The sequence below is a fragment of the Aplidium turbinatum genome, chromosome 3, assembly GCF_918807975.1.
Source record: "Aplidium turbinatum chromosome 3, kaAplTurb1.1, whole genome shotgun sequence".
NCBI classification, from domain to species: Eukaryota; Metazoa; Chordata; class Ascidiacea; order Aplousobranchia; family Polyclinidae; genus Aplidium; species Aplidium turbinatum.
The window spans coordinates 32,311,746-32,600,103 of record NC_137474.1 but is presented as its reverse complement, the minus strand read 5'-3'; the positions used below and the strand labels follow the sequence as shown (position 1 = coordinate 32,600,103).

At 37.5% G+C, this 288,358-nt stretch overlaps 8 protein-coding genes and 1 long non-coding RNA gene across 12 annotated transcripts; 3 read left to right on the top strand and 6 right to left on the bottom strand.

Moving 5' to 3' along the window:
* Window positions 1-6,298: 6,298 nt before the first annotated feature.
* Window positions 6,299-14,330, bottom strand: LOC145767639 (uncharacterized). 2 transcript variants are annotated; one of them, XM_082579495.1, is made up of 5 exons: window positions 14,192-14,330; window positions 11,932-11,956; window positions 8,670-8,816; window positions 6,903-6,972; window positions 6,299-6,593 (listed from the first exon to the last, which is right to left on the bottom strand). In XM_082579495.1, the coding sequence occupies exons 1-5, from the start codon at window positions 14,264-14,266 to the stop codon at window positions 6,506-6,508; spliced, it is 405 nt and encodes a 134-aa protein (XP_082435621.1). In that variant the 5' UTR covers window positions 14,267-14,330; the 3' UTR covers window positions 6,299-6,505. The 2 variants fall into 2 exon arrangements, with proteins under 2 accessions (XP_082435621.1, XP_082435620.1); XM_082579494.1 differs by having other exon boundaries at window positions 6,299-6,589.
* Window positions 14,331-38,527: 24,197 nt separating this feature from the next.
* Window positions 38,528-40,267, bottom strand: LOC145766719 (protein FAM200C-like). The gene has a single exon (XM_082578426.1). The coding sequence runs from the start codon at window positions 40,265-40,267 to the stop codon at window positions 38,528-38,530; it is 1,740 nt and encodes a 579-aa protein (XP_082434552.1).
* Window positions 40,268-43,662: 3,395 nt separating this feature from the next.
* On the top strand, window positions 43,663-50,331 carry LOC145766939 (uncharacterized). The gene is made up of 2 exons (XM_082578650.1): window positions 43,663-45,965; window positions 48,029-50,331. Exons 1-2 carry the CDS (start codon window positions 45,878-45,880, stop codon window positions 48,667-48,669), a joined length of 729 nt encoding a protein of 242 aa, XP_082434776.1. The 5' UTR covers window positions 43,663-45,877; the 3' UTR covers window positions 48,670-50,331.
* A 10,901-nt stretch (window positions 50,332-61,232) lies between these two features.
* Window positions 61,233-85,260, bottom strand: LOC145767048 (uncharacterized). Its single transcript, XM_082578785.1, has 20 exons — window positions 85,138-85,260; window positions 84,843-84,901; window positions 76,545-76,693; window positions 71,956-72,033; window positions 71,366-71,473; window positions 70,495-71,251; window positions 70,277-70,328; window positions 69,898-70,096; window positions 69,220-69,306; window positions 68,551-68,629; window positions 68,141-68,204; window positions 67,425-67,684; window positions 66,182-66,400; window positions 65,203-65,385; window positions 64,942-65,026; window positions 64,349-64,522; window positions 63,841-63,918; window positions 63,296-63,427; window positions 62,503-62,608; window positions 61,233-62,118 (listed from the first exon to the last, which is right to left on the bottom strand). Exons 1-20 carry the CDS (start codon window positions 85,175-85,177, stop codon window positions 61,935-61,937), a joined length of 3,093 nt encoding a protein of 1,030 aa, XP_082434911.1. The 5' UTR covers window positions 85,178-85,260; the 3' UTR covers window positions 61,233-61,934.
* Window positions 85,261-107,587: 22,327 nt separating this feature from the next.
* On the top strand, window positions 107,588-155,085 carry LOC145766718 (transient receptor potential cation channel subfamily A member 1-like). Its single transcript, XM_082578425.1, has 26 exons — window positions 107,588-107,707; window positions 110,613-110,802; window positions 111,425-111,513; window positions 128,670-128,835; window positions 129,088-129,281; window positions 131,360-131,529; window positions 131,716-131,859; window positions 132,304-132,471; window positions 133,365-133,533; window positions 134,521-134,634; window positions 135,445-135,663; window positions 136,836-136,936; window positions 137,255-137,387; window positions 138,264-138,422; window positions 138,702-138,803; window positions 140,940-141,017; window positions 144,782-144,940; window positions 145,722-145,792; window positions 146,431-146,562; window positions 146,835-146,961; window positions 147,322-147,491; window positions 148,798-148,927; window positions 149,430-149,696; window positions 150,084-150,206; window positions 151,139-151,245; window positions 151,813-155,085. Exons 1-26 carry the CDS (start codon window positions 107,588-107,590, stop codon window positions 152,027-152,029), a joined length of 3,819 nt encoding a protein of 1,272 aa, XP_082434551.1. The 3' UTR covers window positions 152,030-155,085.
* Window positions 155,086-156,464: 1,379 nt separating this feature from the next.
* LOC145766385 (uncharacterized) lies at window positions 156,465-178,479 on the bottom strand. 2 transcript variants are annotated; one of them, XM_082578085.1, is made up of 13 exons: window positions 178,380-178,479; window positions 174,927-175,012; window positions 174,205-174,306; window positions 173,912-174,047; window positions 173,211-173,351; window positions 172,365-172,491; window positions 171,965-172,080; window positions 162,952-163,134; window positions 162,546-162,657; window positions 161,855-161,930; window positions 160,536-160,611; window positions 159,266-159,423; window positions 156,465-157,054 (listed from the first exon to the last, which is right to left on the bottom strand). In XM_082578085.1, exons 1-13 carry the CDS (start codon window positions 178,432-178,434, stop codon window positions 156,800-156,802), a joined length of 1,623 nt encoding a protein of 540 aa, XP_082434211.1. In that variant the 5' UTR covers window positions 178,435-178,479; the 3' UTR covers window positions 156,465-156,799. The 2 variants fall into 2 exon arrangements, with proteins under 2 accessions (XP_082434211.1, XP_082434212.1); XM_082578086.1 differs by lacking the exon at window positions 178,380-178,479 and adding an exon at window positions 177,029-177,046 and having other exon boundaries at window positions 156,466-157,054.
* LOC145765974 (transient receptor potential cation channel subfamily A member 1-like) lies at window positions 163,214-171,676 on the top strand. The gene is made up of 7 exons (XM_082577627.1): window positions 163,214-163,294; window positions 167,826-167,995; window positions 169,318-169,447; window positions 169,950-170,216; window positions 170,604-170,726; window positions 171,342-171,459; window positions 171,660-171,676. Exons 1-7 carry the CDS (start codon window positions 163,214-163,216, stop codon window positions 171,674-171,676), a joined length of 906 nt encoding a protein of 301 aa, XP_082433753.1.
* Window positions 178,480-194,557: 16,078 nt separating the features above from the next.
* On the bottom strand, window positions 194,558-230,690 carry LOC145767551 (uncharacterized). Its single transcript, XM_082579394.1, has 10 exons — window positions 230,601-230,690; window positions 226,599-226,739; window positions 225,746-225,872; window positions 225,331-225,446; window positions 220,418-220,600; window positions 214,554-214,665; window positions 213,281-213,356; window positions 211,993-212,068; window positions 210,136-210,293; window positions 194,558-195,021 (listed from the first exon to the last, which is right to left on the bottom strand). Exons 1-10 carry the CDS (start codon window positions 230,653-230,655, stop codon window positions 194,767-194,769), a joined length of 1,299 nt encoding a protein of 432 aa, XP_082435520.1. The 5' UTR covers window positions 230,656-230,690; the 3' UTR covers window positions 194,558-194,766.
* A 17,350-nt stretch (window positions 230,691-248,040) lies between these two features.
* LOC145766034 (uncharacterized) lies at window positions 248,041-263,043 on the bottom strand. Of its 2 annotated transcripts, none has more exons than XR_014288686.1 (2): window positions 262,936-263,043; window positions 248,041-248,618 (listed from the first exon to the last, which is right to left on the bottom strand). It is a non-coding gene; the product is annotated as an uncharacterized LOC145766034 (long non-coding RNA). The 2 variants fall into 2 exon arrangements; XR_014288685.1 differs by having other exon boundaries at window positions 262,917-262,954.
* Window positions 263,044-288,358: the final 25,315 nt, after the last annotated feature.

The window sequence follows — 288,358 nt, the reverse complement described above, 5'->3', positions numbered from 1 at the left end:
TCGAGGTGTTAAACATTTTCGTTTTTACTAAGTAGTACGGCGGATGAAAGTACAGCCGACCAACATAGCAATCGACTTTCTTGTTTATTACACTGGTCAACACATCTTTTCTTGCTTGGAGTTTTTTAATGGATTTAGGGTAACTTTGGGGTGCCGAATCTGACCTCAGTTTTTCCTGTCACGTCAGGTTTGTGAGATATGATAACAGCAAATTGTTACTTAAAATTGTTAAAAGTGGAAGATTTGACGTTGCGTTTATTGCACATACACATTGTGCTATATCCAGAAATCCAGGTCATGTAGTACATAAGTAGCTGAAATACACCCACCAACTATAATTTTGATACCAATTTGTTTTCTAAGCAACATTATTAACCATCCAGTAGTAACAAGCCAAAAGGGAGGCTAAAAGTATAACTGACCCCACCCCCGTCAATGTTTTGCATGAAATCACAAAGATTTAAACAGGCTTATGGAAATGCTTGTTCAGTAACCTTATTTAAGCTGTTTTGGCCTGTCTAACACTAACCTTTCGTTATAGCACTGCATATGTTGGTGGTAAACGCAACGCCAAATCTTCCACTTTTGACAAAAGTAGCAATTTGCTGTTATCATATCTCACAAACCTGACGTGATGGGATAAATCTGAGGTCAGATTCGGATTCAGCACCCCAAAGTTACCTTAAATCAGTTCTCAAAGCCCATGCAAAAAAAAATATTTTTTTTGTTGACCAGTGTTATCGAGTTGCTTTGCTATTGTTTTTTATTTTAACTTTTACCTGTTTGTTTTTAATTCGCTTGTACATTTCTCAAGGTGTTGCAACTGAACTGAAGTATGTGACTTTAGAAATGCAACTTAATGTTTGATATTAAGTCTCATTCAATAGGCGCTGTCAAATACATATCTATTTTGTATTCTTCTCCATTCCGACAACATTATTTTTGTCAATTCTGTTCATGTTCAGAATTTGTGCTGAAAATGCTCTCAGAACGCACCAAATTCAATGTTAAATTTAAAAATTTTCTGAGGGAGGCCCCCCAGACCCCCCGCTGTTGCTTTGCCGTCACTGAACACCCTGTCAAAGTGGTCACGGTACGCCACTGGTGGTGACTGACTTGATGACGCTAATGGTTTTTGGCAACCATCCTGATTGCGCCACAATCTAACCGACAGCCTTGACTTAGGCTACATCAAGCCCGCAACCAGGGGGGGCATTGGGGGCATTTGCCCCCCCCGAAATTTTTTGAAAAAATTTTAAGCGTTCTATGCAGTATGAAATGTACACGTACAGCCATACTGTAGAGTGTAGACTATCGAAACCGAAAGTAGGCTACGCTGGTTGGAAGCCATGCTAACGATTTTGTTTGATAAATTAGGCTGGCATCCTCATTATCTGTTTTGATAGCGTTAGTTTTATCCAAACATTTACAAACTCTTGATAATTTTAGCTACACTTCCAGTCACAACTGCTTCTGCAGAAAGAACATTTAGCTGTCTACGACGCTTGAAAAGTTACTTTAGAAGCACTGTGGGGCAGGACAGGCTTTCTGGACTAGCTCTCATGCAAATCCATCGTACTCAAATTTCAAGCGCGGAATTGGTGTTAAACGAACTTGCCAAATCAAGTAGAAAGTTAGACATTATGCTCTAAATTAAAATGTTATTTTGCATTTGCAAAGTCAACTTCTTTGGGCCTACAAACATAAAAACTTGTTGAGCCAACAAAATGTTTCAGGATTGTAATTTGTAATTACCGTGTTAAGTTTATTTATATGCATCTGTTCAGTGGCGTACGCAGGATTTTCTCAAGGGGGGGAGGGCATTGAGAGTAGCGCAGCTAGGAATTTTGAAGGGGGGGGTTTTGACGACCGGTGGGCAAAGCCCGTCGGCGTTTTCACTTAAGAGGACACCCAGCGGTGGGGGGTCTGGGGGGCCTCCCCCAGAAAAATTTGAAAAATTACTTTGAATTTGGTGCATTCTGAGAGCATTTTCAACAAAAATGTGGGTATGAATATTCCTGTAAAATGGTGCTGTCAGGTGACATAGCAAAAGGATAAGATCATGTTTTCTTCAGCATTTTTCGGAAATAAAGCTAAGTCTCTATGTTTTCTTGTTGTTAATTCCTGGCTGAGATGTTTGAATGTTCGGTATTGGCAAAAATCGCTCGTTTAATGCAGTTTTGTTTAAAATTAGGCAAGTTTTTTTAGACTGAAAGCATCATTCCCAAGCATAAAGAGACTGAAAGCATCATTCTCAATATCGTGACGTCACACGCGTGCCAAAGTGGGGTTGTAACCCCCCCCCCCCCCCCCCTTGGCTACGCCACTGGCCATTGATATCCGAGACGTCTTCATAATATCCCAGTATGGTTTTAGTTTAGACTTTATCCATTTCTCTCTCCCTAATCACTATAATAGGCTTACAGAACACTATGCTACATTGGCATACCTGGGGGTGATTGGGCCATGTATTTCGTATTGGCTTAGTCTATAAAACAACATTGTTACAGTGATTGCTTTGACAGAGCAATGCAAAACATATTAAATGCCTTAATCTACGTCGTTAACTACTAAACCATTTTGAAGGGGGGGGGGCATGGCCCAATGGCCCCCCCTCCTGCGTACGCCACTGTATCTGTTTGTTTATGTTGATGAAAAAAAATGTTATTGATTAATTTATGACTCCAGTCGTGCCAATGCAGTTCGTAGCCTACAGATGTTGTATTTTATTTGTAATCGACTGAACACATTACTGTATTATCGTAATTTTCTTCCTTGGGTAGTCATAGCTAAATGAGAAAAAGTTACAAAGGCTAGTTTCCTTTAATGCTGTACTAAACAAAAACGTGATTGACATAAGTTATGGCCACTGAACCGTAACATGGTAGTGCCACACACTCTATCAATGGGCGTGGACATTAACATAAAAATGTCACAATGCATCATTTTAATGTTTGTTCATTGATAAAAATTGAATGCCCCCCCCGAAAATATTTGCTGGTTGCGGGCCTGGGCTACATGCATTGTTTTTACTTTTGATTTCCTTTGCTTATTTGATTATATGTGGTGGCTGTGCTATTGAAACAAAGTAGGCTACATTGAATCGACTTGACTCACTGCTTTATCTTGCGATGTACGTTTTTGGTGTCTTCATACTATAGCCTACCTTTTTATTGCGTTTTTACTGTGTTTTTTTTTTGTTTGGTTGTTTATTAACTTACTTATTGCGGCCCTCGAGTTAATTTACAAGTGTTTATTTGGCCCTTAGAACAATTTGAGTTTGAGACCCTTGCTTTAAAGCCCATTATCGGCTATGCCAAAAAATCGAATTTTTCTTTCAGTTGCAAAAAATTGGATGACGTTATTGTTTCAGCATGGAAATCAAGTAACCTATGCATTTTTTTAGTGGCCTAGGTGTAAGAGGTGAAGATATTCAATAAAAAGTTAGACTTGTAAGTTAGTTGTTGTAATATTTAGCCTATAATTTACAGACATAACAAGCAACACTGTAGCCTAGTAGCATGTTACATAATAAGTGTTGTTGCTGAGTTAGCCTATATCTTTTTATTGTTTAAACATGTAACCTCTCTACCCGAATTATATTTAAGTTATAAGTTTGTCATAAAACTCAATACGGGGTAAAGTGTGCAATTTAGTTAAAGTAGGCTATGTTCGTGCAATTGCTCATCTTTGCCTACCCCAAAAGAAAAAGTTATAGGCTTGTAGCCTAGCTTAAAGTGCCTCTGACAGGTAAATAAATTCGCTAAATTTATCAAAGATACCAAAAAGATGACACTAACAATCTTCCCTGACCAGCAAATCGTAAAAAATATCAACAGGCTACTAAGTTACACGCTTGCAAACTTTCGTTGACATCGGCGAATCTGGCACTCATTCAATTGCGAAAATAAAAACGGCAACACCGCTGTGACGTCACAGTAAGCGGGAAGGATACATTCTTTCTCTGTGATGACTTGGTAAAGTATGGTACGGCTACTGCAAAACGTGAATGTGTGGGGCTCTGTTGGTCTAAAGCATGTGCAAATTAAGAATTACCGAAATGAAAAAGTGAACTTATTATTACTATCAGGTTTCGATCAAATAGGTTGAGTTTACTTTTATCAAGCAGCATCTCAATTCAATTGAAATTGCAGTTTCATAGGGCTACAATTTTCATACTTTTTTATTTGCCCTAATCTGGCTATAGCCATTTGCAGTGTAACAACAGTATCTCACAAACAGTACCTTTAATTTATGGTTGAGGCAATGCCTACAAATTGCTGTTTATGTGACATTGTCAGTGACAAAGACCGTGTGCTTTCTTTTCCCACTTTTCCACAAAACAAGGTACTGAGAAGAAAATGGTCAAAGTTTTCTTCAAGTGTTCGAAAGTGGGATGGGCCATACAAAACTAGTCGTATATGTTCACTTCACTGAAGATGATTTTGTTAATACCACTCAAGTAAAAATGCCTACAGGCATGTGTTGGAGTGTATACTACAAGGTGATGCTCTCGGAAGCAACAATCGGATTGTGATGCCGTCATGCATTGTTTGGCGAATCCGAAACAATTTTCCAGATCTAGATGGCCGTTACACAGGATTTCAATGGCCAACTGAAGGCACATTATGAGAGAGAGAGAGAGAACTTTTATTTATTTTTGAATAGTGATGATAAATTAAATATGAATGATGATTCGTACGATTTCTTCATTTTTCACTTCAAGTATATTTTAGGTTTTGTAGGAACGTATCCAGTACAGTTTTATTAAACTGCAAAAAACAATAAATCTTCGAAAAAAGCAACCGCTTGTACCAACTCCGACCAAACTGTGATCCACCAATTACATCTAGGAAGCGTTTGTTTCATCCGTTGCTAACGACGCCCACTTAGGATGACGTAATACCACCAAAGTCGTCCCAGAGCAGTGAAATATGGAGTTTTGCCTGTGGTGGCGCTGCGGAGCAGTCGTTTGATTAAATTACGCCCTAACCAGTCGAGCTACGAGGTTAAGATTAAAAAGTTCGCTAAGTGTAATTCTGCACTAGGAAATGCTTTAAAAAGTTACTATACTTGGATCCAACCTGTCAGGGGCACTTTAAACCAGTGCTTCCCAACTGCCGGTGCGCAAAAGATCTTACTTTTTCCTCGGGTAAATTTAATATGGAATCATAGGCATTGAAAAGTTGTTATCTCACTGTAAAACTCATTTTACGCTTGGCCGATTCACAGCTGTAGAGCTGACATTTCTCGCATTCCCTGATATCAAACAATAATTGTTTGATAATAGCCTAAAGGTTAACTTTTCAATGACCTGAATTTGTGCCGTTTTTAAATGTTTTGTCATTAACTGAGTGTTGCTTTTAAAAAGTTTTCGCATGCGATGCTGGTAAATGGGGAATTTTATCCTAAATACAAGAATTCAAAGTCCTTGCACAAAATTTGGAACGGGAAAATTGTTTGAGATTCCGGAAAAAAGGATATGCCAATAGCAGAACCGGAGTTTGAGAAGGCAAAAATCCTATTTTTAGGGGTTAGCCTATAATGAAAGTGGTGGGAAAACTGTGTTTCGAAATAGAGGAAAACCATTTTTGAGAGGAAAGCTTGGAGTTGGAAAAAATGCTGGTAAAATGAAGTTGCAATTGCGGAAAAGTTTAAAGAGTTTCTGAGTAACCTACTGTAGGTCAACACTTAGAAGAGTTAGATTGTAATTTTTGTTAATGATTTTGCGAGACAAAGAATCCTCGGAATGGAGCATTCGGTAATGATAAAACTACTTCCTGGTCAAAAGGCACCGGGGACGTCGACGTTAGAATTTTTTTTAAATCTGTCAACATGGACAAACCAGGGTTTTGTAAATTTAGAAAGAACAATGAACGATCGACCGTTGCGGAAAGTCACGGTACTTAAAGGACGCCTTAGGCCTATAACTTATTCAAGTAGGGCCGATAGGCTAATGATGATAATGAAAGATCCTCGACTTTTAGGTCAGCAATCCTGTTATCGATGTTAACACATATAGGCTACGACCCTAATCTCTATGAAAACAGTCGGATTTAATTATATTTTGATTCTACTGTAGGTCTACTATGCAGTCCAGCAAAAAAATAAAAAAACACTGTCACAATTTAGTTAATGGCCTCACAGACATGAACACTTTTAACAATCGCAAACTCCACTCTGTCAAACTCGGTAACCTAGTCTGCGCCAGTGGTTTAAAGCCTCTACAAGTTATAAAATCCTAGGATTAAGCTCAGAGAAGCTTTCTCAGTTCGAGGATAAAAATTATTACAATCAATCAATTTATTGAAAGACCTTTTTTCTAAACAAGCATTGAAAGTTTTTCAACATAAAATTTAAACCAGATTGAAAGCATAGGCCATATAAATTATCTGGAAAGTTATTGCTTTGAGAATTAAAACTAGACAGACTACAACGTTTTTCAAAACCATTTTTGAAAAACATTTCCTAAGAAGCGACAACATATTTCGAACATCCGTTGAGACTACAATTCATCTTTGTGTTCATAATCTCCAACTTCGCCTTCGTCCGTAGGTCCGCGCTCTCCTGTGCGACCGCCATTTGGATACTTTCTGTTTATTACAAAAAAACACATTACAACAAACTGCACAAGTAAGATTTTAATATTTTCACCAAGTTTCTATTTATTACAGTTCATTTGAGTCTAGGCTACACCGTAGCCTACTGTAGAAACATCATCATAAAACATAAGGGTCATATGTCAACACTCCAAAAATAAGGGTCCACCAGCAGATTTCACTGGGAGACAAAATAATGTTTACACAACATTAATTAGAGTGGAGCGATTTTATTGATGGGCCAATATGCCTACTACTTACAATAAATTGTAGCCTGCGTTCATGCTACAGTTGCATACTCACTGAAAATGTTTGATCACTAGGTTAGCAAAGTCGACCGCTTTTCCAACTGAAAGCTTCATAGTTTTCAACTCTGTAAATGTGGTTTGAAGATTAAAGGGAAGCATAGCCTACACTACTGCTGTAAGCAATGTGCAAAGCGTTCGACACGCAGATAAAAGACTAAGAATAAAATGCATCAACAGATGGTCTTCTAAGCGACCGATTAAGCCAATCATGTAATTAGTGAATCGAAAGTTAAATGCACTGAGTCCATCGGTGGATCAGTAATCGGCGATTGTATTCAGCAAATTGGCATTAGGTTGGGTTAGCCTATAAGAACAACGTAGTTTGCAAAGTCAGTTAGTTAATAAGCAGATTTAGCTTAATCGGTGAATAATTCTCTCTGTTGGTGCATCCAACCTTAAAGTTACCAAAGTAAGCGTAGCAAAAGTTTTTCTTAGAGGACCATACCACTGCGAGAACGAACAATTTCTGTCCGGATGAGCTCATGTATTTCTTCAATAGGCTATACCAAACTTACTTTCGCTTCGCGGTTGTGCTGTAAAGTCGAACAACAACAACCAAATTTGTTTATTTCAATAGACTGATTAACTTTTAAAAACGGCAGTAAAAACAGTAGCTTATAAATAACAAAGCGACATTTTCATCACATAGAGTCTAACTTATGCTACCTTATGTCGATTTATGCATATAAATTGTAATAAACTTTAGGAAGTTTTTTAGATGCATGCAGTGCTGTATTCGTTAACAAAGCACAGGGTATAGGCTACTGTCAGATTTGCCAAAGTGATAAATAATACACAATTTGCAAAATACTAATCTTTATTCTTCCATAACATTATCAACATCAATATTGGACGAGAGGTGCAAAATTGTTTATTTTTTTATGAATACATTCCAAACAGCCTCCCGAGAGGAATCTACATTTTTATCCTCTTTACAAATTTGGGATCTAGTAGCCTATCCTTTACTGATCGGTGGTTTAGCAGCCAGAATCTTACATATTTTTTAGCAGTAAACTAAGCCACAGGTTATCCGTTGCAATTAATACACATCAAACAGCTCACATTATCAATGAGCAAAGATGCTCTTAAACCTGTGATAATATTATTCATTAAACTGAAACCACGTTCACATTCTGCTGTCGAACAAGGTAAAGTTGAAATAGCTGTCAAGAGAGGCTTTAAATTATCGGGTACAATTTCAACTTTTTCACTAAAGTATATTAATCCTTGGATTGACTGTATTTAATCAATGTCAAAACGTCTACAAATTCTTCTCATTTCTGCTTCTCCATGACGCAAGTTTCCTTCTTTCATTTTTTAAGGTTGCAAGTTAGCAATATCAACCAGTAGCTGACCATTGTCAGTTGTCTTCAAGGATTAAGTAGTAAGTTAGTAGCCTAATTATCAAGAATCAGTAAGGATAGAATAGGCACTCTCTTTGGAAAACCAGAGGGTATAGGCTACTGTAGCTGCTCGAAAAAGCAGAGAGTAGCCTATACTGCGTATACCGGCGTATAGCCTTACCCTCGAATACAGCACAGGATGCATGAAACCTGTAGTAGACTGTAGACAACAGGTAAAGGTAGGCCCTATTATTATGTCAGGGAGTTACAAACAATTATGCCGTAGCTTATTATCTTTTCAGCCGTAGTAGCCAATACAAGCTAACTATTATTGTTGTAATCATCCTACAGTGGTATAATTTTGCCTAATCAATCATGCTCCTGAGCCTGGGATGGCTTGTAGCAATAAGTTAGGTTACCTTCCAATGTTTCGACCTTGGCTGCCTCGAGAAAAACGTTATTCATATAAGTTCTTCTGATGTTTGTTTTTTCGTGAAACATGTTCAACAAATCATCGACGGTTCCTTCATTGTCAGAGAAATATGTTTCAAACGCTTTGCTTGTTCCTGAAGCCGACAAAAATCGAACGCACTGCGTAATTTCAAATGTAAGAACTAATACAGTAGTAGCCTATAAGTGTAGACACAAAAATACAACTTCAAACAAAAATTGTCCAAAATGGCTGAACAGATTACTGAAAAATATCTTGAGCTTGACCAAAAACTACATGACAACTCTACTTTCTGATAATGGTTGAAATGTTTTATTTGTGTCATCAAACTGAGTGAATTATACTGTAGAAATTAAGCAAGTGGTCCAGACATGACGTACTACACAAAGGCCAAAACAACGTATATGTTTGATGACACAAATATGGATTAAGGGGAAGCTCTTAGAAAAGTATCATTTGCTTCAAATCAAAAGGAGATAATGAAAACACGCGATAAAAAGCAACAAAAAAATTATTCGTTTTCTACCCTACAGGAACTGATAGGCCCATTTGAGATTCTCAATCTAGTAACCTAGCCTAGTAGTTTTTTTATGGCAGTTCCACACGCTCAGCTAGTGATCTCATTCATATAGCCTAAGCGTCAGACGAGTTAGGACTAGGTCAATTTTATTCTGGAAGCTCAGTAGGCTAAGTTCTAAGATTCTCCAATTTTTCCCTTACGTTTCGAACGCACAAGTAAATGAAATTGCTTGGATTTTGAAAATGATTAAAAAACCATAGTTTGAAATGTCAAAACAAATCAAAGTACCGTAGTAGGCTATTTCTGTTTCAAATATCAATCTATCTCACCTTTATGCTGACATTGGACACCGATAAATCATTTTGCTACGAAGTTTAGAGTTCAAACTTAAGTAGGCTACTGGTATTCGTTGAAGCAAGTAAACAATTCCTGACTATCCTGAACTAATCGCACTGTAAAATGGAAGTATCTGCAGAGCCATGCAGGGTTGCATTCCTGGGGGGGCTCAGAGGGGCTCAGCCCCCCGAAATAACAAAAGGCTTGATGTAAGGGGGCTCAGGGGGGGACTCTTTTCAGCTTTTCTGGCTGAACAACAACTTCTCGACTGCACAAGTAACACTTTTAACAGCTTTCTCACAACAGAACTGCAAAAAAACACGAACATAAGTTGATAGCAATCGCCAATTATCACTTTTGTCAGAAACTCTCCAGACTGGGAATATCAACTTCGTAGTAGCTAATCGTCATGTCAAATGGACTGTTAATTCTCTACTTCAAAAAAAAAAAGCTATTCAAGAAGGAAAGTATTCGTTTGATGAAGTTGTTAACTTAAGTCCCGGAAGTACAAAAAACTACTCCTTTAAAGGCACAACATTGGACCAGTTCAAAGCTCGACGTAGAGACTACCCTTCTTTTGATCGTAATCGGTTTATTCAAGCTTTGGTTGACAACATTGGAAGCAGGATGGTGGACACCAACAATGAAAATTCTGTGAAGAGCTTGGAAATTATTGTACCAGAGTTATGGCCTGCTGCAGTCGAAGTTCCATGGCAAAAAAGGGAGCAGAGATTACAAAAAATAGAGGAGAGATTTCATGTCATCACTCCTATTTCCGATTGTATGTTGACAATCCTTGTCATATACCAGATACGATAAAGTTGCTCAAGAACGTAGTATCAAACATGATTGCTATAAGTTCTGCTGAAGCCGAACATGGATTTTCACAAATGAACTTGGTCATCACACCGCTACGATCACGGCTGACCATATCACTTATTTCAGCATTGTTGTTCATCAGCATCAATGGACCACCTCCTCATTTATGGAATGGCACTGCGGCAACTCAGAAGTGGTTGCAAACTCATCGGTCGGCTGTGGATATTCAAGTTAAGCATTCTAAACTGCCCACATTGAATGAGCTCAGATCTCTGCAAAGACTGTTTGCTGGCTAAAATCAAGGACTGTCGTGGTGCTTTTAATTTAACTTAGCCCATAAAATCAAAGACCTGGCAGACAGGCTATTTGTTTTGTGTACTCTCGTTTGCACCAACTTGGAATATGCTTTCGACTCCAGCCACCCGCACTTGCTGTTGTTTCTCTGGGCGAGAAACTTAACGATAATTGCCTCTACCTAGTGATCGATTTCGAGTTATGGGTAGTACCAAATTTAAGTCACAAGTAAAGTAGACAACCGGAAAACAGACATTGACGTCGGCTGCAGCGTGGGTCAGGTGTATGTCGGAAGGCGTACACCGATGCATAGCGCTCAAGTCCGCTTTCCCGCAATGCAGGATAAAGATAAACAACCAAACAAACAAACTTTTGCTGTAATTGGAGTTTTTAAACTGTTCGTTAATAACTAAATGAGATTTTAATGTAGCCTAACTGTCACATTGGCAGCTTATATAGCAAATCTGCAACCACAAGCGCTCATTTCAAGAATTGCATTTCCTTACTTTCCTATTGCAGTCAATGTTTTTGCAAGTGTGCTTAGGGTTGGCTCATACAAATAAGTTTACAATTGAGTTAAGAGATTAGAATTAGCTTAGGCTATGCAAATCGAGTTTCAAGTGTAGGCATCCGCAGTAAAAAAAAGCAAAGGAGATTGCAGTGTAGCAACCAAGACAAATTTCAAACTTATAATGTTATATCGGATTTAACCACGTTTTCACGTTTTGTTGCTTCTACCTTTTTTTGTACTTCAAACTATGTTTTAGCATGGGTTGTTTTTCGACATGATGTTCAGAAGTAAAAACATACTCAACGCAGTGTTTCCTTTTAAAAAAGGTAAACGTTGTTGGCTAACCTACACCGACTACTTATACATAGGCTACTTTGTCTATAACAACACAGCTAAGTGTTAGAGCCTTCCCAAAATTTTTTTTAGGAATGCACCCCTGGAGCCATGCCATTCAAGACAATGATACTGTGACGTCACTATCTGCCCCCAGTTTTAACAATTCTATTGTGGTTGAACCAGCCTTTATGTAGTACGTCATGGGTCCAGGGTTTTAGACAAAAACATATAGGTCTATCTACGTAACTTAAAAATTTTGTGTTGGATTTACGATCACTTTGATCTCGCAACTGCGCTTAGCTTTAAAATAAGCCAACATTGCGCTTCAGTTGTTTAACTTTAATTTGCAGATATCAATCTTATCTCAGCCATATGAAATCAATGGTAGGTTTGAGAAAAATAAGTTTGACTCACCAACTTCTATTGCTTCCTCCAATGACTGCAAAGTATAAAACTACGAGTAAATTAACGAAATATAAAAAATCATTACAGAATATCTTTGTTACGCACAATAACTTACGCCTAGCTGATAAGCCACAAAGTTGATAGTAAACTGATGTAGAAACAAAGGTAGATGACAAGCAAGAACTGTTTGCAACTATTGAAGCTCATCCGCTTGATATGGAACAGTGGTACCAGAGTATAAAAGCTGTTATTTATTTTATGCCACTTTGTTATTGTCAGCCAAATAAGCGCACTGCCAATAATCAATAATATGAGCGCTGAACCTTGCACCGTTAGGAGTTAGATAGAATGCAATGTAATCGACTTACTGTTGTATAGTAGGGCAAAGTGGGGCGTGTTGTCACAATTTTTACAAATCAGCATATATCTCGTTCTGTACCAATGGTATCGAAATGCTAGATAGTGCAATTGAAAGAGGTATCATTCGGCTTTTTTTAGCTACAGTTAAAGTTTTTCTAGATTATTTCGTTTTTACATAAATACATGTTTAATGCAAGTGAATGGACTGTGACAACACGCCCCACCCCGGGGCGTGTTGTCACAGAGCATGGGGCGTGTTGTCACAAAATTTCTGCACATGCTTTATGACTAAAATATGACAGAAACCAACAAAAAATTGTTTTAATAGAGGCTGAACGAATACAAAATATGCGAAATGCAAAAAAATTTAATTTACAACATATTGGTAAAATTTTTATGCCCATTATCAAAAACAATAAAAATGTCATCTTGACAATTATGTATCACTATCGAATTTATGTGTGTATCATTATCTAATATTAATTTTTATTTCCTAAAAAAGCGTTATATTTTAACAAATACGCATATTACCTCGTTGTATAAGCATAAATAATTTTTTATGTTTCTTAATATTAAAAATGCACACCTCGGGGCGTGTAGTCACAGCTGTGACAACACGCCCCGTGGTATGAAATCAGGTGGTTTCAACAACCATGTGTACATCTCTACTTACATGTCTTATCTGTTTGGTATGATGAAAAGAGCAGGCTTAAAGCTAACGAATGGTATCTTTCCTGATCAGTTATGATCATACCTTAGTTTGCCAGACCATTTTTTAGTTTAGTTATAAACCTGATTTTGCCCAAAATTCAATGGCACTCCTCATAATTTCTGCTGTGGTGACAAATTTATTAATCTTCACTGCTTGTAAGAAAGAGAACTGAAAACTATGCCTTCCATTGAAAACTCGTGGTTATACGCTTGGGTTATCACATGGAAATCGTGCTGTGACAACACGCCCCTGTGACAACACGCCCCACTTTGCCCTAATAAAAGAATATGCCTCTTTTGGTCAATATCGACTGTTGGAAAACTGTTTTGGATTGTGGGCTACTATAAATGGGGTTGATTAATTAGTATAAGCTGAGCTGTTACAAAGGCTGAACAAGATTGTTATGTCAAGAGAAACATGCATTGTTATATTACCAGAAAGAAGATACAAGCAATATAAATTGAAAGCAGAATTTTAAATGTTATTAAACCGTTTAGTGCGGAATTTATTTTTGGCAACTTTAAATCGCTGTGCGTATTTAATTTAGCGACTTGCAGTTTTTTTTGTGCATTAGGCTATCTAGCCTATAACTCTCTATAGTGTTGGCGAGTCCCCAGTCAATAAAGCAATATGCTTTAGTTTTAATGGTCTCGTTTTACTAATCCTGCTAGGCCCGACTTAATCGTGTTAGGCCGGTGATAGCAACCTGCTCGAACAGCCATAGCCTATTCGTGACACCCACTGGTAAAGCCATACTTAAATTTAAGCTTCGGAGAATGAGAAGATAAGATAATCATTGTAGGCTACTAAGCTTGCAGCACTAACGAAAGTAGGTTGGCCAGTTCCTTTCTCTCGGCCGCCTTTCCTTTAGCAACAACGCCCAACCCTGATGGGTAGAGGTAAACGGTGTTTTTTAACAATCAGCTTAAGCCTGGATTCGAACCAAGATTGCATTATTGGAAAGAGATGCCTTAAATTTGCAGCGTTATCCCACTGATACACGCTGAACAGTTTAAAATTGTTTGTAGCCTAGGCTATTCAGTTTGCAAACAATTCAGGGGGACTTAAGGACTTTCCTTCTGGTAACTTACTTGCCATCACATTAGACTACCTAATAGGCTAATTACAAATTAATTACGCTGTCTATGTAATCCTGATTGTTAATTACGATAAAGTTAGCCTAATTGGAGTTCTCACCTTTAGCTCTGCAAAAGCTGGACTGGCGAAGACGGCCAACACAACGTAAAAGCCGATACTTTTATCAAAAGTCATACTTTCTGAGGTGCCAGATTAACTTCCAAAAGCAAGCTAAGTTCTTAATAAAATATCAATCACCTTAATATTTACGGGAGAAATAACTTTACTTTTCAATCAGATTCTATAATAGTACAATAGGCTACACAATAGCCTACTCAAGATCACGCGGCCCTGGTTCGACTCTCGGGGTGTGCGCTTGAGCAACACATTTCAGGACTGCTCTCCATTCAGCGGCACATTGTGAATGGAATAAATTCTCCGGCAACAACACTTGAACAATCGAAAAACTTCACTCTGTCAATCTCGGTAACCGGCCCTGCCTGAAAGCCTCTACAAGTATGCGAAACTACCAGGAAAAAACAATCAAGGCTTTGTCAGTCCGAGGATGAAGATTTAAAACCAACCAACTCAAGCAACCAACAATGACATGCAATTCACAAACACAGGCTAGTGTTTAGTAGAAAAATTACGCTGGGTGTTCACTATGATTACTTTATTTTTATTCTGTTCTTGCTGCACTATATTTATTTTCTGCCCAACGCTCAGAGCGCAAGATCGATACTCCGGAGGTTATAACTTGCAGGTTTGTATTTTTTTGAGTCATTGGTTCATTGGTTCTGTCAATTGCTGTTCAGCTAATTCAATAATAACCTCACCCTACTGCACGATCCCAAGGGTGCAGCGAGCTTCTTCTCCGGACGCTGGAACACTGGTACAAACCCTGATCTGGCTTTCGCAAGTGATGACCCCGATAATTGCCAACCGGACAGACGTGTGCTAGAGAAGTTCCCCAGGTCCCAACATCGACCCTCGATTATCACGGCTCCAACGCTCATAATGCCTGTCTCGAGCAAGCCTGTTAAGCGATGGAACTTCAGAATGGCTAACTAGGAGTACTAACCCTCCTCACCAATGAAGCCACACAGTATCTCCCATCCCCTGACACCAACAACGTGGAAGAAGCCTACCAGGACTTTTGTGATGCAATAACATCAGTGGCAAAACAATCCATCCCCCTCGGCCGACGAAAGACCTACATACCGTGCTGGGATAAGGAGTGCGAAAGCCTCTATTTCGACTTCCTAACGCCCCTCAGGGCAATGACACCAACAGCTCAGCCACAGCTCTGCTGGCAAGGCTGGACTTAAAGAGGAAGGAGCGCTGGACAGAAGCCGTTGAAGCAATCGACTTCACGCACTCCAGCCGCATAGCATGGAGTACACTGAACAACCTAACTGGCAGATCACGTGCCTCTCGTCAACAATATCCCGTTTCAGCAAATTCCATCGCCTCACAACTTGTGGAGAACGGGAAATACAAATCGAGAGACCGTGAATCAGATAGATCCGTCTTGCAAGAAATGACGAACCTCTGGAGGGTAACAACCCCAGACGGGGACAACATCTCGGGTGAGTTCACCCCGGAAGAATGTTCCGCCGCCCTCCAGCACATAAAGCCAGGTAAAGCCCCGGGCCCTGACCACCTATGCCCGGAGTTGATACTCCATGCTGCTGCCTCCTTAAAGTCCTGGTTGAAAGACTTCCTTTCCTGCTGTTTGCGCCACCTGAGAATTCCCAGAATCTGGAGATATGCCCTTGTGGTTGCAGTCCCTAAGCCGAAGAAGCCCCCAGGGGACCCAAAGAGTTACCGTCCAATCTCACTGCTCTGCATCCCCTTCAAGACCCTCGAGAGACTCATCTACGCCCGTGTCGAACCAATAATAGATCCGCAGCTCCCCCGTGAACAAGCTGGTTTCCGACACGGACGATCAACCGTAGATTAGGTTACACTTATGACCCAAGACATTGAGGACAGCTTCTCGGCTAAGAAGAAGGCTGGCGCCGTGTTTGTTGATCTCACGGCTGCCTATGATACTATATGGCATAGCGGCCTTACCTGCAAGTTACTCCGTCTGCTCCCTGACAGACACGTGGTCCATATGATGATGGAACTTGTGCAAAACCGCAGTTTTACCCTCACAACCGGTAGCGGTCGTCCAAGCAGACTACGCCGACTTAAAAACGGCGTCCCACAGGGCTCAGTCTTGGCTCCTCTCCTGTTCAACATATACACCTACGACTTGCCCCCTACCATCTCCAGGAAATATGCTTACGCAGACGACCTGGCACTCCTGCACTCAGCAGGAAACTGGCAGTCAGTGGAGAGAAACCTCAGCCAAGACATGCAAACACTATCAGCATACCTCCAGAAATGGAAGCTACAGCTCAGCAAGTCAAAGGCAGTGTCGGCGGCCTTCCACCTTAACAACCGGGAGGCACAGCGTGAGATAAACATCAAGATTGATGGGGAACGCCTGCCCTACTGTGCCGAACCTACATACCTCGGCATAACCCTGGACAGGTCACTGACGTACCGCCGGCACTTGAAGTCACTACGCAAAAAACTATCTACACGCGTCGCACTTTTGAGGCGATTGGCGGGTTCCGGCTGGGGAGCTGGTGCTAAAACTCTTCGTACAGCTACCCTAGCCCTTGTTCATTCCACCGCTGAGTACTGCGCGCCGGTCTAGTGTCTTAGTTCTCACACCTACCAGATTGATACGCCATCAACGACGCACTGCGTACTGTGACTGGATGCCTGCGTCCCACTCCAACGGACTGCATACCCATCATAGCAGGCATCCAACCCGCTGAGATACACCGTAAAGGAGCCACGATTTCTCTCGCTCGCCGCGCTTTGGACCCGGACCATCTCCTCCATGCAACATTCAAGAGACCACCACCTATAAAGCAGCGGCTGAAATCAAGACGCCCCTTTGTGCCTGCCGCACAACAACTCCTTAAGAACGCAGAAGAACTTGGTTTAAGTGCGGCACACTGGACGAACCACATGTGGAACACGGAGTGGCAAAATCACACCTCCACTCTCCGTGACTTCATACCCGACGCCGATCCCCGTCCACCAGGGATGTCCCTCTCAAGGCTTGCGTGGGTCAGGCTTAACCGCCTGCGAACTGGCGTCGGCCACTTTCGTTCGGACATGCACAAGTGGGGCCTGGCTCGTTCATCAGAATGCGAGTGTGGTGCCACGGAACAGACCGCAGACCATGTCATCCACCACTGCCTAACCCACCGGCCTCCACACGGTGCGAATGGTCTGAGGGTTCTGGACGACGAGACTGCTGAGTGGATGAAGATTTCCTGCCCTCCAATCTAGCCTGGAAAGAACGCTCATACGCCATCATCATTGCTAGCTGTCGTTAAGTGACTAGCCAACTTTCGTGCGACGCGTGGTGTCGTTTAAGAATAATTACTTGACTGTTAACCCATTGCATTGTCCATTTGTGTTATTTAGAAAGACTTCTCGACCAAAGACTTGCTTGTCATCTTTTCAGCAGGGCCGTGTCTGCACCATCTCGGGTTTCCCTGAAATCCACTCCTGGACCCCTGTGCTTACTGATCACTGTCAAAAATTTGACCAAAAAGGGTTGAGGGCCGCAAACTCTTTCAATATAGGGGAAAATTACATTCATCATTTCAGCAAAGAGTAAACGACTTTTAAAATTTTCTAAAATAAAATATTGTAACTTAGTTAATAGGCTATGCCGACAATGCAGTGGAGGATCTAAAAAAAAGTTGGGGAGGTACCAGAGTTTTAACAAAGCAAAATTTATAACATAATAAACAATGCAAAGCTTATTGTTTGAAAAAGTAAATTAAAAATGGAGGTGTGAGGGGCTTGCCTCTAAGAAAAAATAATCTTGTTTTGGTCATTTATTAGGCATTTTTAGGAGCATAATGATGTTTTTTTTTATCAAGATTCACACTTTGTATATCCAAATTCATTAAAAATAAAATTGAATTGGAACAGAAGTTTTGGTTTAAAATTTAAGCCAGCCTACCATTTCAAAAACATATCTTTCACGACCACAGAAGAGTTTCAATACTTTATTTCTTGAAAGTTTCTATATAGCATTAGTGTAGCCTTTCATCAGGCTAGAACTTCGAAAATATATCTGAGGTGTCCCCACCTTAACTGATAGCATTTTCACTTTATAACCTATCTCGATTCACATTGAAATTTATCAAATTAATGATTAATTAGCTAGGCTATTTGTGTTTACTTCGAAATATTGCATCATTTTGTTAGTTTTTTTGGGGAACACAAAAAACGTTTCACTCCTTCAACCCCCAACTATGCTTGCCCAATATCGCCGAGATGAACAAAATGTGGTTGATCGAGCGAAAAGAAATTACAAAAATGGAAAAACACATTTTTTTAAATTACAAACCAAAAAACGCTGCACAAACTAAATATGAGTAGGCTCCTTGTTAGAAGTAGGCCCCCAGTTGGGGGTTTGGAAATCAGTAAATACGGCCTTGCACGATTTAATTAGGCTACATATGGATATGATTTAATTATCAAACTTTTGTAATACTTTTTTTTCTTTTTTAAACACTCAAAAAAAAAACTTTAACTTAGACAGGCTAAAATGAGTGGGCCCCTATACTCGGCCGGGGGTGCGGGGGCGTTTACACCGTCTAAATATGAGTGGAATCTAGGCAAAAGTCGGACCCAGTCTGGGGTTTGGAAAGCAGTAAGTACGGCTTTGCATGATTCAAATTATTGATTAATTATCGAGCTTCTGTAGTAAATTGATTTTTTTAAGTTAAAACATAAAACACACTAAAATGAGTGGGTTCTTAATCTGTCTTACCCCAGCCGGGGTAACCGGGGGCGGTTCACACGGCCCTGCATATTTCATTTAATTTTGTATCAACTGCATTAAAACCGGTTTGAAGGAAACGTCAATCAAAGCAAGAAATCTTTCAAAACCTTAAACGTGGCAGTAGCCTTTAGTTAGGGATATATAGCCCTGTTTGAACACACATTCGCTTTCGGCTTTCGTGCAGCATTTCATTTATATTTTTCTTTCACTTATGAACAAAATTAAATGTGGGTATCTCAAGTCTACCGCTCCCATGAAAACTTCGCTTTCCACTGTAGGTTCATTAGTTCATCAGCATTGTTCTATGACACACAAACAGAATAATCTGTTTTTACACTAACCTACTGTACTTAAACTTGCTGGATATAGCTTTTTAACTCTATCTTAAGCCAATGAATTTTCAATCCTAAAGTATACTGTAGTTTAACCTTGGTTGCACAGACAGTAAAAGTGTACACTAACCTACTGTAGACCCACAGACCAAGTTTGTATCAGTAGATACAGGCAATCGATATCATTCATCTCAAACGTCACTTGTTTCTGGTAGGTCTGCTGTAAAACCAGCAAAGTTCGTACATTGTGCTGAAGCGAGTTTGCCTTCGGGCTGCATGAAGCAAACGTTGTCAGCAAACGTGATCTGTTTTGTGCAAACCAGATTCCGCGGTTCCAATTCAGTCTCTGACAGCAGCAAATGAATGACAAATTAAAACACGTATGACAACAAGCGTTGCTATAAGCTTATCAGCATAGCCTACATCAGGGATGGCGAACCACTGACCCGCGGGTCACGAAGTGACCCATCACAGATTTTCAGTGACCCACTTGTCTTTTTTAAAATAATGAAATTTAAACAAATATTTCAGCAAAGAATAAATGTTTCACTAAATATTTGTAATAAGGCCCCACCTTATTTTAATCTAGCTTTGTTGAATTTCACTGCACAATACATCAGCAGGAAGCCCTTTGCGCCAAATCAATCAAATCTCTTCAAAAAGTTGTAAGTGTGGTAACAAAAATAGTCAACTATATTGCATCTCATGCTCTTAATAAATGCCAGTTTGTAAATTTATTGAACGCGTGTGACAGTAAATTTAATGGCTTACTCTACAACAGCGTAATGTGGTTAAGTTATGGTAATGTTTTACAGCGATTTGTTGAATTGTTGGAAGAAGTACAACTTTTTTTAGCTGAAAAAAAATCAAAAATATCCAAAGTTAAGCGAAAGTACGTGGTTGAATGATTTACATTTTTTCGCTGATTTCACAATGCATTACAATAAGTTAAATACTAAATTGCAAGGCTGTGGAAATATTGTATTATCCATGTTTGGGCACATTAAAGCATTTGAGAAGAAACTCGCTATTTTTTCTGTAGACCTTGAACAAGGTCAGCTGAAATATTTTCCTCAGTTGTTGAAGCACTTTACCTTTAACTTATGAACAAAAGCAAACTGCACTCAACATTGGTTAGTCTTAGACTGGGATTTACCTACTAGATTGTTGATTGTTTGCCAAGTAGCTTTCATATTAAACTTTTGCTTTTCAAATTTAGATTTATAAAATTCCTTCTTTTTTTGTTGAACTGTATGGAAGTATAAGTTTCTTGCAGAAGTGTAGTTCTTTTTGGAGTGAATAGTTTTATTTGCTATATACTTTTTAAACAAACGCTCTTTTCTTCGTAATAGATGTAGTAGTTCTCTATCAAACCAAGAATTATTCTTTTTTAAAGGTGTTTTTTGTAAAGGAAAATGCTTATTAAATTGACTAGTATATTCTCCTATGAATGACTCATAAGCTTCATCAGCATCAGTTTGATTTAGGCAACACGTGATGTCCATATTTTCCAGAGCATTTGAGAAATTTTGTATGTTTGAGAGATTAAATGATCTGGTATATTGATGACATGTAACTGAGGGTTTTCCAATATTTGTACAATGCATAACTGGGAAGTGGTCTGAGATTGCATTAATTAGAATTCCACACCGACTTTCATTACCTGTTTGCACATTGGACCATATTTGATCTAAGACTGTTGCACTGGTGTCAGTTATTCTAGTAGGTTTATTAATTAGTGGGTAAAAAGAATTTGAGAACATCAAGTCTGTAAAATTGCCTACATTGATGTTTTCATAATCCAATAAATTATAATTAAAATCTCCCATTATGTAGCATTGTTTTGATGTACCTATGTTATTAATGCACTCACTAAGCAGATCAAGAAATTCCAAGTTTGACTTAGCATCCAATGCAGGTGCTCGATAAATGCTACCACAGGTCACTTGTTTACCACCAACAAAAATATCAATAAAAATAGACTCAAATACTTGTTCTTTCATAATGGTTAGGTCATCACGCTTGGTACGGTATACATAATATCACTTTTTAAGTATAATCCTACTCCTCCACCGCGACTGTTTATTCAAGCATTTGATATGAATGTATAGCCCGGTAGGTTTAAGTAAGGACCTTTTGAATTAGGCTGAATCCATGTTTCGACTACAGAAATTAAATCAGGACTGATATTTATAGACATCAGCAGGGCCTCAAGTTTGGTGAACTTTTTTACATTAACAATAGACCGAGCATTGATACATAATGAAGAGAAGACTGGCCCTAGTGAGCAGTCCATTTTTAGTTTATTGACAGTTGTTGAATCTACATATGTTTCAGATATATTAGGCATAAAAAGGTCATCTATGTCATTGTTGTTTGTGTAAGATGTGCTTGCAAACTAGGGACGGTACATTACGGGACGCGCAACTCCGTTGTTCCTTCAACATTAGAAGGGTCAATTGCCAATTTGACATTTTTTACGCTTTACTGCAGGCTTGCTTTCAACTAAAAACCTTACATTACTTTAAAACAAACTTCACTCTTTTTATATAACCCATAAAAAGCAAAATATTTTGTAAATTACAAAAAAACGTAACCCTTCTAGTGTTGCGGATAAGTCAAAAGCGGATGCAGTTTTGCATCCCTATAATCTACAATCCCTATTGCAAACATATCATTCAGATAGTCAGGCTTGAAGGTAAGATTTGATACACTGTGGCTTCCAACCAGTGTAATTAATTCAGTGTTGGATAGATGGACAAAAGGAGGAATCCAATCACTGCACATGGTAGGCTACATGTCCAATTTTGTATGTCATGATAGTTTGCACTTTTTTTACAACATTTGACATGAACTTCAATGGGACAAGTTACACATTTAATAAATTTTTGATTTTTTCTGATTGTTTTCATGCAATAGTTACATTTTGGTTTTAATGACATGTATTATATAAACGTAGAATTGAAAAACAAAAAGGTATGTATAAAATAGGATTGGTTAAAAGCTAAGCTAAGGTTTAAGAGAATGGATAAAGTAAAAGGGTTCCTGAGTTTGGTTTTACTGTCATTGGTAATAATATATCATGTGATATGGTTTGTTTAGCTTCAAAATGATAATTGAAAACTGCATAGGCTAATGTTACAGCCTAACAAAATAGGTTAAGATGCCTTATGGTTGAAAATTTTTGGAATATCTGAAAAATCATCTATCACTTGCTTTTTGTTATTCCAGAAGCACCACACTGTTCCTTTGGATGTCCAGACGTCCTTGAAACCAAAAGCATCTCTCGCTTGACGAAGTAATGACAGACGTCGTTTGGTCAAGGACTCTGTGATCGATAGTTTAGGACCATCATCAGTTTTTAACTTGCTTTTTGAATAAAAAATTTCATCCCTTGTCATCCTTCTAACAAATTTAATAATTATTGGTTTGTTTAGTTTTTTAGATGGCAAGGGATGGCATGCATCTATGTCACTCATAGTAAGGCAGTTAGTTGGTTTAACTACTTGATTAATTTTTTTTACCACATATTTCGAGTAATCAACATTACTTCCCCTGTTTGGGCTGTCAGTATATCCATGAAGTATGAGGCAATTGCTTCGCCCATACTGCTCCAAGTCATCCAGCTTGCGCTTTGTCCTGTATACAGAGTGCTGGAGTTCCCAAACTTGTTCTTGCAGAGCATAAACTTGTTTAGATAGCTCCGTCAGCTCCGAGTGTTGGGCCTGGTGAAGTAGGCTACATCTGTAAAAGATGACCTTCAACCAACCAAATTAGGCCTATGCAAGATCGATTTTGCGATTGCAGGATAACATGCTAAAAATGGAAGAAACTCACCCTGGAATAAGTGATCTGTTTGAACAAGGCATCTTGTCCGTAAAAAAAACTGAAAAAAACTTCTGTGGATGGGCTGTTGATCAAACTTTGGAGCAAACAATCAATGCAGAATCTGCCAATCGACTCACTGGGATTACGTCTTTCACCAATTCAATTGGTGCCAGACAGAGATGGGCACTTACCCACTTTATGCCCCGATCGATCCTTCACCACTTCTATGAAGATTTGGGGATGACATGAGCAGAGGAAGCATCATTTGACCTTCGTCCTTCAAGCATCGATAGAGATCGCAGACATTTGGTTAAGCTAATGCAAAAAATAAGCAGTAGGCCACAGTTAATCCATTTAGTGCAAGCTTCGATGTAGCCTATCCTTTCTATTCAACACTAGCACAGGAACAGCAGTCGCTCCTGCCAGTGGCGTAGCCAGAAAATTTTTTTTGGGGGGGCCAAATATTTGATGAATTGAAGAGAACGACAAAATGTTTGATTTAAGACATCGCCACCTGATGTGCAGTGGCGCATCCTGGTGGGTTAAGCAAGGGAAGAAATAAAGCTGGTGGGGGTTAGAGCGTGCCGAAGGCACGCGTATTCTAGGGAGGTCCGGGGGCATGCTCCCCCGGAAAATTTTTGCAAAATTACATTTAAATAATGGATTATAACGCTTTCTGGAAACACTTTCAGGGTAATATTTGTATGAAACTTATTAGCAGATAAACAGCTATTAACTTATTAAAGGTAGCTTTTATCTACACACAAACGGGCAAAAACTGCGGCTAAAATTAGAGAACACAAAAAACTCAGCTACACAAAACCCTACAGAGTAAGCGATTCTGAAATTGCTTCCACAGATTAGTTAAAAGAAGCGTAAATCACGTAAACTTTGCGCGATTTACGATTTGCAAAATTTATTGGTGTCTTTCTGTGTGTCTAAAACAAGTCCTGGGGGGTGTCAATAGCCAGATGTCTTGGAAAACAATATAAATTTCTACAAATTATATTATATTTTCAACAAAGGGTTCAACTTCGGAATCCAAACTTTGAAAATTTGGGGGGAGCCATGGCCCCGTTCGCCCCCCCCTGGCTACGCTTATGGCTCCTGCCACTTTAAATTTTCTTTTGAATGTTTTTCAAAAAGGAACTGAGGATAGAAACAAATTTATAAGTCAATGCCACCAGGACGCTAGCACCTTCAACAAGCCAATACGTAGAAACAAAATCTGCAACTTTGCTTCTGAAGCTGCCGTTGTCAAAAGCATAACCCGCAAAGGCAATTTTTTTCGGTTGAGAATGGAACGCAATTTGATGGGAAGGCTTCTATGTGTAGCAGTAGATCACAAGGTAGACACGCAATTGATGCTGTCTTACCCCCTCACACCAGTACCACTGTCCTTGTGCCATATGGATGCAACGATGAAATCAACTCAAAAGTCAATGCTTTTGAAGGCTCTTGACAAGAAAATTGAAAGTACAGATACCCCTTTTGTTGACTGTACGTTGATCGATGGTATGTTTCTTTTTCACACAGTGCTTCCACTTTGAAGGATTTTATCCCGAAATCGGGATTTTTCAACGCTTCGAAGGATAAAAAAGGGAAATGAAGATAGGAAGGATTTTTTAAGGATTTTTAACAATTTTACAAGGAAATTTTGTCTTATAAAGCAAATTGTTGTTTTTAGCAATTTTAAAGAAAAACTTTTTAATATTCCCTTTCAAAAATTCTAACAACGACTGGAATGACGATGATCAGCTGGTTTCCGTCGTCCCTCGACATCCAGAACCCTCTTACACTCTTTCCCATCCTCAAATCATTTTTTATTTTCAATCATTTTATTTTGTCGCTTGATTTCTTTCTCACCTTTCTGTCGCTTGATTTCTTTTCTCGCCATTTTGGGAATTGGACGTGAGTGCAGTGAGTGAGTTAGTTCTGTCAATTCTTTTAGTTAAAATTAGGTAATCCGTTGATTTACAGTTGAACTTGAGTAGCAATGACGAAGTTCACTGAGGTTCGACCTTCGACGTACAGTTAGGTATGATAAGCTTAGGCTAGTGATATCTTTCCGGTTTATAAAAGTTAGTTTATGCCTATGCTATAACTGATTATGATGTCATAATAATAGAGGCTAGGCTATGTAGTGTGTATACAACATGTAATGTAGTGTACACAGTCAGACTGAGTTAGTATCATGAATAGGCCTAGTATCCTTGAGTTTTTCGTCAGCCTCAGATGATTGTGAAGACGTTACTGACAAGGAAAAAAAGAGATAGCCTAGCCAATAGTGTTAAGTTAGCGGCTTAGCGCATCAAGAAAACCAAACACAAAAATAAATTTGTTAATGGATGGATAATTCGTTGAAACTGGACATTTACCACCTGTACATTTTCGCTGTTAGGGATAGGTTAGTAGTCCGGGTAGGAATGATGACTGAGAGTAGTACAGTACAGGAATTGGTAAATGATGTCCAGGACCAGGTGGTAAATGTCCCAAAACCGACTAACTGACAAGCAGTTTTTTGGCTGGACAGTGAACAAAGGAAGTAAACCATGTTATTGTAAAGTATGTGCTGCTTTTGTGCAGCCTACTGTTCTAATAAAACAACGTTGCTTCAACATACCGGTGCAACTGAATAAAATCGTGATTACAATGGCTTTAACTGAGATCATAGGCGTCGAAATAGGGTGGGCCGGGTGGGCGGCGCCCACCCTGCCGTGAAACGAGGGCGGGCAAAATATGTTTCGCCCACCCTGTTTTCATAACACTTGTGAAGTGTTCGTTATAATTATTTTCGTTTTTGTTAAACGCTGAATTATCCAACCAACTGCAGCGCAACTTTTTGTTTTACGCTATGTCTCTCGCTAGGTATCCGACAGAACAAAGCAATTCCGCAACAACGCTGCCTTGAAAAAAAAGCGGTACTCACTGCATTGTTGTTGCTACGGCAACTGCCACAGTCCACACGCTGGCAATTCCTGGGGAGAGAAAGCCACGTTTGATCTTTTTTCCGAATGGTCTCACTTTCGTTACGTCACAATCAAACTTCAGTTCCGGGTTAGCGTAAAGGAATATGAATATGACATCATAATGAGCATGACAATAAAATAACCGATACATACAAGCTAAAGACGTACTGAAACAATCGCTTTTTACAAATCTTTCCTCACAAACTTGTTGCTGGGTATAAATTGGGGCACCGCGCGATGTTGTCATTTCATTATTGAAAAGTTAAACATGAAGCAAAGTCAAACATCCATTCGCACATGCTTAAAACCAGCTTCCAAAAGGCGTCGAGATAAAACGCTGAAGAAGCCACGTCCAGCACGAATGAACGTAGAGATGACATAGATGAAGAAAGCAGTACATCAAGGATGGACAGTGGTGAAGCCAATATCTCAGGCAATGCACCTGTAGTTGTAGAAGACAGCATGAGCCATGGATCTCTACCTGCGCTATTTGACGTTAGCATGCTGCCGGATCAGCTTCCGGCTCGGGAAGGTTCCGTCAGCACAGTCAGCAGTCACCTGTCCGAACATTTTGAGGCAAATCCGAAGGTGCCACTTAAAAGATAACAGGTCACGAGTCACCCGCTTTTTAGGTCGCAAAGGAAAACATAAAAGAAGTTTGTTTAGTTTAATAGCGCTCATAAGATCGCAAGGCGCAAGAAAGCAAACATCAAACCTATTAAAGCTTAATTGCTGCACCAACGCTAAACGCAGTCTTTGTGAGAAAAACTAACCATTGCGAATTTGCGAACATAGGCTACGCATTCAATGAAATCTGTTTGAAAACTCTCGCCCACCTAGAATTCCTCTCTTCTAAGAAAAAATCGACGCCTATGACTGAGATAATAATAACTTTAAAGATGTATTAGCACCTTTTTTAACTTAAGTAATGTCAAAAATAACCTCACCTATGAAGGAAATTTTGAAAGATTTCCGACTGAGAAAAAAGGGATTTTTCAGGACAAAAAAGGAAATTGAAGAGGATTTATCAATTTGTCAGAAGTGGAAGCACTGTTTATTATATCCAAAATGCAGAAGGGTGTTTTTTTCAGAAGTAAAATTACAAGCCATTGAATTCACCGAACTACTGCAATGCAAAAACAACAATTTTACCAAGGTTGCAAGTTAGGTCAAGTTTATTGACACTTTAAATAGACTCTCAGTAAGATTAGTCAATACGGTACATAATTTATTTTTTGTTATATATGGAAGTGGATGTTGCTGAAATCAAGCCTACAGTATCAGACAATTAATTTCTATATGATGTGTTTTCAATAAGTATAGTTGCCTGCGTAAGTGCATATACCTACTGTAGGACGTAGGTTAAGAGCATGCAAACTATCTTGTTAACTTATAGGCCTAAGCAAGTTCATTGCAAAACTATTTCATCTATCATCTCCAATCTCCATATAAATATGCTTCATCCAGTTGATGCAGTTGCTAAAATTAGTGCAGGAACACTAGCTATTTCATTAGTGTAACTTGTAGAAATGAAATGAGAATCTCTTGATCTATTTATCTTAAGATCACTTTTTTATAGAATGTGTTGAAAAATGAATTAACAATGTCTAGGCCTATAATAGTATTTACAGTTTTGTACAAACAACACCATAATATATTATTTGTTTAGACAGATATTTTAGATTGTAATAATTTCGTGAGAAAAATGAGTAAAAAACAGGATTTCGCTACAACCCTTTTCAATTAGATAAGCACAGCTCAAAGAAAACCAAGAACATGAAGAAAATTACTGATGGGCTAGCTGATGCTTTGTTAAAAGACAATATCACAGTGATTCCTGGAAATTTGTTATGTGGGACCTGCTACATTAAAACCATGAAAATAAAATCAGCTTCATTTGAGAGTAGTGACCATTCAGAAGCATCGTGTTCATCAGATGAAATTTCTGCTTTATCAAGCAGTTTTGCAAGAAATGAAGCTTTTAAGAAAGCCATTGATCACATTTCACATGAATTTCCTGATATTTCTCCCATAAAATTGCGTAGTGTTTCTCAAACCAGGTCATCGTCTGGTATTCAAGCAGCCAAAAGAAAATTAAGTCATAGAATCTACAAAAAAATCTTAATATTTTAAGGGACACCTCTAATGAAAAAAAAATTTTTTGAAGAAAATTATATTTTGGACTGAAAAGATAAAGAATTTCATCAGGATTCTGAATATATGGCAGTTTCTCCACAATTCCAATTCATTCCCTGTTAAATTTTAGAACTAGTGGAGCTACCACGCAACCCAAAAGTCTAAAATATGCCAGAACGATGATATGATATGTTGAAAATATACTAATAGTAGCAACAGAAAAGCCCTTTCTGGTTTTATATATTTGTGGTATTTGTAGCTGTTGTTTTGGTCATGCTTCAGCAGTTACAAATTTCCTGTATCCTAGCATTTCAAAGCCAGTAGTGACAGTAACAATAGCCTAGCTGAAAATGCACGATTTGCTTTGTATTTGCAAACCATAACTTTAAACGCGTTTTACTCAAAATGACATTTTTTTGCAGTAAATGTTTATTTAAACAAACTCATTTGTTTATTTCTTGTCCGAATTGGCTAAAAATTGGAATGCATGCTGGTACAATGGTATTGCATCAACCTATGAGAGCTTTTTTAAAAATTTTATTTCTTGACCATTTTATGGGAAAAAATGTGTATAAATATTTTCGCACACAAGTAACTTTCAAAAAATTTGTTTTTTGTTTAGGAAAGTGACATTTTAGAGAAAAAAGCTCTCATAGGTATTTGCATATAAGGTACGGTAGATCTAGCATTTCATAACATTTCTTGTTGCTATATGGTGCTGGTAGTGAGAAACAGTGTTTTCTATTAGCATGTCAAAAAATAATTATTGAAATATTGTCTGTGTTTGAAGGAAGCTCATTGCATCAAATTAAACTTTTATTTCATGAGACTTGCATATTCAGATGTGTCTTTTCATGCCCTTTTCAGAAATATATATATATATGGTATGTGGGGGTTCCCACAATAGTTAGCTTATCTGAGGCAAGCTTCTCAGCCATCAGCAAATATTGGGATTTCATTAGAGGTGTCCCCTTAATTAAATAGAACATGCTATTGCACCAAACGATACTACAGTAGAATTCGCCTATAACGGCTTCGTTTATAATATAACGTCAATTTGCCTATTACGTCACATTTCGCTCGGTCCCGGCAGAATTCCTATCTTTTACGTACGTTGTAGTTCGGCTACAACAGCATCGCCTATAACGTCAATTCGCATGTAACAGCACCCTTTATTGGTCTTTTGTTCATTTATAACGTCACTTTAAGCCATCACCTTCACCACGAACGGTCAGTTTTTAATCCAGTTAGCGCTGCTGCTTGCAAAATGTCTTCCCTTTATTTTGCTACGTCGTTCGCAGCAGGGACTTTAATTAACTGAATTAACTTTTTTCCCGCGTGAAAAACTATCACGTGTAAAAAGCAGCTTTTACAGCTGACCTTTAAACAACTCAAAGCAACAGTTGTACGTGCAGCAGTACTGTATAAACTTCCGAAAACCGATACTTCCGAAGTCACGACGATAGCGAGCAAATCCCACATTATTTAGCAAAAGCTGAACCGCTATGTGGTAGAGAAATCCGTGTCAAAACCGAAACAGCTGAAGATGCCTTTTTTGCTAATAAACAATGTACTATATACTGTATGTAACGAGCTGTATTGTGCAAATTTCCTGTACCTTTCGCTGTAGGTTATTTTTTTTTAAACAATTTCTTTGTTTACTGTATTTTCTGCGTGACTTTTGTCAGTTTGGTGGTACACAGTAAACCTGACTGGATTATACACCTCTTTCTTTAATCAAAAGACAGTTTTGGAATAGTGTGCGGTAGTTCGTCTATAACGTCAATTCGGCTATAACGTCAGTTTTTTGCGATCCCCCAGAGGTGCCGTTATAGGCGAAGTCTACTGTACCTCCAGGGTGCAGTTGAAAAGTCTTACATATTAGGGTACATTATTACTGTGTAAACTGTGTTCACTGTTTAAGCTACTAATCTCCGGTAAAACGAGCCAAACATATGTCTACATGCAAATATTGCTTATTTTACTTACTTCTGAAAGTGGGAAGATGACAGGTTTGTCATAGCTATGATTGTAACTATTTCGACTCTTAGAAATTTCCTCAAATAGCAACATATTTGGTCGCGTTCTAGTAGGTCATGCCATTACTGATTATTTGGTTGGTTTGGTTTTGAATCTTCATCCTCGGACTGACAAAGCCTTGGTAGGTCAATCAGTGGTAGTTTCACGTGCTTGTAGAGACTTTTGACACATAGCTGGTTACAGCGATTGTTGGCTGAGTGAAGTTTTCCAAGTATTGTTGAAGAGAAGTGTTCTTGCCAGAAATTGTTCCACCACTAGGTGTCGCTGAGTAGAGAGTAGTCCTTGTTCTTAGAATGTATTGCTGACAGTTGCTCAAGACTCAAGTACACACCTTGACAGTCTAACTAGCATCGCTTGATCTTGAGGCTTCTTCTTTCACTAAGTCACACGCTAACCAACTGAGTAATTTGTGCCTTACCTTTATTAAAAAATGTATTTTGCTTACAGAACTAAAAGTTAATTTTAGTACCTCTGTTATAAAGGCCTGTTCGTTTTATAAATCATTCCATGTTGCCCCAGTTTGAATGCAGATTAGTTACGTCAGAAAGTGAGGACTTTGTCTGGAAATTCATTGAGCAACATTATTCAGAAGATGCTGCTGCACAATATGGTCTTAAGAAAGAAGACCTGAATAATTTAAATGAATTTCGAGTAAAACATGTCCTGAAACAAAATCTGTCATTGGGAATTTTTGAAAAGTCTAATGATAAGCTTGTTGCTGTTGGTCTCCATGTGATATTTGACAAATCTCGAGATATATCTGTAGAATTTTATGAAGCAAATGGACTGAAACTTTCCCAAGGTGCAAAAGATTATTTACGATTGTTTGAATGTTTGGAAGCTGATTTATTAGAAAAGATTAAAGCTCACAAAGGCTTTTACGGATGTTTTGCTACTGTTCATCGGCAATATCGAACATTAGGTTTAATGAAACTTGTGTTTGAGAAAGCTAAAGACATTGTTTTGTCACAGAAGTTTGACCACAGCATTGGCACTGCAACTCATGAATATGTGATAAATGAACACAGAAAATCAGGTGCTTCTGTCATCAATGAAATTAGATTTTCAGATTATATTGATCCAAAGACTAGAGTAAACCCATTCAAAGATCGCAAACCAAAAGCTTCACGAATACAACTTCTTTACAGTTCATCCTATTCACACAAGTTGTAGGTTAAGCTAACCACACTTTAGATGTATTGTACAGGGTGATCAAGCTAAGTGTAGACAAATATTGAAATAACAGTACATCCAAGCAAAAAAAAAGCACATATAAAGAAAAATACAAAGAAAAGTATACATATGTAAATAAACAAAATGTACCGTACATACACTTATTTTTCAATATATATCCTCCCTTTGCTGTCACCAAACGCTTTAGTCTGTTGTTCACTTGACTGCATGAGGGACGTATGGTGTCTGATGATATTTTTTCCCAACAAGTGCACAATTTTTCCTTCAGAGCTGAAACGCTTGAATGATTTGAAGAACAGGCTTCACTCTCCAAGATACTCCATATTGCGAAGTCCGTTGGGTTTAAATCAGGAGAGGATGGAGGCCATAATTCCTTTGGCCAAAACCCTGCCATATTCTCCTTACACCAGTTCTAGACAAGATTTGCTGTGTTGGACGTAGCCCCATCTCGGTGAGTTATTCCGTCTTCTCCAAATGTTGCATTGATCCAGGGAATCAATTTCTCCTTTACAACTTTTTCAAACAAACATGTTGATTAATGATTAACTTTTACTCCGTCTTCAATGAAGAAGAGAGGAGTTTTTTCACCAGTTGAAGTTACCCCACCCCAAACCATCACAGAGGCTGGTTTCTGTCTCCGGAACATCAGCCTTTGATTCAGTGGGATATCTTCTTTATTCTTTGCATAAATATGTACGGTCATTTTGATGATTTTGCACAACCTGGACAGTGAATAACTTTTTGTCTGTCGAAGGAACTGGTGGCTGCGTGCCATCACCAAGCTTGTCCAAAAGAAGCTTTCCTCTCTCCAATCTTTTGGTTTTTACAGCTTGTGAGAGCAACTGAACTTTGGTTTTCTTGAATGGTGATTGCAGGCCTCGAAATTCGTTTTTGTTGACGGCGGACAAACGTGTCCAGTCTGAGCAGCTATCTCTGCGGACAAATTAAGTCTCATGACGGACACACCAGTTTTAGCTTCGATCGTTGTGCTTAATCACTTTATCTTGATAATTCTTTGCCATTTGAGAACTATAGCTAGGTTTTGAAGGCTTTTTAAAGTTTCAGCAAAGTCACTCTAAAACAGTGGTTCCCAACTTGTTTTTAAGGCAACCCATTTTAAAAAAAAATTCAGTTCGGTAAAATCTTGCTACCAAGCAAATTGTCGTAATATTTTAAAAGCCATATAAGATTGTGTTGCAAACAAACAGCACTACAAAAGCAGTAACTTTTTCTGAAAATAATTATGTTTATCAAATCACTAATGAGATAGCTGTGCTGGCTTGCTGTCGGTGAGTTTTTGAAATCGAGGCGTTATTTTGCTTAGGCATAGCCGCATGTCGGCTTTAACTTCCAGCCGGTTTCGCTGTTCAGTTTTCAATACACACATGGCGGTAAATCCAATCTTACAAAGCCAAGTTGTTGCAAATGGAATCTGTTTTTGAATCCCTAATTGTGAAACTGTGGGATATATACACTTTGTACAATGTACAATTGTACATGGAAGCCCAAAAGTGGATGTTTGCAGAATCTTTGGGGTATTTGTCTTTGAAGGACGCAAAAGAAATACGGTTTGCTACTTCTGTCGTTATGTCCATAAACTGTTCTGCAACATGGATGGACAGTTGAGGCAGATCTTTTCCAACAAATGCATCAATTATCCAATCATTTTGGTTATTAAGTGTTAGAGATTTTCCATAGTAGGCTAGTGCACAAACTTTTTGGCAAACTGTTCCAGGTGTCTAATTATATCGTTTGCTTAATATCAACTTCATTGCCACAGATATATTGCGTTAGCTGAGGAAATATATCGTACTCGTCTCTGGTGACATAACGTTTCCAGAATATGAGTTTTTGTGTTAAGCAGAAACTTTTGCGGCGCGATCAATCACCGTAAAACCGTTGCCTTGCACATATAAATTTAGAGAATTCAGAGAGTCAAATATATCGGCAAGGTAAGCAACTTTTGCCTTGAAATCTTCTTGCAAAAACTTCTCAGCTAATCTCACACAGTTCTGTTGCCTCAGGAAGATGGCAATCTCTTCCCGCAAGTTACAAACTCGCTTCAGGACACAACCTCGTGACAACCATCACACTTCTGTGTGCAACAGCAATGCTTGATAATAATCAGAATCCACAAAGACGAAAACAAATGCCAATTTAGTGGACTTGTTTTGATGAAGTTTAAACACTTCACATCATTCAACACTTCGTGCAGCTCTTGAGACAGCTTTTTTGCAGCAAAGGCCTCTCTGTGGAGAAAGCAATAAGTCCATACAGCACTTGGGGCTTTGTCTTTGATGCGTTTTACCACACCAGACTATGCGTGGTCCAACGTGTGGAAAACTTTGTCATAGTTTGTCCGACATAGCGTTCGTGATATATAATGCACGTTACAATATATATCCCGTAACTTTGTCAAGTAAATTTATGTTTGAGACTGAAATTTTTGTTGGGTTTAGATTTAATAATAACAATAATAAAAGCGAAAATTGTTAAAACTTCTTGCACTACGATCATGCTACAAAGCTTTCCGATGTCTCGACATGAAACGCCTCATGACTTGTGTTTATATTTTTCAGTTTTGTGATGGATCTCTTCACGTTTTAAATTTTTTTTATTGTTATTTTTTTCGCCCAAGATACAATATGCCTGAAAAACAAGCAACCTAAAAAAATTATCAGGCGACCCAACTTTGGGTCGCGAACCATGAGTTGGGAACCACTGCTCTAAAAGGCTTTCATCAGACCAACGATGTGCGCTTAAAGAGTCAAAGCACTGTGTAGCTGCCCGATACGCTGCATAACTGATTAACTTTCACCTACAAGGTCGTGTGGCTTCTCGCATCACAATGCTCTGGGCACGAGTCGGAAAACTTCTGCACCAACGCTACTATTTTCTGCTAAGTTTATTATTGTGTGTCATGTGAGCGAAAGTGAATTTTCTCTGGGCCATAGCCTACCAATAACTTAACAAATTTGCTGCATCTTGCTGTAATAGATTACTCGTATAACCTAATTTTGTAACCAACTTTGTCTTACAATATTACTCGGAGATCGAAGCCAGACATTGTGACGTAAAACTTGAACTAAGTTGCACTGATTATAGTGTAGAAGTACCCGCTGTTTTTTTTTTTCCTGGGACTTCTCGGTCTTTTGTCCATAAATGACTTGAAAAAATTTGGTCATTTTTTATTTATTTCGGTCATTTTTTCTGATGAAACTATTTCCTTTTTGACCAAATTGACTATATGATATAATATATTTTTTCGGACATTTTGACCGAATTGACTATATTTTTTCGGACATTTTGCTAAAAAATCAGTCAATAACCGAAAAAAAAACCCAGAATACCCATACTCCCATCGATTCTTAGCGAAGAATTCACCTTTGTTACGCTGATTTAATGTCATCAATCATAGAAGCAAAGTAAAAATCGAAAGTTATCCTGCTTGAATGGAAGCCAAGGGATACAGTCTTCACATTTTCTAGATGCGCGTGAAATTATATTCTTGCAACAATTGTTCAATGTTCGTGCTATGCAATGACGATTTGTATCGCTAGTCCCTGTGCTATTTCTGGGCGGACAAATATGACCGATCTAGATGATACTTCCCGCGGACATCACATGCTGTGACGGCGGACATGTCTGCCATGAATTTCGAGGCCTGCTAATGGTGATAGTTGCAGATCATGTTTTAGGACATTTTGCATGGTTCCATAACTCACTCCAGCCTCTGATGCCAGTTTTTGAATGCTTCTCTGGGGATTTCTTTTTTTTTTTTGGAGTTCTTATACTGCGATTTGGGGTGCTTCGTACCTTTGGAAGAGTCGAGCCTGCCTCTTTCAGGCGTTTTAGAGCCTTATATATATCTAGGGTGCTTATTTTTTTGCCAAAAAATGTATTTTTTCTTCTGTCTGTGCTTAAAGTGTTCCTTTTAGGAAAAAAACACTGTCTGCAAAAATTTTTGAAAAAAAATGATCCTTAGGGGGTCCTCCGGAGCAATTGCATGAACCAGTGTAAAAATAAGCATTTTTGCTTATAATTTCCTTATTTTTGATGATAGCATAAAGATTTTGGTGTCTATCCCCACTAATTCGACTACAAGAATGTCGTTTATGCTCAAAAAGATTCTTAAACCAACCTGAGTAGACAATTTGCACACATTTTGTAATTTAAAAAAAAAATCAATTTTGAAAAAAAAATTGAGTTTAAACATAAGAACGAATAAACTTCACAAAACTACCATGAAAATGATACAAGAATAGCAATGAATGCACTAGCAGTTACTCAAATAGTAGGAGCAAAAATTCTGTGGAGCTTTTTCGAATATCTGGAATCTGTTTACTGTCGTTCTCCACCACTTGCAGAACATTTTGAAAATGATTCTCAGAATGCGCACTGTAAGGTAAAAAGTCTGCACACTGTTTCACCCTTCGTTCAGCACAATCATTCACAACATTTAAAGCATCAACATTTTGAAGACCTGTCTGGTGTGAATTTGCACTTGGCCAATTAGCAGCATTTTCAAGTAAAATCGTAGTATCAATTTTCATGATCTCAAAGAAGAACCATGAATCCTCTGTAATAAGTTCACTCAAGGAGGTGGAAGATGTAAGCCAAGTTGGAAAACCTGGCTTTCCGAATCCAGTACCCTAGCGACTTGATGGGCACATCAGCGGTTTAAGAGGTTTATGCAATAAGAGTTGTTGTGCAGTTTCTTCCTTTTCAGTATTGGAAAGCTCTGAACTGAAAAAGGAAAGAGGAATCATCTCTGGCGTGAGGTAGCCTACCACAGATGTCTCTGCAATGCGCTCATTGCACTACTAGACAGTAGCCACCAACTCATCGACATCAGCATAAAGCAAGATTGATTTGAACAATTTCAAATCATTGCATGGAGCATCCACAGCAGAACTGCTTAAACACCACCAAGGACAATATACTAAAGCTGAAAAATTTAGAAACTGTCTCAACTTTCTTAGCTGTGTTGTTGTTGCAATTGCACTAGGTGGTAATCGATTTACGGCTGATTCAAGGAGGCAGATCTTGAAAGAATACAACAACTTTGCCATCCAGCGTGCTTTGTGCAAAGCTCCAGGTCTTCTAACATTCAAAGTGATATTTCCTTCTAGAAATTTAGTGCACAGCTGTATCAGTTCATGGTAGTCATATCTTGCTGGTATAAAATCGCTTTGTAGCCCTGACAAAGAATATTCTTTCAGTTGTTCAATTGCATGTGCTGTTTTGCTACCCAAATCTGAGCTTGAAATATCCATTAGCTGTATGGATGTATCCAATGAGCTAAAGTGCTTCCTAAATCTTAGAAACACAAATACAGCAGGCGATTTTGATGCCTCAATCTCAAGATCTTTAAAAATTTGACTGAGAATTACCTTTCCGATGTGGTGTCGACACCCAGACCATAAAAGTGCATGACCAAGCTGCTGCTGCATACAAACACATGCTGCTGTAAGGTGACCAGTGTTGCTTGCTGTTGTATCAAACACCATGTTGACAATGCTTGAGGCACAATTCCATGATTGAAGCAACTGCATGATCAAATCAGCTACCTTACTCCCAACTTACCTGTTACCGACTGACTGTGGTGGGTATGCAGGTGTACCAAGAAGCTTTGTTTCATGCTGGGTTCCAACTAAAACTGTAAGTCGTTCTTCTGAAACATTTGTGTTGTTCAACATTGGCAGATGTTTGGAATCCCAGTGCAAGGATAATATTCTTGGAGGCTTCCAAACTTCTTTGGTTGAAGCAGCAATATTTTGGGTCACTTTGCGACGAGACTTGTCCACATAACTATATGACATTTTTAGCGTTGTCGGATCACCTCCACTTTCTTCGATTAGTGATCTGGTGTAAATTCGTTGTTGTGCCGGGGTCATTTTGATTCTTGCTGCTACAGATATGAGCTTTTGCGACTGAAGTAGATCTGGTGTAAAAATTCCCGAAGTGCCAGTTTTTTTCGTTGTGTCTTGAATGGTGATTGGTGGTTGATCAAAAACTTCATCGGCAATCTCTGATTCACTGAAAGTATCGTCATCATCAACTAAACTTTCCTCGCTAAGTACTGCTAGCAAATGCGAGCGTTTCTTCTGTTTCTTTTTGTTGTTGCATTGATCTTTCTTTTCACCGTTGCTTCGCTTCTTCTTTTTCATTTTTTTTTGTATTTTCTGTTTGTAAATTCTATCAAAGCCTCCAAAGGTTGCAATTCTGTTTGCTTTCATGGATTGCATAAATTTCAAATCTTCTTGATTTTTTATAAGAGTTTTTGCATTATGAGGCCACAGTGGAAATGTTTTCTGAAGAAGCTTGGTTTTTGTTCAAGCTTTTCAAGGGTAAATTTTTTAGTTCTTCTTTTGTTTGGAATTGACCTCAATTTTGCATTATTTTGAACTGCTTTGATTATCTTTTTGCACGCTTTTTCTTCTCGAATCATGGGAATATTGCCCTTCTTATGGAACGGAATTAAGTTGTTTAAAACTTCTTTTGCCATTATGTATATGATATACTTGGTTTGTTCTGGCTTATACTGCTGCAAATACATGTAACAACGGATGACTTGGCTATAGGTTGGCAATCTTGCCCCAGTAATTTCAGCATCAGCAATTGAAATGCTTTCACCTAGACCAAATTTTTTTTTTGCATTACGAGTAAAGTTGGTTTTGACATTGATGCCTCAACAGCAGAAGAATTTTTGAGGAACTCGATCCAGATGCTGAACCACACTCATCAAACAGAACACTCATTTTATCATGATATCAAAAAAAAATATTATTAGGTTTACCAGTACTCAGCGAGCTATAAGCTTCAGTTAACCTACAGCAGGGCTTCCCGATTCGTTTATCACCCCGCACCCCATGGGATTGACAAAGCCAATCTCGCACCCCCTGTTTTGAAACAGAGTAGTTCTGAGAAAAAAATTCAAAATACGTACGAAAACAACGCAGAAAAGCAGCTCACCGGCCTTTACATGGCTAACGAATAGGAAAAGGGGCAGCCTTCAACAACGTAATCCCACAAAATGCAAAAGCGAATAAAGAAATAACACAAACTGAAAACATAATGGCATTAATCAAGATCTTTGAGCTTTCTCTTGCCTCTTCTTTGAAATTATCTGTTCGAAACGTGGAACCTTGTGGGACAATGCAATGCGCAGATCATTTTCGGGGTCCAGGGCGTTGCGGTATTTATTCTTTATGTAAAGTAGAGATGAAAATCCCGATTCACACAGCCAAGTGGTAGCAAACGGAACCAAAACTTGCAGTGCTTTCTTAGCCAGAGTTGGATACCCAGATTGAACACTGCACCAGAAAGCTTCGAGTGAGCTGGACTCATAAAGCAGCTTTGTCGATTGGCATGCTTGCATGTCTATCAGATGTTCCTTATCTTCATCCTCATCTCCCATCTTCTCTAATTGGAAGGCAAAGGGGTTGATGATCCAAGTTTCCGGTTCTTCCAGATCTCCTGGGGAGAAATATCCGTCAAATGACTCTCTCAGGCTTTCCAAGTGCTGACTGATTTCTGCCTTGACAGCACTTTCTTCCAAGTCCAAGTTGCTGTGTTCCAGTATGACTTTCTCTAGCAAGGAAAAATTAGCGAAATTCTGCTGCAGGATACGCCGACTCCACAACGGCAGTTTCTGTCTGAAAGCACGCAACAAGCCACAAGCGGTCACAATATTCACATTCTTTCCCTGTATCGAACGATTTAGGTCATTTAGATGTTGGAAAACGTCCGCCAGGTATGCCAACATAGGAGCAAAGTTAGGAGATTCAAAAGTATGCACAAGAGCACTTTTTCGTTCTCGCAGAAATTGTTCAATTTCCAGTCTGCGCTCAAAAAACCTTTGCAAAACCTTACCTCTGGAGAGCCACCTGACGTCTGTATGAAATAGCAGCACAGAAGCACTGTCATCAAGATCACTGCAAAATGCTTTAAACAACCTGTGATTCAAAGCTCTTCCTCGAATATAATTAACAATTTTAACACACGAATCCATCACATTTTTCAGAGTAACGGGCAAAGTCTTTGACACAAGAGCTTGACGATGAAGAATACAATGAGTATTCATGACCTCTGGAATGTCATTTCGCATGAGAGTAACAAATCCGGACCGGTTTCCTAGCATAGCTGGAGCACCGTCTGTACAAATAGATCCGATAGCTTGCAGCGGAATGTCGTTAGTGTTAAAAAAGCTTTTAAGCAGATCGAAAACATCCCTTGCTGTTGTAGTTGTTTCGAGTGGTTTACAAAAAAGGAAATGTTCCTCGACGGCATCCCCCTTTACATAACGAACAAAAACCAAAAGTTGGCTGCAATTACTGACATCTGTCGATTCATCCAACTGAACTGAGATCTTGGCGGAAGAAGCTTTGATGTCTGACACAACTTGATCAAGAATATCAGCGCCAATATCATCAATTCTACTCCGGATAACATTGTTTGACAGAGGAATCTGTTGTAGTTTTTTAGCGGCCTCCTCACCCAGGACAGCCTTCACCATTTCCAAAGCACAGGGCTTGACAAGAGTCTCCGCAATAATGTGTGGCTTTTTCGTTTTTGCCACTTCGTATGCAACTTTGTACGATGCAAAAAGTAGAGGCTTGTCCACGAGAGCAAACCCTAACCTTGGAAATGTTTCTTTGTTGTCATAGCGTGCCCTTTTAGCCTTCAAGGAATTAAGATCGTTCCCTGCTCTTTTGTTTCCACCGTGTTTAACTTGGAAATGTTGGCCAAGTTTTGATGGCTTCAGATTGCCATTGGAAAATACAGCATCGCAGAACATGCACTGTGGTCTGTCCGTGCCATCCATGATTGTTTTAGTAAAACCATACTCGGTGTAATCTTCTTTCCATTTTCGAACTTTTTTTAGTAATCATGATGAAATTAGTTAGGCTGCTAGTGGAACACAGTTACTTAGGGATAGGCTGCCATAAGGCTATCCTAAAGGTTACAGCCATTAGTAATTAGTTAGTAAGAGTTGCACTAATGACCAATCCTTGGTTTGCTTGCACTACTTGCCCGCTGCCCTGCCAAAAGCTGGCCACAAAACACCATTTAGGCCTACTTACTACATGCCAATTGTAAAATCTATAGAAACAATGCCCATTATCAACAACAAACAGTTGCTAGTCAGGCCAATATCAGTTCTGTTTTTAGCCTTATAGTAGCTAACACTTTCCTTTTCGTAAGTCAGTCCACAGTCTACAACGTGAAAAACTTCGTTCTTGTTTAAAACGCATTCTTTCCCAATGTGTAAGATAAGAAATTGCCAATAATGAGCGAACAATTGCCAACAATGAGCAAATTGCTGACACAATATTATCGCATCATCGCGCCACCAATCACGTGACGATCAAACCACAGCCTTTTTGTTATCAATAACTTGTCAGGTGGTATTTTCTTGTTGTTGTGCAGTGTGCTGTATGGGCCAACATAGAATGCTCTGAGAGATAATCACCACCTCCGTCGTCAAACAAAATCCATCTCTATATATGGAATAGCTCTTCTTCCTCGGTGGATTCTCGCACCCCCAGCAACAACTTTTCGCACCCCCAGGGGGTGCGAGCACCCCCAATCGGGAAGCCCTGACCTACAGCAATCTGAAAAATATTAATAAATATAGTAAAAAAATGCTCATGTTGTCATCCCAATGCAGTGCAACAACTTATTTATTAGCTAAAATGACATCCTTGTAGTTGAATTAGTGGGGATAGACGTCAAAATCTTTGTGCTATCATCAAAAATAAGGAAATTATTGCAACATTTAAAGTTGATTTCGACAAACAATCGTCTAACGCAAACTTGTAAAACATTGAAAATGAAGTGCTTGGACTTGAAAATAATATTTTTATAAGTTCAATTCTTGTAATGTTGTAATTGTTCTTCACTTTTTCAGCCTTCATGAGAATAATCTTGAAGTTACTATATAGGCCTTTATTATGTTGAATTGTTGATACATGTTGAACAATATGTATTACGTATTACATTGGAAACAGTTTAACTTTTTTTATAGATAAATATTTTAACAGTTATTTTTACATGTGTAAGCGGATGATTGTATTATTATTGCAATCAATAAAAAAAATGTGATTCTCATGCAAATCTTAAGTGTCAACATGTAGCATCAACTTCATGGAATAAATTTTGTGCTAACTTTTTCTGTGCACTTCGGTTGTTGTTGATTGTTTGTTTCAATAGTTTTTCTAAATACTGAATTATGTTGATAATTGTTGGGTTAGTGTCGCGTCAATCACAAAAACCTGTTCTGAACAGTCTACTCTTTGCGGCACCCAATAGCAGGTATGGTAAATTGACAAAAACACAATGTACCTAAAATATCAGCATCAGCGCAAAGAAACAAGTTTATACCTTGGGTATCATATAAATTCTGTTTTTGCCAATATATCATCAAATGTGGTGCGTTTAGAAGCAAATGTGTTGTAACAGATATATATAAACTTTAACCTTCTGAGCATTTTGAGCGAAAAACCAGGTTTTTAACTCAACTATTTCAATAGTCACATGTTCTTTCGAGCCATTCAGCCATCTTGGTGCATATGGCAGATGATGACCAAAATCAATCTTAAAGTTGTTTTTTGCATAAACGCCACTTTTAAGACATCTGGTTTTTTGATATGAAAATAAAATGTTTGCTTCAATCTAATGACCACTTCATCATTACAAACATAGCCGTAGAGTAGGGGTGCGGCGCAGCCGGCGCACCCCCTGCTCTTATCAGTATTTTAATTATTATTTTTTTGATTTATTATGTTCATTTTTTCATTTTAATTTTATTATTCAAAATGATCTGTTTCAAATTCACACTAATGTAGTTCGTTTCCTACGCAGCATGCCACTACAACGCCTGAGGTTTAGGGTCCATTAATAACCATACAGTGTTGCCATTAGATAAACGCAACAATGTCGTGAAAATGACACCTACCAATCATGCTTCCGAATGTGGCAATCCTCATACGATTGTACTTGACTTTACCATGCACGTCTTGCGAGGGCGAACGTTCGTTCAGCACACTCGGACGGATCAAGACGTATTTGAGGTCAACAGTGACCCAAACCAGACTAAACCATGTGTGTGTACTTAACGTACACAAAGAAAAAGTCGATAGTCTTGACAGAGAAAAGCTGATCGCAGAGTTTATTGCGAAAATGTCAGTTCGAAAAAATACGTTTCGTGGTTGAAATGTTGTATATTACGGTAGTTTGTTTCGCTGTTTTCAATTCTTTCTTTGGTTGTTATTTGATGTTTATGTGTGTGATATTCTGATATACCTGCATCCCCGATAATTTCTAAAACTTTGTAATTTGCAAAGATAGATTTGTTTTACAATCACACAAGATAATTTTTTTTAAATAAATGGAAGATGAGCTGTATTGGTCTTTTTGAGGTGGCCATGATTGATCATTTTGTGTCTTTGCTTGAGCCATGCATGTATTGTGTTGCTTGCAGAACTAAAAGTCAGTTTTATGACTCTGTTATAAAGGTCTGTACATTGAACAAATCATTTGATGTCGCCACAGTTTGAATGCAGATTAGTTACGTCAGAAAGTGAGGACATTGTCTGGAAATTCATTGAGCAACATTATTCAGAAGATGCTGCTGCACAATATGGTCTTAAAAAAGAAGACCTGAATGATTTGAATGAATTTCGAGTAAAACATGTCTTGAAACAAAATTTGTCATTGGGTATTTTTGAAAAGTCTAATGATAAGCTTGTTGCTGTTGGTCTCCATGTGATATTTGACAAATCTCGACATATATCTGTAGAATTTTATGAAGCAAATGGACTGAAGCTTTCCCAAGGTGCAAAAGATTATTTACGGTTGTTTGAATGTTTGGAAGCTGATTTATTAGAAAAGATTAAAGCTGACAAAGGTATTTATGGATGTTTTGCTACTGTTCATCAGCAATATCGAACATTAGGTTTATTAAAACTTCTATTTGAGAAATCAGATGAACTTGTTTTGTCACAGAAGTTTGACCACACCATTGGCACTGCAACTCATGAATATGTGATAAATGAACACAGAAAATCAGGTGCTTCTGTCATCAATGAAATTAGATTTTCAGATTATATTGATCCAAAGACTGGAGTCAACCCATTCAAGCATCGGCAACCAAAAGCTTTACGAATACAGCTTGTTAGCCGAAAACTGTTTTCACACAAGTTGTAGGTTAAGTTTGCGACACTTGGTTGGAGCTGCATCTGCTGTGTGTTTTTATTTCAAGGTTGTGATATTGACATGTGCTAAAATTTTGTTAAAAAACCTAAATTGGATGCAGCCGTTAGTTGATGATTATAATAATATGCAATTGTGTGGTGCTTCTGGCTTTTATAATTTTCTACAGTGTCTGGAAAAGAGCAAGATACTGGCGCCCATTGGCCTCTGTCTTTACTGCTTCTATGCACATATTGGTTGTCAGCATCACTCTTCATTTCAGTCGTTGTCATTGTTTGAGTAAAATGACGATAAATTTCTCGATTAGTTTTTAACTCGGTACTAAAGCTCTAAGGTTTTAAACTTAACATGATTGAAGATTATTTCTACTTGAAATGGTCTGCTGTTTTCTATGTTGTTCTAACTTTTGATTTTTAGAACCAAACATTGTGACTGGTTAAAGCAGGGGTTCCCAACCTTTTTTTACAATCTCGTACCACTTGAACGCTCTGTATTGTTAAGCGTACCACTTTTTGCAGAATAACTACGGTAATTTGATCGAATCATATTCAGAAGAATAATATTGGCCTACTAAAATAACACGAAAGCACCACAATGAGATTTTGTGTACTGTCCACCAATTGGTCGATGCGCGGTGTAAGTTTGCCAACAGCGCATCGGAAGTCATTTCCCTGCTCACCTAGTCGGTTTCGATTTTTTGACTTGATGTTCATCATGACTTAAAATCGCTGCTCGCATTCCCACGTGGAAGGGAAATCAGTGGATGCGAAACAGCATGGGAAGCTAGCGTTGAATATGAAGAGGGCATACTGAGCCAGAAGATTTATTGGAGAACATTCCTTGTACCTGTTATTGAACATTTTATTCCGATCTATTTTTAGCTTACAACTAGCATTATTTAACGCTATTTGTAGCGCTATAAAACAGTAGATGATATCTATCAAGAGCAATCATTTGACATAATTAGGCCTAACGCCCACTGTCCCACAGCGTTGTACGGCTTTTCAAAGCAACCGTGCTCCTTGGTGACAATTGACATGACCTGTATTTTGAAGATCGTAATAACACGAAACAACAAGAATAGTTAAGTAACAATAAGAATAGGCTTTGGGAAAAAAATTGTAAACAAAATCAGGTAAACGAAATTTAAAGTTGTGAGTCCAGGTTTTTGTGATAAAAAAAAAATGGAAGCTACCCGCGTACCACTTGAAAAACCTTCGCGTACCACAGGTTGGGAACGCCTGGGTTAAAGAGAAAGTTAAACTCATGAAATATTAGGCTTGACTTCAGTTTAAACTTGTGAAACATTTAACATGAAGTACTTGGATTTGAAAACAATATTTTAAACACGGTTGTTTGAATACGTATTTACTTTAGCACTAGCAGCCTTCATTATGTAACCTAATCAATTTTGAAGTGACGCTGATCCCTTAATATATGTTGAGCAATATTATATTGGAAGTATTTTTTTATATAAATAATTAGTTTAATGTTTGCTTGGTTTTGTCATATTGATCTTGAGTAAGCTTAATTTTTTACAAATATTTATGTATATATTCTTTATCTATAAAAGAGATGAGATTTTCAAGCAAATGTACTGATAACATTTAGAATAAACTTTATGGATTAAATTTTGTGCTAGTTTTACACTGTGCATGTATTGTGTTTCTATGATTTTAACTAAATACTTATTGTGCTGATGGCATGTTCTGATGTGATGCATTGGCTATCTGGATAGTTTCGAATCAGGAATGCTGAGCATGCCAGCATGTGCCAAACAGTTACGTGTGAGGCGGCTGTGAGCTATACATACTATTTGAAAAAAAAAATATTTTCAGATTTTCTCTTTATGAGCTCCAAAATATTGTTACTGGCGCTACCCCTTTGGCATAATTAAATCATCGGTATCTACAGGAATTGAGATTTATATCGTTTGACAAATTGATTGTGAAATATTACTTTGTAAGGTCAACAGATCATTGACCATACTTCATATATAATATCACTATTGTTACACTTTTTTTCTATGACGCATGAAATATTTGTTTTCACGAATGCTGCAAAAAATTTGTGGGTTATGTACAATAGAGAAATTGATAAAACTGTTGTTGCAATAATATTTACTTAAATAAAAAGTGTTTAATTTTGCAAAACCTGCTGTGCTGACATTTGTTTTTCTGTCGTTAAGGATAAGGTTATTTATTTCAAAATAGTGCTAGATATGAACTTAGTGAGGTATTGTTGTGTTTGTTTCAAGCCATTGTTGAGAAAAGTGTCTACTCAGTATTATTCCTTCAAGTCGCTGCATGGTAAGCTTTTGCTGCTTAGTGATCAGCTGGTTTCTGTGTTTTCAACATAACTCTAACCTCCCTCTTGTGATAAGCCAGGCTCCACCTGGTGCAGGACAGTAAGGGTCCTCTAATCTTAGTATAATTTTTAATTGATTCAGATCTTCATTCCATAGCATAAGCCGATGATGAAAGTTTGGTGGTATAATTATGAATAATAATCATAACGTTGTTTTCAAAGGTTTTGATGCCTTAGCCAATAGCCTATGTTTTTTTACATCATGTTATCATCAGTTGTCGTCTTTTTGTAACACTTTCTGTTTATTTTTCGTCGGCAGGTTACAGACTAGTTCAAAATAAAGCCCAACTCTACTGTACATGTCAAAGTGCAATGGTGCGTTGTTTGTTGAAAATGCAATCTAAATTTGCACAGTCTGATCAGTACATAAACTGATCATAGCAAACTAAACTCGTCATAGCACATGACTAGGGAACTGCGTTCCGAAAGCAAGTGCAATTCTCTATTACCACAGCGAACTCGCAGCATCAGGCTAAAACAGGTCGTTAATATCTACATTATGAAGAGAACACATAAAGCTCTGCACACTGCGCATGAGATTATCAATGTACAATCACCTCTTGCCCCAGACCCGATACTTAAAAATGACTAGTTATGGTTTGTAGCTAATAATCGTGTGCCATTAAAAATGTATGCATTTGCATGACACGCAAATAGCTTAGCCAATACTTTTTTCCTCTGTATTTACTCGTTTGTTCTTTCTTTAGCTTTTACTGTTTTATTTTTTTGCAATCCATGTCATGTTTTTTACATGTGTCTATCAGCAATGGTTGATATTAATCATAAAGAATTATGAGAGCACAACTGCCAAAGTATGACTGCCGATCAGGCTAGTTTAGATCCCTTAAGGTTTAGCTCAGTTTCGTACCTGCCGAACTCCCCAGTTGGTTTTCAACAAAAGAGACCGTTTTCAATTAAGATATCATTTGATTTCATGTAGTCTTTTGCGATCAACAGTAGTGATTGCACCACTTCATCATCATCATTAAGTTTCTCTCGTTTAGGGTTGGAGGCAATGAGGCGCCAAGTTTCTTTGTTGTGAGATTTTTCTGCTGCAGTTTTGTAATTATGTCCTGACCATTCTTCAATGTCATTAGTCCAAATTCTTGGTGGTCTGCCTCTATTTCGTTTGCCGTTCATTTTTCCTTCTATTAGTTATCTTTGAATAGACTTATTGCGAATCATGTGGTAAAATATTTTAATTTTCTTGATTTAATTGTTTGTAGAATTTCCATGTTGGTTTGTATTCTAGATAGTAGCCTACATCTTTGATTTTATCATTCCATGAAATTTTAAGCAGTTTTCTATAAATCACACATTTCAAATGCCTCAAGTCGTTCAACCATTTGTGATGATAGTGTCCATGTTTCTACATTGCAAAGTAACGTAGTCCATATATAGCATTGCACCACACCTAAGTGCAAATACTAACTTACATCACACTTTTTGGCAGCCCTATCACTTCAGCAGGCTTTCAGCAGACATATGGTAATTACTAAGCAGCAAAAGCAAGCTGTACATCTTTGCAGGGTAGGCTATTGAAAACATGGTGAATTTCTAGTTTGCACAAACCTCAACATTCCGATTTATTTTTGTACATCTGATAAAAAATTGGATAGTTGAACGCGCACTCAGTCTCTATAGTAGGCCTATCCTATCTACATCAATAGCAGTGGTGGGATGGCGCAGTGGATAAGGCACTCGCTTTCTAATTCAATTCTAGTATGACTCCCGGCTTTAGCTGGTTGTTGAAAAACACCGCTCACATCTCTCCATGGTGTACTGGCCACTCTCCTCTCGATGGTGCCAAGGGCTTTGTATAATAAAAACCTTATTTTCTCATCCCCGATGCTTGTATCAAGCATGGGACTCACACCTATCTACATCAAGAAAAGTTTACTGTTATCGAACAACGAAAGTGTAAACCTTTTTATTAACTTTTATGACACAAAGGGTGTTGGAAATTCTAACATATTCACATCATTTTCTTATGTGTGTTTTTCAGGCTTTGAATCTAGAAGATTAACCGTGAAAGATGAAGCCAAAGTTTTAGCTCTTATTGATGAATCATATTCAGAAGACAGTGCTGCTCAATATGGTTTGCAGAAAGAAGATCTCGATGACTTGAATACTTTTCGAGTCAAACACATTATAAAGCAAAACATCTCTTCTGGAACCTTAGATTTGTCAAGTAATAAACTGATATCTGTCGGGCTCCTTGCAGTTGTGGATCAAACTCGGGATACATCCGTGGAGTTTTATGAAGCAAACGGGTTAAAGCTTTCCCAAGCAGCAAAGGATTATTTAAGGTTGTTTGAATCCTTAGAGGCTGATATGTTTAAACAAACCAAATGCGATAAAGTGCTTTATGGCAGCTTTGCAACTATTCACCAAAAATATAGGTCGTTAGGTTTATTAAAACCTATGTTTGAAAACTCAGTTACAGTAGCTGGCGAACATGGATTGAAATATGTTATAGGTACTGCAACTCACGAATATGTGCTTGAGCAACACAGAAAATCAGGTGTCACTGTTCTCAAAGAGATTAAATTTTCACAGCATGTTGATCCAAAAACTGGAATAAATCCATTTGAGCATCGAAAACCAAAAGCATCCCGGATTCAACTGGTTTGTATAAAAGTTTGATGGATTGGATTCCTTATCCTAAAAGCCGTATAAGGATATAAAGTTTTTTTTTTTTCAGTTGTTGATAAAGATTAGCCTATTTTTATGCGGGGTGGCCTACCCTTTTCGGAACTATCTTATAGCCAATGGTGCAATACAAAGCGAGAGTCTAGGTCAGTGGTTCCCATCTTGGGGTCCACGGAATTCAAGCGGTTTGTGAATGTGTTGATTTTGGAAAAAAACAATTAAAATCCGTATGTTTAAATGTAGTTTGTCAAAACTTTCGGTCAGGTTTGATAATTCTGGAAGACTGTCCGTGATAACAAGAGGTTTGGGAACCACTGGTATAAGCAAAACAGTTCCAAGAACGTCTGCAGACGTTAAATCAATGTAAAAATCGATTGATTTGCTCTCTGTGTATATGCACGCAGTGTTGTACGCTGAGGCTAGCGCCGTTATATTTTTTTAATTGACGAAAGTGATATACCAGTCCCAGGTATACAAGTTTTCTCATTTTCGCAAACCATCATTTTTTCCCGATTAGTTTTCTTTTTTCAATTTCTCTTTCGCCTGAGTCGTGTGATGTTCTAGGTTTTTCCTATATGCACACCACTACCGTAGTGATCAAGTGTGATGGGTCATCTTTAATTTTTAAAGCGTTTTTTTTTTTGATTTAGCGAATTTCAACTTATCTTGTGCTTACTCGGTATTCTGGTTTTATTTCAACTTGTTTTGATGGAAAACTGTTTCATGTTAACTTACTCAACTTTCAAGAACCTTTTGTACAAAAATTGTTTGAAAATTTTAGAACGGGATTAAAAATAAAGGAGCAAATTATTGAACCAACTAATGGCAAAATGATTCCTTGCTTCATTGTGGTAACTCTTTTACTACAGTATAATATAACCGTTATTGATCAATAGAATCGATACCTCCAGTGAGTTGGCTTAACTTTTTTTTTAAATCATTGTAATTTTTTATTCATTTGTGATATCGTACTTTTTCCACATTATCTTATTTTCCATGAATCTTTGTCGTCGATTTGTATACCGAATATGTTTTCTTCAAATTAAGTTTAACGTATTTTTGTTGTGAGAAATCCTCTGTAAGCCAAGTCGCAACAAAAAGTAAATAGCTTACAAGGAAACGAAACACAGCTTTGCAATATTGCATGCTGCTTTACGCATTCACCGTTTAATTACTGGTTGCTTATGATTTTTATGACTAGATTAGATGATTTAACAGTTTGTGCTAAAGAAGTGGAAAATTTCGGTAGCCTGATTCATCAACAAACTTTTTATCGCTCGCTTGTTCGATTTCTAATTGCTGTATTTTTTTTAAAGTTATTCTATCAAGACATGTTTTTTCATGTAAAATTAGGTTAATAGCCTATCCTATGACCATCAGGTGCCATTCCGTAAGAAGTTATCGCAGATATTCTAATCATAAAGTGTTAAGATTTACCTGTCGCTAGATATGCAATTGTTTTCAACGTGCTTCTGCTTCAAGTCAACTTTTGATTCATGCAGAAAATTTGTTTTGTTAATGCGCATGCAGCCTGTGTGTAATTTATAGAATAAAGATATCTCTATTTTAAATGGCGCTTTGCCAAATGCAGTGTTCTGGTTGTATAGACGCTGTTAAAATACCATTTATCGTACGGTGCTGGATTAAAGAAGTTTCGAGACGAGGCAACTTGCCGTTATGTAGTAGGCTCAGTGGAGTTAAAAAACTGTGTAGGTAGTAGCCTACATTGCATCATATCAAGTGTAAACTGTTTGTTCGCTCCGATAGCTTCGTTGGTTAACCGCCTAACTTGACAAACAAAGGAACTAGAAGATCAAGCGGCGCTGGTTCAACTTTCGGTGGTGTGCGCTTGAGCAACGCTTATCAAGGACAGGTCTCAATTCAGTGACACCTTTTGAATGGAATACTCACAGACAACAATCGAAAACTTCAGTCTGTCGATCTCGGTGACTGGGCCTGCGTCAGTGGTTCAAGCCTATACAAGTATGCGAAATTGCCAGGATTAAGGGCTCAAAGAAGCTTCTCAGTCCTAAGATAAAGATTTCATCTATCAAACTGCTCCTTGCAATATCGTTTTTATGTCGCTATGAAAAAAGAGTTTTTAACACTTTACATATGAAAAAGTCATCGACTTGCAACGATTCAAAGGCTGAAGCCTCGGGCCTAAAAATTTAAGATGTGCCCTGTATAACCTACACTCCTACAGTATTTAAAAACGTTTTCTTACATTATATATTTGTAGAAACTTTCACCTGATAATAACGTGAAATTTTGAGGCAACCAGTTTTAATAAAGTAGGCTACTTAGGCTATTCATAAACAGGTCGTAGGCTAATGCAAGTTAAACTTTTGGTGTGTTTATTTTTATGGAAAGGAAATATAACACAACTTTTTTATAACTGTTAATTAGCAAATAGTTTGACTGTTAATAGTCATTAAGAAATTTATCCCCCAATTTTTATTTAACAGTTATTTTTTGCACACCGAGTCTTGCCAGAATTGAACAAATTCGCTAGGCTATAGGAGAGATGTGGGACTTACGGATACAGTGGGACCAATGGAATGTCTGATTATTTAGTCCCCTGTAAAATGTAAAGATTTTTTTCGATTACAGAACACCAATTCTGTAACCATTTCAAATCAAAATCTAACTAATAGAGATTTCTTTCTTTTTTGACAGTGAGTAGCATTTGTGTGATTTCATAGTTAAAAAAAAGTCATATCACTAGGTGGCGTCGACGAGTTTGCCACTTCCAGGTAGCGTGAGAGAGAAGCGCTAGAGAGCGTGGGAAAATGGTCGGTTTCTCGACTGTGGACCTTAATTGTAAGGAAGTGAGTTTTTCAACAGGTACCGGATGTCTTGGCAATGGATTCTAGCCAACGTTAATTCGATCGTGCAGTCGCACTTTAACCACCTGCGAACTAGCGTCGGCCGCTTTCGCTCAGACATGCACAATGAGGCTTGGCTTCTCCATCAGAATGCGAGTGTGGCGCCACAGAACAGACCGCAGACCATATCATTCATCACTGTCTAACCCACCGGCCTCCACACGGTGCACATGGACTGAGGGTACTGGACGATGAGACTTCTGAGTGGCTGATGACTTCCTGCCCTCCAATCTAGCCTGGAAAGACATGCTCATACGCCGACGACCACCAATGGTTTATTTACCTGAAACAGACACAGTAGCCTACATGGTCGAAATATGCAAGTTGTATATAGCCTATAGACTGCAAAAAGTGGCACAAGTTTCCATAGTGACAGGGAGACAACGAAACGTCCATACGGTCTACTAGTCAATAGACCTTTCCTGCAGCCAACCAATGAAGCGTGACGTTGAAAACAAACCACTTCAAGAAGTGAAATCGTAGTAGTGAAGCACAGTGTTTGAACGTTTTGATCGAACCATCGCTCATTTTAGTCGTACATTTTGTACTAAAAAAGTACTTATTTGACTGAGTATTACAATTAAGTTATTTATTTTCAGAAAAAATTTGAATTTAGGCCTACTACAGGGCCTTAGCCCATGGGCCTAACTACAGCCGGCACAGCGCTATAGCCTACTGCACGGGACCACTGAACGAAAGGACCTCGCATTGATAAATTTTATTTCAAAAATATTTGAGTTAACTAAAATAGGTAGCCTAAACGTGTTATCATTTCATTAAAAAATCTACACTTATATTTTTTTCATGCGGCATTTCCGTTTATTAATTGATGTTTTTGTCCTAGCTTACCCTATGCTTTTGGTCACTCCAGGTTTCTAGCCACCTAATGTTTGGTTCGGCTTCTTTTATTCTTATGGAACTAATATATTGACACAGAATGAGACAGCATAGGCTTAGCCTATGTATTTTTGGAAATTATTACTTTCTGTCGAAATAGCAATAATCACATCACAAGTTTGCAACACACGCATTCATTTTAAATTGGACTACAGCGCAAGTGGAATCCGCAATACCATACTTTTTGGTTAGACTAATACAATTTTATTAAACTATTAGCCTACTAACTGTTGTCTAAAATTTTAGCAAACTTTTTTACATTATAAAACTCTAATTAAGTACAAACAATTTATAGTAATGTAGCAACTGCATGATTGAGTGGTGAAAACGTTTGCGCGACGTTCGCAAAGGACGTCGGTTCGACACCGCTCCAGAGTTTGCGGCTGTATCTCGGCAAAGACACTTAATGGCATGCTAAAATAAGGATAGCAGCTGACTCGACAACTACGCTATCTTTTCGTTGCTTCTTATTGTGTTGCATTTGTGATCGCAGTGAAGGCTACGTAGGCTACGTAGGCTACTCATGGCTACCTAAAGATATACGGTCTGATTTGTCACACTTTGCAGAAATTTCCAGATTATGCTAACTTTTGACAAATATTTAAATAAATGTTTCTAAAAATTATATTTTTACGCTTTCTTTACTGTTTTCCCCAAATGACAAAATAGGTTTTAACACCCTCAGATGTTGAAAAACAAAGAAAATTTGATTTCGAAGATTTTAGTCAGACTGTTAATTTTTCAATAACAGTCTGATTCAGCGTTTTTCAACTTACTTTTCCTCATTTGCTACTGCTTTCCCAAGGTAACAAAAAGCTTTTATACCATCAGGAGACAGCAAAAGTAAAAAAATATCAGAAAATGTCAGTCAAACACTAGCAGTAGCTGTAATCAAAATCTGCAAAATGTGACAAATCAGGCCGCATCTCCAGGTGGCCATGGGCTACTCTATATGTTCTGGCAATGGGAGCAAAAAAACGTGATTAGGCTAGCCTATTACTGGACTTCATGTCAACTTTATTGGGTGGCTTACATGAAACTAGGTAAACAAACAAATCATTAAAATCCTTCTCTTGTCGGAAAAAAAGATTAAAACGTAGCTTCGATTTCATATTTAAAGTAGGCTAATCAGTAATCACCAAACTTCTGCGGAAATCCGGTTTTTATTGGATGAGTTTGAGAAAATGCGAAGTGTGTATCCTTACGTCTTCATCAATATAGGTTGATTCGTTGGGCAATTGAGCCAAAAAGCGGCCAAAACAAGGTAGTCCATAAGCTTATAGTAACAATAAATGTTTGACAACAGCTGATTGTAGCAAAAATTTACAGCAATAGACAGTTAGACACCGGTGTTTTGTGGTCTGCAGCTCGTGTGAACTTTAGCCTACATATATCATTTCTACGTTCTATAATTGCCTATAAGCACAGAAACAAATGGAGGCCTCATAATTGTATCGGAGCCCCAACTGACGAAGTTAGGTTACGGCCTTGATTGAATGGCAGTCCAGCTTATTAGCCTACGTCCGTTGATTCATATTCAGTGCAAGTAGGCCCTAAAAGTGACAGGCTGCATTGCTTTCACAAGTAAAGAAGCAAAAAAAGGCTACAAACTGAACCCCACTTAGCCTACTTATTGTAGCAAATAAGACATTAATTCTCACTTATTATTATAAAGACGTAGTAGCTAAAGCAGAAAGAAATTTTAAGTCTATCAGAATTGCAGACCAACAGCGTTTTGCTTAGACATCAACACACTATCAGCAGTTCCTTCAAGCGCCATAGCTTATGCGCAGTTACTATAGCCCATTAAATAAGTGGCTTATCATTGTATCACTTGGCTTGTTTTTCATATTAAAAAAAGTAACTTGAATAAAATTTAACAGTCAGATCCTTGTTTTTTAACGTTGATTCCATGTTTTTACGAAGATTCTACCATAGACAGATTCTACTAACTACTCAACAAGTTATCATGTTTGTTTGTTTGTTTGTTTATCTTTATCCTGCATTGCGGGCATAGCCGTACGAGACCAAACCATTTTGGGGGGGCAGAACGTAACTTTGCCCAAATGTGCACGCTTTTATAGAAATTGCCCAAATATAATGTATGCGGTGCATGATAACAGTGAAAAACTAACATAACAAGATCACCAGCAGTGGCGTAGCCAGTAATTTTGAAAGGGTGGTTTTGACGGCGTGTTTCGGTTATGGCGACATCCAGCAGCGGGGGTCTGGGGGGCCTCCCCCAGAAAATTTTGAAAAATTACTTCGTTTGAATTTGGTGCATTCTGAGAGTATTTTCAACAAAAATGTGGTTATGAATATTCTTGTATAATGGTACTGTGCCGTGGCATAGCAAAAGGATAAGATCATGTTTTCTTCGGCATTTTTCGGAAATAAAGCTACAATTTTCTATGTTTTCTTGTTGTTAATTCCTGGCTGAGATATTTGAGTGTTTGGCAGGCCCGCAACCAGCAAATATTTTCGGGAGGGGCATTTAATTTTTATCAAAGAACAAACATTAAAATGATGCATTGTGACATTTTTATGTTAATGTCCACGCCCATTGATAGAGTGTGTGGCACTACCATGCTACGGTTCAGTGGTCATAACTTATGTCAATCACGTTTTTGTTTAGTACAACATTAAAGGAAACTAGCCTTTGTAACCTTTTCTCATTTAGCTATGACTACCCAAGGAAGAAAATTACGATATCACAGTAATGTGTTCAGTCGGTTACAAATAAAATACAACATCTGTAGGCTACGAACTGCATTGGCACGACTGGAGTCATAAATTAATCAATAACATTTATTATATTTACATCAACATAAACAAACAGATACATATAAATAAACTCAACACGGTAATTACAAATTACAATCCTGAAACATTTTGTTGGCTCAACAAGTTTTTATGTTTGTAGGCCCAAAGAAGTTGACTTTGCAAATGCAAAATGACATTTTAATTTAGAGCATAATGTCTAACTTTCTACTTGATTTGGCAAGTTCGTTTAACACCAATTCCGCGCTTGGAATTTGAGTACGATGGATTTGCATGAGAGCTAGTCCAGAAAGCCTGTCCTGCCCCATAGTGCTTCTAAGGTAACTTTTCAAGCGTCGTAGACAGCTAAATGTTTTTTCTGCAGAAGCAATTGTGACTGGAAGTGTAGCCAAAATTATCAATAGTTTGTAAATGTTTGGATAAAACTCTTTTTGGGATTCTATTGCTGACACCGCATCAATCGCACTTGCTGGCCTTTCACTTTCAAGAATTCATTTAAAATCAGATTTACAAATACCTAAGCCCAACTGAGTAGCTTATTCACCACGCTATCGCAGCTGCTTTTGATCTCGAATTATTTAGTTGTTTTTAAACGCTTTTTATGGTGATGATGGATGCTGACATTATGTATACGCTAACGAAACAGATAATGAGGATGCCAGCCTAATTTATCGAACAAAATTGTTAGCATAATTTCCAACCAGCGTAGCCTACTTTCGGTTTCGATAGTCTACACTCTGCAGTACGTGCACGGACATTTTGCCGAAAGGACATTTTGCCGAAAGACATTTTGCCGAAAGACATTCTGCCGAAAGACATTTTGCCGAAAGGACATTTTGCCGAAACTCATTTTGCGACAGGACTAATTACCGAATTCTATAATTTCGCCAATTTGTCTAATCGGCATTTAGTCCTTTCGGCAATTAGTCTTTCGGCAAAATGAGTTTCGAAAAAATGTCTATTCGGAAAAATGTCTTTCGGCAAAATGTCCTTTCGACAAAATGTCCGGGTACCCTACAGTATGGCTGTACGTGTACGACGTATAGTAGGGCCTACATTTCATACTGCATAAAACGCTTAAAAATTTTTCAAAAAATTTCGGGGGGGGCAAATGCCCCCAATGCCCCCCCCTGGTTGCGGGCTTGGTGTTTGGTAATGGCAAAACTCGCTCTTTGCAATACCCACCCACCCCCCTGGCTACGCCAGTACGCCACTGATCACCAGCTAGCTAGAATTTCTTACCAAAGTAATCAAGATAGAACAACTGAATTCATCTTTGAAGATACCTTGCTTGTGCATTGCTCGATGCTTCTGCACTTTGGCATGGTAAGTAGGAGTAACAAATATTGTTTTACACACCACAAATAATAAACAACGCCACTTAAATATTCAGTTGTGATGTCATAAAAGACTCAAAAATAAACATTGCAGGAAACCGGCTCAGGGGGACCATGCAGATTCAAAAAAAAGTACATAACAATAGAGAAATTATAATTAAATGTAATAAAACACAGACATACTACTTCTGTTCAAATAAACTTTGTTCAATCAATTAAAGTAGTTTTGATGATACGAATTTTAGTACAAAAATAAAAAGGTCTGGCAGCACTACTTCTAAAAATATAGTTAGGCTAGGTAATTTGATGACAAAAATAACTAAGCTTGATATATTCTAAGTTTGCATACAGACGGTGACGTAGGATTCAAAGAACCCAATTAGCCTAGCAGTACGTATTTACATTGATTCAATGTCTGAATATTGAATAATATTCAATCATCGGATTTGCAGAAGGCGTCGTTGGATTTTCAAAAAATCGCCGAATAGGGAACTCGCCGAATAGTAGCAGAACCTTTTATAAAAGTAACCAAACAAAGCTAAGCAACACCTTAACATTACTTTTAACAGGTATAACATGTTTTTGTTAAATGTTGTGGTGTTGCTTAGCTATGTTCGTTTATGGTTGAAAAAGTAGTATTTACCAGATTTATACAAATTCATATTTTGTAGTTGCCCAAATCAAGATGATGCATTTATGGATATTATGAAAAAAATTAAAGACTTTGTAAATGTTGATGCCGAGGCAACTGCATCATGCCAATTTGGGCAGTTTTATAAATAGACTATGATCAGATTCAGATACTGCAATTTCATATTTTTTTGTTGCCCAAATCTAAACGATATAGTTATGTAAATGGGAAAATTAATGAATTTGTTCATTTTGGGGAAACTGCCTCACGCTAATTTGGGCAGTTGCATAAACAGACTAATCAGTTTCATCAAATAATTTCATGTTTTCAGCTGCCCAAATCAACACGATGCATTTGTGAAAATTAATAAAATTAGCTATATAGCAAATTTTGCGTTTTGATTTGGGCAGTTTCACAAAAGTGTTAGAGACATATTTTGGTGGTTGCCCAAATTGGCATGATGCAGTTGGTTAAATGCATTTCGTACTGCAGTTTGATCACCATGCAATACAATATATCAATATGGGTGTGCCAAATGAAAATTTTACGGCACATTTCTTGTGCAAATAAGAGGCTGTACTTAGTTTGATATGTTGCTATGTACTTAGTTTGATATGCTATGTTGACGTGTATTGTTTTGATATGATGGTCAGAAATAAAAACAACTGAACTGAACTGAACTGAAAAGATATTAATTTATAGTTTTTCTTAATTTATGCAATTTTGTAGCGCTTTATATAGCAATTTTTGCCCTAATAATTTCAAGATTTTGCCCGAATTCGCGACGTTTTGAAACAACAGGGGGGGCGGCTGCCCCCCTGGCTCGTACGGCTATGATTGCGGGAAAGCGGACTTAAGCGCTATGCATCGGTGTACGCCTTCCGACGTACACCTGACCCACGCTGCAGCCGACGGCAATGTCTGTTTCCGGTTGTCTACTCTGCTTATGACTTAAATTTGGTACTACCCATTACTCGAAATCGATCACTGGGTAATGGGTATTCACAAACAATTTGGTACTTGCCAATGAAGCAGCCAGCGTGATTGTTTTCAACGTCTCGCTTCATTGCACAGAGCTGTGGGAAAGGTCTATTGCAGTGACGTGCGGTGAGGTTCCTGGATGGTGAGGGACTAAATTTTTCAAGTCACTTTTACAATAAAATTTTTTAACAACAACAAAAACAGTATCTAATTAAAAAGATTAGCAGCATACTTTCACATTTATTAAAAATAAAATCCATGCGCCTATCCTTTTGGACTAAAACATCTGTGACTTTGTTGTAGAGACCCTTCTTTAGTCCAAACATTATCGCTAGATATTGAAAACAAGAGACAGGGAAAGCAGAAAAGGCGATTATTATCATTCATAAGGCATAGCCACACAGCCACTTCTCTTTTGAGTACCAATCTCTTTGAAAGTTGCAAGTTATTTTTTTTGTTCAGTCGTCTGACGCAAACCTTATAAATTTGGAACAGGTCTTCCTTTATTTATGACTTCAACTTTGGATTGAAAGTTTAGTTTTTAAAAATCTTTCAGATGTGATACTAAATCTTCCTCCATTTTAGTTAAATTTTATAAGAAACAACCAGTGGCGTAGCTAGGGAATGTGCCGCCCGGGGCGGATTCAGATTTTGCCGCCCCTTCAAAAAAAACATGTGAAAATGAAATTTTTAAATTGACTTAAAGTGGAATTATTGTATGTTTTGAACCAGTAGCGTAGCCAGTAATTTGGAAAGGGGGGGAGGGGGTTTAAGGGCCGGCGGGCGAAGCCCGACGGCGTCCTCGCCAAAGACGACACCCAGCGGCGGGGGGTCTGGGGGGCCTCCCCCAGAAAATTTTGAAAAATTACTTTGGATTTGGTGCATTCTGAGAGCATTTTCAACAAAAATGTGGGTATAAATCCCCTAGTATAAATATTCCTGTAAAATGGTGCTGTCCGGTGGCATAGCAAAAGGATAAGATCATGTTTTCTTGGGAATTTTTCGGTAACTTAATAAAGCTTAGTCTCTATGTTTTCTTGTTGCTAATTCCTGGCTGAGATATTTGAATGTTTGGTATTGGCAAAACTCGCTCTTTTAATGGAGTTTCGCTTAAAATTAGGCAAATTTTGTTTTAGAGACGTAGAGACTGAAAACATCATTCTCAATATCGTGACGTCACATTCGTGCCAAAGAAGGGGTTGTATCCCCCAAACCCCTCCTCCCCCTTGGCTACGCCACTGTTTTGAACGTTGCCATTCTGTTTGCTTTTATTTTCCGTGTACTTTTGCATTATCAACAAAAAAAACAAAACGTGCTTTCTGAAAGTGCCGCTCCCCAGACGTGCCGCCCGGGGCGGTCCGCCCCCCCCCCCTAACGCCACTGGAAACAATCCTTTACACTGCAAGAAGTCATATACCACGTACTATGCGGGCATTCCAGCTTGACGAAAAAGATTTCATAGCTGTGACGTCACATTTGAGACGTGCCTCAAATCATAGCTAAATCGTTCATGATGATTTCTGGGCGACTTTGCGAAAAAAAAGGCACGCATAATGCAATGTATGGAAGTTTTCTGATCTGAAGTGAGGCACAGCTTGGCTTTGCCTCTCCTCGCGTATTTCAACGATTTTGACCACGTGAACGCTCGATATGAATATCGCCACAGAAACAGAAAAAATTAAAGCACAGTTCGGGTGTAGAAACGTAAAATTTGCTGGAAAGGGGCACGACTACAGCAGTTCACACAAATTAAAGCACCTAAAAACATGCAATATTTACTACTTTTTAACAAATAATATTTATTCTGTGATAACCATTTCTTTGATATAAATTTTGCTTTGCCAGATGTTGGCAGGTGAGACACTGCCTCACCTGACTGCACGTCCCTGGTCAATTGCCACCATCATCCAGTAATTGTTTGTTTCAAATACTCGTCTTTTTTGCTGCTAGGATATAGGCTGAAGGCCTGGGAATAAATGAAGGCCAGAGAAATAGGCATTTCTTTCTCTAAATCCGGCCCTGATTGAAGTGCATCTTTAGGTCATGTCGGAGTATTAAGTGGAGACCATTTTTTTGTGCTGTTCTGAAAACTTGAACTGTGTTTATTTATTTTTGCATTATGTCATTCGAAAGGTTGCAGCCAAGCCACTAACATCGCGGTGCGCCAGCTTTTTCCTGCAAAAGACCAATTGTCTTATCACGTATTTTACGTAAGCTGCATTTTAGAAGGCAAATTTTTCCATCTTATGATGTTGCGAACGTGCTATATCTTTTCTGCTTAATCACCACATTCTTGAGCACCTTTAAAGTTTGCTCTGTGTTGCTTCTTGCCAGGCCGCGTTCCGACAAGTAACGTACCTAGGCTACTATTTTTTGCTTTAGTGGTCAGAAACAGTTGACGAGGGGCATTTTTGCACCCGGGATCTTGTTAGAAGGTCTAAGAACGATAAAAGAACACAGCGGAAAACAAGCGAATTTATTTTCACACGAGTCTGTTCAATCATAAACAGCTAAAAATCGATTTCAATATTCTATTTGAATAAGCTTAACTGAAGATGATCTATCTGATAGAAATCGATTTTAGCTGTTTATCATTGAACTGACTCGTGTGAAAATAAATTCGTTTGTATTACAAGACATGTAACCGAGTCGTTCATATCAAGCATTGTTGTGGGTTTGACACCTGTCAAAAGATATTTCATTTCTTTGAAGAACACAGTGTATGGTTTGGAGTTGTATTTTTTTCTTTAGAGGTCTCTTATTTTGGAAGCCTTTCATCTGTCTCTCATCATAAAGGTTTCTTGTTTTTCAGGTCTGGATGAGAGCTTTTCATCCATATCGAGTACAAGTTGTTCTCTCAACGGCCCTGGTCAGAAGTAAAACTAAACCACTTTACAAAGAAGCCCTAATTTGGCACAAATAAAATTTCTCCAATGCCACAAACGTTATATTCAAATTTGATCGGGTCTATTTCCATTTCATCTGGAACGCTTCTGTCCAATTGATGACACAAAACCACACTTCAGAGTTCTTTACGCAAGTTCAATTTCACAGAGAAATGACAACGAAGTGACAACGGAATTAATTAATCAAAGACATTCAAAACCAACAACACAGTGATGTAGCTTTAAGAAAGTGAGTACAGGAACAAATGGTTGATAAAATATTTCAGAAGTAAACTACTCCCATAGGGGCATACCAATAGTCAACCGTGCGAATTTTTGAAAGGGGGATGTTTTGCCTGTAGTGTTTTGTCTAGAGTTTAATTGTGAACAAAACGCAACAAAGTCTTCTTAGGAAAGTGTTTGTTGACTTTATCGAACAATAAGCTGGATGAAAAAAAACACCAAATTGGAAAGATCGGTGGGATAAACAGCTTGATCATGCTTTTTAGGGCTGTTCAAATATCGATGGCGTCATTTTTCAGGCTTTGTTTAGCGCCAAATCCTTGTCAAACTATGCGTCCCCACCAATGAGGACGTCATATCACATTTGAACCATCTTCTTACTTTTGGTACATTATTAAATATCATTGAACAGACAAAGGTTTGCAAAACTCTATTGAGATTGCAGTCCTGGTAGCGTATTGCTGGTAAAGGTAACCAGAGGTCTTCATCAACTAACTCAAACTCAAGAATCGTTAGAAATACATTAATATAATAAATATAGTAGAAGAACGAAGCTATGTATTATTGGAAAACAAATACAGTACAACGCGGTCAAGAAATCCGGTGACAACTGGTTTCAACAGGAACCAAACAGAAAATGTCGAAAGTCTATCATGGTGGTGACAACGTCTTGCTGGTGTTGAGTGTCGTTGATATATTGGGCGTTTAGTTCTTTCTCCGGGGTGCGCAGAAGGATAGGCCCAAACACAACGCCAAGATCTCGAGCTGACATCTGGTTTTCGAAATATCCTTCGCTTACTCTGAAATGACAAACACTAACTTAACTTATAGACCAAGACAATTTTGCTGCTTTGCAGACTTGTATTGTATATGATGTAGCTAGAAAGAAAATTAAGGGGCAAACATCATTCAGCAATAGGCTAATTACAGTGGTATTAAATTATTTTTTGGGGCAAGATACAATTATGGAGGTGCGATTGCCCCCCTCCCACCAATCCTATCCGTGGCTACGTCGCTACGATGCATAGATAAATTTTACAGAATATAGTTCTTGTATCTAGATGGTGACACGGAGGTGGTGACAATATAAATTTAAACAGCTAGGATTTTAGTAGTACGATATCGGTGGACAAATCTACTTGGTATCTCATGTTGAATCTAGTTAGGCCTATTCCAACACTCACCTTCCCAAGTGCAATATTAAGTGCTTGAGTGTTTGCAAGTGTGCTCCAGGCATCGCACTGAGACCCATTTTAATCGCATCAAGTTTTCCGTCTTTTTGGGATATTTCTATGACCAGAAAATAGACTAATTAGAATTTTTATGGTAAATCAATAGGCAAAAAGAATAATTCCAACATCTACAGGCAGGCGCGAATCTAAGAGTTTTTTTCGGGGGGGGCCAGAAAATTTGAAAATCAATTAAAAAGAAAGAAAAAGCTAAACAGATATGAACAATGATACTACGACATATACGATATGCTATAAAATAGACATTAAAACAACCATTTTCATCAATTGTGATGCCGAAGGACTAATATCAGCTGTTTAGAAGCATATCAAACCATTTGATGCGGAAACATACAATTTCTACAATTTTTCACAAAATTTCGGGGGGGCCCGGGCCCCCTGGGCCCCTCCCATAAATCCGCGCCTGTCTACAGGCATCACAACAAAACCTTTTAGACCTAACACCCAATTTAGTTGTGATGTTTCATACACAACCATTATTATTTATGCAGAAGTTTGTAACAGGAATTCGCAGTATCGAATTTCTTCAACTTTGCAGGTAGGCCTACTTACTATTTCCTGGAGTTTGATTACAAAAACAAATCTAACACAGACACCAGTACCGTAGTGGATTTACTCATCTTGGTCTTAAATTTGTTGAGTTTTGCAAAATAAGGCACCGTATGTTTAGTTAAATGATGGCAGGAGTTAAACATGAATAGGCTATGATAAAAATCCAGTGACTAACTTGAAGCGTTGATAAATCGAGAGTACAGCTGATAGGGAAGCAGAGGAACAGGAATTTCGCGCAGGTACAATTTCAACGCTCCTGCTATTGCACTGATGTCGGGGTACGAAGATAAGTCCATGTCTAGACCGTCTGAAATAAGAGGCATAGTGAATATAAGATACAAAATAAAAGAAAAAATAACTGTTGTTTGCAATGTTTCCACGTCACATGATGTTGCCAGAACGCTTTATTTAACATGTTAGAAGAAAAGATTTAGTTGATAGCCTACTATCTCACATTTGAAAAGAAAAAGTTTTTCAGTCGACGATAGCTTTGTCCAATTTTGGTCTAATGCCAGATGTCATAGGCACAAGAAGATGGCCCGTTAGCTGGTTTTACCAACAAGAAGACAATCCCAGACAAGTCTTGGCAATTGCAATAATTTTGCTTTTATAATACTTATCTTGTTTTTCAATTTATCTAGTAGTAGATAGGCTATTGAGAAATTATTCAGCTAATAAAAAATGCCTTGTACTAAATTAATAGACAGGTTAAATGCTTACTTCGATCAAAAGCTGCTTTTAACTTCAGAACATCATCTTGGATTTCTGAACTTCTGTAAATTCCCTTCCAATTCATTCCTAATAAACATAATGTGAGATTACATTACAGAAAAGACTACAGTTAATAGCCTACGGCCTGAAATTTAGGATGCTATGTCACATCAGTATTTGTTACATGTTATGTATTCATAACAGTCTCTAACAAAATTGCTGCTAAAAATTGCAAATAAAATGCCTACTGAAGATGAAAACAATCTAGTTTTCGAAAAGTTTGCTTCTTGTGAGTTTAGTTACTAAAAAGCAAAGAGCAATGCGTTGAACAAGCTTACAGATGGGAACAGATGTTACAAGAAATCTGAAATCTTTTGTTATAGCAGTTTTGTTGGCCAGACAGTTAAAATAATCTCTACCAACTCAGTGAATAATAATCACCAAAAAGTTGCATGTATCAAATCATATAAGCTGGACAAACTGTTAATAATTTACCAAGAAAACACTCCTAGGTTACCTCGCTTTTCAACTTCTTCGATGCACATGTCCACTACAATGGGGTGCTGGGTGCCGTGCAGCTTGACCAAGGTGGTCAAATCCACTCCAAATACCAGCTTGACGTGCTTAAGAGCAGGCTGACAATCGGAAGGCACCAATTTAGCACATTGCTTGTGTACGTTGAGACCACAATCTGCAAATAAAGTTTAATCTTTCAATAATTGCTGTGTCTGTTATGTTAAAATATTATTTTCACTTTGCAAAAATAAGAAATCGTGTTAATTTTTAAGCCTTGGCGCTTGTTAAAGTAAAGTTACATTTGAAACTAATTTAATCTCTCTATCTAAAAGATTGCATGAAAACCAAACTCTTCTAACCAATGTTATTCTTCCAATAAGGGTCAAAATGCGTCATTTGATAGATCTGTCACCATGAGGTAACTGACGTGGGGAAAACTCGGACAAGCCACAACACACCTCTCTAGGTTTACATTTTGGGTCACAAATAGAACACTTGCATGAAAAAATGTGCCCAGTGGATTCACATTATATTTTCTTAACTTCTCCTTTGCACAAAATTCTAGAATCGCTCATTACTAATGCCGTGTCTTACCGATGCATTGCATTCCTTGCTGTATGATCCCCCACAAGTAATTTCCGCAGTATTCGCACCATTGCGGCATACGGTACGTGTGGGGCTGAAGATACAAAATAAACATATTACAATTACGCAGATGAAAAAGCACGAATTTGGCATTCTGACATTGTAGTGTACAATTTACAGAAGGCTATAAAAATGTTTTATGCTTTTTACGATACCAAACTCGAGAAACATTTGTTGAACCCACAGTTTATTTATTTCTTTTAAACTTACTTTGAAGTTGTGATTCTTTTCGTAACGGCAGGCAAAACTGAAGAAAGGGCGTTCGCACCGTGACGGCGATGACGTCATCGTGCATTGATGACGTGCCGGTGACGAAAGTTTCGCAGGTGGAGATACCATGGGTGATTTTTTTGACTTGGTCGGTGAAAACACTTTCAGCTTTAACTTCTTGCCCTGAAAAAAACAAGGTGTTTGTGAATATACGCGAGTGAGGAAACTTGTTTGGCCTTCCAGTTTGCCCCCTCTAGAAAGAAGTAGACCAAATCAAGTTCCCCTTCTCTTCTTCAAAGTAGCAAAAATTACAAAAGTAAAATATAAATATGCTCGATCAAATTGCGTTGTCAATATTGTGGATATTTAGACTGAGGAAGAATATTATGAACAACCAGCACTAAGACGTTAGCCTAACACGTTGTTTGTTCTTCATATCTTTATCCTGCATTGCGGGAAAGCGGACTTGAGCGCTATGCATCGGTCTACGCCTTCCGACGTACACCTGACCCACGCTGCACCCGACGGCAATGTCTGTTTCCGGTTGTCTACTCTACTTATGACTTAAATTTGGTACAACCCATTACTCGAAATCGATCACTGGGTAATTATCGTAAAGTTTCTTGCCCAGAGAAACAACAGCAAGTGCGGGTGGCTGGAGTCGAACACGCAGGCTCTCGACTGCGAGCCCAACGCGCTAACCACTCGGCCACTGCTGCCGACAATTGGTTACATGGCCGGTTAGGGAAAACGTCTGAGAAACGCTGATATTGGTTGGATACCGCTCCAAAGCATTAGGTTGTGTCTGGGCAAAACAGTTAATGACATTTCAAAATAATCGAAGCAGTAAGTTGACTCGCTATCGCTTTCAGATGCCTATTGTTGTGCATCTGTGATTGTAGTATGTTGTCGCAATGAGCACAAAATAAAACGTAAAATATAGCATGATATTGTTTTGGACAAAATTAATTCACATTACCTGTTTATATTTGCTTTGTTTTTCTTGCACATTCTCGCTATTTTGTCTAAACCGATGCTGCGACGTTCCATCTTTAGACGCCTCGTACCGGACCGTAACTTCTCTTTCCAGCTGGTCTTTCTCGGAACGACTGGCATCACTTGCCGGTTTCTCAAATTTTACTTTATTTTTAGGCGAGATTTGCGGTGTTGAGTCATCTGGATCAGAGCGGTGACGCGTCTGCATGATGGCGAAACAAACCAGCCATTAGCATCGCGTGCGACACGAACTAACATGCGGTGTTGGAATATCTAAACTGGGTTTATTTCACAGAAATGTTTTGCCACTCGAAAGTGAGAAAAGTTATTTGTTTGATTTCGAAACTTTGTCGTTACTTGGTGGTGTTTCAACATTGAATGAACTGGCGAAAATTGAAAAAAATAGCAAGAAAAATGTAGTTAGTAGTTTAATTATATTGACAAGAGAAAAGATTAATAATTAAGTAATGTATAACCACCAACTAACCCACACCAAAACTGCAAAATAATCAACCAACTAATTTTAGTTTTTTAAAATTGCATTTCATTAAAAGTCAAGACAACAATATGCCGAGAATTTTTTTTCAAATTTGAAGTTTCAACAATTCTGTTCGAATAAAATAGGATTTGAATCATTTTGGAAAAATTTCTACGTTTTCATTCTTTCGTGCAAAACAGCGATCAAAATCAGTCTCTTTCTCATTGATTCAACGACTGCAGTTATTGAGTCAAGTTAAAAAGGACAAATTTTGCCAGAGGGTTATTTTCTGAGCAAAGCTTAGACTACGCAGCTATTAGATTTGCTTATTTTGAAGAAGCACGTTAACTCTTTGTGGCAACGTTTATGTTGCATGTGACGTCATCAATAAACATTGCCACAAAAGTAATAGCTCTGACGCAGCACTAAACTACGAAATGATGATGGAGTACAGTTTCACAAAAAAAACTTTTTATTCTCAGTTAGACGTTTTGATCAAATTGAACATCAGATGACATCCAAACGATGAAAAGAGATGGATATAAATAATATGTCATTCGAAAACTATGCTTCCAGGCGTTGAATCAAGTTAACAGAACGCTGTCTTCAAAGCATTGTCGCGTTAATCTGCGGCGAGACAAGGCGTGTTCTTGACCGATGAATGACAAGTATTCAGAACCATTCTTCAACTCGATTGCCACAATCAGCTTAAATTTTGGGTTGGTTACGTCATTGTCTTGTTATTTACCTTGGAAAATCTTTCAGGTGATCCGTGATTTTTTGTCGCTATCCCGATCGCATGTTTGAAGTTATGGTGCACTGGAGATAAGGGCGTCCTCTTGCGGTTAGCCGACGAAGAGCGACTTCTTGAAAACCGGTCGACGGTGTCGCTGCTTTGTCGCAATTGTGACTCATCGAATCTGGTCTGCAGCCTACCGGTTCGCACTTGTTGGTGATGCGAGAGGGAACGTTGAAGTTGAGGAGATCCGCTAACACACCGATGGAAACCTGTTAACATTGTCAATACGTTAAGTATTGATGCTTTGTATTTTAGATCATCTGTTTCTATTTTTGCATGTCTTTTAGAATCTTCTGAAAAGTTTCGTAATGTTGCACATTTTTGTCGTGGTAATGTTATATATGTATCGTACTTTATTCTTTGTTATTGTGATTGTTGCAATCTTTATCTCCTTGATAGCTTAATCCTGGTAGTTTCGCATACTCGTGAAGACTTTGAACCACTAACCCAGGCCCTGCTACCGAGATTGACAGAGTGAAGTTTGCAATCGTATTTTCTTAGTTTTAAACGTAACCTCCAAAACGAAAAAATTAAATATTATTCAATGATTATGTTGCTTTTAAAGAATTGCCAAGCAAAGTGCCTTCCTTTTTCAATTGCATCCAACCAGCAAGCAAACACTGCTTAAGATTTGTACGATTTCACGTTAGACTCAAGCAACTTACCTCGATGAAATCTAGGAGAAGAGGATACGATATCCGCATCTGAAGACACGTGTCCCGAATCATGCTGAAACAAAACATGCAAAGTTGTTCATGCATAATAATGCATAAATGTTCAATATATTTTCTTTTTTATTTGTACTCGTTCTAGGCTGTGAATATAGTGAAACGTGTTTTAGTTGAAAGAAATTTTCGAAACAACAAAATTTGTGAAAACTGAAAACAGAACTTGCAAAATCAACATAAAATACATTTCAATCAAATTTATTCAAATAATATTTGAACAACGTTGCAAATTATGTAGCAAAAACACGACAAACACCGCTGCTCTAATCTAAACCTTAAAAAACAAAACATTAATCAACAACAAAAAACAAATCAGTTGTTTGAGGCATTGTCTAATGTCTACTCACCGAGTAATTACTACTTGAGCTTTCAGCCCTGCTGGACCCATTGCTGTATGTTGATTCGTATGAGCCAACACTCTCTGTCCTGTGTGGAATAAGAATTTGCTTAAATCAGCAAATTGAGTTATTGCTACATTAACTAAACAACTTAAAATGTCAATCAAATAAATTAAAACTGTGTAAATATTTGAAGAGGTTTATATTTAAAAGCAGGAACATCGCAAGATACATATCAGCCGTTCTTACCACAACATTTAATCCGCACTCGATTTGAGAAAACAAAATGTAACCAATCGTATATGTTTTGATATTCGTAACCCAATGAAGAGCATGTTTTTGTTTCGAAATGCCTTATCAAAACAAAATCCAAACTTATGTTAATGCTGTGTAATTTCTTTCAAACATAACAAAATCACAATCGAAATCGCATTCGAAGCAAAAAAAGTAATAGCAGTCTCTAACAATATCGTTGTACTCAGGGGCGGATCACGTAAGTAGCCTCAGTGGGGACGATTTCGACAAAACACAACAATTGTAAGTCTATATTAATTAGATCTTGCAAATAAATCGTGAAAAAAGTTACTTTTTTGTGTTTTACGGCGGCGGGGTGATGAGATCGCCCCAATCCCCCATGGATTTGCCACTGGTTGTAGGCTACTATTAATGATGAATTACCTTTCCGCTTGAGAGAGATGCTTGTTCGTAAGTTGGTTGATGTCAAACGTGTGGTCGTTGCCTCCAATCACAGTATAATCTCTATCGCTAGAGGGGCACAAAAAGAAAGATTTATCGCATTTTGACTATAACCACGAAAAGAGGCATCGTCAACTATATCCAAAGAAAGCTCAGCACAGGAAGTGGTTCTTGCTTGGGCTTTAGGGTTACTCGGGCATGGTTGAAAGACTATTTAAATCAGTGTTTTTCAAAGTTGTTTACCAGGTGGAACTTTTTGATCACTTGAAACAACGGAGAACCAGTTAATTTTTTAAGTTTAAAACAAAACAAAGGCAAAACATTCAGAAGAAAAATTGGCCAACTTGATTTAGTGGTCACTACATGTAAGAAATGTTCCATTGACCCCTTGAAACTTCCTCATGGACTCCCAGGGGGTCCGTGGACCTCAGTTTGAGAACGATTGATTTAGAAAGGTGTGTGTTGGATATATGTCCAATGCAGCTAATAAACTTATACGAAGTTGTTCCCACCGCTCAAATATCTGGCTTGGTAAGAACGTGAAGCATTGCTTTATAAAGATAGTAAACCTATAATTATATTCAGTAACAAAGTTTAGTGCCTCTCAGAAAACCATCCACTGCAAAACAACGCTACGTGCAACTTTCCAAACAAACTAACCAGTTTGTATTCTGCCATGCCTTGGAGGGGTGCTTGTTGTTGCTTTCTAAATCTTTGATGATGTCACGCATTGCGTCACAGTGACGCGTTTCAGAATCTATTTGTCTTTGGACATCCACGAGATGACCAAATCTTGAAGCTTCATTAACAGATGAGAGATGGCAGTGAGGAGAACTTGGATGATCGATTTTCTTCGAGCCTTGAAAACGACAAGAGTAGATGAAGATGCTGAACTGGGTCTCATTTTATGTAAAACAACCAACACAAATGTCACCAATACTGACCCAAACTATTTTCGCTTCAAGCATGAGATTAATATTGAGCCTCAGCATGGCCTATGCAATTTATGCACAGTGGCTATGAATGTTTGCGCACTCACCTTTGTCGGCATTAGAAAGAGTTCTGCGTTGATGGCTTTCATATTTATTAGTCTGCAACATAAAGAAGCACAACGTTTAAGACTTAGCAAATTTGAAAGAAATAAACTCAAAACGTTAATTGACTACTCAGAAACCGTAAACTTCTGTGAATACATAGATGTCGTGTTGTTGTAAAACAAAACATAGAGGCTAATTACTTAAAAAGTTGCCACTCCACCTTGTTATCAATGCCAGCATTCAACTGCCTCACGTGGGCCACATTAGATATCTTCATTTGGGCCACAGTGGGTCGGTGGTAAGTCAACTGCTTCTTGGGTGAGTATGGCACCGCGTCGGCTGACACACGCCGGGGAGACTCATTCGCGTGCTTTTCGTCATTCTCCTGAGCCCCGTAAGCCTCGTGGCTGGTTCTTCGTGGCTTTTCGTTCTTGGGAAACGCAATAGCGGATTTTTCTTGTTCAAAGCTTCGTGAACTTTGACTGTCGATAGGGCTATTTTTCTGACTGAAAACGGAATTTTCCGTCGCAATCCTTTTTTTGTGCCTTTTCCTCTCGTCTGATGATGTTGGAGTAAGATTCTTTTTCGTTCCAGTTTCGATTCTTTGCGCTACTTCGTCAGGAAGAGACAAATTAAACTTAGGGGAGGCATTGCCATGGTATCGACAATGACCTTGTGTGGTTCTCGCTGGCGATTCCCAACCTGATTGGTGATATGATACATCTGGGGTGAGCGGAGAATTGTTGCCGGAATCAAAGCCCTCATTTCCCGGTAAATTGTAGAAGGTTTGTCGATCATAAAATCTGTCGGAAGGGAGATTGGCTCTCTCGTCGTAATAAAGTTGAAGAGGATACTTTTGTGGAATGTCGTTGTGGCAAAGATTACTTTCGGTCGGAGAGGGACTGTTGGGAGTAGAATGTTGATGACTAGTCATCTGTTCAATTCTAGTTTCATGTCTGCTCCCAATGGACGAATACCTGAAAGCACACAAAGTGGAATACAATGATCAATAAAATTACATAAACATCAGAAATATTTCATATGTGGAACTATTGAAAATCAGTCATACATAATAGCACCGCATAACTCACCTGCTTAGGCTATTGTACACAGGTTCCAAAGACATTTTCTCGATGTAATCTTGTGCCTTACTTTCAACATACATCGTGATGAGGCCATCTTCCACCAAGGCATACACGCTGAAAAGTTATAGGAAAACATTTCGCTGAGTCTTGTGCAAGTCAGCAGTTGTAAACTGAGCAAGCGACAACAGAGCTAGTAACATTTCAGAAAGTGACTGAAGTTGGTAAATGATGAAACTGAGCAAGCAACAACTGAGCAAGCCGAAACTTGGAATGTCACAAGTCAGCAAAATGAGTTTGAAAAGCGATGACCAAGTGTTCGACGTGAGCACGTCAATCTGATTTTCTGACTTTGCAGTAGCTGAAATGTACTTGCTGAGTTGTCGCATGCCGAGTGATCCGACGACCTACTTCACTGCATTGCCACATGATACAGAAAGCTCCTTTAAACTTTCAAAACATGTAAAATTTTCTACCAGCAAAATTACAACGATTTTATTTCTTTGAAATTCTCAGCAAATATGGTTTTGTTGAATTATTCCAAAGTACAGTAGTTCAGTTTGTATCAGTGTTTTATTTTTTTGCCATTCATTGGTTACCTTTCGAACTTCTTTTCCCCAACGTAATGTTTTCCCTCTGTCCAGTACAACTTGAAGTTTTTCACCAAGCTGCGCACTCTGAAACATGAAGTTAAATCCACCAATAAATCACCTGGTTCATGTTGATTAGACGCTAATTTTTGTCATTAAATCATTCATTTTGTACCTCAGCCAACTTTTGATCTTTATGTTGTTTAAACGTCTGATAATATAAAAAAATGGAGCCTTCAGTAGATAGAAAATGCTGCATGAAAAGCGGTGTGGTGCATATGAAAAATGATTGAAAACACAACATGTGCAAGCAGAAAATGGTTTGCTTTTTGAATCTTTATCTTCGAACAGGACAAAGCCTTATAAGATTATTCCTGGTAGTTTCGCATACTTGTAGAGGCTTTTCACGCAGGGCCGGTTACCGAGATTGGCAGAGTGAAGTTTTCCGGTTGTTGCAATGTTGTTGCTGGAGAATTATTCCGTCCACTATGTGCCGCTGAATGGAGAGTAATTCTGAAATGGGTTGCTCAAGTGCACACCCCGAGAGTCGAACCAGGGCCGCGTGATCTTAGTCAAGCGCGTAGCCATTAAACTAACGGGGCGGACAAAGTAGTTCATTATGTTTATAACTGAAACATGTTATCAAATTCGATCCCAGTATGTTGGGCAAGGCAAAACAGCATTGCGCAATGATGTTGGAAATATCGTGGATGTATGTGAGCAACTGCTGAATAATTCATGGCATTGTATAGGATAGAGATAATTTTAAAACTTGTGATAGTTTTTTTTAGCTTTACCATTTGAATACAGAAAATCGCACTTAATTTGAATTTTATATTTTGGGATCTTTATGACTTTTAGGCTATTGAATAATATCATGTTTTTGCCATAACAATCAGTTTAAAGAGGAGGATATACTAAAAATTTCTAAATCTTTTGGTCGAGGTATGAGCAAAATTGATCATTATCCAGTGCAAATATCAATAAATTACACACATTGTTGTTAGCGTAATGTTTTTCCAAATAGAACATCGTGTTTTTTGTAATGCAATTATTAGAAAGATTAGAAAATAACTGGAAGTAAAGTCCCTTGCAGAATGAAACCAGCTGGAAAAATTGAGGAAAACTTCATGCTAAACCTGCACCACCTGTCAGTGTGTGACAGGAAATTGCAAGAATCCTGGTAACAACATGGTTAAAGTGGAAAAGTGCACTTAATTCGAGTAAACCGCAAAAACTTGTGCCAGTTTTTAAACTTAATTTAAATTTCCATCAGCTGTCAGGTCCAGCCTGCACCTACCACTTAGACAGCAAATCAACCATTTGTTACATTGATCCAACGTCTGCAGACGTTGAATCAGTGATAAAAAGGTTGATATGCTGGCTGGGAAAGTAAGGTCGCCATGATGTTAAAAATGGTGAATCTATGAAGTCACTGAGTCGCAGAAATTAACGTCTAACAAACGTATGAACCACGTATAAAAAATGACAATCTTTGAGTTTATTTTAACTGAACAAACGCTACAACAGATTAATAGCCGTGCTCAACTGCCCATTTCAACAAAAAAAGCTCACACGTGATCAATATTGATGTGTTTGGGATAATTTTGTGATTTTATCTGTCAATAACTTGTCTAGTATCCATAGACTACGCTTAAAGATCTATTTTGATACAGCTGTAGGACTCAAAACATGACGTTTGCCATTCGCTTCGTAGTGAAAAGAAATTGTGTAAGACATATAACATCATGTGATCAACCTCTGTGTTGGGTGAGCTCTTTTGCCTTGCTGTCATTTCTCATTCAATATGAGCGACATTTCGAATCATGCAAAATTTATTTTAAAAAGTATTGATTTTGTATTAAGTTACGCAATGCTTTGCGTAAAAAATTGATAGGCTATCTTGCTACCTAACTAAAAAGCGACAGCTAAAATATAAAAATCGATATCTAACAATCAAAGCACAATTTAACCGAATAACATTTAATATACAATTTTAGGTCCTAACAAAGTTGGCTTGTAACTAAACTAAAGTTTTTAGCCTAAGTGTTCGTTAAAGTGATCTATTTACATAGCAGTAAGACTGTTAGCAGTGTTAGAACGGTTGTGTAGAATTACTGAGTGTTGTCAAAACAAGCCCAAGTTGCGAAGTTAAAATCACAAATTTTAATTAAAATAAACAGATTTAGATCACGTTACTACCATTGCAATGCCAGACCCAATGTGCAAGCAACCAAAATTTAAGGGGATTAATTCATGTCGTATTGACCGCATACTTTTGCTCAATGATGAAATGTACAAAAAACAAGCTTTTTGTACGTTTATTGTGTTAAATATATGATTCAATCAGCTGGGTGGTTGCCTATAAACTCATATAGTAAGTGATTCGTCATCAGTAAGTTTGTAACGTAAAATTTTTAAGTAGCAGGCTAGTATACTTTAAAGAAGGGGAATTTTTTCGACAGAATGTCTTGACATTCCTGAGGCTTCGTGACATTTTAATATTCGAATCCTTGAGCTTTATATGACGACAAAATAAATTTCAAGGACTTCTTGACGATTAGTTCAAAGTTTTTCTTTTTAGGTGTTTGAAAAGTGTTTTCATGATTTGTTTTAAAACTTTCAATGGTGGAACACAAAAATTGTTGATTTGTTCAAATCATTTTGTAAAAATTCATCAAATTCTTCATAACTTCGAAGAGAGATGGCTTTCGTCGGAGTAAAAAAAAAAAATTTATTGTTTTTAAGTAAGCCACTGGCTAGCTTAATTCCCAGTGTTCGTTGCGGATTGACTGAAGATTCAAATAAGCTATGTGAGCCTGTCTAGCTCAGTAGTTCGCAACCTTTTTTTGAAGCTGAAGTTTCTAAAAATCGAAGTTTAGAAAATTGTGCGACGCAGTCATAACCTGATATCATCCTGCGAAGGCATCCATACAAAAAATATGATGGCAACATTACGTCTTGATGACATTTTAGGTGGGCCAAAAGCAACATAAAGTAAAAATAAAAGGAGGTAACCTACTCGCAAAATATCAACGATCGATAAACGCAGCTTCACTTGTAGGATTTTTCTTTATTACAATATATTATACAAACAGCTACTTTATACAAATCAGTTTTCTTGTTTGAAGAAAAAAACAAGCGACCCAGAATTTTTTCTGGCAACCCAACTTTGGGTCGCGACCCATATGTTGGAAACCACTGGTCGAGCTCTACAGTAGAGTTTTGAAAAGTTGTGATCATGTTGCAGTGGTAGCAAGCGTTTTATCATCATTGTTGTCCAATGTCCATATGGTACAAGAAGCCCGAAGATGAGCCAACTACTCGAGAATCCTTTGTTTCTATTCTTTTCTATATGTTGAATAAGTCTATCTTTGTTGAAACACTTCAATGTGAAGGTGGAGATCTAACGTGGCACCTATGCCATCCTCTTTTTGCATTGGTTCAACGTCTGTAAACGTTGCATCAATGTAAAAAAAACATTTGTTGAAAGAATAAACCGGAAAGCCTTTGATAAGTGGAGTACCAACACCACGCTCTCTTGGCTCTTATCAAAGCTGTCAAGTAGCACGAGCATATGACACTTCCAAGACAAAGAACACAAAAAGGCCACGGATGTAGTAAACGAAAACAAAAACAGCTTCACCATGCGTGCAGGGCATCCCGGGAATGAAAGCAAGGAATTTCAGCATGAAATATAGAAAAGTCAAAACAGTAGATTTTTAGCACAAAAGAGAATAACTTTTTCTGCGAATGGAAAAGATTTACATGGTACAAAAGATGCATAGGTTATAATTCCGAAATATTTACTTCATTTTTAACTACGCATAAACCTTGAAAACCCATTGTAATGTGTATGCAACAAAAAAGTTGAGACTAAACGTTAAGTTTTTGGTTGTACTGTACGCAGGAGTGGAACTTCAGCGTCGTAACATTTTTTCTCACAAAGTATTCCAAACGTGAATGAATGCGAGTTATGTATTTTCTTTCCAATGTGACAAACAAGAAAATAAATGGCTATTCAAAGATTAACCGGTTTAGAGTGAAAAGACAAACTTAGCTTGTGTTCTGAATCAACAACATGAATTATCCACGAAAATAAGTTAAGGAGCTATGCTTTTTTTGGGAAACAAAAACCAGAAAACTGTGATCAATTCAATCTCTTTTTTTTACATTTATCGATATCCGATGTCAAAAATCCATATAAACAAGATGAATGTTGCCAGAGGTCGTTCAAGGTGAAAACGCTTACATGATTCATTTGTGGCAAAACAGCGCAATATTACACATCAAAAGTCAGGCGTTTCACACACTTAGTATAAATAAAGCATCAAAATAACGTTATAATATCTAATTTTGATCGTTGTAATGTTTGTTTAAAATTGTCGTTGCTTACTTAATTTCTCATTAACGGTTCAGTAGACTGAAACGAGGTGTGACTTCTTCAGTCATGTCCTCATCATAAGTCAAACTTAATGTTAAATTGATCTCGATTTAAATTGCAGTTTGGACAATAACTTACACATTTTTTCGGTGAGAATTTAGAGAAAGCTGTTTTGGAAAGTTTCATTAAAAGCAGTATCTAAGTTTTTTTTTACCTTAACACTAATGTGAATCTTCCTCTGTCGGTTTGTGATTCGCGGATGAGAAAATTTCCTTCTTCCGAGCATAAGGTTTCCGCTTCCTCTCTACTAATCAATCCGTGATATTCTTCTCCGTAAAAGTGTGGCCGATTGTAGTCACTCCCCTTAAAATAAAAATAAAATAACTTTGTTTGAATTAGTTACAAAAAGAGAAACAATTCTACTTAAAAATACAAGGTCTAAACAACTCCAAAAACAATATAACAATTTGACTACTTTTACTACGGTACTTAATAAGGAAAAATGTGTGGATTTAAAAAAAATCAACTAGGTGGGATGCAAGTAATCAGACGAGCACTGAGATACATCTTATCTCAAAAACAACTTTCCTATCATTCGTCTCGCATGAAAGTTGCTCTATATTTAGGTATATTCGCATTGCACAATGATAGAAACTGCAACTTTTGCATGGTACGATTACATTGCACCATTTTTTTATTTCATTTTCTAACCTTTCACTCTGTGCTGCATAGTGGTTGAAGCGAAAATGTATAAAGAATGCCTAAATGCAACGTTATATTATATTGTTTTGTTGCTGTATTTCCCTTTTTTATATCTCAGCATACATTTTAACACCATCTGTTGTGCTAGCTACAGTAAATCAAAAACGTTCTATACTCCAATTTCAATCTCATCATCATTAAGTTCCTTCCTCTCGTTGAGGATTGGAGGCAATGAGGCGCCAAGTTTCTCTGTTGTGAGATTTTTCTACTGCAGTTTTGTAATTAAGTCATGACCAGTCTTCAATATCATTAGTCCAAATTCTTGCTGGTCTGCCCCTATTTCGTTTGCCGTTTATTTTTCCTTCTAGTAGTTGTCTTTGAATAGAATTATTGCGATTCATGTGGCCAAAATATTTTAATTTTCTTGATTTAATTGTTTGTAAAATTTCGATGTTGGTTTGTATTCTAGATAGTGCATCTAATTTCTATTTAAAGTTGCCCAATCAAATCTCAAAAGCTTAGCACATTGATCCACTTCTCAGTCCAGTGTGGCTAACCAAGAAAAAGTTTATTTTTACTCATTGATGACTTCTGTTACTTTTTGTGATGCATCTACGATAATCTCGATATGCTGCTGCAAATGTTAAAATTTGTAGGATTTAGCAACCCTGCTCTCAATGTTTTAACAAACAGCAAAAGTCTGGTTAAAGTTGTTTTGCTGTGGGTTCTGTGGTTTCTTGAAACATTTTTCCATGAAGCAAAGATCATAAAATATGAATTATTTACAAAGAAGCGCTCTTTTTAAATGTTCTCTTGGATGCTTTGAAGACTATTTTGTACAAGCATGGCGACCTTCATAGATCGCTATGGTTTGAAGTAACAAACACTAGTGACCTAAAAAAATACTTTGAAAATGCCAATATGCAAATACCTGTCATTACTTGATATACGTAAATTTGTTTTAGTAAAAATGCCAGTTAAATAAAAACCTTATCTGTTCACTTTTTATTGGAACCATTAACCGCAGAAGTGCTCCAGTGCCAGGCAAAAATGCAGCGTCATAATCTAGGGCTGCCGTATTGTTTTAATAAATTCAAACCAATATTTCAATACTTAGTCATGTTTACACTCAAACACGTTAAGTCAATGGGTTTTTTCCCAAATCTCAATATAGAAAACTTACCGGTAAGTGAGCTACAATATATTAATTTTTGCAGCAAAACAACAGAAAAAAAATTAACCGCTTTCGGGCTTATCACGAGGGTGATTAATCAGTCAGGCATGAGTTGCATTGATACAATAACACGTTAGCTCTTCTCATTTTTTTCCAGCGTGCGATGATAGAGCTTTTAGTATTATTTCAACATGTGTAGCCGTTTAATGAAGGTTTTAAAACGCATGCTTTTGTAGGTGGAGTGATGAAGTAGACGCTGATGTCTCTCAACCTCTGTTCTGGTTCTTCGATGTTATTGAGGAAGAAAAGTTGCACAAAGATCCTTCATTTAGGAGGAAACGGCACGATTAAACATAACAATTGAATGAAATCAGCCAAGTTCGGAAATTTTCTGACTTTATTTACAGTATTAGTAGATTGAGTAGGGAAATTAATTATTTCGAAGCGTTCAATCGTCAATCCTTCAGTATCACGGTTAAAAATGTGATAAGTAAACGGAATGCTTCTGCCTGTCACTGACACCCCTGAATGAAACCTTCAGAATCGATTAGGAATTTATCAAAAATAGGGAAGTTATCAAAAGAGCGTAAGCAATAAAACATAAAATTATTAACTTTTGGGCTACTAAAATGCAGCACTTGCACATTACCTGAGCTTTGCAAAAAAACTGAAAAATGTCACAATTTCGGCATGATTTTGCAGAAATACGAGATTAGGCGATAGCAAGCCATTTATGACTTGCGTGGTTTTGCGGTTTTACGAGTTCACTAATTCCAAAGTTTTGGCAACACGTCTCGTTTGTAGGCAATTAGCGCAGTAACGAGGGAAGACTGCTGCATAGGCTACATAGCTAGATTGGAGAAACAGAGGCAGAGAATGGATTCTTTGTAAAAACGCTTCGTACCGTGTTGCCGGTTGAAGGCATTTGCGTCAAGGAATATTTGGATACAAACATCGCATACATGCAAGCCATGTGTTTGTTTAATGTATGTTATGGCTATAGAAGACCTTCAAACGCCGGACATATGGAGCATAATTAAAACAAGGTGTGAAAAGCTATTCTTCAAGTCAATGGTACAGGTTTGATTAATTGGCCAGAGTAACCACAGTTAAGCAGAAAGCACATTCGAAGTTTATTTTGTTTATTTTGTGGAGAAAATGCACCTGTAGAAGAAACGCTTTGTAAGCTAAACGTACCAATTTTTTTAACAAACACGTCGTTAAACTCAAAATTATGTTCCAAAATTCTTCAGAAACCCCTTTTCTCATCTGACCCGAGTTTTTTGTCTTTTTTTTTTCTAAGTCAGACCCTAACCCACAAAACCCGACACGAATCTGATTTGACTTATAAAATCCGCATCAAAATTACGACATGAAATCCCAAAAGAAAATAACAAAGAACATTATACTCACCAATTTGAATGCAACTCAACTATGCAATGTTGATTTTTGGCCTATTATTTTTAAAAAAGAAATAGAAAAATGTCTTGTTGAACAATTTACAATTCCGACCAAGATTTGTAGACTTGCTGGCTACATTCTTTCTCAGGATATTCAACCGCGTTGGGACATGTGCTGATTAGATTGCAAGGCGGTGTATTGCATTTTGCAAGTCGATATTGCATTCTACTGGCGTATTGGAGATTTACATAACAACCTTGTGGGATAAATAATCTTGTGTCCAAATCAAAAGCCTGGATGACCTGTAAGCCTATGCATCGCGAATTAAATAAACCGATTACGTTCGTGATGGAACGTCTTTAATTCCAAAACACAAAATCTTTTGCGTCTTTTGTTAAACCATATTTCTCGGAACAATTTTCAAGTTTTTGGAACGTTTTCATTTCTGTCAATCTTTGCGGCAACGAATTTGTCAGAATACGAGCCAAATAAAAAAGAACAATATTTTTTATGGGAAACCATGGTAAACTTATTATGAGCATTAAATTTGCATTTACCAATACTACAAGATTCCAATCCCGAAACCTTGTTCGGGTACAATTAATTTCTTGCTCTCCTTGAAATGAGAGACTTTTTTACAATTACTTCGTTAACTTATTTAATGAAATAGCTTGGACTGTAGTGGAGGCACGAATACCTCAACACCAGCAAAAGGGAAATCACCATTGTTGAAAGGAAATGTCAACAGTCACTAATGTTGAATTACATTGCAGCTGGACAAAAAGAAAATTTAACTTTGAGTTGGTTCTATATGCTTGCAATGTGCTTTCTTAACAGCAATATTAGAAGCTGCCAAGCGAAACTTAATAGAAGCTTTCAAAATCAACATTTGCTCATGAGTCCATAAAAGTTAACGAACCAGCGAAGAAGAGTTCAATGCTCATTGCTCACATAACTGCACGCACTCTTTCTTTTCAGCAAACCACAAATTGACAGGTTCTAACTTGCCACTGAGACTGAGGATGGTTTTGAAGTTTTGTTTTTAATTTAACATCAAGTCTCATTGCGTATAGTGTGAACTTATCATACTAACTGTATATTTGATCAAGCAATTAAAACGGCCTGTTAACAAATCTCAAATTCCAATATTTAGATAACGGTGAAATTATTTTCTACCCTCGTAAATGATTGTATTAATTAATCCTAAATCCGACAGGCGTACACTTTTGAAGTAGGATTTTCAGAAAATAGGAAACAGTAATTCTTCTACGGAATTGTCTAAACGGATCTAAATTTGATGGAAGTAGAACTGAAACTAGCAAACGTTGGACTCTAACCAACAACACTTCTAATGCTTAAAGCAAAAAAATAAATTCTTAACGATGCACACCATAAAACGTAGACTTCATAAAAATTAAGAAACTGTTTAGTATCTATGTAGTTGTGGGACTCTTGTTTCCTCATATCGAATCAGAGCCGACGTAAAGGTTGTGTCCAATTAGTAAAAAAATGCAGTTCGACTGGAAAGAAAAGGGGTCTCATTGTTTAGTTTTTCCTTGTTTAGTTTCCTAGTTTAGTTGGATGCCATCAGTCAATTTCAACGACTGTTTGTCAGCCAACACATTAGTTATTATCTTGGCCCGTCATTATCTGTGTATAATATTTTGTGCTATTGGTTTAAACACCCAAAATGTGGCTGCGGGTAGATTAAAATTGCACAGAACCTCTTTGAGTTAGTGAGCGAATGCAGTCAAGGTCAGTTGGCTTGGAAATATCATGATTACCTAACTAAATAATTAACAAAATTAAAAACGTACTTACACAAACCTTATCATATCATTGCCATATCATTTTAAAAAAAATACAAATTTAATGTTATTCTTTACCTTGTGTTAACATTCTATGGATTTAGTGTGAAAAACAACGGTCCAAAGTGTACAGACATCTAGGTACACTTGAAACAAAGGTATTGATAAATTTACCGATACCACCCACTTACAGAAAACATCGGCTCAAGGCGAATACAATTCCACCGAAACAAAATCATTTTAAGGTCTTAATTATCTTTCATCATGGGTGGTAATTTGAGAATCTACAACTTAAAGGTTAAGTCATAAAAGCACAGGCATGTTTTAACCTGTTAAGTGCGTATAACGACAATTGTCGTCCGAGACAGTCGCTCTTGCTGTGCGTAAGACGACAATTGTCGTTTTCGTGATCGCAGCTATTCATGGCACTTTTAATTTCGCTTTCCTCTATTCGCTTTGTCTAGAAGGCGCAATTATGACGTGTGAAGAAACATAGATGCATTGTTTACACTACAATAACGATTGCAGCCTGGCAGAAATCATTAATCCCTAAATCGCTCCATTACAATATTAGGTAGCTTCTGCACTCACCTACAATATAACCACAATTGCAAAAATAAAAAGATTTTATTCTAAATGTTTTTTTTTTCTAAAATGGCTTCCTTCCGGTGTATAAAATTCGAACCAGTTCATGCGCGTTCAGTCAGTGTGAAGTTATTTTGATGTAACGTTGCAAGCAGTTTCAGAAATGTTTTGCTGTGTTCGAAAACATATTTTGTAACATAGTCAACAAAACAATAGGGTTTTGTGTTGCTGCTAATGTTAGAACAAGCGTTCGAAAATGATGCAGTTTGATATTTCCAAACTAAACTTACGTGTACTTTGTTCAGTGTCCTATAAATGCTTAGAAATTATTCTGTTCTGTGAACTAATGTATTTTTTTCTTCATAATAAACAACTAGTTGAATAATTTCACAATGGTGAAAGGTATAATCACTTGAGAGTAATACGATTACACCAGAAAACAATAGTCCAGCCGAAGACTTCTCCGCAATAGTTGATGAAATGGTAAAGCAATAGACGCAAAAGGAAATTGAACAAAAGCGTATTGTACTGCGTCATGGGGGTTCCCCAATATCCTAGCAAGCAATAATGCGACGAAAAATACTGCGAGTGATCAAATTAAATACGCACAGTAAGGAGAGTTTCGAAAAATTAATTACGCACTTAACGGGTTAAACCGCGATGTCTACTGTATATACGATCGTATCAAAGAAAAATATGATTTGAGTGTTATAGAGAGCATGGGTGCAGTCAGTGGCGTAGCCAAGGGGGGGGGGGGGTTTTGGGGGTTACAACCCCCCCTTTGGCACGCGTGTGACGTCACGATATTGAGAATGATGCTTTCAGTCTAAAAAAAATTGCTTAATTTTAAACAAAATTGCATTAAAAGAGCAAGTTTTGCCAATACCAAACATCTCAGCCAGGAATTAGCAACAAGAAAACATAGAGACTTAGCTTTGTTTCTGAAAAATACCGAAGAAAACATGATCTTATCCTTTTGCTATGCCACCAGACACCACCATTTTACAGAAATATTCGTAACTACATTTTTGTTGAAAATGCTCTCAGAATGCACCAAATTCAAAGTAATTTTTCAAAATTTTCTGGGGGAGGCCCCCAAGACCCCCCGCCGTTGGGTCGTCAAAACCCCCCCCTTTCAAAATTCCTGGCTACGCTACTGGGTGCAGTATTGCACTGCCACATAACGGCATTGCAATGCGGTGTTTTTTTGTTTTTTTTTTGGTACGACATGATCTATGCTACAGTATTGTATATATATTCAAAGTGAAAGTATTTTTTCAAGTTTGTGGGGCCAAAATGAAGGCTATCTTTGAATAATACAATTGAGTTCCCCGACTTGATTAAAATCTTCCTATTTTGTCAGTTGATGCGTTCGTGGGTAAATGCAATAAATTGGCAAAAATTTTAAAAAGTTCTCAAAGCTGTTTTGTTTCGTCGACAAAAATGTGTCATCAAACCTTGGCAAGCTATCAAATTTATATTTTTTACAAACAGTCGATAGAGACTTCATGACTTTCCAGCTCAGTAAAACTGTGTTTTTCACACTGATTCAACATCTGCAAATACTGCTAGCTAAATTAGCAACAACCGTTTTTCACAAACACCGAAATTGCTGCTGCGGTTGAGTTACCACTAGCGTGAAAGCTATCAAACGTAAAAACAAGCGATAGTGCATTCCAATATCTAAAATGCCCCCACTAAACAGAGGGTCCGCATTTATTACATGTAAGCTCTGAAAATCAGTGATGCAACAGTGGTTAGAAACATTTTATAATTCCAAGCGTTGTAATAAAAGTAATGAAATGGACGCTGATGTCTCTCAAACTTTGCTCTGGTTGTTTGATGTTATTGAGGATGAAAAGTTATACAAGGATCCTTCAATTAGTATGTAACCGAACAATTATACTGTACATTAGTAAACAAAGTCACTTAGGTTCTGAAGCTTCTATTGATTAAGCATTCGCCACCGTAACTGCGGCTTCTTCACAATCTTATTCAACTGTCACGTTCTGTAGCGAACTGGAGTAAAAATACGCTGAAGATTTAAAAAATTGTCTTTAACACAAATCAATCAATTTTCTACTTCAAAGCAGAACTGAATAAATCAACACCTACAACCATGGCATGAAAATTATTGCAGGTTTGTCAACGATTTAAAACTCTCAATTTGCTCAATTCAAACGTAAAACATGCATATCAGAACATTTTTTCCTCGGTCAGACACGGCCTGAATGCTACGGTTAAAATAATCTTATTAGCTTTGTACAGCAAGTGTTGGTGGTGCTTTTGGACTTATTGTGACGAAAAGATCGAATTGAGACGTTAAGCTGTTGCATATCAGTGTAGGTTACCGGTCACAATGTGAAATCGGATCTTTATCTTATTCAAAAACACATGTAAACTGGCATAAGTCTTAAATTAGCATTTAAAATTGTTTTAATTTGGCATAAACAAGTGAATCATAGAGCCAGTTTAAAAAAAACGACTAATAAACGAAGCAAGAGTACAAATTTTCTACTTAAAGTTAATTTCAAGTACGGTAGTCTAGTTGCGAAAAACTCACGTTTGAGATATCTTCCGAGCTCAGAGAGTTTTTCAAGCTTATACACGCAACATCAAATTAACATAATATGCCAAAGGGGTTAAATTTAGGCTACTTGGAGAACAAGCCCGAAAGCCTTTGGTTGATGTGCAATCTTAATCATTCTGCATTATAACCCAACATACTTAGCTGAAACTTGCAAACTTTCTGTAATTTGTTACATCTGAAGATCTGACGAAGCCCGCACTAGTTAACTTACAACCTACAGTAGCCTATTCCTATAGTACACAGCTAAATTACCTGTTTCTGGAAGCACAAGACAGGTCTAGGCTTGGGGGCTTCTTCTTGTAGCCGAAACACTAAATAAAGAAACAATACATTTTAATGAAGTGAAACAGTGTTGCGAATGTAAAAGTCAAAAGATATCTACGAAAATGGTCTCAGACGTGATTGCTTTGTAGAAAGGCTTTTGTTATAACCCACAGATTCAGAAATGTGTTGCTTCGAAAGCTCTATTGAGAAGAAATTCGAAAAATATTTGTCGTCATTAATTGATACAGCCTAAAGTATCTTGTTAGTCTCAAATATTACTTACAATATCCTTTCCATGTGGGATAGGAATCGCGGCACTTCATTGCAAAACGTTCTTGTACCAGTTTAACTCTTCCAGAAAGTTCTTTAAATATGTTAATTGCTTATCTGGAGGTCTTTGCGTTCATTACTCATCTAAAATAAAATAAAAAAATTGTCAGGATTATGCTATCAGACTAAATTTTAAGTATCCAAGCGGCACATTTAGTACCACTAAAAGATAGACCAGACTGCAAGATAAAAGTTCAAGTTTTCAATTTTGAGTTCTGTTAGGGTTAAGCGAGAGATAATCGTATTTGAATGTCGCTTACTGGTCACATTATGATTGTTTGCAACATATCACTAAAGGCTCTAATTTCTTCAAGCGGCAGTTTTTCTACGCTACGTCTAAGCAGTCCTTCAGCATAAAAAAAATTATAATAGAAACAACAGCTGATGAATGTTATTCTACGAAAAATCTAAACATTTTGTTGAATGTTATAACTGATTTTTAGAGGCTTTTGAAGTTCCTGATCTGTGATAGGCTGCATGACGTTGAAACTTCCTCAAACCGAACACACATTGGCTTACCCGGCCCTTAACCTGTTACTTTTTATTGCTTTCCAACAAAATTGAAATTTTCATCACAAACTTTTGAATAATGCTTTGATGATGTATTGCTGCCTCCATTGCTTGTTTTGTTTGCAACTGACTTCACGTTTAATTGCTAAATATCTATTATCACAATGCTTATCGTATGATGGCATTTAAGTTAATGCCTGGTCAAGATGAAGGCATCTTTCTAGAGCAGCATGATTTCTTCTAACCTTAAACTGAGAGCTTAGATTAGTCATCTGTTAATGAACATAGCGTGAATTCTATTTTAAAGGTTTAGAAAAAGTGAGTAAAAGCAGCAATAAGAAAAAAAGGGTTTCAAAATAATCGGCTTGATGAGGTGATGCTGAAGCAGCTTCACTGAAAGAAACTTGCTTAGTTGCTACTTTGAGGTGGTGCAATGTGTAATTTAAATCACTTCTGATAACGCAAGCAATTAAACAAACAAATGGTGAGAGACTGAGAGTATTACTGTAATTGATAAGCTCAATCACACCACAACTGAACTGAGAAGAACCAATCAATCAGATTGTTTACTGATTGGAACAATATGAACCTATTGGTCTAATGCAAATAAAAAAATAATAAAGTTGTTCGTGTGCGTGCACTCAAGATATAACGTCCTTAACTCAAAGTTAATCTGGCATCACGTCTGCAGGAGCAGGCTAAATTCCAGTACCACTTTAAAATGACAGTTTTTATGAAACTATGTCTTCAACATTTTATTCTGATTAGTTTTACCAATAGCCAGTCGTTTATACGAGCAACAGTATTTGATTGATTCGAACAGCCTGAAGGCTTCGTAGCAAGAATACGCTGTGCCACTGCGTAACTGCAAAAAACGCGCAAAGAATCGATTTGGTGACAACAAAGCGGTCGCAGTGCAGACCAATGCTTGCACTGCAGCAGCATTCACACTTACTTGGTAGATGGAACTGTTCTACATCAGGAACAGCTTACACGTCAACCATGAAGCAGGCCGACCCATGCAACCTTACGCTTTTAAATTCACAGGTCAATTATTTATTATTCTTTTGTTACTGCAAAATTTGCGCATGTGCAACTCCAAATTGTATTAAAGAAAAGTCTTCCTTGCTGTCTTTCAATCCTTACTATTGTTTTTACTCTTTTCTGTCTTGTTCTTTTTGAATCATATGATTACATTGTCTGCACAAAAAAGCTTTTAACTGTCTTGTATGAAAAGTGTTTTTAAAAATCAATGAACCTTTTAATATCCACTCATGAATCGATTGTGGATCGATCAGAGAGTCTCGTCAGTGATTACTGTACTTCATTTGCAACAGAAAAACATACCATGTTTATTGATTAGAGGTATGAGCTAATCGGTCTAAATTTCCCTAAAGTCTAAAGACAATTGGAACCATTTTCGGCACATGAGGATCTGGCTTTTATTAATTGTAATTCAAGATGTAATACACTCTCGCAATCATATGATACCAAGTTGTAAAGAAAATGTCTTTAAAACGCTTGTAAACTAAACAAATATTCTAAACGAAAACCCGAACTTGCTCGCAATAAAATAGAATTTAAAAAGCTCACTTTCTTCAACATACAGTAGGCCTACATGACTTGGGGCATATTTTTTCTACCAAGAGCTTCTCATAAGCGGGCAGGTGGTAGGTGGCCAAGTAGCCTAAAACGCAAACAGGAGATATATCCGATGGCAATAACACACCATGATTTATGCTCATAACACACAAAGATGGATTGCCATGGCATGAATTTCTTCGGCAGTCTAAGGATGTAGGTAGGATGTCTGCTTTTAGCAACCTTAGAACAATGATGGCGACAGGCGCGGACTTATGAGGGGCAGGAAATTTTGTGAGGAATTATTGAAATTGTATGTTTCCGCATCAAATAGTTTGATATGCTTCTAAACAGCTGACATTAGAGGGGGAATAATTTTTTTGTCATTATTATGGTTGAAATTATCCATCGATTAAAGTCCGTTATTTTCTTTCATACAACTTCAAATAAACTTTAATAGCAATATTTGTTGGTGCTGACTCAGCTGAAACCAACACTGAACCAAATGACGTCAGTTGAAACAATCTGAAACCTTGAATGACTGTTTTATAGCTTTTAGTCTTCATTATAATTTACAGGGTTTTAAACCAGATTTCAAGTTTACTTTGCGTGCTTAGCAATTTTTATTCAAGCAAAGTTAATTTTTTAAACATTCACAATTGATGAAAATGGCTGTTTTAATGTCAATTTTCTAGCATATCGTATATGTCTTAGTATCATTGTTCATATCTGTTTTATCTTTTTCTTTCTTTTTAATTGATTTTTAATTTTTCTGCCCCTCCAAAAAAAAAACTCCTATATCCCCGCCTGGATGGCGACATTGGACTGTGTGACAATGCAGGTTTCCGAAAACCATGTTGTTCTGTTGGCTAATTTGTTTACACTTGACGTCATATCAATGATGCTGTCCTAACCTTGAAAAACACCTGGTTCGATTTCATTCGTAGTTGCTATAATTATTCGAAATCTTTAGCGGGAAGTTCTGATTCAGATAAAACACGTCCGTTGAACTTGAAGCGATGAGTCAGTTTATATAAGCGCGACAAATAATTCTGACAACTCAAAAGTTAAGAAATGTTTTAACTCGCTAGTTGCGCGCAATGACGTATTTTCTGTACCATTTTCATGTTGATTGTCATAATTTTATAAAAGAAATTTTCATAATTTGAATAGATTTTCAATGGAGAAAATAGCTAGGTCCATCGTTGCAGAGAGAAATTCCAAGCAACGCTGCAATTTAAAAAGTTTCTTTTCGTGATAAAATCTTCCATTTCTTTACAAAACTGTTGCTAAATCCTGCTTGATGATCAGCTGATAAATTTAATCATTTATGTAGGCTATAGAAAGGTAGATAAGATCTAGGCACGTTGGGTCGTTTAGCAACAATTTAGAACACAAATCTAAGCTTTAAAAACTCAGTTAAAACAATTTATCCTACACACACACAACGTTCATAATTCATCTAAATTTTAATGATCATTATCTTGCCTTGGTAACATAATCTTTATTTCCCGTTGTCGTGGCAACAAATAACCTGCTTTCCTTTTTAGTTCAGCACACACATCCACTCACAAGTTCTGCTAACTTGCGTGGCAATGACATTAAACATGAAGCCAGACAAATATTTCTTTGCAGAATTAGAATGCGAGAAAAAAGGCAATTGGATTTGCTGCCTTGAAGTTCGGTCTTTCCCAGCCAGAAAAAGGTCTTTTTTCAATTAATTTTTGATGTCTACAGACGTTGAAGATTGTGGCTGGGATTGGTCTTTTGACGTAAACCAGGAATGTCGCAAGATCTGTTCTTACAGAAAGATTGATTAATTGATTTTTCAGTTTGAACAATTCCATTGCGTTTTGTTTCTGTAACTTGTTTTTGATGGTTTTGCAGAGAAGTGAAATATATTTTGGAGTGACTTTGGTCATTTTCTTCATCAAACAGTTTGAATGTGTTTTGGTGTTAGTTTTTTGTCTTTATGTGAACTTCTCTGTTTCATTTAGGGGCCAAAAATCCATGTTTCACATGGAGCCTATACCCTGTTCACATTGGAAGGCTACAGACAAAGGCTTAACTGGACGGCGTAACTAGGCCTAACTTTCTCCCCAATTCCCACTTACTACGGCCTAAAGTGGTAGCCTACATACAGCCCAGCTTTTCTTTTTCATTTATTTTCTGTCAAATTTACAGTATGTGCTTCAAAAATAAATAAGGTCAGTAGGCTAACCCTCTCTTAAACCTACACCCTCTTTTCCAATGATACAAACATCAATTAAGTTATGTCTCTTGCTACCAGAGAAATGCAAAACCAGCAGATCTTCTTCATTGGTACACCAATAATAGTGCTTGTGGTACAGAAGTTGTCAGCAGCTATCTTCCATACTAATTCAATTTTCAGTTTTGAACATTTTGTAATAATTTTGTAACAACATTTGTAACAATTGGACTAAGTTATGCATCCGTCTTTAACTCTAAATGTATAAGAAAATTGAAGAAATTTTTTAACTAAACTGAATCAGGAAAACAATTCAACGAAAATAATCAGACCTTTAAAAATTTCCACAGAAATACCAAGCACCAGAACATCACAAATGTTTGCATAGTCCTAAACAGAACGCGACACAAACTTTACAAAAAAGCGATCTGCTACCTCTAGTGCATCGTCTAGCGGCCGCATACGCAAGACAGAGAAAATAGATTTCAATGAAAAACGTGTTTGCGTTGAAAGAGCTACGTGCAGTGCCAGATTTGGTTGGTTTGGTTTGCCGGATTTAACATTAGACTGGAAAGACTGAAGCCTAGGGCCTCAAGATTTAGGGGCCTCACAATTTATGCTACACCACGTATATTTTACAACGTAGGCTGTATTTGATTAATTTCTACAAATGTTATGTTTGTCGAAACTTTTATCTCGTAATAACTTGAATTTTTCTGGAAACCCATTCAAGTAAAGTAGAAAATATTCATCAACAGTAGGGTGGATCGAAAAATCCAAAATTTTTATTTTTCTAAGCTAGTATGTCAAAAAGGTGCGAAATACCCATAATAACATACATGCAAATTTTTTTTTGGTTTTGACAATTTTTTGATCGGCCCCCGCAAGGTTTTATTTTCCTAATATCGGGTTGGAGAAAGTCTCCCACAAAATTGGTCAAAAGCATAAACACTGTGTGACTCACTTATGCGCTTTATGATGTCATAATAAGTGACTTGTGTTTAAACAGATAGGCTACAATTGACCGTTTTATCACCATTGCTAAAATACTTGGTTGGGTATCTCAACAATTAGCTGATGTAGCATTTGATTCTTCAAAAGAATTCTAGATATAAAAGAAGCTTTATAGTACAATTATTGGAATTTGCTTGCACTGCAGGTTCCACAAAGTTTAATAAAAGTTATATGCGCTTCTTACAGATTGAAAGGCAGTTCACTTAGACCATGCTTAGACTAGTACGGGTAACCCTTCTGGGCGATGGCCTAGTTTTATTATTACTTGGATCTTCACCATTTAGCGTATACCAGTTTGACTGCACTGGTGAATGTAGCATTGATCTGGCGATGCGAAACCCAGGATGCTTGAATCACTCAGACACTCACGATGGCTGACTATAGCTAATTAATAGAACCCTTATATGTCAGCGATAACAATCCTTATGAGAAACTGCAAGCATTGGTTATGTTCACTATCCGTGTTTATGCTCCAATGTGGTTCACAATAAAATCACACTCATCTTGCAAAGATGGAGCTAGACACATTCACCAAATGACAACAACATCACGATATCTTAGTCCAAAGCACAAGAAAATTATCAACCTAGTTATAGGCTTCACCGCAACTGATACTTTGCTCATCCGGAAAGTATAATTTTGGCTATGATAACTTACCATCGACCACATACTCGAGAACTAGGCCTGCGTGGAGTGATGAAAGCTAGAGCTGCAAAACCCAGCGAAAAAATACAAAAATTTAAAGTTCCCTCAAAGCTTAATTTTGATGCAGTGAAATACTTCAAACTGATTAACTGGACAGATCTTCCTATCACGGAGCCTCCTGTAATTAAAACAATGACGGATGCTGAGCTCCTGCAATTCATCATGATAGATGTGACTCCCACTGTATTTTTTCCCAAATTTCCATGTCACACGCAGGCTGTTGAAAGGCTCGTGAAGCTGGTTACCGATGCATCTAAAGCAGTTTGTGGACCGAAATATCGAGACGGCTTCATTCGTGCCCGAATTGCTTCTCGTCAGTTTATGCCAACATTTAAGCCTAAACGTGATTTTACTCACTTCAATTTGTAACTGTTTATTATATTGCTTGCAGTCTTTGTATGCATGAGCGCATAAATTAATAGGAAATGACTTTGTCAATGGACCACCTGTCAACCCAGTCATATAAAGTTTAAGCTTGTGAGTCAATACTCGGCCATCTGATGGTGATGGTTAATAGGCGTTTACCTGTTGGAACCACGGGTGGTGCATCCGCCAAGTCACTTTAAAATCAATATGCTGAAAGAGGGTGAAGTCAAAACTCTTAAGTACACACATTTTCATTGTACTTGGTGTTATATTAGAACCTTTTGCCATGTCTGCATAGCGAGTTAAAATCGAAAAAAAATTTGCCATGCAGTTCTTGTATGTATAAGTGCCTAAATTTGTATGTCGCGGGGGGAGATCAAAAACTTGTTCAAACTTCTTCAATTTTTTACATTGTGTTATGGTGATATATTGGCAACTTTTGCCATATCTAGCTAATTAAAATTGAGAAAAAAAATTTTTTTTGCCACTTTTGATCCACCCTAATCAACAGGTCATGCTGCAAATTTCTGGTGTGTTTATTTTTTACGGTTAAAAAATATACCTTAGCTTAAGTTCATTTGCAAATGGCTTAAGTGTTAATAATCATTGAAAAAGTTTTCTGTTAGTTTTGAGCAAACTTTAACCCTTTGAAGGTTGGGGGGTGCTGTCAATTCAACTTTTTTGTATCAACAGATGTATCTCTAAAACCACTGAGGCTGCGACTACGAGATTTCTTGACTTTTCTTAACTTTTATTCACCTCTATTGAGCTGAAATTTTGAGCGAATAAAGGTTATAAATTGAGACATATAAGGAATTTCTCAGCACATCCTCTGAAATATTTCATATTCTATTGTTCAACATTTTTCCACCAGCTGTATGAAAGTAATTAATTTGGCCCTTCTAACTGTTTCACAGCGTGAAGGGAATTGGTTGTATGTAAAGTTATGTAAAAAAATTTTAATCACAACATTGCAATGCATGTTCTTCATTACTCTAGACTGCAAAAAATAATGTGTAAACTTACGCTACAATTGCAGTTATAAGTCACCTCAACATTTCAACGTATATGAGCAGTTCTAAAATTCACATAGTTTTAATTTTCGGATATGCTCAGCGTGAATAATTTTACAAAGTTAAGCCCAAAGTTTGAAACCGTACTTAAAAAAATAACAGAGATATCACTCCAAAAGCATAAGAAGAATCGACAGCCCCCCCCCCCCCCCAAACTGAGCAAGACTCGAGAAACCCAACCTTCTAAGGGTTAAACGCCAGTGTGCGGGTGGTTGAGCCACACCCATGTTTTTCTTCGCAAAAGCATGCCGGATTGGGAGGGGAGGCAATACCGTACATGAAGCTTTGAAGTCTTGTGAAGCCCGAAATATCTCAAGACTGGTCGTGTGCACTAGGTTTTTTTTTTTTTTTTTTTTTTTTTTTTGTATTTGAAGTGACAAGCGGAAGCAAATAAATTAGGATAAAATTTGGATGATTTTGCTACAAGGAAAGCTAGAAATAAAAAAAATTTGAGTCAGTGAAAGTATTTTTGATGATAATAATTCATTTCTTATATATTTGGAACCAAACTATTTAGCCAGAACATATGTGGTAGCAGGCGCGGATTTATGGGGGGGCCCCCACGAAATTTTGTGAGAAATTGTTGAATGGTTTGATATGCTTCTAAACAGCTGATATTAGTCTCACAGCGGACTTACAACCCCCCCTTTGGCACGCGTGTGACGTCACGATATTGAGAATGATGCTTTCAGTCTCTATGTCTCTAAAACAAAGTTTGCCTAATTTTAAGCGAAACTGCATTAAAAGAGCAAGTTTTGCCAATACCAAACATCTCAGCCAGGAATTAGCAACAAGAAAACATAGAGACTTAGCTTTATTACCGAAAATATGCCGAAGAAAACATGATCTTATCCTTTTGCTATGCCACCGGACAGCACCATTTTACAGGAATATTTATACCCATATTTTTGTTGAAAATGCTCTCAGAATGCACCAAATTCAAAGTAATTTTTCAAAATTTTCTGGGGGAGGCCCCCCAGACCCCCCGCCGCTGGGTGTCGCCTTTGGCGAACACGCCGTCGGGCTTCGCCCGCCGGCCGTCAAAACCCCCTAAATTCCTGGCTACGCCACTGATTGTTCATATCTGCTTTATCTTTATTACTTTTTAATTCATTTTCAAATTTTCTGGCCCCCCCCCAAAAAAAACTCGTAGATCCGCGCCTGTGTGGTACGATCTATGCATTATAATGATTATATGATCACTATTGTTACTAAGTACGTGGATAGTTATAATTATTCTCTTCAGCATTTCATATTTGCAAAATAAAATTTGAAAGTTTAATAATTCTTTAAGAACATAAGATTAACAATAAACTACAATTGTTTTGTTTGACTAACATTTCCTATTTTAAAGTAATATTTCATAAAATGTTTACAATTAAATTAAAAAACTTTGGTTATCTTTAAATGGCATATTTTTCCATCACTAATAATTCACAATGGTATCTGCGTTTGCTTGAAATACTCGTCTCTGTGATTGTTGGGGACCTCGAAAAGGATATAGCCTAGAGCCTCTTTTTGTTTAAATCCAACCTTTAACCTTGGTTAGGCGGGTAAATTTATTAGACGATTATTTGCAGCAACAAAAAAACTAGCACTACACGATTTGGTTCAGCTGGTCGACATGTAATAATGTGGAAGGAATTTTAAAGCATAAACAAACACTATTGAGGCAAAAGTCTGGATCCAAAGCTTCGATGAATGATGCTGTTCGATTAACGAAGCATTGTTTTTGTCAAAAAATTAAAACAATTCCAAACTAGGTCTACACTTTTGTTTCGCATTCTTAGCTCTCAAGCAGATAATGTTTATTTTCAAAGTCGCCAGTGAGATGTTTAAGATTAAATTTACTTGTGCGATTTGATCACATTCTGATTCTGTCGCACCCAGATCAAATCATCAACGTTCGGTCAATTAAATGCCATCGTTTTATGTCATAGCGACAAATTTAATTTTTTTTTACCACCGCATGGTGTAATGTTGAGCAACACAAATCGGTAGGCACTTTAACATAGGACAGTTTTCCGTGCGAACCAGTTACCACCATTGCGTCGCGGCGCATTAGTTAAGAAAGGTGGGACAATTTTCCTTATAAACTCAATCGATTACAGTCATTAAGATTCTTCTTGCACTCAGTTCAGTTGCAGAAGAAAAAAGAACATTAGCAGATGGTGGGAATCTAACCCACGCAATCGAAATGACTATTCCCTTGCCCTAACCTTAACCCATTAGGCCACGCTGCTTGTGGCGATACATTCACTTAATTTTCTTTGTATCAAAAATCTTTCGAGTAGATCGGTCAGAATATCACGTGCTGAGTCGCATGACTGAAATCAGCTGATTCGCAAGAAAAACTGTCCTATGTCAAAGTGCCTACCAAGCTACCACACAAATCATTTGTTTTTGCATTTCAAAAACAAACCTAGTATGACCACAAGCATTTGTTACGAAGCTGGTTGTTGCATCCCACAGACAGAAAAGCCCGTCATTTTTACATTGATTTAACGTCTGCAGACGTTGAATCAATGTAAAAATGATGGACTTTGTTGTCTTTGTGGTAGTAGTCTATTACTGGAAGCGTCGCTGATTAAAGTACACTTACTACGCTCATTGCAATGTACTGCAGCACAACGAGTAATAGTTTCAATAAGTAGGATATTACTTTCAATGGGAAATTTTAATACATTGTAGAACAATTTTTTTTGTTTTAGAAGTGGATTGAGGGAGTAAAAAGTTTTTTTGTGGGCCATAAAAAAAATAACAAAATAATGTAATATTCCAAAGTAAACACTGCTCACTCAAATACCCTAATTAATCAACAATTAAATTGATAAATTTCAGTAAAATGTGCCGTAAAAATCCTCTTGGTGAAGACACCTCGGGTGGATTTTCGAAGTTTTAGCCGGCTGAAGGCTACACTATACTTTCAGTTACATACATTTTCAAGAAAACAATTGCCGAACTGAAATCTTTCTGTGATCGTAAATGAAGTTGTTTAGAAATGATATGCTAACTTAAATTTTAAACCAAACTTGCTCAATTTCACTTTTAATTTGATGAATTTAGAACTACAATGTATTAAAATAGTTATAGAACAACAATACATAAACCGTTAGTGTTTTTCGAATTCAACGCCTAGCTTTGGTAAGACACATTGTTTAAAAAAAATCATAGAATTGATAGAAATATAAATTAAATGAATTTTCAGGTATACATGTGATTTGTCAAAAAACTATGAGAATAACTGTTAGATTCGTCAAACAATTTTCATGCTTCAACCCTCAGTAAGCGTAACTTTTGCTCTGTCAACCTCGTTGTGCTAACTTACGTATGCAATTTCAATGTTTACGTACGGTAGCCTACAAGTGTTTGAAATGAATTTTAGTAATTTAAAACAGAAGGGAAAATCGTCACTGAGAAACTTAGTTTGAACCTAAATTAACCGAAGAAAAATAATTTAAGATTAAACCAAATGTTTAGAACATATTTTATTGTAGGACTCCACTACATTGCTTTCCTTCAACTGACAATCGCAAGTCTTTTTCGTAGAGTTTTGTTTTACTTTTCAAAATCCAGAAAATGATTTGCAGACTCCAATATATTTCCAACGTAGAGTGAACAAACAAACACGTCGATTGTTGCAAAGATTTCAAAAGTAAATCTTTGTCTTTCATTCATTGCAACAAGCAGAACTGGAGACTGTCCCAAAAATGTTTGCTTTGTGAATGTATTTGTATTTTCAATTGATGTTTAACCATCCGCGCATTAAACCGCGTCCGGCGACGATGACTGGTAGTCTGGTACGACAAATCTCTGGAACTTAATTGCTCAGCAAATGTAATAAGTGAATTTGAAAAGAGTAAGCACGTTTTATTTGTTCACTTCTCGAACACGTAAGGAATCGATTGTTATTAACCCGATTTTGACTAGCAAGGTAGATAAAGGATTGAAGTTCAATTAGGGATAGTCAAAAGTAGGCTATCCGCAAAGCAATCAGTAGATTTAAGTTACATTGTAGTAAGTTAATGCAAAAGAACCGGGGAATTTTAGAAGAAAGTTGAAACTATAACGTTGACAAAATTAAAAGAGATAAAAACCTTGAACGTGGTCACCAAATCAATGTCTTGGTAAGATGCTGTCTCGGGCATTGAGCGTCAAAAAATGTTCTTTTGTAGATCGAAAATCTGTTTTCCTAATCCGCTACGCAACCTTCCTGTGGAACACGAAGTGGGGTTAATAATAATGTTATAGTTTATGTATTGCCGCTCTACAACTGCTGAGGTTTTTTAGAGATAAGGTTTATGTTCAATTTTCTATCAGATTTACAATATCATCACATCATTACTCGTCTTATCCTTACTGCTTTGTGCAAAAAAGAACACTTAAGCAGCACCGTTTTCAGAGCCTGCGATAGTATAATCTGACTTGGAATTAACTTCAGACCTACCAGCACTAGAGTAGCACGAAAGTGAAACCTCTCGGCCTTTGAGCTGGTACGAAAAAGCGATTCTAAAATAAACTTATTCAGAACTCTACAAAACTCAAAACAAATAACGGCCATCTCAAAACAACACCACAGCGAGAACTACGAGTAGAACGCAACAGTAGGGTAGGCACTTACACCAAAAATTGGTAAAACCAATGAAACATCGAACCAATCAGAAGTTACAGGAACAGGATTTCAACCAATCAAAAGTTGCAGAAAAACAAAAAAAAAATGCAAATATTTCTGATATAAAGTAAATTAAGTCACAGCTTGGCGTAGAGGGTTAAGGCGGTAGTAGTCATTACAGTGACGTGTGTTCAAACCTCACCCCATCCATAACTCCTTGCAGGGAATTTTCCTGTTGAAGTGGCTACTCAAAAGTAAGGTAACTGGAGGCAAACTACAAAACGGAGTGGGTTTAAAAGCATGACAGAAACGCACAAGAGCACAATTTTCCCACATACCAGGTCATAGGACGAGTGGTTTTGATTGATTGATTGAATCTTTATTCTCGGACTGGGAAAGCTTCTTGAAGAGCTTAATCCTGGCAGTTTCGCATACTTGTAGAGGCTTTGAATCACTGACACAAGGCCCGGTCACCAAGATTGACAGAGTGAAGTTTCCGATTGTTGAAGTCTTGTTGCCGGGGAATTAGTCCATCCATTAGATGCCGCTGAATGGAGAGCAGTCCTTAACGTGCGTTGCTCAAGCGCACACCTCGAGAGTCGAACCAGCGCCGCTTGATCTTGAAGCTTTTTTGTTCCAGAAGTCATGTGCTAACCAACTGAGCTATTTTGCCTTTGGCTATGGTGCTGGTCAATCTGAGATCGATTCCAGGTCGGGTAACACCAAAGACTTTCAAAATCGTTACCGATTGTGTTCTTTCTTGCATAGTGTAATGAGAATTAGTCGGTAGTCGAGTAATAATGTGATGACACGGTAAACCTCATATAAAACTGAAAATGGGACTTGTCGCTAAAAGACCTTAGCAGTTTTATAGAGCGACAATAAATAAAATTATAACATTATTATTATTAATATTTCTACGTTACTTTATTCAACACGTCTGATTATTTGCTGCTGTTTTCTGTGGTGAAACTTCATTGCTACAGAATTTTCTAAATGTGTTATGTTTCTCTTTCTAGTGTGGTTTAAAGTGTTTTGAATATATTTTATTTTTTCCTGTTTCTATTTTGGTGAACACATTGAAAATTTTCAACGTATTTGAAAGCCGGTAATACCGGCCTTTCGTCCAAATAAATAGCTGTCATAATTATAGCATGGCAAAGCAGCTCATTCATGCTGAAAGTTGAAATTGGCAACTACGGTCACCTGCTACAAAAGTAATGACCATTACTCTCGTAACTACGTCATAATATCAATAGTGAAGCATTGTAAAATAGAGGTAGTAAATGATGCGATAAAACTTAATTCAATTTCCCTGATATGAATACGACAATACAATGCCAACATAATTTGCTACTGCACTAAAGCAGAAAAATGCTTAGGAGAATTATTGCACCATGGGTAGTAATCACACGTTCTTTTGCTATTACTACATTAATATTTTACTTTCTTATCGTTGCTAACCAATCGGTTTAAAGTGATCGAGTATAATGACAGAGATTGCAGAGTTCGTAATGTGAAGTTATGTACATATTTATTGCTCAAAGAAGAGATTCAGAGAGAAAATATTGTGTACATTTAAAGAGTATCAACAATGTAAAGAGATCTGATAAATAGCATCAATGCTGATTGATTGACGAAATAAGGAAACGCATTTTGAAATCACACAAAAAAGACTACACTGTTACGTGTTACCCGTATTTCAATGTGAAAGAAGCGTATGCAGCAGAGTATTGACCCAACTATTCTTTGAGTTACCTAGGCCTATCTTTTGTTATCTCAAAGCTTTCTCAAGTATATGGTTAAAATTTGGCGAACCACCGCACTTTGGTAGCCTTATCTGTTTACTCCATTTGTTTACGCAAACCAGTAAATACTTTACACGGTTTTGCGCCTCTTTACATGTACGAGATTTCGCTAAACGTAATGGCTAACTAGAAAGTTTTTGGAAGAAACTTGCATTGGCAATAATTATTTGGTTTATCTAATACAGATGTTAGAAGGGCAGTTGAGAGGATGATTTCAGCCTGGTAGGCTACTAATAAGATTATCAGGACCCAAATTAAGATACATCTTCAAAATGAAATACCTATGGGGAGTGAAGAGGTGGTTTTAGTAGCTTTTTCTCGAAAAATAGAAGTTGCTTTCCAAAAAAATATGAATAGAATGCAAACGCACGACATTCAACAACGGTTTCTGTAAGTTTTCAGGCGGCTAGGAAGTTTCTGGGCTTCCAAAACTATCTCAGGCTGAGGTTCAAATATTCCTTTTGAATATCCCGTTGATGTTACTGGACGTTGGCGATCGTGGTCTTCGAAACCTTTCTGTCATTTGACATTTGCTTAAAATGAATAGTTTCGACTTTTGACCAGTGTTTCCCAAGCTGTTTTTTTAATAGTGCCCCCCTGGAGAAAGAACAGAGCAGCAAAAGCTTCTTCGACAAAAAAAAACACATTATTTTCCACATCACAACTAAAAATCCACCTCTAATGAGGCTGGTGCAATGCTATCAGCCTCACCATCTTGGTATCGGGTTTTAGTTGGAATAGGAACGATCTTAAGTCTCCCCGTCCAACTATGTGAAGACGGTTTCTTTTGTTATCCAAAAGCGTGGTCACGGCACTGAAAGCACGCTCTACTAAGTATAAACTGGAAAAGGCAATGATAAAAAAATTGACCCGATTCCACATATGAAGCGAAGGTATTTCTGTTTGATTTGTTTCTGTAGCCAGAACGATTAATACGAGATATTTAACTTCGGTTTGAGTAATCGTTTTGGAATGTTATCAGTTCCTCCTCAAGAATTCCATGTTTGGAAATATCACAGATTATCCAGTCAGGGGTTTCTAACTTGCATACATCCTAGCATCAAACTCCCATGTCTTTGTGTAGTTCTTGAAGATGTTTACTATAGGATATGCCTCTGTCACTGGTATCAAGTTGTTGCAAGCTTAAAAATTGGAAAAATTTTCGTCTAGCTAAATTTCGCTGATACCATATGAAGTTGCTTGCAAGTTTTCAAATTCATTTACTTTACAAAAACAGGCAGTCTTTGGGTCAGTAACAGTGACTGATTACACAAAGACATGAACAAGACACAAGAGAACTACGTTTTTCAACTGACATTGATGAGAAACCTAAATCAGCAAAAACAGAAAAGATAGCTTGCCACAAAAACATGTTTTCAGTTTTGAATTAGAATACTCAAAAAAGAAATTGGGCAACTTGTATTAATTGCACAATTTTTGATGGAGATACTTCCTCTGAACTTTCAAAGTTTGTTTACAATTTTCTAGTGCTGGTATTGATGGCAAATTCTAACAAGCATTTTACTTCGATGTCACACGAAGAACGTAAAGCAAAATAACTCTCTTACATTTGGTGACTCAGCAAAATTTTGTGAAAGTCTAATCGACTTATGTCTGGTTAACTACTAGTCAAGGGAGAAAACCCAGGTAGGCCACGCTCGATTTACAAAACGTGATTCCAGCATGATGCAAACAAAGTTCTCTACGACAAACACTTCTACGGTTGCTGGTGACAATATAGAATAGAGTATTCTTATGTTGACAATATAGTTACGACAATATAGAATAGCCTACTAAGCTGCTATTGCACTTAAGCACAAAAACGTTTAAGAATTATAGCACCTTTGGCGGTAATCACAGTTTCTTTTGCTTTTACTATACAGTATTAATATTTTACTTTCTTATCTTTGCCAAACAATCGGTTTGAATCGATTGAATATTATGACAGAGATTGCAGGGTTCGAAATGTGAAGTTATGTAAATAAATTGCTCGTAGAAGAGATTCAGAGAGTAAAAATTGTGTACATTTGAAGAGTTCCAACAATGCAAAGAGATCTGATAAAAGGCATCAATGCTGATTAATTGACGAAACAAAGAAACGCAAAGAACCTACAAGAAAAGACTACACTGTTTTCCTGTATTTCATTCAGGGATATCTAAAGAAGGGGATACGAAGGCTTGCAGCGATTGCCTTATTCTCACTACACTGCCTGCGGGCGGTAGTTTGTAGCATTTTAAACATGCATTTTTTTAATTGCAGACAGTTTTATAATGCAGCTGGTACAAACACAGTCAGCTGCGGAAGACAGGTAGCAAATGGTAAACCATATTTAAAAAAATAGTTGTTTGGAAAGGCAGTTAAAAGATCAGTAAGCTATTTTTCCAAAGTCGCCTAAATTTAAAGCTAGTAGGTACACGAGTAGTTCAGTTCAGTTTTTTTTTTGTTGGCGAAAAAGAAAGACACAAAAAGCAAAAACACAATAAACACAAATAATTCGCACAACAAAGATGGCAGCGAAAGACCAAAAGGTCACCAAAGTCAGCTGCCACCTAAACATTTAAACAAAAGACCCAAAATTAAGAACATTAACACATATAGCACCATACCAGCACTTTACATAATACATTAACAATGGAATAACACAGGGCAACATAAAAAAACTGTGTAAAGAAATAAGCGGATGATACGTTTCAGGAGTGATCATTGTACAAATATTTTAATAAACATTTATATTTAAATTTAAAAACATTATACGACTTTTCTTTTATTTCTTTTGGTACTTGATTCCATAGTTTCACTCCATTAAAACAAAGCATCTTCTTACCAGAGTTTGACGTTGTAGAAGGCAAATATAAATCATTCTTTTGATTCTGACGGGTTTTATGATGGTGAATTTCGTTTACAAAAATAAAGCAGCCAGCAAAGGCCCGGGGCAGCATTTTGTGCACATATTTGTACATAAATTTTGCAGTTTCTAATTTAATAATATCGTCAATTCTGAGCACATTAAATTGGTGATAAAGAACAGTTGTATTTGTTGACCTCGGCAAAAATAAGCAGGATCGAATGAACTTGTTTTGTAACACTTGTAGTGGAGCAAGCAATGTAGAGTTTGCTCTTCCCCAATTTATAATCGAGTATTGGATCTTGGATTGAAACAAAGCATAATATAAAGTTTGTAATATTGTTAAAGGGGCAATGTATCTCAGCTTAAATGCTATGCCGCAGACCTTTGCAAGCTGCTTTCTAAGATTAATAATCGCTCATCCAAAGTTACACCTAGATAGTTTATACATTTCTTCCTTTCGATGGATCGGCCACTGATGGACAGACTAAAATTTTCTGCTGCACTTTTTTTGTTGCAGAGGATCATATAAGTAGTTTTACTATAATACACCTAGATAGTTTATACATTTCTTCCTTTCGATGGATCGGCCACTGATAGACAGACTAAAATTTTCTGCTGCACTTTTTTTGTTGCAGAGGATCATATAAGTAGTTTTACTATAATACACCTAGATAGTTTATACATTTCTTCCTTTCGATGGATCGGCCACTGATGGACAGACTAAACTTTTCTGCTGCACTTTTTTTGTTGCAGAGGATCATATAAGTAGTTTTACTATAATTTAATGAAAGTTTATTGGATTTCATCCACACATCAATTTTTCCTATTTCACTATTGACATTTTTTTGGAGAGATGACAGACATTTATCTGACATATGAAAGTTTGAGTCATCAGCAAAGTTGAATAGACAAGTAACCATCCGCATGCAGTGAATATCCAGGCCTGATGCGAGTAGCGCTATGCAGATTATCATACCAAGATTTATTAAATTTCTGTCGGTGCCAATTGTCATTTTACAGTAAACAGAGATTATTGAAGATAAACAGAAGCTCTTCTATTGTCAAACGTAATAAAAACCGTTGTTTTGTATCCTCTTCTTCAGATAGGCTATCCCTGATTTCAGTGTGAAGAAACGTATGTAAAGTATTAGCTAAATTATTCTTTGTGTTACGCAAGCCTATCTTTTGCTATCTCAAAGCTTTCTAAAACATATGGTTAAGAAACATGCCTTTCGTGAACCATCGTAGGCTACTTTGGTAGGCCTTTAACTCATCCGTTTGTTCACACAAATCAGCAAATACTTTGCATGGTTTTGCGCCGCACCAAATGTACAAGATATTGCTAAACGTAACGGACAACTAGAAAGCTTCTTGAAAAAACTTGCATTGATGATTATTCGCTTAATCTAATACAGATTTTAGAAAGGCAGTTGAGAAGATAACTTTGGCCTGGTCCAGAAAAGATTCCTAAGGCCCAAATTAAGACACATCTTCAAAAAGAAATTCCGTAGGCTACCAAAGAGAATAAAGTGATAGTTTTAGTACCGGTAGTTTTTCCTCAAAAGGCAAAAGTTATCTTCCAAAAAACATAAAGTGAATGCAAACGCACGACATCAGTCTAATAGCGGTTTCTTCAAGTGTTTGGGCGGCTACAAAGTTTCTGGGCCTCTAAACCAGGGCTACTCAACTGGCGGACCGCGGTCCGAATCCGGACCTTCTGGGTGTTGAAGGTGGATCTTGGGCTTCTGGAAGAATAACCTCATTGCCACGTTTTAGGGCCTCTTTAAACAGATTTCCATTAGAGAAAAGCAATTTTTTGTGATTATCCAAGGAGCTGGGGGCTTCGCCCCCACACCCCCCAACGCTTTGCCATCTTCTCTGATGTGCGATCCACACAGCTACACTACAAAGAAACACAATACATTTTTCCTTTTTCATTTCTTTGATTGTGTCAGACAAAAATCCAAGTCGTGTTACAAACTATAGGCCTACCTGAAAAGTGTTCGGTGCTCGTAGGCTACCGGTTGTTTAATTTTCATGGTTGCATATATTCACCGGACCGCAAAAATATTCAACTTGTCAAAATGGACCTTTGCTAACATTAGTTGAGTAGCCCTGCTCTAAACCATCTCAGGCCAGGGTTTAACTTTAAACGTTGGATCCTTTTGTCAATGTTACTGGACGTTGGCGATCATGGTCTTCCAAACCTTTCTGTCATTTGACACTTTCTTAAAATTAATGGTTTTTACCGTTGCAGTTGTGGCCCATCTATTAAGATTGAATAAATATTTCAGACGTTTTTAATTTCTTTTTCTTTTTGCCGTAAACTTCACTTTCTACATTTTTTGCCACAAGTGCTTCGCACTGTAAAATGCAAAAAGGACTCAACCGCTTTTCAAAAGACACTTCCTTATTTTTTACGATGTCATTGATTGATCAAGCGGTTTGGAATAGCATCAAGAGTGATTGATGAGGCAAGTTGAAAAGTAGAATACATTGCAAGGCAACAAACTTTCTCGAATACAAAATGTCTGTAAATACCACTTTCAGCGCAGTTCCATGGCTAAATCGAGAAAAATTAACTTGTAGTGCGGTTTCTGACAACAAAGTGATGGCATGTCTATGGGGTTGTCATGCCTGCAGCGTGAAATAGGCTAAACGTGCTATGACATTGTTGAGTATGTTTTCTACAGCAACGGACAGTGACATAATTTACGTTTATCTATCAGTTGGTAACTTGGTAGCATAATATTTGTCTGCAGCAGCTTAAAGATGCTTATTTCTTTAACTAAGTTGTAATACCAGACATAGTCTTAGGAAGATATAAAATTTTGTATCTGTTACCACTACCAGTATTTCACCTTAAACTAGCAGCTGAGCTAATCACAAAAAGAACAGTGTAGCATACAATTTCTATTATTAGTACTACCATAGCTTACAACTGACAAAAGAATTTATCCTTGCATTTTGAAAGTGAACACCAAAACCAGGTGATCGTCGGAATTAACTTCAAGGCAATTTCTTTCTTTACATTGTATTTCGTCAGTTAATCAATCAAGCGTATTCGTTGACTAGTTGGTTAGGCTCCTAGATAAATATCATAGAAGTCGACTGACATTATTTTCAACTTCGCAAGTTTTCAAACTGATTTATTGTAAAAAAGCAGACAGTCTTTTGGTCAGTAACAATAATTGCACAAAGGCATGTAGGCAGCAAAAGCATGCGAAAAGATAGCCTACCACAAAAACATGTTTTCAGCTTTTATTTAGAATAGGCTACTCAGAAAAGAAACTGTACGCTAGTATAAAGGCTTTGTTATTTTTTCTATAAAACTGACTTGGCGTTTGTATTAATTGCAAAACTTTTGATGCAGATACTTCCTCTGAACTTTCAAAGTCTGTTTACAATTTTCTAGCAGGGGCGGATTTACCTATGGTGCCGGGGCGCCGCGGTGCCCCCTAAAATTCCAATTTATTTTTGTATGTCTGCATGCAAATTTCCTTTTTATGCTATACTTTAACTTGTAAATTTCTATTTACTAACGTATACTTTTTAGTTTTATATATACTTTTATTTTTAACGTATACTTTTACTTTTTATACGTTGTTACAAATTACAATTACGTATTGAGACGTTTTTGCAACATTATCAGCATGAGTAGTTTAATCGTATTGTTCTTTTGCTCAATTGCATCATTGTCAGTTCACAATATTTTGTTTTGCTGATAGGGCACAGGCCCGATTTCGCTTATTCTACAAAATAGAAATAGTAGACTCTTATTGCTGCAAGCGCTTTGTTCATATTTGAATTATTTTTTTATTTGCATTATCTTAACTGAGTACCACTCACTTGTACTAAGTACACCTAGGCCTCACCGTTTGAATGTTTTTTTTATAATGCATTGTTTTGGGCTATGCACCAGTGAGCTTCAGGCACTCTTCACTCTAGGTTGGTGATTTATTGAAATGGATTTTGGCAGTTACCCCTTTTCATTCACTTGGAGCAATCACTGCTTGTATAGCCTAAAGTTTTAGTGGAATAAACCTAAATTATCATTTCACGTTCGTTATTGCTTTTAATTGCCACGAGCGGCATTATGGCATTGCCTCAACTTTACAACTGATTGTCACTTGTGGTGTTGATTTGTGATGTGGGAATGACTGGTAGGCTACCTGACTTAGATAGGCAATTTTATTGATAAAAACGCAAAAAAAATTCCAAAGCCATTTGCGGCGAGGTTGTTCCATACTTCTTTGGCGCCCCCTAAAATTTTGCCCTAAATCCGCCACTGTTTTCTAGTGCTGGTATTGATGGCAAATTCTAACAAGCATTTTACTTCGGTGTCACACGAAGAACGTAAAACAAAATAACTCTCTTACATTTGGTGACTCAGCAAAATTTTGTGAAAGTCTAATCGAGTTATGTCTGGTTAACTACCAGTTCAAGGGAGAAAACCCAGGTAGGCCACGCTCGATTTACAAAACGTGATTCCAGCATGATGCAAACAAAGTTCTCTACGGCAAACACTTTTTGCAGGTGACCTCTCGTTTAAGCTTTTTCACGTGTTTAGCGTAGCTTGTTGGCTATATAAAGCCTACCGCTGGCACGACTCAAAACATAATTACAATTTATTTTCTAAGAAGTCGGCAACCGGTTGATAAACCGTCTTGAATGTAAACGCGGTATTTGAAAGAAATACAATTGGAGGAACAAAGTGGATATCCATTACAAAAATTTACGTTCACTTTAATTTAGGCTAAGCTACATTTATTAGTCTACAAGGCGACAGCAGAGTATAGGACAGCTGAGCTGTACAGTGGATAGCTTCTTAATTGTTGATAAGATTTTGCAAAGTACGCGCACTATTCTTACAAAAATATAAAAATACAGCCTGCATCTACTCAGTCAACTTCACAAAAAAGATTATACAGATCAGATTAGATGAGTAGAGGCTAAAAGTTGAAATGCGTTATAGAACGCAATTGTATTGTGAAATTGTAAATTTTTATTCCAAAAAACTTTCTGTTGCTCTGTGTCCTATTAAGCAGTCTTTTAAAATGGTTAAAGTATCCCGAAAAAACAGTAGGCTCACAACTCTTAATAAGGAGTAAACCAACCATGCTTTTGCCTAAGAAAACATTGAACAGAGCAAAAAAGCGACACACGACTTCAGACTCGAACTGGAGAAAATGTAGTATTATCAATTTTAGAAAATTTTCTAACAAAAGCCGTAAACATAAAAGTTATGCTTTCGATATTGAGATCGTTTAAAACATAAATTTCAAACTTTCACAACCTTTGAGACAGAAGTGTTAGTAACGATAAATTGAAAGTTTTTAGGATTGATTTGCTGGCAAGCAAGCGTGGACCAGTGCCCACATTTTTAATTAGGTGTTGAGCAACACAGTAGCCTATTTGTATTAGCATGGTTCGGTTGTAGTTGAGTGAATGCATGCTGTGTAATGTGTAAGCTACGTATTGCTGGTAGTCTCTGCTATTGGCCTTAGGCTACGTAGTACGTAGGCTAGTCTATTTCTATACCAGCTTTTTCACGGAAAGCTTTTATGGTAAATTTTTAGATGTTTGATGTAACAACGATTTGATTACGCTGTGTTTACATACCCAATAGCCACACATAAAAACTTGATTAGAACGATTGATCGATATCATTTAAAAATGACCTCCAAGAACTGTGCAGTGACAACATCATTTATCCAAAGTGTGGAAGAAGGACGAGATGAAGATATATCTGTATCAACTTTAAGCACAAGGAGAAAGTCCAGCAGAATATTTACGGTACGTTTTTATGGTGATTTCAATTAATTTGATGGAATGTTAAAACATCAGCCTATTACGATGTTTCAAGATTTTAAGTTAGTTGTGTTTTTCTTGTTAAACAGTTTTTTTCATTTTATTCTGAGGACATGCCACTGCCGTCACAAAACTTTAAAACAAGCTACACACATTAGCGACAGTGTAGGCTACGTCTGAATGCTGGAATACTTTTTTTTAAGATTTCCAACAGTCACCCATGCTGTAAATTTGTGTCGTTCACGAAAAAACACGATTTGCACTTGACACTCAGCTGCGTTCAAAGGTTGAAGACTATGTTCAAGTCAATGATATGTCAGCAATTGTAAACTAAGGTGCATAGCCCACAGGTACATAGCAAGTATAGAAGTCAGGTTAAACTGTACTTGTGGATACTTCATTTTACAAACCGTGTTTTAATAAAGAACTCACATTTATTTCAAAGTGGATATCATTTAGTGTGCAGCATATCACACAAAACTTTATTTAAGTAGTTTCATTTCGAACTTTTGCAAAAAGAAAGCAGTAATCTCCAGAAAACAACTGTGTCTTTGTTGCATGCACCGTTTCCTATTGTGTGGTAACCGCAGCACTTAAAACTCATTCGATTAAACTATGAGGTGAATTATATTGCATTGTTGCAAAACCAACTAATTTTTCATTAATTTAAATCCTGCAACGGAGAGACTAAGCTAGAAAGGATTGATTTAGTTAGCACGGTTCAAATCGAAAGTTGAACTTGTTATTGATAGTTCAGGCTCAGGTAACCCAAAATTTAATCAAATAAAGGTATAGAAACTACTTCAGCGTTCGGTTTATCTACGCTAAAAATTTTACGTTTATCGAAGTACACGAAATCCCCAAAAAGGTTTTGAAACATTCCACTTTGCTATAAGATGAAGAAATTTTGTATTTTTTGCACATGATCATTTTATCAACGATCAGCACTGAGTAACTTGTAGTGCTGGTGGTTTTCTGACGTAACATTAGCCGTCACAAAATGGGCTATGCAATAACGCAACTACATGGGGTTTAGATTGGAGACAATTAGCGAAAACAAAATTTTTGCGACACGAATATGAAAAGTAAAAAGTATTAAAAAAATCTTTCTTTGGCCGATAAAAGTAGGAGTTTCCCAAAAGCGTTTTGTCTGACTAAATCACTGCTTTTAATTCATTTTCTTGCACCACAGCATTCCGAATTTTTTTTTCAATATCTGCTTCTTGCTTTGGTCCTGGTCGAATTGCAGAATAGGAGACTTGTTTTATGGATTGAAGCTACGCTGGTGTCTCTGAATAATAAAATCACTTTGTTTATTTTTACCAATTCATAAAATTGTATAACAAAAAGAGGTAAGGTAGGCTACTACACTTAAAGTGCAAATCGATTGCTCAAACACTCAAACATTCAAATATACATATATATGCTGGCTTACGACTGTCTTGAGCAGTTTAGAACGACAGATGAAGCTTTATAAATTTCAAATTGAAGATAAGAGTTAAGAACAGCTGGAGTGACAATTTGGAAATTTTGAGTTGGTGTTAAAATTGTTTAAATAAATTTTCCGTGTGAAAAGTCGCAACATCACATTTACCAATGCAGTATTGTTCAATGTTTGGTTTTCTATAAATCTGCAAAAAATTTTAACCCTTATCAAAAATTTCTTTTGTGACTTAAAGAGTTCTCAAACTCCAGTCTTCAATCGGTTGTAGGTTAGACTGCATCTTTGAATAAGTTACCATCTTCTTTTTTGACATCACATTAGGTTCTGGTAAATTTATATTGATTGGATATGTTAAATTTCTATCCATGGAGCTAAGAAGTATGTGTTGTTTATTAATGTTTATTGTGAGCTTTAGTAAACTACAAATACTGTATTATACAGTATGTTCAGTATTGCCAGAAGCAATGAGAAATGAAACTGCATGTTGCAATCACACTCTGTTATACACATTTACGCTAAATGAAAGAGCAAATTTACTTTCTGTGTTTGATTAATCTATGACATACTGTTTTGTATCAGTTCTGTTTTAGTTTGTTACGTATTGAAGCTACGTAACCAGTAGAACTGACAGGAGGTAGGCTACATACTTTTATACCTTGGTTTGAGATGATTTTAATGCTTGATATATTTTTACACCCCAAATCTGAAAGAAAATGCTACGTGTGTTTGGAAACAGCTTGTTTTCTTAAATACGTTTGCATCAATTTGGGATTATTTTTAGTAAAAAAATTTCAAAATTTCATCACGTTTTTATTCTCAAAAACGTCCACTCTTTGTTATTCTCCCCCGGTGAGTGCTTGTTTCAGTGGAGAAAACTCCTGCACGGTAAAGCTCTTTGATTTTCATCTTATTCTTTGAAGATGTGTGCAGCAGACATAGTAGGCTACCTTTGAGGACCTGGGCTTAGTGTAGTGTGCCATGAGATAGCATCTGGTGTGCCTGGAGAGTTTTCAAACGTGAAGTAGGCTAATTGATTGAAAATCATAAACAGAAATTGTGAATTCGCTTTTTCTTATTGTGACCACTTTGTGGCCATGCAAAGAGACCTTAATACAATAAATTACAATGCAACATTGCTCACACAAAACCACGGTGCATTGTTTGAGAAAGCGTTTTGCTTTTTATCTGTGCTTTATATTTATGGCATCATCATTCATCAGCTGTTATAAGCAAACATGCATGCATAATTTGCATATATGCATGTATTAGCCACGCATTAAAGCAAAAAGTATCAGAAAAGTGGCTTTTAGAAATTGGCAAACGAAGATTTGATTTACAGTAATAGAAGTCTTTACGCAATGAACTGTGGTTGCTATAGCTTATGCTTCGTTTATGTAATCTCGGTTTCAGTTTTACTCTGTTTTCAAATTTTCTAATACTTTTCAGGCTGTTCGTAATGCGGTTATAGCGACCAGACAAAACATCTCTAACACTCTTCCATCCTCCGGGAGCGGCACTCCAGCTATGAGGAGCAAACGATCCCACTCCACTGGTTCCCAACTGGGAAGAGACCGGGTTTTAACCCCCTCCAACCATGATCCAAGTTGCACTTGCTCTAGTTGCAATGGGTGGATGGGTGAGACATCGTAAACACGCGATTTATTTGTGATGTTTATAGAACAGTGAAGTAGCTAGACAAAAATTTTAAGAGGAGCAAAAGCACCTGTTTGGGATGTAAATATTTTAATGTTTGAAATAAACAGTTTGTTTACAAATATAGCTATTGAATGCAGCCTAACATTTATGAAAGCATAAACTAATTATGAAACGTTATTCAACATGCAATGCAATGTAATTAAAACTTTGCGTCAGTATTAAAAGGATATTTTTAGTGGGGTAAGATAAAATTTTTGAGGGGCAATTGCTCTTCTAAGCCCTCTTCGGTGGCTACGTCTTTGTTATAGAATTTTATTGTTTAGTGGAGTATATTGGTATTTAGGGTAGGCTATGCCTTTGGCTTGTTTATTTTGTTAAAAATGAATTAACTTTCATTTATTACAACATGTCAATTATAATAGTTTTATTGGTTCCCAAACAATACTTGGCTTGCATTTCATTTTAACCTATATACCTTTAACAACAATCTTTGTTCTCATTCACATGTGGCAACTATCAGCGCTTTGAGTCTAAATCGATTTCCATTTTATTTCATTGCACTGCATTTACAAAGTGTTAATTAACCTTAATTTTATCATCAGAGGACAAACCGACCCCGAAAGAGGATTTTACATCAAGCCAAAATGAAGATATATGTCTGATATCTGACGGACCGTTTTGGGTTTTCAAGGTACAAATAGGCCCAGGGAAATCAATCAATGTCAATTATGTTATTAGACTTACAACCTACATGTCAAAGTGATTCCTACGTGTGTGGTTTATATGCATGTGCAATGTGCAATTAACAAACAAAGCAGTATAGGTGATTTTTAATTTCTTGCTTCTTCAAGACATCTGTCACAACAACAGGACGTTTTGTTGTACCGAAACAGATTGTCTACTGTAGCCTACAATGTGCATGTCTTGGATATAATACTTATGGTTGAGATGTGGAGTCTGTGTTTATGCAAACTTAGACATTAGTTTAAAGGAAAACAATTGCGATTGACTTAATTGTTGCTTAGTTGGCTTTCGTAGCATTGAATTTTTGTGTTCTGTTGTTGGTTTTGTAACCATCTTAGCTAGCCAGCTGCAGACAACTGAGCTATCGTTTACTACCTCAACGCCTAGCTCCATAACTGATCTAGTTTGTATCATGATTGGTTTTCCAATTTTGGCCTTCTCTAGCCGCCTGAAAAATATTATTGACAAAAAAATAGAATAAAGCAAAACTAAATGATTATGGTAGATCGAGACTTTGGACTGCAGCCACAAATGCTTTTTCATTGATCGAAAAAATCTCGCTTATATTTGTACAAACTGTAGTCGATTAAAAGCTTTTGATTTGCTGTCGAGTATTTTTGATCCTCTTCTCAATACAATCGTATCGATTAGCAACCATATCTCGTCGCTCTACGTATGGTTGATATCTAGGTTAAAAATGCTAATATTTGCTAGAAAATGTGTGTTTTAACAAATTTCAACTTATATACAGTATTTAGAAGATTTACTGATGGAAATAATTCAATGTTTCCTTCAGTAATTCAAACAAATTATCTAAATCAATCATTCCTGTCGTTTATTTTATCTTATCAAAGGCCCCACTTCCTGTTTTTTTCAATTTTCACCATATGGTCGCCACATTTCTTTTAAATTGACTTTTCTGTTTATTTATTGATAAGTAATCTTAAATCAATTTCAACAGCTTTTACGAAGCTTTCGCATCTTCAGTTGTTTTAAGTAAATATTTGCTTAAATTTATCTTCATTTTTCACAAGCGTCGGCAGAATATTATCATAGATAGATATTACAAAATGCTTTGTCACACAATATATTATGTTATGACGCAACCATAGTGAAATTCTATGAGTTGCACATTTTGTGATGGACTTCTTGCGCAATGGCATTTAAAATTTTAAAAGACCGGTAAGCTACATTTCTCTTATACTTATAATAGGTAACTTGTCTTAAATATTCACGTCTTTTTGTGCGTTTGTTTGTTTTGTGATGTGCAGTCTAACCATAGAAAGAGCTCAACACCTGCTCTCCTGGGCCACATTGAAACGGGCTTTTGCCTGAGGATGGGTTTCTTTTATATCCGGTTTTCTTTCTCCATCCTATTATTATTATTATGACTGCTCATCCACATCAATATTGGAACTGGCAAATTCAATCCACAACACTTTTCATTAGGCTGTCATTCATTACTACATGTGTGCTTCTCTCTGTTTTTGTTTTATTTTTTGCTATTTGTTTTTTTTGGGGGTTTTGTAGCCGTGCTAACTACTGATATATAGCCTACTACATAATTTTTCATTCAGGCACGTTTTAAACCTTTCAAGGTTTTGCCACCTTTTCCCGTTCGTTAACGTGCTGGTAGGTTTGTATCGATTTTGTAGTTAGTATCTTTTTCGTCCCGGACGCGTTAATGACGAAAAATAAAATGATTGATTGATTGATTTTAAATAGAGAAAGTAGAATGCTCATTTCTAATTTTTAAGTGAAGGAAAAAGTATTAAATTGAAAGCTTGTTCAAATTTTTGTCTACAATCAGGAATGTCTTCTAGTGAAAAAAATTATGCCGTAAATTATTAAGCTCAAAGTGATTGAAAAAGCAGTTATTTTCTTCAATTGAACGTAAAAGTTATATTGTTGTAGTTTTTATCTCACTCTGGTAAAGCACAGTATTTAGGCTACTTTCAACGCTTGTTGAGATGGAAATTTAATGTTATTTTTGTAAACTGAATTATTAATATCGAACTGGACGATTATAATTGTGTAGATAAACTTTTGCAGGTGTTTAGTGATGCTTTTTCAGGTAGTCTGCAATTTGTGACAAATTGCTTTGTAAAAATAAACAGTAGATTAAAAAAATTTCCAGTTGTCAGTTAGCATTTCTTATATTCATGACATAACACTATTTCAAGCTCTATTTAACGATTGAAATAATAATCACTATAGATATATAAAGGTAGCAATTACATTATCATTTCAAAGAGTGTTCAGTTATATAATTATACAAAATGTAGATGTAATCCTTGTATTATTAACACAGTGAGATGTATATTTTGCTATGTCATGCACTCATAAAAACTTTGTCACGATCTTGAAATAAAAATATTCCACGCCAGCAGCGGATCAACCGTAGAATTTTTTTAAGGGGTGGATGAGGTAGTGCACCAGAGTTTCAACGAAACTAATATTGCACGAAAACCTTGAGTAAAAGTTGAGTTAAAAAAATGTAAATACCGAAGGTTTTTAGAAACTAGGAAATGCAGGTTATGGTCACACTAAGTACAAGTTGTTTTTTTTGCCGACGTGTGTGTTCGGCAACACTGAGGATGTTTGGCGAGTGTTTGAATCTTTTCGACAACATAAAGAAAGTGAATTATTTTTCAACTAAACTTTCTCTTTTCTATTTCTTACTCAAAATGTAAACTTATGAATTATTATATGTGGCAATGTTGACCCCAGATACCTGATTGGTGATAAGCAGTGTATAGTTTTGTTTTGATATTTTCAAGTAAATACGAACTTGTTTGGTTAAAAAAATATTGTAGTAATGTTGTTCTGATTTAAATTTCATTTTCACTTGACCAACTTCTTGCATAATTTCATGACATAATTTTCGTCACCAAATAAAAACCGTTTATGAAATTACCTATTGCATAGACCAGGAATTTTGAAGCAGAGACAAATTTACCAGTATTGTGAAAAGATCCTTTCGAAAAAAAAACACAATTCTGGTAAAAATTGGTTTGGAAAAGTATTTCCCACTATATACAGTCTTTTCAATTTTTTGCTTTGGAGTTATTTTGTAGTGAGGTTTTATCCAGGGCGATAGTAACTTGGGTAGATAGACTACTTTCGGCAAATATTAAGAGTAGAATTTTTTTTGAGGGGATATTTACCAGGGTGTTTTTCCAGAGGGATATTATCTGCGATATTTTCTGGAGAGATGTTTTCTTGCGTTCAAATGTACCATCAGGAGGTAAGCTATTTTTAGAGTGGCAGCAAGGGGTGAACGAAAGTAAAATGTAGAGATACATTGTCAAAATAATAATAATTAGGTTTTATATTTTACACAGTCAGATCCCATTCATGATGCAAATTCCAAACAAAAATTGAAAATGACGTTTTGTATTAAAATATTTAATATAGGCTTGGATATTTACGTTGAACCCCAGTTTACCATATATACTGCCGTGAGTTTAGCGTAAAGTTCAGAAGAAGTAAGTAGCCAGTTTATCTGCGTTTGGGTATTCCAATTTTATATTTATGCTGTCATTAGAAATTGAAAAGCATATTACATTCCGGTGTCTTTCTATTAAACTGTTCTTAAATTCTTTAACTGTTCTTTAATTAATCAAATATCCTCTACATTTTATAATTCTTAAAACGTCTTAAGTGGCACCAAGGCTGACAGCTTGGTGTAGTTAGATAAAAATACTTTGTAAAAGTTGTTTCATTATTAAAACGGCCAAGGGAATTGACATTTTTATGTTTTTTTTTCACTCAAAAAATAAAAATATATAACTTGTTAATATAAGAAGAAAATAATCTCAGAAGATCAAGATACTATCATGTTCTTCAATTATTCAAACTGTCAACTTTTTAAATGCATTCTGTCAAGGGTTTTATTTTCTCTATTAAATGACTTTATCAATTCATTGAAAACTTGATCTAAAATCATATTTTATTCATAAAAGTCTCGTTCTCATTAACAACAATTAAAGTTTTATTTCTAGGATTTAAAAGACATCTTTCGATTGTTGTCAATGTAGAATTTACGTTCGATAGATGTAGGTAAAATTCTGTAAATTAAGACATTTTTTATAGTTTAACTGGTACGTCTTTTAGTGAAATTGAAGGTGTGACCTTTAATATTTTGGGCTACTTGTAGTTACGCTTCATAGCGTCATTATAGCAATTTATCAGGTTACCTAGGAAAATAGTGTCTTACCATTCTCGTAACTTTATACGACCATCTGATCATGGCAACTTAGCAAGCCATACACCCACTGGTGGGATTTAATCGTGTTTGCAACCGGTTCGCTTTAAATTAGCCACATCTGACAATCCTGCGTACGGTGATTACATTAAGTCCACTCGAAAAGTTGGCTTAGAACTGGTTCCTGGAACGTTTTTATTTTAAGGAAGCGGTTTGCCCAAACCGGCCGAATCCCACCACTACATACACTAGACACCAATATTTTGTCGTTGACTTTTAAAGGTTTGATATTATGTCGATTTGGGCTCCTCCAGAGATCGATCAAGTTAATGCTTTCAGTGTGCTCTACCATTTTTGCTCTAAGTTGGCTTCTCGTTGCAGTGTTTGACTGTCAACAACACAATGAGTGATGACTGCGCAAAACTATGCAGTGACTTGCAAATCTGTTCTATAGTTCGATATTCTTATGAGAACAAGTTTGCAAACAGTGTGGAAGATACAGAGCTCTTTGCTATCAATGGCCGCCTTCAAAACGGAATGCTTTCCTTATCTTCTTCACAAACTTTGACGTTACTTTATTTTTGATCTAGATATATATTTATGTTATCTGGTACGTTGAATTACCGCATTGAAACCAGGTGCATAAGAATTATTATCAGACAAGTAGTTAACAAAGCCTTTAGAAACAGTCTTCGTTTTGGCAACAGCTGGCATATAAAGCTTTGATGATCTTGTGAAAACGATTAGTTTGGAAACTTGATAGTTGAATACGTTTCATAATAATTTTCAATACATCTTTAACTCAAAAAATGTCGAATTTAAAGATTTGTCTTTTCCAAACTGGTTGGGGCAACAGTAAAATATTTTGCCTCTTCAAAGAGAAAGCTTTGCTTGATGAAAATATCCGTAAGAATTCATTTGAAGTAAGTCGAATCTCGTTTTATTTTTGTAGTATCGTAGATGTTTGTTGCTGTGTTATTTTGGTTGAACATAAGTTTGATTTGTTTACCATAAGACAAAACGTTAGATACGAACAATTATGGAGCTTCCTTTTCATGTATTGTTGTTTTTTTTTCTGTTGTTTTGACAAAACGCTGACCCACCAGAAATAAATTTTTCTCTATTGTACTTAGAAGTCGGAAATAAGGAAGTTCCATGCGTAAATCAGATTTAATTTTCCTATTGTATATATCATGTTCTTAAGATTCAACGTTTGACAAGTGTTGCAAGAGTTATGATTTCTGACCTTTGATAGGATTCTATTGATATATATATATATTTAAATATCCTACCAGCTTCATTGTGCCCTTTGTCAAAGCGCTTTCACTGCAAAAAGCTAGTCAAAATCTCATCTTCTCAGAAATATGATTATACCCTACAGTAATTTCATCTTCTCCATCAAATTGCCATTTTCTTTCCGCGTCTGGTTTCAACAGTGCTTTTTTTCAGATGACCTCGGGCCTGTTGCTAAGGAAAGGCCTTCTCTCAAACTTGTAATTGATTCACTTTTGAAACAGAAACACTAAAAAACAGGGAAAAGATTGACCCAATGTTTGTCTTTAAAAAAAATAAAAACGCTCGGCTGAATGCAAAATACTTCAACATAACCAGGTAGTTCCAAAAGAATTGACGATGTAGAGTTTCCCTCCGAATGTAAGCCCCCCACCGTCTTAAAAAGTTTTTGAATTAATAAAATTATCTTGGATGCAAAAGGTTATCCTGAACAGTAGCGTTGACAAGGGGGTCCATGGGTAGTTTTGCACCCGGGCCAGGATGCATTTAGGGGCCCGCAACCTTTCAAAAAGACCCGAAGATTGAAGAAAACACGGCGTATTCTTTGGATACAGAGCGTTTTTATAAGAAGTGTCTTGATTTAAGGCCCAAAAGATCACATTGGTACGGGGTTTAACTTATCCTCTCAACGGCTTTGACCCTGAATAATCTTTGTCAACGCCACTGGCTGCTATAATCGATCATCTGTTCTTTAAGCGTACAGTACTGTATAATCAAAACAAAAGCATTCATTCAGTAAATTGTTCTGGAAACGTACTCATTTTACAATGAACACAAAACACTTTGCGACCTTGTGATGCTCTTGTGAAAAATTTGGATCTGTGGAAAGGAAAGCAAAAACGCAAATCTTCAGGTTAACTTTCAGTCATGCCATTGAGTGTCGGACTAGGGATTTGAGATCATGGGGATGCAAAGTGCACCCGTTTTTGGCTTATCGGCAACACTAGAAGGGTTATGGTAATTTAATAGTTTTGTTGTTGAAAGCTAGTAGCGAGGCATAAAGTTTGTAACTTGGCAATGGACCTTTCTAATGTTGCCGAAAAAGCGGAGCTGTGCGTCCCTTAATGGAATGCCACTGAGGGTCGTACGTACAGTCGTACAACCGTGTGGTCTCAAATGGAGTCGAAAGACCCCTTTCGAAGTGCCAGCCCAGCAATTTCAATATTCAGCATTATTTGTAGTGACAACACTCCACAGCATCTTTTCACAAGTTGGGACTATAGGTGGGCAAATTTTCAAAAAAAGGCACTTTTAGCGCGAGACTTATGTTAAAAAGGGCACTTTTCCCGCGTAAATGATGGAAAAAAGGGCATTTTTCCCGAGCGTAAAACATGTAGCCTAAGCTTAAAATATGTAGATTTCGCAGACAAATTGTGGGTAAAAAGGCATATTATACCTAGACTAAACTTTTGAGACCCATAATTGATTCCTATATTCATCCCTGCCCACAATATTTTATAAAAAATAATGTAATAAAATTTAATCTAGCAACATTTAGTTGCAGAGAGGTCTCTTGTACTAAAGTAAAAAGAAACAACTATGATAGGCTAATAGCCTATATGAAACACAACTGCTAAGATATTACAATGAGTTGAATCTTTGCAGAATTAGATGATTCTGAAGAGCTGGTATTTTATTTTGATGAAAATCAGGAAACAAACTTCGGTAATTCAGACATTCAGAATCTCACACAAAATTTGAGGTACTCACAACACAAATTGATAGTTAATCTGCTTGAATGGAACATTAAGGATATTATAAGTAAGGTCAAAGGTATGCTCATAAGTTCTAAATGTATGCTGAAGCTTTCCATTTAGCTGTTCATTCTTTAACTTGGATCTAACTTAAACAAAAATTAAGTCTTAAAAATTGCCCACCTAGTTTCAAACAAGGGAGGCAAAGAAAGGGCTAGGGGGCAAGCAAAGGGACTAGCTGGGCAATTGCCCATCTAGTTTATATGTCAAAAGCTGCTATGCAACACTCCTTAAATAGTTTGACTAATTTAAGAAAAAATCTCACATGTTTATAGTCTACAAACGAAAGTGGAATGTATCAACACGTTTCTTTTGTGAGAAAATTTGGTAAAAAGTTTTTTGTTTTTTAATAATTTTCTGCACATGCGTGGAAAGCTTTTTCCTTCAAAAGAGTGAAACGTTGTCAAAATCAAAATCTAGAGCAAAAATTATAATGTTGAGATTTTTTCTACAGGGAAGGCTGACCCATTTTTGATGTAGGATTTACCTCTCTCCCCTCTTAAATTATGGACCCTTGATGGGCTTACTGCATTTTGTTTTGTTTTTATTGACGGCATGCCAACACCTTTGCAAAAAACTTCAACTCGTCTGCATCGCAGACATCCAACTGCAAGTTTCTTAAAAATAGCCGCCGGCATTAAGCGACTGCAAAAGGTTACATCAACTTTCAGCAGTCAGTATGAATTACAAGACTAAGCCTTTGCACAAGGTTTTGTTCATGTGAATGCTTCTTTTTTGAAGGTGCTTGATTGACATCAAGCAAGGTGGCGCCAAAATATCAAGCAGCTTATTTTTAGTGAATGAAAGGTTGTTTTGCTTTTCTATGGTAAGATTAAAAAGAAGTAGATTCTGGATTATTCTAGTTTGACTTGTCCCAGCTTAAGTGTTAATCGTTTATTTGCAATGATGTAAATTGCTACTTTTAACGTGTAAGAAAGTAAAAGCAATGTTGACATAACGAACTAAGAATATGTGCTCTTGTGTTTACTGTATTGTTTGCGAGCATTGTTTCGCAGAAGCTGGTTGAGTTGTAAGTTTCTGTTAAAATGTAGCCAAGTAGCGACACAGTGCACTAGTCTGTTCAAATACTGTATATTAACAAAGACAATACACCAATAAAAAATAATATGACATTGAAGGAATTGAACTTTTAGCTCATCACTGCAGCTTTTCTTGATCAATGAATAATTCACAAATGTCAGGACAGCTCATCAAAGTTTCGAAAGTTTATTTTGAGTTGAGGACTTTATGGATAGGCTTGTGTATTGAGCAAGTATGGGTCTACAAAATCGTTATTACAAACATTTTAGAAATAAACTCAGACCGTCAAGAAGTCAATACACCATGACGTCTATTTCCTATGTATTGCGTTCCAGCCTGCTGTAGACCACTTTTCTTTTAATACGTTTTTGAATATGTTTAAACCAGTGTTGCCATTAATCATGATTATAGTAAGTGAAGTGATAGTGAGAATACACAGCTGGCGGCTTTGCAAAAACCCGCGTCATCTGAACGCAGAAAGCACAAAAATGTTTAGCGATTTTGAGACACAGTTGAGCCTACAGCTCAAAAGGTATTTTTCAGTATTGCAGCGAGCTGTTTGATGCAAAGTTTGATAATTTTTTTATGGTGAGATTGACTCCAGCCTATGGCTGTTGCTTTGTTAGATAGTGTTGGTTGCAAAATTGCAGCAAACATCATCCCATGTTTTTATTTTTCTCACGTAAGTCAGGACTGTCACTGCAAATTAAAATGTGGGTGAAGTGTTATATTATCAATACACAAAAAGGGAGCTAATTGGCTGGTCCACTTTCAAGTATCTCATCAAAATGTCTTCCCAAGATAATTTTAGCGACGTATTCTTGCCATTGCTTGTTTGCAATGCCTTCAAACAGTCGGTCAGTCATTCTTACTAATATTACTCGGCCAAGTAGCGATATCCGACTGCAGAACAACATGGAAATTCTTTAACAGTAACCTACTGACTTTGTGCTGTAGCCTATGAGTATGACTACCTGTTGAAAGCAACTGACTATACAGGAGATGAATTGAACACGAATATTTACCGCGATTTCTACAGTACCTCAAGAAACAACATTTTAAAAAAAAGCTTTAAGGTTTGACATTTCAGTTGACACAAAGGCTGTTATATTGCTTCACGAAACTAAACATGTCAGAAGACTTACGGTATTTGTAATGACAGGCTTTTGATGTTTTTGTTACGATATATAACTGAGCTAATAATGCAGTAGCCGAAACGGATGTTGACTACTTTGCAGGTTGCTGATCCGTATGTTATTCTTTTCCTTCATGGCCTTTGGAAACGTGACCTTTTGTCAGTCGGAAATAGCCAGCAATCCAAAACCACTTTTGTCAGGAAACGTTAGCTGATATTTCCTTGTATAGAAAACAGTTCATGCTGGTTTATAAAAAAAAGGAGTGCGATAAAACCCACATGTGAAGCCTGTGGTAATAAGCTATACGTCTCAGCTTCGTAGCCAAAAGTTATCTTCTTGAAAATGTTTAACAATGACGTAGTTAGAAACAAAATTTTAGGAGGGCAAAACCAACTTAGGGGTCAAACGTCATTCAGTCATTCAGCGTGAATTACGATCCTATTGAAACGTAATAATATTGAAACGTATCTATAGGGGTAGGTAGGGGCAAGACAAAGTTTTTGGGAGGCGATTGCCTAATAATTGCTTAATGCATATGAGAAGAGGATTACAAGCAGTGTTTTAAACCAAAAACGCAGCAAAAACGATGATACGATGGTTTTGCACGGACTATGGAAACTGATTGATTTAAACACTTTATTCTACGAATTCTTTCTTTCAAATTTATTTTGTTTTCTTTCGCTAATTGGATTACTTTTTTTGCAAAAAAGGACACAGAGTAGCCTATCAAGTCAAATGTGATGAATTAATTTAATTTAACAGGTTTCAATTGTTTATTGTGTTGGTTGCTTAAACGTTAGAACACAAACTAACGTTAATTTTTATGGAGCCAATGAAATAATATTTCGTTCATTGTCCATATGTATTCATAGTAACATGCGTGACCTTAAATTTGGAGTGATTCCATTAAAGCGCATATGAGTCTAATTAATCGTGGTAAGACTTGACATCTCAAACGACAAATTAATTGCAAGTGTGAACTTGTATGCTCTCTGAATATTATTTTTGGATATCTGGCCCCTTGACAATTCTCTGAAACACAGTCTGAGCAATGTACTGTAAGTAAAAATTTCTTTGGGTAACCCCCTACATTTCACCCTTAAACCTAACTGATTGCCTTATTGTAAGATATTTTGTATAAGTAATTTCTACGAGATATCATCCATGAATCAGAGCCTTGGTTGAGACTCTTAGGAATGCTTTGAATGCACACAGTAGCCTGTAGGTTGTTCCAAAAGTCCTGGGCACTTAGCCACTTACTAAGTCCTCATATTTACTGGACTAACGTTAATAGTAAGATAAAACGTACCTTTTTGTTTTATAGCTAAATTTATTTAAGCTTTTTGTAATGCTGAATGGGAGGTCCACTGGAGCTTCAGCGTTAGACAGCATCCTATCTGCATAAAATACTGCCAGCTAGATGGATTGAACAGTGTAAGCAGATGACCGCGTTACCTTGATCTTCAATGTCTTCAGATCTCACACCCTGAGATTTTTTGTTGTGGGGTTGTGAAAGGACTAGTTCATGTGTCTTGTCTTCCAAAGGACGTGGTGAACTGAAGGCCCGAATAACGAAAGCTGTTGCAACCATCGACAACGCAATGCTGGAATACGTTTGCCAAGAATTAGATTATCGGCAAATGTGTGCCCTGGTGAACTACGTCTTCACATGAAACATCTTTGAACATTCTATTAAAAAAAACAATTTGCAATTGCAGACGTTTCAAGATATTTAATGTCAATACACGCCCAATACGTTGGGAAGCTACACAATTGCTTCCCCAATCGATATATACATTTCCTCTTTCACTACAAAGACACAACAGTTGCTGTTCTGCTCATCATAAGAAAAAGAAACAGCTTTTATTTCGTTTGCTGTGAGAATGGCCATAAAATGAAGGCCATAAAATGGCGGCATTCAACAATTAAGCAACCCCAAAGAAGTAAAAAAAAATTCGATAAAACACATATGAGCAGCGAAAAGCTAGTATAGCGTACCCCTGTTTTTTCTTATACAACATTAGTGTACGCCAGATGTTTTCTTCTCACTTATCCTCTTTGCTTGAGCTTTATGGACAAATTGGCTACAACCGTTGTATTTCAATTTTACTGGAAAAATCATCGTAAAAGTACAATAAAACTCTAATAAAGCTCTACGCGTTGTAAGCGGTAGCTGTGATGTATCATAGTTTAAAATTCGTTCATGATACGTTTTCGTTTTATAGATAGGCGTACAACTATAACGTAGACCAGCTGTTAAATGTTGTATTTCAGTGGTTGAAAGGGTAGTTCGGTAATTAGCAAGAAAGAAATTTTCCCAGTTTTTTTAGTTTACTGTAAGTTTGATGCTTAGTATAGGCTAAGCTACAACTCTGAATGATGGCCTAATAGGCATTAAATCTAAGTTTTTGTATTTTTAGATTAACAAGAGTAAGCTCCTAATATTATTGTAAAAAGTGTTATCAATAGGTCATGTATGACTTTCTGTGTGATTTCACTTTACAAAAGCCGATCGATATGAATCAAAACGAACAGAAAGACAGGCAGTCACTGGATTGTTAGCTAAAAAGACAAATCATCGCTGATAGTCGTTATAGCTTAATTTTCTTTGATAAATCAACTCAGAAAACTGCCCACAAAACTGAAATTTGAAACTTTTTTTTCCATTTTGAGGCTTTCAAAGGTCCTGTAAAGAAGTGGTTCTTTACATTTTAAAACTCTAAATAGACCATTGCAGTCGTGTTTACAAGTGCGAACCAGCGTTCGGTTGTACAAAGGTTTCCATGCTTGCTCGGTTCATCTTGTCTGCATAAACTCCTTTGCTGAAGTCTTCCACTACTGAGGGTCGATATTAAACAGTTTGAAAACATTTGCTTTATAGTAGAGCAAGACTTAACCTGCTTTTAGCTTGTGAAAAAGGTGCCCAAGACCACAATTTAATTTTCCTATAATGATTAACATCTGTGATTATAACTCAGTATCAGCATGAACAGATATGGAGCTACGGGCTTGGATTTTTCCATCATATGAAATTCAAAAGCCATTGAAATGTATTTTGTGCTTAAAAATCAGTTCGAAGTTTCCCCCGATTCGTATTGAAATATTTTGGAAAGGATGATGAAAAAGAGTTTCTTAAAACAACATAAAGAATGTGGTACACAGTTACAGAAAAATGTGAATGAGCAATATCTAGCAAGGATTTTTGAACAAAAAGTGCTAGTTTCAAGTTTTTGTTTGAATTAAAGGAGAGCACATACGAAGAACAAACGAGTGTGTGGACATAAATCCATTGTCGAATGTTTGTGGCCACTCAGTAGACATTAACGACGACTAAGTGAAGGTGAACCCACATTTAAAGTGCACCCAGACTACTGCTAGGCAGCGGCGTTACAAAATATCAACACAAAAGTTGTTTGATGTTGATTTGCAAACTAATTTGTGGCGAGGACAAACGCATTAATACAAGTCATGTAAGCTGGTACCAGGGTGGGCAAGAAGGTTCAGTTCACAAATCAGCAATTGTGTGTTTTTGTCAAAGTTTTCTGTAAACATGAATGCTATTCCCTAATTTTATTCAGGCAAGGCCTACAGTTGACTATATTACAAGTAGTTGATCTTGGTAACAAAGCAAAATGTTTCAAGGATTTTGAAAAGGTTTCAAAGCAACTAGTGGTAGATTATTTGAAGTAGAACCTTCAACACGAATGGGTGATCGCTTTCACTTTCCAAGCGAAGACAATGCGTTCGAAAATGAAATTCAACTCAAAAGGATTGATAAACCTACCAAACCTTCAAAGTTGAAAAGTTGGTCGAAGTCTGCCAAGGCAGCGACAACGAGGTAGGCCTGTTGACGCACAGGCAATAACAACGTCGTAGTTTGACAACGTTGACTATTAACAAACGTAATAAAGGTTTTTGAAACGAAAATGATTATCTTTGAAGTAATTTATCTTGTTTCGACTTGTTGTTTAGTATCGAAACAAGTTTCTAATAGCCTACCGAAAAATGTCGTTTAGTTCTGTTTCGAAATTCAAGATAATTGCTTTCCTTGTACAACTTACGAGGCAAGAACGAGGCTATCGACAACGTCAAAACATAGAAAGTATCCTAAAATTTAAAAGTGTGCGATTTTGTGCCACGTGCTTTTGAGAAATACTTAATTATTCAGAGTTGTGAGTTGCCTACTCAAAACAAAACTGTTTAATTTTTCTTTTTTTAGAAACCCATTTTTCTTTTGACGCAAAGTGCCTTTTGTTTTATTTCGAATTAGGTAGGCTATGCTAGTAAATAGTTTCGTTTCATTTTGACGTGTCTATCTTAAAATAAGGTTTTTTTGCTTTGTTTCGGCATAAAAGGAGTTTCGAAAACCCTTAAATTGTGAGCCCATTTGCCTAGGTACATTTTGGGAAAGCGAGGTTTATCAAGCCACAGCAATTCGAATAGCAGCACTGTGTATTACTTTGGCGAAGAAGAAGACGCCACACCTTTTCTGTACGACAACAAGGAATACGATGCTTGCACATGGCGGGATTTATATGATGACCATAAGGAAATTTTATCTGTGGGTGATATTATAACTTGGTTGTTTCCGTAACAAATGCTTATTTTATGCTCTTGGAAGTAGCCTAATTTATACCTAGAGCAGTGATTTGGCCTACTGAAAAACATTAGCCTATGCAGGAATTTCGATAGTGAGGTTACATCTCACGTGATCTGTTTGTTACGGGAGTACTTGAACTTGTTATTCCTCTCTGTTTGAGAGTTGTGCTGTTTAGTTCATAAGTATAGCTTGCAGTTTCAGAGTGGCCAAGTTGAATTTTGAAATCAATGTTTTTAAATGCAGTTCAAGTTGTTACCGTAGTATTTTTTTCTGATGGAAACGCAGCAGCGTTGCACAGAAAAAAATTAATTTCATTTTTTGCATCACTTAATTATTCTGTATGCTTAAATAAAGTAATGCTAAATCAGTTCGAATGAGTTAGTTTTATATATAAACATTGTTCTGAAAAATGAAAATGAAATGCCGCTTCTGAAAATAACTGCATTAGGTCTCTAGTTGTAAATATTTAGTAAAATACATATAATATTCTTCGTCTCACCTATCCAGGCATCAACTGCTTTATATGGGTATGTGGGCCAAGTTTATCTTCTGTATGAATTATGGATTAATCGTTTCTGTCTTGTCCTTGAATTGTTGCAAATGGTTTCTCTCTGTTTACCAGACACAATCGTATCAATATTTACATTAAATTGTTATTCCTTCTAATTTACTTTTTGTGAATTGAAGTTGCTAACTTGCTTTTGCTGAACCGCTATTCCTTTTATGACACAAATTTCACGTTTTGTTTTTTTAGTAAATTTGCAACGCAAAAATATAGAAGTCTAAATTTCAAAAATCCTAAGCTACTGCCCAGTGAGGTTTGCAAATCAAATAATTTTTGAAGTATTGACAAAACGAACGGTAGCTACAAACGATTTTTGATTGTGCATTCAGCTGCACCTGATTTATTTGGCTTGTCAACGTAGCCTATACGTGGTTATAATTGCTTTAAATTACATTTTTTAAGACCAGCCTAAACAAAGGAAGTCTGCTGTCAGTTTATATTTGCCTCCAATTCAGCTTGCATGTAGGCTTAGTTGTCTACATTTTACTATTTAAAAGTAAAAATACTTTTACAATAACAGTTGATTTTATTTTCATTAATATACTGGTCGACACTCAGCAAATACCGTAGGCTACAATAAGCGGATACCAACTATGGCTCCCGCTGTTGTTTCACATCCACTAGAAAGGTGAATTGTAACAATGTAATGTCTGTAAGTGGAAAGGAGCGTTTTTTCTGGCAGCCAGCACAAGGTTGAGTACCCGAAACATAAGTCTATAGCTGTCAATTTTTGCTACAATCGTCTGCCTAGACACCAATGTCACGTCATATGCAATACATGTCAACATTTGCAAAAAAAACATTTAAAAGCTCAAATAGCAAAGCATGTCTAACTATCAACTCAACAATACTGTAACTTTTCAACATTTAATAGAACTCTTACATATCGGTGGGGTGGCACAAGGCGTTCTCTTGGAAATGATGCGATCCTGGTTAGACTCTTGGATTTAGCTGGTTCTTGAAAAAACATAACTCACCTTTACCCAGGGTGCAATAAATTGAGTTGGCGTAATTAGAGAAGAAAAATTGGCCCCCTACCCCTACTCTCATTAATGCCAAAGGGTCGGTACAATGAGAATCTTATCTTCTCATCTCGAGTGCTTGAATTCAAGCATGAAAATCATCTTCAAATATACATACAACAAATTTATATCAGGCACTGTGTGTGCATGGCCAGGACTGTAGAGAAGATAACCTGGGTCTGGTACCAATGACCTAGACAGCCACTTTATCTGATTCAGATCTTTACCAGATCGGGTACGGATCTGATTAAATCTTTACCAGATCTGGGCCACATAAATTGGCTGTCTGGGGAGATTTTCGGGCCCCAATTTAAGAAACTTTTAAGAAATGCGCACAATTGTATATTTAAAGAATGCGAGGTTGTTTCTGGGCCCCTTGGATAGGTTAATCATCATCATGGGGGGATCCTAAAGTACCCTTCTGGACTCCCTCTTTTCAACGCTACTGTACATAGCGCTATGTGTTTGAAAGCGCTAATGTGTTTGCATAGCGCTACTGTTTTTGAAAGAGCAAGTTAACTGTGATATAATTGAAGCTTTTGTTTAATTGATTGTTGAAGATGATGTTTACATACAACATTCGTCTTTTTCAAAACTCAAATATCCCAAAACATTCAAATCCGGTTTTACAGACAAGAATAAACTTCTTTTGCATCACAACTCTAGTACATGTGTGTAGATTATTGTGAGCATCGGCATTTCTTGTCTAATGATTATAACTTTATCAAGGGTATGTTAACTTTCCTTTCAAGGTTCTTCGGTGTTGTGATGGTATTTGGTAGCCTACTTTTGTGCTGACGTCGTGCGAGAGTCGTAGTGATGATGTTAATAGTTGCTTTATAATGATCGTTGTTGGCAGGTTGTTGAAACAAACTTCAATCGGGAAAAACTTTGTAACCGCCCAGGTTGACAGTCAAGCCAAAAAGAGCAGCTAGTTTCAACACCTTTGTTTATATTTTAGGCTATTAAATCCTTCATCACTGTAAAAGCGTTTGTTACAGCAGTCTTAATGTGTATTCAAATAGAAACAAAGCTTTCCATTTTTAGTATGTAACTTTTAAGTTACTGAGCTTTCTTCCTATACTTACGTTACTTTCAGTCGTTCAGTTGCATCTTAAATCTGTGAATCCTCATATATTTTATAATTTTCTGTGCCACTGAAAAACTAAAACAGCAGTTAAAAAACACTACTTTGTTCGTTGTTACTTCTTAGAACAAGGGTTATCAAAAACTGTACATACGGACGTCATACTTCACTGTTTATATCCCATACGGTGCTTTAGTATGTTATCTCAGCATTATTTATTTATTTTTTTATGTGTTAACGTTAATTAACACTTAAATTTGTGTGTTTTTATACAATAAGCACTTTGACTAGAAAACTGCAGTGTTTGTTAGTGCTTCTTGCCTATATGTATTTGACTTGTGATATTGAAAGCCAAATAAACAATTTTTCTCGAATAAATGATGTTATTGTACTTTCAGCTCGCAAAACAAGGAAACGTCAAGCAACTAGCGGCCTTGTGTAATGCGAATCCTGATCGCTTGCTGGCGCTAGATAGGAAGGGTGCCAATATATTGCACCATGCTGCCATCCACAGCCAAATCGAAGTCATGGATTTTGTCATTAGTTCTCCTGGTGGTGCTACATGTAAGTGCAATGTGAATACAATTTTATGGCTCGAAAAATTGTCATTTTTTGCTGTGTTGGAATGTATCGTAAAAGCAGAATGCGATGTAAGTTATAATAGGCTAATAATTAGTTTTCAAAATTCAGTGTGTTAAATTTGAACAAAATTAATTCAAGGAACAGAAAAGGAAACGAAGAATAATTTAAAACACGTTTGCAATAAAGCTTTCTCAAAAATGATCTCTTTCGTTTCCAATACTATTCTTTTCTCAGTGCTTTCTGAAAGAGATGATTTTGAAGCAACCCCCTTACACTGGGCTGTTGAGCGTGATCTGCCCAAAAGTGTTGGGTTTTTGCTGGACAAAGGATCAGACCCCATGCTAGGAAACAGCTCTGGTCATGGTGCGTTGCACTCGGCTGTACAACACAACTCTCTTGAGGCTTTGAAAGTTCTATTGCAACACAAGGTGAAATCTGACTTAAAATCTTTAGAAGGTCATGTTTGAACCACAGCAATTTATATACACAGTCCCTGACAACATGCGAACTGGAGGCCTGACTGAAGGCCGATGTAGCCTTTAATTTTGAACTCTAAGATAAATTCACTTTATATCCTTTTGAAATGATAGTTTTGAGAATCCAAGTTGCCAAAGTGTAATCATTAAATCTCAAATCACTGTAAAACTTCTAAAATTACGTTAAAAAAATTACAATTTTTATCCAATTACCGGTGTTGCCAGAGGCGTTTTGGATTTCCAGCACAAGTGCCAAAATCTAGTATGTTATTGAATGGTAACAGTAGTAGAAAAGTAACTCAAAATCTAACAAAATATACACAAAAAGTATACTGTATTTATTGACTAGTATTCAAACTATCAACTTATAGCCCTACTAGCGATTTCGGCTATTCACAGATCGGCCTTCAATCAAATTTTTAGCTGCATGTTGTCATGGCCTGTGTATAAAGGTCGCCATGCTTTGAAATGGGCAACCAAATGCATGATTATTACATTATTGCTTTAAATCTCCTTTAAATGCTGCTGAAATATTGATGCCATCCATCAAAAACAAGCTATCATAAAATTTTCTGTGCCATATTAACATAATTTTAACTTCCGAGTGCTAATGTTTCGGGTTCATCTCAACAATTTTATGTTTGATAAAAGTAGGCCACTGTATCATTTGTAAAGTGTTCTACATTTTATATATTTTTTTGATATTTTAAGACGCGTACTACATGCGACTACTACTTATAACGGCATAGACTTTGCTACGTTTAATAAGGATAAATGTTGCCTGACCTTATGCAATGGAGCACTTTAATTATACGCTGAGGAATAATATAATTTTCTAAGAATACGCCAATAACATAGAGCAGGGGTGTCAAACTCAAATGCACCCCAGGCCAAAATTAAAAAATCAGCTCAAGTCGCCGGCCAGACTAGTTCAATATTTATTGCAAAATATATTTCAAGGAACTTCCGGCTGCAACAATAGGTGGTTTTGCCAGCGATTTTGAGCATATTATAGGTTGCGCATTTACCGAAACATATTAATTAAAGTTTAAAAAAAATAAACTCAGGTCAAGTCATATTTAAAGTCGAGGTAGGGCTATTAAATAAAGAAAAATATCAGTTGTATTCCTTGCTTATGGCTTTCAGTACAGCCTTTTCAGAGCAGCGAAGGAAAACAATATTTAAACTAAAACCGAAAAACACAAACATGCCTCTAAAAAGCAAGGAAAAACCTACACGAAAGTTTACTTTGCGCATGTGTAACGCATAGCCTACTACTTTAACCCCGATACTTGGCTTCTCATTTTGAATGCAAGTTTATTAATGTTTGGGGTCAAGCTTTCAGCTGAAGAAATCCTCATGATTAAAGACATGTGTTTATCAGTAAGGCGACTCCTGTGTGAATTGCTGTTTATTTTCTTCAAAAATCGCCAGATTTCTTGATTTTGGCAATAAATTCGTCAATATGGCCTACCCAGAATGTCCTTTGATGAAGCATATTGAGGACTTTGGCTCGTGCAAATATACACTGTACAGTACTTATAAACCAAACATTTCTTAAGTTTTATTCACGTATAACTTCATTATTGTTTATTTTAGTTATGTACCGGTAAGTTTATTATTGATTAAAACTTGAAGTTGTTTGTGATACAGCATATCTGCGGGCCAGATTTAAAAGGAATTTAATACCATTCTGAGGGCCAAAAAATGTTGCATGACGGGAGTTTGACATATATACAGTAACATAAAACTAAGTTATAAAATAAAGAATTGAAGGTATAGCAGTCGGTTTGTGGTGAATTAGCATATTAAGTTTAACATTCAGTTATTTTTGATGGAAATTGCTGACAAATTAGTCTGAAGTGCGTGTAAAATTACTACGCTACATTTACCCGATAAATCATAACAGCAAATATTTCCTGGCACATATGCGTAAAACACCATTTTGTTTCGTAAAACACCATACGGTTTCCTTTCTATAGATCAACAATGAAGTTTTCAATTTTATTAAATCAACCAAATTTTGACAGGTTGACAAAAATTCAAAAGGAAACGCCGGAGTTACACCTCTTCATGTTGCAGCAATGTTGGATCATGCGGATGCCTTTCAAATCCTCCTGGATGCAGGAGCAAAGCCATGTTTGCCATGTTCTCAAGGATACAGGCCTCTTCACAGAGCAGCCATATCTGGATCCAAAAAGTAAAAAAGCGTTAAACTACAGCGTCAAAATAAAGGAATTACTTTGACTAAATAGTCATCTGAGACTGTCGAAGGCCGGTTCAGGCAAGGCAATTGAAAAAAAAAAGATTCGTTTTGCTATAAAACTTCAGAAGGGTAGATTGTTATCTGTTGTTCTAAGTGTTTAAACTGTTCTTTTCTTGTCAGTGTGATGCGGGTCATGTTGGAACATGGTGAAAAATACGGCTACACCAGAGAACAGCTGCTATCTTTTGGAGACAAAGAACAGAGCAGTCCCTTGCACAGTGCGGTGACTGGGGGAAACATTGGAGCAATTAAACTGTGTTTGGAGTAAGATCTTTATTTCGTTGGTTTTGTGGTGTAGCTAAAGACATCTTATTTTATTGAAGATGTTTGTGGATAAAACTGTATCGTCAGAGTTTTTGCATTATCTGTAGGCTAGTAATTGCGCCACACTGCGTTTTCAATGCAGCTTTGATATTTAAAGTTTTATAACCATGCGCTATTTCTACTATTTTTCAAAGTAAATAAGCTTACTGCTGCTATTCTGCTTAAAACCTTGGGATGTTGGGAGAGTAACACCCATATTTGGAGTTTTTGATTGGTAATGAGCCCTCTTTCCGCAGCTAGTATTTATTGCATTTTTTGTTTGTTTGCGTGTAGCGCTGTGTGCAGTGCCCTAAAGGAAGATTCAGTTTTAAGTGTCCTGCATAGGTTCTTTGATGTCATTCAAAGTAACTAACTGTGCACCACCTTGTCTCGCTTTGTTTTCAGATACGGAGCTAGACTTGACGTCAAACAGGCCGACGATTCTACTCCGATGCACATGGTCTGCGGACAGGGAAGCATAGAGATTGTCAAACTTATGTTTGAACTCACGCCAGTTCAAGCACAGGCCTGTCTTCACATGCTTGACAAACGAGATCATACTCCATTGCACAAGTAGGTTGGATAGTGCTTGAGAAATACTGGTTTACGAATTACCTAATGACGTGGCAAAACTAAAAGCACTGCCGTGTAGCCTACTTCTAACTCGATCAGCGTAGCCTACGTATTGCCTACCGGTAATAATACAAAATATATTAGGCTTGAGTGTGCTCATTTAAGTTGGTTTAAATGGGCCTACACTGGTTTTATTTTTTTTTTCAATGTGTTGCGACCGTGCCAAATTTTAACTGATTATCCTGTTTCGGTATCAAGCACTATATAACCTTCGCGTTTTGTCGCTTTTCCTTTTTTTATTTCTCTGTTAAGTTTGAAATATGTTGTTTTTGTTTTGATCGTCAGAAATAAAAACAAGCTGCATAATTGAATTCTGTCTGATGTGTACATTTGTGTATGAGTTATTTTGTATCATATGAATTTTCTTAAAACAAGCCTTAGTAAAGATATTTGTGACAATACGTAGGCCGTACAATTTTTCGTCTATAGCCTAGTCTATAGGCTACGGTGGATATGCGTGAAGTGATGCATGAGGGACTCGTTTTTTAGACAAAAGAGACTTTTATTGTATTAAGTTTTTCGAAGAATCCTTTTTAGTTTAATGACAATGTCACATTTGATGCTAGACAGAGTGAGAAGTTATCTACAGTATACACTAAATGCAGTTGTTATTTTCTAATAACTTCTACATCCTGTTTCACCCTTGCTTGGGATCATCAGATGTCCTTAGATTCTATTTGAATAAGGATCTTCTGATGATCCCAAGTAAGGGTGAAACAGGCTATAGAGGTTTTTGGAGAATAATAACTGAATTTGATGTAATTTATTCTGCTTGACTTTTTGCTTGGCATTGGCTACTTTTGTAACATTAATCAATGTTTCGCGTTGTTTAGAGCAGCCATGTTCAACCATCCGACGATTATAAACTATTTGGTTGGAAAAGGCGCCAATTTAGAAATATTGGACACTGACCAACGGACCCCACTTCTTTTAGCTGCCACTCGAGAATGTTGGGCAAGTGTACGGGCCCTGATAAAACTTGGAGCCAGCTGTTTGGTTAAAGTACGAACGTTTTGCCATTGACTTGTGTTGATTTTCTTGATATTATTTGTATTGTACTGTAGTAGGCTCTGCAATTGATTGATTTTCACTATTAGCAGCATGATCGTTGGTTACTTCACAATGTAGATATTCACGGCCTGTTTTAGCCTGATGTTGCGAGTTCGCTTTGGTAATAAAGAATTTCGCTAGCTTTCGGAACGCAGTTTCCTGGTCATGTGCTATTCGTCATAGCACCATAGCAAATGACCAGGGAACTGTGTTCCGACAGCTAGTGCAATCCGCTATTACTACGGTACAGTGAACTCGCAGCATCAAGCTAAAACAGGACGTGAAGATCTACATTGTGAAGTAGTAGTCTATCTTTAAACTAAGTTTTCTACCTTTTCAATTTTCAAACTTAGTTGAAATTGTTTAATGATAGGCAATATGCACTACGATAAGTGAAGGTTTTGCTGCAAACGTTTGGTCAATTATTGTTTTGTTTGAGTAAAAAATATTTAATTTGAAGTAATTTCTGGAGCCGGATTAGGAGTTTTTTCTAACAGATTAAAAGTAAAACTAAGTTGAAAACAATTAAAAGAATTATTGACGCTTTTCAGTTTTACGAAATCATGCATGAAATAAATTTAGTTTGAAATTGGCAATTCAGTGTAACAATTTTCAGTTTTATTACATTAATTTATTGACTACAGACGCTAAAATCTTATTAAAAGTAACGTTTGAAAATATAAGTTGGTTGGTTTGAGTCTTTATCTTCGGACTGATACGTTTTTCAATGTAAAACGTTTATTCCTTTTTTCTAAATTTATAATAGTGCTTTTCCAAATTTAAAATGATACATTTAGTGTTTCATGGAGTTCAATAGGTCGGCGACCACTTGGCTGTAGGCCTACCCCACTCTATAAAGTTGGTCTTGGAGGCTTTACAGATTGGCTGCAAATGAAAATACAACCCGACACCTCTGTTTGAACCGCATTATGCTTTTAGGACAAAGACGAACGCAACATGATGCACATTATTGTGTTAAAAGGAGGAGATATTTGCAACATCTCCTCGAAGACCACCGAAGACATAAAAGCAATGTGCGATAGTCTATATTCTGTAAGATAGATTATGTTCCACGTACAGTATAGTAGGCTATTTTGTACTGTATAGCCTACAGTGTAGATCTAGTATGTCTTATGTCTATAATCAAGCTAACCGACTTAAACGGGTAGCAATGTGTATTTGCGATCGATGTGGAGATACCTAAGAAAAATACATCATGTTGGCAGTTAATCTACTCAAGTAAAACGGACGTACGACCAAAAAATTGTGGCCATGTTTATTTTACATCGCACTCCACCGGTCAAATAGCAAATGTAGTTTGGACTCGAAGTAACTGTCCAGACTTGGCATCTAATCAGTGTTTTTATTGTTAAATAAGTCTTATTGTAGTGAAATTCTCAGGTCAATTGTTAAATCTACTGCATATACCTAACGCGATTTCATGTCCATAATCCATATGTTTATTCTCATATTTATATTTGTTTACCTAAAACTTAAACACAGTTTAAAGTATGCCGGCATACGACTGTAGATCGTCTTCTTACGCTAACCAATATAAACTCAACTAGTTCTTGTTTGGTAGAATGTACCAGTGCAATAGAAATTCTAAGTTCTATTATAAGATTCTAAGATTATAATTCTAAGATTCTAAGATAAGATTATTCTAAGATTCTATTATAGAATCTTGTCATTCCTAGAGCACGCCGTTTCTTGTTTCCTTCTTGCACTGCCTACTTTGCTCTATACTCCACATCAGTAATCAATTTACTTTTATTCACATTTGCAGTACCATTTATAAGTATAGAGTTTGTGGTTAAGGTAATTTTAATAAAAAACCAATACAATTGAAACAATTTTATCCAGGGTAATGACAAGATTCATTCTTTGATAAGTAAGCCGGACGCATTCGGCTGCGCACCACTACACTACGCATGCCAGGAGGGAAACCTAGCCAGTTTGAAAACGTTAATGCGGCTTGGTGTGAATGCTCGGTTGAAATCTTGGAAAAACCAGTCCGCGTTGCACTTCGCTTCAATGTATGGAAGGTTCAATGCCTGTTCACGCCTGTTGGATAGCGTCCAGGTAAATATTGGAGTTACTTATCTCGGGGATATTCAATTTAGCGAATCAGTGCTGTTGTGATGTGGGCGCTGTTTTACGCTACTTGAAAGCTTGTATTCTATTGTCATGTTTATCTTTCCCATCATGCAATTCCAGTGAAACTGTTGAAACCTTTTTTTTTTGAAATTTTTTTTTTTTTTTTTTTTTGAAATTAATTTCACCAAAATTGTTTTTCTTCCTTGCACTGCATAGGCCACTCGAGTAATAAACACTGTTTGACCGGAAACGTGTGAGACTAACTTAATCTTTTTTTTCCGCTGATCGAATGTCATTTAGCTCAAAGTTTTACGCTGTTGCTACCATTATTTTTGTTCAATGGTTTCTATAATGCAAAATTATATGCTCTTTCCCATCTGCAATATTTTTACATTGTCCACTTAATCACTTCATTGCAAAAGAAGAAGCTGGAATGGCAGCCTTGCTGAAAGCTATTGATAAAAGCCATGGGGACTTAAATAATAAAAATGAGACGGGATAGAATGGAAGGCAGATTTTGGAGTGGAAGACGGAAAATGTCAAAGATGGAAAATGTCAAAGATGGAAAAGAATGAAAGATTTTAATGATGGGATGGTAATGAGATAGAAGAAAATCTTAGGATGGAAGATGGAAAAAACGTTTTTGATTCCATTCTATAAGCTGCCTATATAAACAAGCCATTCGACTGCCGATAAACACATGTTTTTGAAAAAGTCTTGATGGCTAGTGTGGAGGCTACACCGGCATGGTTAGCGAAACACAATGCTCGCTGTTCTATTGTGAGTAGTCAGGTAGTGCTAACGCCAGGAAGATCGCTCCTTTTTAACAATTTTAAACGCATATAAAGTAGATTTAGCCAAGAGTTCCAAGTCAAAATTACGTTGATCTTCCGGTCTTTACTGCAGGTTCGCACCATTGACAAAGCCTTGTATAAAAGTTGCTATGATAAAAGTTAAACATTTATATGATATCTAATTGTCGGAAGCTAATGAAACTGCCTTGACCCAGGTCCAGAATTCTCAATTCAAAAATAATTAACAGTCAAGAACTTTTAAACGGAACTATCACAAAAATCATTCTTTGGATAGTCTACTCTTGTCGTTATCATAGTAACCGGTACTGTATTAAAATCTAAGGTTTTTTTTCTTTAATCAAGGGCCCAAACATTATCAACGAAAAAGACGAAGATGGGATGACCCCTCTCCATTACGCTTCCATGAATGGACACGTCAAAGTTGTCGTGTTATTGATGAACAGGTTTGTGATTTCGTAATAGATGATAGCTTCATGCAACGTTTCCATTCCAACTTAATCAAGCATATACGTTTATAATGTTGATCTGTTTTTGATGGTTGCGGTTTTATGGCTATCTATATAACTTTTGCATACTGCATCCAATTTTTCATAATTGCTTTGTTTTTGTTGAGTAAACTACTACTGTAGACCTACAGTAAGAGCCTATTATTTTGTACTCAACTAAAACAAAAGTGTTTGTCCCCCTAGAACGCTTCCATTTTTTCCATATTATGGTCTTGTGTAAATAAGCTCGTTTAGTTTTGTTTTTGTTTTTTTTAGGGGAGCTCTTGTGCATCGTAACGCAAAAGGTGAAACCCCACTACACGTCGCAGCGTTAAACGGATACACCAAGACGATTCGAACACTCATAGAGATGCACTGCCAGCTTATCGACCAAGTTGAAGAAAATGAGGTAGTAGGCTACTTTTGTGCATGATACAATTCTATTCTAAGCTATAGCTTTTACTCAAAACTTTCCAGGATTGGTTTGGCTATTAATCTTTATCCTCGGACTGCCAAAGCCTTGAGAGGTTATTCCTGGTAGTTTCGCATAGACTACTTGTAAAAGCTTTTGACGCAAAACCTGTTACCGAGATTGACAGAGTGAAGCTTCCGATTGTTAAAATGTTGTTGCTGTGGAATTATTCCACCGCTGAATGGAGAGCAGTCCTTAGAATGTGTTGCTCAAGTGCACACCTTCAGAATCGAACCAGCACCGCTTGATCCTGAAGCCTCATCGTTCACGAAGTCATGCTCTCACCAACTGAACTATCGGGGTGATTGATTGGGCTGGCTTTATTTTGCGTTCATTTGACATGTTCAATAAGTTAGTCATTAAAAGCTGCGATAGGTTATATTAATGCATCTTATATAACTTAGATAACTTATATAAATGCATCATATTTAATTTACTGAATGAAAGATAAAGTTGAGTCAATGACGTATATAGACTATAGAGGTTTGTAGTCAATCTGAATACAAAGAATCCAATGATCACACTTTTTATACAATTATCATATTTTTACTTAAATAATAAGCGGAATGAAGCTGTACACGTTGCGTTTTGGAGATAGGTTTGTCGCCGTTAAACCCATGTTGGTTGCATTTTTAATCATAACTTGTCCACTTTCGTTCCAATTTAATGCAAGAAAAAGTTCAGATGAGGCGAATTTGTGAAAACCACTCTCACCAGTTTAGTAGATAATTATATTATTTCTATTTATTTTATTTTTGTGTTCATTTTATATTAGGCCTAGTAGTTATTTTAGTAATCTTTTTATTGCTTTAGAACACAGCCTTGCATCACGCCTCCAAGGCTGGCCATGTTACAGCAGTGCAGTTGTTGATGGATTTGAACGCCTCGTTTCTCCGCAACAAGGATGGAGCAACATGCTTCACTGAGGCAATCACAAACCTCAACCATGAAGTCGCCTTGGCAATTGTACAGGTGAAATAAAGAAAAAGACAAAAGCTCTTTTTTGTCTGCGTCTTTACAGTATATTGGGAGTGGTTGCTGCCAGTTCTACGTTTCGTTCCACTTTTTTGGTTGAAACTATCTTCGTATTTGAAAAGCTTGAATTTTTTAGATGGTATCATTTCTCTTTTAAAGTTGAGAAGTGATTATACACAACCAGAAGTGTCATCCTCGGGAAACTATTGCTTCCACTCGGAGGATGCTGCTTGTATTCGTAGATTCACAAACACACTTTGTTTTGTTTTTTTACAGCACGACAGGTGGGAGGAAGCCATGAGAGCGTTCCAGAAGGTAGACGATGATATCAAACCACCGATCATCCTCCTCATCCAGCATCTTCCCGACGTTTGTGTGGTAAGTAGATCACTGCGTGGCTGACAACAATGATCAGGATGCTTTTGGTTAAAAAGTTTGTTTGAGTTAGAAAAATTCCAACACTGTCATTTCTTTTTTGAGTTGTTTTTGTGGAGCTGACTCAGTGCAATACCACAATCTTTATCGGAGTGAATCACTACTTGAAAAAAATTCTAGAGCAGTGGTTTTCGACTTTTTCGTTGCTGCGAACCGCGGTCAACATTTAAACATTTCACTGCGCCCTACTGCTTATAAACATGTTTTTAAATGAAAATACAGTTGCACAAGAAATGTAAAGTGATTTATCACTTTATCTCACTAGAATGCCGAATTAATGAGTATTCTAAGTTTGTTTCTATGCGACGAGACGGTTCCATTTGGAGTACCTGGCAAGAGGAGTGGACAGACAACACCTCCAGACTCCACACCTTTGTTTCCGACGCTGGACCCATGCCACCAGGAAAGGAGCTCAGACGACCTGCCTGGGTACGGCTGAATCGCCTCCGCACAGGTGTTGGGCGCTTCGCTTCCTTGATGCACAAATGGGGCCTATCAACATCTGCGGCATGCAACTGTGGTGCAGAGGAACAGACAGCAGATCACATCTTCTACCACTGCCCGACGTTTACTCCTCCAAGGGCAGTTGGCCTGTCAACGCTGGAGGACTCTACAATCAAGTGGCTGCTCGAAGAATGCCCGGACATTTGACCCCAATGAAATGTAGTCCAAAAGAACAACCTCTCATACGAAAAAAGAAGAAGGAGAACAAAACAGAAACTATATTATTTACCTCCAGGTTACTCCGTAGCTTTGTATTTATTGCAGCCATTGCGGAAAGCCTTGCTTAACACAGATGCGATGTTGGAAATAGCAAAAAAATGTTGCTTGTTGTGTTGGTGAGCTCCAGGTATTCTGGTGCGACTTTAATCCAGAGCATCACCAGAGTTGCTGTTTGGAACCTAATTTACAACCTCCAGCAGTTCATGTGTTTGCACAGACATTCTAGACCTGCCTGGTTAATTGAAAATGGTCGCAGATTTGTTTCTTACGAGGGCCTTTTTTGAATGGTTTTGTTCATCCCGGGATCAATTGATCTACGTTTTATTACCGATCCGCCGCCTGGTGATTAGTGACCGCTGTTTTATAATATATGGAAGTTTGTAGATTACGTCGTTCTTACTTAAATTTACCGCTTTAACATCATTTTTTTATTATAAAAACGATTTGATAAAGAACTACAGTAGAACTCGGTTAATCCGGATTCGGTTAATCCGGATCTTCGCCTAATCCGGATAAAACTGGAAGTACAAATGATTTGTAATCTTTTTCTTGAGAAACAGCTTTGGATTATCCGGATTATTTAATCCGGATCTTTGCCTATTCCCGACAAAAGTTGCACTTTCTCTATCGCTTTATCCGGATTTGCCCGACAGTTTTGCCATTTTATGCTAAAACGTAACGTGGCTTAATGTCGGTGACGTTTTTCCAATCGAAGACTTTGTTTGACGTGATTTTTTGTAAGTTTTTCATAGAAACTCGTCTTCGGTAACTGTTTTCAAAAGTTTTGAGTGACTACAGATTATTCCGACACGCATGTCTGAAGATGTAACTTTTGCCAGTGTGTTCTTGCGTTAGACGCAGAGTCTACAAATACATTCATTTTACATGCATACTGCATTTCAAAAGAACTCTATCACTGGGTCGCGAATGTGGTGATCGCGAGTCTCGGAATTGGCAGATGACCACACTAATGCGTTCAATTTCGGTGATTTTACCGATACCCTTCTATCTAGGTAACGTCAGGCTTGATAGAACCGTCATCGGTTAATCCGGATCTTCGCCTAATCCGGATGGAATCGCTGGTCAAATCGAATCCGGATTAACCGAGTTCTACTGTATTATTGCAACTGTATATTTAAACATATTTGGAAGCTTATGAGTAAGGGCTAAAAGAGTAGTGGGCAATATGATTGAAGGGGCAAAGACTATGTTGAATACATGCTTAGTGCTTGGGACTCTAAAGGAAATGACATGCTCTACTAGTTTACTTGTTTATCGACAGGTCACAGTTTTTATAGATTATGTACGTTTGGCCTGGAATGCTGGAAATAATATCTTATTTTTGCATTACTACAGGCACTACTCAACCGTTGCATGGAGCATTCTAATGCTGATCCTAAAAGTCCGGAATACTGGATTCGATATCACTTTAAAGTATTTTGCATGTTCTGAGTATTTCAGTTAGACGTCTTTTAGCTTTTTTTCAATTTTTATAAGCCTGTTAATTGCTGTTCTAGTATTCTCACACTAAACCACTTGTCCAGTGTCCACCTCAACCCAGGCCTGGGTGCTACAATTTTGAAATATTACAACAGGTCAATAGATCAATTTCACATTCTTCTTTCATGTTTATAAAAAAAACAATGTGATAAAAGTTTAAATCTTGGTAGTGGTGCTTTGGAAGGGTCTGAAATTTTCATGCTTCAGAAACAACATTCCAACGTCTATCGAATTTATAAACTTTTTTACTATGGTTTTAACCCATTTGTGCCGAAAGTGAAAGTACTTAGATTTATTTTTAATTTAAATATTGCATAATCATGACCTAAAAACATTTCACAATTAATTTTTTCTTAATTATGTTAGTATCGGTCGAAAAAAATACCGTCCTACATATAGGACGCTAGGCAAATCCGCTATCAAGTTTCGCAAGTTTCTTGTGCGTAATGCGTAGGCCTAATCGTTATCGCTCAAAGTGATAAATGGGAAGTGTCTTGTCATCGAGCATTTCATTGAAATGAAAGTTCACAAAATACGAAGATGAAAAGTAGCAAAGCAACACATTACTGAAACAAGTCATTGTGAAATATGATATTGCTTGAAGCATTTGACATGCAGACCGACATCACATTTTTTTCACATCTTGTAGTAGTTATTGCATGGTAATAGGCGCATCGAGTTTGTTTGTCCTGGGCTAGAACCCAATGCTCATAGCCTAGGCATGGTAACGTACATCGGAGAAAACCTTTTGTGGTCTGCCCCGCTTTCCTTGTTGAGGTGGCTTTCGATGTGACAAGTATATTCTGGCCTATCTTCGAAAAGAAAGAAAATCCATTGAATTGCCTCTATTGCAAATTTCTTGCAGTTGCCATGCCTTGTTGACAAAAATATCGAGCAAGTATGAAATCAAGCACGCATAACATTTTTTCCCTCTCATTGCGATGCGATAGTTGGAAATGTTCTGGTCCATTCTATCAACGCCCCCCCCCCTCCCCATATGTTCGTTATAGAGCTTGATCAATCAAGATTGTTCAATTTGCACACGCTTCTTTTCAGAGGATGAATATCAAGAGGCTTTAGAAGTTGGGTAAACTCCAACCGTATTCGAGCATAAATTTACCACAGTGTTGTCATTCCATTTGCAAACCAGCACGCCGTTGTCGGTATCGGCTCTGAAATCGAACTTGTCTCTTCCTTGTTTTTTCAGAGCATCTTTAGCGATCAGTTGACATTTTTCGGTGCTGTTTTTACGAATTGTAGCTGTTGCTTTCACTAATTTTGTTCTCCAGCGTCGTAGCCAATTTCACACAACTGAAAAAGTTGTCGTAGCACAAGTGGAAAAACTTTCTGCCGTAGCTGGCGAGAACATCAGCAAAATTGTTGACAAGGTTTCCTCCAAGGCCTAAACTACTTCGCACTTACCAGACCCTTACTTACTTCGCTTACGTCACGATGCGCATGTAAAAACGCCAAGAGAAAACTAAAAATTTATCAAAAAATTTCAGTAAATTACGATAAAAATGTTATTGTTCTAAAAACAAACACAACTACTACTTTGTTATACAGCGTAGAAATCATAGGGAATCGCAGTTTGATACCGCTTGATGCGCGGGAATTGATTGCCGCTTTTGCTAACACGTGTGCCTAGCGACCTATATATAGGACACCAATCTTTTGAACCAATTTTCTTAAAAATTTTACTGCCAATTAAATTTAAACATTTGCTGTAAAATATGTTGATACATAACAAATAAAGACAATGACAAATATTTTTGGAAGCTCATTTGCATATGCGGATTTATTATCATAATTCGACATGTGGCCTACCTTCAAAATTTCAGACTTAGCAAAATCAGGAAAATTGAAAATGATGTCAAGCCTCAACCAAAAAAGCAATTTTTGAAAAAAAGTGGTGATATATGCTGCAAAAATAATTATAAACGTATTTTGACTTCGTCTAAATCTAAAAACTGAACGTGCGAAGTAAAATTTTAATTTGAGTAGGTGTCCTACATATAGGACGCTAGACAAACCGTGACCTGCTAGCTTAAACTTTTTGGTCCGCGGAAAGATCCGGATTTTTATAATATGTGGTCCGCTAGACGATTTTCGTTTATGTCTCAAGTTTGCAACGTTTAGTAAAATTATTTTTTTTTTGGCAACCCAACAGTTTAATCACTTTGAAATTAGGTTAGCTAGGCGTGAGGTAGCTGCGTGGTCATTCATTGCGTACACTACACAAGCACATTCGTCATTATATCAAAAACAATGGATATTTCCAGTGAATATTTCCAGTACAGTACAGTAGTATTGTTCCTTTCGAGGATGTAGCCTAGTTGTTACAGTGCTGATGGAATGTTGCAGCACTTTACCTACTCTAAGGATAGTTATGTATTTTGCATAGTTACTACATGTACATAGTCTATGAAGAACACAGTTGTGGCCCGCGGACCAAGCTGAATATGTGTATGTGTCCCAGCAGTGCTGCAAGTTTGCACTCCCCTGCTGGTTAATGGTTAATAGACTATTTTCAAAATAAATCAACTTTCTTCAGTTACCAATCAAACGGTTCCTCCAGCACTTAACTGCAGAAGTTTTTCCATCCTCTTCGACCAATCGCCATCTTTCGGTGAAGCGGTGGCCATGTGCTCCAACCAGTTGTTTTCTTTTATATTAATGTCTTGGACTGGATCGTCATGCTATTATCTGTTTGTCTGCAATTTTTTCTACGTAATATGCCGAATTGGATTTTTTTTTACTTTTATTTTGGTTTAACGTGTAAAGCATACGGTAGGCCTAACCCAAATTTCTCATATTACTGTGACATGCCACTACTACATCCCAGCTAGCGATGCCTGTCATTTTTGCATTAATTCAACGTTTGCTAACGTTGGATCGGTGTGGAGGTGACGAGTTTAGCTGACTGGGGTCTAAAATTATCGCTTTATCAACGCAACTTTGTAACAAAGCACGCTTGATATCTTCAAGACATAAGTACTTTCCTGGGTATAATTGGATTTCCGCAAAATGATGATGTTGTTTTTGCTAGTTTGTTTTATTTGTTTTTGTCATTGTTTCATGTCGTCAAGTTATGGCCTATCTATTTTGTGAGTCGTGCAAGGCATGGTGCGTTGCGCTTGAAATGGCTTTGCCCGTGGTAGGATTTCTTTGTGGGTTTTTTTTGCCTGCCTTGCTCTTCTTTGCTATGAGCCAAACGCATCAAGACGTGTTCCCCTTACGACCATCAGCACTCTTGATAACGCATCATGGCCGATCTTCATAGCAACTGTCCATACAAATCTTAAATATATCAGCTAAAGCTATGTGGGCTAATAAAGCTATAGCCTAAATTTATGTTTTTTATTTTATTTTTTTGTAACATTTTATTTTTTTATTTTCCCTTTACATCTTAAATTTTTCTGAAGGTGTTGCGACCGTGCCAAATTTTTTTCAACTCAATAACTTACTTTGGTCACAAGCACGTTTTAACGTTCGCGTTTTGTCGCTTTTACCTTTTTCTCGACATTTGCTATGTTGACGTGTATTGTTTTTGATATGATGGTCAGAAATAAAAACAACTGAACTGAACTGAACTATCTAACAGCACGTAACGTCTAATAGTTTTTTTTATATCGTTCGGCGTGGTATTACTCGATTATTTTGTTTATAGTTACATATTATGCTTTATTATGTTTCAGTATCTACAACCTCCGGTTACCGTGCGGACGGAGCTTCGAAAGCAAATGAAAAATGCCTACAGAAGAATGATGTTTAGTTCCGGAAATAAAAAGCAGGAACAAAAAGACACTTTGAAGAAGATTAATAGCAATCATGGATTTGCTTTGCCAGCTTTAAACGTAAACCTATTGTCCTCTTTTTGTTGACTAAACCAGCTCTGTGGATTCAATTTTTGTAAAGAAGCCAATTCATTGGGAAAATGCTTATTTTAAGTTGCACATAAATTTTTCCAAGCTTTTTAAAGATGATTATTGCCAGACAGCTCATCAACCGCAAACGTTCAAGTTTTCCGTTACTGAAATCCATTTAAGTAAGATTAAAGCACCAAGAATAGGCTAGTAGGGGAGATGCAGGACATACTATATAGAAGGACCTATTACACAGCGCTGTATTTTCTTTAATTCAAAATAAATGTTTTCGGTCTTATGATTTTGGAGCAACATTTTAGTCTAACTACAGTAATTTGTATGAAGTTTTGTGTCATAAAAGCTTCCGGTTCAAGAAAAACACAGGATTTTCCATTTTGGGGTCAAAATGTAAATTTTTGGGAATTCAGCAATAAGGCAATATTTTTTGCTATTAAAGCTCTTTGCAAAAGTTTGCATTTATTTGCATCATTTATTTGTGTGGTAATTAATCTAAGTTGTCACAAAATTTCAAAGTGATTGCTTGAGTAAATACTTTTGTTTAATTAAGAACTAAAAATAAAATCTTGAAGAACCTATTATACAGTAATGTCTAGGACCTATTATAGGCCTACAATGGGTTAAAGCACTTAAAGCATTAACTTTTGTACAATTAAAGTGTCTATATATATTACTATGTATAATCGGTCCTGCCCCTACCAGTAGGCATAACAAATTAATATGATCTGAAGCACTTATAAAAACTTTTTTGCAGGCCATGGTTGAATTCAACCGAGTCAAGTGCTTGCGTCATCCTGTGTCAGTGGCTTACTTGCGCCACAAGTGGTGAGTAGCTTAATCTGATGCTTTGTGATTGAATGAAAAGTGTTAAATTGTCTTAATTACGTAAAAGGACAGTGTATTGTGTGAATGCAAGGGGAGTGATTGCCGACTCGGTAGCGATTGCTCATCATTATCAAAATTAATAGGTTGGAAAAATATCCATCCTCAGAATTAGTAAGGCTTTTGTGCAGATAATTTCAGCAGCTTAGAATATTTTTCGAAAATTTTAACCACGAACGCAAGCTTGGTATCCGCAGACGATAAAGTGAGGTTTCTGCTTGTTGTTGAGTCTTCCCGAACGAGTTATCGGTGAACGAAGTTATCTTCGTAAAGTATTCTGCTTGGGCAGGTTTGATTTACTGACAAAAACCTGCTCAGCAAAACCAGATTAAAAAGTTTATTTAACGTATTTTGATTGATATTGATAAAGAATATATAAATGAAACACAAAGAGTACAAAATGAAGAGACTGAACTTCTAATTTTGGGCTCTAGTTTTTGATCAGATGGCCCAGTCATTCCAACCACTCTGCTCAAGTGGTATATCTTTTTGCTACACTGTTTTGTAAGCCAAAAGAAATATTGATATTTCTTGAGAAATTCTTTTCAACAGACTTTGCATCTAAGACAACTTGTTTGCAGGAACTCTTACGGAAAAATATTTCACACGTTAAATCTGATCTTCTACCTGATGAGCCTGTTCCCTATCACCTACATCGTATCTACCGTCAACTCAAAACATCACTGGGAGAGCTACAGTGATATCGTCAACAAGTAAGCAATTTCAAATGTGCAAAAAGTTATGATATTTTGTTACTGTGGATTGGGCTATGATGAAATGAGATAATTTGAATCCTGACAAACTGGATAAATGGGGTTAAACAGGTTCTCTGGGTTTAAGTTACAACTTAGTTAATATTGTGTTTTAGATCGCTTGATGCTTTTCTACATCGCTCCATAGCTGCTAATGAAATTTTTGTCACAAACAGTTTTTTGTTCCTTTTAAACTTGCTAGCATTCTTGCATGTTGACGTGTATTTTTGTAGCACGAACGGTACAGAAGTGGTCGCTGAACCGATGACGTTCACCTCCTTCCAAAAGGCCATGATGATACAACTGACTGTCATCAATTGTCTGCAAATCATCAAAGAGCTTGTACAAATGTGTCAACAGGTGAGGTAGTTTTGTAATCTCAATGAACGGACGTTGTATCACAGTTAGGCTTGCAATGCCACTTTAAATTTATGACAAACTTGGAATATTTTCTAATAGGCTTTGCCCATACATAAAGTTTAATACTCATATTGTGTGCCACAACAGCAATAACAGTGACATTAAAGTTGTTAACTTGCGGTAGCTTGCAATCTTGAATTCATTTAACCTGTAGTTTTTTTGTTTTGTTTTTTTGTCAACGTGATCTTATATGAAATTCTTAGATCACACAAAAATACATAGGTTTCAGTTACTCTAAAAAACGAACATACTTTTTTTTAATTTTTAGCATTTCTACCAAAAACTTAACTCTTGTTTCAGAAACGAGCATACTTTCTTGACGTCACAAACCTCGTCGAATGGACCCTGTACGTCACAAGTGTCCTCTACGCCTGTCCGTTCCTCACTGGCTATCCGATACACTGGCAGTTTGAAATGGGAGCAGTGGCTATATTCCTAGCTTGGTACAACCTTCTGGTATTTTTGCAAAAGTACGTAATGGCTTTGTGGTTGTTTGTACGCCAAGCAGCACTCCTGTGGTGAAGCTAAAGAGTAAAAATCTAACAGACATGCCAGATGTTTCTGCAAGGGTTTGGCAGAGTGACTCAGTGTGCAAGTTAGCTTGGCGACTCAGTATCAGTTCAACTGGATGATAAGTGATTGAGTCAGGCGTTGAATGCATCAAGACAAGGTCACGTATTGTAAATAAAACATTGATGTCCAATGTAACAACATCAAGCAAGCATGGTTGCACTCTGTGTGTGTGAGGTTGAGCAATTTACTTCAACCGCACCTCTCTATTTAGAATCACGCAAAAATAAAACAACAATCTCCTGACAGCATCGTTCCAACAGGTGGAAACATCAATCTTTCAAACTAGGGTAGTTTGAAGTCACCATTATCGTGAAACTGCCAGAAGATTTTCTCAAAATAGCTTTTTTGCGCATGAGAATGAATATTACACACTAAAGGTGATTAATTGTACGAAGCTTTATCTTCGGACTGGGAAAACTTCTTTGAGAGCTTAATCCTGGCAGTGTCGCATAGCCTACTTGTGGAGGCTTAGCACCACTAACGCAATTCCGATCACTGAGATTGACAAAGTGGAGTTGTCACCTGTTTAAAGTGTTGTTGTCTTTGAATTTCTTTGTTTACAAAATGGAGGCCTGAGCTATCGGGGCGGACCGAGCAACCAGGTCTAGTCACACCTGCTTTTACACTCTATATGTATGTACACTACAGCGATATAATTCTTTGCTTTCTTTTGTATGCAGGCTGCCTAAACTTTAAAAGTATATACTGTACAAAAACAAGATTTTATATTGCTACAATAGTAGATCAGAATGACATCTCAAATCCATTACGTCAAATTACTTTTAAGTTTAACACTAACGACCTGTTTTAGCCTGATACTGCCAGTTTGCTATGGTAGTAGAGGTTTGCGCTTGCTTTCGGAACACAGTAGGCTACCCAAGTCATGTGCTATGACGTCATGTGCTATAGCGTCATGTGCTATGACATTGTAAAGTAAGCAACGATCATAGGCCTACTGCTAAATGCGAAGCTCCATGTAATAGCATACTTTTAGGTTGATCGTTGCATCAACTGGTAACTGCAACAATGAAAATTGTCTTGTTTAGAACAATGCTGATATATATTACAGTATATGTAATATGTCTATTGTTTTTATTGATAACGATTATCAATTTGCATTATTTGACTGTAATACAACATAAATTATCACTAATTCTTGATTTAATTAAATAATAAACTACTTTTTTGTTATTGTGTTTACAGATTTGGGCTGGCTGGTACATACGTAGTGATGTTTTTACAAATTCTGAAAACACTAATACAAGTTCTTCTTGTTTTTTCGTTTCTCCTCATCGCGTTTGCTCTCTCTTTTACTGTGCTGATGCAAAATGAGGTTAGTATAAGTGCTTGATTACTTTCCACAATATTGGAATTAGACTAGTTTATGGACTGATGGCCTGCTAAATGGTGCGATCCGCAAGACTATGCAGCCACTTGCTTATAGGATCATTCCAAGGCGACCCATATAGATCCTTCTTACATGCATCGCCCCAGCACTTGTGATGCAAAATGTTTGAGTGAAGCAATGTAACTTCTGCGTGCATGTCAATATATCACACCCCAAATTTACCTTTCCAAAGCTGAATGCTAAGCAAGAGTGACATGTAATAATTCCATTTTATAAGGCATTTGGAAGATTGCATGCCCCGTAAAATGTCGAACTGGTATCCATTGACTCACAGAGGAGAACCTAGTCCCAAACTTTAGATTCAACAAGAAAATAGTTCCTAACACATTTGTAAGTGGTGTTATGACGCAATTTCATTAATTGAAACGGTTCTGCTTGAGCATTCAATGATGATGACGAGAATTTGACATAATCCTTGCTTCTTCAGGAAGATCACGCGTTCCGGGATCCGGGGTTGTCGTTCATGAGAGTCATGACGATGTTCCTAGGAGAAATTAGTTATGTAGAGAAATTCCTTGCTCCTTATGTGGATGGTAATCCGGATACAAATCACTTTGCAACCTATTCATTCATCCTCCTCATCACTTTTATTTTGATGGTACCAATCCTCTTGATGAATCTCCTCATTGGTTTGGCTGTTGGCGACATAGCCGAAGTTCAAGCCAACGCCGTCTTGCAGAGATTGGCTATGCAAGTAAGTTTAACGTGTTTAGTTTTATTTCGATAAGCTGAATTTGTAAATAATTTTTAACTGACTCAGTCACTTTGTGACCCAACCTTTTCCAAAATTCTCAATTCCTCACAAACTCTTTTAACTCAGCCACGTTTGTCTTGGTATCTTCCGTTATTGTATCGTCATTAATTTGTTTAGACGGCCGCGTCTTCTTTTTTCGCTGATAGTGATCACCTATGATCTATAAATACTTGCATTCAATTTCTAATTGCCAAATAAAAGATAACTAGATGTGCCTAACAATTTGTTATGGTTTGAGATATATAACATGCAGTGGTGCTTCCAATTTTGTGATTTAAGGTTTGTACTTGTACGGTTTGTGCTATGATGTATGATGTGTTTTGCAAGGTCCATCTTCACACGGCCATTGAACTACGATTGGCTTCCGTCTTTCTGAAACGTGTGGACAAAAACCATACGACAATCTACCCGAATGTATGCAACAGTTTCTTCAGTACAACGTGGCATAAGGTAAAAGTAAAACGTTTGTTTAACTTCGTTGCGAGGGCATATCACCACTTGACACGACACTTAATTATGACATACATGAAGGTGAACACGAACATTGACTTTCTTGCCATCCGGTTCATTTAGTCTCAACTAATCTAAATTTTCAACCACAAGGCGTAAGCCTGGTTTCTCTGAACAAACATGTATATCTCTAACAAATATATTGACATTATGACAAATGTGTTGTAGGCCTACACATGACCCTCGTTTGTTATGTTCTACCATTTGATTTTGAAATCTATGCTTTAGACATTCTTTTCAAAAGTTTGTTTATATGCTTTTTACGCCAGTTCAATATGCTGCGAATCATACTCGCATAAATATAACCGCACTCTGAAGACTTTTGTTACCACCAATCAAACGAATTCCATATGTTGTAGGCTAATATATGAGCCGATGCTCGATAGTAGAAAATTTAGATTTAATAGGCAATGAAAGAGTAACCTAATCTTCGTGACCATTTTTATGCATGTCACGATTAAGTTATTTGCCAAGCACACAGAAACGTGCTCACCAGATGTATCGAACCAACGTCCTTTTGATTGCTGTATTGTGCGTTTGCTTTTACCTCTCAGCCAAGCTGTCGGCTGCATAGCCGATTGGTGAGAGCCTTAATTGGTTCGACGTTCGAAGGGGTGCCGGTTCGACACCGCTCAAGAACATGTGGCTGTGGCTTTGGAAAGACATTTACAGGTATGTCACCGATTGTGGAGTGGCGCCCGTTCGACCATAATTTTTGATTTCTTTCATGATTATGAACAGTACACCGCTCTAGAGAAAAATGCCTGCGGCCCTTGGGGCCATGGTCTGCTGAACCGAACTCAGCCTAGCCGATGACATCTTTTTTAAAGGTCAACCTTTGTTATGAATTTAATAATTTTGATTTTCCACAGATTTTCCAATACACAGGAGTGCAAGCAGATTATGGGGAGGGTGCCGATAACACTAGTGACCCTCATATGCAGTACTTACAATCGGAGGTCTACAAACAAAAACAAAGGTAGGCCTACAAACTGTTTTGTTAAATTAGAGATTTAAAACACTGAGCTTCGATTAAACGATCAAATGTTGAGTAAACAACTAGGGCTGAAAGATTAAAAGGAGTTGAAACCAACACCTATACCAAGGTGCCTCATGCAAATCTTTAGCCCAGTCATGTTTCTCAATATATTTGTCAATGTAGCTTACCATAGATTTGGTAGATATGCCAACTATCGGATGAATTTAATTATGTATATAATTGCATACTGATTCTGCTTTCCTAAGATGTGTAATCAATGATGTGTTTTCTACAGAAAATCCGAACTGCTACATTGTAGTCGAATTAGACAGAGCCCGTACAGCTTTTACATGCTTTCTTGTGCTTAGTAAAACTTGTTAGTTTGCGATAAATCGTTTACTTTCTTTTCAATTTCAGTGAATAATGATACCGTATTGCTACGGCTTCGTGACAATAAAACGCATAAAGACTTTTCAGCATTTATTAAGATTTTTAAGGCTGTCATTTAGCCTACTGTCACAGTTGTCTATCACAAATGTCCATCATTCTCTGCCACTGTTGTCACAGAATGAAGCAAATGCAAGCTTCGTTGGACAAGCAACATGACTTGTTGAGGCTAATCGTCCAAAAGATGGAAATCAGTTCAGAAGCAGATTACAAGGACGAGGGTTGTGTAACTAGTTCCGGTAGACATGGACAAAGACGGAATGCCCTTTCCGCCCTTCCCGGTGCAAGTGGTAGCAAACTGTTAGCAATGAAAGCTTTTAAATCAAGGAAGCATTGAGTGATACACATAGGGACGGTACATTACGGGACGCGCAACTCCGTTGTTCCTTCAACATTAGAAGAGTCAATTACCAATTTGACATTTTTTTACGCTTTACTGCTGGCTTGCTTTCAACTAAAAACCTTAAATTACTTTCAAACCAACTTCACTCTTCTTATATAACCCCAAAAAAGTAAAATATTTTGTAAATTACGAAAAAACGTAACCCTTCTAGTGTTGCGGATAAGCCAAAAAGCGGATGAAGTTTCGCATCCCTTTGATCTACAATCCCTAGATACACAAGCATATTTTTCCGCTTTTCAACGTTCCAGTCAGACAGAGCAAAGTTATATTAAAAAATACTTGCCTCAATCTCAAAATTGTCGATCTACCTGCAGATGAAGTTTATTTTCTTGTTTCTGTAACTTTTTGCTGCTACATGGCTTATTTGACGCATAGATTCTTCTTCTTGCTTATGAGGCTGTCTCGATTTGTTGTCATTTGCTTGATTGCAAGAATCAATCACCACCACCAGGGCTCACCACTAGGAGGTTGACAACTTGAGCCCCATATAGATTCTGACAGTTGGCTGCAAAGCCGCTTCATAACGATAACCTAAGATGAACTTATTTAATTGTAATATCTATGGTACTTGTATCTCAATATGTTTTTAAGACATGGGACTGTACAGTAGTAGAGTAGTATTTTTCCGTGTGTTGTTATTAAACTGTAGCTACTATGTTCTTGTCATTTACGTCGTTTTGTTGCGGCGGATAGTTGAAGCAAGAGCGGCTACAAGATAACAGGTTTGCCAATGCCATGCGAACTAGTTTCACCTCAACAGCTACATATTGGTTATAGAAAACAATGTGTTTGTAACAAAGATGTTGTACTCCTGAGAAAAATGTTATTTTTGTTTTTTGTTGAAAATTTCACCCAAATTTGACTGTTATCTTGTTCTAAAGCATCTCGATGAAACACGATCATATCGAAAACATTTTTTTACTTTGTTTTCAAGATTACTACATAGCAGATATGATTAGCCTATCTTTACCTTGCTACAGACCATTTAAGTTTTTTTGTGAATAACATCGCTGATGATAATGATGATGATATTACAAAACCAGTGGTTTCCAACCTTTTTAATGCATTGGTCCCTTTAATTGTCTTAGAGATTTTCATTCTTGTACTACATTAATGAAGGCAATATAGAAAAGGGTTAAGCGAGTTGAGGAGTCGTTTTTATGGCCAGTTAACGCGCGTTTCTGTGAACTGATATAGTAGCTGTTGCTGCGTTTTTAAATAAGCCACTGTAGTTAGGAACATGAATTCTCACAAAAGGTTGACATGACAAGCCTGTTTTAAATAAAAAATGGCCTTGCTTTAGTTCAGACTATTCATTTGCAAAATTTAAAGTTTTTTTTCATGGTTGTTCACCTGTCAGAAGACAAAATGTTCTTGATGTTGCAAACATAAACATCTGTATCCTACTGTATTCGGCAAAATAGACTCAATTCACGTTATTTTGAAAATGTTCTTAATGATAAAACAGTCATTCTTGAAAGTGCTTGCATTTCGCAACTCGTTGCCTGTTTCTGTTGAAAACCGCTTGGGTATGACATCAAACGCTTGTTGTTGTACACTCGTTCATAACTTCACGAAGTTGTTTCTGTTGTTTTGTCTATTCTTCTTGATTGCTCGAAGATAGCCTAATATCTTTCTACTTTTTGTTGTTATATTTTGTTTTTTAATTTTATTGATTGAATCGTTATGCCCCGACTGAGGTAACCTCTTTGAAACCTCAAAACAGCTTCTCATACTTGTAGAGGCTTGAACTACTAACGCACAACCAGGAGCTGATAGGCTACCATAAAGTTTTTGCTGGTTGTCACTTGCGAACTATTCCATCCACTAGTAGCTGTAGGTGTAGCCTACAGAGAGATGTCCTGAAATGCATTGCTCATACGCACACACTTTGAGAGCTGAATCGTCAGCAGTGCTTGATCTTTTTGTTTCTTTGTTTCGCAGCAGAGTGTTTATCGAACCAGCTATTAAAGTGAACTGGACATTCCTTTTCACCAGAATTCCTAGTTGATATAAACCTGATGAGTAAGGCTATTCCGCTACTTGGGTCACTCAAAAAGTTTCTGTAGATTATTGTGGGTTGCAAAACGTTGCAGAAAACCACGTAAGTCAGTTGTAATGTAGCCTACCCAGTTGCGCTTCTATACGCTGCATTGACACTGTCTGCTTTGTAAAGCGCTGAGGAGCAACACATTCTGCGATGGATAGAGCGCTACATAAAACGCAGCATTATTTTTAAAACGTTGCAGTAAACCACGTAACGAAAGATTGTTTTGATGTAGGCTGATGTGATGAACTCGATGAATTTATAAAATATTTTTCTGTGCAGAGACACACTTTCACTATTTAACCATAAGATATTTACTTCTCCCAGGTAGGCTATCCCTGACTTCTCCACACAAAACGTTAAATTAAGAAAGATGGGATTTAAGTTGTTTTTAAACTCAAGCATTCAATTGCCATTCACGGCCTACAAGGCAGCAAGCGTTTTATTAAAAAGAGACATAGTTTTTAACAAGTGGATGTCTTTTATAATGTTTTACTCCAGCATTGATCTTCATAATACCTTAACCATTTAAAGAAAACGAGTTGATGCTGAATGCGATGATGTTTGCCTTAAAGCCACGATTCAAAGTTGCATTTGCTTCTATCATATATTTTATTGTGTTTTTCGAAACCGATGCGTTTATACATATATCCCTACAGCTTTTTTTCTGCAATTTCTGTTTGTCTATCAATGGTGCTTGCGTTTCCTAAAATAAAAATCATTTCTGCTTGGGAAAGCTGTTGTAAAATTGGGTAGCCACTTCAACATGACAAAATTCTGCCACAGCCATTGAATCCTCGAACCAATCATAAGCTACGTTTTCTGTGAAGTGAAAAAAGGCGAAAAGAAGATGATACAAAGCAAATTAAGTGGTGGGGTTGTCTGTCAGCTGGTTGGCTTAGGGGTTAGGGCTAGAAAGTAGTTATTTCCGTGACGTGGGTTCGATTACCACCCCTTCAATTAAGCTAATCTTTTTTTCTCTGTAACGACCAAATACAGCTCAAAACAAGGATTAACTCTCTGGCTAAGTGCTAGAAGGGTCAGAATTGGACGGTAGCTTCTTATGACATATTCTGATTGGTTGGCGGTGTCATTGGGGTCTGGCAGAACTTCTTCATGTTAAACTGGCTTCCGTAAAATTGTGACTTGATCAGTCAAAGGAAAATCTTAGTGACGGATGTCCTGTATCTGCATGCTGTAAGTTTTATGGTTAAGCCTACTTGGGTTGAAGCATAGGCTACACAACTATGAGTTTCAAGTGCCTTGTTTTACCGTTGGTGTTCTTTTGTTTTAACCAGAACAGGAGCAATGACTTGGAAAACTGCTCAGTCAATATAGGAGCTGCTACTAACTACCGTTCATAATGATGATGAAACCTGAGTTAAGGCCAACAACCAGCAATAGAAGGCAAACTGGATTTTTTTGATTCTATTTCAGTTAAAAAGAACTTTCTGGATCAAATCCGGCTCTTAACCCTATCTTAATACGACACGGGGTTTTATGAGGACGCCCTACTCTATTAGTGAAATATTTCACAGAAGGAAATCTGGTAGAAATGTGAAATTTCTTGACTTTTAGTTTTTATTATTTGCGATTTTTCTAAACCTAAACTGGTCATTTTTCTACCTTACTGCCCTTCACAATAAGCATTTCGTCTCAGGTGACTAGACATTTTCGTGCAATTGTAGTTATATAAATGTCATTGATAGTGCAATATAAATGGTAGTGGAATTACTTTGAAGTGTAGAAACGTTCAAAAATGCCTTATATTAATGAGCAAAAGTAATTTTTTGTTTAGTTTAGTTATAATTTAAAAATTTCAATTTTGAAGCTATTTTCAGAAAATTAAAATAAAAACCGACTTTCTGACGGTTTTTCATCTTTCAATATTTATTTCAATAAATTTGTTGAGTAAAAATTTAATTTCTATACCTACAAAAAACATGGCTATTACCTTGTAAAATATTTTGGTTCTGTGATTTTCGTAGTTCCCGTTATTAACGATTAATTAGCACGGGGCCAAGAAAGCCCGTGACGTGCTTTCCGCGTACGAAAACAGCTCGTATCAAGATAGGGTTAATGAAGCAGTTTAAAACTGTACCAGGCACTTAAGCTAGGCTAAAAGTCAGTCAACATTATCTTTTCCACCTTAGCAAAATTTAAAAAAACGATTTTCTACTTTAAGCTTGTGTTTTGGACTCGAAACTTAAGCTAAGCGTGGGCCGAATTGCATCTCTGACCAAATCTAGCAAGCAAATCATTTCTGTTTTACATTGAATTAAACAAAATCAATGTACCGGTATAAAAGAACTGATTTACTGGGTAGCCTAAGAATCGCTGTAGAAAATATCATGGCGGTAAAATGATCGACACTCGAGTGATGTTTAATAAACAACGTCTGTTTCCCTGACTCACTTGCACTATCACAATAAGATGACGTGTTGGTGAAACCTGAAAGTTGTTTTTTCACAATTGTTGAGAATGTATATTGCAGGATATAGATCTACTGCAATGCAAAATGTACAAGTATTTTATAGCGATAAAAATGATAAAGCAAGAATATATTGTCAAGTGTTCTGGTAATCACATTTTGTTCTGGAGGTTATAGACATGAGTAAAACTTGTAATGTTAACGCTCAACAATTCTCAGTTTTTGCTTATGGGTTTAGTCTTGTGCTATTGACAAAAGGCCTCAGTCGTTCTGGCAGCATTGGGTTGTGATTGTGGAATGGGTTAGAACACGGTGGGGGGCAAAGCTCTTGAGCGAGAGCTACAGCGAATAATTCGTCCAAAGCTTCAAAACCCTCTTCTGCTGCCTGAGTAAACACGTTTTGTGGATCTCCTGCGATTGTGTAGAAGGGTGCCAGGTCAAGTTGAGCCCCACTGGGCGGTCGAACAGGAATAACCAGGACCTAAACATAAAATAACGTTTGAAATTACAGTCTAAAAACGAAAACATGCTGCTAAAATAAAACCAACTCTTTACAAACAAATAATAATGGTTTAAATTATTCAGTTTTTTGCTATAACTAACATAATGACAACAATGTGTGCAAAAACTATAACGTGCAGAGGTCTGGACGACAAGTGACTCTTCGTTTCATTTCCTGAATACGATTTACAACCTAATTTGTGAGTGCGAAACGGTCTCAACCAACACAGCAACAGGGAAAGAAAAGATAGTGCCTCAAACAAGTACAGACACTTTGCAAACCTGTAGCTCAACAAATTGCTACATGGCAAGGATGAATGAACAATGTTGTGGAGCAATTCTTTTATAGGCTATCAATTAATTTACTATAAGCAAGAAGCTGGATGTTGTGATGTTTTTACATGAAAACCTGAACAAACACTTTTTGATAAACCCTGCAATGCAATTTTTTGAAGAAGAGAAAAAATATTGTAACTTTGGTTTGGCTTGGTTGGTTTTGGTTTTTGAATCTTTATCCTCGGACTGACAAAGCCTTGATAAGTTATTCCTGGTAGTTTCGCATATTTGTAGAGGCTTTTGACACGGGGCCGGTTACTGAGATTGGCAGAGTGAAGTTTTCCGATTGTTGAAGTGTTGTTGCTGGGGAATTATTCCATTCACTAGGTGAAGCAGGTTAAACAGGTTCTCTGGATTTAAGTTACCACTTAGTTACTAAAATGTTTTTTTATAGCCCATATGTTGCCTACATAGGAGGGAGATAGTGCACTTCTTCGAATGCTTCGTCCGGTGGATGCTGGTCAACAATAGCGTTGACAGGGGGGTCCTAAGGAAACTTTTGGATCTAAGCCGAGATAAGTTTAATGGCCCGGAACCTTTTTCGAGGAGCCCGGGAATTTGAAGCAAGCAACGCGTATTCTTTCGGTATAGTGAGAAGTGTCTTGATTTGACGTCAAAAGATCTCATTAGTACCGGCCCAAAATATCCTCTCAACGTTCCTGCTGGCCAACTATGATCTCCTTCAGATCTTTAGTTATCTTTCCACAAGTTCAATCAATTTACGCCTGTCGAATCACCTTTTTCAAAGCATATAAGAAAACTCTATTGAATGTCAAAGGTAGCCTTACTGATATGATTATTATCAAATTTATTCAGTTTCAAAATGCATATGACCATGCAAACCTAAAAGAACTACTTTACATTTTGAAAGTTGTCTATGACTATGAAAAGTGTCCCTAGGGAAATGATTTCATTTGTACCTGAAGTGATTAGCAGTAAACGACATCGAAGAAGGCTAACACAAACGTTTATGTAACAGTTGTTTTCGGTTCTCAACCCAACATAATAAATTACTAGAACTGAGAGAATTGCCTAAACATCGTCAGTAGGCTATAGGCTATTGATAGATACTTTTTATTGACAATTTTTTTACAACCAGTTGGTGTAAAGTAAATTATCATATCATTAGTAGCAATAAAGTTGTTTATTTTACAAGAAGTGCCTACTGGCCTGACTGTGAGCTATTTATTCGGACCTGATGTTCCAGCTTAACAGCTCTACACATGGTAAAAGCGAATACTGTATAAGTAAGCTGATAATAACCGACATTAAACAAGCAAAAGACATTGCTGTTGTTTAGACAGCATTATAGAATTTTTAAAACTGCTTCACAGCCAATTGAATTTTTCTCTTGTTATTTTATTTGCAACCATAAAATGAAAATTAGTTCTGTCAGCTGATATGAATAAATTTCAGCAGGATTTATACAAAGATTTAAAAACGCTTTGTTCCTAAACTCAGTGATTATAGGGGCGCGCTTGAGCAACGCATCTCAGGACTGTTCTCCATTTAGCAGCGCTTACAGAATGGAATAATTCCCGGCAACAACACTTCAACAACTATTGGAAACTTTACTCTATCAATCTCGATAACCGGCCCTGCGTCAGCGCTTTAAAGCCTCCAAGTATGCAAGGCCACCAGAAATGACCTATCAAAGGCTTTGTTAGTTCGAGCATGGTTCGAGGATAAAGATTCGAAATCAAATTAAATCATTACTAATATTTGCTGGCAATGCGTAGACCTACAGTAGGCCTATATTGTAAGAAAAATTCTTCAATCAAGCTAGGCTATTAATGCTGTCCACTTGTATACTGAGACTGGCTACTTTGTACAAACCTTCATTGAATCAGCTTACCTCGGCTCCTGTACCCCTAAGTTGTCTTGCCGGAAAAGCGGTTTGATCTTGAGCCTCACCATCGGTAATTAATATCACAACATCTCTTGCAATTTCTCTGTTTCCAATTGGCAAAACGTTTTCTGCAGCATGAGTGAGAGCATTTCCGGTATTGGTCCCTTAGAAAAACATAAATATTGTCCAATAAATACTAAAAGAATCCAATTATTCAAATTAGAAGAAATAATAGTGTTGACTATGAAGAATTTGTTTTGTTGTGCTATTTACATGCGAAGAATGCTTGCATCAAAGTAGCAATGGCTATTGCAGATTATTTACAATAGCGCCACCAGAAGCCTGGCAGCGAAAAGTAAAGGTGCTCCCATGCTTGATACAAGCATTTGAAGATAATAATAAGAGAGTTTCATTTTATTAAATTTCCTGTGCTGATGAGAGTCGAGGGGTCACTTGCATCTTGACGGCAGTCTTTTGTTTTTCAGCAACTACGCCTACCCAAATTACTACACCTTGGGTAGAAATGAGTGATACAACACTTCAACAATCGGAAAACTTCACTCTGCCAATCTCGGTAACCGGCCCTGCGTCAAAAGCCTTTGCAAATATGCGAAGCTACCAGGAATAACATATCAAGGTTTTGTCATTCGAAGGATTAAGATTCAAAACAAACCAACCAATTCAACACTTTGAGGATAACATGATCGGAAAGCGAGTGAATTTCCATTTCACCACCTTTTTTGTGGTACAAAAATGTGAAAAATTGATTTGGATGAATTGTATTTGTTCTACTTGTATTGGTGTTACGATAGTTTGTCTACGTTAGTATTACTATTGGTTTGTGTTGGTCTTACGTTAGTTAAACGTAACATTTTTTTCGATAGAGTACGAACCCCTGATTTGACAACTCGCACGGCGTTCTAGTCGAACCAGCGCTTTGTACTCTTTACCTTAAATACATTCCTTGCGTTCTTTTTTCAGTATAAATCGCATGGCGTTTAACATCATTTTACATGAGTCTACCACTGTAGTGCAATCGACTACAATGTTTCACTTCGATTTATTTTGCCTGTTTTAGACTTATTTTGTTTTTTGTTAATACCAGTCTGAGTAAAAATACAACAGTATTAAGCAATTATAATTTTCAAAGTGAGAGGCCAAACGTTAATATTTTTAAGTTGGCATACGTCAACAATTATTCAGATTGTGGATTTGCATTTAGCTTTCAAAATGAAAACCAAAAATTAGTAGGTAAATACTCGTTTCTGTTATTCACCTGATCCATCGTATTGTATTTGCCGGAACGCTTCAAGAAAATCTTCAATACTAGTTCTGTAGTCGCTGAACAGAATCTGCAAAGCAAAACTACACTTAAACACAAGTAAGTGCATCTTATAAAGTCGCAATATCTACTCTACACTGTAGTGTATAGCTTACATAAAACAACAAAAATAAAAAAAAATCTTCACAAAAGCAGCCTACTTTTAAAATAACTGTTCAAGCAATTGCCAAAAGTTATTGCAATTGTGATCCTGGCAGTGCATAGGACTATTTCTTCCGCATACCAGTGTTACGGTACGCAATATAAAAGTACGCAAGGTTTTCACAGTGCATTGCCATTGTAGCTTTTCGCCTATACGCGAAGGTGGTGTGAGACTTTTTAGAGCCTCTCTAAGATGAAACATTCGGCTCGCTAAAATATACTACTGTAGCAGTTAACAACAAATTATTATAATATTTATGTGAGCAGAAATGTCCATGCATTTCAAGAAACGTTTATGAAAACATGTTTCCACAATTTATAAAATTGAAATGTTCCTTTATATCTTGTAAAGAAATGGATCATTTAGATAAAGTATCGCAAGGCATTTCGCTCTTTTAGAATGTAGTTGATGAAGTGGCTTCCTTGTGACCAGTAAAAACACAATTAGACCAAAAAAATCTGTGAAAACTTTACTCGAAAACAGTTTCTCAGATTTCTCTTCCTAGTGCTATGACACATCTCTGGCCAGAGAAAATCTGCCCAGAGTTTTTTACTTCATGGTGAACATGCCTTAAAGTTATGGCTGCGTAACTGTGGGTAGGCCTACTCTTACTTATCGTTTCTCGGTGCTATAGTTTACGCTACAGGTTTATGTGTAACGGAAGACGAAAAAACAGCTAAAACCAAATATTTTCAAAAATATTTAATAATAATGCTTGTAATGTTTTTACTGACTTTGTAAGCATTGTTTGGTTGGTTTTGAATCTTTATCCTCGGACTGCCAAAGCCTTGATATTCCTGGTAGTTTCGCATAGTCTACTTGTAGAAGCTATTGACGCAGGGCCGGTTACCGAGATTGACAGAGTAAAGTTTCCGATTGTTGAAGTGTGGTTGCCGGGGAATTATTCCATCCATTAGGTGCTGCTGAATGGAGAGCAGTCCTTAGAAAACATTGCTCAAGTACACACCCCGAGAGTCGAACCAGCGCCGCTTGATCTTAAAGCTTCTTCGTTCACGAAGTCACGTGTTAACCAACTGAACTATTGGGGCGGACAATTACATTGGGAGACATTGCCAAGTAATCTGGTGAAAACACATAGGCTATTTCTCACCTGAGTTCGAGTGTCCACGACTCTGTTGTACCGGAACACCGCGAGCTGGGCTGCGTCAGGTTGCAAAGCAAAATGCCTGTAAAACAATAACGTATACTTGTAAATATATAGCCTACTCTACTGTCAACTAGGCGTCGTTAAATATGAACTATTTCTCATCTGCTCGGCTTCGTTTAGAATTAGAAGAATCTTTCCAACCATAGAACAGACGGTTGGCGAACCAATTCAAGGCAGCTTGCGTTATCTTTAAATTTTTTGATATGCTATGACTCTGTCTGGAATTGAAATAATACTTACTAGAACTAGATGCCAATAATCTGTTTTTAGCCAGCAGTTCAAAACCAACTACTGCTAGCTCGACTAGCAGCAGGCTATGGTGCGACTGCGCAAGCATCCTAAACGCTCAAGGGATTTACCAGATGAAGCTCATTTAGCACGAAGGGGTGTGCGTTTCAGGGGCGTAGAGGTCAAATGCACTAAGCTATATATAAAAAAAAATGCAATGTTTTGTCAACTTTTTTGATCCTTTGGCGCAGTTGCGGGCCCCTAAAATCTTTTCACACGCTATTTTAATATTGCCCCTGGGACCTCCTATCAACAGTGAAAAGTGACCTTGGTTAGGTTTAATATGCAATTGATCACCATACAAAACAGCTTTAAATGTAACTGAATCATGATAACTTGTACTCACGAGAACAACATGCCGACAAAGCTGACCATCAATCGCCAATTTTCTACTCTTACAGAAGAAGACGAATCCAAGATTACAAGTAGGTCCACTACCGCAAATGGAAGACAAGCCACTAAAAAAGTAGACAACATCTCGGTAATGTTAATCAAAAACATCATACTTTTATTTTAACTTGTCAGCATATAATTGTTCTAAAATTGTATAAGCTAATAAAACTTGCTGTACTGTAATTACATCAAATGCTTTATCATCTGTTGAAAATACATAATCTACCAGAAACATTGAAAAATATTGTTATGATAAATTAATAAGTCAATGGATGGCAAATATTTTTTCGTTATCCAAGAAAAAATATTTAATAAGTTAGTCATGGCTCTGGCTTTCAATAAAATATAAACTAACTTACAGGTGCAGCAAGGCCATGGTTTGTCCCATTGACCGTTCTCAAGGCAAGTGTTTTGTTCAAATCCTGCCGGAAAAATATCAAAATCCCCCTCGCATTGCCAAGTACAAACGGAGCCTAGTTTCCGTCTATCCGTACACTTGAAGCCGCCGTGATCAATTGGTCCTTGTCTTGGACAGATCAAAGCTGTAAAAAAAAATATGTAATCAAACACCATTTGAAACAGCGACAGCTAAGACTTATTGATAAGCTTGGTCGAAACGAAATGTTACATTATGAAAGACGGATGAAAATGAAACGAAAGACATTGTTCCGGTCAGAAATTGTTATCAGCCCCGATAGCTCAGTTCGTTAGCGCGTGACTTCTGGAACGAATAAGCTTCAAGATCAAGCGGCGCTGGTTCGACTCTTAGGTTGTGTGCTTGAGCAACGCACGTTAAGGACTGCTCTCCATTCAGCGGCATCCAATGGAAGGAATAACCCCCGGCAACAGGATTTCAACAATCGGAAACTTAACTCTGCCAATCTCGGTGACCGGGCCGCAAATTTTTTTCCCCCACAAGATTTCTGTCTCATTTGTATATTTTGGTAAAAGTTTGCATTAAAACCGTGTGAATGCAACATTTTCTCGTTGGCACGGTTGGTTCAGTGGTTTCATCCTCTGCCTAGTGTTCGTGAGAACGAGGGTTCGACGCCGTCGAAGTCAAACTTTTTTTTTCTTTAAATTAATTTTTGCGGTGCGCAAGAGCTTTTCAAAAAAGTAGGATATATCAAATCTAACAATATTTTCGGGTGAAAAGGTGATGTAAGATGTCATCAAAGTGACCCCCAGAGGGTTTATTTCACCATAGAGTACATGGACCAAACGTGGTCAAAACGAAGTCTTCTAGGGCACCACAAAATATCAAATCTAACAATACTCTCAGTTGGAAAGGTGATAAAAGACCTACCCAAAAGTGAATCTCCTCCTATAGTTTAATTTACTTCATCCCTTTCTCGAACCAACCTTGGTGTAACGAAAGTGCTATGCCAGGACAGTACGAATGGATTAAATTTAAAAATATTTTTATATAGGTTTTGATGAAATACATTCACAAGCTGTCCCATGATGCATGAAATGGAACTATAGCCTACTTTACAAAAAGTTTTTGTATAAATCATATTAAGTCAATCGAAAAAAGGCAACAGGACATGACAATACATGGCTTTGTAACACCAAAAACAGAAAGTACACAAGAAGCATATAGGCTACAGTAGCCAGAAAATTGATCCAAGATCTTGATACCACCACTAAATGTGGACTTAATCGAACAGCTGACTATCCAAATCAAAACGTTTCGAAATGAATCATTTGGAACGTTAATTTAGGCAGTAATGAACATTTTCCAGCTGCTACAATAAATAACCTAATAAACCCAATGCAGTAAATTTTTATTTAATGCCATTTGCTTCATGTCTCCAATCAGTTATCGTAACTGTTCATTCATAAACAGAGATTGTTCGTGTAAATGTAAACGGTCGTTTCTTTATTCTTCATTGTCACTGCTGTCGCTTTCACTTTCTTCATCTTATTCTTCAGATTCATACAATTCTCCTGTTATATACAGAGATAAAGCAAGCTGTCTGCGATGTACCAGCCCCAAGCAATGTGGTTATCCGCACGTCTGACACTGACTGTCTTGTAATTGGCTTAGGTTGCTATGGAACTTTTGATCCTTCATTAAAGATATGGATAGAAGCTGGCTTGCAAAGCAATAACACGCAGCGGTACATCAACATCAACCAGCTGCATAGGCCTACCGCACTTGGAGTGACGATTTGCAAGTGTTTACCTGCATATCATGCCTTTACAGATTCTGATTACACCTCGTCATTTAGCAGGAAAGGGAAAGTGCGGCCGCTGAAATTACTCCAAGGAAACCACGAAGCGCAGGCAGCTTTTAGCCAACTCGGACACGACAAAGAAATTAGTGAAGACACTATCATCGCCATAGAGAACTTTGTGTGTAACATGTACAAAAACAAGAAAATTAATTATGTCAACGAAGTCCGTTTACAAATGTTTTTAGACGGCTACAAACCCAAAAAAGAAAATGAAAGGATATCATGCATACCAGAAGCTACTGTAGATAGTAGTACTCTACCACTTTGTTTACGAGTACTTCTCCAGAAGACAAGGCGCACACATCTCATCACAAGATGGTGGTTATCTTCAACTAGAAGTGAACAAGCAGCAACGTTGCTGCTAGAGTATGGCTGGAAAGAAGAAGGAGGTTCTTATAAAGTGGTGTGGTTTGAAGGTAAAGGTATAAAGCATCTTTAGATGTCTCTGCGTGGAATCTGATCTCATCCAGGAAAGTCAACAAGAAGGTAAACAGCATTGGATGTCGCTTGGGTTACCCTTTATAAATATAAAACTTTCTCCTGGTCTATCAGTCGTTTACTTTCTTACTGTAAACATTAGCCAATATCTGGCTGTAAAGTTTCGTTTTAGGAACCTATAACCAATAGTTTCTGCAATCTTGAGAAAAATGCCTGGGTGCACTAAATAACAAATAAATGTTGAACTTTTTCCAGTTAATAGTAAGTTGCAATGTTGCATTATTCGAAGAAAAATAGACGTCTGTAAAAGATAATAAAATTACTATTGTATGTTACGCATATCTGTAGTGCATAATAGCAATTGTTTCGTACAGTCTTTATTTCTCTGTATATAACAGGAGAATTGTATGAATCTGAAGAATAAGACGAAGAAAGTAAAAGCGACACCAGTGATTGATTGATTGATTGAATCTTTATCCTCGGACTGGGAAAGCTTCTTGCAGAGCTTAATCCTGGCAGTTTCGCATACTTGTAGAGGCTTTGAATCACTGGCGCAGGCCCGGTCACCGAGATTGACAGAGTGAAGTTTCCGATTGTTGAAGGCTTGTTGTCGGGGAATTATTCCATCCATTAGATGCCGCTGAATGGAGAGCAGCCCTTAACGTGCGTTGCTCAAGCGCACACCCCGAGAGTCGAACCAGCGCCGCTATTGATCTTGAAGCTTCTTCGTTCCAGAAGTGACGCGCTAACCAATTGAGTTACCGTTTACATTTACACAAACAATCTCTGTTTATGAATGAACAGTTACAATAACTGATTGGAGACATGAAGCAAATGGCATTAAACAAAAATTTACTACATTGGGTTTATTGGGTTATTTATTGTAGCAGCTGGAAAATGTTCATTACTGCCTAAATTAACGTTCCAAATGATTCATTTCGAAACGTTTTGATTTGGATAGTCAGTTGTTCGATTAAGTCCACATTTAGTGGTGGTATCAAGATCTTGGATCAATTTTCTGGCTACTGTAGCCTATATGCTTCTTGTGTACTTTCTGTTTTTGGTGTTACAAAGCCATGTATTGTCATGTCCTGTTGCCTTTTTTCGATTGACTTAATATGATTTATACAAAAACTTTTTGTAAAGTAGGCTATAGTTCCATTTCATGCATCATGGGACAGCTTGTGAATGTATTTCATCAAAACCTATATAAAAATATTTTTAAATTTAATCCATTCGTACTGTCCTGGCATAGCACTTTCGTTACACCAAGGTTGGTTCGAGAAAGGGATGAAGTAAATTAAACTATAGGAGGAGATTCACTTTTGGGTAGGTCTTTTATCACCTTTCCAACTGAGAGTATTGTTAGATTTGATATTTTGTGGTGCCCTAGAAGACTTCGTTTTGACCACGTTTGGTCCATGTACTCTATGGTGAAATAAACCCTCTGGGGGTCACTTTGATGACATCTTACATCACCTTTCCACCCGAAAATATTGTTAGATTTGATATTTTTGTGATGTCCTGACATAAGACTTCGTTTTGACCAAGTTTGGTCCATGTACTTTACGGGGTGAAATACACCTTCCGAGGGGGTCACATTAAGGAAAGTCACTTTGAAGTCATCTTACACCACCTTTCCACCCGAAAATATTGTTAGATTTGATATTTTTGTGATGTCCTGACATAAGACTTCATTTTGACCAAGTTTGGTCCATGTACCTTATGGGGTGGAATAAACCTTCCGAGGGGGTCACATTAAGGGAAGTCACTTTGAAGGCATCTTACATCACCTTTCCACCCGAAAATATTGTTAGATTTGATATTTTTGTGATGTCCTGACATAAGACTTCATTTTGACCAAGTTTGGTCCATGTACCTTATGGGGTGGAATAAACCTTCCGAGGGGGTCACATTAAGGGAAGTCACTTTGAAGGCATCTTACATCACCTTTCCACCCGAAAATATTGTTAGATTTGATATTTTTGTGATGTCCTGACATAAGACTTCGTTTTGACCAACTTTGGTCCATGTACCTTATGGGGTGAAATTAACCCCCTGGGGGGTCACTTTGGGGGGAGTCTTACATCACCTTTCCACTCGAAAATATTGTTAGATTTGATATTTTTGTGATGTCCTGACATAGAACTTCGTTTTCACCAAGTTTGGTCCATGTACCTTATGGGGTGAAATTAACCCCCTTTTTGGGCTTTTTAGGGGGCTCTAGGGTCCAGATCCACCCGGTGCGGTCAATCTTCCATACTTTTTGTGAGTGACATGGTTGACCCCAGTAACTTCAAGGGCTCAAACCTTTTGTACCTTATGGGGTGAAATCTTCTGTCGTAGGCTCTCGGTCTAAAAGTTGTTAACTCGCGGTAGCTTGCAATCTTGAATTCATTTAACCTGTAGTTTTTTTTGTTTTGTTTTTTTGTCAACGTGATCTTATATGAAATTCTTAGATCACACAAAAATACATAGGTTTCAGTTACTCTAAAAAACGAACATACTTTTTTTAATTTTTAGCATTTCTACCAAAAACTTAACTCTTGTTTCAGAAACGAGCATACTTTCTTGACGTCACAAACCTCGTCGAATGGACCCTGTACGTCACAAGTGTCCTCTACGCCTGTCCGTTCCTCACTGGCTATCCGATACACTGGCAGTTTGAAATGGGAGCAGTGGCTATATTCCTAGCTTGGTACAACCTTCTGGTATTTTTGCAAAAGTACGTAATGGCTTTGTGGTTGTTTGTACGCCAAGCAGCACTCCTGTGGTGAAGCTAAAGAGTAAAAATCTAACAGACATGCCAGATGTTTCTGCAAGGGTTTGGCAGAGTGACTCAGTGTGGAAGTTAGTTTGGCGACTCAGTATCAGTTCAACTGGATGATAAGTGATTGAGTCAGGCGTTGAAGAATAATACCAAGACAAGGTCATGTATTGTAAATAAAACATTGATGCCCAATGTAACAACATCAAGCAAGCATGGTTGCACTCTGTGTGTGTGAGGTTGAGCAATTTACTTCAACCGCACCTCTCTATTTAGAGTCACGCAAAAATAAAACAACAATCTCCTGACAGCATCGTTCCAACAGATGGAAACATCAATCCTTCAAACTAGGGTAGTTTGAAGTCACCATATTCGTGAAACTGCCAGAAGATTTTCTCAAAATAGCTTTTTTGCGCATGAGAATGAATATTACACGCTAAAGGTGATTAATTGTACGAAGCTTTATCTTCGGACTGGGAAAACTTCTTTGAGAGCTTAATCCTGGCAGTGTCACATAGCCTACTTGTGGAGGCTTAGCACCACTAACGCAATCTCGATCACCGAGATTGACAAAGTGGAGTTGTCACCTGTTTAAAGTGTTGTTGTCTTTGAATTTCTTTGTTTACAAAATGGAGGCCTGAGCTATCGCGGCGGACCGAGCAACCAGGTCTAGTCACACCTGCTTTTACACTCTTATGTACGTACACTACAGCGATATAATTCTTTGCTTTCTTTTGTATGCAGGCTGCCTAAACTTTAAAAGTTTATACTGTACAAAAACAAGATTTTGTATTGCTACAATAGTAGATCAAAATGACATCTCAAATCCATTACTTCAAATTACTTTTAAGTTTACTTCACAATGTAAATACTAACGACCTGTTTTAGCCTGATACTGCCAGTTTGCTATGGTAGTAGCGGTTCGCGCTTGCTTTCGGAACACAGTAGGCTACCCAAGTCATGTGCTATGACGTCATGTGCTATAGCGTCATGTGCTATGACATTGTAAAGTAAGCAACGATCATAGGCCTACTGCTAAATGCGAAGCTCCATGTAATAGCATACTTTTAGGTTGATCGTTGCATCAACTGGTAACTGCAACAATGAAACTTGTCTTGTTTAGAACAATGCTGATATATATTACAGTATATGTAATATGTCTATTGTTTTTATTGATAACGATTATCAATTTGCATTATTTGACTGCAATACAACATAAATTATCACTAATTCTTGATTTAATTAAATAATAAACTACTTTTTTGTTATTGTGTTTACAGATTTGGGCTGGCTGGTACATACGTAGTGATGTTTTTACAAATTCTGAAAACACTAATACAAGTTCTTCTTGTTTTTTCGTTTCTCCTCATCGCGTTTGCTCTCTCTTTTACTGTGCTGATGCAAAATGAGGTTAGTATAAGTGCTTGATTACTTTCCACAATATTGGAATTAGACTAGTTTATGGACTGATGGCCTGCTAAATGGTGCGATCCGCAAGACTATGCAGCCACTTGCTTATGGGATCATTCCAAGGCGACCCATATAGATCCTTCTTACATGCATCGCCCCAGCACTTGTGATGCAAAATGTTTGAGTGAAGCAATGTAACTTCTGCGTGCATGTCAATATATCGCACCCCAAATTTACCTTTCCAAAGCTGAATGCTAAGCAAGAGTGACATGTAATAATTCCATTTTATAAGGCATTTGGAAGATTGCATGCCCCGTAAAATGTCGAACTGGTATCCATTGACTCACAGAGGAGAACCTAGTCCCAAACTTTAGATTCAACAAGAAAATAGTTCCTAACACATTTGTAAGTGGTGTTATGACGCAATTTCATTAATTGAAACGTTTCTGCTTGAGCGTTCAATGATGATGACGAGGATTTGACATAATCCTTGCTTCTTCAGGAAGATCACGCGTTCCGGGATCCGGGGTTGTCGTTTATGAGAGTCATGACGATGTTCCTAGGAGAAATTAGTTATGTAGAGAAATTCCTTGCTCCTTATGTGGATGGTAATCCGGATACAAATCACTTTGCAACCTATTCATTCATCCTCCTCATCACTTTTATTTTGATGGTACCAATCCTCTTGATGAATCTCCTCATTGGTTTGGCTGTTGGCGACATAGCCGAAGTTCAAGCCAACGCCGTCTTGCAGAGATTGGCTATGCAAGTAAGTTTAACGTGTTTAGTTTTATTTCGATAAGCTGAATTTGTAAATCTTTTTTAACTGACTCAGTCACTTTGTGACCCAACCTTTTCCAAAATTCTCAATTCCTCACGAACTCTTTTAACTCAGCCACGTTTGTCTTGGTATCTTCCGTTATTGTATCGTCATTAATTTGTTTAGACGGCCGCGTCTTCTTTTTTCGCTGATAGTGATCACCTATGATCTATAAATACTTGCATTCAATTTCTAATTGCCAAATAAAAGATAACTAGATGTGCCTAACAATTTGTTATGGTTTGAGATATATAACATGCAGTGGTGCTTCCAATTTTGTGATTTAAGGTTTGTACTTGTACGGTTTGTGCTATGATGTATGATGTGTTTTGCAAGGTCCATCTTCACACGGCCATTGAACTACGATTGGCTTCCGTCTTTCTGGAACGTGTGGACAAAAACCATACGACAATCTACCCGAATGTATGCAACAGTTTCTTCAGTACAACGTGGCATGAGGTAAAAGTAAAACGTTTGTCTAACTTCGTTGCGAGGGCATATCACCACTTGACACGACACTTAATTACGACATACATGAAGGTGAACACGAACATTGACTTTCTTGCCATCCGGTTCACTTAATCTCAACTAATCTAAATTTTCAACCACAAGGCGTAAGCCTGGTATTCTCTGAACAAACATGTATATCTCGAACAAATATATTGACATTATGACAAATGTGTTGTAAGCCTACACATGCCCCTCGTTTGTTATGTTCTACCATTTGATTTTGAAATCTATGCTTTTGACATTCTTTTCAAAAGTTTGTTTATATGCTTTTTACGCCAGTTCAATATGCTGCAAATCATACTCGCATAAATATAACCGCACTCTGAAGACTTTTGTTACCACCAATCAAACGAATTCCATATGTTGTAGGCTAATATATGAGCCGATGCTCGATAGTAGAAAATTTAGATTTAATAGGCAATGGAAGAGTAACCTAATCTTCGTGACCATCTTTATGCATGTCACGATTAAGTTATTTGCCAAGCACACAGAAACGTGCTCACCAGATGTATCGAACCAACGTCCTTTTGATTGCTGTATTGTGCGTTTGCTTTTACCTCTCAGCCAAGCTATCGGCTGCATAGCCGATTGGCGAGAGCCTTAATTGGTTCGACGTTCGAAGGGGTGCCGGTTCGACACCGCTCAAGAACATGTGGCTGTGGCTTTGGAAAGACATTTACAGGTATGTCATCGATTGTGGAGTGGCGCCCGTTCGACCATAATTTTTGATTTCTTTCATGATTATGAACAGTACACCGCTCTAGAGAGAAATGCCTGCGGCCCTTGGGGCCATGGTCTGCTGAACCGAACTCAGCCTAGCCGACGACATCTTTTTTAAAGGTCAATCTTTGTTATGAATTTAATAATTTTGATTTTCCACAGATTTTCCAATACAATGAGCTTTTAAAGTTTAGACATTTATTACTCTTACACGTTTGTTACTAAAAACGACATTATCCCATGGTACATAATCTTTAGCAACTTAAGTTTAGGGTTTAGACGGTTAAGGCTTCAAAATATGGACAAGACTCGACTTCAACAATAGATAAACTTACAGTAACATTTCTGTTGTGTTTAGTTAAAAGTATCAAGCCTAAATTTACCGTACATGATGTTGAAATAGTGTAATCTAATTAAATATATTAATCTGTTGGTTATAGGCTAACCGGAGGTAGGCTATTGGTTACCTCTGCACCTTGGAACAGGATTTGACCATATGCCAGTTCTTGGAAATCTGTCTCCAGCATCTCGGCAATCCGTAAATTCATTTCCCACAAGTGCAAAATTTTGTCTGCACTGAAATCTAAAAACAATGCAAAGTAAGCAGTGAATTAATGCTTCCACAGCTACACACTACAAACACACACTACAACGACTACCGGAAACAAGCAAATTGCTACTTGCAACGTAACAATTTGTTTTAAAGACCAAATAAATTTTCTACTCTATGCCTTTTAAAATTACACCCTCAGGATTAGATTTATATTGCTTTTGTAATCTTCTGCGTTAAAACTTCGAACGCTTTAGACGTAAACTAAGCCTATTTTAAATTTTGATACTGCTCAGTAGTAAATGCAAGTCAGTGACCTGCAGCGACTTCTGAGGTTGTTTTCATTTGAGCAAGTCACAGTGCCGTTTCCTAGGCTTAATCGTTCAGGAAAACACTTTTTAAGGATGCATTCCGGTTCGGGATAATCCCATGTGAGGTCTTCAACTACAAAAGAAAGATATCAATCATAATTGGCTGTAGCCTACAATATAATAAGTTGATTGGTCTAACTTAGGCTATATCTCCCATAAATTAGGAAGCAAATATAAAAATAGGGAATCAAAAATATAGTTGTGAAGCAGATACTTTCATGACAAAAACAGAAAACACCCGTAGATTGTACTATCGCACGTAAAAGTTGGAGCTACAGAAAAAAGTAGGCTACCTAGCTACATTTTTGATAGAAATGCAGCATTTCTAGTAATAGCCTATTGCTAAGTTTGCTAAATATTTTAACTCTTTTCTCAAACAGTAAGTAGTTTTGTTGCTGCTGGATGTTAAGAAAAGCATAATGAAGCATTTAATAAAATTGTGTGCCCAAAGAAAAAATAATTAATCTAATTGACTTGGTTTTCTGCTCAACAGTAAAAAATCTTATCTTTCAACTCTTTTTCGCCCATTGTTTTTCTCAAATTTGATTAATAAAGCGAAGCGGTTTTGCAAAGTTCGATTTCTAACACAATTTCCAAAGCAGAAAAAATTTTAGATTTCTAAATTTTTGCCTCCAACAACTTCCATATTTCCCAGTTAGCAACATGCATCAAACTTTTTTGACAAGCATCATTTTAAAATATGCCGGGCGTTTCACATTAAACTGCAAATTATTTTAAAACGAGGCAAGAAGGAGTTAAATAATTTGAATGATAAATTGTTGTCTTTCTTACGACATGTCAGCCTTGGCTGGCCTGCAATGTAGTAATCTTGATGGCAAGTAAAGTCACAAGTTGTTCCAGGCTCCTTGTTGCCTTGACACTGCATGTTTCCATAGTCCGGTGCGCTAGGTAAACCTGGGCATTCCTGGGTCACTAAAACAAATTGCTAAACTTGATTAGACATTCCAATAAACCTCATTTTTGTTGTAATTTCAACTGCTAAAGTTATCGTTTTTACGGAATTGTGCAAACAGTTGGGAAAAACAGCAGAAAAAAAGTGAGTTTTGTTCTTCAGAACATTCATCAACATTGTAGGTTAGTTTGTTGAAGTAAAAAATGCTTGTTTTGACACAATGGATTTGTTTCTTTTACACCTTGCCTAACATTTAAAGCAAACCCCCCAAGCTATTGTTTCAGTTAATCAAAAGCACAAGTAGCCTAAGCCTTCGATTTTTATCGTTTGGTAAGAGAGGGCTTCCATAACATTTCAGTCCTTTAAACCTGCCAAGTTTTTCTTGTGGGTGTAAACTGTCGAGTTTGAATCGCCAAAATTAAAAGCTTCATCTTAAATTTTTAGATTTCAACCAGCCGGTTGACACAAAATTGACACAAAACAATAATGCGGTAACTTACAACATAGAACATTAACATATAGGCCTACCATGTGTAGATGCTTATTGTAGTTATAAAACAATAAATATAATTATCTTTACCAGTTGGTTCAATTGAAGGATACGCTTCCCAACATGCCAACAAATCTCTGTTGCATCCATCGGTAGCACAGCAACATCTACAAGCTGATGTTGGAGATCCGATATGACATTGAATGGGGTATGCTGGCCGGAGGTTCTGAATTTAAGAGTAGGCCCATTTTTAGATTGACACAAAAAATTGTTACAAAATTCAACGCATAGCCTAAATCTAATGCTATTTTCTGATCTAGAATTAGGCAAACGAGAGATTTTCTTGTAAACGTTTCTAGACGCTACTCACAACTGAAAACTACCTGGGCAACATTGTTATTGCAAGCATGTCTTTGTTTGCAGCGTTTTTCGATAATCACAACTCTTCCTTCGTCTTCATGGCGGATCTGATCTTCACAGATAGCCTGCAAGACAATTGTTTCCAATTGGAAATATCTATTACGTCTATTGTTATTGCTATATTGGACTTATTTAGTCCTTATACTTTACATTTATGTTTTTCAGAACAATGACGAAACATGACAAAACCATTTAAGAAACAATATTTTCGTAACATGTTGATGGAGTAGAATGAAGGCTACAATAAGGGAGTGTACAACTGTGGTAGTTAGGCTATAAATAAAAGTTTGGAAAATTGTATTTTGTTCAGCTTGAATGAATAAGTGTATGAATATGTGTATCCATTCAGATCGACTGTACTGTAGGCCTATCTGTTGCGACAGTTAGATTGTCGAGCGAATATTATGTTGCTCGGCTATCTGCAAGTTACATCGGGTTCACATACTTTAGATAAGATTGTTAATAACTTAGTAGGTTGTATTACTGCCTGCATTAGGAATATGAAACTTTGATCTCTTAGCGAATGTGGATGAAAAAAAAATTAAAGTTACGCTTGCAAACTATTGGTATTAAGAGTTATTGTTTAGATCAGTGTAGTAAATTAGTAACGTTTGCATGAAGTGAAAAGAAATGCAAAAATATTTCTATGGGTATATCAGGAAAGCAAACTGGGTATCGTACAGACCTCATCCTCTACGCACTCGTTGAGTGATCCAGTTTCAAGACACTCATCATTGGTGAGAGCATTATTGCATTCCCAGCACATCAAACCTGGGATAAGAAGGAACCAGAGATAAGATTGTTGTTTTTTAAAATCTTTTTGCATTTACCTCAAGAGACTTACAGCAAAGTAGCTAAAAAGAAAACGCTTACGCTCTACCAATTTCTGTATAAATAAACGCTTGACGTGACCTGATTCAGCTGTTAACTTTGATTTTGACTAAAAATATGGTTTAAATAATCTGTAGCCTATTCTTGCTGTATGACCAACATACATGACACCTAGATTGACCTACTGTATCTTGTACGCTACAGTAGAAGCATGCAAAATTGGCCTATACAGTTTACATAAATCGGCCTGGTGTAAAAAAAAAACTATAAAACTACATTTTGCACTCTACAGTATCAGCGCCAATACATGAGTAGATAAAGACTTGACAATTTTGTCAGCATTAGTTTGCAGTGTTCCTAAATCTTATTAGGAAGAACATGCCAGTATAGAGTACCAGTTGGTTTAGGCAAAACTAAAAAAAACTGTTAAAGGGCGGGGAAACCCAAATTAACTTTGCGAGTTTTTTGTTTCAGCGTGATGTCATTGTGTACAACATGCGTTTTAGCAATAAAAAAATCCAAATTTTGTTGCCCTCGTCTCGCTAGGGCCGCTTTTGTTTGATACCCGTTTGCGAGGTCTCGTTGCGCATCAAGCTGTGATTCTGTTCGCTTTGACGTCACAAGGTACATATAGTTGTGGCCAAAAGTTTAAGACCAGACTTGATTTATAACGATTTTTGCATTACTTCAAAATACTGCATCAGATATAAGATGATGCATAAAGATGATGCAACTGAAACAATATATGATGCAGTATTTTGAAGTAATGCAAAAATCGTCATAAATCAAGTCTGGTCTTAAAGTTTTGGCCACAACTATATGTACCTTGTGACGTCACAGCGAACAGAATCACAGCTTGATGCGCGCGAGACCTCGCAAACGGGTATCAAACAAAAGCGGCCTTAGCGAGACGAGGGAAACAAAATTTGGATTTTTTTTTTTGCTAAAACGCATATTGTACACAATGACATCACGCTGAAACAAAAAACTCGCAAAAAGTAAATTTGGGTTTCCCCGCCCTTTAATGGGTTCCTTAGCTGTAAAAGCTTTTTTTTTCTGTAGCCGAGAAGGTAGCTTAGCTTGGAGGCAAAGTGTCTTCGTCGTGACATAGCTCGGTGTGTTGGATGTCACCAGATAAGTGTTCAACAGCCTACTCTCAAGAAAAGAGCTGAGGATACCACCGCAGTGACGCAGCTTGTGTTCCAAGTGGAATCCGACAGATGTTACAAAAATAAGACTTTCACGATATTGTCCAAACTTGAGCAGATTTTGCAATTGATTGAGTTTCGTTTGTAACAGCATGATCGTTGCTTACTTCACAATGTAGATATTCACGACCTGTTTTAGCCTGATGCTGCGAGTTCGCTTTGGTAATAACGAATTGCACTAGCTTTCGGAGCACAGTTTCCTTGTCATAATAGCACAAGACTAGGGAACTGTGTTCCGAAAGCTAGTGCAATTCGTTATTATCAAAGCGAACTCGCAGCATCAGGTTAAATTGGCGGTTAAAATCTACATTGTGAAGTTGAACAGGTTTGTTTGAAATTAAAAAGATAATTAAATTACATCAGTTGTTAGGTAGCCTACTGCATTGTTTGGTCTTCCGTTAAAGGTCAAAAGTGACTGCTATCTTTTTTTTATAGCATCCTACCACGTTTGCTGAGACTTTGCCAAAACTAATGATATGGGTGCAGTTTAAATTTTATGTTCATTAAACCACTTAAGCTAAATGAGGTAAAAACCTTGTGCAGAAAGTCTATCCGTAAAATAAAATGTTCATTTTTGGTATTCTGCGAGCAATATTTTAATTCTGCAAAGCATTGCACGTCACTGTTTGTATTTGATTATTTCGCTGGTAATGAGAAAAACATGACACGTTCCAATTTGAAGTTAATGCTTGCACGTTAAGCAATGGCTGAAAGCTTAAGAATAACAAATAAATATGTAAATTAATACCCTCTGTCCGTGGTTGTCATAAGAAAAGCAAGACTCTTGAAGAATTCGAAAAACAACAAAGAATTGCATCTTTCCTACATCAACATACATTAAAATACGATACTAAAATCTGTAAATAAACTTTTTTCGCATATCGTCAAAATTTGAAATTTAATTTAAAATTCTTCGCTGAAATGACGCAAACTGAAACGATTTACAGCAGCTAATAAAGTGCCCAAACTAGTTTTACCGGTGAAGTATTTTTTTACTAACAAGATTAATACATGTAAAGCTTGAAATGTTGAGCGTGGAAAGAGATACAAGAGACAATCAGTTTGAATGAGATGCTGCATTTAGCGCTACCTTTATTGACGAATTGTGAAAAATAATGATGAAATACGTCATAAAATAGTGGCATTATGAGACACTTGTTTAGTGGTTTTCTCACTAACTGTCAAAAATTACTTCATTCCACTGACTTTTCAAACTAGTTTTATTTATTTCCAATCTTAACAGAACTTTATGTAGAAAATTATTCATTCCAACTGACAATCAATTCTATAGGTATTAATTTCAAATATTTTCAATTTAACTGATTCTTCAAGAAATGCAGATGAGCCTACTGTAATTGCTGAAAAAAAAAGCGAAATATGTTTCACATAACTTTTCATAAAAAATTAACCTCATTTTTATTCACACTATTGGTTGTTAATTTTGCAGATGCTTTTGCGATCATGTACAAAAGAAACTTAATGGATAGACTGTTTACATGGTGCACTACAATTTTATTAACTTTTTAGAAACTGTTATCTAAAATTTTTCTGTTTTAACTTACACTACTATTTAATGTACTGTATCTTTTATATTTAACATAATTTTTTTTAAACACCCGGAATACTACAGAACAGTATAGACTGGTTTTGTAGATAAATGAAGACCAATTTTGTAGATAAGATATAATTTAGTATATTGTACAAACATGTAGATCTAATCCACGAGTCAAACAATGAAAACGTTTGTTCATGCTTCAAAATCTTTGTCCTATTTTTTTCTTTTTTGTTTGAGTATAAAAGTATTGCAAAACTAAGTATTAGTTCAACTAGAGATAAAAATGTGAGACTTTTAAACAGCAATTTTTTTATTTCTTGTTTAAAACGGAGACACGCACTAAAAGTAAATTGTAAGATGATACAATAATGCATTGTATCTCGCAATACTTTTACCTAAACATTTTATCCAATGTCATCAAATCCAAGCATATCACTTGCATTCTAAGTAATCTATACTTTACAAGGTTCTATGACCTTTTTGCAACAAACTATTTTACAAATACAGTAAAAGCATAAAAAGTCCAATCATAAAACACACTTACCAAGTGAAAGGTTTATTGCCAAACAGAAGGTAAAAATTTTAAGCAGAAAATTCATCTTTTCTGTGGTTTGTCTTCGACTGGTCGAGACAACTGACTTGTGACTTGAATGTCACGCGTTTAAGTTTGCTGGTAAAAATCATTTTTTCGTGTACGTAATGCTACAATTTTAATTAGGATAAACGGAGCAGACAGATTAACATTAAATGTTAATCGATAAAAAATATAAACTGCACGAAATAAGATTTTTATGTACAAGTTTACGCCTGGTGATGAAGACTTAAGTTTCAGTTAAGTGAACCGGTTGTCAAGAAAGCAAATCGGAGTGTTTATCATCAATGATTGTGGTTGTAGGGTATTGCGTTGCTGTGCAAAGGGCCGTTGAGAGGATAATTTGGGCCTGGTACCAATGAAGTCTTAGGGCGCAAAATCAAGACACTTCTAATAAAAACGCGTTGTAATTAGGGCAACCAAAAGTCAATAAAGTCAAAAATTTTCTGCCTTGTTCAAAGTTTATAAAACATCCATAAACTAAATTTCAGGCTGACACGAAGAGAGGTTTCAAAGTTATTAAGTAAAAAAAAAGTCAAATTTTATGGTTAGGTCAAAATTTTCTTTTAACGTAGTTTTTCTTCTCTATATTGATATTTTATTAAAGCTACGCAGATACTGATTTTTTGTTGCAATTTCTTTTGCTATTCTGACATAATAATTCATTTGTTGCAATTTCTGAGGTAGCCTAAATGCCTAATAATCTTGTTTCGCCCACTACTGACGATTGAATATTAAGTAGGCTAGGCGTGGAAGGCAAATAACGTGGTCTTTGTTCTTGGTTAGATGAATGCTCAAACCATTATACATACAGTATTGAGTTTTAGCTTCCTGATGTTCTCAAATTTGTCTTTAGCTAGCCTATAATTATGCGTAAGGTTAAACACTCAAATTCTTCTAAAGTTTGTAGTAGACTGCTTGATTACGCTTCTGAGTTTACCTCAACCCCTAAACGTGAATGACAGAAGGCAGGAACTTCAAAGGCGATAATGTGAAACATTGCTTGATGTTGAAGTATAATACTGCAGAACCCTCCCAGTAATTTCGGGATATTTAAAGACACTCCATATTTATCTTTTGCAGTTTTTCGAGTTACTTTCAGCACCTGTTCGTTAGCTGTGGTGTCGTTAAGTCTTCCACATTTTTCTTTTATTTCATTAGAAAAAGAAGATATCCTTACCTAACGGTTTCATTTCTAATATGCTTTGTATTTCGCATTTAGGTTGCAAACGCAGAAAGCTATTGGTCAAAATTAGGTCAAAATTTGTAAATTATAAAGTCAAAGTTTCAAGTTTTTAGGTTAAAAAATTGGTTGCCCTAGTTGTAATTAAAAGAATACGCGATTTATTGTCAATTTTCCGAAACCCTAATGCATATGTGTAGAGGAAAGTTTGTTTTTGGGGGCGCAAAATAATTCTTGCCCAAATATAATTAAATGCGCCCAAAATGTTTTTGAGACAAATCATAGACCACCTGACTAAAAATTCTACATTGCTCTCAATAGTCTGGTAGATACTGCGAATGTAATTTGTCAACTACCGGTATCGCCCAAATAATGCGAAAGCACCAAAACAATACAAATAACTCAATACAGAAAAAACATTTCATATTAATAAGATAATAATAGGCCTATTTCAAAATACAAGTTGTCATGATGATCTAAAATCTTAACAAGCTAGATTTATTTCTAAAATTATATAAACTAAACTTGTAGACTACATATTCAGCTGAACATTTTGATATTATAAGTTATGTGTTGAAAGCATCACTTTCAAAGTCAATATTGGCCCATCTCGATTAGGATATATTTTTCATAAAATTTGCAAGCATTTGGATATTTTCAGATGCTGAACAGATCACGTCAAGTGATAGGCTATGTATGATAGGCAAGATGCGAAATACTAATTTTATTAAATTTGATTATGTTGCTGGGCTGCGTGTGCCTATGGTTCAACAAGACAAACTCTCTACCAAAGCTTTATCAAAATCAATATAACAATATAATTTCGACTATTTAAGCAAAAAAACAGGTTCAATCTTAATGAAATTTTTGAAATATGCTGAAACTGAAAGTTCTTGCCCAAATTTTTATCAAATTTATCCAAGTTTTCGACTAATTGAAAAGTTTTGGGTGCGGTTGCACCAGCTGTACTCCTGGCTCCTACGTCTATGCCCTAATGTCCTCTTGGGCCTGGGTCTAAATGTACCTCCTGAACGTCCTTATCAAAGGTAGGTCGTGCGTTGCTGCAGTATCGTATAGCCCCTAACCTGTAAAACGTGATGTCTTGAAAAATGATGCAGTAATCGATTGAATGTTAATCACTGTTCTCCTATTCCATTTTATTGTTATTCTTTGTCACCGTAGATACTTTTATTTATATTTGTTTGTTGAAATATACCAATGTTTGATACAACAATGTATGTTTATTTGTTCCAACTGAGGTTGGGCATGACTGCCTTGACGTAGACATGCCTCCAACTTGTCATTTTTTTTTTCTTAATCTGATTGCAATTTCCTAAAAAAAACTCTTGTTTGTCATATTTCTTGTGGTTGAAGGGTTAGAAAAAAAATTCAAACGTATATTTCTTACAGTTTACCTTATGACGCTTTCATGACGCAGAAACAAAGTGTTGGTTCTTGTTTTCAATAAATTTTGCACACGAACGTTAGGCTGCCAGCTGACGTGTAGCTCACCAACTCAAACACGCATTTCAAACATTTATAACGCTTTATCTTTTCTGCCTGAAGTCAGTTTCGGGTGATGATCAAGTTGGGTGATTCAGTGAAAAACAGCAGCACGTTGCTACTCGACAAAAATTCTGAACACTTAAGTCTCACTAATAATAATAATCGTATTTTTATTTGCGCCCATTGCGATGACATACAGTACACTGCGATCAAATGATGCGATATAACACACGACAGGAAACAGCGAAGTGACATATAGTCCTCGAGTCAGCTGCTTCCCTTATTTTAGCTTGCCATTAAGCGTCTTTGCCGAGACATAGCCGCGTGCTCTGGAGCGGTGTCGAACCCACCACCCACGTCCTTTCGAACATCGCGCAGACGTTCTCACCACTCGGCTACGCAGCCAGCTGTAAGTGTCTTTCTGCTTCGTCAGTCATGAGCGCTTCTTCGCCAGGCTAAAGGTTGTGAGGTTCAGTTTTTTCCATCTTTGAGGCAGTTTTGATAACATGGACGATGGCTTTGTCTTTGAGAGACAATCCTTACTTTTTTGAGAGAAAAATACCTATTTCCTCGGTGCCTCTACTAGTACAGTATTTTGTATATTTCGTTTCTCGAGAGGTGTTTGTCAGTGTTGTTAATAGTTATGGGAGCCCAGATATCTCATTGGTGCCGGGCTGAAAATATCCTCTTTAAGTGTTGAGTGTCGTAGTATTAAAAATAGCAGAAAAATTTATGTTTATGTGACAGTTTATTAATACTATATTTGTCAACCAATCGTCAGTTTATTGCTTATGAAGCAAAGCTCATCTGCCTTTCAATAGTGTTATCTTGCAGCGAATCAAGTCAAAACGTGTAATCATCCTTCTTGTTTTTTTAGAAACATTTTTGTAAGCATAAGTTTGTACTTGATGAGCGAAGGGCAACTTGTTGTTTCTGTGTAAAGAAAAGGCAATAACCTGATTAAGATGTAAGACTTGTGGTATAAGAAAGCTTTCAAGGGCGCCTCAGGGTATCATAGGTAAGCCATGTCCATTGAGATTGTGTTGCGAAAGGATCTCATCAAGATTTAATATCAATAAGTAGCTTACATCCATTCTTACATGCATCGAATTGTTTGTGTTTGATGCTGAAATTTTGTTTCTTTGGATGTACGTAGCCTACATAGGCTACTTGGACTACCATACAAATATTGCCAATGCCCAATTATTGTGCAAAATTGGAAGGACTCCGCTTTTGGCATTTAAAAGTGGAGGGATGGGGCATTAAATCACAAGTTTTACACTAAAATGATTTGGCTGCAAGGTTTTAGTAGGTTAACCTTTTAAATTACCAAAAAAACAAAATCAGCTATGGCAAATAAAATTAAAACAAAGTATTTTATATGACTGAATATTTGTCCTATTTTGTCGAGAATCTTGAACCCAGCGTCAATTAGCCTAAATTCAGTCGAAACTCAATCAAGAATTCAAACTTTGTTTTAGAAAGTTTGGTTGTTGGACCCGACAGTTATCACAAGTTTAGAAATTGCACTTTTAAGACAATGGCTGTGATATAACTATTACTTTGACAAAATAATATTCTGTATCTGACAAGTAAACTTGTCAGAAGCATGTCTGACCAAAATAATGCCAACTGGTTTGGTGACTTGGTTTGCAAAGTGAGAAGCAATCGCCAACGTTTCATTACCAGGCAGTCAATCATGTGCAATTATATTTTTCCAACCCTCAAAAAGTTCATTGATTCTCGGCAAGGCAAGCTATTGTCACTCAGAAGCTAAACATGGATTTCAAGGCCATGTTGCCTATGCTTCTACAATCTACATCATGGCCTGGTTAGAAAATACATGGTAAAATAGATCACCGACCGACTGATTAGCCCTCTGAAAGTTGTTAACTTTGCCTTTAAACAGTGTAAACGGTGTAAGGTGTGCTCTCCTCAGATTTGTAACGATCACTGGAAATACACAATTGCCGCAGCCTACATGTGTTTTTTCTTGACTTTTCCTTAGCGGCAAGGCTCTTCTAGACCGTTGGTTTCAAATTTAATAGCAAAGTTAGGTAGCCTAAAATAGAATTTGATGTACCGTAGTTAAAAAATGTTTCGAAAGTATAGCTATACAAGATTGGTAGGTTTAGAATAGTCTTACTTTGAGACATTGATTGTAGGCTACAGTGCGAGACAAGGTATTTCGAACTATGATTTGCACTAAGGCTAAAACCTGTTTTACTACTTTAAGAATGAATTCAATCAGAAACTTTTATTAGTGGTCTATTGTATGTGATCTTCTGAGAAGTAGGCTAAGTTTGAAAAGTGACATTGCGAATATTTGTTGAGTTAACAGAGGTTGGTACTGCTCTTTTGCATTCATCAAATGCTGGCATTTGCACAACAATTTAACCTCTTAGTGTAATTTATTAAGAATCGATTTGGCTGTAGTAATAGCATCTTCAGCTAGTACATGTAAAAAAGAAAATTTAAAGAATGCGTAAAACGAACAAATAAAGCAAACTCCGATATTATCAACACGCATAAAAATTATATTTTGAATAGATGATTACATAAAATTAAAATCAAAACCTGCAAGCCTAAATCTTAGAGTGGTGTTCTGCCACGATTTCCAACAAATATACTGGTACAAAATTCAAGAAATACATGAACATTGTCATCTATCAAGTAAATTACAACAGTTCAACAAGACGAATACAAAGAAAAACGCAATTTATTTTACAGTCCATTTCCATAAGTTTACATTGATATAACGTCAAAAAGAATAAAGTGTAAATGGGCATGGTTAAAGAATCTACACTGCAAGGGTCGAAGGTTGCTGATGGCATGGGACTGGGAGTAACAAAACAGATTAAGCGGTTGGTCGAATCAATTTATGTTAATGGTGGCTTTGGTTTTATACAGCCATTTATCTTCAGCGAGATCTAAGTATTGTTTGTTGGGTTGTTCGGCGAAAGTAACAACAAAGCAGTCTGCTAGAGCTGGTTTCTTTTTCAGTTCAATATTGTAGAATTTTGCATAATGTTTCAATAATGCTGCTTTGTCACCGGATTTATCAGAGTAATTAAAGCTGTTCCAAATAGATCTGTGTGTGGCCCAACGTGTGGAAAACTTTGTCATGGTTTGTCCTACATAGTGTACGTGACATGTAGTGCACGTTACAATGTATATCTCATAATTTTGACAAGTTAATTTTTGTTTGAGACTGAAATTTTTGTTGGGTTTACAACTTAACATTTAATAGAGGTGTATTCTTTTATCATAGGCTTATACCCTCCATGGATACCGCATACTATGCATAGTGCACATTTGCCGCATGGTTTGGAGTAGCCAATAGCCATAGTTTTGTGCTTCGGTATTCAAGGCAATTTTTGTATTTTGTAAGTAAATTTCCCAGCGTGCTTGGCTTTTTATATGTAATCACTTGATTTGGTTGTAGTTTTTTTTTCTGCGTTGGTAGTTTTGAGCAAACTAGGAAATGATGTAGGCCTCTATTGGCTTTGGTTGCATTTTTTGTGTGGGTTTAGGTATTCGTTCTGTCCATTTTTCAGCAAGCTGAATTTTTTCTTTGGTAATTTTTTGGGGAAAGTTTGATTTCAAAGCTTTGTTTTTAAGTTGTCCAAGTGCTGCTGTATAGTCGTGTTGTGTTTCATTCAATCTCCTGAGTCATAATGCTTCTCCGTGTCCTTAAAGGCATACTAAATGAAAATTTCAAACGGGAATTAAGCATTAAAATGCATAAACTGAACATTCAAGAATACATTTCAAAAAAAATTACCGAAAAAATTTGTTTTCAATGGCGCTGGCAAGGCCCAAAGTCCAATGTTTCATTTATTTTCTTTTTTTTTCAAAATGACCAAAAGTGCAAACACTGCTCGAGAATACGTCACAAAAGACAGCAATAACAAAAGCCACGTTACCACATCTAGTGTGTTAACATCAGATCTGAGGTTTTGAGCAAACTGTCTGATGTTTTGATGTTGAAATCTGATGTTTTGATGTACATACATACATAGCCTACTGTACAGTTAAATCGCCGGCAGTAACAACTGTTGCGTGATCAGCTGATTGCTCGTCTTTTGTGACGTAGACTGTACAGTCGCACGCTTCGCTGTTCAGGCCCATTCTGGTTTTTTCAAAGCTCTGACAAAAGCACGCGCGCAATGCTGATCAGACCGCAATGGGGCAAAATTTTATTGAAAATCGTTTTATGGTAGCAAGTTAAACACAAAGAACGTGAAAAATCGCCAAGTCAGCTTTTTCCTTTAGTATTATATCCCTTTAAACGTAGATGTGGGATGTAGATGAATAACAGTAGTTGCATCATTAATTTTAGGTTGTGATGTGCAGTATAAGCAGGGCTGTGAAGCTGAGCGAAAAACGTACGACTCCTGCTCTTCGGTTTATAGCCTAATTGGCCGACACTGATTCCATCTTTAGTGTTGTTCCATTCTTGAGGGTTGTTAGATTTTTTTTGTTTTGTCGTTTTTCGTTTTTTTAATTTAATCTCACTTAAGTTGTGTTTGACATTAAAACGGCAACTGTTACAAAAAACTGACAAGAACAAACACTTCTATTTTCTGTCAAACTTTTAGAGCGCAATACGGAGAACAAGAACAATATTTTGAGAAACGATTGCAAACTAAAATTGTATTGATGAGAGTGACTGCAAGACATCGGTTCGGTTCGACCCCGCTCCAGAGCATGCGGCTGTGTCCTGACAAGACACTAAATGACATGCAAAATAATCGGGAGTCATTGCTTCGATAGCACGTGAGCTGCAACCAGCTGCATGCCGCGCTTTAATTATGGTACTCGCATTGCACTGAATGTTGTCACAATGGGATCAAAAGAAAACATGACTGTTTTCTTTTCGGCTTGATGGCTTAGTAGTTAGCGTGTATGTGTAATTGTGTATGCCTCTGAATCGGTAGGTATGGGCAAGGCCGGCGCATTAGGTGAACTGAGCGGTCTCTTTGGACGCAGCATTCAAAAGAGCGCAGAACTGTCTCAAAGACATTTTGTGGTTGGAATATTACCGGACTACCTGTAGGCTTATAGCCTGCTGTACTTTAGGTACGAGATAATAAACAAATTCGCTCTGATGTTTGAACCTGCAAGTTTGGTTGGCTAGTCTGGAAATACGGACTGGCTTTTGCAAATTCGTTGCAAGAGCTTTGAGCTTTTAGAATACGTTAGTTGAAGAGTTGATTGTTGTTACAGAACTTGAAGATTGCGAGTAAAAGGTTGCTCATTGCTTGAAACGACTTTTCGTCTGACTCTCATCAGGAGCTATCGTCAGAATAACATAAACCTAAACATAGTGAAATATTTATTCGTTTAGGTCTTAAAGCTCTTTCGTTAATTTGAATTTCTCTGAATAGTCAAAATTTACATTTTGTTTTATTTTTTCTTTTAGTATAAATACTTTACCACAATTAAGTTTAATTTATTCTGGCGATATCAAAGCTCAGTGGCCGAGTGGTTTCGCCTTCGGTTCTGGTGCTTGTAGACTTGAGCTCGATTCCAGGTCGTGTCAAACCGAAAACTGTAAAAACGGTACCGATTGTGTTCTTTCTTCAGAACGTAATGAGAATAAGTCGGGTAAATAATGTGATGACATCGTAAGGCTGATATAAAATTAAAAATGAGCTCTGTCGCTAAAAGACCTTAGCTGTTGTAGAGCGACAATAAATAAACGGCAACATCATTCTGACGATGCTCCTGATGAGAGTCAGACGAAAAGCCGCTTTGAGCAATGAACAACCTTTTACTCACAATTATCAACACATAAATGCAATCAAACAAGCACATTAACTCCAATAAGTTGAGCTGCGAACTAACAGTAATAACCACAAAATTTCCCAAATTTATCACATCTGAAGATGTGCTATCGTTTTTGGTACAATAAAAACTTTTAGACAATATACAAAATGCTTCAATGGGAAGCATTTTAAAGCCAAAACTTATCAAAACGATTGTATTGTCTACAATGGTTCAGGATGGGCTGGCTTAGTCTGCAAATCAGTTACTTTTGTAAAATATTGTAATGTGTAAAAAATTGTAGTACTTTTGTAATGCAAAAAGAACTGATTTTAGGTCTGGATGATGCTGCACAGTGTAGCTGCGATGATGGCCGTTGAGATAACAGGTCGGGCCCGGTAATAAACGTTATGGGGACATTTTCTGAAAAAAGCAAGATATTTCCAAAAGTTTTTATCCGAGGAAAAGTTAGATGTTTGTTTTATAAGGAAAGACACCTGAGCTATTCACAGTGCAAAAATGAAGACATTTACAAAAAACTTCCCGGCCTTTTCACAAGTTTCTGGGCGCGGTACCTAAAGTGATCCCGGTTCCTGGTCTATAAGTAGCCTACTCACTGGACCACCCCTGTCAATGCTAATGGCTACAATATACATTGAGTCTGACTATGCGATCAACATGATGAAATTGGTAACGAAACTTACAAATAAAAAAGTGAGATAATACTATTTGATGTTGAACTGCTACTAAATGTTGTAAAGTGACTTAACCAATAACAACTTGAGTTAAAGAAACCGAAAAAACTCTTAATTTTTGTTGTTTGCTTATTACAGTGAAATGTTGAGCTATTGGGCGCAAAAGTTAAAGCTTGCCTAGGGTGCAGAATAACCTAATACCGGCCCTGGGTTCGATGCCCCGTTAGATCATACCAAAGACTTCTGAAAGTAGTTGTGAATCTTGTTCTGCTTGGCACTCAACGAAAGGAATAGATTCATGATTATAATGTACTCAGCTGCGTCTTTATGCGGCTGCACTGACACTGTCTGGTTTGAAAAGCATTGAGGAGTAACGTGTATTTGTGATGGATACAGCTAAATTTAAAAGCACACAATATTATTCTTAAAACCAAACAGACAATCGCCGAGTATCTGCATTCTAAATTATACGGTACCGGTACCTATTTGTCGATCATAGGCAGGGCCGTGTGAGCACCATCTCACCCCCTCCCCCCGAAATCCAATAGTAAGCCCATATGTTTAGTAATGGCGCTTAAAAATAGGACAAGAAAGGATTTAGTGTCATAAACTCTTTCAGTGTGGGGAAAAAATTTACATTTAGGCTATCATTTTAACAAAGAGTAGGCTAAAAACCTTTAAGATTTTCTAGAAGAAAAAAAGTTAGACCTAATAGGCTACGCCGACAATACAGTGGGGAATGTAGAAAAAAGTTGGGGAAGTTGAAAAAAAATTAAAAGTTGTGTGGTCGGCTTACCCCCAGACAATTTTGGAAAATATAATCTTATTTTGGTCACTTCTTAGGCATTTTTAGGAACAATGATATTTTTTTTTCATCAAGATGCACCTTTGGTATGTGACCAAATTTATCAAATAAAAATTGGATTGGGGTAGAAAGTTTGGTTTAAAATTTAAGTTAGTTTAACATTTCTAAAAAAATTCATTCACGATCACAGAAGGATTTCAATAATTTATTTTTTGAAAGTTTATAGGCTTTAGCCCAGTTTCAGCAATCTAAAATTTTGAAAATCTATCTGAGGTGTTCTGACTTTCGTTTCACCGATAGCATTTTGCGACACCTTTAACTTTATAACTTAACCTATCTCGATTACCAAAGAAATTTGTCAATTTGATTGTTACCTAACTAAGCCAGTGGTTTCGTAACTAAAAAAATATCACATAAGCCTACATGAATTAAATTTTTTAATAAGGCTGTGTGCAACTCATTCTTTTGAGACAGCAGATTGTTGATCAATGCTTAACTTAGACTGCTGATTAACTTTTGCATTTCTATCACCACTCACAGTTTTGCAATGATTGTGATTATAATGAATTAATGACTATTGATTAGGCTGCAAATAAAGAAAAGGGAAAAATCCTTTGTAACGCTTAAAAAAAAATTAAAGAAACGATTTTCGACTTTCAGCTTGTGTTTTGGACTCGAAACCTAAGCTAAGCCTGGGACGAATTGCATCTCTGACCAAATCTAGCAAGCAAACCATTTCTGTTTTACATTGAATTAAACAAAATCAATGTATAGGATAAGAACTGATTTACTAGTAGGCTAGGTAGGGCAATATATGGTTTGACCCCAAAAAATTGCAACAAACGGTTTTTCAACTGATTTGATTAGTATTGGGTGTCAGTATTAACATATTCAAAATCTTAAGGGATCCAACTTCCGGAAAGTGGTTATTTTCAATATGGCTTCCAAGATGGCCGCCAAACCATCAAAATTGTAAATTGACCATAACTCGGTCATCATAATTATGACCAAAACATGTAGTTTTGGTGTCTATATCTAGGTTATTATACCCTGTGAAGTCAACGAGACCATTCTCATTTCTCAAAATTGTTGAATTATCTGATAGCCTATAAATTCAATATGGCAATCCAAGATGGCCGCCAAACCATTAAAATAACAGTAAATTGACCATAACTCGGTCATCATATGACCAAAACATGTAGTTTTGGTGTCTATATCTAGGTTTTTATACCCTGTGAAGTCAATGATACCATTATCAGAATCGTTGAATTATCTGATAGCCTATAAATTCAATATGGAAATCCAAGAAGGCCGCCAAACCATTAAAATATCAGTAAATTGACCATAACTCGGTCATCATATGACCAAAACATGCAGGTTTGGTGTCTATATCTAGATTGTTATACCCTGTAAAGTCAATGAGACCATTCTCAGAATTGTTAAATTATATGATAGCCTATAAATTCAATATGGCAATCCAAGATGGCTGGCAAAACCATTAAAAATGAACTATAACAATGTATTGGTTACTAAAAAACCAGGTGAATTTCTATATATATTTGGGTAAACTAAGCAAGCATAAAGAGTTCATACGATGTAGTCATGTACAGTAGACTCTTGACATAATCAGCGTAAAAAAAGCACATGGATCAAGTATTACTAAAGCTCATCGCTGTCACTCTCGATGTAATGGCCTGTAATTATGTGATTGCTGTATGGGTTGACACATGAACCAGTTTGGCATGGTCCACATCCAGCATGGCATGGTAGCCCATATCTCCGGCAACCACAGTGAGGTGGACACGATTCGCAATTGCAGTGTATCATTTTCAGTAGGTTATCCGGGACAGCTTTCATGTCCGTCATGATTGGAACCATCTGATTATTGTCTACTTTCCATCCCCAGTATAGAGCATCCATACCATCGTCAGTAGCCTACCCATCCAGACCATAATCTGGCAGTAAACTCTGAGGCAGTGGAATTTGGTAGAGGATGATGTAGGTGGCAAACGTTCACGGTGAACAAAGGACTTGGATGTTATAATTTCCTTGACCAATGTATTGCAGCGCTGTGTTTCCAGGTTACTACTACCATCGTTGCCAAACATAACGGTCATAGCTTTGTTTCCAAGATCCTTAATGATGTGGTCTGTCTGATTTGAGAGAATGAAACAATTTGCACATTCTTTAATTATAGGTTGACCTTTTACTAGTTTCTTGAAAGCCGTCTACTTCCCGATACCAAATATCCTTGACGTTGAATTTCAACCGGTGAATGTATTAATGAAGAGGAGCTGTCAGCATATGTCTGGTCCGATGATTGCCTTCAGTTTGTTGATGTCGGATATCTTGGTTGAGTAAGCTTTGTCGGAGCTGAAGTAAAGGTCTTTAATGTCTGGGTCACTGTAAGCATAGTGTAGTAACAATATTAAAAGATCCGTGTCTTCACCAATTAAAGTCGTACTATGTCGATGAGGGCTGTCCATCTGCCGTCTTGACGATGTCAACATCTGCATCACCTGGTGCGTTGATCACATTTCAGCTTCTATTCCTCAGTTGAGCAGAAATTAGAGACATTAATCCTTCCTTGTTGGAAGCTCGAGACAAGAACTGCTCCTTCTTTCCAATGAACTTGGTGTCTGCAGTAAAGTGAACAACCTGGTGGATGTTCATGCCGCGTTTTTGATGGGTATTGTCTTTGACAGACGGACCACCATATCCATCAAAGACCACCGTTGCTAAGCGATAATGACGAATGGTAAAATCTGCATACGACTGTGCAATAGACCCATAACTGTCTCCAGCTTTCCATGGCACTCGATGCAACAAGAATCCTCCATCAAGAACGTAGTAATCGGTTTTCGGGGCAGATATTTTTACTGCTTTATAATCGCCTGACGTCACACTGCTGGCATGTTCAGTGATGGCGATAGCTATTTGAGGCTTATCGGCTTCTCGAAAAAGATGTCTAGCTACAAACAAGGCGGGTGGGCATGTACTGAGCTCGTGCTTCATCACTTCCTGCATGGAGAGATCACCTGTTTGATTAAGGATCTTGGAAACAAAACTATGACCGTTATGTTTGGCAACGATGGTAGTAGTAACCTGGAAACACAGCGCTGCAATACATTGGTCAAGGAAATTACAACATCCAAGTCCTTTGTTCACCCTGAACGTTTGCCACCTACATCATCCTCTACCAAATTCCACTGCCTCAGAGTTTACTGCCAGATTATGGTCTGGATGGGTAGGCTACTGACGATGGTATGGATGCTTTATACTGGGGATGGAAAGTAGACAATAATCAGATGGTTCCAATCATGACGGACATGAAAGCTGTCCCGGACAACCCACTGAAAATGATACACTGCAATTGCGAATCGTGTTCACCTCACTGTAGTTGCCGGAGATATGGGCTATACCATGCCATGCTGGATGTGGACCATGCCAAACTGGTTCATGTGTCAACCCATACAGCAATCACATAATTACAGGCCATTACATCGAGAGTGACAGCGACGAGCTTTAGTAATACTTAATCCATGTGCTTTTTTTACGCTGATTATGTCAAGAGTCTACTGTACATGACCACATCGTATGAACTCTTTATGCTTGCTTAGTTTACCCAAATATATATAGAAATTCACCTGGTTTTTTAATAGGGGAAGGGAAGGTAATTTGATACACTTTTAACATTTTTGCCTGTTAACTGAAAATTACGTGACACAAACTATTGATTTTAAGCTGAAATGAAAGTCTGATCCCTTACACACTTTTTAAAAACATTTTCACTTTTCTATTTTTGTTACTTTTTTTTTAATTAAAATTTTAAAAACGTCACTCAAATGTATCAATTTACCTTCCACGGAAGGTAAATTGATACACCCGGAAGGTAATTTGATACAGTAAAACTAATACAGAAATCCCCTTTGACAACAAAGCAATAAATGAAAATTTAAAACGCGGTTGGCTTGCTTGGGTGCAAGGATGACTGTTGAGACCTAGTGTGCGGCAAAGCTTCTGCAGCGGGATGGACATGGGAAGGATCATTGGCTGGAGTTCTTATTCAAGGGGGGTGCTTTGCGCTTTTCTCATTTTTTGAAAGCCGATAGCGTGTAGGCCTACGAAAGCCCATATAATGGTTGTTTCCCAAAGTAGCAGGTCATGTTAACAAAGAATAACTTATTTAAATCAACTAGATCAATAACAACATTTATTACAGTCACAAAAAGAATTTAATATACTGTATCAATTTACCTTCTCTACATGTATCAATTTACCTTTTTCAAAAAAAGTTATAAAATTCTGATTTTTGTATGCTTGGATGCACATTGCAGAAAAAACATGACATGCCCTTGAAGCATCAATGAACTGTCAAATGAGTTTGGTTTCATCTTTCAGGAACTTTTCTTTAATTTTCCAGACGAAAATAATCATGAGTTAAAATTTTTACGAAAATACTTAAAAAACACACTTTTACAATTTTATGCCATAAAAGCACGAGTTAGCTGCATGGTGCAATTTTTGTAGGCATTATATTCACAGATCTTCCACCTAATGACAATATTTTTGACTAAGATTTTTTGTACATTTCTGTAGGGGGGGTGTATCAAATTACCTTCCGTATCAAATTACCTTCCCTTCCCCTAAGCACTACATTGTTATTGTTCAGTTTTAATTGTTTTTGCAGCCATCTTGGATTGCCATATTTTATAGGCTATTAGATAATTTAACAATTCTTAGAATAGTCTCATTGACTTCGGGTATAAAAACCTAGATAGAGACACCAAACCTACATGTTTTGCTCATATGATGACCGAGTTATGGTCAATTTACTGTTATTTTATTGGTTTGGCGGCCATCTTGGATTGCCATATTGAAAATAACCACTTTCCGGAAGTTGGATCCCTTAAGATTTTGTATATTATGTTAACACTGACAATAGAGTGCACAGTTGCCTCTTTATTTTTGAAAAATTCGAAATTCAACTCGGCCCTTAGTAGTTTTGTTCCCATTCACCAAAAAACGTCATAGCCAAAATTTTATTGAATTTGAACTTCATTAAAGGGGTCAACAGTGAACTCGAAATTTTGGAAAATTAACGCATCCGTTATCACAGTATGTACAGCAAGGTAAGGAAAGAAAAGTGGAATAAATACACAGTTACACTGTAACTTCCATATTATGGTTATGTGTCACAGCAGCTTCTCAGGCTGTTTAAATCGTAAATCATTGTAGGCCTATACATAAAACAAAATATAAGAGGTGGAAATGTTGAAGTGATGTCATTAAAATTAGAGAATTGGACGTCAGCGAAGCACTTGACTACTGACTATGCTCCAGGCCTGTGAACGCGTTACATAGACCAAATTAAGTTTTAGTAAAGTCGTTAACTAAGCTCAGACATGCACATATTTCAAAGCAAACTTAAAAGTTGACACCAACGTAGTTATATACCAAATTCATCATTTTTACAACGATTCAACATTGTCGAACGTTGAATTTGTGCAACTATGGTCACTTCTCTCAACTGCATCGATGTAAAAGTTAAGACTGTCTTATAAAAGTTAATTTACGTTGCTGTTATCTATCTTCAGGCTTCTAGCTTCTATCTATCTTCTATCTAGCTAGCTTCGAGAAACCATTAAGCAAGCATAAAACTCTTAACTAAACAGCAAACGAATCAAATTATCAAACAACGGTTTTTTCAACTGCATATTATACAACGACTAGTTTGTTGATTGTTCAAAGACAATAAAACATTGTGACGTACAATGGCCCAGGTTGCAGGGAAACTCCATAGCTTTAAACATCAAACTTTGACTTGGATGTTGACCCCCTCAACCAACTCCGATTGACAAAATATTTCACATCCTGTGTTTTTTCATTATTTGGAACAAAATTAGCAAGGGCCGATCAAAAATTCCAACATCGGGGCAACTGATGCACTCTAACTGACATCCAATACTAATCAAATCAGTTGAAAAACCTTTTGTTGCAACTTTTTTGGGGTAAGGGTACCATATGTCATAAATTGCCCTACCTATAGGTAAGAATCACTGTAGAAAATATCATGGTGGTAATATGATCGACACTCGAGTGATGTTTGATAAACAACGTCTGTTTCCCTGATTCACTTGCACTACCACAATAAGATGACGTGTTGGTGAAACCTGAAAGTTTTTTTTCACAATTGCTGAGAAATGTATATTGCAGGATATCGATCTACTGCAATGCAAAATGTACGAGTATTTTACAGCGATAAAAATGATAAAGCAAGAATATATTGTCATAAGTGTTCTTGTGATCACATTTTGTTCTGGAGGTTATAGACATGAGTAAAACTTGTAATGTTAACACTCCGCAATTTTCACTTTTTGCTTATGGGTTTAGTCTTGTGCTATTGACATAAGGCCTCAGTCGTTCTGGCAGCGTTTGGGCACGATTGTAAAACGGGTTAGAACACGGTGGGGGACAAAACTTTTGAGCGAGAGCATCAGCGAATAATTCGTTCAAAGCTTCAAGACCCTCTTCTGCTGCCTGAGTAAACACGTTTCGTGGATCTCCTGCGATTGTGTAGAAGGGTACCAGGTCAAGTTGAGCCCCGCTGGGTGGTCGAACAACAACAACCAGGATCTAAACAAAGAACAACGTTTGAAATTACAGTCTAAAAACGAAAACGTGCTGCTAAAATAAGACCAGACCTTTACAAACAAATAATAGTGGTTTAAATTACTCCTTTCACTTTTTCATTATAACTGACATAATGACAACAACGTGTGCAATAAAGAAAACATTGCAGAGGTCTGGACGACAAGTGACGACTTCGTTTCACTTCCTGAATACGATTTGCAACCTAATTTGTGAGTGCGAAACGGTCTCAAACAACACAGCTACAGAGAAAGAGATGATATTGCCTCAAACAAGTACAGACACTTTGCCAACCTGTCGCTCAACAAACTGCTACATGGCAAGGATGAATGAACAATGTTGTGGAGCAATTCGTTTATATGCTATCAATTAATTTATTTTACGCAAGAAGCTAGATGCTGTGAAGTTTTTACATGAAAACCTAAACAAGACACTTTTTGATAAACCCTCCAATACAATATTTTGAAGAAGAGAAAAAATATTGTAACTTGTTTAGTGTATACGCAAAATTTCAAAAAAGAGCTTGGACATATCTTTCGTCTTCAGACGAAATCATTGTTAGTGCGTTTTTTGTTTGTTGTAAATTAGTTAGCTCTCAACTCCTCCGTTGCCACCCAAAATTCACCAATTATACATATAGCTAAAATGTTTTTTATAGCCCATATATACACGGGAGGGAAATAGTGCACTTCTTCGGATGCTTCGTCTGGTGGATGCTGGTCAACAGTAGCGTTGTTAGGGAGGTCCATAGGAAACTTTTGGATCTGGGTTGAGATAATTTGAAGGGCCAGGAACCTTTATCGAGGGGCCGGGGAATTTGAAGAAAGCAACGCGTATTCTTTCGATGTAATAAGAAGTATATTGATTTAACGCCGAAAGATCTAATTAGTGCCGGCCCAAAATATCCTCTCAACGTTCCTGCTGGCCAACTATGATCTCCTTCAGAGCTTTAGTTATCTTTCAGCAAGTTCAATCAATTCACACCTGTGTTAAGTCGAATCACCTTTTTGAAAGCATACAAGAAAACTCTTTTGAATGGCAAAGATAGTCTAACTGATACATAGCCTTACGAGCCAGGGGGCAGGGGGGGGGCAGCCGCCCCCCTGTTGTTTTAAAATGTCGCGAGTTCGGGGAAAATCTTGTAATTATTAGGGCAAAAATTGCTATATGAAAAGCTACAAAATTGCATGAATTAAGAAAAACTCTAAATTAATATCTTTTACCTATCAAACTAAGTACAGCCTCTTATTTGCACAAGAAATGTGCCGCAAAATTTTCATTTGGCACACCCGTATTGATGTATTGTATTGCATGGTGATCAAACTGTAGTACGAAATGCATTTAACCAACTGCATCATGCCAATTTGGGCAGCCACCAAAATATGTATCCAATACTTTTGTAAAACTACCCAAATCAAAACGCAAAATTTGCTATATAGCTAATTTTATTAATTTTCACAAATGCATCCTGTTGATTTGGGCAGCTGAAAACATGAAATCTGATGAAACTGATTAGTCTGTTTATGCAACTGCCCAAATTAGCGTGAGGCAGTTTCCCCAAATTGAACAAATTCATTAATTTTTCCCATTTACATAACTGTATCGATTAGATTTGGGCAACAAAAAAATATGAAATTATCTGAGCATAGTCTATTTATAAAACTGCCCAAATTGGCATGATGCAGTTTCCTCGGCATCAAAATTTACAAAGTCTTTAATTTTTTTCATAATATCCATAAATGCATCATCTTGATTTGGGCAACTACAAAATATGAATTTATATAAATCTGGTGAATACTTTTATAAAACAATTCGGGTGGAGAGGTTACAGTACTTTTTCAACCATAAACGGACATAGCTAAGCAACACCACAACATTTAACAAAAACATGTTATAGCCTACCTGTTAAATGTAATGTTAATGTTGTTGCTTAGCTTTGTTTGATTACTTTTATAAAACTACCCAAATTAAAATGATGCAGTTGCGCCCCAAAATAAAATAAAAAATATTTAGTTTGTTTATGCAACTGTGTCATGTTAATTTCACCAACATTTAAAATGCTACTGCTGAAATATATAGGCCTAATACTCCTAAATGTTACTCCTACAGTCCTACCTAGGCTACCATGCCAAAGTGCAGAAGCATCGAGCAATGCACAAACAAGGTATCTTCAAAGATGAATTAAGTTGTTCTATCTTGATTACCTTGGTAAGAAATTCTAGCTAGCTGGTGATCTTGTTATGTTAGTTTTTCACTGTTATCATGCACCGCATACAATTTCTATAAAAGCGTGCAGATTTGGGCAAATTTACGTTCTGCCCCCCCAAAATGGTTTGGTCTCGTACGGCTATGAACTGATATGATTATCAAACTTATTCAGTTTTAAAATGCATATGACCATTTAAACCTAAAAGAATTACTTTACATTTTGAAAGTTATCTATGACTATGAAAAGTTTCGCCAGGGAAATGATTTCATCTGTATCTAAAGTGATTAACAGCAAACGACATCGAAGAAGGCTAACACTAGGGGTGGGCAAATTCAGGTCGATTTTTCAGGACCCATTTTTTCTAATGCCATTTGGGCTGGTAAATATGAATCCGTTGATTTTTTTCTCTATGACGTCATAATAGGTTGGTTCAGTGACCATTTTCAAAATGGCGGCCAAAAATGGCTTTTTTGCTCTAAAAACATGCGAGTGAGACGAATATACCTGTGCAATATGTCTAAACATATGTTTTGAGGGTCAAAGATTACAATAAAAGCACTTTTAGCTACCTGGCATGACACCTTCTTGTATTTTTCTGCAGAAAAGATCATTTTTAGGTTATTATTTGTCTATTTATTACGCCAATGATCGTTTAAGCTTCTTGTTATGTGCAACCATGTTACCAGGAAGATTGAGAAGGCACTTTCAAACTGCATGGAAGTTCACGGATATTCGTTTTTGTACTTATAGTTCGTGGCTGTTGTCAACTTCCGCGAACTTCGTTTACTGAACTTCACACATAAAGCGAAACTGGCGCGCGAACTTCCGTCAGCTCAAGAAAACTTACATCCCGATTTTTTGTTTCGCTGGGTCCAGGTTCTTAGGCTAGGCTATTGAGAGTTTTGAGGTTAGCGGCTTATCCCGTGGGTTTTGGCTTTTAGTGCTGCAAATCCTGCCGTTCAGATTTTTTTGACACTGTGGTGGTTTAGCCAGAACGATAATGTTTTCCATTTTTGTTTGCAAGCTTTTTTGCTTTCTGTGTGAAACGAAATAAGCAACAGAGTCGAAGAGGTAGATCCACCTTTATTGGAAGTTACCGGTATCTTGAGCTGAAAAAAACTTGAGTTTGAGAAAAAAACTTGTATTTAAAAAAATTTGAGTCATTCCGGTGAAGACAGAGCGAAAGCGTACAGTTTTAAATTGAAAACCTTAGCTGTCCTCGCGAACTGTACTGTGGAGGACATCAAGAGTCAAATTGACTTTTGGATGTCTGACCACGCGGCTGATTGTAATGTTTTACTGGACAAACTGGACATAGACACCAACAAGCGATTAAAATGTTGTGCTCACATAATACTGTGTGTTGACCACGATATAGATATAGTGTACAAAAATGCTGAGCAGAAAATTGGATTGCAAAATCTCTTACCACTAACTGTTGGTGAGAAAGTTTTCGGCTCCCATGGCACATCAGCTCATACCTTAGGACTCATAGCACTCGCTAAGTTGTTTTCGCCAAGTCATGCGTCTCACAGTGTTTCGCTTTACAATGATTATACAGTCCACCATATCCACAGCAAGCAATGTGTTGTCAACCTCAAAGTCAATAAAGACTTTTCTTAAACAAGAATAGCCTACTTCTGCCACTGCTCACAGAAAACATAGCCTACATTTCCTTTTCAGTATCATTGCTTAGCCTTATTTAGCTTTCACCAAGGTCACATAAAAATAAAACCTTGTTGAAAATGATAGCAATGCAAAAAAGAGGACATTTGAGCATTTTTAAGTGTCCTCGGAGGACAACTCATTTTTTATGAAAAAAGAGGACAAATCCTCCTAAAAGAGGACATATGGTAGCCCTATACTATACACAGTGGATGGAAGATAATAATATTGATCACCGAGGATTCAGAGGATTTGTATCTAACCGATTTGGGCGTATTGCAGATTTAGCACGGTTGTATTTGCAACATTGTGTGCACATAGATGCGTTCTTTAACCAAGTGGTCGACATCAACAGCAATAAGTTGGTGCTTGCAGTTGCCGCATACGTTCAGAATGAATGGTTCACTCGATGCTCAGAAATCTACACCAAAATGGGAAATGAAATCATATTCCCTCCGATGCAATTTTTGGGCAGTGATGAGACTGACAACAAGGTGCGGCATTACGACAGAAATTGGAATGGAGTGAAGGTTTTTTTTTTATCAAAAATTGAATGTGATGAAAGAAGTGATGGAGGCCAAGCGAGAAGGTGAACCAAGTGGTCTGGATAAGTTGGAAGCTGCAATGATGGGGGAAGTTATTGATTCTGTGGAGAGGCAACTTTCGGCAGTCGAATTCCTGTGGCAAGATGTAAACGTGGGCGTAAATAGAGAAGCACTGAAGCAGGCACCACTGACAAATTTGGGCTGCGAGTCACAGTTTGCAAAATTTGACAATCGTATAAGAGTTACAGGTGGGAGTACGTCTGTTACAACACACTCGCGGAAAAATGTGGTTTTTACAAATGGCTTACTGGTGGACTCCAGCTTTGAACAAAAATCTGTATTGGAAAAGAAAGCACGCTGGAAATGGGCAAGATGCTCAGAAGAAGTCAACAGCATGAAAAAACTGGAATCGGACTTTCTGGCTACTTTCGAGGCAACAAAAAAACTTTTACTGATTAAAAAAGCAGATCTAAAGAACAAGAAGACACAGAAGACCTTAGTTCAGATCGACTTGTGCAAGTTGCATGGCGGTCCAGTTACAAGTACATTGCTTGATTTATTGGAATGTTTAAGTGGAAAACAACTTTTAGCCGAAGTTAGCCATCTTCGACTAACTATAGCACCTGAAATTCGACAAATGAGACGAGTTATGGCGGCTGACGGACGATACCGGGTTGAAAAATTTGGTGCAGAAGAACTGAAGTCCTCCATTAAAAATGTACTAAAACCAGTATCCAACATTACGACGACTCTGGACTCTCTTTTGAGCAGAATTATGTGAACTGGCATGTATAATTATGCGGGAATGATTGTCAATGAGATATTCGTATGATTATTTTCTGTTAGATGGTGAAACACACTAAAAAATTTTAATTTTTCATGTAAAGAGAGTTTTTTTTTCGTACTTTCAGATGATATCGCCACAGCAATGCAGTGAATCGCAAACTGAGTTAATTTTTAGAATCTACGCCCCAAACAACTTATATTTAGACATATTACATGACCCATATGATCAAATCTTCATCTGATTGATGGACAATATCAATTTTTCAGCGGCCATTTTGAAAATGGCCGCTGAACCAACCTAAAATGACGTCATAGACAAAAGAACTCATCGGATTCTTATTCAAAGAGAAAAATGGCCATGAAAAAATTGGGTCCTGGAAATACTATTTTCAAAATGCCTTTATTTGCCCACTAGGGTGCGGTGAAAAATTAAAATTTTAGAATTTCAACAAAAAATATGTCTTAAATGGTGGCCCTACACCTAAAAACATGCCTGATGGTGTTTTGGAGTTGTTGCACCCCTAACTGTCCGTGCAACTTTGGAAAGTTGTATGCGGGGGGGGGGGGCAAAATCATAAAAAATAGCATAACTCATGATCCATATGTCGTAGAAAGTTAATTTTTGGCTCTATGGAATCAGAAACACCATGTTTCTATTTGTTCCAAGAGAACTTTTAGCTCTAAGAGCAATAGAATTTAAGTTATGCTCAAATATCTAAATTTGAGACATATTGTGGGCAAAAATATCAAAAAATTGACAAGTTTGGACAAACCAATGACAAAATTTAAACAAGAAAAATTTGTCATTTTTGTCATGTGTCAGTGCTTGACTGTTGAGCTCACACTTAAACTTTCGATAATGGAGCACTGGCTTATAGTGTGCATATACTGTACAAAACAATGATGCAAAATTGTGTATGATGCGCTCAAATACTTTGGGACAAGAAACTCTGTAGTTTGGGCTAATTACCGGTACTTAAGCTAATCTCTTTAAATGTTGTCACTTGACTAATCAACGTGTGGAACATTAATCATAAGCAATACATTACACAATCATAACCAGTGCATCAGTACACACAATACGATGTGTTGTCAATTTTTTTCTAAGAGAGTTTGTCGACAGTAAATTGAAGATTAGTATGAAACTGTTTCATAAGTTTTCTTGATTTGATTTGCTGGCGTATCATGCCATCTCGTTTTTTAAAACCAGCTACTGCTCCAGCAGCTTCAGTAACAAGCTTGACATGTCTCTCTACTCTTTGATTGTGACAGGGATGCTTTAAACTCAAAGGTTTGTCATACAGCACATTTTAATCAGCATCACTTAAGTCCTTGACAGCAGGTGGCTCTGTGATGCTTTCGAGTGCCAAATCAGTAAGTTCATGATATGACTTTGCCTTGATATTAAGTTTTGGTAAAACAAATTTCGAATTGCTTGGTTGGAATTATCAACATCTTCAACAATCACATCTTCTTCTTCTCGATGCCATCCAGAACCTTTTCCAGAAGTAGAGCGATTTCATAATGCTCGTATTTTATTTACACCCAATCTTCGAATATCATCATCCTCGTCACACAAGATTGCAAGCAAGATGTTTTCGTGGTGGCTAAAATAAGCATTTCTTTGAAGAGTTTTCAAGGCCTCATCTTTTACTTGCTGATTTGAAAATTTGATAACACGCTGCAACATTCTGAAGAAATTCTTGCTGCCATCAGAAATGTTGTTGTTCAGTTTGATGTCAAACCAAGAAGAAAAATATACTTTCAAACTAAATTCAGCCAAAACTTTAAGGTTCTTGGATGGTGTTGAAGTTGAAACATATCTTCGAAGAATTCTACATCCAAGAGTTAATCACCGAGAGTGCACGATAGGTCCTACTTCCATAAATCTCAAATCCTCATCCACTTCTCCTAAAATGATGCACCAACAAATTCTATAAGCGTAGAATTGGTCTGAATTAGATCATCAGTAACGTCATTTGGTAAACTCGGGAAAGTGGAATATGGAAGTGGCTTGTTTTTGTTTTGTTTGTCGTATCCAGACTTACACCCGGTGGTTGAAGATTTAGATTAAGTGGACGGGAAGGCAAGGAAGCCAATCTTCGTGTCCACCTTTAGGCATGCCTTTAAGTGTCCTGCCAAAGACACAGCCGCATGCTCTTGAGCGGTGTCGAACCGGCACCCTTTCGATTGCCGTTCCAGGGCTCTTACCACTCGGCTATGCAGCCGACTGGAAGTGGCTGAAACTCTGCAATAGGCCATTCAGAAACTGAACCGCCAATTTCTTTTCCAATTGCACCTGAAAAGCTGTCAGGACTTTTTGTGCAACCATCTGGTAAGGAGAAAACATGTCGAAATGGCAGTTCATTGCAATGAAGTAAACAAATTACCCATTGCAATGGGCGTTGAAGGTGTCTCTCCAGGTTTACAATACAGCCATTGATATTGCCAGTGTTCACAGAAGTTCCATCAGAATCAATAATTTTCAGTTTATGCTCTAGATCAGTTCCTGACAAGACATTATACAAATTTTCAGCAAGTGTTTTTCCTTTACTATTGCTTGTTGTAAAGTGTGTCAAATAAACTTCCTCTGGCTCACCCACAACAACGAAGTGTTCTTCCAATTTTGTAGACATTGAAGTTTTTCCGGTTTGTTCTTGTACCAAGGTTAGAGTTAAATCCTTTCTGCCATCAAAATAAATCGTATCAACCAGCTGAAAAAAGTTCTCTTCGTTTACTCTGATTTCTGTTCTGAACTTTTCTCGTTCTCTTGGGCACTGAAATTAGATTTTTATGCGTAACTTAAATTCTATTGCTCTTAGAGTTAGAAGTTCTCTGGGAACAAATAGAAACATAGTGTTTCTGATTCCATAGAGCCAAAAATTAACTTTCTACGACGCATGGATCATGAGTTATGCTATTTTTTTATGATTTTGGGGCCCCCGCATACAACTTTCCAAGGTTGCACGGACAGTTAGGGGTGCAACAACTCCAAAACACCATCAGACATGTTTTTAGGTGTAGAGCCACCATTTAAGACATACTTGGTCACAGCGGTAAACCATAATTTCTTCGTGGGAAAATTGTAACATAAGATTCCCAAATCCGTTCGTCTGCATGTAATGACCGAAGAAACACACACTTGAACTTCTTTTCAAACAGTGTATTTCTGTAAAATTAGCCCGCGGCTACCGAAAACGAGGGGGTGCAACGCCGTACACCGCTAAAAACTGTCACCACAGAACAGATTAATTGGATAAAAGACGGAACTTTTGTCCAGCTAGCAAGCACTAAGCCAACAGTTAAATGTGCGACTAACTCTCAAGCAACCATTTCACGAATGACCAGAATAGATATCAATATCTCAAATTCACGTAGAAAGTAACTGTGACGCAATAAATGAAGACATTGTCACGCAATTCAAAACAGGTGTCCAAAGCTAGTAATCCAATGTATTCATGTTTAAACAGGTTTCAAACCGAAACAGGCCCAAACAGGTCCAAACAGGTTTGACACAAGTCTTATTAACGATGGTGCAACTTTGGCACATTTTCTAGCAACTTCCATGACGTAATATTCAGTAGACTTGAACGGTTTTTATATGACGTTTGATTAGGTGAACCATTGTCTGGAACATAGCGGCCCCTAGTTATGACAGTCTGACATGGCATAACTAAAAAAGAATTGACGACAATTGTGAGCCAATGAATAAAAACACATGATACACTAATTGTTTGAATCACTCACGTTTAAGTTAATACGCAAATGCAAAGGGCATGCAAAGAATGAACAGCAATAAGAATAAACACGACGATACATGAAATTGGTACCATAGGTACACGCTAAAATGACGCTATATACAATGGTTGCGATAATAACCGACTGTTCCGGGCTCAGACAAGTGTCGGCCACCGCAGACAAAACCAGGCTCAAACCCTAACACTTAGGTGTTCTTTACGGGGGCGAGGCACGAAATATCCCTCAACACGTAGTCTACTTTCACTTTCCCCGTACTCTCATCATAGTTGCAGATGGCAACTTTAGCTCTACGAACCACAGGCTTCCCTTTCCTAATTTGTGGGACCACCTCATGCACCCTTCCAAGTTGATACTTCCCACGTTTACCAATGTCTTGGAGAGAACCTACCACTACAAGTTGACCAGGCTCCAAATTCTCGGCCATTTTTAACCATTTTTTCCGGCCCTGAAGCCCTGGCAAGTAAAAATCGATCCATTTACTCCAAAACTGCTGAGAAAGTGACAAATTGAACCGATAATCCCTTCTTAGTTGGTCACGATCATGTGGTTGCCCAACAGCACAGTATGGGTCTAAGAATGGGGTCAAAAGTGAGGCAGGGGTGATGACAGTAAAATCCCTAGGGTCGTCACTCAAAGGTACCAAAGGGCGTTCGTTCACGATCCGAACGGCACTGCCTGTGTACGTAAGCAGTTCAATAAAATCGGGCTTACGTATTGAAGAGTCCAAAATGTGAAAAAAGTACTTGGTCATATCGGCCACGAAACCAAATCTGCCAAGCCGCAATCTAGCCAAGAGATCTGCCAGAGAGTTTAACAAATCAGGACACGAAAACATTACATCATTAACACAAGTTCCTCGAAATTCAGACTTGCCATCGTAAACAATACGCTTTTTTAATTGTGACGTCACAAAGTATGGTAAATACCATTCAAATCCCTTGACATTTCCTGCTTCACCAGCACGCTCAATATAGCCATTAGATTTAAGATCTTTCATGGTGTCAGTAAGGAAATCACGAAGTTCAGGTTGTTTTAAAGCCTTCTTCCTTAAAGCAGCAGCTCTATCTGACGCCAACACAAAATTGTTAGGTAGATCAATATTTTCCTTCAACGGAACAGGTATCTCAAATCGACCATCTTTCAACTCAATATTCGGTTCAACAAGTTCTCTAGCCAAAATGTCATTGCGAGACAATTCACAGGTTTCATTTTGCGAAGTCAAATCCTGAATGACTTTATTCAGGTCTGCTATTTCCATATCGCGAGACTCAATTTTACGCTGAAAGCCAGAGATGACATTCGACTCTGAAGACGTCTGCACTCTGCACACTTTAGCAACGCTTTCAACTAAGGGTGACTTACCACCACAAGCCAACCAACCGAGAGGAGTGAGTAAAGCATGCGGTTCACTGCGATTTTCACCAACACGTTCTTCTTTCGCCCACATCAAATAAGCGTTGTCGTTTCCAATCAGTACATCTACAGTACTACAATCATTCAAATGAAACATATTCACGTCATGAAAATGACGGAAACTACTTAAATCCTGCTTATGTGGTAAAGTCTTAACATCGTCAGCCCAAGCTGGGTTAACCACCGAAGTTATATCACAAAACAGTTCATTCGTCTCTAACGACTGAATGTTGAGTTTAACAAGTTCAGCACAAGTAGGTTTCTGACCAGCCAGAGTATCCATTTTAAACGACGCTTTATCATACGGTTTAAGACCAAGTTCGCACACCAAATCACTCGAAACAAACGTCAACTGCGAACCAGGATCATGCTGACAATACACCAACTTCGATTTGCCAGTCATTGGATTCAAAACACGAGCAGCAGTAACGCGGTTAAAGGCTGCTTTCACATTTCCAATCTTAACATTACGCACAGGAACTCTGGCACCAGCATCATCTTTGCCAACCGAATCCAGAGAATCACGTGACGTCACATAAAAATCATGCAGAAGAAAATAGTGTTTCCTATCGTTGTTAGGGACACACTTACGACAGTTGTTTGCATGAACGCAATCCCTAACCATATGCTGGCGCAAACAATTCAAGCATTTGCCAGCTTTCACAATGACATCTCTCCGACCTTTAGGTGTCAAGCGCAAAAATTCTTTACAATTAGACAAAAAATGATATTCAACTTGACCACGTGACGAACAATAAATACATGCCGGTATGTCTCTACGTCTGGCTACACCACCGCGCGGTGCGCCAACAGCAGTCGAGTACTGCGAACTTCCTGACATGACATTATCATGGGGTTTTACAGACGTCTGCCTAACCGGACATGAAGGCAATTTTCCTTTGCCAAACTTTTTAAAATGCTGCGACTCACCAGAATCGCCCATTAGCATAATGCTAAAATCAGTCGACTTGCGCGTTTCCTCCCGTACTACAAATTCAAACAAACTCTGAAAAGTAGGTTCCTCAGTGCTACCATACTGATCACCTAAAAAGTCAAGATAACGCTGCTTAGCGTCAAACGGGAGTCGCTTAGCCAAATCCAAAACAAAACGTCCTTCTAATTTATCACGCTGACCATAAGCTTTCGCGTAAAGCAAACACTGCGACAATTCATCTTTAAACTCTTTCAAATCACTGGAAGAGATAGAAGTCAATTTGCTACCATAGCGATACTTTCTAATTTCTGGTTCTGCGAAAAGACCTCCACGAACTCCAAAACGTTGGGACAAGCGAGCTAACGACATTTCTATCCTGTCTTCCTCTGACAAGCCAGGAGTGTCGGAAATCAAATTAGCAATCGTTTGTGCAGCTGTTCTAACACAAGCTGCTTGCAACAAAGTCAAACGAGTTCCCTTAAAGGGCGAAGCTGCCATCAAGGCCGTAACACGATTTTTAAAGAAGACAAATGGCATATTATTACCATCGTAACCAATCAAGGCCGCCTTATCGAAGAACGTCTTACTATTTTGGTATTCAAAAAAGCAATCCTGCTGTTGAGAACTCGATTTAGCGGGACAAGACAAGCTATATCCCTTAAGGGGCTGAGTGGGCTCAGTCACATGCACAGCCCGATCACGATCCTCACACACGTTAAAATCAGGAGACGCGATACGCCTCTCACAACCACCCAAATTACGTGTAGCTGGGCGATCAAAAACTAGCGGCGCTGAAAACTGTGAAGGGGGCAAAGCATTACTGCTAATGGCGGCCCCGTGACCTGTACGCTCTGGGGGAGGAGTTCGGTTGTAATTTGCAGACCTTGGCTCTACAGCCTTCGGAAGACCCTTAGCCGCGGCCCCGAGACCTCCTGAAACAGCTGGAAAACATGTGGATTGTACAGGTCCACTTACGGATTCAACAGGCGTCTGGAAAAGGTTAGGTAAATTAAACTGTGATTGATGTTCACTTCTGGAATGCCTAGAAGAGCCCTTCTAGAGCTACGCCGGGAGCCCAACTCAGAACGATATTCAGCTAAAACTACCTCTTTACGTTGTTCGGCCCTCAACTGAGCGTCTTTGAGTGCGAACTCAGCAGCTCTAGCTTCAGCTTTCGCGGCGGCCTCAGCAGCTCTCGCTTCGGCCTCAGCTCTCGCGATGGCCTCAGCTCGTACGGCCTCAGCAGCTCTCGCAGCAGCCTCAGCTCGTATGGCCTCAGCTCTCGCGATGGCCTCAGCAGCTCTTGCTTCGGCCTCAGCTTGTATCTGGAGCTCCTCTCGTCTTAACTGTAGGTTAATTTGTGCAACTATCCGTGACGAGCTCTCAGACATCCTAGTGCTTACATTTGAGGCGCTATCCTCAGGATGTATGTCAGCATCCAACCTATCTGAGAACTCACTTTCTTTTTGTTCGAAGTTATTTTTTAACGAGTTAAATTCGGGATCTACCCTATCACGAAGTTCTGCCAAGATTGCAGAGTTAACAATTTTACTCAAAAGAGCATGGAAATGCCTCAATTCCTCTTCTAAAGTAGAGAACTTAGATCGAAAAATTAACAGTTCCTGCTTATCACTCAAAGAACCTAGGGCTACAGAAAGTTTCCCAATTTGAGTCAAAATATCCCGTCTAAGATGCCGGGCCTCTCGAACTGACTTAGCCTCATCGTTACTGGGTCCCTCCCCAGAATGGCCTGCCCGACCGCAAAGAACATCATCAGGCTTAAACTCAGTCGAGTCGACGGCGGTCGAGTCCCTGTCGCCACCGAGTGTAGACATATTAAATGTTGGGGCTAAATTTAACAATTAAAAAATTAAGTTACACAAACACACAAAGTTAAGTTATAAAAAACTTAAATGCAAAGACCGTAAAAATACAAAAAAGAATTTAAATGCACGATACCGTAGCTGTACGAGTATGTGAAGTCCAAAAGTCCACAAAACTTGCTTGGATTCTTCGACTTGAATCTTCAAGCACAGATCGATTGTCTTTAATCTTCTTTCTTGCCAATGAATGTCAAAGTTATTTTTCATCAGTACCAAACTGAGAAGAAATGTCTTTAATTTTCTTTTGCTTTTGTAGACTACCAACCAACAAGATCTTCTTTTATTATTTCTTTGCTTCTGTAGCCTACCAACCAACAACTTCGTCTTTTATTTTTTTATGGTCACAGCGGTAAACCATAATCTCTTCGTGGGAAAATTGTAACATAAGATTCCCAAATCCGTTCGTCTGCATGTAATGACCGAAGAAACACACACTTGAACTTCTTTTCAAACAGTGTATTTCTGTAAAATTAGCCCGCGGCTACCGAAAACGAGGGGGTGCAACGCCGTACACCGCTAAAAACTGTCACCACAGAACAGATTAATTGGATAAAAGACGGAATTTTTGTCCAGCTAGCAAGCACTAAGCCAACAGTTAAATGTGCGACTAACTCTCAAGCAACCATTTCACGAATGACCAGAATAGATATCAATATCTCAAATTCACGTAGAAAGTAACTGTGACGCAATAAATGAAGACATTGTCACGCAATTCAAAACAGGTGTCCAAAGCTAGTAATCCAATGTATTCATGTTTAAACAGGTTTCAAACCGAAACAGGCCCAAACAGGTCCAAACAGGTTTGACACAAGTCTTATTAACGATGGTGCAATTTTGGCACATTTTCTAGCAACTTCCATGACGTAATATTCAGTAGACTTGAACGGTTTTTATATGACGTTTGATTAGGTGAACCATTGTCTGGAACAATACTTTTTGTTGAAATTCTGAAATTTTAATTTTTCACCGCACCCTATTGCCCACCCCTACTAACACAAACGTTTATGTAACAGTTTTTTTCAATTCTGAACTGAACATAGCCTAATAACTCACTAGAGCTGAGAGAATTGCCTAAAGATCGTCAGTATAGGCTAATGAATGATGGATACTTATTATTGAAAATATTTTACAACCAGTTGGTGTAAAGTAAATTATCCTATCATTAGTAGCAATAAAGTTGTTTATTTTACAAGAAATGCCTAACTAGCCTTACTGTGGGCTATTTATTCGGGCCTGATCTTCCAGCTTAGCAGCTCTACACATGGTAAAAGCGAATACTGTATAAGTAAGCTGATAATAATTGACATTAAACAAGCAAAAGACATTGCTGTTGATTAGACAGCATTATAGAATTTTTAAAACTGCTTCACAGCTAAATTGAATTTTTCTCTTGTTATTTTATTTGCAACCATAAATTGAAAAATAGTTCTGTCATCTGATATGAATAAATTCTAGCAGAATTTATACAAAAATTTAAAAACACTCTGCCCGTAAGCTCAGTGATCAGGGGCCCGACTCAAGATCAAGTGGCGCAAGTTTGGCTCTCAGCGTGAGCGCTTGAGCAACGCACCTCAGGACTGCACTCCATTTAGCAGCGCCCTACAGGATGGAATAATTTTCCAGCAACAACTATCGGAAACTTTACTTTATCAATCTCGATAACCGGCCCTGCGTCAGCGGTTCAAAGCCTCCAATAGGCAAAACTACCAGAAATAGCCTATCAAAGGCTTTGTTAGTTCGAGGATAGAGATTCGAAATCAAACTAAATCATTATTAATATTTGCTGGCAATGCGTAGGCCTATATGTAAAAAAAAACTCTTCAATTAAGCTAGGCCATCAATGCTGTCCAATTGTATACTGAGACATTGGCTACTTTGTACAAACCTTCATCTGAATCAGCTTACCTCGGCTCCTGTATCTCTAACTCGTTTTGCCGGAAGAGCGAATTCATCTGTAGGCACACCATCAGTAATTAACACCACAACATCTCTTGCAAATAATCTGTTTCCAATTGGCAAAACATTTTCTGCAGCATAAGTGAGAGCTCTTCCGGTTCTGGCCCCTGGAAAAACATAAATATTGTCCAATAAATACTAAAAGAATCCAATAAAAAATTATTATTCAAATAAGAAGAAATAATGGTGTTGACATAGAGAATTTGTTTTTTGTTGTGCTATTTACATGCTTGCATCAAAAATAGTAATGGTTATTGGAGATTATTTACAATAGCGCCACCAGAAGCCTGACAGCGAAGAGGTAAAGGTGCTCCCATGCTTGATGCAAGCAGTTGGAGATAAAGATAAAAGAGTTTCATTTTATTGAATTTCCTGTACTGATGAGAGTGGAGGGGTCACTTCAATCTTGATATCAGTCTTTTGTTTTTAAGCTACTACGCTTACCCAAATTACTACACCTTGGGTAGAAATAAGTGATACAACACTTCAACAATCGGAAAACTTCACTCTGCCAATCTCGGTAACCGGCCCTGCGTCAAAAGCCTTTGCACATATGCGAAGCTACCAGGAATAACATATCAAGGTTTTATCATTCGAAGGATAAAGATTTAACCCTTTGAAGATTGGGGGGGCTGTCAATTCAACTTTTTTGTATCAACAGTTGTATCTCTAAAACCACTGAGGCTGCGACTACGAGATTTCTTGACTTTTTCCAACTTTTATTCGCCTCTATTGAGCTGTAATTTTGAGCGAATAAAGGTTATAAATTGAGAGATATAAGGCATTTCTCAGCACATCCTCTGAAATATTTCATATTCTATTGTTCAAAATTTTCCCACCAGTTGGATTAAAGTAATTAATTTTGCCCATGTCTAGTTAATCCTAACTGTTTCACAGCGTGAAGGGAATTGGCTGTATGTAAAATTATGTAAAAAAAAATTAATCACAACATTGCAATGCATGTTCTTCATTACTCCACCAAAAACAATGTGTAAACTCACACTACAATTACAGTCATAAGTCACCTCAACATTTCAACGTATATGAGCAGTTCTAAAATTCACATAGTTTTAATTTTCGGATATGCTCAGCATGAATAATTTTTCAAAGTGAATCCCAAATTTTGAAACCGTACCTTAAAAAATATTAGAGATATCACTCCTAAAGCATAAGAAGAATCGACAGCCCCCCTCCCCCCCAAACTGAGCAAGACTCCAAGAGCCCGACTTTCTAAGGGTTAAAACCAAAACAAACTAACCAATTCAACACTTTGAGGATAACATGATCGGAAAGCGAGTGAATTTCCATTTCACCACCTTTTTCGTGGAACAAAAATGTGAAAAATTGATTTAGATGAATTGTACTTGTTCTGGTCTTACGTTAGTTAAACGTAACATTTTTTTCTACAGAGTACGAACCCCTGATTTGACAACTCGCACGGCGTTCCAGTCCAATCAGCGCTTTGTACTCTTTACCTCAATTACATTCTTGCGTTGTTGTTTTTTTAGTATAAATCGCATGGCGATTAACATCATTTTAGGTGAGTCTACCACTGTAGTGCAATCGACTACAATGTTTCACTTCGACTTATTTTGCCTGTCTTGGACTTATTCGGTTTTTGTTATCACCGGTCTGGTAAAAATACAACAGTATTAAGCAATTATAATTTTCAAAGTGAGAGGCCAAACGTTAATATTTTTAAGTTGGCATACGTCAACAATTATCCAGATTTTGGGTTTGCATTTAGCTTTCAAAATGAAAACCAAAAATTAGTAAGTAAATATTTGAGCTGTTTCTGTTATTCACCTGATCCATCGTATGGTATTTTCCGCAGCGCTCTACGAAAATCTTCAATACTACTTCTGTGATCACTGAATAGAATCTGCAAAGCAATACTAGACTTAAACACAAGTAAGTGCATCTTATAAAGTCGTTATATCTACTTTACACTCAGGGCCGGATTTAGCTGATGGGGGTCCGGGGCACTTTTAGATCGGGGGGCCCCCCTGCAAAAAAATTTTTCGCGCCTACGGCGCGAAAAACCACCTCTGCGTCTACAGTAGCATCTATCCAGCACTGCACAGAATTTTGCAGAAACTTCAAAGGCAGAAAGGAAGAAAAAATAACACAAAATCACATTTTTTCCACGTAAGGGGCCCTTCAAAAGTCGGGGGGCCCGGGGCACCTGCCCCCTCTGCCCCCCCCTAAATCCGGGCCTGTTTACACTGTATAGCTTACCTAAAGCAACAAAAAATAAAAAAATAAATCTTCACAAAAGCAACCTACTTTTAAAATAACTGTTCAAGCAATTGTCAAAAGTTATTGCAATTGTGATCCTGGCAGTGCATAGGACTATTTCTTCCGCATACCAGCGTTACGGTACGCAATATAAAAGTACGCAAGGTTTTCATGCAATTTCGTGTATTTGTGCAGTCGTGCATTGCAATTGTAGCCTTTCGCCTATAGGCTAGCCTACGCGAGGGCGGAGTGAGACTTTTTAGAGCCTCTTCAAGATGAAACATTTGGCTCGCTAAAATAAACTACTGTAGGCCTACTGTAGCAGTTAACAACAAATTATTATAATCCATGCATTTCAAGAAACGCATATATAAAAACATGTTTCTACAATTTATAAAATTGAAATGTTCCTTTGTATCTTGTAAAGAAATGGATCATTTAGCCTAGATAAAGTATCGCAAGGCATTTTGCTCTTTTAGAATGTAACTGATAAGGTGTCTTCCTTGTGACCAGTAAAAACACAATCAGACCAAGAAAATCTGTGAAAATTTTACTCGAAAACAGTTTCTTAGATCCCTCTGCCTAGTGCAATGACACATCCCTGGCCAGAGAAAATCTAAAGTTTTTACTTCGTGGTGGACATGCCTTAAAGTTATGACTGCGTAACTGTGGGTAGGCCTACTCTTACTTACCGTTTCTCGATGCTAGTTTACGCCACAGGTTTACAGTATGTGTAACGGAAGATGAAAAAAAACTAAGACTAAATATTTAATAATAATAGCCTACTTGCAATGTTTTTAATGACTTTGTAAGCATTGCCAAGTAATCTGGTGAAAACACATGGGCTATTTCTCACCTGAGTTCGAGCGTCCACGAAGCGGTTGTACCGAAACACCGCGAACTGGGCTGCGCCAGGTTGCAAAGCAAAGTTCCTATAAAACAAACACGGGTGTTACAAGGTAAACTTGTAAATATATACTGTAGCCTACTTTCAACTAGGCGTCTTAAAATACGATCTATTTCTGATCTGCTCGGTTTCGTTTACAGTGAGAAGAATCTTTCCAACCATAGAACAGACGACTGGCGAACCAACTCAAGGCAGCTTAGCCTATAGGCTACGTTATCTTTAAATTTTTTGATATGCTATGACTCGGTCTGGAATTGAACTAAGTCTTACTAGAACTATATCTCAATAATCTGGTTTTTAGCCAGCAGTTCAAAACCAACCACTGCTAGCTCAACTAGCAACAGGCTATGGTGCGACTGCGCAAGCATTGTAAACTCTCAAGGGATTTACCAGTTGAAACTCATTTAACACGAAGGGGTGCCTTTCAGGGGCGTAGAGGTCAAATTAACTAAGTTATATAAATGATGCAAATTTTTTTCAACTTTTTTGCACCTCTGGCAAAGTTCCGGACCCCCTAAAATTTTTTCACATCCTGTATTAATATTTCCCCCTCGAACCTCCTATCAACATTACTAACGCTTTGACATCAATCGCTAGAAAACGCTTTTGGATAATATAAAAAAAATTTAAGGAGCAAGTTTTTATGGTTCTATCCAGGTGCGCCGGAAGCGCCTCAATTTTTCTGTGGATGAGGAGCAGAGGGGGGCAATGGTGCCCTTCAAAGGTATGCAAGCTACTGCACATTTTGCAATACGATATAACAATTTCAGCTCCTAGCTTTTAGCCTAATTATAATCTTTCATTTCTGCCTCAAAATAATATTCACGACACAAAATTCTGTATCACAGTAGGTAATTAGCCTACATCATCTTAACATAGCATGGTGCCCTCCCGTGCCATTGTTCTTTGTACACCGGACACTTGTATCATTAGGCTACTCGATGATACAAATAATGATACAACTCGATGATGAGCTGATGGATGAGCATTAGGTCTATTGCTATATCTTATCTTAAAACTTTTAAAAAAATTGGCCTTTCAGCAACAAAAGTGCACTTTTTTCATAATCCTTCCCCCCCCCCCCCAGTCAGAAACAGTTCCGGCGCCCTGGTTCTATCTTTATGAGACAGTGTGAAAAATGACCTTGGATAAATTTAATATGCAATTGATCACCACACAAAACAGCTTTAAATGTAACTGAATCATGATAATTTGTACTCACGAGAACAAGAAGTAAACAAATCTGAGCATCAATGCCCAATCGTCTGCTCCTACAGAAGAAGACGAATCCAATATTACAAGTAAGTCCATTACAGCAAATGGAGGACAAGCCACTAAAAAGGTGGACATACTGGACAACACCTTGGTAATGTCAATCAAAAAAATCATACTTTTATTTTAACTTGTTAGCATAAAGATATTCTAAAATTGTTTAAGCTAATAAAACTTGATGTACTGTAACTACATCCAGGGGCTCCGAGAGAGGGAAAAGTCGGGAAGCTTTCCCCCCTAGCATAATATTGTAAAGAAAAAACAAGTAGTTTTCGTTTTTTTACTTTTGAGAGGGCCCATTTATTCTATTAAAATAAAAATGTTCGAACTAAAAAGTGAACAAATTTTTGAGTGAAAGGCGTAGTTTAAAATATTTTCCCATCATTGTAGCCTACTTTAGATGCTACTTCATTTGTTTCTCCTAAAGAACAAATCGTTGTCACATTAAGGTTGGCGATGTTCAACTGCTTCAATACGTAAAATGTAGGCTAATGCTATTTAAACCTTCTGATTTCTGTATCACTGAACAGTTTCGGTTGTTCCCTCCGTCTACCAAAAAAAAATATGCAAGTTTTCCCGTTGGGGTCCATTGGACCCCAAATTGCAAAGTAGCCTACTTGTTTTGGACAAAACAGTTTAGCTCCGATGATGAAATTAAAGTTCAATAGGAAAGGACGTAACAGACTATACAAAAATCACAACTTATAAACACTGTGGAAAAACCAAAAATACTCGAAATTTAACAAACAAGTCATGCGGTAGCCCATGCACAAACCAAACTGATAGGCTACGGAATTGGTCTATTCTTGAGCAATGGTCAAACTATTGAGAGGTTTGGCCAAAAAACGCAAGTTAGGCCTACATCTACATATTAGTTCACAAGAAATATTTTGAGTTTATATGTTATCGCATTCATTGCAAATGATTGTCAAATGTTCTTGGCAAACGTTGAGTTTGCAAGTGGTACAGAATTGTCTGCATTTTTGCTGTTTGTGTCTTTCGCAAAGATATCATCTAGCCCTCTTTGATTTTGGCGCCTGATCTTCAACAACTTTTTCTTTTATTTTGTTGCGGATTTAGATGTCTTGTTGATATTGAAGTCGAAGCTGGTAATCCAGTAAGCTCTTTTCCTAGTTGGATCTAAAAATTTCTTTATCATACTGAATGTTGTGCTGTTATTTTCGCCTTGCAATTGATGCCATGCTGTCTGATGATGAAGACATGAAAAGACAGCTCAGGTCACTTTACTGCTCTGGCAATATGCTGAGAGCAAGATTCTCCAGGTGTTCTACCACTGTCAAAAGCGTATTATTTCGATCCTACTGTATGCCAATGTATGGATCTCAGCTGTGGTGTAAATATTTTTCTTACAGTATCAATCGTCTACGTGTAGCGTATAATAACAGCTATAGAATTACATTTCATCTTCCGAGACGTATAAGTATAAGCTCTGTGATGGTAACTAACAAAATTACGACGTTTCATGCTCTCCTTCGTAAAAGTATATATAAGTTTACTGATCGCTGCTTTAACACATCGAATACGTGGATTCAGCATTTGATGAATTCCGAGTGTTATTATCAATCTGCTTTCTTCCAGCATCGTGATCGTGCTCTCCAGCCTGAAACTTGTGCTTAATATTTGTGTAGTACCGATAGCTGCTACTCGATTTCTGTGTGGTGTTGTATTTCGTTTTCTTTGTGTGTTTGTATCCTATGGACCAATTCTACTTGTGTCTGAAACAAAATCCAAATAAATAAATAAATTTTGACCTTTGAGAAACTCCTCTCACACAGCTCGCAATTGAAACACCAATGGTAAGATAAAGTTTCAGACACAAGCATAAATATGGTGTCGAATCAAGTAGGTGTGATTTAGCTAACCACTGTAAAACATCAAACGCTGTTGCATTACAATCAAACGTGGTTTCACTGCTTCGCACCAGCCTCTTAAATCTGTTAATTTCCACAGCTAACTCCAAAAAGTCCACCTCGTCGTCATTAGTGCTTTTAAAAGCGTTGGTGAATCCATTGTGACTTTCGCTTTGCAGCAGATTTGCAGAAAGGTGTGCTAGCTTTTTCTTTATAAATCATTTTCTTGTTTTACTTTTTATTTATTTTTGCATTAGCCTACTTCATTTCTCGTGCTGTGTGCACTGTGCAGCCTTTGCCGCCCCCTTGCAGCCTGCCGCCCCTGGCGCAGAGCCAGAACCGCCACGTGGCTGCTACGCCACTGGTAGTACTGGTATTAAGTTTATTAAATAATCACCGGACCTCGGTAAATTAGCTGCTAACAACATAATATACAGACAAGAAATCATGGAGATAAAAGCGCTACCAGTGCTCTTGTGAATGACTGCTGCAAGATTAAGAAACAAGCAAAGAAAAATTGGTACCTCCAGCGGGATTCGAACATATGAATATTTAGTTTTTCCCCAAAAAAACAGAAAGAAGTTATACTTTTCTTCTTGCTCTCTCCTTTACTTGAATCACTACAGTTAGTGCACTATAGGAAAAAGTCACTAGTCAGGAGACTGAAAACAATCGAAGCTACAGAAGAACATCTGCAAATTTATGATAAAACTACTAACTTTTAAACACATCACAAGAACTTGTTACAACCGAACATATTGCGTCTTACGGTAGTGCGTATTGAAAACTCATTAGTACTGTCATTTATGCTGATGTCATTAAGAATATTTTGGTGAATGTTGAAAACAATGCTAGCATTCAACCTTTCCTGTCCCAAAGTATTTCTCAGCCAGGTTTTCAATGTACGAAGATTGGAAAACGACCTCTCACAAGCAGCAGAGCTTACCGGGAAAATTAAGAGGATCTTAATCAGCTGGAGTATTTGTGAATAGAGAGTTTTTTTCAACTCGGACAATGCCTGGTAAGCTCTTTTAGCATCGTACAGAGATATTGCTCCTGTTACCTTGTTGAATGAATCAATTTGATAACTCATCGATTGCTATTCAGCTCTGCATAATTTTTGACCATTTCAGGAACTAAGCCGGTCTTGAAAATTCTTGAAAGTTCTTTATACTTTGCCGAATCGGAATTCAGGCTACTTTCAAACCGTTCGGTCAGTTCAGAGATAACTCAGTCCATGAACTGATTGTAAAGTATTTTATAATGCAGTTGAGTGTCTGCAGTAGCTAGCATCGAGCCTCCACCCAATCTTTCAGGGACTCTTCTTTGCCGTGGTGCTTACAAAGACGTGATAAAATTAGCAGCAAATTTTTCCAGAAGTGAAACTGCATTTTTGTAATTGTTCTCAAACTCCAAATCACGATATTTCTCTCGAGTGATTTTCAGAGACTGAAACAGCTCTTCACAACAGTCAATGTCAAGCTTTTCTCCTTGCAACGTGATACTAAATTACTCTATAAGTGCCAAAGGCTTCAAAATCAGCACAAGTCCCAAATATGTTTCTGCAGTTTCTTCATTACTGCAGTGCAGTGGCCTGGTCCAACTCCTTAATACCTTCAATGAAGGTCCTTCATTGTCTAGCGTCAAATCCAAGACAATTTAGAACTGTGATCAACTATCCATAAAAGAAAAACACCAGCAATTCCAGATGCTTGCAAACAACTAAATCGAAGTACAGCTTCATAGCAATTTTTTCTGAATTATTGGGGGGGATGCTGCCAAAATATTGGGGCGGATATATCCCCCCCCCCCTACTTCGGCACCACTGGATCCGTAACTTTATGTTGCTGAAGGTTTGAAGTGGATTGAATGTTTTGTTGAACTGTTTTCATTACCTGTAGCCTATTGTGCGCTCACAATTTTTTTCTTCATCTATACTAAAATTACCAGCTGCAACAATTTCAATTCGCACCATGATTAGAACCAATACTGGCCTGGCACGCCGACTTGTCAAGAGTAGACGGTATCACAGACCAAGCAGCGGCTCTTCCAGAATTCCCCACAACAAACAGACAAGAATAGGTAACAGCTAACAGGATCATCAGCAAACACACCGACACTGCCAGAACACTGCATATTTGGGGGAATGGGCAGTGTTGTACGCGTTAATGAAATAAATTGACGGCGTTAGCGTCAGCGCGAATTGCCTAAAAACTTTACGGCGTAAAGTACTGCGTTAACTCTTAAAGAAATTGACGGCGTCAGCGTCAGCGCTAATTTCTAGCGCTATTTTAGCCAGGGTCTCACAAAACGGAAGTATTTCAACCAAGTTTACGCTAACAATAGCTATAAATAAAGAGCAGGTATTATGTTTTTAAACTGTATTGTAATTAGCTGCTTAGCTTATTAGTTATTTACTTGTAAAAACACAAGCATTTCAAAACGTTTGTCCGACAATCTGCTGCGTTTGGCACGCATAGGCTAATGTCCTTTCCAAGCGAAAACATGCGTTCCACAGCAGCGCTGAATAGTATTGATGTGTTGTATTTCAAAAACAAGCCTTGAAAACGTTTACTCGGAAAGGGAGCCTATCACTGTTCCGAGCGTGCTGTGATGGTTTAGCGTATACAAATCTTTTAACGAGGTCCACTGCACCAACATCGCTGTTTTCAAGGGCATTGAACTCTTGAAATAAAGTATCTTCAACCCCCGCGATGACATTCATTGATTTTCCTCTTTATCTCTCTGATCCCTCGTTCTCGATGCTGCTCACGATATGAGTGATCACCATTTGGCGAACTTTTTTCGCTTGTATTCCAGGTAACCATTCCAACCAACGAGAAAGCCGGTAATTCGGATGAATCGCGCTGGCCAGAATACATCGTGAAACTCTGATTGTGAAGCGAGATTTTCCATGAAAACAAAAAATGATGCATAGCGCTTGACGCTTAAAATCGGCAAAACAGTTGACGGCGCTATCACTTCCGTCAACTAAAAAATAAACTGACGGCGCTAGCCTCAACGTCATCAAAAAGTTGACGCCGTCAACGTACACACTGGGAATGGGGCACATTCAGAAGCCCTAGATGCTCACATTGCGAATCCAGCATTCAGGGAGTAGATCACCTGGTCAAATATTGCCCATCTATCAACATCACAGTGGCGTAGCTAGGGGGGAGGCGGTGGGGAGGACCGCCCCGGGCGGCACGTCTAGGGGCGGCACGTTCAGACTACGATTTTTGATTTTGATTATAATCTGATGAAAAAACGCATTTCATTTTCAAATGCTCTTTCTTGAAAGGGCGGCAAAATCTGAATCCGCCCCGGGCGGCACATTCCCTAGCTACGCCACTGCAACATCAGTGGCGGATGTGGGGCAGTAGCCTACACGCACGTGACGATATTTTTAAGCAATAGTTGAAGCCTCAAAGGTACCGCATTTGAGATGTGCAAAGCATTCGACCCAACTGCAAGTTTTTTGAGACAAAATAGTAAGCAACAATGACAATTTTGCTGCAAGTGTAGTCGACTGATTTTGGTTGATTTCCATATTGAAAGAAGTTTTTTTTCACAGCGATACGATGTTAAAATCTAAACTTCAAAGAAATTTAATTTCACGCTGAGGAAAGTAGGCCAAGTACAGCTTAAGAGATATGATGCAACGCATGATACAAATTCGTTGCTTGTATTTTTGCTGGAAATTGTTTTTTTAAGGCCCATTTTTCGTAATGTTTCCCAAACAATCCTGATTTCTCTCGGAGACCCTGGCTACATCAAATGTTTTATCATCTGTTGAAAATAGATAACCTATCAGAAACATTGAAAAAATATTGTTATGATAAATTATGCCATTGGATGGCAAAGATTTTTCATTATCAAAGAAAAAATATTTAATAAGTTATAGTTATGGCTCTGGCTTTCGATATAATGTAAACTAACTTACAGTTGCAACAGGGCCATGGTTTGTCCCATTGACCGTTCTCAAGGCAAGTGTTTTGTTCAAATCCTGCCGGAAAAATATCAAAGTCTCCCTCGCATTGCCAAGTACAAACGGAGCTTAGTTTCCGTCTATCCGTACACTTGAAGCCGCCTTGAGCAATTGGTCCTTGTCTTGGACAGATCAAAGCTGTAAAAAAATATGTAATCAAACACCATTTGAAACAGCGACAGCTAAGCCTTATGGATAAGCTTGGTGAATCGAAATGTTACATTATAAAAGACGGATGAAAATGAAACGAAAGAAATTGCTCCGGTCAGAAATTATTAAATGACAGTACTTGCTTAATTGGAGAGAGATCAATTACAATTGTAATTATATTTGCTTGATTACACATTTTCAAGTAATTTTAATTGAAACTTTTTGCTGTTATATACCTCAGGCCTAGTTGTATTGTATTTGTAATTTAGAAAAACTCAGGCTAAATAACAGACATCGCACCAAACGCAGAATAAAGCTGATTCAGGCTCGTTAGCTACTTTCTATCACCAAAAGATAATAGCACCATCACGCAAGACATTACCGCCTGTTCTCGATGAACGTCTAACCTACGGAGTTCCTAGATTTGAACAAGCGTTTTCACCATTTAGTTCAGTGGTGCCCAAAGTTTTGTATCCATAACCATGTAACCATGTTTTGATATCCCTGAGCCATGGGCTGCATTTAGCTTTTTGCGAGTCTTGGCTGGTCGCGTTAAATTGTTCACTAATTCTTGTCCTTGAAATTCGCCCAAAGCTTTAAGATTGTATTTAGTAGGCTAGCCTAATACATTATTACTAGGGCGATTTTTTGTCACTAAAGTTACTTTTTTTGGTTGTAGGCTACCAATTAACAAAAGAAATGTAGAACCAAAATTTCATGGTTGTGGGGTCAATATTTAAGAAGTTATAAAGTTACCAAAAGTCACCTTTTGTGCTTTTAGGTTACTTTTCATTAGATAGGTTACTTTATTTTGCATATAAGTTATCCTTTTTTGTCTAATTCCTCTATTTATTTATCTTTTATTGCTACTGGAGAGATGAATTTGCATTCTATGTAATGCCAAAACTTTTAATATATCTTCTACTATGGTAGGCCTACCATATTTTCATCGCCTAAAAAGAGGACACGTTTCGCCAGCGAGTAAGATACAAGTAGGCTAGAATGTCACGTATGAAGAATTTTTTACATCCTTTTGGATAATTAATTATAGACGTAGGCTATGCAGCAAAAGTTACAGCAAAAAAATGTTTTTCAAGCAAATGTTACAGCAACAAATTTGTTTTTCGCAAGCCGATTTGTTAGATTTGTACATGGGCGCCGATCCCTATTGGACACTTACGTTATAATAATTTCCCTTTTACGTTATAAAAATAATGTAAAAAGATGGCGGGTCCCCACCATCTTTTTACATTATTTTTATAACGTAAAAGGGAAATTATTAACCGAATGTCACATTTTTAATATTCAGACGTTTAAAATCTATTGAAAGGGGACAACATTAGTATTGTTTTATGCGAGGAAACCCCGACAGTAGTAGAAATATCTTATTATGCGGAGAAATTACTCATCTCACCAGCCTGCTCGTGTTCAGCTGAACGGTCATTTTCAACTTTGCGACGTATCAAAACTTGGTTACGATCTACCATGACACAGAAACGGCTAAATCATGCAATGGTCTGCCATGTGCACAACAAAGTTTTGAGTTCGATCAACCTCCATTACCTTTCTAAGGACTTCGTTTTTAAGTTGCCGGAGACTCGTTGCCAAGTGTTTGGACGTCTGCTGTCATATACTGACACTGACAATTAATATATATACATCGCATTAGACACTACTTACTGTATTTGTTTGTCAGAACAGACCCCCGATTTTTTTCTCGGAATGGCCCGTTTCGGTGAGTCCGATCCCTTAACGGGGGATTTTTTCAATTTTTTTTTTAATTATCGGGTACCGTAGCCTAATTATCATTGCCGTTTTAGGGTTAAGGGTTTGAGGTTAGAGGTTAGGAACTCACCGAATCGGGCTCACCGAATCGGGCTCACCGAATCGGACTCACCGAATAGTAGCAGACCCGATTTTTCTAGCTCGCTTTGCTCGTCACCCCTTTCTACCTTTCCTAGTAAATGTCCCCACCAATTTTAGAGAGCGATCGGCGCCCATGGATTTGTGTGATACATAAAAATGTGATGTGATAATGTAATAAAAATGTGACAATCAGGCAGTATTTGCATGAACCACTAACCATACCTTAACTATTTTCAGAAAAGAAGGATCAGTTTTAACAAAATCATAAAATTACTTGCACTAAATATAATTGAAGTTGTACAGGTACAGCTGTTAATAAGATGCTTAAGGACAGACTCAACTAAAACGCTGATTTCTTCCTTGTGCCAGTGTGGCTGCATAACAGACAAAATTTATTCTACATTTGCACCCAAAAAAGTTATAAGTATCCATGCCACGATTTATTTTGAAATATGTTATACATCGTGCACATTGGATTATTTTTCGATTTGCCTTAGCCTACTTGACAAATGCTAAACAATTAAATTAGTAGTCTAATTAGCAACGTTTACAAGCGCTAAATCAATATAAAATAGATCTGGGTAAAACAATAATTTATTGTAAAATTGTGAGAACCTTAAAATGTAAACATGTCAAACTCTTTTGCAAGTTTTTGCGTTTTTTAATGTTTTATTTCTTTGTGATTTACCCATTTTTTGGATTTCTCAATGTTTTTTTAGTTTGTCACAATTTTTCTTTTTCATAAATTTGTTGATCAGATCTCCTCAAATGAGGAAATTCCCTTGAAAGTGGATTTGCAGCTCCGCTCGCACTCATCGCTGACCGCCATTTGGTTACTTACGACAATCGCAAAGCAATGTAGTTTGTTTCAATAAACGTCTAGGATTGTTTAGAACAACAGATCAAAAAGTACGCCAATGTTTTTTCGAAAATCTATTAATTAACATGTTGCATTGGTACAGAAATGGTTAGAAATTGCGAAAAAGTCACATAACAATGAAATCCTGTTGAAAATATGAGCAAGAAAACTGAAAATGTAAAAAAGAGGACATTTGAGCATTTTTGTGTGTCCTCGGAGGACAATTTATTTTTCTTCAAAAAAGAGGACAAATCCTCTTAAAAGAGGACATATGGTAGCCCTAACTATGGTACGGATTTTAGGTTTGCTCAAGCCCATGCTTGTTCGTATCGCGTGTATTCCCGAAAATTCGTAAACGTTAAGTAAGTTTTTCGATGAAACAACTTGGGTTAACTATATTTAGCCACTTGTTCTTTGCAGCAACTAAGTATTTGATTGACGTTTGTCTATGGAATTGCGGGAGTACACTACATGTAGTGTTTTTTGTTTCTATCTCTTTTTATTTTTTATTTTGAAATAGCAGGGAAGGACATGTGCATAAAAGTGCAAGCAATGCATTCTGTTAGCGCTTACGGATTTTTATTCTTTATTTGGCAATACTGCTTGTTGCTTGGTTAGTTACTCTTTGTTTCGCGAATCATGTGCTTATTGCATTAACCTTTTCAGACGGTAAATTTTGAGGTAGCGTGAGCAGCAGCGTATTATAATGTGAGTGCAAATTGAAACTAATTTAGATGCTTTATATGTTGAATTACTCCTATTTCTTTTACTTCCTTGTTTTCCTTGAATGAAGTTATTTTTGATTACTTTTTCTCAAAATTAAAGTCAACTTTTTAAGTTTTTTAGGTTACAAAAAATCGCCCGAGTTATTACTATTAGTTATGACTAGAGTTTAGAGACAACAGAAAGCTTAGTGTGTTTGTTTGTTTGTAATTTTACATCATTCAAACAATTAGAAATAACGCAGAAATCACATCTTAAAAGCCATGTTTTTGGTAATGCAGCTTCAGGATATAGTCTTCCATGAACGCCACTTTCTGCTTCCACATCAAACACAAAGCTTTTTCTGCGTGCTCAAAAATTAAAAAGTAGGCTATTCGTCCACTGTTTTTGAAACATGCGGGGGCCCTCATCGTCAACATGCCTTTTCTTACTCCTGTGGTTCCTTGAAACGATTGAAAATAGGCTACGGAATCTAAAAGCTGCAGCCTGCTGCACTAATATTAATCTGACTTTGAAGCAAAAAAGCGTAGAAAACCCAACTTGTAACTTTAACGATACAAATGGCGTAGCCTACCAGCTCACCGGTATGTGCAAGTGCAACGCCAATTGTTGAACAAATGATGTGCGATTTTACATACCGGTAACAGAATGACAAACCAAAAGTCAAGTACGTAGGCTTGTCTGCGTTACTTTTACTTGTTGGTCTTTCAGGCTAACAAAATATCTTGACTATTGGGCTATAAGTTTTGGATGCCGCAATTCATGCCGCTTCAATTACAAGAATTCAAAAAAAGTCCGTGAAATTTGTCTGCAACTAGGTTTTCTTGATCATTAAGCGATATAACTTGAGTAAATTATGAGCCCAGACTTAAGATGTAGATATTGTTCTTGCGAATCGCGCACTTGGGCAACCCTGATTTAGTTGTTATTGTAAATTTGTAAACCAACATAACTGTAATAAGTGGACCGCTTAAATTACCGCATCAAGTTTGACTTGATTGCAAATTAGCTTTTAGACATTTAGCCTACTACCCGTAGACGTTTGTGACATGTGTTACTAAAAAACGACATTATCCTATGGTACATAATCTTTAGCTTCAAAATATGGACAAGACTCAACTTCAACAATAGTTAAACTTACAGCAACATTTTCGTTGTGTTTAGTTGAAAGTATCAAGCCTAAATTTACCGTACATGATGTTGAAATAGTGTAATCTAATTAAATATATTAATCTGTTGGTTAATATAGGCTAACCGGAGGTTTGGTTACCTCTGCACCTTGGAACCGGATTCGACCATATACCGGTTCTTGGAAATCTGTCTCCAGCATCTCGACAAACCGTAAATTCATTTCCCACAAGTGCAAAATTTAGTCTGCACTCAAATCTAAAAACAATGCAAAGTAAGCAGTTAATTAATCCATCCACAACTACACACACACTACGACAACAACGACAATCGGAAACAAGCAAATTGCTACTTGAAACGTGACAATTCGTTTTAAAGACCAAATAAATTTTCTACTCCATGCGTTGTAAAATTCCACCCTGAGGATTAGATTTATATTGCTTTTGTAATCTTCTGCGTTTAAACTTTGGATGTAAACTAAACCATGTAGCCTACTTCTAGAAGTCCATGACTAAACCTATTTTAATACTGCACAGCGGTAAATGCAAGTCGCTGACATGCAGTGACTTTGGAGGTTGTTTACATCAGAGCAAGTCACAGTGCCGTTTCCAAGGCTTAATCGTGCAGGAAAACACTTTTTAAGGATGCATTCCGGTTCGGGATAATCCCATGTGAGGTCTTCAACTACAAAAGAAAAACACCAATCATAATTGGCTGCAGCCTACAAATATAATAAGTTAATTGGTCTAAACTTATATTCCCAATAAATTAAGGAGCAAACATAAAAAAAAAAATCAAAAACACGGTTGTAAAGAATATACTTTCATGACAAAAACAGGAAACACCCGTAGATTATTATACTATCGCACGTAAAAGCTTGAGCTAGAGAAAAAAGTAGGCTACCTAGCTACATTTTTGATAAAAATGCAGCATTTTAAGTAGTAGGCCTATTGCGAAGTTTGCTAAATATTTTAACTCTTTTCTCAAACAGTAGCCTAAATAGTTTTGTTTCTGCAGGATGTTTAGCAACAAGAAAACCATAGGCTAATGAAGCAATTATTAAAATTGTGTGCTCGAAGAAAAGATAATAAAGCTAATTGATTTTTTTTTTCTGTTCAACACTAAAAAATCTTTTCTGTTTTTGCGCCCATCAATTTTCCCGAATTTGATTAAAAAACCGAAGCGGTTTTGCAAAGTTCGATTTCTGACACAACTTCAGAAATAGGAAAAATTTCTAAATTTTTGCCTCCAACAACTTTGATATTTTCCAGTTATAGCAACATGCATCAAACTTTTTTGACAAGCATCATTTTAAAATATGCCGGGCGTTCGCATTAAACTGCAAATCATTTTAAAACGAGGCAAGAAGGAGTTAAAATGTTTGAATGATAAATATTGTTGTTTTCTTACGACATGTCAGCCTTGGCTGGCCTGCAATGTAGTAATCTTGGTGGCAAGTAAAGTCACAAGTTGTTCCAGGTTCCTTGTTGCCTTGACACTGCATGTTTCTATAGTCCGGTGCGCTAGGTAAACCTGGGCATTCCTGGGCCACTAAAACACAATTGCTAAACTTGATTAGACATTCCAATAAACCTTATTTTTGTTGTAAATTCAACTGATAAAGTTATCGCTTTTACGGAATTGTGCAAACAGTTGGAAAACACAGCAGAAAAAAGTGAGCTTTGTCTTCAGAACGTTTATCAACGCTGTAGGCTACCGTAGTTTATTGAAGTAAAATATGCTTGTTTTGATACAATGGATCTGTTTCTTTTATAGCTTACCTAATATTTAATGCAAACCCCTCAAGCAATTGTTTCAATTAATCAAAAGCACAAGCAAGCGAGCGATTGTAATCGTTTGGTAAGAGAGGGCTTCCACAACATTTCAGCCCCATATTAAATCCTGCCAGGTTTTTCTTGTGGATTTAAACTGTCGAGTTTGAATCGCCCAAATTAAAAGTATCATCTTAAATGTTTACATTTCAATTAGCCCAGGACAGGGTCACCAACTGGCGGGCCGCATGCGGCCCGCCACGCTGTTATGTGCAGCCCGCTAACCAAAAATACTTTTCTTGAGGAGTTAAAGAGCATGAAGGCAAAAAATACTTTCTGGGAAGCATATTTTCGCTTTGCATAAGATTCCACCGACCAACCAATCAGATTGTAGTTCTAGGTGGGGGTCGCTTAAAGTTATTCCAATGCGATGCCTCACCTGCATACATCTGGCACAGGGATATCTACAACTACGGATTGGAAACTCTAGTATTCAGTGCTATACATCAGTAGGGTCATCACATACTACGACTTCAGAAATATTAAGAAAATGAAATACTGTTTGTGTCAGCTAAAAAATATATAAAAAAAGATTTTACAATAATAATATAAAATGTAGGCTACACTCTCATTAAAACTTACTTGATGTATGAAAGTATATTTAATTTGCTAGAAAAAAAAAACATAAATCGAAGAATAAATGAATGCAACGAATCCAAATATTGCCTACTGTTGTTCTTTAGCACTGTGCGTAGTGCAAAACGGATCAAAAGTGTTCAGCAATCAGTGAAATGTGCTGTTGTATCATGATCATCTTGTTTACAGACCAACCCATCACGAAATCAATCACAAGAACTAAAGCCAATTGCCCTAGTCATTGTGGAGTTTTTTTTAAGTAGAAAACAAAATACAACAAGACTGCACCAATGGAATACAAACAAATAAACAAAACAGGCAAGTGTAGGTAGACCCTACATTTTATGGCAGGTACATTGATTATTACACTTTTCCTTGTCTGATCACTACTTGCTGCCCTTTGAGTTCCATTTATGTAAACCTTTATAACAGCGGCGTATAAGGAATAGTGACCCTATACTGGTGTATAAAAGTGGCTTCAGTTCCACAGAGTTTCCAATCCCGTAGTTATAGATATCCCTGATCTGGCAAAGCAAAAGTTGTATCAAAGTGATTGTTAGGCTATCACAGAACAAATATTATTTTCTAAAAAGTAGTAAAATTGCACGTTATTAGGAGCTTTAATTTGTGTGAATTGCTGTAGTCCAGCCCCCTCTTCCCAAATTTAACGTTTCTATAGCCTACCTGAACTGTGCTTTAATTTTTTCTATTTTTGTGGTAATATTCATATCAAGCGTTCACGTGGTCAAAGTCGTTGAAATACGCGAATAGAGACAGCGCCAAGCTGTGGCTCTCTTCGGATCACAAAATTCCATGCATTGTAGGCTATTATGCGTGCCTTTTTCTTTTGCAAAGTCGCCCAGAAAACATGATGAAGGATTTAGCCATGGTCTATGATTCCATGATTTTAGAAGTCCATGATTTATCAATGCTTTGAGGCGTGCCTCAAATGTTACCGTTTGTGATGTCACAGCTATGAAACCTTTCTTCATTAAGCTGGAACGCCCGCATAGTACATGTAGCCTATGTGACTTCTTGCAGTGTAACGGACACTGTTTCAGTGTTTTTTTTATGAATTTAACTAAAATTGAAGAAGATTTAGTATCTACGCTGAGAAATTTTTCAAAACTAAACTTTCAATCTAAAGTTGAAGTCATAAATAAAGGAAGACCTGTTCCAGATTTAAAAGGTTTGCATCAGACGACTATAGACAAAAAAGTAACTTGCAACGTTCAAAGAGATTGGTATTCAAAAAGGAAGTGGCTATGCTTTAAAAATCCCTTTTTCTGCTTTCCCTGTCTCTTGTTTTCAACATCCAGTAATAATGTTTGGACTAAAGAAGGGATTTTTACAACAAAGTCACAGATGTTTCTGTCCAAAAAGATAGGCGCATGGATTTTATTTTTAAATAAATGTGAAAGCATGCTGCTACTTTTTTTTTGATTATTACGATACCATTTTTGTTGTTGTTAAAGAAAAATTATTCTAAATGTGACTTGAAAAACTTAGTGCCTCACCATCTAGGAACCTTACCGCACGTCACTGTTTGTATTTGATTATTTCGCTGATAATGAGAAAAACATGACACGTTCCAATTCAAAGTTAATGCTTGCACGTTAAGCAATGGCTGAAAGCTTAAGAATAACAAGTAAATACGTAAATTAATACCCTCTGTCCGTGGTTGTTGTAAGAAAAGCAAGACTCTTGAAGAGTTCGAAAAACAACAAAGAATTGCATCCTTCCTACATCAACATACATTAAAATATGATACTAAAATCTGTGAATAAACTTTTTTCGCATATCGTCAAAATTTGAAATTTAATTTAAAATTCTTCGCTGAAATGACGCAAACTGATACGATTTACAGCAGCTAATATACCACTGTTAGCGGTGAAGTATTTTTTTACTAACAAGATTAATACATGTAAAGCTTGAAATTTTGAGCGTGGAAAGAGATACAAGAGACAATCAATTTTGAATGAGATGCTGCATTTAGCGTCACATTAATTGACGAATTGTGAAAACTAATGATGAAATACGTCATAAAATAGTGGCATTATGAGACACTTGTTTAGTGGTTTTCTAACTAATTGTCAAAAATTACTTCATTCCACTGACTTTTCAAACTAGTTTTTTTATTTACAATCTTAACAAAACTTTATATAGAAAATTATTCATTCCAACTGACACAAATCAATTCTAAAAATATTAATTTCAAATATTTTCAATTTAACTGATTCTTCAAGAAATGCAGATGAGCCTAATTGCTAAAAGAAAAAGCGAAATATGTTTCACATAACTTTTCGTGAAAAATTAACCTCATTTTTATTCACACTATTGGTTGTTAATTTTGCAGATGCTTTTGCGATCATGTACAAAAGAAACTTAATGGATAGAATGTTCATATAGGGCACTACAATTTTATTAACTTTTCACAAACTGTTATCTAAAGTTTTTCTGTTTTAAATTACAGTACTATCTAATGTACCTTTAATATTTAACATAATTCTTTTTAAACACCCAAAATACTACAAAACAGTAGCCCTATAGACTGGCTATGTAGAGAAATGAAGACCAATTTTGTATATAAGATACAATTTAGTATATTTTACAAACATGTAGATCTAATCTACGAGTCAAACAATGAAAACGTTTTTCATGTTTCAAAATCTTTGTCCCATTTTGTTCTTTTTTGTTTGAGTATAAAAGTATTGTAAAACTAAGTAGTAGCTCAACTACAGTAGAGATAAAAATGTGAGACTTTTTAAACAACAATTTTTTTATTTCTTACTTAAAACTGGGACAAGCACTAAAAGTAAATTGTAAGATGATACAATAATGCATTTTATCTTGCAATATTTTTACCTAAACATTTTATCAAATCCAAGCATATCACTTGCATTCTATGTAATCTATGTTTTACAAGGTTCTATGACCTTTTTGCAACAAACTATTTTACAAATACAGTAAAAGCATAAAAAGTCCAATCATAAAACACACTTACCAAGTGAAAGGTTTATTGTCAAATAGAAGGTAAAAATTTTAAACAGAAAATTCATCTTTTCTGTGATTTGTCTTCGACTAGTCGAGACAACTGACTTGTGACTTGAATGTCACGCGTTTAAGTTTGCTGGTGAAAATCATTTTTTCGTTTACGTAATGCTACAATTTCGATCAGGCTAAATGGAGCAGACAGATTAACATTAAATGTTGATTGATAAAAAATATAAACTGCACGAATTAAGTTTTTTATGTACATGTTGACGCCTGGTGATGAAGACTTGAGTTTCCGTTAAGTGAACCGGTTGTGAACCGGTCGAGTTTCCGAGACTCTAACGCAGGGTTACTCAATTAATGTTAACAAAGGTCAGTTTTGACAAATTGAATACTTTTAGCGGTCCCGTAAATCCGAGACCCTAATGCATACATGTGGAGGAAACTTAGTTTTTTGTGAGCGCAAAATAATTTTTTCCCAAATATATTTAAATGCGCCCAAAATGTTTTTGAGACAAATCATAGACCACCTGACTAAAAATTCTACACTGCTCCCAATAGCCTGGTATATACTGTAAATCAAATTTTTCCACTACCAGTATTGCCCAAATAATGCGAAAGCACCATAACAATACATATAACTCAATACAGAAAAAACATTTCACATCAATAAGATGATAAAGCTCTACTTCAAAATACAAGTTGTCATGTTGATCTAAAATCTTAACAAGCTAGATTTATTTCTAAAATTATATAAAATATACTTGCAGACTACATATTCACCTGAACATTTTGATATTGTAAGTTATGTGTTGAAAGCATTACTTTCAAAGTCAATATTGGTACATCTCGATTAGGATATATTTTTCATGAAATTTGCAAGCATTCAGATATTTTCAAATGCTGAAAACATCACATTAAGTGATAGGCTATGTATGATAGGCAAGATGGGAAAAACTAATTGGATTAAATTTGATTATGTTGCTATGGGCTGCGTTTGCCTATGGTTCAACAAGACAAACCCTCTACAAAAGCTTTATCAAATTCAATACAACAATATCATTTCGATTATTTGAGCAAAAAAAGAAAAACAAGTTCAATCTTAATGAAATTTTTTGAAATATGCTGAAGATGAAAGTTCTTGCCCAAATTTTTATCAAATTTGTCCAAATTTTTAACTAATTGAAAAATTTTGGGTGTGGTTGCACCAACTGCACCCTTGGCTCTTGCACCTACGCCCTAATGTCCTCTTGGGCCTGGGTCTCTAAATGTACGTCCTGAACGTCCTATCAAAGGTAGGTCGTGCATTGCTGCAGTATCGTAGCTCCTAACCTGTGAAACGTGATGTATTGAAAAATGATGCAATAATCGATTTCTTCGTCGTATGAGCTGTTCTTCTGGACTATATGTTTGGGCATGATGTCATCAGCCACTCGACAGTCTCGTCATCCAGGGCCTTCAGTCCAAGCGTTCCATGTGGTGGTTGATGGATTGGGCAGTCATGGACGACATGATCTACTGTCTGGTCTGTGGCGCCACACTCGCATCCCGGTGAGGGAGCCAGGCCTCATCTGCACATGTCTGAACGAAAGCGACCGACGCCGGTTCGTAGGCGGTTAAGCCGGACCCACGCAAGTCTTGCGAGGGACATTCCTGGTGGGTGGGGATCGACGTCGGGTAGGAAATCACGGAGTCGGGAGGTGTTGTTTTGCCACTCCATGTTCCATGTGTAGTTCGTCCAGTGTGCCGCACTTATTCCCAGATCTTCAACGTTGTTCAGAAGCTGTCGTGCGGCGTGCACAAATGGGCGTCTTGATTTCAGTCGCTGCTGTCCTCCAGGTAGGCGCTGGAGTGTACTGTGGAGGAGGTGGTCGGGGTCCAGTGCGCGACGAGCAAGGGAAATCATGGCTCCTTTACGGCGAAGCTCAGCAGGTTGGATGCCTGCAAGGATGGGAAGGCTGTCCGTTAGAGTGGTACGCAGGCATCCAGTCACAGTGCGTAGTGCGTCATTGATGGCGGTGTCAATGTGGCGGGTGTGAGAGCTGCGGCACCACACTGGTGCACAGTACTCAGCGGTAGAATGGACGAGGGCCAAGGTAGCTGTGCGAAGGGTTTTCGCATCAGCACCCCAGCCGGAACCCGCCAGCCGCCTCAACAGTGCAACGCGCGCAGATAGTTTTTTGCGCAGTGACTCCAGGTGTCGTCGGTACGTGAGTGACCTGTCCAGGGTTACGCCGAGGTAGGTGGGTTCGGCGCAGTAGGGGAGGTGTTCGTCATCGGTGGTAATGTTGATCTCACGTTTTGCTTCCTTGTTGTTTAGATGGAAGGCCGCCGACACTGTCTTTGCCTTGCTGAGCTGTAGCTTCCATTTCTGGGGATATGTTGATATAGTTGACATGTCCTGGCTTAGGTTCCTCTCCATTGACTGCCAATCTCCGGCTGGATGCAGGAGAGCCAGATCGTCTGCGTAAGCATACTTCCTGGAGATGGTGCCAGGCAGGTCATAGATGTAAGTGTTAAAGAGGAGGGTAGCCAGGACAGAGTCCTGTGGGACGCCGTTCCTGAGTCGACGTAGTCTACTTCGTCGGCCGCTACAGGTAGAAAGGGTAAAGCTGCGGTTTTGCACAAGTTCCATAATCATATGGACCATGTGCCTGTCAGGAAGGAGACGGAGTAGTTTGCAGGTAAGGCCGCTGTGCCATACAGTGTCGTAGGCAGCCGTGAGATTGACAAACACGGCGCCAGCCTTCTTTTTTGCCGAGAAGCTGTCCTCGATGTCTTGGGTCATCAGAGTGACCTGGTCTACGGTTGATCTTCCGTGGCGAAAGCCGGCTTGTTCCCGAGGGAGCTGAGGGTCCATTATCGGTTCGACACGGGCGTAGATAAGTCTCTCGAGTATCTTGAAGGGGATACAGAGCAGAGAGATGGGGCGGTAGCTCTTCGGATCCCCTGGGGGCTTCTTCGGCTTTGGGACTGTAACCACTAGGGCTCTTCTCCAGATTCTTGGGATGCGCAGGTGGCGCAAGCAGCAGGAAAGGAAGTCTTTTAACCAGGACCTCATAGAGGGGGCAGCTTGGAGTATTAGTTCCGGGCATAGATGGTCAAGGCCCGGGGATTTGCCTGGCTTTAGGTGCTGGAGGGCGGAGGCAAATTCTTCTGGGGTAAACTCACCAGAGATGTTGCCCTCGACAGGTGTTGGGACCTTCCAGAGGTCTGTCATTTCCTTGAGGACGGACTTGTCTGATTCACGGTCTCTCGTTCTGTGCACTCCATTTTTCACAAGTTGTGAGGCGATGGCATTTGCTGAAATGGGGCATTGGCGACGAGAGGCACGTGATCTGCCAGTGAGGTTGTTGAGTGTACTCCATGCTGTGCGGCTGGAGTGCGTGAAGTCGATTGAGTCTATGGCTTCTGTCCAGCGCTTCTTCCTCTTTGAATCCAATCTTGCCAGCAGGGCTGTTGCTGAGTTGGTGGTGGCGGTGCCCTGGGGGGAACGGAGGAAGTCGCGGTAGAGCCTGTCGCACTCCACATCCCAGCAAGGTATGTAGTTTTTCCGTCGACCTCGCGGGATGGAGTCTTTTGCCGCAGATATGATTGCATCACAGAAGTCCTGGTAGGCTTCGTCCACTTTGATGGTGTGTGGGGATGGGAGGTACTGCGTAGCTTCGTTTGTGAGGAAGCTGTAGTATTCCCAATCGGCCTTTCTGAAGTTCCATCGCTTGACAGGCTTGCTCGGAATAGATGTGGCAAGCAAGATTAGCGAGGGTCGGTGTTGAGACCTTGGGAACTTCTCTAGCACACGTCTGTCCGGCTGGCAATCATCGAAGTCATCACTAGCGAAAGACAGGTCTGGGTTCGTGCCAGTGTTCCAACGACCGGAGTGGAAGCTCGGTGCGCCCTTAGGATCGTATAAGAGGGCGAGGTTGTTGTTGGTTGCCCAAGCGGCCAGACTTTCTCCGTCGTTGTTGATGGAGTTGTAGCCCCAGTCAGTGTGGTGGCAGTTAAAATCGCCAGCGTAGAGGCTGGGATGGGGGAACACTGGGATGGCTGTTGATGTTATCCGCGAAGGTGGGGGCTTGTAGACATTGGCGATGTTGTAGCCTGCTACATCTACACAAAGCCACTCAATCTCCGATTGAGCTTGGGATTGGTCAACCAAGGACCAGCTCAGCCGGTCATGGACAAACGTGGCGAGGCCGTGTTTCCTGCTGCAGGTTGCGCCTGCGAGTGTGACGTTGGTTATTACCAACTTATCCACAGATGTACAGTGAGTCTCCTGGCTTGAAGGCTTGATGCTTGGTGGCCAGGTGCTCGATGATGTTGAGCTTGCTGGCCGTGATGCCCTCGGTGTTCAGCTGCAGTACGGTGGGTCGTCGGTACTTATCGACAGTGCGAGCACTGCCGTGCCCTGAAAGGGGCATTTCCCTACCCACCCTGCGCTGAACAGTCTCATTAGCTCTTGTTTGACAAGCTTCGTTTCGCATACGTATTTTGTATAATTTCGTATGTTACTGACGGGGGGGACCACGTGAAGGTGCTTGTCTTTCCTCCCCGATTGAAAGTTAATAACTGTTCTCTGGTTCCATTTTATTGTTATTTTTTGTCACCGTAGATACTTTTATTTGTATTTGTTTGTTGAAATATACCAATGTTTGATACAGCAATTTATGTTTGTTCAAACTGAGGTTGGGCATGGCTGCCTTGACGCAAACATGCGGGCTACTTGTCATTGTTTTTTCTAAATCTGATTGCAATTTCCTAAAAAATCTCTTGTTTGTCATATTTCTTGTAGTTAAAAGGTTAGAAAAAAAATTCAAACGTGTTATTTTTTATAATTTATCTTATGACGCTTTCATGACGTTGAAACAAAATGTGGGTTCTTGTTTTCAATAAATTTTGCACACGAACGTTAGGCTGCAAGCTGACGTGTAGCTCACCAACTTAACCCGCCTTTCAAACATTTATAACGCTTTATCATTTCTGCCTGAAGTCAGTTTCGGGTGATGTTCAAGTTGGGTGATTCAATGCAAAACAGCAGCACGTTGCTACGTTGTTACACAAATCGACGAAAATTCTGAACACTAAAGTCTTAAGTGTCTTTCTGCTTCGTCTGTCATAAGCGCTTCTTCGCCAGGCTAAAAGTTGTGGGGTTCAGTTTTTTTCCCATCTTTGAGGCAGTTTTGATAACATGGACGATAGCTTTGTCTTTGAGAGACAATCTTTCTTTTTTGAGAAAAAACTACCTATTTCCTCGGTGCTTCTACTAGTACAGTATTTTGTATATTATTTCGTTTCTTTGTGAGGTGTTTGTAAGTGTTGTTAATAGTCATGGGAGCCCAGATATCTCATTGGTGCCTGGCTTAAAATATCCTCTTTAAGTGTTGAGTGTCGTAGTATTAAAAATAGCAGAAAAATTTATGTTTGTGTGACAGTTTATTAATACTATATTTGTCAACCAATCGTCAGTTTATTGCTTATGAAGCAAAGCTCATCTGTCTTTAAATAGTGTTATCTTGCAGCGAATCAAGTCAAAACGTGTAATCATCTTTTTTGTTTTTTTAGAAACATTTTTGTAAGCATAAGTTTGTACTTGATGAGCGCAGGGCAACTTGTTGCTTTTTGTGTAAAGAAAAGGCAATAACCTTATTAAGATGTAAGACGTGTGGTATAAGAAAGCTTTCAATGGCGCCTCAGGGTATCAAAGGTAAGCCATGTCAATTGAGATTGTGTTGCGAAGGGATCTAATGAAGATTTAATATTAATAAGTAGCTTACACCCATTCTTACATGCATCAAATTGTTTGTGTTTGATGCTGAAATTTTGTTTCTTTGGATGTACGTAGCCTACATAGGCTACTTGGACTACCATACAAATATTGCCAATGACCAGTTATTCTGTAAAATTACAAAGACTCCGCTTTTGGCATTTAAAAGTGGAGGGATGGGGCATTAAATCACAAGTTTTACACTAAAATTATTAGGCTGTTGGGTTTTAGTAGGTTACCCTTTCAAATTAAAAACAAAAATATGTTAATTAAAATTATAACAAAGTAGGCTATTTTATATGACTGAATATTTGTCCTATTTTGTCGAGAATCTTGAAACCAACTGAAATTAGCCTAAATTCAGTCGAAACTCATTAAAAAATTCAAACTTCAAATTTTGTTTTAGAAAGTTTGGTTTTTGGACCCAGCAGTTATCACAAGTTAAGAAATTGCACTTTTAAGACAATGGTTTTGCTTATATATGTAACCTTGGTGTTCTGTGACTTGTGTTGTGTTTATGAATATGGGCCTGTCTCTTTAGTGCCTGATGCAAATAAATAATAATAATAATGTAACTTTTACTTTGACAAAATAATATTCTGTATCTGACAAGCAAACTTGCCAGAAGCATGTCTGACCAAAATAATGCTAACTGGTTTGGTGGCTTGGTTTGCAAAGTGAGAAGCAATCGCCAATGTTTCATTACCAGGCAGTCAATCATGTGCAATTATATTTTTCCAATCCTCAAAAAGTTCATTGATTCTCGGCAAGGTAAGCTATTGTCACTCAGAAGCTAAACATGGATTTCAAGGCCATGTTGCCTATGCTTCTACAATCTACATCATGGCCTGGTTAGAAAATAGCCTACATGGTAAAATAGATCACCGACCGACTGATTAGCCCTCTGAAAGTTGTTAACTTTGCCTTTATCAGTGTAACGGGTGTAACGGTGCTCTCCTCAGATTTGTAACGATCACTGAAAATAGCCTACACAATTGCCGCAGCCTACATGTGTTTTTTCTTGACTTTTCCTTAGCGGAAAGGCTAGACCGTTGGTTTCAAATTTAAAAGCAAAGTTAGGTAGCTTAAAATAGAATTTGATGTAGTTAAAAATGTTTCCAAAGAAGAGCTATACAAGATTGGTAGGTTTAGAATAGTCTTACTTTGAGACATTGCTTGTAGGCTGCAGTGCGAGACAAGGTAGGCTATTTCGAACTATGATTTGCACTAAGGTTAAAACCTGTTTTGCTACTTTAAGAATGAATTCAATCAGAAACTTTTATTAGTGGTCTACTGTATGTGATCTTTTGAGAAGTAGGCTAAGTTTGAAAAGCGACATTGCGAATATTTGTTGTTAACAGAAGTTGGTACTGCTCTTTTGCATTCATCAAATGCTAGCATTTGCACAACAATCTAATCTCTCAGTGTAATTTATTAACTCTTTCGCGCCCAGCATCATTTTAAAATGATTTGCGGTTTAATGCGAAACGCCCAGCATCATTTTAAAATGATTTGAGGTTTAATGCTAAACGCCCAGCATCATTTTAAAATGATGCTGTTTGAAGCGTGATATAAAACTTTGTCTTTGTAGCAGAATATCTACAAATTTACAGGTCCCTTTTAAAATGCTTATTTTATTGATATTCTCGTGTTTTTCAAAAAAAAAAAATGCTCAAATTTGACAAAGTGTGGTTACTTTTAGCCAACAGTTAAAAGAAAAGTATGTACTAAAGGAACAAGGCATGTTTGATTTTTCCTTGATACTTCATATCATTAGGAAGTCCACTGAAGAAAACAAATCTTTTTAGGTTCTACAGAAAAGGTGGGAGTATTTTTTTTGTAAGATCCTTCATTTTCACAAAATTTTTAACAAAAAAAAAAGTTAAAAAAGTACACATTTTGAAAATACTGCATCTTCAAATGTGTTGTATTAGGAAAGTAGGTTCTTACATTTATAGTCAGAACTTGAAATTATCTTTACAGTGAGATATTCCATGTCAAAATACGCAATCGGTGTCACGCGTGTCAACTCGTTAAAGTTAGAGAAAAAATAGCAAAAATGCCTGGGTTTTGCGGTCAAACCGTGCAAAATCGCTGGGCGCGAAAGAGTTAAGAATCGATTTGGCTATTGTAATAGCATCTTCAGCTAGCACATGAAAAAATAAAATTTAAAGAATACGTAAAACGAACAAGTAAAGCAAACTCCGATATTATCAACACGCATAAAAATTCTATTTTGAATAGATGGTTACATAAAATTAAAATCAAAACCTGCAAGCCTAAATCTTAGACTGGTGTTCTGCCACGATTTCCAACAATATACTGGTACAAAATTCAAGAAATACATGAACATTGTCATCCATCAAGTAAATTACAACAGTTCAACAAGACGAATACAAAGAAAAACGCAATTTATTTTACAGTCCATTTCCATAAGTTTAGATTGATATAACGTCAAAAAGAATAAAGTGTAGCCTAAATGGGCTTGGTTAAAGAATCTACACTGCAAGGATGCTGATGGCATGGGACTCTGAATAACAAAACAGATTAAGTGGTTGGTCGAATCAATTTCTGCATGTTAATGGTGGCTTTGGTTTTATGCAGCCATTTATTTTCAGCGATGTCTAAATATTGTTTGTTGAGTTGTTCGGCGAAAGCAACAACAAAGCAGTCTGTATGTATATTGTGTTGTATTGTATTACAATAAGTCCAGTGCATTGCAATAAGTCCAGGAATTAGTGCCATAAGTCCAGGAATTAGTCAATAAGTCCAGTCCTATTGTATTGCACTAAGTACAATGTATTGCAATAAGTCCAGGAATTTCTCTTTTCTTCAGCGCAATGAACCCTCGATGCTTTCCAACCATTGCCGGAGCACCATCAGTTGCGCATTGTAGAATATTCTTCAATGGAATCCCCTTTTCTTCGTATAAATTTTTCACTGCATTAAAGATGCTTGATGCCCGAATATCTGTAGGAAGACTGAGCGCAAAAATCATTTCTTCTTGTTCTCATATTATGAACAAAACGCACATATCCAAGCAGCAGCGATACACAACAACATGTGCATCAATCAAGGTGGATTCATCTATTTGCAGTGAATGGTTTACGCGTTGGACTGTTATTAGCACGTTGGACTGTTATTGGTGGTTTGATAAATTCGCCCCCTTCAAGTGTTTTCGCCCCTCGATCGCCCCCTTTTATTTTTTCGCCCACTTTGAGAAACGCTAATCTACACTGCAAGGGTCGAAGGTTGCTGATGGCATGGGACTGGGAGTAACAAAACAGATTAAGTGGTTGGTCGAATCAATTTCTGTATGTTAATGGTGGCTTTGGTTTTATGCAGCCATTTATCTTCAGCGATGTCTAAATATTGTTTGTTGGGTTGTTCGGCGAAAGTGACGACAAAGCAGTCTGCCAGGGCTGGTTTCTTTTTCAGTTCAATTTTGTGGAATTTTGCATAATGTTTCAATAATGCTGCTTTGTCACCGGATTTATCAGAGTAATTAAAGCTGTTCCAAATAGATCTGTGTGTGGCCCAACGTGTGGAAAACTTTGTCATGGTTTGTCCTACATAGTGTTCGTGACATGTAGTGCACGTTGCAATTTATATCGTATAATTTTGGCAAGTTAATTTTTGTTTTGGACTGAAATTTTGTTGTGTTGACATTTAATAGAGGTGTATTCTTTTATCATATGCTTATGCCCTCCATGCAAGGCCTACGAGAGGGGGATACGGAGGGTACGGCGTACCCTTGAAGGCACAGGCCTGTGATTGTTGGGGGGTCTGAAATTGTGATTTTATAGCTTATGCGCAAAAATGTTTGGTTAAAACCATCTTAAACGACTAAATTCAAGCCTAAAAGTTGTTATTCTTTAGTCCTGGGGGGGCATAATGTATGTAGTGGTGATTTATTGTTTTACGTGCAAAAATGTTGTGTTAAAAGTACCCTAAATTAAATCATAAGTTGGTTATTCTCCTGTCTTTGGGGGTATAGTGTAGCAAAAGCAGGGTTGGCAAAAACCCGGGCTTGTTTTTATAAAAAAAAAATTATTTGAAAAGATAGTTTCACGCTTATTTCACCTCAAAATGAATTTCGGAGTTGGAGCAGGAGTCGGAGTCAATACTTTCGGAGCAGGAGCGCGGCCGGAGTCAAAAAAGTGACTTCGTTTACCTCTGCTAAGCATGTGGTGAATGCAAAAGTTAATGAAGAAAAGTTATTGGTCAGATGATTAATTTGATTATATTTTAACAAGATGTTATGTTTGAGCCTTGGCAGAGAGCTTGACTTGTTGTAGGCTACCAGATAGGCTACATATAACACTCAGTAATGTTAACGGATTTAACATTTTTTATTAAACACACAAAAAAAGCAAGAAAATATTACGAAATCCAACGTTTTCGACACCACATAATTAATAATACGTAATCAGGAATAATTATTGGCTACATCTAAGAGAAATAATTATATGAAATTGAAAATTTTACATTAAAGCTATACAAGCGACACCTCTCAACAGCACCATTAACAACCGACACACGAATTCAATGCAGGATACACAAATTGGCGAGGGACAGGTTACATGATGTGCACAAAACACTAACTAATAGTTGCAGCCTGATACTATTATTGCGCACAGATGTTCAATTCTGCAGTAAAATGTTGTATGATGTGCTATACGCCTAAGCAAACATCACGCGTTTTGCCTAAGACAAAGAGGGCCCGGAGTGAAAGAGGGCCCGGAATGACTCTCGTACCCCTAGTGAAATTTTTTCTCAGAGGCCCTGTCTCCATGGTTACCGCATAGTGCACATTTGCCGCATGGTTTGGAGTAGCCAATATAGCCATAGTACAGTATGGTGCTTCTGTATTCAAGGCAATTTTTTTGTATTTTTAAGTAAATTTTCCAGCGTGCTTGGCTTTTTATATGTAATAATTGATTGGGCTGTGGTTTTTTTTCTGCGTTCGTGGTCTTGAGCAAACTAGGAAATGATGTAGGCCAGATTACTCTGTTGGCTTTGGTTGAATTTTTTTGTGTTGGTTTAGGTATTCGTTCTGTCCATTTTTTAGCAAGTTGAATTTTTTCTTTGGTAATTTTTTGGGGAAAGTTTGATTGCAAAGCTTTGTTTTTAAGTTGTCCAAGTGCTGCTGTATAGTCTTGTTGTGTTTCACTCAATCTCCTGAGTCGTAGTGCTTCTCCATGTCCTTAAATGTAGATGTGGGATGTAGATGAATAAGAGTAGTTGCATCATTAACTTTAGGTTGTGATGTGCAGTATAATCAGGGCTATAAAGCTGAGCAAAAAACGCACGACTCCTACTCCTCGGTTTATAGCCTAATTGGCCGACACTGATGATCCCATTTTTAGTGCTGTTCCATTCTTGAGGGTTGTTAGATTTTTTAGTTTTGTCGCTTTTCGTTTTTTTAATTTAATCTCACTTAAGTTGTGTTTGACATGAAAACGGCAACTTTAACAAAAAACTGACAAGAACAAACACTTCTATTTTCTGTCAAAATTTTAGAGCGCAATACGGAGAACAAGAACAATATTTTGAGAAACGATTGCAAACTAAAATTTTATTGATGAGAGTGACTGCAAGACATCGGTTCGGTTCGACCCCGCTCCAGAACATGCGGCTGTGTCTTGACAAGTCACTAAATGATATGCAAAATAATCGGGAGCCATTGCTTCGATAACACGTGCGCTGCAACCAGCTGCATGCCGCGCTCATATGATACTCGCATTGCACTGAATGTTGTCACAATGGGAGCCAGTGGCGTAGCTAGGGGGGGGGGGCGGGGGGGGGCGGACCGCCCCGGGCGGCACGTCTGGGGGGCGGCACTTTCAGACAGGACGTTTCTTTTTTATAATGCAAAAAGTACACGAAAAATAAAAGCAAACAGAATGGCAACGTTCAAAACACAGGGCCGGATTTAGCCTAAGCGCTGCCCTAGGCAGATACGAAAAGTGCCGCCCCCCCAAAAAAAATTTTTCGATGGTGCGCTACGATTTATATTTTCAATTCCTTACAAAAAAGTTATTTGCACTGTTTATTAGAATACATCAATGAATGTCATTGTATAATGAACTAATTGTTTAAAATCGCTTGCGGCGGGCTTTTTCTCTTGCAAACAAATCATTAATTTCTTCAAAGTCTGTAGAAACAAGTAAAGATGAGTTAATCCTCAAAAATGTGAGATCATTCATGGTTTACATACTTTAAGCATCAAGGCAAGTACACAAAATAGCCTGCAACTTTTCCATCAACCTAACATTGACTAAAAACATTTTTTCTAGGCTCCTTTAAATTTACTAACAGTGAAACAAACCGAACAAAGATTAATAAAAATTGCACAGACAAACCTTAGTCCTCCATACCTAAGCGAGACAGAAAAATAAAACAAGCGCTAAGCAGCACATATTGTTGAAAACCAACCAAACGTGAAGTACTCTAGGGGCGATGACTTGCCATACATGACTTGCCGCACTGTTTATAAATGTGTGTGATGTGATAACATATTTATTAATTCCTATATATCTGTTGTGAATTATTATATTCACGTACAGTATTATCATTTATCAATGTAATATATTCGTATATTTTGCCGCCCCCAATAATTTGCCGCCCTAGGCAACTGCCTACTCTGCCTACTGCTAACTCCGGCCCTGTCAAAACATCTTAAATATCTAAAAACGTTTCAAATTTTCATGAATTTTTCTGCCGTTATGTTTTTAATACGTTACAAAATTCCTACTAGACTTTATTAAGCAGAGACGGAAACATGCTCTTCAAATTTGGGTAGCCTTGTAAAAGGTTACAAATTGATTATTTTAATTCTGCAGCAGTGTTTGTGCTTTTGCATTCAGTATATTACTAAATTATAGTGGTCAGTGGCGTAGCCAAAGGGTGGGGAGGGTTAGGGGTTTCAACCCCCCCTTTTGAGAAAAACTAAATGGAGAAAACTGAATCACTCTTTGAATTTTACGAAGCAGATCTGCCGTGTATAAACGCCCTTGCTATTATATCTGAACTGCGTATATGTGGTATCGATGTCTTTTCAATTCTTCCCGAACCAGTTTGCCAAAAAGTGCTGTAGCCTAAGTGCATTGCCATTTTGCCCGCAGTCAACGTTTCCAAACATTAATATTTTACTCCGCATTCTGGTTACTTTTCCAGTTAGCCTACCACTTGCACCAATGAAAGATCTTTTTCTGCTCTTCGAAGACTTAAACTTATTTAAGAAATTCAACCTCTGAAAACCGATTAAATGGTTTGGCTTTGGTTAATCTGTATAGAAAATTGGTCCCAACTGTTGAGGATGTCATTAACAAGATGTGTGAAAAGGTTCGTCGACTTCCTTTTTTCCTTTAGTTTCATCAGTATCAATGATTTTTTGCATTCTTATTGCTTGTGTTGATGAATTTTTCATAGCTGTTAGCTGTAAGCATGATTCTACTAATTCGACATGTTAAAGCAATTCTGGTGCTTTATATTTTAAAATGAGTAAGAACTTGTGTGTCATATTATGCTTTATAATTCGAATGACCTTTCATAATTCATATAGCAGGGTGTGACCGCTCTACAACTGTTCGGTATCCATGGTATCCAGCTAACTCGTGCAGTCGATGGAAACACCGCAATATCTACAGCTGTGAAAAATTGCACTAACCTTTTATAGCCTATACCCGATTCCAGTGATTCGTTATACAAAACTTGAATATATCAGAAATAAAGTAACTTCTTTGTCTCAAAGCTTTTTGTCTGACACTCATTAAGATGTATGACGTTACATTTTTTAAACTTCGGGTTAACTTTAAAATATAAAAGTTAGTGACTTACCGGAGTAAGATCGTTTATTGGATCAACTAAGGAGAAAATTGATAAATAATAAAACTGTAATAATCTTGCAAAAAAAAGCAATCAACCTATGTCTCTAAAAAAAAGTTTGCCTAATTTTAAATGAAACTGCATTAAAAGAGCTAGTTTTTCCAATACCAAACATTCAAATATCTCAGTCAGGAATTAGCAACAAGAAAACATAAAGACTTAGCTTTATTTTCGAAAAATGCCGAAGAAAACATGATCTTATTCTTTTGCTTACCACCGACAGCACCATTTTACAGGAATATTTATACCCACATTTTTGTTGAAAATGCTCTCAGAATGCACCAAATTCAAAATAATTTTTCAAAAATTTCTGGGGGAGGCCCCCCAGACCCCCCACCGATAAGTGTCGTCTTCGGCGAGTACACCGTTAGGCTTCGCCCGCCGGCCGTCAAAACCTCTCCCTTTCACAATTCCTGGCTACGCTACTGATAATGGTACGTTCGTCTGACTTTGCACCGCAAATTGAAAATAGCACGTTGCGTATTGCCATGCTGATAAAAAAAACGCATTTCATTTTCACATGCTTTTTCTGAAGGGGCGGCAAAATCTGAATCCGCCCCGGGCGGCACATTCCCTAGCTACGCCACTGATGGGAGCAAAATAAAACATGATTGTTTTTTTTCGGGTCGATGGCTTAGTGGTTAGCGTGTATGTAGTGTGTATGCCTCTGAATCGGTTGGTTAGGTATGGGCAAGGCCAGCGCATTAGGTGAACTGGGCGGTCTCATTGGACGCAGCATTCAAAAGAGCGCAGAACTGTCTCGAAGACGTTTTTGTGCTTGGAATATTACCGGACTACCTGTAGGCTTATAGACTGCTATCCTTTAGGTACGAGATAATAAACAAATTCGCTCTGATGCTTTGAACCTGCAAGTTTGGTTGGCTAGTCTGGAAAATACGGAGTGGCTTTTGCAAATTCGTTTCAAGAGCTTTGAGATTTTTTGAATACGTTAGTTGAAGAGTTGATTGTTGTTACAGAACTTGAAGATTGCGAGTAAAAGGTTGCTCATTGCTTGAAACGACTTTTCGTCTGACTCTCATCAGGAGCTATCGTCAGAATAACATAAACCTAAATATGGTGAAGTCTTTATTCGTTTATGTCTTAAAGCTCTTTCGTTAATTTGAATTTCTCTGATTAGTCAAAATTTACATTTTGTTTTATTTTTTCTTTGACCATAAATACTTTACCACAATTAAGTTTAATTTATTCTGGCGATATCAGAGCTCAGTGGCCGAGTGGTTTCGCCTTCGGTTCTGGTGCTTGTAGACTTGAGCTCGATTCCAGGTCGTGTCAAACCGAAAACTGTAAAAACGGTACCGATTGCGTTCTTTCTTCAGAACGTAATGAGAATAAGTCGGGTAAATAATGTGATGACATCGTAAACTTGATATAAAATTAAAAATGAGCTCTGTCGCTAAAAGACCTTAGCTGTTGTAGAGCGACAATAAATAAACGACAACATCATTCTGACGATGCTCCTGATGAGAGTCAGACGAAAAGCCATTTCCAGCAATGAACAACCTTTTACTCGCACTTATCAAAACATTAGTGCAATCAAACAAGCACATTAACTCCAAGCTGCGAACTAAAAGTAATAACCACAAAATTTCCCAAATTTATCACATCTGAAAATGTGCTATCGTTTTTTGTACAATAAAAATTTTTAGACAATATACAAAATGCTTCAATGGGAAGCTTTTTTAAACCCAAAACTTACCAAAACGATTGTATTATGTACAATAGTTCAGGATGGGCAGGCTTAGTCAGTAAATCAGTTATTTTTGTAAAAAGTTGTAATACTTTTGTTATGTAAACGATTTGATTATAGGTCTGGATGATGGCTTACTCAGTAGCTACGATGATGGCCACTGAGATAACAGGTCGGGCCGGGTATTAAACGTTATAGGAACATTTTCTGAAAAAAGCAAGACATTTCCAAAAGTTTTTATCCGAGGAAAAGTTGGATGTTTGTTTTGTAAGGAAAGACACCTGAGCTATCACAGTGCAAAAATGAAGACGTTTACAAAAAACTTCCCGGCCTTTTCACAAGTTTGTGGGCACGGTACCTAAAGTGATCCCGGTTCCTGTTCTATAAGTAGCCTACTCACTGGACCAGCCATGTCAATGCTAGTGGCTATTATACATTGAGTCTGACTATGCGCTCAACATGATGAAATTGGTAACGAAACTTACAAATAAAAAAGTGAGATAATACTATTTAATGTTGAACTGCTACTAAATGTTGTAAAGTGATTTAACCAATGACAACTTGAGTTAAAAAAACCGAAAAAACTCTTAAGTTTTGTTGTTTGCTTATTACAGTGAAATGTTGAGCTATTGGGCGCAAAAGTTAAAGCTTGCATAAGGTACAGAATAACCTTGTACCGGCCCTGGGCCCGGGTTCGATGCCCCGTTGGATCATACGAAAGACTTTTGAAAGTAGTTCTGAATCTTGTTCTGCTTGGCACTCAACAAAAGGAATAGATTCATGATTATAATGTACTCGGCTGCGTCTCTATGCGGCTGCACTGACACTGTCTGGTTTGAAAAGCATTGAGGAGTAACTTTGTATCTGCGATGGAAACAGCGCAATTTAAAAGCACACAATATCATTCTTAAAACCAAACAGACATTCCCCGAGTATCTGCAGTGTGCATTCTAAATTATTCGGTACCGGTACCTATTTGTCGGTCATAGGCAGGGCGGTGTGAGCACCATCTCACCCCCTCCCCCCGAAATCCAATAGTAGGCCCTTATGCTTAGAAATGGTGCTTAAAAATAGGACAAGAAAGGATTTAGTGTCATAAACTCTTTCAGTGTGGGGAAAAATTTACATTCATCATTTTAACAAAGAGTAGGCTAAACAACTTTTAATATTTTCTAGAAAAAAAATAGTTAGACCTAATAGGCTTTGCCGACAATGCAGTGGGGATGTAGAAAAAAGTTTGGGAAGTTGAAAAAAAATTAAAAGTTGTGTGGTCGGCTTTCCCCCAGACAATTTTGAAAAATATAATCTTGTTTGGTCACTTTTTAGGCTTTTTTAGGAACAATGATATTTTTTTCATTAAGATGCACCTTTGGTATGTAACCAAATTTATCAAATAAAAATTGGATTGGGGTAGAAAGTTTGGTTTAAAATTTAAGTTAGTTTAACATTTCTAAAAAAAATTCATTCACGATCACAGAAGGATTTCAATAATTTATTTTTTGAAAGTTTATAGGCTATAGCCCAGTTTCAGCAATCTAAAATTTTGAAAATCTATCTGAGGTGTTCTGAATTTCGTTTCACCGATAGCATTTTGCGACACCTTTAAATTTATAATCTATATCGATTACAAAAGAAATTTGTCAATTTAATTGTTACCTAACTAAGCCAGTGGTTTCGTAACTAAAATAATATCACATAGGCCTACATGAATTAATTCTGTTAATAAGGCTGTGTACTGGTGCAACTCATTCTTTTAAGACAGCAGGTTGTTGTACAATGCTAAACTTAGACTGCTGATTAACTTTTGCATTTCTATCACCGCTCACAATTTTGCAATGATTGTGATTATAATGAATTAATGACTATGGATTAGGCTGCAAATGAAGAAAAGGGAAAAATTCTTTGTAACCATTAAAAAAAATTATAAAAAAAACGATTTTCGACTTTAAGCTTGTGTTTTGGACTCGAAACTTAAGCTAAGGCTGGGCCGAATTGCATTTCTGATCAAATCTAGCAAGCAAATCATTTCTGTTTTACATTGAATTAAACAGAATCAATGTATAAAAGAACTGATTTACTAGGTAAGAATCACTGTGGAAATATCATGGTGGTAAAATGATCGACACTCGAGTGATGTTTGATAAACAACGTCTGTTTCTCTGACTCACTTGCATTACCACAATAAGATGACGTGTTGGTGAAACCTGAAAGTTTTTTTTCACAATTGCTGAGAATGTATATTGCAGGATATAGATCTACTGCAATGCAAAATGTACAAGTATTTTACAGCGATAAAAATAATAAAACAAGAATATATCGCCATAAGTGTTCTGGTGATCACATTTTGTTCTGGAGGTTATAGAGATGAGTAAAACTTGACATGCTAACACTAAGCAATTTTCACTTTTTGCTTATGGGTTGAGTCTTGTGCTATTGACATAAGGCCTCAGTCGTTCTGGCAGCGTTAGGGCACGATTGTAAAACGGGTTAGAACACGGTGGGGGGCAAAACTCTTGAGCGAGAGCAACAGCGAAGATCTCGTCCAAAGCTTCAAAACCCTCTTCTACTGCCTGTAAAAATATGTTTCGTGGATCTCCTGCGATTATTTCGAAGGTTGTCAGGTCTATTCCACCCCCACTGGGCGGTAGAACAGGAATAACCAGGATCTGAACATAAAACAGCGTTTGAAATCACAGTCTAAAAACGAAAACATTCTGCTAAAATAAGACCAGCCCTTTAAAAACAAATAATAATGGTTTAAATTATTGCTTTCAGTTTTTCGTTATAACTAACATAATGACAACAATGTGTGCAATAACGATAACATGCAGATTGCAGAGGTCTGGACGACAAATGACTCTTCATTTCATTTCCTAAATACGATTTACAACCTAATTTGTGAGTGCAAAACGGTCTCAACCAACACAGCAACAGGGAAAGAAAAGATATTGCCTCAAACAAGTACAGACACTTTGCCAACCTGTAGCTCAACAAACTGCTACATAGCAAGGATGAATGAACAATGTTGTGGAGCAATTCGTTCATAGGCTATCAATTAATTTACCTTACGCAAGAAGCTAGATGTTGTGACGTTTTTACGTGAAAACCTAAACAAAGACTTTTTGATGAACCCTGCAATGCAATTTTTTGAAGAAGAAAAAAAATATTGTAATTTGTTCAGTGTATGTACAATATTTCAAAAAAGAGATTGAAGAATGGAGATATCTTTCGTCTTGAGATAAAATCATTGTTAGTACGTTTTCTATTTGTTGTAAACTAGTTAGCTCTCAACTCTTCCGTTGCGGCCCAAACTTCACCAATTATACATACACCGGTAGCTAAAATGTTCTTTTATAGCCCATATATACATGGGAGGGAAATAGTGCACTTCTTCGGATGCTTCGTCTGGTGGATGCTGGTCAACAGTAGCGTTTACACTTTACAGGGAGGTCCAAAGGAAACTTTTGGATCCGGGTCGAGATACTTTAAAGGGCCCGGAACCTTTTTCGAGGGGCCAGGGAATTTGAAGAAAGCAACGCGTATTCTTTCGATGCAGTAAGAAGTGTCTTATTGGACGCCGAAAGATCTCGTTAGTGCCTGCCCAAAATATCCTCTCAACGTTCCTGCTGGCCAACTATGATCTTCTTCAAAGGTTTAGTTATCTTTCCACAAGTTCAATCAATTCACACCTGTGTTAATAGTCCAGTCAAATTAACCAAAAAACCTGGAAAACCAGGAAAAAAGTAGTACAAAGCTGAAATTTTGCCACAAGCATCAGTGCATGGTCTGAAACAAAATATCAAAAATCCGCAAAAATCCACCTTGGGCAAAAAAATTATGGGATTTTTGAAAAAACGAAATTTATAAAAAAATTATCAAAAATGACTGAATGGCAATATAGGCAAGTGATATATGAAATTGAAGCTAATGATGAGGCAGATACAATAAGGATAAATTTAGGTCAAAATGAAGTTATTTCAACGAGGTATGGTCCTTTCAACATAAAAAGCCTATACATTAAACTAATAGGACCCGAAATATTTTCGTCTTACACATTAAAGACATCAAATATATTTCTGTGTATTTCAACAGGAGTAGTTGGGGAGACTCAGGTAAGTTGGCCCAATGGGCAAGTTGGCCCACTCTAAATAATTTTTTAAGTACGATAGTTATTGTGACGTATCATACGCATACCGAGAAAATGCTGCTGAAACTACCTTGACCACCAGGTTGGGAGGCTCTAGCAAGCAATATAAACATGTGAGCACGATTTTTGTATGAAAAATTGAGATTTTTAATTTGTTTGGATTTTAGAATTTTTTAGATGTCGAGTGAGTTTTTTCTTACTATAAAAGAAAGGTTATTATTTAGTGAGTGCAACGCTAGGGTAGTTATTAAAGCTCACTTTGACGGTGAAGCCGTTGTTAGAAGCTCGATAGTTTGACATAAATTTTAGTTTTTACAAAATGGCTGCCATGCAGGGAAGTTGGCCCATTTCGTGGGTGGGTACGTTGGCCACCATGGCCAACTTGTATTCATGAGGTATTACAGGGTGACCCAAAAAGATGCGTACCCATGTTTTATTCGATTTTTTCACATTTGGAACACATCTTGGGAAAGCCATAAATTGACTAAAAATTGACAGAAAAAGCTGAAACTCTGGTCAATGGTCTTCCATGAACTGAATAATGATGTGTGGTTGTAATTTGAAATAAATAGTTTTTCAATCAAAGTCACAATTGAAATTTTCATGGGTACGCATCTTTTTGGGTCACCCTTGTATATGGAAGGATAATGGACTATTTAATACGATGACTTATTTTTTCAAGATTGAAGTATCAAGTGTCCAAAGTAAGTAAATCACGGCTTTGCATCAGCATTAAGCGATCAATAACAATAATTCACTTCCTAACATCGTTTTTATGCCACAGATTGCGACAACTTATTCCTAACCCATATTGTAATAATAGAATAATGTTAAGTAATGAAATAAAAAAAGCAATCGTGGAAATGTGTCTCAAGAGATGTATGAAGAGGGGCTAAAGATGTTGAGGAATGGCGTAAATCAAACAAAAATATGCAACCACTTCTCAAGCGACGGTCTAAAGCGTACTCCACTTCGGAGATAGCCTACATTAAAAAATGTTCCGATATTGGTAGCCTACCCATGCACAATAGGATTTGTACTGCAAACAAGGTCCTACCTATCAGTATCGTTAGGAATATAAAGGCATGCCGTTTCAACTACATGATATTTGATACAGCCTTCGTTATTTTCGAAAGTTTATTTGGTGTACTCATGTAAAAAAAAGTTTATTGAAGTAACATACTGCATTATAATAGTAGATTATATTATAAACCATGCCGGTACATGAATGCATACAATGTAGCCTATGTTAGGCCTACAGTACCATATTTTCATAACCCAAAAAGAGGACATGTTTAGTAAGCAAGTAAAATGCCGGTGGATTTTTACGTTTAAACAATTTTTACATGTTCTTAGATGATTATAGGCCTAAGTAGCAAAAATGACAAATAAAAAAATATCACATACTTATTTGTTAGATTCAGCAGTCAATGAACGTTTTGCTGTTCATTCGATTTTCTCCACAGAAAACATGGTTTTACATTTTTATTTTAAACCATAGCTTATTGCAGATGAAAATTGCTCGATTTTTAACAATTCATTAAATTTTTTTTATAGTTCTACAATATTTGAACTATTTGAATATTCTGTCCATTTTCTAATGTGCCATCATTTAAACAAAGCTAATACAAGCTAGGTATCAGGTTTAAGACGCCTTTGCACTAGCTTTGATATAGATCGAACAGTTTAACATCATCAATGCCAACATTTTTTTCTGTGAGATACTTCCACACACCGCTGAAAAGCGTTATCCTATTCTTTGGCGTAAGACTGCATAAGCAATAGGCATCCAATCAAAGGATGAGAACTCGGAAAATGAAATTAGTGGTCTATTCATGCAAATAGGCAACACAAGAGTCGAACAATAGAAATACATCTGACATGGTCATCGAGTAACACTGCCTTCCTTTGCTACAGAAATAAATTTATCCACAGCAAGCAATGTATTGTCAACCTCAAAGTCAATAAACACTTTTCTTACAAGGATAGCCTACTTCTGCCACATCTCACAGAAAACATGCGTTTCCTTTTTGGTATCGTTGCTTAGCCTTATTTAGCTTTTGCCAAGGTCACATACAAATAAAACTTTGTTGAAAATGATAGCCATGCAAAAAAAAAAGGACATTTGAGCATTTTCTAGTGTCCTCGGAGGACAATTTATTTTTTATGAAAAAAAAGGACAAATCCTCCTAAAAGAGGACATATGGTAGCCCTAGGCTATGTAGGCCTATGCCTGTATAAAACCAAGCAATAATTAGAAAGAAAGTAAAAGTAAAGAGAAAGAGAGCTTTTTTACTGTTTAGTATACCGAGAGATGGACACGTTGGCCACGTAGCCAACTTACCTTCCATGATGGGTCAAATTACCTGCACAGGCGGGCAAGATGGTCCATTTTATTTTTTTTGGAAAACTTGAAAAATTACATACCTAACAATGTTGGTTTGGTGCAAGAATATGTCCACTTTTAGAGTGATAAATTCTCTACTCTTCAATAGCATTCGCTTTAACATAAGTTTTGTTATTAGCTCATAATTTCAATTTTACATTTTGCTGGGCCAACTTACCCGCGTCTCCCTTAGTATTTTCGCATTCTTCTGATTCAAGTGAAAGAGGCTCAATATTTTATTATTTTTACACATTCCTGTGCAAAAGGTACAAGCTGAAACACACTTCAGTCCATTCCTCTTGCAGAAACATGCTGCATTGCACCCTTTCTTGCATTTACACCTAATAATGTTCAACAACTCTGGAGGTGCTGGTTCCATGTCCGATAGGAAAGTATTTTCCACATACAATCTTCCGTCCCCAGTTTTCAGGATTGATGACCGTAGCAAGAATAGGATGCTTCCATTGCAAGACCTGTAGATGCACCCGCTGTGCATGATACTTGGCAGCACATTTTGTTGGCGGTAACTTCTCTGAACGAACACCAACAGTTGAAGATGCGACTGCAGACATGTAGCGATTGTATCGTAGCTCACAGAGTTTCTTGTCCTTACCGCCATACATTAAGACAAACAACTTCTGACCTGCAGTTGAAATTTCGGTGCACGGTCGATTGGTCGACAGACATTTGGTCGACAGGACAATTGGTCGACAAGACAGTTGGTCGACAGGACGTTAGGTCGACAGAACGATTCATTTTAGGGTTAGGGTTAGGGTTAGAGTTAGAGTTAGGTTAACTAACCCTAGTTAACTAACCCTAACCCTAAAATGAATCGTTCTGTCGACCTAACGTCCTGTCGACCAACTGTCTTTTCGACCAATTGTCTGTCGACCAATTGTCCTGTCGACACCGGGTACTGGTTTGTTTGAGTCATTTTTTAGAAAAGCCTGCTGGTCATCTCGAACGATGAGATGTTCTGCAATCTCTGTGTAAGCAGCTGTTCGTCCACCGTCTCTATGGCTGTGCTCGTGATCCTTCGTTGAAGCTGCGTATCCATCAAAGACAACAGTAGAACCACCTCCATAATTATTTTTCATATATCCATAGGTGGGCAAAGTTACCTTCAAAAGTAACTGAGTTACAGTTACTTGGCCAAAATAGTAACTGAGTTACCGTTACAGTTACCGATTTTAAAAAGTAACTAGTTACCGTTACTAGTTACAGTTACTAGTTACTTTCAGTTACTCACAAATATGAACATAAAATTCTGCACCTGGCCAGCTCTGCATGCAAGTCCAGTTTAACCGCAATGTATGATATATAGTGTTAGAGCCATCCATGCTAACATAACAGCACAAGTACAAAACCAACCAGGTTTTATTTAAAAAAAATACTCAGTGGCTTATAGGCTATGTTTATTTCCTTTGAGAAATACGAGCATTTCAAAGTGCTCGTCACTCAGGCCTGCCCTTTTGGGCTTTAAAATGTCCTTGCCCAATCGTCGTTGTCGTGTGAGCCTCTGGGGCCGAGAGTCTATCTTTTTACTGCCCCAGATTCACGATGTTCCCGGACTACACTGGAAGGCTACTAGAGAGCAGCCAGTCTTTGGTTTCATCATTCATGACACGCAGACCTTCCACTCCGTTAGGTGGCTTGAAGATGTTACAGTCATTGATGATGTCCGCCCCGATAGTTCAATTGGTTAGCGCATCACTTCTGGAACGAAGAAGCTTCAAGATCAAGCGGCACTGGTTCGACTCTCAAGACATGCGCTTGAGCAACGCACGTTAAGGACTGCTCTCCATTTAGCGGCATCTAATAGATGGAATAATTTCCCGGCAACAAGACTTCAACAATCGGAAACTTCACTCTGTCAATCTCGGTGACCGGGCCTGCGTCAGTGATTTAAAGCCTTTAGTCTACAAGTATGCGAAACTGCCAGGATTAAGTTCTGCAAGAAGCTTTCCCAGTCCAAGGATAAAGATTTAATCAATCAATCCATGATGTGGTCTGCGGTCTGTTCCTCGGCACCACATTCACAGGAGGAGGAAGAGGCCATTTCCTATTGGTGCATGGTTGAGTGGAAAAGCCCGACGCCCGCACGGAAACGGTTGAGGCGCACCCATGCCTGTCTTGGTAGTGTCAGGTCGATGGAGCGTGTGTCGGCGTCGGGGATGAACGAATAAAGTCTGGTGATGAACAAGTGCTGCAATGAAAACAATATTTCTACTGCAGCACTTGATGAAATGGGAGTGTTATGTTTTTAAAACAGTTTTTTCATCGGTCCAATTGTGAATCTAGATTCGCTTAACTTGTCCTTAGGGTCTGCTTCCAAATAGGCTACTCCTGTAACAGATTCAACGCGCATTGCTTTCTTTTCTTGGTTTTTGCGTGAAGTGGTGCAAAAAGTTCTCCGTGGCTCTACCTACCACCATCTACTTCAGTGTCGCTGCTACTCCCCTCTTCAGCAGAGCAGTTTGCTTCTTCAATTGCTTGAAGCATGTTCTGTTTTATTTTGGTCTTCAATTCAGCAGTGTCGCTTAATGATCAGGCATTGAACACAGATAAGTCTAAATTGTGGGTGGAATGCAGTCGCAAGCTGAAAGTTGCTGTCCTCGAACCAATGACCAAATCTGGTTTGTATAGCTTCCACAAGAACGTCCACCAACGGCAAGCAAACAGCAATGCTGTTGCTGGTTTTAATGTCAGACAATCTTTTTAGAGGCATTGCAAGCGTTACACAAAATGCGATAAATTTCAACTTCTTGAAGGTAACTAACTAACTTACTATAAGCATCAACAAATTGCTTTTAATCGCTGCGTGTTTCTTGATGCTTATACGTAGTTAGTTAGTTAGTTAGTTAGTTAGTTAGTTAGTTAGTTAGTTAGTTAGTTAGTTAGTTAGTTAGTTAGTTAGTTAGTTAGTTAGTTAGTTAGTTAGTTAGTTAGTTAGTTAGTTAGTTAGTTAGTTAGTTAGTTAGTTAGTTAGTTAGTTAGTTAGTTAGTTAGTTAGTTAGTTAGTTAGTTAGTTAGTTAGTTAGTTAGTTAGTTAGTTAGTTAGTTAGTTAGTTAGTTAGTTAGTTAGTTAGTTAGTTAGTTAGTTAGTTAGTTAGTTAGTTAGTTAGTTAGTTAGTTAGTTAGTTAGTTAGTTAGTTAGTTACCTTCAAGAAGTTGAAATTTACTGCATTTTTATAAATATTTTCAGGTTCCTGATGAGGGCTTAAGTTAAACCGAAAACGTTTGACTGTTAAACTCATTTGTAAATATGTAAAATATATTATTATAATGCTCAACCCTGTTGTATTGTTGTGTCTTGCCTGTCTTTGGTACATATTGATTAATCGCCAAAAACAATTAATTTAGCCAAATCAGTTATCAAAAATCGCCAAAAAAGAGCCAAATCATAAATATGAAGCTAAACGTCTTAAAAAATCGCCAGATTTCTGGACTTTGGCGATAAGTTTGCCGATATGGCAACCCTTCTCCACCAGACCACAAAACAAAAGTAGAACCGCGCATGCGCAGTGCTGCGCCGATACATCTGCGAGAAAAGTGCATTGTTGCGCAAAACGCAGCAAACACGCACTAAGCAAGACACAAACACGTGTAGAGAAATAACGCAGAGAAATAAACACAGAGAAAATAACGGAGAAATAAACACAGAGAAAATAACGGAGAAATAAACACAGAGAAATAAACGGCAATTAAAAACTGAAATTTCAATACAAAAGTAACTTGTAACTGTAACTGTTGAAAAAGTGCTAAAATAGGAACTAGTTACCGTTTCGTTACTTTTGGAAAATAGTAACGAAGTTACCGTTACAGTTACTCAAAAAGTAACTAGTTACAGTAACTAGTTACTTTTGTAACTAGTTACTGCCCACCTTTGCATATATCCCACATACGATGTAATAATGCGCCTCCATCTATAACAAATTTGGCATCTGTTAACTCGGAAAGCTCTACTGGTGGCACACCCTCTTTTAGAACGGAGGCAAGTGATGACTTCTTTCCTTTTCTCATCATGTCATCCTTGAACAGAGAAGTTGATATAGGAGCTAACTCATAAGCAAAAAGGGACTTAATATTGTCACTCCTTTCAACTTGAATCAACAATCTGGAAAACAGCAGCATCGGATCTATGTGTGTATGGTGTCATCTGCAATTTTTGTTCCTTTTCGAAGATTCTCCAGAGTGCTTACTTGGTCAGCTCGCTTAAAGGACATTTCCGTGTAAGACTTGTTGTCCATTTTCTTCTGCATCATGATTCCAACGTCTTCCACAATGTCGCAATTAATGCCGTCTTTCTCATCTGATGCTTGTGCAGATGACAAGGATCGTAGAGCCGGGTCAGTGTCATTAATTGGGTTGTGATTCTGTAACCACGTGATCATTTTGCTAATGTCTTCAGAATCACGTTTAATTCTGCTGACTCCCATTTCAGCGTGTTGTTCACTGGTGGCCACGTACAGTTCAGTAAAATCACTCATGGAATGATGGATTCCAGCACACCGGTGCATACTATAGATCCATAAAATCCTAATTGCTTCTGTAAATCCACGTCCCCGTGTCAGTCCACCTCGGCTTTTTAGGGTTCTCATCAAGATCTGTTCTATCGCAAGGTCTGTGGAGATGCCAAACCAAAATTTGTCAGACCTTCTAACAGTATGATGTCCATGAGCTATGAATTGATTGTACAGCCATGGATGACTTTTAGGAAGATCGTGCATTAGTTGTAAATACAGTCGACTAGATTTGGCATAATTGTTGTGGCCTGTCGCTGCAAACACATTTATCATTTGTGTAGTAGCTACAAGGTGCATATTCCAGTCGCCAGTTTTTTCTGCTCTAATAAACAATTTCAAAACAGAAATGTACTGCAAATATTGCAACCACAGTTTAGCTGTGCGCGAAAAATTTGACAGATATTGCTTGTAAAGTTCAATTCCATTTTGCTAGCGGTCGAATGACGTGCACATAATAGCGTCATCAATGCTGATTGTACCCTCCATAAGTTTTTGCAAACATTCGTGTATGATTTCAATGTCCTCATATTTCAAAAATTGAAAAGTATTTTCTTGTTTCAAACATCGAGCAGCGGGGTTTTCATATAAATATGTCGTTTGTAAATTATTATCAGTATCCTTGACGCTTTGTGGAACAACCGCTTGTAGAAGTTGAGTCATTAAAGCAGATTCAACAAGTATGTACCCTCAAAGAGCTCTTGCTACTGCTCTTCCACTCATCATTTAAATGACTGAATTAGTGCCGTAGCATATTTCCAAAAGTTCAGACAGACCTGATCCAGACATCAGTTTGCCAACGCTACCCAAAAAACTCATTACTGTGTGGAAACCTCCAAGACGGCAAACTATATTCATTTTTTTCGAAAGGACAATTTCAACTGCCTTTACCCACAATGGTTGGTCAAACGTGATACATGGTGTTATTATATCAACTTCTTTGCTTGATCCTCGACAAAATGATTATGTGGAATATATACACGTTTCATCGGTTGGCTTAAGGTCAATGAAAGGTAGGAAAAGTGGTTCACATTTATAAAAGTCACTCCCGGCTGACAAACTCTGCATGAATCCAGACCAACATGGTCTTCTGGGGGACAAATCATCGAACAGAGCAATGGAGTGCCAAATATCTTCAGAGATCACTTTCCCTATCAGTGTATGCGGTATCTGAAGCTCCACTGCTGGTTTTATGACACAACTGGAAAGAGCAGGTTTCAAGCCGGCTTGGTAAAATTTAATAGGAATTCCTTTATTTACAATAAGATCTTTAGATCCGACAGTCGTTAATCTTTTAATGGGTATTTGGCTGGTCACACTGCCGGTGCTATTTTTTGTGGGAGTTGAAATGACCATGACTCCCATTCCATGGAAGGAACCGCAGCCATCAATGGGAGCAAGATTATGGTCAACATTATCTGCCACCCACTGAAAGAAGCTTCCTGGAAATGCCTCAGGTAATAGCTGCTCAATGTTCTCACATTGAACAACTGCTTGCCTGAAACGGATAACTTCACTGTACGATACGGAGAATCCCAGTCTGAAGAGTTCGTCAATGAGCCACCTGGAGCCAAACATCCGCCTCATCGTCAATGAGCCAAACATCGTCAATGAGCCACCTGGAGCCATGATCCGCCTCCACACCAAGTCCAAACAGTACAGAAGGTAAAAATGAACGTGGTTTTGCAGCTTTTATGATACACTGACCTATACTGATCTGTTGTTTGACATTAGGAACCAGGGCATGCAGCATAAGTAATAGCAGAGGTGGTAGTAGCTTCAAGCCCTTTTCAGTGTTCTGAATGTCATCATCACTTGGATACATGTCTGCATAATATGTGGTATTTTGAAGTTGTGCCCGAATTAATTTGGCAGCTGCTTTAACAATTCTTCTTGCATCATCTTCAATATTTTCCTTTTGCTCGGAATACCAGGAACGGTGCAAGATGTAATTGGCCATGTTGCGAAAACAAACAACATTTTCCTTTCCATCCAGCTCAGTAAAATAAATGTAATTACCGAAATGTACTTCAAATTTTTGTTTTAGTCTTTTAACCGAATACACATTGGAGCTTCCCGCCAGTTCAATCATTTTGTCACGTAATTCTGCCAATGTGTATAGTTCTGAATCCCCATAATTTTCAAGCCAGTGACACAAAGCGATGAAGTGCTCAACCATTACAACATCAGTTGGACGGCCTAAAGGTGACTGAAAAGCTGCATCTGGTAATTTTCCACAAGAAAACTTCAACTGACAATAATTATGGTAAATGGCTTCTACTGCAACCAAATCTAAACAATCATGTAGGCGAATTTGAACTTCTGCTGCCCATGGGTCAGATCGCTTTTTACATGCTTCAAGGATTCTCTTTCGAAAAGGAATAGTTGTTACCTCATGAACTTGAGTGTTACGATCTGGATGCTTCCGATCGTAGTTAGCACTTTTTCCACAGAAGAAGCAATCACGCTTCCAGTCAAAACCAGACGTATGCGATCGTCTCCATTTCTTGGAAGTTCCTCTTTCATCGGATGCAGTGATTCTTCTAAACCTTTTTCTGTTAGTGTAGTTTCGACGGCATTTATCATGCACAAGAACACCAGTTTCTGTCTCTAATTTTTCGACCATTCTGTCATCACAGCGAAGATGAGCGAAATTTAACATGGTTCTTTTACCCTTATCTCCAACTTGCTGTCGTTTTCCATATTCTTGGCACTCTTCCTCAAATCCTTGAAAACAGAGGATGCATTTCTCATTCTGCTTTATTGCGCCTGCCATATCACAGCCTGCAAAAAGGAACAGATTTCGAGTAGTGTAGTTATATAATAACATTTTTTTGAGCACTCTCTATAAATTACGGTATAGGCCTACTTACAAGTTTTAACTGGTTTAAAAGCACAAGCACAATTTCAAGATAAGTGTGCTTTACAATAATTTTTTTATACTGTAGGTGAAGTGGCTTTGGTCTAAAGATGTACCTTGTTGCGACAAGTGAAGCAGTAACTGCAGTGATTCTAAGACAAGACGATGATCCTGTAGCTTCTAGCGACGTAATCTTGGCAGTTCCAATATACATTTAACAGATCAAACCTCAAATAGAATATTACTCAACTTACTCTTATTCAAAACAATCCCATTGAAAGAGAAACCCAGAATCAATAAAACAGGATTAGCAGTAAAAAATAATGGATATGTCACATGCCTATGTTGCCATTCGGTCATTTTTGATCATTTTTTTTTATAAATTTCCTTGTTTTTTCGAAATTGCCATAATTTTTTTGCCCAAGGTGGAATTATGCGGATTTTTGATATTTTGTTTCAGACTATGTGTTGATGCTTGTGGAAAAATTTCAGCTTTGTACTATTGTTTTCTGGGTCAAAACCTGATTTGACTGGACTATAAGTCGAACCAGCTTTTTCAAAGCATACAAGAAAACTCTATTGAATGTCAAAGGTAGCCTTACTGATATGATTATTATCAAATTTATTCAGTTTCAAAATGCATATGACCATGCAAACCTAAAAGAATTATTTTACATTTTGAAAGTTGTCTATGACTATGAAAAGTGTCCCTAGGGAAATGATTTCATTTGTACCTGAAGTGATTAACAGCAAACGACATCGAAGAAGGCTAACACAAACGTTTATGTAACAGTTGTTTTTCAGTTCTGAACTGAACATAACAACTTACTAGAACTGAGAGAACTGCCTAAAGATCGTTAGTATAGGCCAGTGGTTCTCAACGGGGGCGGTACTGCCCCCCAGGGGGCGTTTTGATTTTTCAGGGGGGCGGTATGATTACCTCGGATTAAGGGGAGGCGTTTTGATTATTAGAGGACATTTTGGTTTAACCCATCTACCGCACAGCGTAACGACTTCGTCAAAGAGCTCGTATCTTTGTGGTAGCATTTCCTACCTCATACCTGGTGGAAAAGGGATTCAGCTGTGTTGTTCTGCTACATAGCCTACCAACCCACTTGACATATCCATAAGAGGTGATCTTCGAATGTTTCTCACTAGCTTTACACCGGATGTGAAGAAACTGACACTTTCTCACCAAGCCCAAGGTTCACACTGACTATCAGTAGGCCTATAGGCTACTGTTTTCATGCTCGCAAATATATATTTGCTTTTCATCAAATATAGGCCTAGTTACTATAGGCCTAGTCTCCAAAGCCCTTACAGCCTGTTTCGGCCTAACAGTGGGATCATCATAATTAAGGTCCTTATATTCTAATAGAAATATAATTCTATTTGAATAAGGACCTTCTGATGATCCACCTTTTAGGGTAAAACAGGCTGTAAGGGTTTTAGAGACTAGTAATAGCCTATACTTGATGTAATTCGCTCTGCTTGGCATTGAGCACTTTTTGTAGTACGGTATTAATAGTAGCCTACGGTATTTATTGTTTTATATTTGCTTTTCGTAATTCATCGTTATTGTTGGGGGGCGGTAAAATTTTTCCAGCACATGAAGGGGGCGTTGGGCCAAAAAAGGTTGAGAAACACTGGTATAGGCTAATGAATGATGAATACTTATTATTGACGCTATTTTACAACCAGTTGGTGTAAATTAAATTATCCTATCATTAGTAGCAATACAGTTGTTTATTTTACAAGAAATGGCTACTAGCCTTACTGTGGGCTATTTGTTGGGGGCTGATGTTCCAGTTTAGCAGTTCTACACATGGTAAAAGCGAATACTGTATAAGTAAGCTGATAATAACTGACATTGAACAAGCAAAAGACGTTGCTGTTGTTTAGACAGCATTATAGAATTCTTAAAGGGCGGGTAAACCCAAATTAACTTTTTACGAGTTGTTTGTTTCAGCGTGATGTCATTGTGTACAACATGCGTTTTAGCAAAAAAAAAATCCAAATTTTGTTGCCCTCGTCTCGCTAAGGCCGCTTTTGTTTGATACCCGTTGGCGAGGTCTCGCGCGCATCAAGCTGTGATGCTGTTCGCTGTGACGTCACAAGGTACATATAGTTGTGGCTAAAAGTTTAAGACCAGACTTGATTTATGACCATTTTTGCATTACTTCAAAATACTGCATCATATATTGTTTCAGTTGCATCATCTTATATCTGATGCAGTATTTTGAAGTAATGCAAAAACCGTCATAAATCAAGTCTGGTCTTAAACTTTTGGCCACAACTATATGTACCTTGTGACGTCACAGCGAACAGCATCACAGCTTGATGCGCAACGAGACCTCGCAAACGGGTATCAAACAAAAGCGGCCTTAGCGAGACGAGGGCAACAAAATTTGGATTTTTTTATTACTAAAATGCATGTTGTACACAATGACATCACGCTGAAACAAAAAACTCGCAAACTTAATTTGGGTTTCCCCGCCCATTAAAACTGCTTCACAGCTAAATTGATTTTTTCCCTTGTTATTTTATTTGCAACCATAAATTGAAAAATAGTTCTGTCAGCTGATATGAATAAATTCTAGCAGAATTTATACAAAGATTTAATAACGCTTTGCCCCTAAGCTCAGTGATTAGTGGCCCGACTCAAGATCAAGTTACACAAGTTTGGCTCTGAGGGTGTGCGCTTGAGCAACGCATCTCAGGACTGCTTTCCATTTAGCAGCGCCTACAGAATGGAATAATTCCCGGCAACAACACTTCAACAACTATAGGCTATCGGAATATTTACTTCATCAATCTCGATAACCGGCCCTGCGTCAGCGCTTCAAAGCCTCCAGTATACAAAACTACCAGAAATGGCCTATCAAAGGCTTTGTTAGTTTGAGGATAAAGATTCGAAATCAAACTAAATCATTGCTAATATTTGCTGGCAATGCGTAGGCCTATATTGTAAAAAAAAAACTCTTCAATCAAGCTAGGCTATTAAAGCTGTCCAATTGTATACTGAGACATTGGCTACTTTGTACAAACCTTCATTGAATCAGCTTACCTCGGCTCCTGTATCTCTAACTCGTTTTGCCGGTAAATCGATTCGATCTTGAGGCTGACCATCAGTAATTAACACCACAACATCTCTTGCAAATAATCTGTTTCCAACTGACAAAACGTTATCTACAGCATGGTTGAGAGCATTTCCTGTTCTGGTCCCTTAGAAAAACATAAATAGCCTATTGCCCAATAAATACTAAAAGAATCCAATAAAAAATTACTATTCATCTAATGGTGTTGACATTGAGAATTTGTTTTTTGTGCTATTCACATGCGAAGAATGCTTGCATCAACATTGGAGATTATTTACAATAGCGCCACCAGAAGCCTGGCAGCGAAAAGGTGAAGGTGCTCCCATGCTTGATGCAAGCATTTGGAGATAAAGATAAAAGAGTTTCATTTTATTGAATTTCCTGTACTGATGAGAGTGGAAGGGTCTTTTCATTCTTGACGGCAGTCTTTTGTTTTTAAGCAACTACGCCTACCCAAATTACTACACCTTGGGTAGAAATACGTGATACAACATTTCAACAATCGGAAAACTTCATTCTGCCAGTCTTGGTAACCAGCCCTGCGTCAAAAGCCTTTGCAAATATGCAAAGCTACCAGGAATAACATATCCAGGTTTTATCATTCGAAGGATAAAGATTCAAAACCAAAACAAACCAATTCAACACTTTGAGAATCGCATGATTGGAAAACGAGTAACGTATTCATTTCACCACCTTTTTCGTGGTGCAAAAATGTGAAAAATTGATTTGGATGAATTGTATTTGTTCTGGTGTTACGATTGTTAAACGGTTTGACAACTCGCACAACATCTGATTTGACAACTCACACGGCGTGCCAGCCAAATCAGCGCTTTGTACTGTTTACCTCAATTACATTCTTGCGCAGCGCTTCCACTTTGGTAGTAATTACTAATTACCACAATTGTGAAATTTGCATCATGCTTGTGGTAAAAATGTGGTAATGAAAAATTTGTGGTAATTTAGTGGTAATATGGAAATTTTGTGTGGAAATGTTGCCAAAATGTGGAAATTATCAATTTGAAAATTTGACATAAAATACTATCAATAACTTAAATAAGAGCATTTAAACCAGAGGTTCCCAACCTTTTTTACACCGTGGCCCCCTTTGAAAAATTTGAAAAATCAATGGCCCCCCTATTTTTTTCAACCTTTTGAAAAAGTTAAGAAACGTCAGTTAAAAAAAAATTGTTTATACAGTAACCGGTAAAGACCATTTCATGAAGATTTGAGCAAAATGTAAGTTACTAGTATTTTTATTAAATTTTAATTTATTTCTTTTGTTACTGTATATAGTGTTGGAATGGACTTAAAGATGATAAATTAAAAAAATTATTATTTTTCAAATATTTTTATGGCCCCCTTGAAAAAGGCTCATGGGCCACTAGGGGGCCATGGCCCCCAGGTTGGGAACCCCTGATTTAAACTTTTGTCTTCCTAAATCGAACAGATATGCAAAAAACTTCTTATAATAGCATGCGACTAGCATGTTCCGCTGTTTTCAGTTTAATTTTGGAATGCGTCCTGACTTTTGACTTTGAACGTAGGGTGACCATATGCATAGTCAAGATGTTTTTCAGATTCTAGCTGCGGTGTCAAGTACAGTACTTTGCTTACTTATTTTGGAAGTTTTAATAACTGTTAATAACCGGTACTGTTAATAAACTGAGTAGTTGTTTTCGACCTTATTTTACACTATATAGTGTTAATATAGCCAAATAATAGCGTTGCCAGATAAGGAATACTGTCCAAATTTGAGGAAAGTTTAAAGCTGTTGAAAACAAAAACTTGCATTTTGAAATTTTTTTTAGGTCTGGGTATTGGGTAAATATCAAAACCCTAACCTTATTCCTAAGTCTAACCCTTACCTTAACTCTTCCTAACTTTAATCCTAACTCTGGCAACACCTGATTGTGACCATGGCAACAAGTGGGTAAAAATAACCAATTTATTAATATAAAAGTAAGTCGAAATACGGTTAAAATCGGGAAGAAACTCACAGTAAAAAATGTGGTAATCTGAGGACAAGTGTGGTAATACAAGTGGTAATCTAGCTTTGTAAAAGTGTAAGCACCGTTCTTGCGTTCTTTTTTCAGTATAAATCGCATGGTGTTGAACATCATTTTAGGTGAGTCTACCACTGTAATGCAATCGACTACAATGTTTTTCTTCGACTTATTTTTCCTGTCTTGGATTTACTCTGTTTTTGTTAATACCGGTCTGGTAAAAATACAACAGTATTAGGCAGTTATAATTTTCAAAGTGAGAGGCCAAAAGTTAATATTTTTAAGTTGGCACACGTCAACAATTATCCAGATTGTGGGTTTGCATTTAGCTTTCAAAATGAAAACCAAAAATTAGTTGGTAAATACTTGTTTCTGTTATTCACCTGATCCATTGTATGGTATTTTCCGCAACGCTCTAAGAAAATCTTCAATACTACTTCTGTGATCGCTGAACAGAATCTGCAAAGCAATACGACACTACACTTAAACACAAGTAAGTGCATCTTATAAAGTCGCGATACCTACAGTACACTGTATAGTGTACCGTATAGCTTACCTAAAGCAACAAAAAATAAAAATAAAATCTTCACAAAAGCAGCCTACTGTTAAAATACCTGTTCAAGCAATTGCCAAAAGTTATTGCAATTGTGATCCTGGCAGTGCATAGGACTATTTCTTCCGTGTACCAGCATTACGGTACGCAATATAAAAGTACGCAAGGTTTTCACAGTGCATTGCAATTGTAGCCTTTCGCCTATACGCCAGGGTGGTGTGAGACTTTTTAAAGACTATCTCAGCGGTTCCCAACCTGTGGGTCGCGACCCCAACTGGGGTCGCCCGACAATTTTCCTGGGGTTATCTGAGGCCTTCTGAAAATTTAGAATTTCATTAGTTTAGAAATTTAGAAAGTTAACTCCTAACGATGGGCAGCTTCCCACAGAGTGCATCGCGATTTTGCTAGAGTCTACTAAAAATCGCGATTTTACCATGGTTTGTCTAGTAACTAGACAAACCAGAACACCCTGGGCAAAAATAATGCATTTTTTAAGCAAAAGTTGGACTTGAGGTCGCGATTTTTGTTGACATTTGTGAGAAAAAAGTTAAATTTTCAAACATTGAGCAGCTAGGACGCAAGTTGAGAGCTATGCTATTATTTCTGCATCAGTTGATACCTTAGGCAAGCCAGTGTAGACTCAGTGGCGTAGCAGCCACTTGGCGGTTCTGGCTCTGCGCCAGGGGCGGCAGGCTGCAAGGGGGCGGCAAAATGAGGCTGCAAAGTGCACACAGCACGAGAAATAAAGTAATGCAAAAATAAATAAAAAGTAAAACAAGAAAATGATTTACAAAAAGACAGCTTGCACACCTTAAAAAATTTAAGGATAGAACAACAGCTAAAAAGCTCGAGTTGCTTCTTGCGTGATGTTGGATAGCTGTGGCAAAAAATGATTTTTCTTCAATGTCAGTTACCAAATTTTGGATCAAAAGTTTGCAGTCATATCCCGTTCTGTCTGAGATCGCATTGCGCCTGATTCTTCCTTTTCCAACAACATACCTTTGTGAAATAGGCTTTTCAAGCTTGTTGGTTATCAAATCTAAATACAGGAGCAGACTTGATGCAGAAGATGATCTGAGTTGTGCTCTTGCAAAGACTGCTCCAAGGATTTCAGATCATGCTAAAAAGAAGCAAGCACAGCCTTCTCACTGAACAAATTGTTGTGTTGATTTGTTGCGTTGTTTATTTATTTATTTAGAAGTCAAATTTAATATATAGCCTAGTAGCCTACTAGTTAGCTCCAAAAGTGCAGTGAAGGAGAATCAACCCAACTAATTTTGTCCTTGGGGTCACTGCAACTTGGCAAATGTTATAAAACGGTCACGGCACAAAAAAGGTTGGGAACCGCTGATCTAAGATAAAATCTAAGATAAAATCTGTGAAAATTTTACTCGTAAACAGTTTCTCAGATCCCTCCGCCTAGTGCAGTGGTTCCCAACCGGGGGAGAATTCTCCACTAGGGGAGAATTTTGCAATTTTTAAGGGAGAATTTGGTTTTAGGATTGTAAAGCTTTTTATGTCTAGTAAGTTGGTCTAGAACAGAGCTTTAAAGCGTTAAGGGAGAGCCCTTAACTCTCGATTATTTAAGCAACTGTGCACTGACATGGATGCAAACCATCACGCAGGCCTACTTCTTTTTCATGCAAATACTCTATGACTTTCAAGAGAAAATGTAACCAAGCTAGTGTTTGAGCGCAGAGACGAACTTAAATTATTTTTTGACTTTTAAATAAAGTTAGAATTTGTTTCACTGCTGTTGATGACAGATGGATTGGATTCCTTTCTTATTTGGTTGATATGTTTGGTCCATTGAATAAACTGAATCTGAAAATGCAAGGGAAAAACACCAATATACGGTAGCCTATAGGCCAGAGCTACTCAACTGGCGGACCACGGTCCGAATCCGGACCTTCTGGGTGTTGAAGGTGGACCTCGGGCTTCTTGAAGAATAACCTCATTGCCACATTTTAGGGCCTCTTTAAACAGATTTCCATTAGGGAAAAGCAATTTTTTGTGATTATCCAAGGAGCTGGGGGCTTTGCCCCCAGACCCCCAACGCTTTGCCGCCTTCTCTGATGTGCGATCCACACAGCTACACTACAAGGAAGCAATACATTTTTTTCCTTTTTCATTTCTTTGTTTATGTCAGACAAAAATCCAAGTCGTGTTACATACTACCTGAAAAGTGTTTCGGTGCTCGTAGGCTATTGGTTGTTGGTCACAGCGGTAAACCATAATCTCTTCGTGGGAAAATTGTAACATAAGATTCGCGGATCCGTTCGTCTGTATGTAATGACCGAAAGAAACACTCCTTTGAAAACGTCTATTCAAAATTGTATTTCTGTAAAATTAGCCACCTGGCCGTCGAAATTGGGATGCAACACCGTACACCACTAAAAACTTGTCACTACGATACAAACTACTTAGATAAAGACGGAACTTTCGTCCAGCTGGCAAGCACTAAGCAAACAGTTAAATATGCGACTAACTTTCAAGCAACCATTTTACGAATGACTAGAATACATTGCTATATCTCAAACTCACGTAGGCAGTTACTGTGACGTCATAGTGAAACATTGTGAAGCAATTCTCAACAGGTGTGATACAAGTCTTACGAACGATGGTGCAATCTTGGCTTATTTTTTAGGAAAAATTTCATGACGTAATACGCTAAGATTCAGTAGACATGAACGGTTTTATATGACGTTTGATTCGGTGAACCATTGTCGGGAACAGTTGTTTAATTTTCGTGGTTGCATACAGGGGCGCCGGAAGCGGGGGGGGAAGGGGGGGCGGATGCCCTCCCTGCCCTCAAATTTTCTGCAGATGGAGGAGCAGGGGGGGCAATGGTGCCTTTTTAAAGTCATGTAAGCAACTGCACATTTTGCAATATAACAATATCTGCTATTCGCTTTTAGCCTAATAATAATATTTACGACAGAAAATTTTGCAACACAGTAGCCTATCAGACCTTAAAACTCGTTTTTTTTTCTAGAGCTCCTTCTCGGCGGCCAAACCTGCGTGCTTGGAGGCCAAAATACAAAATAAAAATAACGATAGCACAAGTAAATAAAATTAAACCTGCAACAATGCTAAAATGATCACTTAGCGTTGTTAAAATCTGCGCCTGGGCGACGTCCTATACAATAGAATCGTTGCACCACGCAATAACTGCTTTATCGGGATTGTAATCCAGTAGGCCTACTGCGGGACCATCTAACGACACTTGCACGAGTGTCTCCAATGTGGCTGATTTTAAAGAAGTTTGCCACTCCCCTAGAATTCTTTTTAGCAACGAAAAACAACGCTCGACACGATTGTGTTGACGATGACGACAAGGTAATAAAATAAGTATTTCAATGATGTGAAGGACATTACTAAAAGAAGCATAATTTTTGCAAAATATGATCAAAAAATGTTTTCCCCTTGGATGTCAACTAATCTAGTTCTCCTTTTTAACAACGATTCAATGTCCGACAACATCGAATCGACATAAAAACGACAATATTGCCAGCCGATGTAAATTAGCACTTCGAATTAAGACTTTGTTAAAATAAACGTCGAGAATTACAAACAAGACTTACAGCGTTGGTGATCGCAGATGGATATATTCCATCAATAACAAATATCCCCGCACAATGCAACAGTGGCGATTATGACGCGCTGACCTAATTTTGCGTCACTCTTTGATACTACATATTTTCGACAGTTAATCCACGATCATTCTATTGCGAAATGAAATATTTGGCTAAAAGAGACCAGCGGCCAAACTTGGCCGATTGTGGAGGTAGCACCGGTGGTCATTTAAGCACTACTTAGCGGCCATGGCCGCAGGCTGCTTTAAGGCTTGACAGTAGGTTACATCATTATAACATATAGCATGATGCCCTTCTTTGTATACCGGACACTTGTAGGCTATTATTACTCAATACATAGTGAGCTGATAGATTACAGTAGCATTATCGCTAAATCTTATCTTAAAACTTGAAAAAAAAATTGCCTTTTAGTAAAAAAAAGTGCCCTTTTTTCGTAATCTTGTCCCCCCAGTCAAAAATCGTTCCGGCGCCCCTGGTTGCATATGAAATATTCACCGGACCGCAAAAATATTCAACTTGTCAAAATGGACCTTCGCTAACATTAGTTGAGTAGCCATGGTATAGGCTATATTCAATCACCATCTCCAGATTGTGCATCAACATGGGTTATCTGTATCCATGCGCCATTGACATATTGATACCATGTGAATTTACAAACTGTACTGCTTCCATGCTGGATCAAGGCAGGTTGGAAGAGAGTGATTGATTTATGTCACTGTCATTAGGAGATTGTCTTAAGGTTCTAGAAAGCTCTGCTGTCCTGATTGCAGGGAGACTACGTTTTATTTGGCCTCTGCCTTCAGACCAGCACTGTTAAAAAAATTTGTATATTTACTCTCTTTCAACTTGTAAAAAATTTACACGTTTTACTTGCAAAACAATTCACAAACGCCTTTACGTGAACTTGAATGTCACATGACTGTGATACAAGTTTTAACCAATCACAATGCGAGATTTTTTAAACGCTTTGGCGGCATGCCGCGGATCTGTCGTCGGGAATTAGCGCCATTTTAGGTAAAGCCAGAGGGGAGGGAACTAGTTGAAAACGAGTTTTGCTGGAAGGATTAATAATCTCCAGTTTAAAAAGTTAGATGGTATAGCAAACTAAGCATAGTGTACAACTTTAAATAATGGAACTTAACAAAACTGTATTGCTTTTCCTGCTGCGGTTATTTTTTCAGATCTTGTCTCTTTCCTGTTTGTTATATTTACCAGCAGGTGGTCACTGAGGAGATCTTAGTGACAAGCTTTTTTGTTAGAGTGTAATAGCAAGGGTTAGGTTTGGTTCAGTAATATATGTTAGAGAAGTAGTGCAAGCAGATTAGCAGAGAAATAGTAAGAGTCAGTCAGATAGCAGATTGAAATACAAATCCTGATACCGGTAGTGCGTCATTTAGCTTTACCGGTACCGTTTTGTGGGAAACTGGTGTTTTCTGTAATTTGACTTCACTGCAAAAAATAATGCCTTAAAGTAAGCAGTTTTTAAAACCTGGCTTATTTGTCCGTAAACGGCTCATTTTAAGCTGTTTTATTTCAGTATATTCCCAGTTGGTCTTCAGTGCCACCTCTAAATCACTTATGCATAGCATATGTTCGATGTATCTGGGCTACTCTTGGTTTCTGTGTAGAGATTTCCACAAACAGGGCTATGCATGAGAAAATCATCCCGGCTTAGTATAAGTCGTTTTAAAAATGGCTTATATGTAGGCCTATATATTTAGTGGAGAGGTATATATGCTTAATCTTGTTTGATTTTATATATCTTTTGATTTATAATTATTGTATGCCTATGTATTGATGCCAGCTATGGAGCTCCTGGCGTCCAGTATTAATCACATTCATGTTGCCTACAACAACGCCTGTGACAGAAACTTGCGTGCAACATTCCTCATTTCCAAAGTATATATATCCAGCTTGCAGGTTAGCTGCTATATGACAATGCTTCAAGCCCTCATTAGAAAGAATGTGTGTTTGAATGCCTTCATAGCTCAGCGCTCCCCTTCCACAATTGGCTTGATTAGAGACTTGATAAAATCAGGGTGTCATGTGAAGTCACACTTCATGATACATTATTCGTGTCTGCTACTATTCGGTGAGTCCGATTCGGTGAGTCCGATTTGGTGAGTCTGATTCGGTGAGTTCCTAAGCTCTAACCCTAAAACGGCAATGATAATTAGGCTATGGTACCCGATAATTTAAAAAAAAAAAATGAAAAAATCCCCCGTTAAGGGATCGGACTCACCGAAACGGGCCATTGCGACATTATTCAGTATTACTGTGTGTGGTGGGTGACTGATGTTGCATTTGTTCTATTCTCAGTGTTCCCTTTAAGCATGTTTTTGTGGGCAAAAAAAATGTCTTCTGCCAAGAGATTTTTCAAATGTTGGTAAAATATTTCTTGATTTTTCTTGGTGGATTTCTATAAAATATTAATCTAAAGGTGTACTATCATGTTTAAATTGATGTCATTTATCTATTGTTGAGTCATTAATGTCAATACAGCATGTCTAATTTCTTTTAAAATGCATTGTCATTTTTTGGCTTGCAAAGAAAAATGTCATCTGCCCACTCACAAATTCCTTAGAGCAGTGGTTCTCAAATTTTTTTTGTTGCGACGCCTCTGCAAAAGTTTTCTGGACTTGCGACGCACCAGCAAATAAAAGTAAATGAAGAAACTTATGATTAAAGTTTTGTTTAATGATACAACAACAAAAAGCAATGCATATTATTTAATGTGACGTGTGGGCTTGTTTGCTTTCACAAAGTTCATTGAATCTTGGGAGAATTTTTGAAATTGCCACCCGCATTTCTCTTTCACTGTTTATTCGTGATCGATATTTGGTTTTATCACTGCCAAAGCAGAAAATTTTGCTTCACATAAATACGACGTAGCAAATGGGATAATAATTCGCAGTGCTTTCTTTCACCAAACCTGGATAGTCGTCATTTATTGAATTCAAAAATTTGCCGGATTTCCTACTACGAAAGGATCACGAATCCATTCGTAGTTTGAAAAAATTTCCTGGAAGTATTTTGCAAATTTCAACTCCAGCTTGGACAAATGTAAATAAATAGGCCTAGGCTTCGCAAATTTGAAGGGAAAAAAACGCACTTGCAACCTCAACCCTTTACTGTTTTCAAACTGAAATAATACCAAGAAAAATGATTCAGAGTTTCCTTTTTTTTTTGAAGGATAGACATCCAATACTACGTTGGGGTATCAGGCCAGCAGTGGCAATTTTTTTAGTTAATTGCGGTGTAATCGGCTAAGTGCATGGGACACATGTGTGCCAGCGGTCCTCAAAGGGCTAACCTCCTTTTTATAATCTTAAACTGAGTTCAGCCAAGAAACGGAACTATTCTGCGACGCCCTTGGAAAAGTGAAACGACGCACCAGGCCGTCGCGACGCACAGTTTGAGAACTACTGCCTTAGAGAGAACACTATCTATTCTGACTAGTCTATTCGGAACACTAGTCATGCATATTTTTTATTGCCTGTATATATACATCGCTCAGGACTCTATATGAATCTTTTTACTGTTTTAGTTTGTGTGACCTCGCTATGGACTGATGGCAGATTTGTGTCTGACCCAAATAAATAATTATTCCAACAGGATATGCTAATGTCTTGATCTGACTTATGCAAAGATTATAGGTTAGCTGGTTAGTAGTTTGCTTTGGTTTCTTTCTTGAACTGAATTACTGAACTGATAAATATGGCGTATAATCTTGTTTGCTCTTTACAACTTTGTGGAATTACCCTCAGTAACTCAATACAATTGTTGCAGCACATCAAAGAACATATAAGAGAAGGCTTTTCCATAAAGTGTCCTATAGTAAACTGTGAGAAATCATAAAAGTTGTTTCATCCTTTACTTCTCACATCTCAAGAGTTCATAAACACTCTTGTCATAGGCTAACATTATTCATATCCCAGAAAATGATAACCAGGAAAGTGATCAACAAGCTGGAGATGGCTTGGAAGGTACCGTACTGGTAGTGATCGGAGTATTTCATCTTTTGAACCACCTGTAGTTTCTCATGTAGTTCAGAGAGATTTGACTAAAGCTCATGCTTTGTTTTTGTTGGCATTGCAATATAAACATATGATTCTAGCAAGTACTGTTGCTTGTATAGCCAAAGAAGTAGAAACATTGCTCATGGTACACAAAGATTTAGCCTTAAATAATATTCATTCTGTTTTGCTGTCTCATAATATCCCAGCTGAAACAGCAGCTACAGTAGTTGAAGGTGTTGAAGACCATGAATGGTAGGCCTATACTAGTAATGGCATGTTGCGGACAGCATATACTCGACAATTATATTTTGAAAACTCATTAGACATTGTTCAACCAGTATCATATGACATCAGCATTGTATCAGGTGATTTTTATTCTCCTGTTTCCTTCCAATATGTTCCAATATTGAAGACACTCAAAAGTTTGTTCCGCAACAACAGAGTGATGGAGCACTTTCTAAATCCTCAAAAATCACGAAACTCTGAGGTATTGTGTGATTACACTGATGGCATTGCATTCAAGAAAAACATACTTCTCGGCAATGGGAAGTTGTCCATAGATATTATCCTTTATCAGGACACATTTGAAATTGTCAACCATAAATCAACTTTGCGCAAAGTGATGCTCGATTAACTAATCAGGTGGTTAGCTTGATCGGCCGGCCGCTTCTAAGATTTATTGTTGGTGCATTTAACCTTAATTTGTGTTTTACAGAATGATAACTGCAACTTATAAAAATCTAAACATTAGCGATCTTTTAGGCCATTTAAATCACTTCAACCCTGCATTTCGGCTTCGAGCACTGAATGGTATCAAAGAAATTTTATCAAATGAGGCTGATGACAAAAAAGTGGATCCAGGAAGCATCATTGAAAAAGTTTCTAAATGCATGATTGATGATGATACAGAAGTCAGGTATACCAACTATGAACTAGGGTTACAATTCTTCTTCTTAGCAGTTCGGAAGGGGTCCATGTCTTTTAGGTGCAGACAGTTAGATACCTGCCAAATAGGTGTGTGCACTGTGGCGCCAGGATATTTAGGTGTGGTGCCCACTGCCCAGTCATTTGGGTGCAATTCGGTGTGTCAAATTACATTCATAATCATTTATTAGAAATGCTTGATTCTGCGACAGTTCTCCCCGCTGTGCCACAAAGTGAAAGTTAGTTTGAAACATATTTGCTGAGTTTTGCATATAATAATTAGCAAATGGGCGCTTTTTTAAATTTATTTTCGATTTGAAAAGCATTTTCAATGCCTCTCCCCCCTTGATAAAATCCTGCATACCCCACTGTCTGCAGTATCACCATCAAGCACTTAATAAAATAGACTTTACTGAGAATAGCACCTCAATGACCGGGCGCCACACCTAAATATCCTGATGCCATAGTGTGCGCACTTATTTGGCAGGCATCTAACTGACTGCACCTACAAGACATGTTCCGCTTCAGAAGCGATTTACTTTTTCCTCTTTTAAAATAACAACATGTCATGCAGTTGGGGATATCTTGTCGACTATTATAAAATAAGCTGAATGAAAGCATCACAGAAAGTAACTGCTGTAAATTTGTGCTGTGGCTTCTCGCTAACGTTGGGTTTTCACTATAGGTGATACAGCTGCATCGGCTGAATTTTTTTTGGTGACAATGAAAGACAACATAGTGATGAAGACAGGCTCGTTCTTCACAGCATTGGCCTATGTTTATTGTGCATTCCACGTTTTCAATACGGAGTACAAAAGGTGCGGAATGCACCTTTGAATTCATACGGAGGTAAACGTTCAGTTCAATGTTCATATCATGATTTATAGTTTGTTTTGCTTTCTACGGTGCGTGTTGCCGCCCCAGTTCGATTACCGAGATCACCACATACAAATTGCTGTTAGAACTGATTTATGACCAATCTCAAGAGAAAAATTCTCGTCATCTGAAATTTTGGTACTCCAACAAAATATCGACGACAATGAATGCCTCTAATTTGCGTTTTTGCAATGTCTGACTGCAATTTGAAACTATCCAAGTACCCATATCCAGTAAAAACAATTTCACCATGCTTAGGTGCAATCATAGGCTACTATATAGCTGTCCTTTCACACAACAACACGGTACACTTGAACTGGCCGCCCGCGACTGACCGCGTCTTGAACTGGCCACGACTTGAACTGACCACGAGATTCGTATGTAATACAGATCAACCCTAACTACTTCCAAACCCTATCCACTCGCGTTCATTTAACCCTATCTTAATACGACACGGGGTCAAATGAGGACGCCCCACTCTAGTAGTGAAATATTTCACAGAAGGAAATATGCTAGAAATGTGAAATTTCTTGACTTTTAGTTTTTATTCTTTGCGAATTTTTTAAACCTACCCTGGTCTTTTTTCTACCTTCCTGCCCTTCACAATAAGCATTTTGTCCCAGGTGGCTAGACATTTTCATGAAACTGCCTACATTACAGCAGTTAATTGTCGTGGGAAGTTTTTCTCCCGCTGTGTGATCCAATTATCCAATATATCGTTTCAGGACATTCGTTCTAATCCTACCCCGAGGCATTGCTTTGCCGCAAAAGCGTAAAATAGGATTGTGGGGTTTTAATTACAATCTTGCGTGTGTTCGAACAATGCCCTTAGAATTGCGACTGCTTTCCACATTTCGCTGCTTTCCAGATAGAATAAACAAGTTTTATTCCGTTCAAGAATGTCTGTCCCTGATATTTCGTCAACGCATTTCTACGTTGAATCAACGTGAAATGCATGATCATTATTGTAACAATATGTTGCTTACTTGGTTGTAGCCTATCGCACAAACTCCAAATCAAACATTACGATTTTTCTTTTTATGTGCTCTACCCTTGTTCGACGACATTGCCTAAGTCATAAATACGCTTGTTTCTTAGAAGATGCTGAAGCCCAAATTTAATTATTTTTGATTTGATTCTTTTTGATGCATGTTGTATTCCCATAATCATAACAAAATTGCCCGATTATTGATTTCACAACGCCTTATCGTACCTTAGATTCTTGTAAGTATATTCACTTATACTTTTCTCGTAGAGCGTCGATACAATATAATATAACACCTGTCATGCTACATACATAACGTGTTTTGTCAGCACCACGGTGTAATGAATTCTAGGTCATTGATTTTCGTTATGAGTTCATAGCGTCCCTACAATGAAAAATGAGAGGTACTTCAAGCGGTCCCATCATTGTTAAAATCATTATACGTTTCACATATTTGTGTAATCGGTTGTAACCGTCAAATTATGCCAATTTACTGTCATTCAACCTATTTAGACAAATATAGATGAGTTTATATCGGACAGAAAACAAAGTATCCTGGCTCATTTTAATTTCTTTGCGCAAAACTTATAAACTTTACAGCTATTCTACGTCATTTTGATGTCTCATGGCACTTTGTTATTTATGAAATGAAGAATACTTTGAATAAGACACAAAGCATTCCTCATTATTGCGGCAAACTCTTGAATTATGTAAAATCGCAATGATGAATTCCTCTAAAGGTGCGATATAGATTATCTGGCAGTATATTTAGCTCTGAGAGTACTATGAGCAACTGTCCAAATAAAACGACATCTACGATATGTTAGTATGCTAAAGACCAACGTTGCGTACATGAGTAATGTAGAAATGCACATAATACCATGGCGATATTACAAGTCAGGTTACATCATTAGACTACATGAAAAAAATATGTTTTATGGCCCAATTAATTTGATAGTGAAAAGGCCAGAAGTAAAGTAATAAACTTCGGAGCATAACTGTAGGATTTAGAGGAAGTTCGGACTATGAATATCAAAGCTAACACATTAGCGAACATTTTATTCAAACGTTTCGAAAACTGCTGTTTTCATCGTCTGTCAAAAGTAAAAATGAAGCTATGTTTTTACAATGGCAAAATCGAGCGAAAAATGCGATATAGTAGTTGAGTCACCTCGGCTATCAAAATCAGTCACTCAACAACGATTCAACATCTGCCAACGTTGAATCAATGCAAATGGCTGACTCTGCCAGCAAGGGATAGTATAGCGTCTGAATAATAATTGTAACGAATGTGTGCTCTTTCCTCCAATTATTGTATTATTAAATTTAACTTCTTAATTGCTCAAAACACGAACAGTTGAAGAAAACAATCTTCTCACACCCTATGTTGGATTTATTTTTCTTGTAAAATGAAGTCATTTTGTTTCAGCAAGTGGCCCGTGTGTACCTTATACCACAGTTCAAAATTATGGTTTCGAATGTGTATTATGATGCAAGGCAAACGGCAGATTTATTAGCAACCGAAGATGAAAGAGATGCAAATTTTTCGGATAGTGATGTTGATTTGCCTTTATCTGATGGTGAAGGTGGTCCGCTAACATCTGACAAGAGTAACGAAGATGAGGTCGTGACCGTCAGACATAGGCAGTCCCAACGTCGTAGGAGCCATGCCGTCAATTCATTAGATAGCGCCTTGGATGAGGAAAATTACCATACATTGTCTGACCGGGAAGAGGAGCGAATGTCGGTGGTTGCTGATCAAAGAAGTAGAGTGAAAGTTGTTTGGAGTACCAAGCAACCATCAATAAGAGGAAGACAAAACTCTGCTAATGTGGTGCACAGTTTACCAGGAGTAAAGCGCGATTATCAATATGCAACGACGTCGTATGATGCATGGCGTTTCTTATTTACAGCAGAGATGATCTACATCATTGTTTCAAGCACCAGCACATGTATACGAGAGAGGCTATCGCGAATATCGGAGGCTCAACGAACATCTTGGCATGCTTCACATTTTCAGCAAACTGATGCCACGGAACTAGAAACATTCATTGGATTGTGGTATATTAGAGGACTGCTCAAGCGAACGTTTCACCGAATTAACATTGCTTTTCCCATTTATATGGACATCCTTTAGTGCGACAATGTCGTTGAACCGATTCAAATTTCTGTCTGCAAATATTCGTTTTGATGATAAAAGCACAAGGGCCAATCGCTGGCAAAGTGACCGATTTACCGCGATCAGAGAACTTTTCCAATATTTTACTGGAAATTGTGAAAAGATTTTAATAGTACCAGAAGACTTCCTTTCACTGGATGAGACTTTGTTTCCATCCCGCGTTGGTGTGTCCTTCAGGCAATAAGCTTCAGGCAAAAAATAAGCCTGCTAAATATGATTTGTTACTAAGAAGCATAAATAGTGCGCGTATGTCATTCACCTATACCGCCATAGCTTATGCGGGTAAGCCAGTAGGTGTACCAGGACCACACTATCTGAATTCCACTATGGAATATGTGGAAACGTTGGTACACAATTTGGACAGAGTTTCTTCGCTTCAAGGACGAAACATATCCCTTGATCGATTTTACACTTCACTTGATTAGGCAGAATGGCTTTGGAACAAAAACATAACTTTAGTTGGAAAATGGCAAAGCAAGAGAAAAGGGGTTAGCGAGTTAAAATCTCTCACTGATTGGGAAGCCTTCAGTACCAAAATTTAATGGGAGCAGTCGAGAAACCACATTACCGTTACGTCGTACGCAGTCAAGCCAAAATCTACCAGTAAACGCAATGTTCTGGTCTTATCAACTATGCAGCCAATCCTTGGAGTAACCAAAGATGACGGAAAGAAAAAACCTGCAATAATCAAGCTCTACGATTTTACCAAGGGTGGGACTGATGTCGTCGACCAGAAGATGCCATATTATAGCGTCAAGCCGAAGTCAGCAAAATGGACTGTGTCTGCATTTTCTTACATTTTAGACGTTGCGCGGGTCAATGCGATGACCATTAGTTACTTGAACCGCGAGTTGTCCTTTTCACAAGCCAATGGAGACGAAAGTTTTGTGAAGGGGTGGCAGCTAGCCATGTCATTAGTCAAACCACACATGTCTAGACGATTGGATGATGTACCTATTCTACGTGGGTCACTCCGCCATACAATGTCAATATTTTTAGGACGAAACCATAGATTAACAGCAAACTCAAATTTGCTATTACCAGTGGTTTTCATAATGAAATAGCGGGCTATCAGAAAATTTGTTCTTATCATGTTATCGTTGATTATGGGATTATATATTTTAATCACAGTATTTGGTCATCACCGTTTTATTCAAAAGCGGGGTATTTTTCTATCTATAAATTGATCGAAATATTACTTATAAAGCTGTGCGGTTCAATTTCATTACCATTATACTTGACGGTGCTAATTTACTACACTTGCAATACGGTCTGTTTTGTACAACATTTCGCACAAGTCATATTTTTTTTGTGACTGAAATTTCTTGTCTTCGAAGAATTTTGATAAGCCAGTTTTTCTCAATGCAATGACGAGCTGCATGTCTTCATTTTCAATAAACAGTGCCTGGATGACATTATGTGTTTCCATTTTCGCTGATAGGCATTGCTTTCACAGATCAAATGTTTGTACTGTTTCAACGTCTAACGGCGGTGAACCGTTGTAAAGCGGCCGATATTTCCTGCGAAAGTTTTGCGTAACAAAAAAGCATTCATTCAAGAGGAATGCAATTTGAAACAAACGCATGACTTTCTTAGGTTGTATCGCAACACCGCTGAACGTTGTATCGACATAAGCAAAGTATCTATAAGCTGTTAGCACTCACAATGCCTCGATAGGACATATCAAGCTGTGCTTATTTCTCTACGATGAGAATTGGGTCAGGACAAGAGCGGTAAACCAGAGTTGACCTTTCGCTGCTTGATATTTGAGCAAACAAATTATATGGTAGATTATAAATATTAGTGCAATTGCTTTGTAATGTAAAAACGCCTAAAAATGCTTTATATTTATGAAGAAAAGTAAATTTTTGTTTAGTTTGGGATTACTCCATGTTGTAATTCAAAAATATGCGTTCGAACGGTCAATTTTGAAGCTATTTTCGGGAAAATAGAATAAAAACCGACTTTCTATCGTTTTTTCATCTCAAACACTTTATTTCAATAATTTTGTGGGGTAAAATTTTAATTTCTATACTCACAATACACATGGCTATTATCTTGCAAAATGTTGTGGCTCTGTGATTTTCATAGCTCCCGTTATTAGCGATTAATTAGCACGGGGCTAAAATAGCCCGTGTCGAACTTTCCGCGTACGAAAACAGCTCGTATTAAGATAGGGTTAAAGTCGTGACCAGTTCAAGACGCGGTCAGTTCAAGTCGTTGCCAGTCACGCGTGCCAGTTCGAGTGCTCCGCAACAACATTCCGAGATCTACGCAGGGCTTTGAGCTCATTAGAATATTGCTATCAACGATCGTTTTTCAGTAATTTTCTTCTGAGCATCGTATTCATTAAAACGCCGTATTTAGGATTGACCTGTGTAAAATTTTCATTTGTGATTATGTGCTTTAGGTATTTTGCCAAAGAGAACAGCAGCCGGCAGAACCGAAAAAAAAACGTTCGAGACGAACAGTGCACCCGAAGGTACTACAGCTGACCAACGAAATCATGCTGAAGCAGGGCTATCTTGTGGCGTCATCACTACAAGCTTCGACTTCTTAACCAGTGAAATCCTGAATTCTTTATTGGATTTTTTTGTTTTGGGACCGTCCATAAAAGTCGTCTGAAGTCAAGGGGAGTGGGTTCCTGGGATTGACATAGCACTGATGTTTTGCGAAAATGTGGAAGGTGGCAGTTGGTTTTTTGCGGATGACTTGCCCGATGACTGGGCCGTTTCTGTTGAGAACACAATGTTCTTTCTTTCTTTGCTTATTCTGTGCTTTTTTTTGAAATGATCAAGATTGTTTATAGACTGAAGTGTAAGCAATGTACCATAGGATGTCCCGTTTTTTGGGCGACTTCAGGAAACATAAGCTTGGGTCATATTGTGACTGGATTTTCAACGCTTAATACAAAAGTGACGTTATTTTTTCATTATGTCGTCATCTTGAGGTGGATTTTTACAATTTGGGCTGTATCTCGAGAATTGCAAAACCTAGAACCTGTACCAAAATGACCGGAAGGTTCGATTTCCTGTTTTTCCGGGTACAAATTCTTAGGTGTCGCCTCAAGATGATGTCATAGTGAACAAATAACGTCGTTTTTGAAATCAGCTTTGAAAATCCTGTCAAAAGATGACCCAAGCTTATTTTTCCTGAAGTCGCCCAAAATCGGAACACCCTAATGTCCTACTCTTTTTCAACCAGTCAGGTCTTGTCAATGCAGTTCCTGACCAAGGTGGATTTATTTTGCTTAAACTCCGTGCTTGGGAACTTCACTTTCAGCTCTTTAATTTTGTACGTGGTTGCCGGTGAAGTTAATCACCACCAACTGCGTACAAAGTTGTTCGATTGTTCGCTGCTGTTGTTCATCGATTGCTGTCTTTGGTGTAAATTTGCAGTGTTTTTGGTGTAATATAATTTACAATAAATGATGTGAATCTGCTGCCTGCTCTTTGTCAGTATAATTACAGCAAACTTGTAAAATGCACTACAAAAGAGCAGAGTAATTTTACAGTGATGTGCGTTATTCAGAAATAGACTTCAGTCTGTAAATTTACAGAGTAAGATAGTAATTGAAATACAGGGAAACTATAAGTAATCTGTAAACATCGAATGATGTTTTTCTGCTGCCTTTAAAATGTCAGTAAAATTTTTTAACAGTGAGCCTGGCTTGGGTGGCCCTTCCAGGAGCAGATGCCAGTACCGCTCAGCATTTAAAGATGCTTTGGAAGCTTTCACTCGCAATCTTGATGATTGAAAGAGAAAAGTTAGAATGAACATGTCACCATATTTAAAAAATTATCATTGGTACTGGTTGTTGACGGCAAAGAACAAGTTCTTCCAGAGTTGGAAAAAAAATTGATTTTGCAACATCTCACAGCATTAGAATTGGAATTCATTCGGTATTTTCCTGAAATTTATGACGATGATCTTGATATAATACGAAATTCATTCACATTGTTGATGGAAAAACTTCCCGATAAATTGCAGAATGAATTTTTAGAACTCAAAACAGATTCTTGCACAAGAGACTTATTCAGAGAAAAAATCAATCACTAGATTTTGGCCATTAACGTGTAATTCCTATACCAAAGTGGCAGAGAAAACTATTCGAAGTATCCTTCCGTTTGCTTGATCCACTTATCTATCCAAATCAAGTTTTTCAAATCTTGCAGATGAAAAGAAAACAGAGAAACAGATTAGACGTGGAGAAAAATATTCGTTATGCTCTTTCCAATACTCTTCCACCACATTCATGAGTTGTCAAAACAAAAAAATCACAAGCTTCACACAGACTATTAAATGCATTGACTCTTATATGGCTTTGGAGGGCCAGTCTGATGGGAAGGACGTGTGAAAAAATCACATTACATGGATGGTGGGAGACGTGGTAGTTTCAGCTTTTCTTTTCTAGTGTTTTGTTTTTCATGAGTCTTTTGTATCCTGCTTTTTTCGAAATTTTTCATGCTTTTCTTAGTTTTTTTTCTCCTGATTTATCTGTCACTAGTAAGTTGTTTTCATGAATCCAGATCAATGTTTTTATGGTTGAGGGAGACTCAGCTGATTTTTGTATCTCATTTTTTTCTTTGAATAAAATACTTTTCAGCAATGTTCTTCATTAATCATATTATTTTAGTGGAATATTACAGGCTAAAAAGCTTATTACTAGTGAAAGTTTAGTTTATCTTACAAGACTTAGATTAAAATATTAATCTAAACGAGTTTTTAACAAATTAAATTTATAGAGGGGGATTTAGATTTGAATATTGACTAAAAGGGTCCACCGGATGCAGGCCCGTAGCCAGACATTTTCAAGGGGGGGTTCCCAAATCCAAAAACATGGACCTTTTAAAAACACTTTCTTCTTGGCGTGTTCACAAGCAAGCAATCAAAAACATAACAAGCGGCAGTACATAATATACAGGGTGGGCCAAAAGTAGGCTTACAGTTATAAAAAGTAGGGTTTGGATCTAAACGTAAAGTTTGTTTTCATGTGGGTACTTTTAAATTTCAAGAATGCTCGTTATATCTTACACAGAAACTGTTTAATCTCTTAAGTGCTCAAAATGTCCTCCGCCAACATTGTAACATTCTTCACACCTGTCCAAAACACTCTGACACACAGTGCGGCTCAAATTGCGATCTTCATCAATAGTCTTCGAATGCGAATGAAAGACAGTAGATCATGTCGTCCATGACTGCCCAATCCATCAACCACCACATGGAACGCTTGGACTGAAGGCCCTGGATGACGAGACTGTCGAGTGGCTGATGACATCATGCCCAAACATATAGTCCGGAAGAACAGCTCATACAACGAAGAAGAATGCGTCATTAATGTAATCTTTTAATTCATTTATTGTTTTGGGGTTCTTCTCATACACCTTGTTCTTTACAACACCTCTTCTCTACCTCTTCTTTCAAGCCAACGCTGTGGAAAGACTTCGTTAAGATAATCTCTTACTCTTAAGGCATAATGTGGAGGTACCTCATCTTGCTGAAAGAAGAGTTCAAAAAAGTTAGGTTTGGAGTGGAGTTGTGGCACTACCACCTCACGAAGCATTTCCAAATAATTTTCTCCATTCACACTTCCATTAAAAAAAAGGTCCTACAACACCTTCGCTAGATAATGCGCCCCAAACTGTAATACCAGGCTGGTTGGGTCTTTATGGTTAAATTAGGGTTTTCATCAGCCCAATACACACAGTTATGCCTGTTCACATGACCAGGTAATTTGAAGCAAGCTTCATCTGACCAGATGATTTTGTCCAACATTTCAACTTGTTCTCCAACAAATTGGTTACGCATCATTTCACAAAACTGCAGTCAGCGATCTGGGTCGTCCTCCAAAAGACCATGTACCAGTCGTGGTCGGTAGGGCTTAAATTTCATGATATGCAATAAGCGTCGCAATGATTACAATGTTTGTGGAGGACATGTTGAGCACTTAAGAGATTAAACAGTTTATGTATAAGATATAACGAGCATTCTAATTTAAAAGTACCCACATGAAAACAATAAATTTACTTTTAGGCCCAAACCCTACTTTTTATAACTGTAAGCCTACTTTTGGCCTACCAACAAACAAAACAAACTTCAAACTGTCCATTATAAAAAAATAAACTAAATACTGGTACAAACAATTTTTACATTAACAATAGCCCATCTACAGTGGAACCGACAGGGGCGCGGAAGCGGGGGGGCAGATGCCCTTTTAAGGTCATGTAAGCTTCTGCACAATTTGCAATATAACAATTTACGCCACTGGTGGTCCACCTGGAATGTTTAGTGGTCCAAAGAGATTTTTATTGGTTTACATAATGGACATCAATTGCAATGGTCAATGGAATCTTTTTCTTAAAGAAATGGTCAATGGGAGAAAATACATGTAAGCTTCAGCGAATTTCACTGTAATTCAAGTATCTCACACTATCCACCAAACCAATATACGTCCACAATTCCGTTGCCTGTTCTCACGTCAACTATCCTTTATCACGAGAACTGTATTCATATTTATAAGATTTTATCAATAGAATTATCCAGAAGGGAATGCAAGAATGATTAACTATTACGTAAACTCTGTAACCGAGAAAATACGAGTTAAACAACTTACGTCACATTCGGTAGCGCAACACAAGGCATTATGACGCAGCATTGCAGAAATGATCAAATTTTAAGACTTTACTATTGTACATCAATCATTTTCAATGCTTTTGCATTAACGCGTCCAGGACGAAAATGTTTTCAATCTTCCAGAAACCTCTTATTTAGAACTATCTGGAAGGTTTTAGCTGATCCTGTGATCGTATGTACACTACACCTTCTCCAAAATGTGGACCTTTTCTGCTCAAGGGGGGGTTCCCAGGGAACCCTGAGAACCCCCCCTGGCTACGGGCCTGACCGGATGAAAAGGTTGGGAACCACTGGCCTAGTGCAATGACATGTTATGGCTACGTAACTGTGGGTAGGCCTACTCTTACTTACAGTTTCTCGATGCTAGTTTACGCTACAGGTTTATGTGTAATGGAAAATGAAAAAAAATAAGACTAAATATTTTCAAAAATATTTAATAATAATGCTTGCAATGTTTTGACTTTGTAAGCATTGCCAAGTAATCTTGTGAAAACACATAGGCTATTTCCCACCTGAGTTTTAGTGTCCACGACTCTGTTGTACCGAAACACCGCAAACTGGGCTGCGCCAGGTTGCAAAACAAAGTGCCTATAAAACAAACACGGGTGTGACAAGGTAAACTTGTAAATATATACGGTACAGTACTTTCAACTAGGCGTCGTTAAATACGATCTATTTCTGATGTGCTCGGTTTTGTTTAGAGTGAAAAGAATCTTTTAACCGTATCTGTCACTGCTTCCTTTTGGCGTCAAGAGTTACTGGCCGAGACCATCAGGTCTACGTCTCTCTTATTGCTAATTACTCCGTCGGCTTATATTAAATAACAACGGGAAAAAGTATGCCGTTGGTCAAAAGCCTTATCACTCACTTCAATCAATTTATTTCACAAAATATATTCGTGATTGTGTATTTTAGGTAGAAAAGGTGATAAAGACTCGGTTTTTGACCTATTTTCGCCATTTCTTGATCAAATTTCTCAGTTCACATTTTATTTTGAAAGTCCTCTTGCATAGAACACAGAATTTCATCAATTTTGTTTTTCTGTTTCTGTGCAAACAGTATTCCATGCACTTTTTGCACTACAAAGCAATTTGTGCAAATAATAAATTACTTTCCTAATCATTGTCTGCCAGCAAAGAATGACTCATATCGCGTCAAAGACCAACTCCCTACCCAGACAGCAAAATCGACATTGAATCAATGTAAAAATGATTGATTTTGCTGCCTGGGTAGAGAATGGAATTTTAGCGCTGTCACGTAATGAATAACAAACACAAAATGAAACCGCACGCTAATAGTAAACTGTCAATCAAGCTATTGAATATCAGGAAATTTCTTGCATTTTATAACTGGCTGTGACAAAAGGTTTATTGTGAACTTCACAATTATCCGATACCAACATAATCGGGATTAAAAGTTGGGGGGAGAAAAAAAGTAAAAGTCAAGAAATCTCAGGTTTCTAGCGTCACTGCTTCTATGTGAAATTGCTGAATTAGCAGAGGGCGAGACCATAAGGTCTACGCCAGTAACAGATACGGTTAAACCTTAGAACAGACGGCCGGCGAACTAACACAAGGCAGCTTAAGTTAAAGTGCCTCTGATAGGAAAATAAATTCGCTAAATTAATCTAAGATGCCAAAGAGATGACACCAACAAACTTCCCTGACCAGCAAATCGTAAAAAATATCAACAGGCTACTAAGTTACACGCTTGTAAACTTTCGTTCACTTTCGTCGAATCAGGCACTCATTCAATTGCGAAAATAAAAACGGCAACACCGCTGTGACGTCACCGTGGGTGAGAAGGATACTTTATTTCTCTGTGGTGAGTTGGTAAGGTATGGTACGACTACTGCAAAACGTCAATGTGTGAGGCTCTGTTGGTCTAAAGAATGTGCAAAATGAGAATTAGCGAAATGAAAAAGTTACTGTAACTTATTATTACTATTAGGTTTAGATCAAATAGGTTGAGTTTATTTTTATCAAACAACATCTCATTTCAATTGAAATTGCAGTTTTTCTAAACTCTTGCAGGGCTACAATTTTGATAATTTTTTATTTGTCCTATACTGGCTATAGCCATTTGTAGTGTAACAGCAGTATCTCACAAACAGTATCCTTAATTTATGGTTGAGGTAATGCCTGCAAATTGCTGTTTATGTGACAGTGTCGTGACAAAGACGTGTGCTATCTTTTCACGCTTTCAAACAAAACAAGGTGCTGAGAAGAAAATAGTCAAAGTTTTCTTCAAGTGTTCGAAAGTGGGATGGGCCATACAAAACTAGTCGTATATGTTCTCTTCACTTCACTGGAGATGATTTTGTTAACACCACCAACCTGATTTGGATCTTTCCTGCAATGAGTGGCGTGCTGGGAACTCTAGGTGGTGAGTTTGCCACAAGTGCGAGTCTATGCCCCAGCCCAATGAATGTGTATGTTGCCATGAAGTGCCACAGACGAAAGAACTTTTGAAGAAAGACAAAAAAGACGCATCTAGCTGTGTTACCAATTTGACCGATTTTGAGGCACACTTACATCCTGCAGTTCTGGGGACTTTTTTATGAGGAGCAGGAAGAACTGGAGAAAAAGCAATAAACCGAAAGGAGAAAACGGAGACCTATCAAAAGAGTAAGGATGTTACATTAGGCTAAAAATACCCTAAACGCTAAAGAATGCACACTAAAAGAAGTGGTTTTATTTCCTTGCAGGCAGTATCAGTAATTAGTCGCTTACAGGCATGTATTGGAGTGGATACTGCAAGGTGATGATCTCCGAAGCAACAATCGGATTGTGCTGCCGTCATGCATTGTTTGGCCAATCCGAAACAATTTTCCAAGTCCAGATGGCCCTTTCACCGGATTTCAATGGCCAACTGAAGGCACATTATGAGAGAGAGAGAGAGAGAGAACTTTTATTTATTTATGAATAGTGATGAATGATGATGGATTAAATATGAATGATGATTCGTAGGCTACAATTTCTTCATTTTTCACTTCAAGTATATTTTAGGTTTTGTAGGAACGTATCCAGTAGGCTACAGTTTTATTAAACTGCAAAAAACAATAAATCTTTGAAAAAAGCAACAGCTTGTACCAACTCCGACCAAACTGTGATCCACCAATTACATCTAGAAAGCATTTGTTTTATCCGTCGCTAACGACGCCCACCCAGGATGACGTAACACCACCAAAGTCGTCCCAGAGCAGTGAAATATGGAATTTCGCCAGTGGTGGCGCTGCGAAGCAGTCGTTTTGCATAAATTTTGCCCTAACCAGTCGAGCTTCGAGGTTAAGATTAAAAAGTTCGCTAAGCATAATTCTGCGGTAGGAAATGCTTAGAAAAGTTACTATACTTGGGTCCAACCTGTCAGGGGCACTTTAACTTTAAATTTTTTGATATGCTGTGACTCGTTCTGGAATTGAACTAAGACTTACTAGAACTATATGTTAACAATCTGGTGTTTAGCAAGCAGTTCAAAACCAACTTCTGCTAGCTCAACTAGTAGCAGGATATGGTGCGATTGCGCAAGCATCGTAAACTCTCAAGGAATTTACCAGTTGAAACCCATGTAGCACGAAGGGGTGTGCCTTTCAGGGGCGTAGAGGTCCAATTAACTAATTTATAT

Excerpts from the sequence above, each read along its gene's own strand:
- LOC145767639 (XM_082579494.1), bottom strand. The coding sequence starts at position 14,266 with ATGACTTTTGATAAAAGTATCGGCTTTTACGTTGTGTTGGCCGTCTTC. Across the intron at positions 6,973-8,669 it reads CAAGGTCGAAACATTGGAAG|AGTTGAAAACTATGAAGCTT; the intron begins GTAACCTAACTT and ends CCACATTTACAG. Across the intron at positions 6,590-6,902 it reads CTAGTGATCAAACATTTTCA|TATCCAAATGGCGGTCGCAC; the intron begins GTGAGTATGCAA and ends ATAAACAGAAAG.
- LOC145766719 (XM_082578426.1), bottom strand. The coding sequence starts at position 40,267 with ATGGATGGCACGGACAGACCACAGTGCATGTTCTGCGATGCTGTATTT.
- LOC145766939 (XM_082578650.1), top strand. The coding sequence starts at position 45,878 with ATGAACTTAGTGAGGTATTGTTGTGTTTGTTTCAAGCCATTGTTGAGA. Across the intron at positions 45,966-48,028 it reads TTCCTTCAAGTCGCTGCATG|GCTTTGAATCTAGAAGATTA; the intron begins GTAAGCTTTTGC and ends TGTGTTTTTCAG.
- LOC145767048 (XM_082578785.1), bottom strand. The coding sequence starts at position 85,177 with ATGAAGTGCCGCGATTCCTATCCCACATGGAAAGGATATT. Across the intron at positions 72,034-76,544 it reads AGATTCACATTAGTGTTAAG|AGTGCGCAGCTTGGTGAAAA; the intron begins GTAAAAAAAAAC and ends TTCATGTTTCAG. Across the intron at positions 62,609-63,295 it reads TCGATTTATCAACGCTTCAA|AAATATCCCAAAAAGACGGA; the intron begins GTTAGTCACTGG and ends TTCTGGTCATAG.
- LOC145766718 (XM_082578425.1), top strand. The coding sequence starts at position 107,588 with ATGACCTCCAAGAACTGTGCAGTGACAACATCATTTATCCAAAGTGTG. Across the intron at positions 129,282-131,359 it reads AAGTTCTATTGCAACACAAG|GTTGACAAAAATTCAAAAGG; the intron begins GTGAAATCTGAC and ends AAATTTTGACAG. Across the intron at positions 136,937-137,254 it reads GTCGTGTTATTGATGAACAG|GGGAGCTCTTGTGCATCGTA; the intron begins GTTTGTGATTTC and ends TGTTTTTTTTAG.
- LOC145765974 (XM_082577627.1), top strand. The coding sequence starts at position 163,214 with ATGTTACATTATGAAAGACGGATGAAAATGAAACGAAAGACATTGTTC. Across the intron at positions 163,295-167,825 it reads TTATCAGCCCCGATAGCTCA|AAACGAGCATACTTTCTTGA; the intron begins GTTCGTTAGCGC and ends CTCTTGTTTCAG. Across the intron at positions 170,727-171,341 it reads TCAGTACAACGTGGCATGAG|CCAAGCTATCGGCTGCATAG; the intron begins GTAAAAGTAAAA and ends TTTACCTCTCAG.
- LOC145766385 (XM_082578085.1), bottom strand. The coding sequence starts at position 178,434 with ATGAATTTTCTGCTTAAAATTTTTACCTTCTGTTTGGCAATAAACCTT. Across the intron at positions 174,307-174,926 it reads ACGAGTGCGTAGAGGATGAG|GCTATCTGTGAAGATCAGAT; the intron begins GTCTGTACGATA and ends ATTGTCTTGCAG. Across the intron at positions 163,135-171,964 it reads TCCTGTTCCAAGGTGCAGAG|CTTTGATCTGTCCAAGACAA; the intron begins GTAACCAATAGC and ends TTTTTTTTACAG.
- LOC145767551 (XM_082579394.1), bottom strand. The coding sequence starts at position 230,655 with ATGAATTTTCTGTTTAAAATTTTTACCTTCTATTTGACAATAAACCTT. Across the intron at positions 226,740-230,600 it reads GACAATAAACCTTTCACTTG|TGGCCCAGGAATGCCCAGGT; the intron begins GTAAGTGTGTTT and ends ATTGTGTTTTAG. Across the intron at positions 195,022-210,135 it reads TTAGAGATACAGGAGCCGAG|ATCCTGGTTGTTGTTGTTCG; the intron begins GTAAGCTGATTC and ends TTCTTTGTTTAG.